Raw genomic sequence first — 274,955 nt, 5'->3', positions numbered from 1 at the left:
CCCCCTCGTCCTGTCACCAGGCACGTGGGAGAACAGGCCAACCCCCACCTCGCTACAGCCTCCCTTGAGGTACCCATAGAGAGCGATAAGGTCGCCCCTGAGCCTCCTCTTCTCCAGGCTGAACAAGCCCAGCTCCCTCAGCCGCTCCTCGTAGGACTTGTTCTCCAGGCCCTTCACCAGCTTCGTCGCCCTTCTCTGCACCCGCTCAAGCATCTCCATGTCCTTCTTGTAGCGAGGGGCCCAAAACTGAACACAGTACTCGAGGTGCGGCCTCACCAGAGCTGAGTACAGGGGGACGATCACCTCCCTAGCCCTGCTGGCCACACTGTTCCTGATACAAGCCAGGCTGCTGTTGGCCTTCTTGGCCACCTGAGCACACTGCTGGCTCATATTCAGCCGACTATCCACCATCACTCCCAGGTCCTTCTCTGCCTGGCAGCTCTCCAACCATTCCTCTCCCAGCCTGTAGCTCTGCTTGGGGTTATTGCGCCCCAGGTGCAGGACCCGGCACTTGGCCTTGTTGAACTTCATGCAGTTGACCTCAGCCCATCGGTGCAGCCTATCCAGATCCTCCTGCAGAGCTTTCCTACCCTCAAGCAGATCGACACACGCACCTAACTTGGTGTCATCTGCGAACTTACTGAGGGGGCACTCGATGCCCTCGTCCAGATCATCAATGAAGATATTAAAGAGGACCGGCCCCAGCACCGAGCCCTGGGGGACGCCACTAGTGACTGGCCTCCAACTGGACTTGGCTCCATTCACCACGACTCTTTGGGCCCGGCTATCCAGCCAGTTTCTAACCCAACGAAGCGTGCGCCAGTCCAAGCCAAGAGCAGCCAGTTTCTTGAGGAGAATGCTGTGGGAGACGGTGTCAAAAGCCTTGCTGAAGTCAAGGTAGACCACATCCACAGCCTTTCCCTTGTCCACCCAGCGCGTCACTTTGTCATAGAAGGAGATCAGGTTCACGTGCATATTTCGGTCAGGAAGGATGTGTAGTTTTGTGCAGTGAGGGTGGTCCCGGCCCAATATGACTCCCGTGTGCTGCTCCAGCACGGAGGATGTGGCCAGAAGGTAAAGGAGCCACGTGAAAGGGCCAGCCCCGCTGGCATCCTAAGTGTTGGGTGCTGAGGAGTTGGGTTCAGTGCTGAGGTGTTGGGTGCTGAGGAGTTGGGTACTGATAAGCTGGTTACTGAGGTGTTGGGAGCTAAGGAGTTGAGTGCTGAGGAATTGGGTGCCGAAGAGTAGGGTGCTGAGGTGCTGTGTGCGGAGGAGTTGGGTGCTGAGTAGTGGATTTATTTGTCAAGGTTTTGGTTGAGAACTTGGTTGCTGAGGTGTTGGGTGCTGAGAAGTTGGGTTTACGTGTCAAGGTTTTGGTAGCAGGGGACCATAGGGATGGCTTCTGTGAGAAGAATCTAGAACCTGTCCCATGTTAGGTAAGGGCCCTGCTGCTGACCAGAGCTGAGCCAGAAGCGATGTTGTTTGCACCTCTGTGAGAGCAGATGTAGGACAGGGAAAAAAAAAAAAAGAAAAAAAAAAAAAAAAGAAGCTGCACCTCAAAGCAGCTGGGACAGTGAGAGGAGTGAGGAACAGCCTTGCAGCCTCCAAGATCAGTGAAGAAGGAGAGGGAGAGGTGCTGCAGGTGCCGGAGCAGAAGTCCCTTGTGGCCTGTGGTGAGGCCCGTGGTGAAGCAGGATGTCCCTCTGCAGCCCATGGAGTACCACGGAGGAGCACGGCTCCACGCTCTATCTGTGGAGGAGACCATGATGGAGCAGGTGGACCTGCACTGATGGAGGCTGCGGCCTGTGGAGGACTCCCACTGGAGCAGGCCCTGGGCTGGACCAGAGCCCGTGGAGAGGAGCCCACGCAGGAGCAGGGGGACAGGGGGGAGCTCCTGGCAGCAGTGGGGCAGAGGCCGAGCAGGGCGGGCACCCGGTGGTGACGGGCCACTGCCTGTGGTGGCACATGGGACGCTGTGATGTGGGTGCCACTGCTGGTGCCACCACGCCACGGGGTGGGCGTCAGGGCCCAGGGATGGGTGATGGGAGAGGCAGTGGGATGCAATGGGGGGGACACGATGTGTGTATTTTGGTCAGGAAGGACACGTAGCTGTGTGCTGTGCGGGTAGCAACTACCTCGGCCAGCCTGTGGCCCCTTTTCCTAATTCTCGCCTTCCTTTGAAGCAGATTGGCCAGGGCCAGGCGTGCCCTGGGTGCTCGATAAACACCTCGATGGCCGTGTCACAGCCTCGTGTCCCTGTTAAGGGGACGGACCCCTGCCCACCTCCTCCACCCGTCTCGGCCGCAGGGAAGTAACAGAGAGACACAGGGCAAAGCTCTGCTGAGCACAGCAGGGTTTATTTGGCTCGTGGTGCAGGGTCACTGGGAGGCGCTGGGAAGCACTGGGAGGCACTGGGAGGGAGCCGGCAGGCAGCAGGACAGCGGAGAGCCCCAGGACCGTGGGGTGCAGGCGGCTGGGTCCCCATCACTTGACACGAGTGAAGACGGAGGTGCCAACCCTGCGGGGAAGGGGGGTCAGTGGGGTGGGAGCGGGTGCTGCCGGGTGGCAGCGAGGGCTGGGCTCACCTGGTGGCCTTCCAGACGTCCCTGCGGGAGGGGACCCCTTCCCGCAGGAGCCAGGCGGTCTCCAGCACCTCCTTCCCGCGGCGGTCCACGAAGCACTGGCCCACAAAGACCGTGGTGGAGTCTGTGTGGGGTGAAACGGGGGCTGAGGGGGGCTGAGTGCTGGTGGCTCCGAGCGGGGGAACCTGGGCCACCTCCCTCCAACAGACAGACGCCCCTGCCACGTGCTCTGGGCAGACAGACAGACCTCCCTGCCCCTTCCCATGGACAAACAGACAAACAACCCGGCTGCCTTCCCCAGGTGGGCAGAGACCCCTTCCCTATTGCCAGGGCAGGCAGACAGTCCTACCAAACCCCCCCCAACAGACAGACAGACAGACAACAGTGCTCGCTGGCTGCCCCATGGACATACCTGCAAACTGCCACTGCACGGTGAAGCCAAAGGTGGGCTGCTGCCCCTTGGTACCAGGGGGCTGCAGGACTCCTTGCAGAGGGGACACCAGGATCTGCTTGTCGGTGGCTGCCACCGCGGTGTGGTAGGAGCCGGAGAAGGTCCCGTCCATGTCCAGGGCCAAGAGGGTCATGTTGGAGCCCAGCTCGTTCCTCCAGAGGCCCTGCAGGTCACACTGGGGGCCGGGGGACAGCACAGGGCAGCGTGGCACAGCATGGCACGGCACAAGCACGCAACCCCAAAGGCATGCAACCCCATAACCAGACACCTGCACCTCTGTGACAGCACAGCTCAGCACAGGCCCCCAGCAGCCCTCACCTTCCCGGCGGCAGCGGGGTGGAGGCCGAGCAGGGCCAGGGCGAGCAGGAAGCAGCAGCGGAGGCTCCCCATGGCTGTGCCTGCCAGGGCCGGGCTCTGCCTGCACAGCTCCGGCCCCGCTCGGCCCCGTTTATAGCAGCGGGGGCTGCGCGGTGCCTCTGGGCCTCCTGCCAAGGGGCACCCGGTGGTGACGGGCCACCGCCTGTGGTGGCACAGGGGACGCCGTGACGTGGGTGCCGCTGCTGGTGCCGCCACGCCACGGGGCAGGGGTCATGGGAAGCAGCACGTCAGCACCAGCTGGGGACCCCGCGGGGTGACCCTCGCACCCAGGAGGGCAGGAGGTGAAGATTTAGTGCCAACCCTGCAGGGACAGAGGGGGAAAACATAATTGTGGCCCCGCAGGGGGGGCACACATGCCTCTGTGTCCTGCTCTGGTGCCAGGGGTGCAGAGCACCGTGCCCACTGGGTCGCTGCCCAGGCACTGTGCCTCTGCCCCAGCTCACCTGGTGGCTTTCCAGTTGTCACTGTGCCATCAGTGTGTGGCCGCAGGAGCCACGTGGACCTCAGATCCAGGAGCTGGTGGCACGCTGGTCCCACGGCCAGCCCCAGCAGCCTCCCACACAGCCTCGTGGCACGTTGGTACCTGTGCCAGTTTCGGCACATTCTTGTTCACTTCTAGCTCCCATCACCAACCTGCAGGCATGACGCCCCTCCACAAGGAAGCACAAAACACATACCTGGACAATAGTTTATTAAAAACTTGAAATAATCATCCTCTAAAATCTGCTCCCCTGCCCACGCCAGCTCACAGCATGGTGCCAGACCAGGCCAGGGGCTGTCGGGGCTGGGATTGTCACCGGCCCCCCAGGGATTGTTCCAGCGGGACCCCCCCCAGATGCGGGGGTCAGCCCAGGGGGCCACACACTACAGCATCCATGTCTACGTGTGGGTGGTGGGGGCGGCCGCATCCTGCACCCGGCCCCTACCCTACCAGCCACAGCCTGCAGGAGAGGTCACGCTTGCTCCTGGGCACAAGGGGTGCAGGGGGGGATCCTGCAGGCTGCCGGAGCCCTGAGGAGGGGACAACACAGGGCACAGCAGCACCCTCCCATCTGCGACAGGACCCAACCCATGCCTCCGGCCCCCTCGTGTGCAGCAGGAGCCCCCCCGAGGTGAGGTGTACATAGCTTAGGGGTTGAGGAGGTAGGGAAGGAAACAGCAAGTTGAGCATCCTTAAAGAGAGGAAGGCACGGGACAAGGTCCCTGACTTCCATCCGAGGCCACAGGGCCCAGGTTATCCCCATTGCTTTGCTCGCTGCCAGCAGGCACAGGGCTGGAGGGGGCCGGGGGGGCACGGGGTGCCCGGCCAGCTCGGCTCTCCAGGGCCAGCTGCATGCTCCAGATGCTGAGGGGCCGCATGTAAGCCAGCGAGCGGTAGACTTTCTTCTCACAGTAGGCTTCGGGGGTCTGGAAGGCCATGCCCAGCTGCTCCCACACGGTCCTGTAGCAGCCCTCAGCCGTGTGAAAGCCCTCCTGCACCATCCCCTGGGGGAAGAAGAGGAAACCATCAGCGAAAAAGAGGACACCAGCTCGAAGAGGACACCGGCCGCCTCCACCCGCGGCCCCTCCGCTCACCTCCTGGATCATGGTGGCAGCCAAGGCGTAGACCACGCCGATCCACACCTCGCTGGACTGCACGCTGGAGGTGTCGGGCACGCCGCTGGGCCGCATGCCGTTCACCGCCCCCATGGTGCCGCCGGCAAAGCCCATGACGTTCTTCTCAAAGATGGTCTGCAGGGCGCTGACAACGTGGCTCTTGGGGAAGACCTGCATGGAGAGAGAGGCTTGGTGAGCTGGGAGTAGTTTCTATAAGAAATGGGATGGAGAATACCAGCAAAATGCCTTTTTCTTCCCCAAAGAGAGAAAAGCAGCTGCTCGGGGGAGATGCAGAACTTGGTGCCCGCTTCCTGGTGGAGTCCACACTTGGACTGGCCACGTTTGAATTCCTGGTTATGGACAAGGAAATTTAGATTCAGCTCCGTGGAATAATTAAAATCAGGGCTGTTTTTACTGATTTCAGCAGGACTTCAATCCCTGCAGCTGCGCTGCCAGGCAGCGATGCAGGACCGCGGCCCCAGCCAAAGGTTGAAGCGAGCAGGGACAGCATGGCCCTGAGGCTGGACCGTGACACGTCCTGTGGCTCGCTGGATCTGGCACAAGAGGCTTGAAACTTTCACCCCTAGTAAAAGTTAAAAAGGTCTGTGAAAGGTCAGCCATGCTCACTACACAAACAGCCGCTTCGGGAGAAGAGGGGAGGAAGCACAGAGCCTGCCCCGTACCCCCACCTGACAGGGGAAAAAAACCAAGTTATTCAACAAACTGCAGCCAAAAGCTCAGGACACTTCGGAGAGCTGAGTAAGCTCTTGCAAAACCAAACCAAAACAGAACAACCTGAGCATGAAGAGGCCAACTGCCCCAAACAGCACAGACAGTTGCACGAGGACAAAGAGCCTCTGCACGCAGCTGAATGTAAATAATGCTTTTCCACGGCTTGCTGGGGATGAAAACCAAAAATGCATTGGCGGTCACTGCCTGGGAGCAGGCTAACCCAGTGGCTTCTGTGGGCTCATCAGGGAAAGGCAGCGGGTCCCTTTTATCTGTGCTGAAGCCAAGCATCTGATACAGTCATGTTTCTGGTGTGGCTGTGGATCTGGAGATAAGCACCAGCACTGCTTGGGAAGCCTCTTCTCCTGCAGGATGGTTTGGGGCAGAGTTTTTCTTCAGGGCTGAGGCCACTGATTTTTCTTACTTTGCGTTCCCTCACTGACCTGTACGCACAGCAGGAACGCGTTACAAGCAGGAGTGCTGCCAGCAGGGCAAGTGATCAAAACACATGCAAAAAAAACAAAAAAACAAAAACAAAAACAAACAAACAAACAAAAAAAAAGGATAACCGTAGTAACCAGAGAAGTTCATCAGTGCAGCCTCCAGCAAGCTCAAAGCTCACCGGGCAGCAGAGAACAACACCTCAAGCAGCAGAGTCCAACATCAACAGAAACAAGAGGCGAGATTTTGGACCATGCCACTTTTTCCGCATCCAAAAATGCTGCTGGAGCACCGCAGCTGTGAGAAACTAAGTTGTTTTTGCAGTGGGGAATTTTTTTTTCTGTATTCCAAGGTGGTTGTGTAGTCGTAACAAGGAGAAATGCTACGTAGGTAAGTGGACAGTAGGAGGCCTCGCTGTTCCAAAACAAGGTGGAAGCTTGAGAAAAACAGGGTGAGCGGTGTGGGAAACAGTAAAACAAAGATCACAGGTTCTCAAAACGTAAGAAAGGAGAAATTAAGCGGTTGAAAAAGAGAAAAATTGTTCATATATGGTATAGAGGAGCACTGAGTAGCTTGTGAACCTGTAGTACTCAGCCCTGAGGAAACAGGGGAGGTGATCAGGCATTGAGTAGTAGGAAATAAAAGGTTAGGATTTGTTTACTAAAATGCACTCCTGATTGACAGGACGCCTGCCATTGAAACTGCAAATAAAATAGCTTCACAGAAGATCCTGTCTGAAGAAAATTATTTGAGACGTTTCTCACACAGCACAGAGCTGGAGGGCAGCTCCCCAAATCCTGCAGGCTGCTCGCAGGGGAGGGCTCTTGGGGCAACCTCTCGGCACCAGCAGAAGCGACCCACGGCCCTCGGGCACCCGGCGGGCTGCTCCATGCTTCCACCAGCCCCGCAGAGCCCTGCTCTCCAGCAGCAGGGTCTGTCTCTTCCCTGCTGCTTAGAAATAACCCGTAGCAGGGCTCTCTGCCGCCCCGCTGCGTCCCAGGCGCTGCGTTACTGCTGCTGCTCTCGCTGCCCCCTTGTTGCATTTGAGCAGTCTCCAGCCCGTTCTCCTCTCGCAACCACACAGCTGCAGCTTTTCATGCCCCAAATCAACCACCATCTCCTCCAACACTCACTCAGGATTTCACACCAGGCAGTGCACAGCATGTGAAAACGTGTGTTTTCTCCCCCCCACTTTTTTTTTTTTTTTTTTTTTAAACAAATACCATTTTGCTGAGAACAGCGCCCAGCGGGACCTGGCTAGCAGTGTGCCAGGCTTGGGGGAGGCTGCAGGCTCCTGCCGCACAGCCTGTTCCTCAGCACTCATTTTTGCACCGTTTCGCCTCAAACAGCCTTCACCCCACTGCTGCCCCATGCACAGCAGGTGCTGGAGCCCCCCCAGCCCCACAGCAGGCGCTCGCCCTGCTGCAAGCAAAGCCTCCCCAGTCCCCCCCCCCCTCTTTTACCTCCAGCTCCCCCTGGTCCAGGCCACACGCCCCCAGGAACCACTGCCCCGCACACTGGTCCGACATGATGCTGCTGGAGGTGTCGCTCCCGCTGCTGTCGTAGTTGTAGTACTTTCCTGGAAAACGCAAAAAAAAAAAAAAAAATAAAATTAATAAAAATTAATAAATTAATTAATAAAAATTAATAAAATTAATAAAAAAAAAGCCAGCTGCGTGGCTTCCCACCGGCCAGCACCCACCGTTCCACAGCAACCTCTCGAAGGCCTCCTTGCCCTTCTGCAGGATGCCGCTGTACTTCTGCTGGGTCTCCTTGTCCCCCAGCACCTCTGCCATCTCGCACATCACCCGGACAGCCGCCAGCCACAGCCCCCCGCAGTAGGCACTGCCGGAGCAAAAAGAAGGACAGCAGGCGTTGGCAGCGTGGCACGGAGCCTCCAAGGAGGGATGGGGAGCGTGCCCCCCAGCTCCTGCGCTCCCCGGAGGCTGCTCTCCACCACCCGCCCCCCTGCTCACCTGGCTCCGTTCACCACCCACGCGTCGTACGTCTGGTCAGCGAAGCCCCCGTTCTCGATCAGCCCGTCGTTGTCCGTGTCAAACCGCAGCTCCGACTCCATCACGGCCTGCGGGAGGCAGGGGGAGGATGGCACAGCCCGTTTCGGGATGCCTCCCACCTCCCGTGTCACCCCCTGCCAGGGTGTCCCCCCGCCCCCTGGTACCTGGCAGACCGGCCACATGTCCCGCAGGTACGGCGCGTCGTGCGTCAGGTAGTAGTCGCGATACACCTGCAGCACGAACTTCAGGTTCAGGTCCTTCCAGTTGGCCGTGTCGTGGATCAGGTAGGCGTTGACGCGCTGCCAGGGCTCGTCGTCTGCGAGGGGATGGAGAGGATGCAGCAGGGCTCAGAGCACGCACTGCCACCCTCATCCTGCACCGCCAGGGCCACCCAAGCCTCTTATCACCAAGCCTCTTATCGTTTTTCTCTCTTACAGAGGAAGGGACGTGCTGCACCCCTCACCTGGGTCCCCGATGTCGTGGGGCACCACGTTTTTCAGCTTCACCTGGGCCGTCTGGCCGCTCATCAGGTACTGCCGGGGCTCCACGTCCTCGTTTATCACCGTGACGGCTGGAAGGGATGCAGGGGGTTAGCAGTGTAGGAGACACCACAGCGAGCCCCAAGGTCCCCATCCCATGCTATGAAGCCAAGTTTGAGGACCCCACGTGGCTGTAAGCAAGGCGGTGGCATCAGCCAGGGCACAGAGGGAGGCCCAGGGGGCTCAGCCCTCACACAGGGCTCAGCTCCCTGCTGGCAGAGCAGCCTCCAAGCACACCCAGAGCACCAGGGTCTGCAAACAGCCCCACACTTCTCCTGGAGGGGCACGAGGAGACCTGCTGGGATCAGGGACTGCCCCAGCACGGCAAGAGCACGTCCTAGTGCTAAACGGAGATGCCAAGGGGCGCCAGCAGGGCATGGCACAGGGGGGTTTGCAAATCCCAGGGCTTAGCAGAGGGGCTGGAGGGGGATGCTGGCTCCGCAGCACCAATCCCTACGGCAGAAGCCATCCCAAACCCTCCGCCTGCTCACCGATGTCGTACTGCAGGCTGATCTGCAGCTTGGGCCACAGCATGATGAGGGCGAAGGAGGCGTAGAAGTGGACGTCGTAGGTGTTGTACATGCGGTACTCCTGCCCTGCAAGCACCGGAGGGGTGGTGAGGGAGGGCAGACCTGCCGTGGGGACGTCAGGAAAGGCAGGTCCCCCCTCCCCGTGCCACGCGGGGCTTCACCCCATGGGGGCTGCTCAAACCACCCAGGGTCAGCGACGGGGAGGGTGCATTTGGGACCGTCCAACGTGTCCCTAGGAGTTACCTTCTAAATAAGCAAACCTTCCGTACTCCCGCAGGACAGGGAGGAGGTGGGACAGGCTGGCCACCCCCGGCGTCTGCAGCTCCTGGGGGAGGCAGTCGTGGGGCAGCTCCAGCCAGACGGTGCCCCCGTCCGTCATGAAGTACAGCTCGTTGAACAGCGCCGACTTGTACCAGGAGGGCAGCTGGCTGCGGGGGGGTAAAGACAGGGCAGATTCAGCCTCCTTGGCCCCTGCTGTCCCCTGCGGGGTCACCGTCCCCACCCGTGTCCCACCTGTTCTCCAGGACTGGCTTCTGCCACGCGTCGATCTTCCTCTCCCACTCCTCGTAGTGCGCCAGGGCGTAGCGCGCCAGGGCAGGAGCCGCGTCCCCGTTGCTGCCGAAGAAGCGCGTGTACCGCCTGCCGAGAGCATTTTGGGGTCAGGGCCCAGCCCAGGGGACACCCCAAGGGGACATGGGCACCCCAGCAGCTGTCCCCGAGCCACCCACCTGAGATGCAGCTTCTCCTTGGAGCCGAAGTGGACGCGGGGCATGTCCCACGCCAGGGCCAGCTCCAGCGTCTGGTGGCCCCGTGCGGGCACCGTGCAGGTGGCACACACGGCTGCTGCTGTCTCCTCGCCCTTTGCTGTCACACTGCTTCTACCTGCCAGGAAAATTAGGTTAAAAAAAAAAAAAAAAAAAAAAAAAAAAGTCCACGGATGTCTAGGGAAGCCTAGAGAGCCCCAGGGGAACAAGGCTTTTGGGGCACGCCCCAGCACCCTGCACGCCACAGGGTACATCCCGCTGCATTTCGGAGATGGCACTAGCGCACACGAGTAACTGCTTTTTGCCACCAGGACAAAAATACCTGCTGTGGGCGGAGGGGGTTAAAAAAAAAAAAAAAAAGTCATGGAAGCAGAGGAAAAAATGAGGCAGGAAAACCAGCAGGCATGTGTGGAATGGCTGGCACACCCCGTCACCGGGACCGCGTGGCTGCCAGCCCAGGCACCGGCACTTTGTGGTGACAGCCGTCGCCTCCAGGTCTCCGGAGGGTGCTTGAACTGTGTCCTTATTTAAGAAGCACCCTCAGGCGAGCAGGTAATTATATGCTGGTCCTGACATGTGTAGCAGGTAAACTCATTAAGGCAGCGATTTTCACAGCAGCACAGATCCTGCCGACGATAACAGCGAGCGTGCACGAAGGAAGGAGACCGCATCCCGGCGGCTCCGCGCGCCCTTTGCAGACAGCAGGTAGCAGACAGCTTTCCAGAAATGTTTATGCAAGCGATGACATAACCCGAGCTTCACGAAATCCTGCAGAGGCACGGTGCCAGCACTGCGGATCCGTCAGCGCTACCTCGTTTGCAGGCTGGCCTTGGTGGCGGCAGCAGGTTGCCAGCACGGGCGGCGAGGTGCTGCCCTGCTCCAAAGCAGCCGGCTGCGGGAGCGAGCAGGCAGCTGAGGATGACGCAGAAGCAACAAGGAAATACCAGAGACCTTCAGGAAACCCTCGCAGCAACAAGAGGGCAGCATGCTGCGCCGGCTCCAAGGCTCAGGAGCTGCTCAGTGCTCCCTAAACAAATGGGAACCGGCTCGGCTGGCGGCGTGAACTCGAGGAAGGCGGCCGGGCACACAAGCCTCGGGTGGATGGGACATTGGGACGTGCAATTAATGCAGCCTGAGAGCAGCCCTGAAATGGTGCAAGCAGCTCGTGGGGAGCCACAAGGTCAGCACGACAGGCAGCAGGGAATTTGGAGACAGACTGAACCCCACTTAAGTTCCTTAATTCAGGAGTCGGGAACAAGCCCCAGCATCACGGAGAGCAGGGCTGGAGCCACAGCTCAGTAGCCCCGTGGAGCAGCTGGCACCTCTGTGCTCTCCCTGCACCCTACAAGGGATGGGAAGCTCCTGGGGGAGCTTCCTGCAGACACCACACATCCCATGGCCACGAGAGGGCCCCAGGAGAAGGGAAACCCACCCTTGGTGAGCGCAGCACGGCTGGCACCCTGTAGCCCCCCCGGGTACTCACCGGAGGGGGACTCCAGCTTGCCGTCCTGCAGGAGGTCTTGCCACACGTCCCTGCCCGACCCCGCGGGATCAAACGCGGTGAGGTGGGTGACAACCGTGCCAGCCTGGGGATGAGCAGAGCATCAGGAAATGCGATTAAAATCCCACCCCCCCGAGCTGTACTTTTGGCAACAACAACCCACCAGCAATCCTACACTTGCTCCCCATCGATGCCACCCCCTGGTGACCTGAGAGCTTCACCCACAGCTTCTCTTCCTGCAGACCCCACTCAGCACCCAGCTCCGGGGCTGTCCCCAGCCCAGGGCCACCACCAGGAGCAGCCCTCCCCGTGGCACAGCCCCATCCCTGCTGCCAGCCCTCACCTTCTCCCGGGCAGCCACAGCAAACGTGAAGGGGTTGGTGGGGGTGCAGTGGTGCAGCAGGACGCCGGCCACCCGCTCGCCGCCCTCCTGCAGGGCGAAGGGCTCGTTCCAGTGCCCCCCGCTCTTGTCCGCCTTCGTGCCCGTGCCGTTCTGCATGCTGAACATGATGGACACCTCCACGGGCTCCTCGTTGCCGTTCTCCACCTCCCAGATGAACACTGCCACCGGCAGGCTGGAGTCCTGGGGGGACACAACGTCACATGCAGGGCTCACAGCGCTCGGGACTGCTGAGCCAGGGGTATTTGGGGAGCATTTGGTGCCCAAATCCAGATGCTGGGCAGCACGCAGAGCAGTGCTGCAGGCTCAGGAGGGTGTCTCAGCACGTGCTGGTGCCTGCTGCCAGCTTCCTCCCGTGCCTCACCGGGGTAAGAGCAAGGTCAGGGCTGTTGGCAGCTTCCCACCCTCGCCTGGGGCTGGGGATGAGCAGTGGAGAGGGGAAAAACATTGGGAAAGCCCAGCTGGGAAACCCCAGCTAATGAGCAGCCCTTCCCATGGGGACGTCAGGCAGAAGGCAGCTGTGGTGCTCAGGAGCAGCTGAGCAAGCACCCGCACGTGAGGGCTGCAGGTGTCCTAAAGCCTTGTGGGCCCAGGGCCTGCCTCTCGGGGTGGGCAGGAGCTGGGACGGACACCCAGCAAAAGCCAGGGCAGGGAATAAGCAGGACACGGTGTCAAAGCACAGAGAAGGGAAAGGAGCAGCTGCCGGAGCTGGAAGGGACAACCCCTGGCAGCACCGGTCTGGATTTAACAAATCTTGCCAGCAGCTGGCACCAGAGATGGGATATGAGGACCAACAAGCCCAGGTTGGGAAAGAGAATTAACACGGAGGAAAGCCTGGCTGGCTTCAGACAGTGCCTCGGCAGCATCTCCAGGAGCACGGGGACCACGAAAACACCACCTCGTCCCCCTGCTCCTCCCAGGGCAAGGGCAAAACCACAGCAGCATGCCAGGGCACGGAGCAGTGCTCGGGGCTTGCCTCACCTTGTAGTCATGGGGGATGACCGGGGAGACCTGCCGGCACGTGAGCACCACGTTTTGCCCCGGCAGCTCGTAGACCATCCAGGCGCGAGGGTACAGCGCGTGGTAGAAGGCGTAGTGCCCGCAGTACCCCCAGTTCCAGCCCTGCAGCTTGCTGGGTTTCTCCACGGACAGGACCTGCTGGTAAACCGTCTGCCCCTTGCGACGCAGGCACACCGTGAACTGGGGAGGAAAGGAGCACGAGAGGGGCGAGATGAGCCCCGCCGCGGGGGGGTCTCGGTGGCACAAGCAGGGCGCAGCGCCCAGCCCCGTGCTGGCCCCGCTCCCCGAGCTCAGCATTTTGGGGAGCCAGGGAGCCCTACCTGGTCGGCGATGACCGTCCCGTAGTGGTATTTCCCGGGGTTCAGCTGCCAGCGGCAGAACTCGCCCCGCCAGCCGCGCGTGATGGTGCCACCACCGATCCCGCCCAGCGGGCAGCCTGGGGGACACAGGGGTCAGCTCCCCAGTTCCCAGACACCTCACCACCCTCCTTGTGCCTTGGCTGCCCCACGCAGCCCCCACCTCGCCTCCCTGTGCTCCCCAAATTCACCCAGGGTGCCCACTGCCACCACCTCCCACAGCGCCCCGTGCCCAAACCCGAGCTCACCGTAGATCTGCTGGAGAGGGACGGCACACAGGAGGTCAATGAAGGCGGATTTCTTCTCGATGCAGGTTTTCTTGTACCACCACCTGAAATACCTGCAAGGAAACCAGGAGGAAGGGTGATGCACTTCCATGAAGAGGACCATCAGAGATCTCCTTGCTGTGAGGATCCAGCCCTGGATGACCAGGCTGGTGCTTGGTGCTGAACCATCTGCGTGCCTGTGCAACCAGACAGGGCACACACACAGCCACGCAGCACGACGCTGAGCAGGGACAGCAACGGGGAAAGGCTTTTCCAGCAAATCTGGGGGGCGACGACAGCCTGCTCCCTGGTTTGGGAGTCCACGGCCAGGCACCAGGAGAACCGGCCCGTCCCGCTGCTGCTATCTGCGGCTGCATCTGCTGCATCTGCTCCTTTCTCAGCAGCCCCGGTTTGGCAGCGCTCTCCCCCGAGGGGACGTGCCTTCACTCAGCGCCCGCCCAGCAGCTCCCCAGAGGGTTTCTGGCTCGGGGAGGGAAGGAGCCCCCCTAGAGCTGGGGCTGCTGCCGCCCAGGGGCACCCAGACCCTTAGGAGGGGGGTGGCAGGGGAACCCGGGTTCTCTCCCCACAGCACGTAGCGGAGAGGACTGGGATTTTACAAGCAGGAGAAATCCATCCTGCTCTGCAGCACGAGGAGCCACGCCGGGTCCACAGGGCATTGCTTTCCATGCAGGCAGGCTGTGGAATTAAAACCCGTCCAGGCAGCGCCCAGCCCGCCCCGGCGCCCTGTGCCGCCAGCACATCCTGGTGCACGCGGGGGCACCGAGCCCTGCGGGGCTGCACAGGGGCACCAGGGGGGTCTGCACCCCACTTTGCATCCTCTGAAGGTCTGGGGTGTCCCCTTATGGGACCCCACAGCCACCTCGGGATGATGCAGGAGCTTTCCAGGTGCCACAGCAGCCTCTGAGGGCACCCTGCTGTGCGCCCCCTTTGCGCAGGGGGCAGGGGTCTCCGTTTATTTGACACCCACACCAGGTGAGGCCGCACCACAAGCAGGGTTTCAGCAGCTCGAACCCACAGCCCGAACCCTCGGCTGGTGCAGCAGCACCCAGGATCTAATCAACCCCATGGCCAAACACGCCCCGAGCCCGCAGCACGGCCCCATCCTTCGTGCTGGTGGCATGCAGGGCCCGGTGGAGGCAGCCTTGGCCACGTCCTTGGTGCCAGCAGCTGGCACGGGGCTGCGTGCTGCCGGCAGAGCCCTTTGCACCCCAATCCCTTCTCCTCCAGGATCTACCCAGGGAGCCACCACCGGCACATCCCCAGCGAGCTGGGCAGGGGGACGGGCGAGCCGAGCGGTGGCCTCCACCTGCAGCCTCCGGGGGAGGCCGGGAGCAAGGCCGAGGGTGGAAAAACGAGCGGAAAAACGGTGACGAGGGCAGAAAACACCGAGCGGGGCTGGGGGGCGAGCGGGGGGGGCACGGCACTTGGGGACAGCAGGGTGAGGGGTGGCAGATGGGTGGCAGACCAGTGCCTCCCAGTGCTCCCAGTGCTCCCAGCACTCAGCATCACCCCCTTCCCCACCCCCCCGACCCCCACGCCGTGCCACCCCCCGTTAATCCCCAATCCCCCCCCCCAATCCCCCCAATCCCCCCCGCTTACCGCAGCGCCAAGCCGACGTGCCTCAGGACATCCCGCAGCGGCACGTCCCCGGCTCCGTAGGGCCGGCGGGGCTGCGGGAAGCGGTGTGCGAGGCAGAGCCGCCAGCCGGCCGCCGCCACGCCGCGGCCCCGCGCCGCCCCCTGGTAGCCCCCCATCAGCGGACCCGGACCCGGACCCGGCCCCGCGCCCGCCATGGCCCCGCCGCGCTCCCGGGCGCGCCCTTTCCTTTGGCGCGCCACGCCCCCTCTTTTATCGGCCACGCCCACCGCGCTCCGGCCACGCCCCCTCCTCCTCCTCCTCCCGCCCTCCTCCCCCGGGGCCGTGACGGAAATTGCCGAAGGTGCCCGAGCGCCCGGCGCCCGCCCGCCCGAGGGGGTGCCGGAGGTTGCCGAGCGCCGCCGGAAGTTGCCGAGCGGGGGGGGGGGGTGGCCTGAGGTGGTGGTGGGGGGGGGGGGGGAGGGCGGAAGTGGAGGTGAGTGAGAGGCTGGAGGAGGAGGAGGAGAGGGGGGTGTGGGGGGGGTGAGAGCCCTCCCCAAATTTTTTGGGGGGTGTTTTTGTGAGTGGGGGGGCGCCGAGGGGGTGGGGGAGGGGAAGGGGAGCGGCTGCGCGCGGGCTGTGTGGGGGCGCTGGGGCTGGAGCGTGGAGTGGGGCCTGCGCCTGGGCCTAGGCCCGAGCCTGGGCCTAAGGGGGGGGGGGGGCTGGGGCCGTCCCTGTGCCCCCCCCCGCGGGTGTTTGGCTGCTGTGGGCATGGCTCTGGCCACCCCTATCCCCCCCCATGGGTGTTTAGCTGCTGTGGGCACAGCCAGAGCCATCCCTGTCCCCACTCCCGGGGGTGTCTGCCTGCTATAGGCACAGCTCGGGCCATCCCTGTCCCTCCCCATGGGTGTGTGTCTGCTCTGGATGTGGCCAGGCTCGCTGCTGTCCCCCCCCGCGGGTGTTTGCCTGCTGTGGGTATGGCTCTGGCCACCCCTGTCCCCCCTACAGGTGGCTGCCTGCTGTGGGTATGGCCAGGGACATCCCTGCATCCCCCCCAGGGCTGTCTGTGCACTATGGGCACAGCTGAGGCCTTCCTGTACCCCCACACAGGTTTCTGCCTGCTGTGGGTATGGCTAGGGCCACCTCTGTCACCCCTCCCGGGGATGTCTACCCCATGTGGGTTGGGCTAGGCCTACCCCTGTCCCCCCACCATGGGTGCTTGCCCCCTGTGGGTATGGTCATGGCCATCCCTCTGCCCCCCCCAGTGTCCCCGCTCAGCCCTTCTGCTCCATGGCACCACCCCAACCATTTTTCTCTTTCTTTCCCTCTCCCCATGCCCCCAGTTCCCTGTGGCAGGTTCGCAGCGGGGCCGTCCCAGCCATGATCGAGGTGGTGGCCAAGCTGGGCCGCGGGCCCGTGTTCCTGGCCGGGGAGATGCTGGAGTGCGTGATCACCTTCACCAACCCTCTGTCAGCAGCCTCCACCTCTGCCAGCAGGTACGGACGGCGGCACCGGGCCCTACTCCATGCTCACCCCTACAGAGGCAGCACCAGCACAGAGCTGACAGGGGTACCCGGTGTGGCTGTGGGGCTGCGGTGCCAGCTCAGCCACCGGTCACTTCCCCACCCAAGGTGCTCCCTAATGGTGCTTCGTGCCATCTCCATTTCAGGGCGGAAACTGAGGTAATAGTTCTGGTTTTCTGCCCCCAAGGGAGACACTGGAAAAAAAAAAAAAAAAAAAGTATGCAGGCAGAGGCACTGGGAGAGGTGCGTTTAAGTGCCCCTCAAGTGGCAGCAGAATTGCTGGCAGAAAATGAAGCCGAACTGGCTATCGAGGTGGGATATCTAGTTACACCGGAGTGAGTCTCTCGGGGCAACAGGCAGCAGCGTCATCATTTCCTACGTCTGTGGAGGGAGCCGTGTGTGGCAGCGAGCTGATGGGGCAGCGTCATCCCCGCTTCCAGAGCTGGCAGTAGCCAAAGGGGCGAGCAGTGCCCGGAGGGAGGAAGAGGCTGACTTCTGTGGTAGCCTTTTCTGTGGCCCAGCCTTCGGGCACTCCCCTCTCCTTGACTCAGCTGTGCCCAGAGCAGGCGCTGAGCAAAGGTGACAAGATAAGGAGCTTCCTACCTTGGCTCACGGGCGTGACTCACCCGCAGCCTCCGTGTCAGCAGTGTGTGGCCTTGTCTGATGTTCCAGGGGTGGAGGTGGTTTTCCTGCCCTGTGTCCTTCCTTCCCGGGAAGTGTTGATGTCCTGCCCGGTCAGGTTCAGCACCTTTGCATCACCACTATGACTGTCCGAGGTGGCTGCTTTGATGGAACCGCTTCCCGGGCTCGCAGTCTCAGCAAAGCAGCCTGCTGCATTGCCACCAGAGGACTCTTTTAAATTATCTTCCTTAACTTTCCGTCGCTTTTTCCTTGTTTCTCTTGCCTGCTGAGCTACACATTCAAATTCAGCCACGCCACAAAGCATCTAGCTTTCCAGAGCTTTGCCTGGTGGGGAGGTGGTGTTATTCTCCCCACTTCTGGGAGCATGGCACGTCAGGGAGTTGCTGGCTGTGCTCAGAGGGGAGTTGTCCCTGTTCTTCTGAAACACGTGGCACCGCACAGGTAGACAGTGGGGCAGTTTTGGAGGTTCACAGCACAGTTTTGGAAGGTTTATTTGGGAACCTCAGGTCTGTCGTGGTGCCTAGAAAACCGCCTCTTGAAAAAAAAAGAAAGTTTTCAAACTAAAAAAAAGCGAGCTACTGACAGTTGGCTAGGTCACAGGAACAGCTAATGGGCTGGTGGTTAAAAGCTGAAGCTGCAGGTCGCGTAAGGGCAGCGGCCAGCGCAGCGCAGCGTGGCTGTGACACAGCGAGACCTGTCAGGGAAGAGAAGCTTCCAGCGCCGGCACGTGGGGCTGTGCAGATGCAAGAACTGCAGCGTGTGTTTCAAGCACGGGAGCGGGAGTCAAGGGCAGTAAGCACTGGCAGAGAGTGAGCTGGGTTTTGGTGTATGAGGCGCTCAAGAAGCGAAGCTGCCCTGCCCCAAACCGTGCAGTGTGGCTGGCGTGGGCTTCAGGAGGAGCTGCAGGGAGAAGGGAGAGGTGGGCTTGGCCCCAGAGCAGGATCCCTGTGTGTCCTGGCAGCTGGACGAGGTCTGCTGGTAGGAAGGCACATGCAAATTGTGTTTGTCCGTCTGGGTAAAGAATTAAAACAATTCAGCAGTATTTCATCAGGCAATACTGAGAATAAATGGAAAATATGCAAAGTGCCGCGTTTGAAGGTGCTGTAATTGTGGTACGCTGACATAAAATTGTTAAACATTGTCAGGGCACTCCCTGCTTCCATGCAGCAGACACCTTGTGGAAGAAAACCTTAGGAAAAGGTTAGGAAAAGGAAGAAAACCTTATGAAAGCTGTGCTGGTGCTTTTGGAGGCACAGAGTTGCAACTTTTAGGGCCGGAGGTGTCTGGGCAGAGGATCCAGCGTGTGTTCAGAGGGCAGCCAGGGCACACATGAGATCAAGTGGTGCATAATTAGCCGCAGTGAGTGCAGCAAGGTCTTTCCCTGGTTGGTCTGCACGTTCAACTGGTCTGATTAGTCACACCGAGGGATTCCCGTGTGCCACAAAAGATCCCCGTAGCGCCTGAAGTTCTGGTGTCAGTGCTTGCTAATGGGATTGTGATGTTGGACAACACCAGGGTTGCCAGACACCGGCTGCATTCACAAGTCTGCCATTGTTCCTACAAGTCTGAAGGAACAGATACGGGGTTGGGAGCCTGGAAGATTTGTGCAGAGCTGTGGGAGGTGCCTGTGGGGTGACCCGCAGAGGGGTCCTGAGGGGGTTGGAGGGATCCTGGAGGGATTTTGGGTCAGTGGCGAGCTCAGGATTGCCCTGAAGGTGTGTTTGGAGGGGGGGCTGTGGGGATGGCTTCAGCAGCAGTAAAGCAGGGCCCGCTTCGTTCCCAAAAAGCAGTCACGCATGGAGAGGGGCAGGAAAAGCTGCTGTCCTCCAGCCCGTGCTCGCTGCCACCCATGTGGAAGCACAGAGTGAGTTTTGCTCTCCTTTGCCCTCAGCGAGATGCTGGCGTGGGCCAGCGCCCAGATCCACTGCCAGTTTCATGCCAGCGAGAACCGGGTGGCGCTTCCCCCCTCCGACGGCAGCAAGCACGACGTGCAGGCCGAGAACGAGACGGTCTTCGTCCCCAACAGAGGTGAGCGCTCCCCGTTTTTCGGGCAGGGAGGCCGAGCAGGGGTCGAGCAGGCCGCAAGGTGTGTGCCCGAGCCCCTGCTGGCTTCCTGCTGCAACTCCCTGCTGCGTGGCCACCGCAGGACCTCATTAATGCTGAGATCACAGCGGCGCTAGCTTGGAGCAAAACGGGAGGGTTGTCGGTCCAGCTGTTCTGGGAATGTCTCATGGCCTGAGCAGGACGTGAGATATTTCCTCCTCGGCCCCTTCTCTTCCCCATTCCTCCCCGTGAGGGTGAGGCACGGCTGGCCCCGGGCACAGCGAGTGCCCCCCTCAGCCCGCGCCCCCCCAGGGGCTGGCCAGGGGCAGCGCTCACGTGAGGTTTTGTCTCTTCCAGGAGAGCGGGGCCAGTGCATCCTGTCCACTCCACCCAAGATCCTGTTCTGTGACCTGCGGCTGGATCCTGGGGAGTCCAAGTCCTGTGAGTCCTGTCTGCTGCTCCCCCTCCCGCAGGGTTCACATCTGGGGGGGCCCTGCGCTCAGAGTGCTGCCAGCAGCCGGCCCTGCTGCTCGCAGGAGGCGAGGGGTGTGAAGTGAGTGCTGAGGAACACAGCCAGAATCTGTTCTCCACGCACTGCAAGGTGTCCCTCAGCTCTGCCCCTGGCCCGTGTCCTTTGGCACAGCTCCATGGTGTGGCTGCAAGGCATGAAGTGTTCCGAAATACCTGGCTGCAGCTGCACGCGCCTGCCTTCCCCTGCCTTTATTTCTTTGGAGGCACTGGAGCATGCTTGGAGTTGAGGCTGGCACCCTCTGCAGGCGTGTGCCTCCTCCTCAGGCCGGGGATGTCCTGGGGATTGCTGTCGTCAACCTGCTCTGGTTGCCCTGTCCTTTCTGCCAGGAAAATGAGCACTTCTCATCGTCCCTGGCTCGCAGCTCTCTGTGCCTCCCAGCCTCTCAGTGTTCTTCCAGTGGGCCCCCTTTAAGCTCTCCTTCATCGCTGCTTTCCCTTTTTCTCCTTGGAGAGCTTTTTACCCTTTTCAGAGGAGATCTGCAGCAGCTGATTTCCCTGGTTCCAGGGAATGTTTTTGCACCGGGGGCTTCTACCTGACCAGGCAGCTGTGACAACACAAGCATGCGCTGTCGCCCCTGGGCTGGTGGCTGCTGACCCAGCCTGTCACCTGGTGCCAGATCTCTGCATTGCAGCCTGGCGTCAGGCTCTGCAGGCTGCACGTGGGCTCATTCCTCGGGATGTCCCAGCAGGAATCCACCCGAAACGGGCGATGGACACCTCTCAGGTCAGAGAGTGAGGAAGCCTCAGGTGGAAGGGGCTCTGCTGGAGCATCCATCAGAGCTGTGAGTGAGAGCATGGAGCCGTGGGCTGTGTGACATGCTGGTTTTGACCAGCCCAGGTAGCTGGGACAGATTGAGGGGACTTCCTCACGTGGTGGCACGGCAGGAGGAAGGTTTGTCATGTGTGGTGCCGCAGTGGGTGACCCCAAAAGCCCTGCTGCATGGCCAGGCTGTGCCGAGCTGCTCGCAACAGTCCCACCGTGTGGTGCTGCTCCCCTCGCACGAGGCCGCAGCTGGCACGCTTGCGGGCCGCTGCTGGGGGCTGCTGCCAGCTCTGTGGAGGCAGAGTTAAGGCTGCGTGGGTGTGTGTCTTAATTCTTCATTTCCTGTTTTTCTGAAGTTTGGGGTTTTGCTGCACGGTTTGGAAAGGCAGAAAGAAGTCAAGAGATCTGAATTCTGCTTCGGCAAAGTACCGTGCTATTAAACCGTGGCAGGAGTTGGCACTTGGGGCTGAGGTTGTGTGAGGCTGTCGCTCGACAGAAGGCCTTGTTTTGGGTTGCTTATGAGCTCCTTCCCCACTACCCTCCCCGTGTTATGGTACCTGCAATGTTGAAGGTGACTCACCTCCCGTCCGCTTGACACACTGCCCGGACTGAGCTCTTTAAATTTGTCACCATAAAACATTTTTTTCAAGCCCTCAAGTCATTTCTGTGGCTGTTTCTGCCTCCCCTCTGGTGTTGCAATGCCTCCAAATACTTGGTGGGGAGGGGAGGAAATGGAGGCAGCCCCGACACAAGCCAGAGGGTACGCGGGAGGGTCGGGAAGCATCCAAAGTGCCAGGAATGTGCTTCCTCCCGGGGCCTGCAGGGAGGCTGGCCTTCCAGAGGCTTCCTGAGACTCTGCATTCCTGTGCCAGGCAGCAGGCACCACGTGTTGCCCGTCTTCCTCCCAAAATGCCCCAAAACGCAGTGATCTCAGCTTGGGTTGTCCTCGCTGGGCATGGAGACCCTCGTGGGCACTTCCGCTGAACATGCTGCAGGGATGGCAGCGGTCTGCAGCAGCACTCCTGGGCCCTCCTGGGAAATTCCTGATTTTCCTCTCTGTCGGGGCAGTTCTCAGCTTTATCAGCACCTCGTTCCAGCCTTTTGTTTGTAGGTGTGAGAGCCTGTGGGCTCTGGTCACCAGCGTGGGCTTTTTTGCCTTTCCAGTCCTCCTTTTTTTTTAAAAAAAAAAAAAAAAATCCAGAAGTTATATTTAAAACATAACCCTAGCGTTTGATCTGAGCCTCAGCGTTCAGGACGTGCCAGACTCGGGGAAGGATCTGTGGTTGAGCAGCAGGACGCTGCCCTTCCTCTGGCAGGGCGTATCTGCGTCACGGTGGGCAAGCCAGAGGTGGAGACTTTCCACGGGACGCTGCTTGCGTCTCTCCCCTTACACAGCCCGCAGCACGGGGGGGCTGCAGAGTGAATATCAGAGGAGGGATGAGGTATCGATCAGCATCCCTCTGCCTCGGGTGTTATTTGTGCACAAGTGAGGCAGGGCCCCGAGGAAACCGTGGCTCGTGACTGCTGCTTGAGAGCGTTGCGTTTATGTGGTGCACGAGGCACACTCAGGTCGAACTCGTGATGAGTAAGCCTCGTTTGTATTCCTGGATTTTACACTTTTCGCATTTTTTCGATGCATGACATGTGTATGCTGGAAGCAGTGGATGGTGATGCACGTGGGGTGAGGGGTGCCCTTGAGGGGAAGCTGGGGATGCGCTCGCACCACTCGGGAAAGGAAATTACCAGCACAGGGAGAGAGTGACCTGACAGGGAGCCTGCTTGCCTAGCAATCCTTCTCGTGCTCGTTGCAGACTCGTACTGTGAGACGCTGCCCATAGACGGCCCCCCCTCCTTCCGGGGGCAGTCGGTGAAGTACGTCTACAAGCTGACCATCGGCTGCCAGCGCGTCAACTCCCCGATCAAGCTCCTGCGCGTGCCCTTCCGCGTCCTCGTGCTGCACGGTAAGCCCACGCGCTGCCCTGCCCTCTCTCGGGCACGCTCTGCAGCCCGCCCTGCTGACTCTTCGCCTCCTCCCCAGGCCTCAAGGATTACCAGTGCCCGCAGGATGAGGCCGTCGCGCCCTCCAACCCCTTCCTGGAGGAGGAGGAGGGCCTGAAGAAGGACTCCCGCCTGGCAGACCTGGCGACGGACCTGCTCATGGCAGCCACCTCCCGACGCAGCCTGCGTAGGTCGCTTCCCCTGGGCGGACCTGCTGTCCCCGCTCAGTGCTTGCTGCAAAAACTCCCTTTTCTGGCAAAGCAAGGCTCTGCCTGCAGCTGTGGAGCAGCTCTGTCAGGACCCACTCGGAGCAGAGTTTGCCACAGGCTCCTCCATGCCAATGTGGTTTGCTGTTGCTCGCTGCTGACCTTTCCGAAGGAAATGCTGCTTCCAGGGCCTGTCCTTCCTTCCCAAGCAGCCAAGTTGTGTCTGTTGGGCTCTTCGGGTGACCCAGGCTGCTGTGTGGAGCACAGCCTGCTCCTCCTGCAGCTCTGCCCCCCTCTCTGCTTTCTCCATAGACCTGTACAATATCAGCAGCGGCCGTGGGAAGGTGGGGACCTTCTGCATCTTCAAGACCGTGTATAAGATCGGAGAGGATGTCATCGGGACCTTCAACTTCTCAGGAGACATCCCGTGTCTGCAGGTCAGTGCTGGCCTTGGGTTCACCGTGGGGGAGAAGCAGGGCTTTTGGGTGGGCAGGGGGAGAAGGGATTGGGGTGGCACTGAGCTGCTGTGGGGTTTCTGATGAGGTCTCAGCTGGGGAAGGGCTCTGGTTCTCAGCTCACTTAGACAACGGAGGCCCCAGGAGTGTGAGTGTGAGTGTGAGCTCCTGCCTGTTTGCCCCGCAGTTCTCGGTGAGCCTGCAGACAGAAGAGAGCATCCAGGAGGAGTTCCAGCGCCGGCGGGGGCAGCCCGTCTCCTTCAGCACCCACGCCCGGCATCAGGAGGCCTGCCTGCACACAGCCCAGAGCAGCTTCAGCCTGCCCATCCCACTGAGCTCGACCCCGGGGTTCACCACCAACATCGGTCAGTGCCCTGCTCCCGCTGCCAAACCCTCCGCGGGGCCGCGTGGTGTGGGAGGGAGCCGGCCCCGTGCGAGTGGGAGTTATCTGCTTGTCCCCGTGCCAGCGCCCAGGCAGCTGCTGGCCCCGTGGTGCTGGCTGCTGACCCGCCTCTCGCCCGCAGTGTCCCTGAAGTGGAGGCTGCACTTCGAGTTTGTGACCTCGGGGGAGTCAGCGGGGACCTGCCTCGTCCGTGGGAGCCAGCCAGAGGCCGTCACCTGGACCGGGGTGGAGCAGATCGAGGTGGACACTTTCAGCTGGGACCTGCCCATCAAAGTCCTCCCCACCAACCCCATCCTGGCCTCCTACGTCTCGCAGTTCTCCAGCACCAACTCCATCACCATCTGACGGGGGCAGAGCCGGTAGGACCCTGCCACGCCAGGGTGGGCAGCGGGGTGAATTTGGGCTGCGTTCGCTGCCGTGCCCTGCACCTTCAGCTGGAGAACAGACCCTGTGTGAGGGTGAGGGAGCAGCCCTGCCTGTGCCTTGCCCCCTGAGGGGCTCCCAGGAGAAAATGGCCCAGCCCAGGGAGCGAAACCTTGCAGGAAGGTCCCTGCGGGCCAGCCTGGTGCTGCTGGCTCCTGCTGGGCTCCTGGATGTGGCCGAGGGCTCCGCGTGGAGCCAGGAGGCGGCACTGCAACCGTGACCCAGGACTGCGAGGTGCTGAGCGCCCGGGCTGTCCTCTCCCTCTGCTCCGGAGCCCGAAGGCATCCTGCTGGTCTCGGGATCCTCGGGGGGCTGGAGTGAATGCATGCTGTGTGCTGAGGAGCTGGGACGGAGGTCTCCCTGCTCAACAGCCAGCCCCGCGTTTCTACCAAACCTTCCAAAGAGTTTTCCTCTTTGCATGGAAACCTAATAAACACCTGAAGGTGCAAAAGCAGCCTGGGACAGAACGTTTTCCTGCGCCCTTCCCGGTGGCAGAGGCAGCGCGAGGTTACCACAGTCACTGTCTGGAGACCTCTTTGTTTAATACTTTTATTGCAAGAACAGAAACATCTACACAAGGCTCTGCACAGCACAGGCATGGCACCAGCCGGGGTGGGCTGTGGGGCAGCCAGCTCCACGGGGGCACAGGCAGGTTGCTTCAGCTCCCTGAGCCCCACCAGGGCACCCAAAACCTGCAGCTGGGACAGGGCAGCAGGCACGGGGACGCCGGGCTCCTCCTGGGGACATCTTCCACCAGTTGTCCCCGCGTCCCCGCTGCCTGCCCAGGGCTGCTGGCTCTGCTGCAGGGCTGCCCGGGGCTGGCGCGTGGTGCTGGGGGTCCCTTCTTGTCCTGGGAGCTGCAGGAGCAGGGGCGTTAGTGGTTCCAGAGGTGGGTTTTGTGCCCCTCGTGCTCCGGGATGGAGAAGGGATGGGCCAGGGCACGTGGGTGCTGCTCGAAGGGCCACCCAGTGGGCTCCCAGGGGCTGCCCGGCGAGGGGACGGGGGCTGTGGTGGGTTGCGGGGTGATTTGGTCCTGTGGCTCTCTCTTTTTGGGGGCTGTGCCCCGGGAGGACATCCCCTGGGATCTGCTTTCCCACGGGCAGCCTGGCTCGGGGCCCGTCCTCGCCTTTTTTTTTTTTTTTTTTTCTTTTTTTTTCTTTTTTTGAAGGGGCCCCGGCTCGCTTCGGGGAGCTGAAGGCGGAAGCGAAGCCGTCCTGTGTCAGCGCTGGGGTGTAAATGTTAGCTCAGGACGATGGTGCACGGACAGTGGTTTCCCTGGAAGGTGGCTGCAGTGGTGTCTCTAGGGGACGGGGCAGGTCTGGAGCATGCAGGAGGTGCGCTCTGGAGGAGAAGGGGGGGGGGTGCTGGCGGCGGGGGTCTCTACCCGCTCAGCCCCGCGCCCAGCACCTTGTTGCTGAGCGGCTCGGGGGTGCCGGCCGAGCCCCACTCGTGCTCCACGCTCTTCACGCACGGCAGGCTGGGGTTGGCCTTCTGCACCACCGAGATCTGGCAGGTCTGCGTGTCGTAGTGCGCCTCGCACCAGTCGGGGAAGTCGATGGGGTGCTGGGTGCTGCGGGAGAGGGCACGGCAGCACCGTCAGCTCCCCCCTGACGCCTGCCAGGGGGCTGCCCACACCCTTCCCAGGCCCACTGCTGTGCATTTGTTGCCCACAGACCCCTCCGTGGCGCCCCTCACCCTGCCACCCCTCACCGGGCCGTGTCTCCCCGCAGCCCTTGGGGTCCCCACCGCGTGTGCCACCCCCGCAGCCCGTCCCCAGCGCCCCTCACTCACGTCTCGCAGCACCCCACGCCGATGGGGTGCAGGCAGGTGCACAGCAGGCAGTTGGTGCTCAGCCACGACTCCCCGAGGGAGAACTGCTTCCCCTCGTACTCGCAGGGAGCTGTAAAAAGGGAAAGGTGGCAACGAGCACCGGGGGGGGGGAGCGTGTGGGAGCCCCCTCTACCCCAAAAGGACACGGGGCAGCCCTCTTCCCTCTGCTGCTGGTCCTGCACGCTCGGCCCCAGCCGGGCCCCTGCCAGGAGCTCTCCGTGGCCCAGCGAGCTGTTTCTCAGCCAGAGCCCTGGGGAGCTGTTCTGTGGTTTATAGGCTGCTCCTTCCAGTCATCACCGGCCCGCGAGCGCGCTCCCCAGCTCGGCACAGCCTGGCAGGCAGGCAGGGCACGGCCCCGCCGCCCCCGGGGGAAGACGAGGCCTCATCCTAGCATCGAGCGTGCCCTCCCGGCTCACCTCCCCGCTTACCTTTAGCCTGGAAGTAGCATTTGGCCTGGGAGCCCGGCAGCTGGAGGAGGAGGGAGAGCAGCAGGCAGAGCCTGCCCCAGGCGCACGCCGGCTTCTGCGCTCTCATGGCCATGGCTGTCGTCGAGCTGGGCTTCCCCGCGGTCCTGCCGAGTTGCCTTTCTTCTCTTTCTCTCTCTCTCCTTTGCTCCTTTCCCTTTTCTCTCTCTCTCTCTCTCTCTCTCTCTCTCTGCCTTTTTAATGCTCTTCCCCTGATCCCAACAAGAGATATTTATAAAGTTCAGCTTTACGACCCTGGCCACCAGCTGTGCCCCACTGGAAAAGTTGTAAAACTCATTTCCTGATTTGAAAGGCATGAAAACAAGAGGTAGGATCAAGATTTTTAACAAGCTGTGAAAAGCTGATTCATGCCCTCCAGAAATGTCTCCAGTTGGAAGCCCCTGTGGGTGCAGGGCTCGGCAGCGAGGGGAGATCCGAGAGACCCCGGCGGGGTTGCCCCAGGCAGGGTGACAGAAATCTCCCGACCAGGAGGAGAGCTCTGGGCACCCCGTCACGCTGTCACTGCAAGGTCTCCGAGCATCCCATCGGGCAGGGACCGGGGTGGCACAAGCACCACGTTAAGCACCAGCAAAAGGGCGCAGAGGTGCCGCACGCAGCTCACGAGTGGCTCAAGGGGGAGATTTCCCCCTTCTCCAAGCCCCCAGTGCGGGTTTGTGGCCACGAATGGGCTGAGGGTAAGGGTTTATCCCCTAGGACCGGGACATGTGGTGATTCCCACCGACACGGGGCCCTGCATGAGTCCCCGGTGTCCCCAGGGCTCAGCTCGGTGGTTCTGGTGTGAGTGTGGAGCCCCCGGAGCCGAGCAGCCCCCTCCAGCAAAATCAGGGAGGCGACCAGAGGGATGAAACCCAGCGGCACAGGTGGATTTGGGCAACAAGTGGCCAAAGAGAGGATGGTGTGCCCGGGGCCATTCACAGCCCTTCTGACACGTCAGGAGAGCAGGGCTGTGGGCACGGGACAGCCCGCTGGTGGCTGCAGTAGCAGCGGCGCGCGTGGGTCATCCTCCCCGCCGTTAATCTGCCTGGTGCTGAGAGTTTGGGATAGGTTTACACCCTGACGCGTGAGGCTCAATATCCCTTCCAGAATTTGTGTTGGCACCCTCTGTTATAGCTGGATATTTTTGTTATCCGCGCGAGTGTCCAATCCCTCCCTGAATCCCGCTACATTTTGGCCTGAGCGCTTTCCTGTGGCAGCCTAATTAAGCAGAGAGTGACAAAAAAAAAATATAAATGATAATAATAATAAAAAATGCTTCCTTTTATCCGCTTTGGATTCGCCACTTTCGGATTTCCAGGCGCGTCCCATTGTGGCCGGAGACCCTTTGTCACCTGGTGTCCCTGTCCCCAGATGTCACCCAGAGCTGCCTCAGCGGACGCAGGGAGCTGGGACAGGGCTGCCTCCCTCAAAGCACTGCCCTGGCTGAACAAGAGGCAAAAAATCTTGCGTGTCTAAAGAGAATGGGGAAAAAAAACCACTGGGGAATAAAAAAAAACAAAACGGGGAGGCAGAGGGCAGCGCGTGTGGCCGGCTGGGAAAGGCTGGTGATAAATCGGAGCGGCTCGGGGTACCCGTGAGTAACCCAAGGGCCGTGGGCTGTGGGCTGGGAGGCTGAAGCGCATCAGAAACAAATGGAAATCGCCCTCTGGAGCAGAGTTGTTACTATATAAGGAGGATAAAAGTCCCCGTCGTCGGGGCGGAAAACGAATATTCCTATTGTGTGTTTGGAAGAAGGAGCCTGGCACGCTCGCAGCCACAATGAACTAATCCATCTTCGTTTCGTCGCTGAGCAGAGAAAACGTTAAACAAAAGCGGTGTTTTTAATTTGGAGGCCCCGGTGGCTCGCCTGGGCTTCCAGGGGGACGCCGAAAATCCGGGGAGAGGGCGGCTGGGGGCCGGCAGCTCGGAGAGCATCACCTGGAGAAGGACTCAGGGCGCGAGGGCTGCGGGGCTGGCACCAGGGATGCTGCGGCTGGAGCATCCCTGCAGCAGCAGTGTGCCAGCGGGCAGCCACCAGCCCCGAAAGCCCAGGACCCTTGGTGAGGAGCTGCATCCGTGTCTCAGCATCACCCGAGGGCAGCTGGCTGCGTCCCAGGAGGGCACGGTGCCGCCGGGCTCCCCGCAGAGCTGCTGCAGCTCCCGGGGCACACGGGCGGGCAGGGGGTGCCAGGATGGGGTGGCGATGCTGCCCCTTTCCCCCTGGCCCCGCAGGAGGTGCGTGGGTAATAAAAGCTGATGGACAAGTTGCCATCGGCAGGATCCAGGAGTGTTATAAAACCTGAATCTCCTGAGCCTTCAGCTCAGGCTGCAGCTGCAGAGCAGGAAGCAAACAGGATCCCGGCTGGCATTGTGAAAGCAAACACCATAAATCCAAGGAAGTGCTGCAATTGCTGTTTTAGGCACTGGGGAGCTTGGCTCCTGCTCCCCACAAGCACTTTATTTTCTCTCTAAACAGCAAAAATTAAAAAATGAGATAGAAACAACACGACTTATCGCTGGGCCGAGCTGGGTCAGTGTCAGCCCGTTCCCAGGGCGCGGGGCAGGGTTTCGAGGAGATGCCAGCTCTGAGCTGTGCCCGCTGACCCGTCCCCGTGCCCCCAGCACCTAAAGGGGACCCCAGGGCACCAGCAGAGCCCTCTCCTGTGCCACCGAGCTGCTGTCACACTGCTCGGAGCCACCCCACGGGGTGAAAGCAGCTGCGGCTGTGCTCCAGGAAGAGGACAACGCAGGGGGGACGTGATGGAAATCTGGATGTCCTGCTAGCTGTCGGGCTGGGCTCTGCTGCTCGGGACACCCCACACCATGCCCAGCCTCCTGGGGTGCAGAGTCCAGCCTCTGTACATTCCCTGGCACTGCCCCGTGCTCCCTTGGGCCCCACTCCTTGGGCCCCACGACCCTCTTGCACTTTCGTGGCTCACATTTCCTTGCTCGCCCTCGTGCTCCGTCTGTCTCCATCATACTCCAATGCTCTCCATCGTGCTCCATTCCCCCTCATCTTGCTCCATTCCTCTCCAACACGCTCCATCACTCTCCATCACGGTCTATCCCTCTCCATCCTGCTCCGTTCCTCATCCTGATCATCCACCCCTTTCCATCATGCTCCATCCTTCCCCATCACACTCCATCCTTTTCCAGCGTGCTCCATCTCTGACAATGCTCCATCCCTCTCCCTCTCCAGCCCCTAGGGTGCTGAGGGAACTGGTGGTTGTGATTGCTGGGCCACTCCCCATCATCTACCAGTGGTCTTGGGCCTGGAGATGTCCCAGATGATGGGAGATGTGCTAATGTGATGCCCACCTCTAAGAAGGGTCTTAAGGCTTTGGGCCCCTCACAACAGGAAAGGCCTCGAGGGCCTGGAGCGTGTCCAGAGAAGGGCTGTGAAGCCGGAGAAGGGCCTGGAGCACAAATCCTGTGAGGGGTGGCTGAGGGAGCTGGGGGTGTTCAGTCTGGAGAAGAGGAGGCTCGGGACAGAGCTTCTACAGCAACCTGAAAGGAAGGTGTGGGGAGCTGGGGGTCGGCCTCTTCTCACAGATAACCAGTGATAGGACACAAGGGAGTGGCCTCGAGTAGTGCCAGGGGAGGTTCAGGTTGAAATGAGGAGACATTTCTGCTCAGAAAGAGCAGTCAGGCACCGGGACGGGTTGCCCAGGGAGGTGGTGGCGTCACCGTCCCTGGGGGTGTTCAAGGAGAGGTTGGACGTGGTGCTTGGGGACAGGGTTTAGTGGGTGACAGTGGTGGCAGGGGGATGATCCTGGAGGTCTTTTCCAACCCTGATGACTCTGTGATCCTCTCCCATGCCCTCCCCAGAGGGGCCCAGCCCCACCGTGCCTCCTGCACCCCGGTGCCACCTCTCCCAGCAGGGCTCCAGCACCTCCAGCACCTCCTGGGGTGCTCCCAGTGGCACCCGCAGGCACCCTGCTCCCAGCCCTGCCTCAGGCCAGCCTTTGGCACTGGGGGTCACCCCATGTTTCCCCTCAGCCCTCGCCACTGGCACTGCTGCCCTCGGCCTCCTCTCACGGGAAACGTGACGGGAGGGCGCGGGGTGTTTAGGAAAACAGGCCTTGGCACCCGGCGGCCATCCCGGGAAAATAAAAACATCCGGGCGGGCAGCGGTGCCGCGAGCGCGAGAGACCGGCACTCCATAAATCCCCCGGAGCAGGTGCTTTGTAGTCGGCACAAGGAAATGAGCACATTATTCATCTCGGCTTAAACCCCTAAACGCTTCCTGTCCTGTGAGTCAGAAATAGCCCTGGGAGATCGGTCCCAGGCCCCGCAGGAGCTGCGCTGTCCAAGAAAGTGCCACGAGCCTGCCAGGCCTGGGGCCAAGGCGAGGGCGGGCGCACGTGGCAGGGAAAGTGGTGCTGGGACGGGGGCACCACAGCAGGACCTCTGGGGCTGGTGGCACCAATGGCACTGGTGTCACCAAGACTGGCAGCATCAATGGGTCTGGTGGCACCGATGATGCTGGAAGAACCACTGAGTGTGGTGACACCAACGAGGAGGGTGGCACCACCGAATCTGGTGACACCTCCAAGGCTGATGGCACCAATGAAGCTGGTGGCCCAATGAACCCTGGCTAGTGGCACCAGTGTGGCTGGTGGCTCCAGTGAGGATGGTGGCTTCACATTTAGTGGCACCCCTGCAGCACGTGGCGCCACTGGGACTGGTGGCTCTAATGAATCCGGTAGTGTCATTGAGAGAGGTGGCACTGCTGGGGCTGGTGGCACCAATGGAGATGGTAGTAATACTGAACCTGGTGACAGCAGTGAGGCTGGTGGCACCACCAGGGCTGGTGGCACCAATGAGGCTGACGGCACCAAGAATTTGGTGGCGCCACTGCAGCAGATGGCACCGCTGGTGCTGGTGGCACCACCAGTTCAGCAGGGTGCACGAAGAAGACACCCGCAGGGGACACTGGTGCTTTTCGTGTCCTGGGTGACTCCCGCAGATCTTTGATGGCCTTTCTCCGGCAGCAGAACCACAACCCTGCTGCTCCACGCATCTGTTCTCCAGCCACAACCCCCCACACAACCCCACACCCGTAGGGCCCCTCCTTGGCTCTGAGGCATGGTGGCCCTGAACCGGCCCTGAACCCGAGGAACAGCAGAGCTGCTGCATTACCCACGTTTTTCCCTTTAAAATATTCGCTTCTGCTCCATTTTTTCCGCTGTTGGCACGCCAAACCCAAACACAAACAAGGAGTCCTCCGGGTTACCCTGACAACTGCAGCGCACGAAGCCCATAAACGCAGAGGTCGCCCCGCGTGCCGGCGCCCGGCCCCGCTGACGCTGCGGCCCGTGACCTCCTGGCCAAAGCCACCACAACCTTCTGGAGATGTTCCTCACCCAGCAGGGACCGGGTGGCCTTTGGAGCTGACGGGGAGCAGATGGGGAACGCAGAGCCGCGTCCCCTCCACCCTCACCACTCTGCATCTCCAGAGGTCCCCGTGCCGCGGCACCGCGCGTCCCCGGCGTGGTGGCTCCCGCTGCAGCTCCTCCACCCAGCCCGGTGGAGCTGGAGGTCCTGGAGGCACCCACTGCCGGTGCCTGGCGTGCTCTTCACAGCCACCTCCCGGGGCTGACAGGTTTCTGGCCCCGCTCTCGGTGCAGAGGTGAAGGCGCTTGGCAGGGCTCTGCAGCCCGCCAGCTCCAGGAGGCGGAAAAAAACATTTATTTTATTTATTTATTTTTTTTATATATATATATTTTTTACACTCCAGGGGTGGTGGGGGAAGAGGGGTGACAAGGACAAGCCCTTCCCGTTGGGACACCCGGGGCACACTTTTGGCAGCGCGCGCCCCACGGGAACATTTTGGCACAAATTCTCCGGCTCTGGGATGCGAAGCTCGGAGGGGAAAGCGAGGCACAAACACCCCAAAATCCGCCAGGGCACCGTCCCCACGTGTCCGAGGGGCCTGGCGGGGCACGGAGCCCACGGGTGAGCGGCTCCACGCGGGGGCAGCCGTCCCCTGCTGCCCCTTCGCGCTGTCACCCGTGGGAGCTGCGTGCGCCCTGGGCGCAGGAGCCGGTCCCCGGGCCCCCTCTGGCGGCCCGCAGACGCCAGCACGGGGCGCTCCGGGAAGGTGCCGGGAGTGGGGGGGGTGGGGGCGGAATTTTTGGCCAGGTTTCGGATGCTCCCGCTCGGGTTTCGCCGCCCCGCGGCTATTTATACCCGGCAACCCAATCCCCCGGCTGGCCGAGGACGTGTCACTCATCGCGGGGACACCTGCGGGGTGGCACCGGCGGGGCGAGCGGGGGTGCCGCGCCCGCAGCTCCGCGCTCCGTTCTCCCCACTTTTTACCCCAAATCCTGGAGGGGACGGGTCCCACCTCCCTCCAGGTCCCCCCGCGTGGGGCAGACACGGGTGGGGGGCTGCGTGTGTGTGTGTTTAGGGGGGGACGGGGCTCCCGCTGCCCGCCCGCCCCACGGGACTGCGGCGAGCCGGGAATGCGAGGAATGCGGGGCGGGCACGCTGCCCCCTGCGGGGGCCCCGCCGCCCCCCCGGCCGCCCCCTGCCTCGCCTGTCCCTGCCCCACAGCCACCGCTCCCCCCCCCGAGAGCCCCGGTGGGATCCTGAACCCAAATCCACAGGGGGGATGTGTCCCCAGGGGGACACAGAGATCTGGGCACCCCCACGACCCCCCCTCACGCTGGGGACCCCATAACCGGGGTACCCACATAGTGGAGACCCCCAGAAGCTGGACACCCCTTCCTCAAAATCCCCTCGTGCTGAAGACCCCCGGAGCTGGGGCAGCTCTTCCCCCAACGCCCCCACTCTGGGGACCCCCAGAACTCGGGGCAATCCCCTCCCCAATCCCTTCATGCAGGGGACCCCCGGAGCCTGGATACTCCTTCCCCCAGCTCCCCAAATCCCCTCGTGCCAGGGACACCCAGAGCCTGGACACCCCTTCCCCAAAATCCCTTTGTGCCGGAGACCCCCAGAACTCAGGCACCCCACCCTCAATCCCCCCACACACTGGGGACCCCCAGAACTCGGGCATCCCCTCCCCACTCCTCTCATGCTGGGACACCCCCTCCCAATCCCTCCACGTGGGGACACCCCCTCCCCAATCCCCCCCAGAGCGTGGACACGCTCTCCCCCAAATCCCCTCTTGCTGGAGCCCCCCGGAGCCTGGACACCCCTTCGCCAACACCCCCGATCTGGAGACCCCTGCAACCGTGCGCATCCACGCTGGGGACCCCCAGAGCCTGGGCACTCCCTCCCCAATCCCACCATGCTGGAGACCCCCGGAGCCTGGACACCCCTTCCCCAAAATCCCCTCGTGCTGGAGACCCCCGGATCCCGTACACCCCTTCCCCCAAATCCCCTCACGCTGGAGAGGTCCGGAGCCGGGGCACCCCCCTCCCCAATCCCCCCCACCTTGGAGACCCCCGGATCCCGTACACCCTCTCCCCCAAACCCCCTCGTGCTGAAGCCCCCCAGAGCCGGTTCCCCCCCCTCCCCAACCCCCTCCCACTGGACACCCCCTCCCCCAACTCCCCTCTCTCTGGACCCCCCGGGAGCCACCACACCCCCTTCCCCACCCCCCCCACCCTGCAGCGCGCCCCAACCCCAGCCCCCCCCCCTGCTCCAACCCCACCTCCCCACAACCCCCGACGGCGGGGCCGCCCCCCCCCCTCTCCCCCCTCTCCCCCCTCTCCCCTCTCTCCCCTCTCCCCGTGGGGGCGGGCGGTGGCGGCGGCGGCTCCGGGGGCGGGACGGGGCGGTCCGGGGGGGCGCTGCCCGGTCCGGGGCGGCCCCGGCCCGGGGGAGGCGCAGGCGGCGGCGGCGGCGGCGGCGGGCGCAGGATCCGCGGGCGCAGGATCCGCCGGCGGGGCCCATGGCTCCGGGGCTGCCGCTGGTGCTGGCGGCGCTGCTGGCGGCGGCGGGGGGCGGCGGGCACCGGGGGACACCGGCGGCGGCGGCGGCCGCCGCGGTGGCTGCGCCCCCCGACGGGGCGGTCGCCAACCTGACGGTGGCCGTGGTGCTGCCGGAGCGCAACGTGAGCTACGCGTGGGCCTGGCCGCGCGTGGAACCGGCGCTGAGCCTGGCGCTGGAGGCGCTGCAGCGTGGGGAGCCGCCGCTGCTGCCGCGGCCCTTCTCGGTGCGCGTCGAGTTCATGAGCTCGGAGCTGGGGGGGCGCGTGCTCCGAGTACGTGGCGCCGCTGAAAGCCGTGGACCTGAAGCTCTACCACGACCCCGACGTGCTCTTCGGGCCGGGGTGCGTCTACCCCGCCGCCTCGGTGGGACGCTTCGCCTCGCACTGGCGGCTGCCCCTGATCACGGCCGGGGCGGTGGCGGTGGGCTTCAGCGAGAAGCGCGAGCACTACCGCACCACCGTGCGCACCGGGCCCTCGGCCCCCAAGCTGGGCGCCTTCGTCTCCCACCTGCACGCCCACTTCAACTGGAGCTCCCGCGCCGCCCTGCTCTAACGTGGACCGCAAGACGGACGACCGGCCCTACTACTTCACCATCGAGGGCGTCTTCCAGGAGCTGCAGGACGGCAGCAACCTCACCGTCCGGCACCACATCTACTCCCCCGACGAGGGCGGCGCCGACACCGCCATCCACTTCATCAAGGCCAGCGGGCGCGGTGCGTGGCGTGGCGTGGCGTGGCGTGGCGTGGGGGGGGGAGAAAAATGTCCCGTGGAGGGGAAAAATGTCCTGGAGAGGGGATGGAGATGCGGTGGGATCTGTGTGGGGCACGGTGGGACGCGTGTGGGGCGCTGCCGGGGCAGGGGGGCGCAGCGGGGAGCTCTGTGGGGCGCAGCGAGGGGGTGGGGGGGAGAGTGGGAGCTGTGTGGGGCACGGCAAGGGGTGGGTATGGTGGGATCTGTGTGGGGTGCAGCAAGGGGATGGGGACGCAGTGGGAGCTGTGTGGGGCGCAGCAAGGTGGCAGGGACAGAGTGTGACCTCTGTGGGGCACAGCGAGGGAGCAGCGGGACCCCTGTAGGGCACAACAAGGGGACAGGGACACTGGGACCTCTGTGGGGCAGAGCAAGGGGTCAGGGACACCGTGGGACCTCTGTGGGGCACAGCAAAGGGGCTGGGGTCACAGTGTGGCCCGTGTGAGGGGTGGGCACAGTGGGGCCGCTGTGGGGCACAGCAAGGAGCCAGGGGACCTGTGTGGGGCAAAATGAAGGGATGGGGACCCAGCGGGGACCCATGTGGGACCCAGCAAGGCGATGGGGGTGCAGTGGGACCGCTGTGGGGCACAGCGAGGGGACAGGGGACACAGTGGGATACATAAAGGGCACAGCAAAGGGATGGGGGCGCAGCGGGACCCATGTGGGGTGCAGCAAGGAGTGGGCACAGTGGAACCCATGTGGGGCATGGCATGGGGCTGGGGACGCAGTGGGAGCCGTGTGGGGTGCAGCAAGGGGACAGGGACGCAGTGGGGACCTGTGTGGGGCACGGCGAGGGGCAGGGGACGCAGTGGGACCCCTGTGGGGCACGCTGAGCTGTGAGCACACTGTGGGTACAGGGCACGGTGAGGGGCGAGCACACATGCTCACAGCAGGGCTGAGGGGGCAGCAGGACCCTGTGGGACCCCCCCCCCCGGTCCCAGGACCCCTGCTCCCAGGCCCCCCACCGCCCTCACCCCAAGCAGGACCCCCCACTCCCCGGTGGGATGTGTGGCACGGGAGTGAGCAGAGGGACTCGGGGGCACCCTGGTGGCACGCTGTGGCTCGGGCCACCCTGCCCTGTCTGTCCCAAGCCCGGGGGCCATCGGGGTCGGGGTGTCCCCGGGGGCAGGCTGGACCCGGGCACCGCGGGGAGGCGGAGGGTGACGGTGTGGACGTGGCCGGCTGTCGGGCGGCGCTGGCGGTGGCTGCGGTGCCGGCACGCCGAGGTGCTCGGGGGGGAGGTGGCAGCCTCCTGCCCCGTGCCGGTCCCGGACGGGGACAGGGATGGGGACGGGGATGGGGACGGGAATGGGGACGGGGATGGGGACGGCCCCACCCTGGTGCCAAGGGGGGGGTATAAATCAATTTGTCGCCTCGGGAGAGCGGCTATATCGGGCCGGGAGGAAATGGAGGGGCTCAGGGAGGCAGCTGGAGAGCAAGGGCAGCCTGACGCTCGCTCGTCCATTATTGATGAGCAGGGTGTATCGATCCTGGAGGCAGCCGCCCCGCGCGGCTCCTTAATGGATCCTGAGATGCTGTGTCATTAAGGAGGACATTGAGCCGGGGCCAGCGGAGCCAGATGGGGCAGCGGGGGAGCTCTGCGCCCTGGGCTGAGGACGGGGGGCTTTGGGTGGGATTGGGGCGAGGCACCACGCGGGGAGAGAGGCTGAATGTGGCCCTAAATCGCCCCGATGCGCATCGAGGCGGAGGACGCGAGGATGGGGGTCCCCTGGGGCTGCCTTGGCGAGGGGCCCCCACATCGCTAGGACCTCGGTGCCACCGCAGGGTGTCAGCTCCCATCTCCCAAGCGTGGCTTTGGCGAGATGGGGACAGCCCCAGGGGTCCCCTCGGAGCTGCTCACAGCCCCGAGGAGCGGGGTCTCCATCAGCGAGAGCGGGGCGGCCACGCACCTGCCCCGTGCCTGCGTGTGGCCACCCAGTGCTCGCCACCGTCCCTCTGGCAGGGGCCTGGGCGACGTGCAGGGGCCCACGTCCCTCCTGCTGCTCGTGAGAGCGCTGATATAATTAGAGCCACGGCGCAGGGAATTACCAGAGCATCTGCCTGCCGAGCGCAGGTCCTCCGCCTGGGGGAACGGGCGGGCAGGAGGAGGGGGCCCGGGCACCTTCCCCTGATGCTTCCAGCCCCACATTAGCCCCACATCCCACACCGGGAGCCACTCGGGTGCCGTGTGCCCCCCTCACCCCCCTGCCCTTTGACCGGGCGTGCGTCTGTCACCGCCGTGGGGCCGTGCCACCATCTGCCACCAGCTGTCACCACGGCCCCCCTGCCACCAGCACCGCTCCCGGCGCACTCATCACCTCCAATTTCCCCCCACCCCGCTGCATTCCCATTGTTGTTTTTTTTTTTTTTTTTTTTTTTTTTCCTGTGCGTGTTTTTACTTTATTTTTGTATCATTATTATTATTATTTTGCCCCCTGCTGCCCCCGAGCCCTCCCCTGGTGCCCGCGATGGGGCCGGGGCGGGAGGGCCGCGCGCCGGGGCCAGCGTCTGAGCGTGACATTCCTCCGGCGCCCGCCGCCTCCTCCCCCGTTGCTCAATCCCGGGTTCCCAGCCAGGCTGGCTGGAGCGGGGGCCCTGGTTTTCCGGGGGGAGGGAGGAGGCAGTGGCAGGAGCCTCCGCTCTGGCCCTCCACGAGGGTGAGGAGGGCCCCCGCTCGGGGGGGTTTCGGACACTCTCCGCCGCAGCCCATGGGGCGCACAGCCCCACGGACACGGTGCCCGCGGCCAGCCCCACGCGTCACCCGCTTGGACATCCCAACGGGGCTGGTGGAGCCCCCCGGCAGTGGGGTTGGGGTCTCTGGGGGGTGTGAGGACGGGGCCCGGGCACCCCCTTTGCCGCCCGGGTCGCGGCAGCAGATGCTCTGTTTCCAATTAATGCCGCGGCCCCGCCGAAGGTGCTGGAATCCGGGAACCTGCACATTCCTGCCGCACGACCGACCGCAAACCCAAACATGTTTTTGTCCTTCTCCTCGGCATGGATTCCCCAACGGCCTCCGGGCAGAGGCTGACGGCCTGCGGGGGCACGGCCTCGCCGCTCCTCCCGGACTCATTTTTCCCCTACCCGGAGCCGGTGCCGGGACGGTGGCGTCCCCCGGGGTGGGGTGCACGGGGGCGCCGGTGATTTTGGGAGCTCCCCTTTTTCTCCAGGGTGCCCGACGTGGCGTGGGCAGGTCGGGGCGGGCGAGGGACGTCCCAGGATGGGGTCCCACAGCGGTGCCCCCCTCCCTGACGCCCCGTGTCCCCGCAGTGGTGTACCTCTGCGGGCCGCCGGAGATGCTGCGCCGCATCATGCAGCTGGCGCAGCGCGAGAACCTGACCAACGGCGACTACGTCTTCTTCTACGTGGACGTTTTTGGGGAGAGCCTGCGGGGAGATTCTGCCCGTGATGCCTTCAAACCCTGGCAGCAGGGCCCGGGACAGGACTCGGGGCTGCGCGAGGCTTTCCAGGTGAGCTGCGCCTCCCTATGGGGATGGGGACGGGGACGGGGATGGGGACGTGCCCAGCGTGGCCCCGCTGCGTGACACGGGGCCGTGCCATCCTGCAGACCGTGCTGGTGATCACCTACTACGAGCCCCAGAACCCCGAGTACCAGCACTTCCAAACGCAGCTCATCCTGCGAGCCAAGCAGAAATTCGGGGTGCAGCTCAACTACTCCCTGGTGAGCGCCTCCCGCTGCGTGCCGGGGGCACCGTCCCCCGGGGGGGCTGTGGGGTGGCTGTGGTGCCGTCCCGGCAGGGTGTGTGCGTGGCCCTGCTGTGGGGTTGTGGATTTTCAGGGGTGTGCGTGGCCCTGGTGCACGGTTATAGGGTTGAAGGGGTGTGCATGGCGCTGGTTTGGGGTTATGGGGCTGTAGGGGTGTGCATGGCCCCGGTACGTGGTTATGGGTTTAAAGAGATTTGCGTGGCACTGGTGTGGGGTTATGGGGCTATGGAGATGTGTGTGGCCCCAGTGTGCAGTTATGGGGCTGTAGGCGTGTGTGTGGCCCTGCTGTTGGGTTATGGGGCTGTAGGAGTGTGCGTGGCCCCGGTTTGGGGTTATGGGGTTGCAGAGGTGTGCATTGCCCTGTGGTTTGGGGTTATGGGGCTATGGAGGTGTGCATGGCCTCGGTACATGGTTATGGGATTGCAGGGCTTTGTGTGGCCCCCGTGTGGGGTTTTTGGGGCTAGGGAGGTGTGCATGGCCCTGGCGCATGGTTATGGGATTGCGGTGGTTTCCATGTCCCCTATATGGGGTTATGGGGCTATGGAGGCGTGCAGGGCCCCGGTGCAGGGCTGTGGGGCCGCGGGGGGGGGGGTGCGTGCCATGCTGAGGTCCCTCCTGGCAGATGAACCTGGTGGCGGGGTGCTTCTACGACGGGGTGCTGCTGTACGCCATGGTGCTGAACGAGACCCTGCGGGAGGGCGGCTCCAAGAAGAACGCCACCCACCTCATCGAGAAGATGCGGGACCGCAAGTTCCAGGGTAGCTTTTTTTGGGTGAAGTTGGGGGGGGGGAGTTGGCAACGGGTCCTGGGGGCTCGGGTCCCGCCGTCCCCATCCCACCCACCCGGGTCCCCTCTTGTCCCCCCGCAGGGGTGACGGGGCTGGTGAGCATGGACGGCAACAACGACCGGGACACCGACTTCAACCTGTGGGCCATGGGCGACCCCGAGAGCGGGCAGTACGAGGTGGGGGGCGGCACAGGGGGGGGTCCTGGGGGGGGGTGGGGGGGTGGGGAGGGGCTGAGGGGGTGTTCCAGGCTCAGGTCTGTCTGCCCAGGTGGTGGGGCACTACTCGGGCGCGGAGAAGCAGATCCGCTGGCTGGGCCGTCCCATCCGCTGGGTGAAGGGGGCCCCCCCCTTGGACAACCCGCCCTGCGTCTTCGACGTGGATGACCCCTCCTGCGATAAAAGTGGGTGCATGCCCCCCCCCCGGTGCCCAGCGTCCTTCCCTGGGGGGGTTTTGGGCCCCCTCGAGTGGCGTGCTAACAGTGTGCCCCCCCCCCCCCCCTCCCCATTTCACTGCAGCCCCCCTCTCCACGCTGGCCATCGTGGCTTTGGGCACCGGCCTCACCTTCGTCATGTTCGGCATCTCCAGCTTCCTCATCTTCAGGTGGGTCGGGGCTGGGGGAGCCGTGCCTGGGTGCTGGGGGGCAGGAGCCTGACCCCCTGTGCGTGTTGTGTGTGTCCCCCCCCCCCAGGAAGCTGATGCTGGAGAAGGAGCTGGCCAGCATGCTGTGGAGGATCCGCTGGGACGAGCTGCACTTCGGGAGCGCCGAGCGCTACCACAAGGGCGCGGGCAGCCGGCTCACCCTGTCCCTGGTGAGAGCCACCAGCCCCCAGGACACTGCCCCTGTCCTCTCCCTGTCCTGCCTCTGCATGGCCCCCCCGTCCCCTACAAAACCGCAGCCACGTTGCACCCATCACCTGCACTCATCCGTCCCCTGCACATCCCCTATCTGTGCCCCGTACCTCATCCTATAGCCCCTGGTACGGGGCGTGCAGACCTGCTGCTGGCCCTACACACCACAGTTCATCCCCTGCCACCCCCCTGCACACCTCTGGCTGTCCCAGCCCGGCTCCCTGTGTGCCTGCCACCCCTCCTTGGGGTCCCCATCCCTAACCCTCCCTCCCCGCAGCGCGGCTCCAGCTACGGCTCCCTGATGACCACCCACGGCAAGTACCAGATCTTCGCCAACACCGGGCACTTCAAGGTCAGTCCGAGCACCGCCACCACCCGATCCCCCCTCGGTCACACCCCTGGTGTGACGCTGGCACCTCGCTCCCCTCCCCAAATCCTCCCGGCGGGCGCTGAGCCCTCTCTCACCTTGCCCCCAGGGCAACGTGGTGGCCATCAAGCACGTCAACAAGAAGCGCATCGAGCTGACGCGCCAGGTGCTCTTCGAGCTGAAACACGTAGGTTTTGGGTGGGCGCCCTGATGCGGGGGGCGTGGGGTCCCCTCCTGGGGGTGGTGGGGCTGTGGGACCACTGGGGGCACCCCCAGTGGGGGGATAGAGAGGGATCCCTGTGGCTTTGTGGCCACGGTGGGTGGCACAATGGGGAGCGGCACCGTGTCCGGGGGCACCCCGCATCCAGACGCTGCCTGTTCCTCTCCCCCAGATGAGGGACATCCAGTTCAACCACCTGACGCGCTTCATCGGGGCGTGCATCGACCCCCCCAACATCTGCATCGTCACCGAGTACTGCCCGCGGGGCAGCCTGCAGGTAGGGGGGCGGACACAGGGCGTTGGGGCGAGATGGGGGAAGGGGGGGGCTCCAATTTCGGGGACGGGGTGGCCATGGGGACCCTGTGAGGGTGGTGCCGGTGCCACCGTCCCGGCGCTCGGCGTGCTGCCTCCCCCAGGACATCCTGGAGAACGAGAGCATCAACCTGGACTGGATGTTTCGCTACTCGCTCATCAACGACATCGTCAAGGTACCCGAGCCGTGCGCACGGGGTGCAGGGTCAGTGGCTGGGGGGCGGGGGGGGATGGTGCCAACCTCACCGTGTCCGTCCGTCCGTCCGTCTGTCTGTCCGCCCCCAGGGAATGGCCTTCCTGCACAACAGCATCATCGGGCACCACGGCAGCCTCAAGTCCTCCAACTGCGTGGTGGACAGCCGCTTCGTGCTGAAGATCACCGACTACGGGCTGGCCAGCTTCCGCTCGCCCTGCGACGGCGAGGACACGCACGCCCTCTACGCCAGTGAGCGCCCACCGCGGGGGAGGGGGACACGGGTGGCAGTGGGGGGGCACGGGGTGGCCCTGCCTCACCATCCCGTGGCCGTGTCCCACCAGAGAAGCTGTGGACGGCCCCGGAGCTGCTGCAGAAGGGCCGGCTGCCCCCGCAGGGCATGCAGAAAGCTGACGTCTACAGCTTCGGCATCATCGTGCAGGAGATCGCCCTGCGCAACGGGCCCTTCTACATCGAGGGCATGGACCTGAGCCCCAAAGGTTCGAGGGGACGGGTTACGGGGTGGGGTGGGTTTTGGGGAAGGGATTCGTGCTCATCAGTCCCCTCTCCCCGGGGCAGAGATCGTGCAGAAGGTGCGCAACAGCCAGAAGCCGTTCTTCCGCCCCTCCATCGACATCGGGGTGCACAGCGAGGAGCTGGCGGTGCTGATGGAGCGCTGCTGGGCGCAGGAGCCGGCCGAGCGCCCCGATTTCGGGCAGATCAAGATCTTCATCCGCAGATTCAACAAGTGGGTGCTGGCAGAAGCCTGGGGCGGGCTGGGGAGGGGGGGGGGTCCCACGGTGTGCGTGTCCCCACCGCCTGTGTCCGTCCGTGTCCCTGCAGGGAGGGCAGCACCAGCATCCTGGACAACCTGCTGTCGCGCATGGAGCAGTACGCCAACAACCTGGAGAAGCTGGTGGAGGAGCGCACGCAAGCCTACCTGGAGGAGAAGCGCAAGGCGGAGAACCTGCTGTACCAGATCCTGCCCCAGTGAGCGGGGGCGAAACGGGGCCGGGGTGCCCGTTGTGGGGTCGTGGTGCCCGCCGGCTCCCCGTGCCGCTGTTGGCAAGGGGAGGACGGGCTGTGGGATTTTGGGGAGAGGGGCACCCGTCGTGGTGGTGGCCCCCCGGCACCCACCGCCCCCTTTTTCCCCCGGCAGCTCCGTGGCGGAGCAGCTGAAGCGCGGCGAGACGGTGCGAGCCGAGGCGTTCGACAGCGTCACCATCTACTTCAGCGACATCGTGGGCTTCACCGCGCTGTCGGCCGAGAGCACCCCCATGCAGGTGGGGAGCGGGGACGGGGGCGGGCAGGGGGCTTCGTGTGTGTGTGTGTGTGTGTGTGTCCCCCATCACCACCACCGCCAGCGCCAGCCCCTGCTCCTTGCAGGTTGTGACGCTGCTCAACGACCTCTACACGTGCTTCGATGCCATCATCGACAACTTCGACGTGTACAAGGTGAGGGGGACGGGGAAAGGTGGAGGGGGGGGGGGTCGAGGAGCCCACCCAACGTCCCCGGTGCCGTGTCAGGTGGAGACCATCGGGGACGCCTACATGGTGGTGTCGGGGCTGCCGGTGCGCAACGGCAAGCTGCACGCCCACGAGATCGTCCGCATGGCGCTGGCCCTGCTGGAGGCCGTCAAAACCTTCAAGATCCGGCACCGGCCCAACGACCAGCTGCGCCTGCGCATCGGCATCCACACCGGTGAGCCTGGGGGGTGCAGTCTGCGTGCCCTCCACCTCCTCCTGCGTCCCCCCCAGTCCCGGCCTGAGCGCGTCCCCTGTCCCCTGTCCCCCTCCTTCTCCAGGCCCCGTGTGTGCAGGAGTGGTGGGGCTGAAGATGCCGCGGTACTGCCTCTTCGGGGACACGGTGAACACGGCGTCCCGCATGGAGTCCAACGGGCAGGGTGAGCCACGGGGACGGGGATGGGCACCGCGGGTCCCGTCCTGCTCCCAGCCCCGGCCACGTCCTCATCGTGTGTCCCCCCCCCCACCTCTCCTTTGCGCCCCCAGCCCTGAAGATCCACGTCTCCTCCACCACCAAAGAGGTCCTGGATGAGTTCGGCTGCTTCGAGCTGGAGCTGCGCGGGGACGTGGAGATGAAGGTGAATCCCTTCCCCAAAACCCACCCCTACACCCCCCCCTCCCCTTCCACGGGCTGACCACCGCCCTCCACCCCCAGGGCAAGGGGAAGATGCGGACCTACTGGCTGCTGGGCGAGAGGAAAGACCCCAAAGTCGTCTGAGCCCGGCGCAGCCCCCAGCCCCCCTGTGCCCCCGGGGCGCACCGGAGCAGGTTTGGGGCGTGCGGGGCGCAGCGGCCGCGGCACCGCCTGTCCCCCCCCCATCAGCACCAGCAAAGCCTTCCCGAGCCTCCCGCTGCCCCACGGAGCGGGGGGACCGGCCTCGACCCCCAACACCCCCCTCCCCAAAGCCTCTCGGGGTCCCGATCCCCCTTCCCACCTCCCCGAAACCCCTCGGCTCGGCGGGCTCTGAGCCGCCCCCTGGGGCCTGGCTGCCCCGCAGGGCACTTTGCCTTCTCTTTTCAGTACTCAGCCCCTCCTTGCGCCCCTCTCACCCCCTCCCCAGGGGGGGCAAAGGGAGCGGGGCAGGCTCAGACCCTGCTGCTCCCACCCGCGCCCCCTCCTCTTCCCCTGTACATAGCCCTCCCCCCCCGGCTCCTGTAAATACCCCCTCCCCAGGTGTAAATATAGGCGTCCGCGCAGACTATTTTGTTGAAATACAAACTGCCCCCAGCGCCACTGTCTGCTTTTGGGGGCTCCGAGCTTGGGGGGCTGGATGGGGACGGGGACGGGGACGCGTGTCACCCACCGCGGGCACGGGGAGAGGGCGCATCCCCAGGGACGTGCCGCATGTGGGGGTGGCGCTGGCTGCCAGCAGGGGGTGGCTATCGGGGTCCCCTGCCCCACAGGGGACAGCCGAGGTGGACAGGGTCGCAGGGACACCCTTGGGTGCCAGGGCAGGGACACCGCCTGCTCTTTATTGCTTGCTCGGCCGCACCCCGTAGCTTTCGGCAACGTGGGGCAGGGGCTGCTCCAGGTACTCGGTGATGGGGGTGGAGAAGGCGGCGTTCCTCCGAAAGGGGCTGTCCCCGGTGCGGATGCAGGTGACGCCCTAAAGGAGAGGGACGCGGGGACCCCCGTGAGCAGGGGGTGCTGTCCCCACGGGCAGGGCGGGCTGGGGGTGCTCACGGGCACGCTGCGGGCTTGCTCCAGCCAGAAGCTGCAGGGCTGCTCCGTGCGGTAGTCGTGGGGCTGTGGTGGAAAAAGGGGAGCCCCTGTGTCAGCCGGGGCGGGGGGCGGCGTGCTCGGGGACCCCTGGTGGGGTGCGAGGTGTGGGGTGGGTACCTGGGTGGTGGGCAGCGGCGTGGGCTGGAAGCCCCCCGCCTGGAAATCCCGGTGCGTGGTGGAGAGGCTCTCCATGGGCGCACGGGGTGGGGACATCTCCTCCAGCAGCTCCTGCCTGTGGGACCACCCCCCCAGCTGCCCAATTTTGGGGTCCCCAAGCACGGGGACCACCCTTGGGGCCGGGGAGGGGCAGTCTCACCTGTACTTCTGGTAGAGCATCAGCTCCAGCGTGGCCTCCTGCTGCCCTGCGGGGAGCCGGCACCCTCAGCACCGGGCTGAGCCCCTCGGCACCTCGCTCCCCCCCGTTATTTTTTTTTTTTGGGGTGGGGACCCCCATGCCCCACCTCTCGCCAGCATCGGGACGCTGTGGGGCGGGCGGAAGGCGTGCTTGGTGGTGGTGCTGGGGGGCGGCTGGGCTGGTGGCTGGCGGGTCAGCAGCCCGCGGTGGCCGTGCCGGTGGACGAAGCCCTCGCTGCCCATCTCCGGCGCCGGCACCTGGTCCAGGTCGTTGGTGGCTCTCTGGGGACACGGCGTGGCTCCAGCACCCGCCCTGGATGGCACCGACCCCTCCCCGAGCCCCCCCAAGTGCATTGAACCCCCCCAAGGGGTCCCGAAGCACATGCTGTGCCCTGCACCAGTTTGAGGAGCGGGGGGGCTGTGGGGTTACCTCCTCCTGCCAGTTGTGGATCAAGCAGCTCCCGCGGGGCACGACCCGCATGGGCATCGGGGCCGGCACCTCGGGGGGCTCCGTGGCCACGGCCAGCACCTTTGGGACCTCCTCGGCCGCGGCCTCCTGCTCCTCCTGGTGCTCCTCGTCGGCGCCCGGCTCCTCGCCGCCGTCCACCACCACCACCCCGGGGGGCTCCCCATGGCACGAGCCCCCCACGGGCAGCAGCACGTCCCCCCGCATCCTCACCGTGCGCGGGGGGGGCTCATCCCGGGGGTCCCCCCCATGCTTTGGGGGCGCGCAGCCGGTCAGAGCCACCCTGCGCGCGGGGACAGACAGCGGGGTCACGACCCCCAGTGCCCCCCCGGTGACCCCTGCCCCTTGGGTGACCCCAGCACCAGGCGGGGTCACCAGCACCCCCCAAAACACCCCCCTGGTGCCTCCCCAGCACCCCCGGGCCCCCTCCCCGGTGCCCCCCCGGTGCCCCCCCGGTGCCCCCCGGTGCCCCCCGGTGCCCACCCCCTGGGGGTCTCCGTCCCCCGCCGCGCTCCGCGCTCCATGGCCGGGCCCGGGGGCTCCTCTCCCGCGCCGCCCCCTCCCATCTCCATGGGGACGGGGGACGCCGTCCTCGCCATCCGATTGGCGGAGCCGAGCGCGGGGGCGCCTCCCATTGGCGGAGAGCCTCGTGGGGGGCGGGGATAGAGTGGGGCGAGGTGGCGGGAGATGGGCGAGGGGGGCGCGGTTTCGGGGGGGCAGGGGGCGTGGCCAGCGGCGCGCGCGCGCGCGCTCCGTCCACGTGCGCGGCCGCAGCCCCGAGGGGGCGGCCGGGGCGCGCCGTGCGCCCTCTGCGCGCCTCGGGGCGGGGAGGGGGCGGCCCGGGAGGGGCAGGGCAGGGCCCGGCCGCCCCCCCCCCGAGCCTGCAGGACGCCAGCCCTGCTCTCCGCCCCCCCCCTTCCCTCTCCCAGCCCCTTCCAGCCTCGACGGGCGCCGTGCAGAAGAAGGGCCCTTTGACGGCGGCGGCCCCCGGGCTGTTATTGCAGCGCTCTGCGGTGTGCGCCGGCCGGGCCACCGCGCTGGCGGCGCTGGGGCCTCTTGTTTATCCTGGCCGGCCTCGCGTCTCACCCCCGCGGCCCAGCGGGGACGGCCCCCGCCCCGGGAGCTCGGCTCCGGGCCAAGCCGTCGGGGAGGGGGGGAGCTGGGGGCCGTCCGTGCCGGCAGCCCCGCCGCGAAGGGGCCCGGGGCTGCGGCTGCTGCGAGCCCATCTGCCGAGCAGCTGCGGGGAGAGAGAGGAGCGCCGGGGGGGCGCACACACGTGCCCGGGGTTGGGGGTGAGCGGGGAGGCCCCCCCCGCGCCGTGCCCTCGGTGTCCGCCCCCCCGGGGACGTGGCTCTGCTCCGGGGCACCCTGCGGGGAGCCCAGGGCTTGGGGCCCGGCAGCGGGAGCTGGAGCACATCTGGGCGCAGCGTGCCGCTGACACATCCACCCCCCCCCCTCCTCCTCCTTCTCCTCCTCCTCCCCCCCCTTTCCCCTCGATGTCTTTGGGGAACTTGCGTCATTTGCGATAGTCCTTGGCTGGGGAATGAAAACAACCCTGGGCCCCCCGCCCGCCCCGGCACAAAGTGTGTGTGTGGGGGGGCACAATGCCAATGTAGCCTGCGTGCATGTTTTAGGGACCCCCCCAGGACAATGCCAGTGCCCCCCTTATTCCACACCCCCCCATGTTCTCATGTGCACCTTCTGGGGAGCCCCCACTAACACGGTGCTCCAGAGCAGGGGTCTGCAACGGCTGCAAGGGGTCTGCAGAGCGCAGGGACCCCCCCCCAAACCTCCATGAGCCCCCCAGCCGGGCCCCAAGAGCCGCCGGCAGCGACACCCGGGCGAACAGACCCCACATTATCCCCGGCGGCTGCGGTCCCTGCGCGCCTGGCGGGGGCCCAGGCGGCCGCGCCGCGGTGCCAGGTGGGCTGCGCGCTGCGCCAGCGCCGGCCCCCTGCTAAATTTAGCGGCGGCCGGAGCAGGAGGCACGGGGCAGGGAGATGATAGACGCCGGGGCCGTGGCCCCGCTGCTGCCCTGCACGTGGCCGGGTGGCCCGGTGCCACCGTGTGGGTACGGGGCTGCGTGTGTCTTGCACGTGCAGGGGGCCCGGGGGGGGTGCAATATGACGTGTCCTGCACGGTGGTGCATGCACAGGGGGGTACAGGGTGTGCAACGTGGTGTTTTGCACAGTGGTGCGTTCACGGGGAGGGGGCTGGGGTGTGCAACGGGATGTGTTGTGCCTTGTGGCGCACGCACAGGGGGGGCTGAGGTGTGCAGGGCAATGTGTGCTGCACGGTGGTGCGTGCACAGTGGGGGACTGGGGTGTGCAATGCAAGGGTTTGCACACTTGTGCATGTACCGGGGGGGTCTGGGGTGTCCAATTCGTCATGCATTGTGTTTGCACAGGGGGCCTGGGGTGTGCAACACAACATTTTGCACAGTGGTGCTTGCGCAGGGGCTCTGGGGCGTGCAGTGCAACCCTTTGCACACCGGTGTGTGCACGGGGGGCTCTGGGGTGTGCACGGGGAGGATCTCACAGTGGAGGCCTGGTGTGGAGGCCGAGATAAGAGGCAGCACAGCCTTCACCACCCCCCCCCGAGAGCGCTGGGGTTGTCCCCCAAAAAAAACAGAGCCAAGCAAGCCACTGCGGGTGCCCCGAGCAGCTTTATTATGGGGGTGACCCGGGGGGCTCAGCCGGGGGGCCAGCCCATCTGCCGCCCCCCCAGCACGTGGAGGTGCAGGTGGTAGACGGACTGGGCGCCGTGCTTCCCGTCGTTGATCACTGCCGGGAGAGGGACAGGGGGTCAGCGTGGGGGTGGTGTCACCCGTGGGGGGGCACAGGGGAGGGGACCCCCCCCCACACACTCACCCAGCCGGTATCCGTCCTCCAGCCCCTCCGCCTTCGCCGTGCGCGCCGCCACCACCATCAGGTGCCCCAGGAGCTGCGGGGAGGGGGCAGGAGGCTCAGCCCTGCGTGTCCCCTGTCCCCACTCGCGTCCCCGAGCCCCCACTCACCTGGGCATCCTGCGGTTCCACGCAGCTCAGCCGCGGGATGGGGCGCTTGGGGATCACCAAGAAGTGCACGGGCGCCTGGGGGGCCACGTCGCGGAAGGCCAGGCACTGCGGGGAGGGGGTGCGGCGCCCTGAGACCCTCACTCACTCGGGTGGGGGGGGGTCCACGCGTGTCCCCGCTGCCCCCTTACCTCCTCGTCCTCGTAGAGGATGGTGGCCGGCACGGTGCGGGCGATGATCCTGCTGAAGATGGTGGGCTCCGTGCCCGCCCCGGCGGCCGCCCGCTGCGCCTTGCCCACCTCCCCGTCCTGCCCGCTGAGGGGGCGCTGGGGGCACACACGGTGGGGGGGGGGGGGGGCGTGACAACCAGGCACGCGTGGGGGGGGGTGACACGGGGACACCCGTGGGCTTGGAGACATGGAGAGGGGACACACACACACAAGGACGTGCAGGGAGCAACAGGGGACGGGCATAAGGGTGGTCGGGAGGGGGTTAAGCTGGCGAGGTGGGGGCCACGCGTGGGTCCCCACTCCGCAGGGGGGCTCTGTGCGTGTGTGTGCGTTTGCACGCCCACTCGTGGACTTTGCACGGGTGCGGAAGCGGGCGCAGGACCCACCCCCCATCCCCCTTCCCCTCCTCTTTCCCCCCCCCCCCCTCTTTACTCCTCCTTTATCCCACGCCCCCCCCTCCCCTCCCCGCGCACCCCACGCGTGCCCACCTGCCCCAGGCGCGCCCCCGCCACCCAGGCGCGCGCCCACCCACGCGCGAGCACCGCCGCCGCCATGGCGCGCGCCTCCGCCCCTCCCCCGGCTTCCGCCACGCCCCCCCCCCCGCGCCTTAAAGCGCCCGCGCCCCTTCCCCCCTGCGCCCACGCGTGACCGCGGAGAGGGGGGGGAGGCACCCACGCGTGGCGCGCTCCAGGCACCCAGCCCGATCCGTGCAGGGCGCATTGCTCCCCCCCCACTCATCCCCACACCCGATGGTGGGTGCTGGGGGTGGCCCCCCCCACGGTCACGCGTGGGTGCCCCCCCCCTTAAAAAAAAAATCCAGAGCCAGGGCTGTGCCGTCAGGGTTTATTTCTTGCCCCCTCAGAAGCCCATGCGCGGGCGCTTGCGGCGGAGGGGCTGCGAGGAGGAGGAGGAGGAGGAGAGCTGGCTCTGGGAGGAGGGGATGCAGAGCGGCGCCCCCGGCGTGCTGGGGGGCTCGGGGGGGTCCTGGGGCCCCTCTGCCCACACGGCCAGGTAGTCCCGCAGCGTGCGCCGCCGCTCCTTGGGGATCCCCCGCGAGCGCAGCTCCTGCGAGGACAGCATGGGCTCCACGGGGGGCGGCGGGGAGGGGGCGGCCGGCGGGGAGCCCCCCACCACCACCTCCAAGGGGGTGGCCGGGGGGGATGAGCGCGGGGGTCCGGCGTCGCTGAGCTCGGACAGCTCGGACTGGTAGGTGACGGAGGAGGTGAAGCTGGCCGAGAGGCTGCGGTGAGCCCGCGCCGCCTTCTGCCGCCGCCGCCGCTCCCGCAGCGCCTGCCGCCGCTGTGCCAAGCTGGCACCCGCGCCCCCAGACCCCCACTCGCCCCCCCAGGCTGCCGTCAGCCGGGCGCTCAGGGCGTCAGGCTCTTGGGGGGGTGGTGGCGGGGGTCCGGGGGGCTCGGGGGCCGTGTCCCAGCGCTGGATGCGCTCCCCGAGGCGCATGGCCTGGCGCAGCCGCTGCCGCAGCTGCTGGTGCAGGGCGCTGGGTGCCGCGGGGGCCGCCAGCTCCTTGCGGGTGAAGAGGCGCCGCTTGCTGATGGTGGGGGGTCCCGGGGGGCAGGCGTGCCGCGGGGAGCCCCCCCAGACCCGCAGCAGGGCCCGCAGCCAGCGGCGGTACCGCAGGGCAGCGGCCGGGCTGGGCACGGCTGGAGGGGGCTGGGGGCTGGCGCGGCGCTCCGCGGGGGGCTCGGCTTCCTCCGTGGCCCCCGGCGTGCCCACCACCTCCTCCTCCTCCTCGTCGTTGATGATCACCTCCAGGTTGGAGAGGTAGAAGGTCTGCTCTCCTTCATCCTCCTCCTCCTCCTCCTCCTCCTGCGCCTCCTCCTCGCTGCTGAACAGCGGGGAAGAGCCCGGGGCCTCCTGCGTCGCCTCCTCCTCTTCCTCCCGGCGGGGAGCGGGTGCTGGCGCCGCCTCGTGCCTCAGCGCCTGGTAGAAGACATCCCCGGCCTCGGAGAGCTGGAAGACCACCAGGGCCTCCTGCCGGCCCTGCTGGTGCTGCACGGCGGCCAGCCCTGCGGGGACAAACACAGCAGTTGCCACCTGCAGCGACCCGGTGGCCACGTCCCCTCTTTGCCCCCGGGACCCCCGCGTGCTCCCCAGCTTTGCTCACCGGCGGCGGGGGCACCGAGGCGCTGCTGGAGCCAGTGGTGGCGGTGTGGGAGCTGTGTGGGGAGGTGAGGCAGGCAGCTGGCGATGCTCTGCAGCCTCTGCGGCGGCCCCACCAGCTGGCAGGCCGACTTGCTGCCCCCTGCAAAACCGAGGTGCCCCCCAAAAAAATCACCCTGTGCCTCCGTGGCACCGCACGGCGAGGTGAGGGGACGCGGTGCCCGCGGTCAGCCCCGTGCCCCCCCGTGCTGCTCTCTCACCCGTGTACTGCAGCAGCAGCAGCTCCTGTGTGCGGGAGGCGCCCAGCACCACCTTATGGCTCCTGCCCGGCCCCCCCGGCGCCAGTTGGGCAAAAAGAGGGGGGGCCTTCATCATGTGCGCCCACTTCAGCACGGGCACCAGCGGCAGGCGCTCGTCCATCAGGTACACGGCAAACTGGGAAGAGGGGGGACAGCTCAGCGGGGCTCCCTCTCCTCCACGCCACTTATCAGCAGCGTTAAAAGGGTGTGGGGGGGTCCAGGGCTGTGCCCCCCAGCCGTGGGGGGTCTCACCTGGGTGGTGACGAGGTGCTGGCAGGGGTGAGCCCGGCCCAGGTACATGGGCAGCACCACGCGCTCGCCCTGCTGGCACCCGGCTTCCTCGCCCACCTTGAAGAAGTCGAAGTGGCAGCTGGAGGGAGCCTGTGGAGGCAGGGCAGGGTGCCATCAGCACCCCAGGGTGCCGGGCCCCCTCCCCACTGACCCCACGCCCCCCGTCCCAGGCTCACCCGGGTGTCCAGGCACTGGATGCCGGTGCGGTCGGCGCAGCTCAGCACCCGTGGGTGCGCGGTGAAGTCGCTCCAGCGCCAGGGCGAGTGGTCCCGGAAAAACAGGGTCTGGGGGTCGTGGCGGAGCCGCTGCAGCCTGCGAGGAGAAAGGGGCACCACCAGTGGGCAGGAGGGTTCCCCCGCCTCCCAGCACCCCAAAATCAGAGGGTCCAGCCCGCAGCGCCCCGTCTCACCCAGTCTCGACGCTCCAGAGGTAGACGGCTCCGCTCTGGGTGCAGACAGCCAGCTCCCCGGGGAGGTGTGGGCTGTGGGGCAGGGGGACGGCATCACCATGGGGACAGGGGGGTCTGTGGTGGCAGCACAGCCCCCCAGGAGCTGGTTTTCCCCGGCACCCACCTGACGGTGAGGCAGGAGGCCGGCACGTCGGTGCGGATGACCTGCAGCGGGCTGGGGGCAGCGCCCGCCCTGCCCGGCACCCTCCAAACTCCACAGTGGTAGTCGGAGCGGACACCCACAAAATCTGGGGATGGGACACACACAAGGTGGCTGGTTAGGAGGGCAGGGTCCCCAAGGTGTCACCCCAGGGTGCGGGTCCCGGGGCTCGCTCACCTTCTCCATCCACCCGTGCGGCACCCACTTGCCGGATGCGCCCATTGAGCTCAAACTGCGCCGGGGCCCCTCGGGCACGGGGCTGCTCCTCCAGCACCACGTCCTGAAAATCTGGGGGGGGGGCAGCTAAGGGCACTACCACAACCCCCTCTACCTTCCCCAGGGGATACCCCTCCCCGTTTTCCCCCAGGGGTAAGGATACAGAGGTAATTCATGACCTCCCCGCCGGGGTAGACCAGGCGTCCCACGCGCCCACTCGCCTCCTGGGGGGGCAGCCAGGCCAGAGCCCCCCCGGTGGGGCTGTCGTCGAAGAGCAGGCCGGCCCACTGCAGCAGCAGCTCCTCGTGCACGCAGTCGGCCAGCAGCCCCAGTGGCACCTCGAAGAGCCAGTCCCGGCACAGGTGGGAGAACCAGCGCAGGCGGGAGACGAAGTTACGCCGCGGGCAGCCGCTGCGGGGACAGCCGGTGTCACGGGGAGGGGGTCCTGCAGGAAACCCCCCCCCCCCCCCCCAAATTCCCTGTCCCCGGGGAGCACTCACCGCCTGGCCTCCAGCCGGTTGAGCTCCTCCACCAGGGCTGTCATGCGGATGGTGGTGTCCCGGGAGGGTTTCTGGGGGGGTGAAAAAGGGTCAGGGCTGCAGCCAGGGGGGCTGATGGAGCCCCCGTCCCCCCAAAAACAAACAAACAGGCACTGACCTTCAGCTTGGAGTCACCCAGGTGGAAGTTCTTGTGCAGCAGCTGCCCCAGGGACCCGAAGGCGTCCTCTGGGTGATCCACAAAGAAGTGTCCCAGCTGTGCGGGGAGGGAAAGGCAGTGTCAGGACGTGCGGGGACGCCGTGGTCCCCGCCAGGCTGTGCCCCAGCCCCTCGCTGGTACCTGCTTGGTGAAGTCCAGCGCGGCTCCCGACCTCCCTGCCCGCAGCTTCCTGCGCAGCACGCCGCGGTACAGGATGTCCTGGGGGACCAGAGGGGGCACCCAGCAGCCTGCGGGGACACAGCAGGGCACGGCTGGCACGGCGGGGACGGGACGGGTGCCAGCACGTGGCTCGGTGCCTGGGGGCACCCAAAACCTCCCCCCCCAGGTCCTCACTGTCGTTGGGTGGCAGCAGGGGCACGGCAGCAGCTTCGCAGGGCTCCCAGCTCTCGCCCTGCCGGCTGCGGCGGGGCACGAACGGCGGCTGCAGCTGCACGGGGACAGGATTGGGGAGGTGAGGGTGGCCCCGGCGCCCCCATCCCCAACCCCCTTCCCAACCCCGCTCCCCTCTCACCTGCCCGCTCCCGGCCTCCAGCACCTGCCCGTGCTCCCCCCAGCCGGCAGCCGGCGCGGGGCCGGCCTCATCCTTGGGGGGGCCGCAGCCGAAATAGGAAGGGAAGAGAGCGGCGGGGAACTCCATGGGGGCACCGGAGGAGCGGGGGGGGACCGGGTACCGGGGGGGTGCGCCGGGTACCGGAGGGGCCCGATCCCAGTCCCAGTCCCGGTCCTGGTCCCAGTCCCGGTCCTGGTCCCAGTCCCGGTCCCAGTCCCAGTGGTTCCCGGTCCCGATCCCGATCCCGGTCCCAAATCCCGGTCCCGGTCCCGCTCCCGGTTCCCGCCACCCCGCCCCGCCCCGCACGCGTCCCGAGCGCGCGCGCGCGCCGCCGCCGCCGCCGGTCCGGCCCCGCCCCTCCTCGCGGCCCCACCAATCAGCGCCCGAGGCGCGGAGGGCGGCGACGGGCGCGCGGCGCAGCCAATGGCCGCGCGGGGAGGGGGCGTGGCGCGCCGGGTGACGTCATTCTCGCGGGCGCGCGTCGGGCTCCGGCGGCGGCGGCGGGGCGGCATGGGGCGGCGGGGCGGCGCGGGGAGGGGGCGCCGGGACCCCCTCGTCCGCCCCCCGCTGCGGCCGCCGCCGCTGCTCCTCCTGCTGCTCTTCCTCCTCCTCCTCCTCCTCCTCCTCCTGCCGCCGCCCGCCGGTGAGCGCCCCGGGGGCCGGGGGTGGGGGGGTGGGGGGGTCACGGGTCCCCCCTATGGGGGGGGGCACGACCCTATAGTGGGGGGCGCGAGCCTGTAAAAGGGGGCACGGCCGCTGCAGGGGGGATGGTGGTGGTATAGGGGGGGACGGTGGTGGTGTAAGGGGGTATGGTGGGCCTGTGGGGGGTGCGGGGTGAGTGGGTAGGGGGCTGCGATGCGTGGGGAGAGTGGGGGGGGCTGTGGGGCACGGTGTCTGCCTGCTATGGGGCGCGGGGGGGGTCGCGGGGGCGCGCAGAGGGGTGTCCGCGCAATGGGGCGCGGTGGGGAATAGGGGGAGAAATCCCCCCCCCCAGCCCCGCACACAGACACCAGGGGGACGCGGGGGGGTGCCGTGGGGTGCGACACGCGAGGGGTGGTGTCGGGGGAGGGGGTCCCGAGGTGTCTGTGGGGCGGGGGGGGGGGGCGATTTGGGGCCGCGGGCGCTGTCCCCGGTGCTGAGCCCCGGCCGCGGGCGCTGTCCGCGGTGCTGAGCCCCGGGGCTGCGCGTCCAGCCCTGGGGGGCTCCGTCCCGGTTCCCGACCCCCCCCAACCTCATCTCGGGGGACTGAGCACCGGGGACCCCTCCTGGGGGTCTCCATCCCCCCGGGGACCCCCCCTGGCACGGAGCTCCGGTCCCCTGGGGGTGCCGTGGAGATGCCCCCCAGGGCGGGCTCGTGGTGGAGGATTTGGGGTCGGGCACCCTACACGCAGACGGGCATTTGGTGATAGGGGAGGGGGAGCTGCCTTTGTTCCAGGAGAGGGCTGCAGGAGCAGATGCGTGTCGGGGCTCAGCCTGCTGGGGCTGCACACACACACACGCACAGCACAAACACACACGTGCCCGCCGGCACACGCACGCACGCACACCCCCGGCCGGGCACAGGCTGTACAAAGCAGCCCCTTCCTCCCCGCTCCCCCCAATTCCCAGCTGGACGAGTCCCCCCAGGGCTGCTGGCATCCCGCAGCCACGAGCATCCCATCCTCAGAGCATCCCTGGGGAATGAGGCCTGGGATTCCCGGGCTGGCGCTGGGCAGGCGTGCCAGCGGCAGGGCGAAGTTGTTTCTGGAGCTCCAGGGACGTGCCTGCCTCCCCGCTGCTGCCCATGCTCCTGGAAATTCCCCGGGGGACGCCGGCCAGTTTGGGCAGCCCCGCAGGAAGCATCTTGCAGGCTGTGCGCAGCCACCCGTGGGTGTGCACGCCTCCGCCTCGCCGTGCGCGCAGGCGGCACCCCCGTGTGCATGTGCGCACCCCATATGTGCACCGCGCCTCCCCCGCGTGAGTGGGGCAGAGCCCGGGGAGGGGGTCCCAGCCCCACTGAGAGAGCCCCTTGGGTCTCCCCCCCCCGCAGACGGGCTCTTCGTGACCGACTACTTCACCCGCACGCCGCGCAAGCTCAGCCCCTTCCGCTCCTTTGCCAGCATCGAGCTCTTCCACTTCCACATCCCCGAGGACACGGTCATCGCCGTCTGGAACCTCATCACCTTCAAGGAGCAGGGCGGCACCTTCGGGGACCACTGCCCGGACCGCAGCATCACCGTGTGAGCGCCCGGCGTGTCCCTACTGGAGGGCACTGCCCCGCGGTGACCCCCCTCCTGTCCCCGTGCCACCACCCCAAAGCTGCGCCCCGGTAACCGCCGTGCTCCCTGCAGGTATTTCCGCGCGGGGGCTCCCTCCGTCATCAACCCGCTGCGCACGCACTTCCCCAGGGACACGGCCGTCCCTGGCTCCTTCGCCCTCACCCTCACCTGGACGCTGCCCAACCGCACCACGGGGGTGTTCAACGTCACCAGCCCCCTGCCCGGCGACTGGTTTTTGGCTGCCCACCTGCCCAAGGATGAGGGGAAGATCTCCGTCAAGGTGCAGGGCTTTGGGGTGGGGTGGGGATTGGGGAGGGCACGGTGCCAGGCTGGCATTTGGGGCTGGCGGTGCGTGGGGTAGGTGTGGGGCACTGGGTGGCTCTGGAGGGGGGGTACCGGGGTGGGCAGCACCCAAAATCCCTGCTGGGCACCCCCCAAACCCCCGTGCTGACTGCCCTGCTGGTGTAGGGTCTCTATGAGGAGTGCCAGTACCTCTTCCAGCCGCAGCTCATCGTGCAGCGCCTGGTCAACATCGCCGTGCTGTACCCCGGATACGCCTCCGAGCAGAGCATGGCCCCCCACAACCGCTCCTGCCTCTACAAGTGAGCACGATGATGGGGGGGTCTGCCAGCCTTTTCGGGGGGCGGTCGGCTTCCCGGGGGTCCCCCATCCCTCTGCCTGGCCTCCCCCAGCCCCTCTCCGTGTCCCCGCAGGGTGTTCGTGCCCAGCTACACGTCGCGCGTGCAGGTGGAGGTGCTGCGGTGCCGGGGGGCCGAGGGCTGCCCCCTGTGGCTGCGGGTACGGGCCAAGGCCCCCCCCCCTGCACAACTCCACGGCGCTGGACTGCCGGGAGCACGCGCCCTGCCAGCTGGCCCTGGACCTGCCCTTCTGGCAGCACTGGTACTACGTGCTGGTGGAGAGGCACCCCGGGGTGCCGGGCGCCGTCTCCTTCCAGGTCATCGTGCAGCTCACGGGTGAGGGGACGCGGCCCCGGTGTTGATTTGGGGTGCTTGTGGGGTCTGGGTGACAGGGGGGGCAGCCAGCTGTGCTGGCACGGGGGTGCTGGGAGGCTTTGGGGCACTGGGATGCACTGGGATCCGTGCTTTGGGGCACTGGGATGTGCTGGGACGCTGAAGTGCTGGGAGGTGCAGGGGTGCTTTGGGACACGGGGATGCTTTGGGATGCTGGGAGATGCTGGGACACAGATGCTGGGGTGCTCTGTGAGGACTGGGATGCTGGGAGGTGCTGGGATACTTTGGGACACTGGGGTGCTCTGGGAGGTGCTGGGATGCTCTGGGACGTTGTGAGGTGCAGGGATACACTGGGAGGCACTGGGATGCTGGGACGCTCTGGCACACTGGGAGATGCTGAGACAGATGCTGGGAGGTGCAGGAATGCTTGGATGCTCTGGGAGGTGCTGAGATGCTGGGACGCTGGGATGCACGGGGACATTCTGGGAGGTGCTGGGGTGCTCTGGGATGCGTGGTGACACCGGGATGCTTAGTGACACCGGGATGCGTGGTGACACTGGGATGCTTGGTGACACCGGGATGCATGGGGACACTGCCAGGTGCCAGGACGCACGCAGCGAGCTGTGTTGGGAGGCAGAGGGGATCAGTGCCGGGTCTGACATCTCTCCCCCTGCAGACTGCTCCCGCCCCAGCCTGTCCCGGCCGCCCTTCCTGCCCTCCAGCGCCTCCATGAACATGCCCCACTCCTTCGGCTCCGCGGGCGGGCTGGCGCTGGGTGCCGACAGCCCCCCTCCCGCCAGCCCCAACGGCACCAGGCACCCTCTGGCCGCCGTCCCCAGCGCGGCCGAGCGCTGCTGGCCCGTGCGCCCCACGCTGCGCAACGAGCTGGACACCTTCTCCGTCCACTTCTACATCTTCTTCGGGCCCAACGTCTCGGTGCCGCCCGACCGCCCCGCCGTCTTCGTCATCAACCTGCTGCCGGTGCTGGACAGCGGCGGGGTGCTCAACCTGGAGCTGCGGCTCAACGTGGTGAGGGTGGGGACACCAGGAGCGAGGTTTGGGGTGCTCCCGGGGGATGGATGTGGCTTGGGAGCGGTGGGTTGGGGTGCGTGGCGGTGGGCTGGGTGCTGCGGGTGGCAGGTTAGGGGGCTGTGGCAGCAGGGGGTGTCCCCAAATGGCTCGGGGCCGTGTCCCCTCTGCCGCCAGAGCTCCCTGCGTGGTGAGAACGCGACGGTGTTCGGCTGCCTGAACCACGAGGTGCCGCTGGCCTCCAGTGACAACGCCTCGCTCACCTGCGAGACGGGTAGGCTGGGCAGCCCCCCTCCTCCTGCTGCGTGCCGGGGGGTCCGCACCCCTCTGTACCCCACCGTGAGGGTCCCCTCACCGCTGCTCTCCCTGCCGGCAGAGTCCCTGGCAGGCTTCCTCCTCTCCGTCAACGCCACGGCCAGCCTCAGCCGCCTGCGCATCCCCTACCCACAGACGGGCAGCTGGTACCTCAGCCTGCGCTCCCTCTGCGCCACGGAGCACGGGTAGGAGCCCTCCGCGGGGGCGCGGGGTGGGCGCAGGGGGATGGAGCTGGGTGAGGGTCCCCACGGCTCGTGGTTGGGAAGGGCTCGTGCGCCCCTGGGGGTGCCCACACCGCACCCCGGCTCTGCTCGGTGTCCTGTGGGACCCCTCCAGGTTTATGGCTCTGCTCCCAGCCCTGCCACACCGGTGTCCCCGTGGGGATTTGGGGTGTGGGCACACCTGGGGGTTGTGTTGGTGCGAGCAAATGGCGCCGTGTACGCTCCTCGTGCACGGGGTGCACACCTGGCTGCGTGGGGACATGGACGTGGCAGAGATGGGAGCTGCCCTAGGGGCACGGTGTGTGCCTGCTGACCCCGTTCCCCCACCCTGGGGCAGGTTCGAGCCCTGCACCAACGTGACGGCCGAGGTCTACCTGCGCGCCTACCTCTCGCCCTGCATCAACGACTGCGGCATCTACGGGCAGTGCAAGCTGCTGCGCACCAACAACTACCTGTACGCCGCCTGCGAGTGCAAAGCCGGTGAGATAACCCCGCTGTCCCCCTGCCCAGCTCCCCCCGGGGTGCTGGGAGGGGGTTTCCCCGCTGCCCCCCGTGGGTGCTGCGGGGTGACGGCCGCTCTCCTGCCCGCAGGCTGGAACGGCTGGGGCTGCACGGACAACGCCGAGGCGTTCTCCTACGGCTTCCAGCTCCTCTCCACGCTGCTGCTCTGCCTCAGCAACGTCATGTTCGTGCCTCCCGTGGCCATCGCCGTGCGCAGCCACTACCTCCTGGAAGCCGCCGTCTACATCTTCACCATGTTCTTCTCCACCGTGAGTTTGGGCGGTGGGCGAGGGGCCGGGGGGGAGCCGTGCGGGGCAGCTCTCACCTCCTTTCGTCCCCCATTCCTGGCCCCAGTTTTACCACGCCTGCGACCAGCCGGGCATCGTGGTGTTCTGCATCATGGACTACGACGTGCTGCAGTTCTGCGATTTCCTGGGCTCCCTCATGTCCGTCTGGGTCACCGTCATCGCCATGGCCCGGCTGCAGCCCGTGGTCAAGCAGGCGAGTGCGGGGACGGGGAAGGGTCCCCCCGGGGTGGGCGAGGGACCGTCCTGACGCCTCCTCACCCACAGGTGCTGTACCTGCTGGGGGCCATGCTGCTCTCCATGGCCCTGCAGATGGACCGCCACGGGCTCTGGAACCTGCTGGGACCCAGCCTCTTCGCCTTGGGCATCATGGCCATCGCTTGGGTAAGGACCTTGGGGCGCATCCCCATCCCCAGCGAGGGTCCTTCAGGGGATGGAGGGGACACACGGCTTGCCCCCGCAGCCCCCCAACCCCTCAATTTTCTGCCGTCCCCCTCGCAGACAGCTCGCACCATCCGCCGGCGCCACTGCTACCCGCCCACCTGGAAGCGCTGGGCTTTCTACCTGTGCCCCGGGGCGCTGATCGCGGCGGCCGCCGTGCTGCTCTACGCCTTCGTGGAGACGGAGGAGAACTACTTCTACATCCACAGCATCTGGCACCTGCTGATCGCCGGCAGCGTCGGCTTCCTGCTGCCCCCCCGCGCCAAGCCCGCCGGGCGCCTGGGGCCGCTGCCCCGCCGCAAGGGCTGCGGGTACCAGCTCTGCGTCAACGAGCAGGAGGAGCTGGGGCTGGTCGACCCCGCCGTCGCCTCCATCAACAGCATCTGCACCGGGTGACGGCACCCCCCCCCCAGGAGAGCGGATTCGGGGCCCCGGGGTGGGGTGGTGGCAGCGCCGGGGCTGTCTGTCTGTCCGTCTGTCCGTCCGTCCGTCTGTGTGTCCCCGCAGCACCAGGCACCCCAGGCGTGGCTGGGGCGGTGACGTCCCTGCTGGTGCCACCAAGGCACGGGGAGGGGGCACTGCATGCATTGGGAACCCCCCCTACCCCCTCCAGCTGCCTTTTGGGGTGTCGGGGGGGGGGACAGGGACGCGGTGCCAGGCAGGTCCCCAAGCCCTGTGTGACAGCCACGGGGCAGCTCCTGGGGTGCTGCTCCAGCCCCCCCTCCACCCCCCCCTAGCCGTTCCCTGGGGATGCAGCCCAGCGTGCTGGGATTTAGGGGATGCCTAACGGGATTACCAGCTGCAGGCGGGCGGGCGGCTCCCTAATAGGATTGAGATCTAATTAAACCGGCTCCCCGGGAGCCAGGCCCCAGCTGGGGGCTGCGGGGGGGGGGCATCTGGAGGGGATGATGGGGATAGGATGGCGAGGCTGCAGCCCTGCTGGGGCCGGCGAGCCCCGTCGAGCCATGGGGGCTGCTCCAAGGGCCCCGGGGACTGGCGGCTGCCATCCAGGATATCATCCTCCAGCCCTTCCCGTGTCGGCCAGGCTGGTTAAGGATTAATTTTTAATTAAAGTCGTTGCTCACTTCACCACGTCCAGCCGCGTCTCCCTGGCAGTGTCAGCGGGCACCACAATGCCAAGGAAGGGGTCGGCGCATGGTGCTGCCCGGTGGGTTTGTGTAGGCCCTACAATAACAGAGGGCAGCTGCTCAGTGCTCCCTCGTTTAATTAATCCTGCGGCTGCGCTTTTTGGCTCAAGGACGGGCTGAGCAGGAGGACGCAGGGCCAAGCAGCAGCAGAGGGGATCCGAGCCAGCCCTGCGCACCCCATGGGCACCATCAGCTCCCATGGGGACCCCCCCTGCCTCCTTCCCAGCCCCATTCTCATGGGGATGCTTTTGGGGCCAGACTCTGCCTTCCCCCCCATCATGGACTTGGGGTCCCCATGACTTGGGCCCCCCCCCCCATAGGAGCGTCCTTCTGGTGCTCTCCATCCCTGCCTGTGCCGTGTCGCCATGGTAACGGTGTCCCCATGGCAGCCAGGTGCCTCCGGCATCCCCATGGCAACTGGTACCCGAAAAGGCTCGGGGTGGGAGGGGTGGGGGCTGCGAGACCCCCGGGATTGCGGATGGCTGGGAGGGGCATTGATGCTGTGCCTAGGGCAGCGTGAGCCCTCGTGTCCCCTGCCCCTGCTCCAGAAATAATAGTAATAATAATAATAATAACAACAACAACAATAACAATAATAATAATAATAATAATAATAATAATAATAATAACAACAACAACAACAATAACAATAATAATAATTTCCCTCCTCGGAAATTATCACCCCAAAATCTGGGGCTAGTTATGGCTAATTATTAGTTAATTATAACCAATGGAGGCGCCTCATTAATTAGGGGAAGGCAGCGAGGGGTGAGGACACCCCACTCCCTCCATCAGCCCCTGGACGGGGCCCCCCCCAGCCCCCTCCCGCAGTGCCGACAGCCCTGGCAGACCCAAATCCGGGCTTTTTGGCACCAAAACGTCCCCCCCCGCAGCCTCCCCTCCCCCACCCCGCCGCGCGGGGAATCCCCTCCGCTGACGTCACCGGGGACCCCCCCGCCGCCCTCGCCCCGCCCCTCCCCGCTGTCTGATTGGCTGCGCCTCCTTGGCCCCGCCCCTGGACGCGGGGCGGGCCTCGGAGTGACCACGCCCCCCGCTCCGTACTGATCTCCTATTGGCTGCCGAGCTGTCACTCCAGACCAGCACAGACACAGTTGCTCGGCTGGCTGCTGCCTGCCCCACTGCGGCCCCATTGCAACCCCATTGCAGCCCCATTGAAATCCTATTGTGTCCCCGTTGCAGCCCCATTGCAACCCCATTGCAAGCCCTACTGGCCTCACTGAAACCCCATTGCAGCCCCGTTGCAAGCCCATTGAAACCCCTTTGCAACCCAATTGTGTCCCCTTTGAAACCCCATTGCAGCCTAATTGCAACCCCACTGCAATCCCATTGCAGCCCCACTGCAACCCCTTTGCAACCCCATCGTGTTCCCATTGGAAACCCATTGCAACCCCAGTTCAGCCTCATTGCAATCCCATTGCAGCCCCATTGCAGCCCCATTGTGTCCCCTTTGAAACCCCACTGCAATCCCATTGTGTTCCCTTTGAAGCCCCATTGCAGCTCCATTGAAACCCCATTGCAGTCCCACTACAACCCCATTGCAACCCCACTGCAACCCCACTGAAATGCTATTGTGTCCCCTTTGAAATCCCATTGCAACCCCATTGCAGCCCCATTGCAACCCCATTGTGTTCCCTTTGAAACCCCATTGCAGCCCCATTGCAATCCCATTGTGTCCCCATTGCAACCCCATTGCAGCCCCATTGCAGCCCCCATTGCAAACCCTTTGAAACCCCATTGCAGCCCCATTGTGTCCCCTTTGCAACCCCACTGCAACCTCATTGCAGCCCCATTGCAAACCCTTTGAAACCCCATGTGTCCCCATTGCAGCCCCATTGTGTCCCCATTGCAACCCCATTGCAACCCTATTGTGTCCCCATTGCAACCCCACTGTGTCCCCATTGCAAACCCATTGCAACCCCACTGTGGCCCCATTGCAACCCCATTGCAGCCCCATTGAAACCCCACTGTGTCCCCTTTGAAATACCATTGCAACCCCATTGCAGCCCCTTTGCAACCCCATTGCAGCCCCTTTGCAACCCCACTGCAGGCCCATTGCAACCCAATTGCAGCCCCGTTGTAACCCCATTGCAACCCCACTGTGACCCCATTGCCCCCCTCTGCACCCCCCTGGCAGCCCCACCCTCCCCCCCCACATCCCCAGCCCACCCCCACCTCACCATACCCCACACCTCTGCCTCCCCCTGCCCCCAGCACCCCCCACAACCTCCATGGCACCGGGGGGGCACGGGGCAGGGTCTGTGCCCCCATGGGAGCCGTGCCCCCGCTGCGGGACGGGGCACGGTGCCGGTGCTTTCCCAGCCAGCGGCCGTGCCGGGAGCTGGGCCACCAGGTGCCGGGGAGGGGTGGCCCGGTGCCACCCACCCCACACGGCCCCACAGCTGCAGGGGGGCGGCCGGGGAGTTCCTGGGGGGCTGTAAATAGCCCAGTTCCCCCCAGTTCCCCCCAGTTCCCCTTCTGCTCGTCTCGAAAGCGAGAAAGGGAACGTGCGTGCGTGCGTGCGTGTGTGTGTGTGTGTGTGTGTGTGTGTCCCACCCCCCCAGGGATGCTCAGACAAAAGAACTGGTGGATGGGCGCTGCTGGTACAAAATCTATTTTTAATGTTATTAAAATCTGTAAATTTCTATAAACGTCTAAAATAACCAGAGGGGGTACGGGGGGCTCTGCTGCGGGGGTGCGCGCGCTCACGGCGGGGCGCAGCCGGCGTCGGGGGGCACCGGGGGCTCCTCCTTGCCGCACGGGGGGAGCCCGGGGAGCAGCGGGAGCTGGGGGTCGCCCTCGAAAAGGGGGGCGTGGGGGGCGTAGTGGGCGTGGGGGGCCGGCGGCCGGAGCAGGAGCTGGTGCAGGGTCTCGCCCACCTGCACCAGGCTGTGGGAGAGGAGGTGGAGGTGGGAGACGGTGTCGCTGGCCAGGCTCTCCAGCAGCGCCTGCTGCTGCCGCGACGTCTGCAGGATCTGCACCAGCAGCTGCTGCACGCTCTGCAGCAAGCCCGCCACGCCGCCGCCTGCAGCGAAGAGCGGGGTCAGGGGAAGCCCACCCCTCGCCCTGCGCCCCGGGGGGGGGGCGTTGGGGGGCACCCACCTTGCAGGCTCGTGTCCGCTGAGTCTTCGCCCACCGCGTGCTCGCTCGCTGCAGCCATCCCCGGGGAGCCTGGGTTTCCTCGTCCCGTCCCCGGGGACGTCTCACCGGGAAAACCTGCAGCCAGGGGTTGGCACGGAGGGCGCAGCGGGGTCCCGGGGATCCCCTGCTCAGCCCGTCCCCGCTGCCCTGTGCCGGGGAGAGGGCGCAGACTCACCTGCCTTCTGCTCGGCGCTCTCCTCTTTCAGGCAGCCTGCGGGAGAGCAGCGGTCACCGGGGGACGGCTCCGGCCCCGTGGGGACACGAGCTCGGTGGCTGGGGCACGGTACTCACCCGGGAGGGGTTGGGGAGGGATGCAGCAGCTGGTACCTGCAACGGGAACAGGCTCAGAGCCCGATTACAGGGCTGAGAGGGGGGAAATGAGGACGAAGAGAGCCTTACGTGGGGCGGCCGCGGGGTCGGGCGATGCTCCATCGACGTGGTCCCCGCGGGCTGCAGGGAGAGAGCAGAGAGGAGACGCGGGGTCTGGCGGCACCCGCCGGGGGACGGCATCAGCCCGGGGTCTGCCTCGCTGCCCCGGCCAGCCCGGCGTGCCCTAGCCACAGCTCCCCAGCGCCCTGCGGGGCCTCAAAGCGCCTCCCGAGCTAGGAACAAAAGCAGGAGTCACTCACCCACCACTGCAATGCAGCCACCTCCGGGCTGGAAGGCAGCAGCTGCGTAGCGGCGCGCGGCCAGGCTACGCAACAGATTAGGGCTGGAAGTGAAGGAGAATCCCACATCCACTTGAAACTGCAGGGGGAATTTAGGGAGACAACGTAATTACCCGGTGCGGACGCTGGCGGGGACGCCGGGGTTCGCTCCCCCAGCGCCAGCGGGGCCGGGGGGGGGACACGAAGCAGCAGCCGGGGCTTCCCCGGCACCGGGCCCTTCTCTGCTCCTGTTTTTGGGGAGGTGTTTCGCCTGGTCCGCCCCGCAGCCCCGATCCCTGCCGGCGAGGGGAACAGCACCCGCTCCCTTCACCTGCCCGCACAGACCGGGCCCGGGGACGTATCCTGCATCGCTCCGGCACCGTCCGGGTGCGCTGCAGGATGGGGATGCTCCCGGCTCCATCCCTCACACCCAGTCCCAAATCCTCCAGAGCTCTGCGGTGTGCCGTGCCCTGAGGCCAGCTCCGAGCCAGGGACCCCCATCCAGCCCCATCCCAGCCGGCCCCAAACCCTCACACTGTGGGGCTGGTTTGGAGCCAAACTGGGGGAGTGGGAAGTTCCCACACCCCATCTGCGAGCATCCCAAGGGGAACACACCACGGAGGGGCCCTCCAGGGACAAAAGGCCCCCTGACGACCCCCGTGCCCCCCCGTCCCTGCATGCTGGCACAGGCTTGAGCTGTAGCGGTGGCCGTGCAGCCCGGCGCGGCGGGGCAGCACGGTACTTACGGCTCTCCGGCTCGTCCTTTGGGCACTGCAGCAGCGGTGCCAGCAGCACGGCGGGGGTCTCTGCAGCAGCTGGGGTGCAGCACGCAGACAACGGCATCAGCAAGGGGGCCCTGAGGGGTGCCGGACACCCCCCGGCCACGACAAGCCCCCCTCCAGCTGCCCCATCCCACGGGTACCTGGCGGTGCCGGCGAGCGTGCGGCCAGCGACCTGCGCTTCCTGGGGGGCGGCTTGACCAGCTCTACAAGGGGAAGAAAAAAGCTCAGATCGGGGCATCACGGACCCCGTGCAACACCGGGGAGCCTGCACGTCCCCAGCACCCACCGGGCAGCCGCCTCTCCCCAAAAACGGGCCGCCCGGCCGCCTTCCAGATGCTCTTCATGGTGCGGTAGTGCGGGGGCAGGCGCGACGAGTGCCGCCCGGCACGGCGGCGCGTCTCCCGCTCCGAGTGGAAAGCCTGCTTCAGTGCCTTCCACTTGGAGCGGCACTGGGCCACGCTACGGCCGTAGCCGGCCGCCGCCAGCCCCCGGGAGATCTCCTGCCACAGCGCCTCGTTGGGCCACGACGTGGAGGCCATCAGCAGGGCGGCCTCCCCGGAGCCTTCCACCAGCGCCAGGAGGCTGCTGACCTCCGCTGGTGTCCAGGCTCGCCCGCGGGGCATGCTGCGGGGTGGCTGGGGTGGCTAGGGTGGGGGGCAGGAGGGTGGGTGCCAGGCAGGGCTCGCCCTCGGGGGTCGGATGCGCGCTCCCCAGGGAGCCCCGTGCGCCCGCGATGGGGCTGCACCGGGGGTGGCTGCGAGCTGCACCGGGAGCTGCACCGGGAGCTGCACCGGGAGCTGCACCGGGAGCTGCACCGGGAGCTGCACCGGGAGCTGCTGGGAGCAGCCGTGGGGCCGCAAGGAGCATGTGCAGCCCCTGGAAATTGCCGCTGGGAAACGTAGTCCTGGCCGTGCCCGCCCCTCCCGGCACATCGGGGGATGAGCATCCCCAGGGTGCTGCCCCCCAAGCCCTGAGGGCACGGCAGGGGTGCCCATCAGGGCGCAGGGAGGGGGCGCAGCGCCCCCAGCCTCCCCCCCTCCGGCTTTCCAGGGCTGCGATGGGGTGGTAATTCGTGTTGAGAAGATGGTTGAGATTAATAAAGAAGGGGGAGAGGTGGGAGTGTGGCCATGGGGGTCGGAAAGCCCCGTGGTTGAGGATAACATTAGGCTCTTAACGATGAGGCCATCAGGAATGTAAAAGGGCTTAGAGGGAACAAAGAAGGGTGATTCAGGAGACGCCACGCCGTCTCGGGTTGCTTGTTCGCCAGCCATTAAGGCATGGAAGTTGCTGGGGGTTTGCCGTTTGCTGTTTAATGCAAAGTTGTTTGGCCAAGGAAAAGTTGTTTTTGAAAAGGACTGCTGTGGGGAGAAGGGTATAAGAGGGGAGCCTGCCCTCAAGATAATAATAATAATAATAATAATAAAGCAACCCGATGAAGTTATGTCATCAGTAAAGAAGCAGAAAGAAGGGATGAACAGGAACAGGCTGGCAGAACGGAGACCAGGACGGGAACAGGCACATTGATCACCTCATGAAGATAAGATAGGTTTGGCCAGACTCAGCAAACTGCTCAGAGAAGCTCGTACAGAAAGTCGCTGGAAATGGGTGAACTGGAGCTGGAGAGAAGCTCGAGCTGAGAGAAGCGGAGCCGGCACACAACTGCCCCTCGCTGGTCAGCAGCTGCACATTATGGGGAATCATACGTCCTTAGGAACAGAGACTGTCCTGGGAACCTTACAGCTTATTCTCCTTATTAGCAATCAGACAGTTTATGAGCCTGAAGCATGGTTTGCCAGAGAGTGAGGGAGCTGCGGGCTCCTTTACTGATCCGACTGCTGCACCATCGGCCCCTCTGCTGCTACAGATGCCCCTTGGTGACCTGGACGTGCCTTTTGACCCAGGCCCTATTGGCCTTGAAGAGGAGATGGATATGCTTTTCTTCGATCCGGGAAGAACGGGATACATAAGGCCCAAAGACCGAGTTCCTTGACAACTTAAAGCGAGACGTATTGCTCAAGAGGAATGGAAAATGGAGACTGTTATGGAAGACATTGATAGTAATAGGCTTAAAGGATTGTTTGTTGCCTTTTCTGGTTGTACATGTGTATAGGATGTATAGGCATACTTGGGTTTAGCCTGTAAAAGCCATGTTCTGTATGTTTAGAAAGTCTGATGCTCATGTGTCCGTGTTGCTAGAGCACAGGCTCCCCACGCTCCCAGCGCTGTTTGCTTGCCTTTTTATAACTATTACTGAATTCACATTGAGTTGAGACTTCATTTAAACAGCCCCATGCAAAAGAGGTGGCGGGAACCACCTCTGCACCACAGCCCTGCTGCTCGACAGCAGGCCGAGGCTGGGGACGTGGAGGCAGCCCCGCACCCCGACGGTGCTGGGGGGCCCCTGGATTTGGGATCAGCCTCGATACGGCCCCGATACACGCCTGAGACAGCGCCGGGGGGCGCGGGGTGCCCCCATGCCAGGGGTCCCTCCTGCCTGGGGTTCCTCTTTTCCCCGTGTGACTCTGCTGCTGGGGCCCCCCAGGGCTGTGACCCAGCTGGTGTCCCTGGGGACCCCTCCGGGAAGTGACGCTTTCCATTTTGTGTCACACTCAGCTGCCAGAGGGGGGCCAGGAGGGGGCTGCTGCTCCCCCCTTACCTGAAGGGCGCACGGCCAGAGACCGAGGGGAGGATGGAAGAGGGGGTCACGTACGCAGATCTGCGCTTGCCCCCCGTACCAGGTAACGGCACGCTGCACCCCGCTGCCCCCCACCCTCCCCAAATCCCTCCCTGCCTCCCCAAAAGCCCCCAGCCCCGCTCCCTCCTCACCCATGCAGCTGCTCTCGGAGCAAGGGGGGGCACAAGCACTGCACCCCAGCTGCATGGCACCCCCCTGACACCCCCTGTGAGCTCCTGCTCACACCACTGCTCCGCTGTCCCCGGGGAGCCTGGGGACCCCCCCATGCACCCTGCTTGGGGCTCACCGATCTTTGCTGATTTGGGGGCTCTCCCCCCGACCCCGAGCCCCCAGGACACGAGGTAATTCCCTTTCTCAGCTCCTCCACAGCCCGTGAGGCTGCCCTGGCACTGGGCACCCCTCAGCCTGGGAGTCCTGTCCCTGCTGCTCCTGCTGGTGCAAGTCATCCTCGTCGCCTTGAGCTTCCACTGTGAGTACCCCCTGCACACCCTCACCCAGCAGCCCCCCGAGCTGGGGACCCTCCTGCTTGGGGCTGACGGTGCCGCAGGTTTCTGGGCTGCGGGGCGAGTGTGAAAAGTGGTGAGTTAAAATAAAACACCCCTCGTCTGGCCGGCTGGAGCGCCGAAGAGGAAGGAGAGGGGAAAGCGTGGGCTTGGGGACGGCGCCGGGGCACCCCGCTCCATCAGCTGGCCACGGCGCGCAGACAGGACGTGACGCTGGGGCCAAAAGGCAGAAACCTGCCATGTGCTGGGCTCCCAGCCACGGCACAGACCGCCAGGGCTTTGTCCAGCTGGGCTGGCACGGCACCATGAGGGGGGACAGCCCCTGGTGGGGACGCTCCTGTGCCTTTCTTTTGTAGATCTAGCCCATCAGGCGAGCTGTGCCCAGGGAGAGGAGAAGAGCCTCAGCTACGTGCAGCAGTCTTTGCGAGGTAGGAGGGCTTCCAGGCACCTTCCTGGGCTCCCTGCCCTGGTGGCACCCTGTCTGTCCCCTGTCACCGCACGGTGCTGGGGGCTGGGGACAGCCCCGTCCCGGCCAGCCCTGCAGGATTGTGCCTCTGGTGTGCAGAGAGCTGCCAGTTCTGCCCGGCTGGATGGATGGGGGATGCGGGGCGCTGCTACTACTTCTCCTCTGCCAAGAAGAGCTGGGAGCAAAGCAAAGACGACTGCTGCTCCAGGGGGGCACAACTGGCCACCGCCCGAGCCAACAGCACCCTGGTGAGTCCATCCGCCTGCCCCGGCCATCCTGACCCCGCCGTGGTCATCAATTCACACTGATCACCACCTCAGGGTCCCCCAGTGGCTCCCCAGCCACCACCAGCATCATTTCAGCTCCCCAGATCCAGCCCCTTTGCCCAAAACCCAGCAGGGAGCTGGCGATGCTGTGCCTGAACCACACAGCCCCCTGCGTGGCTGGGTGTCCCCGGGGAGCCCACACTTGTTCCCTCCTGCTCTAGGCTTTCCTGACACGCGTGGCCCACCTGGACACCTTCCACGTGGGGCTGAAGCGGGACAGCTCCAGGTTTGAGTGGAAGTGGCTGGATGGCACCCTGATGAGGGGGTGAGGCTCGCAGCTTGTCCCCTGCCAGCACTGATGAAAACCCCAAAACAGGGCTCCGGGAGGTGACAGGGGGATGGCCAGCCTGCAGGCAGGGACACGATCACCCTCTTGGCCATCCCTCTGCTTCCCAAAGCAGCATGGGGGCATTTTAGGGAAGGGAAGATAACAGGGACACGTCCCCAGTGCCTGCGCCCTGCTTGGGGACGAGCTTGGGGCTGGATGAGGGGTGGGGGGAGTCCCCCAAAACCAAATTCCCAGCATGGCGAAGCTGGTGCTGAGCCACCTCAGGACGTTCCTGGGATCCAAAAAAGAGGATTTCCAAGACAAGCAGGGGCTGGGTGTGCAGGGATCACAGCTCGCTTCCTCACCGAGGGGCTGCCAGGGGCACGGGGAGGGCGCGCTCTGCCCCCCGGCACCCCCACAGCCTCGGCTCCCTTGCAGGAGGAGCTGGGGGTGGGCCAGCCCCTCGCACCCCACTGAGTCCCCCCTCTCCCCGCTCCCCCCTGCAGGCGCCTCCCCCTCCAGCGTCCCAGCAGCTCCTTCGTGGCCTGTGGCAGGGTGTCCAGCTCGGGGCTGGCGGCTGGTTTGTGCGGGGAAGCCCTCGGCTGGGTCTGCGAGAAGAGCGCGGTCACCCTGCAGTGGCTGCCGTCCTCCATCCCCGCCTTCCTCTGGGGGAACACCACCTACACCTGCGTGGGGCCCTAGGGCCTCGGGGACAGCCTGGGTGCTCCTACAGCCCTGCCTGACCCAAGCACGGGCACCCCGGGGTGCCCCCTCTCCATCCCTCCCCCTGGCATGTTTGCGCATTGCCAATAAACTCTGGCACTCACACTGTGGCTGGCTTTTTTTTGGGGGGGACGAGGTTTGGGGGGCAGAGCCAGCATCCATCCGAGTGTCCCCATGGCCTGGTGGGCACGTGGAGCAGTTTCTGCGTGGGTGCAGTGGGTCTCCTGGGGCTTTGGGCTGCCTGGGGTTTGTCTCAGGTGGGAGGTGCCCCACGCTGACAGCTCCACATGGACGTCCCCGGGTGTCCCCCCAGCATGGGAGGCAGGTGCAGCCCCCTCCTCATTTCTGCCTGATCACTGAGCGGGTGCTGGGATGGGGAAGGGGACGTGGGGGGAGAATGGTCTGGCTGTGGCCAGGGTTCGAGGTGGCCCAGGGTGGCCAAAATGCGCCCAGAGCTGTGTGTAAGTGATGCTGCATGGGGCAGAGCGCGCTGCGTGGGATGGAGAGGAGCAGTTTCCCCTCCCGGAACAGTCCTGCCCATGAAAAAAAAAAAAAACCACATCTTGCAAATGAAGTGATTACTTCTGCTTTCCTACATATCAAGAAGTTCCTCCACCTGACGTGCCCCGGGGCCACACGGCAGCCGTAGGACGGAGCTGCCGCGGGTGCCGCATGGCGCACAGCGTGCTCTACGCCGACCTGCGCTTCGCCAAGGGGCCACGGGGACACGGCACGGCCAGCGGGGTGCTGGGGGCAGGTGGGAGCCATGGGACCCCCCCCCCCATTTCCCCATGCCGGACCCCTGCCCACTGCCCCCTGCCTTCCTCCCGCAGCCCCCGGCATGGATGATGCCGACAGCCCCTACGAGAACGTGGCACCGGGGCCGGCACCCGTGAGGCCGGCTGGGGAAGGGACCCGGCACAGCCCAGGTGAGCGCCCAGAGGGGGACGGGGACGGGGGTCTCGGGGGGTGCCGGGGTCCCCTCTGCTCCCCGGCAGCGTGGGTGACGCCGCGGCCGCTCGTGTCTTGCAGGGCGCTGCTCCCGGCGGCGCTGCGTCCCCGCGGGGCTGCTGGCAGCCAGCCTGCTGCTGCTGGTGGCCCTGGTGGCCCTGGGGACCTGCTGTGAGTGGGGACAGGCACGGCGGGGTGGGGGGCTCCGGGCAGGGGCTGGGGGACGGGGGAGCTTGGGGCTGGGAGCTGGGGGCTCCTTGCTGGGTGCCCTGCGCTGTGCCTGGCTGGGACGGCTTCCAGTGCCTCTGTCTGCTTCCCAGTGCCTTCCCAGTGCCTTCCCAGTGCCTTCCCAGTGCTCTCCCATCTCGATCCCATTACCTCCCACCCCTTCCCACTGATTCCCTTCCCTTCCACCACTTCCCATCACTTCCCAGTGCCTCCCATTTGCTCCCCGTTGCTTCCCATCTCTTCCCACTCTTCCTCGTTGCCTTCCCCCAGCCCCACACAGCCTCCCCATTGCCTCCCACCGATTCCCATCGCCTCCCAGTTGAAGTCCCACTCCCTCCCATTGCCTCCCTTTCATTCCCACCACCTCCCATTGACCCCCAGTTCTACTCCCACCACCTCCCAGTGCCTCCCATTGACTTCGAGTTGACTTCCCCACACCTCTCCCTGCCTTCCCAGTGCCTCCCATCACCTCCCAGTGCCTCCCATTGGCTCTCCATCACCCCCCACTGCCTTCCAAGAGATTTCCCACTTCCTCCCATCACCTTCCAGTGCCTCCCATCACCTCCCACTGCCTTCCAATTGATTTCCCATCACTTCCCATTGTCTCCCATCGTCTCCCATCACCTCCCACCACCTCCCCATCATCTCCCCACTGCCTCCCTTCCCCTCCACCGCCTCGCCGGTGCCCTCACACCCCACACCCGGCTGTGCCCCGCGTCCCATCTCACCCCAAACCCTCCCCAGACTGGCAGGCGACCCGCGAGCTGCGGGACACGGCCCTGGAGCAGGCGGCCGAGCGCGGCCGCTTCTCGCAGGAGGCGCGGGCGTGGGAGCAGAGCCTGGAGCAGGCGCGCCGGGAGCTGGCGCAGGCGCGCGCGGAGCTGCAGCGAGCGTGGCGAGAGGGCAACAGCAGCCTGCTGGAGCTGGGCAGGCAGGAGGCCGAGCTGGCACGCGTCTCCATAGCCCTGGCCGGCGCCCAGAGGGAGCTGCAGGACGTGCAGGGGCGCCTCGAGGCCGGCGAGCGTGCGGCCAGCAGCCTGCGCGCCTGCCTGGACGCAGGTAGGGCCGCGGGGCGGCGGGCACGGGGCGGCGCGGCCGCGGGCTGGCGAGCGCCTGAGCGCTGCCCCCGTCCCCAGACTGCTGCCCCCCGGGCTGGCTGCTCTACCACGGCAAGTGCCTCTTCGTGTCCTCGGAGAGGAAGAGCTGGTGGCAGAGCCAGGACGACTGCGAGGGGAGAGCCTCCCGGCTGCTGCTGCACGGCGAGCGGCAGGCGTGGGCGCTGCCGGTACGGGGGGGCTGCGCTGGGGAGGGGGCGTCCCCGCTGCTCACAGCCCCCAGCCCCGTGCCCGTCCTGCTGCAGCACGGCCCCGGCACTGCCCAGCGTGGGGCAGGCCCTGACGGCCTCTCTCCCGCAGCCTTTCCTGCTCGAGGGCAGCACCAAGTACTGGGTGAAGCCGTGGACCGAAAATCCTGCGTGGAAGGAGGATCGCGTTGGGACGTGAGTGGGGCAAGCTGCCCCTCTGCACCTCACCCTGCTGGGCCGACCTGGGGACTGATGCTCAGGCAGGGGCTGCTCTGGCCTGCCTGGGGCTGGCAGCGGGTTGGGGACACAGTGGCACACGCCACCCTGTCCCCTCTCACGTGCTCCTTTCCTTCTAGGTACAGGTGGCTTCGGGAATGCGCACTGATGGGCTCCGGGATCGTGGATCTCACATTCTGCTACGGGTCTTACCACTGGGTCTGCGAGCAGCCCCCCAAGCTCAGCAACCTGTCCGAGATGCTCTCGCCTCTCCTGGCTAGGGGCTGACCCCGGCACCCATTCTCTGGGGATGTAGTTTGGGAACGGAGGTGTTGGGCGTTTAAAGGATGACTTGTGGAGAAGAGCCTGGCTTTCTGAGTCTCACTGCTGCTCATGCCCACAGCCCCCTGCCCTCCTTTCCTGGCTCTCTGTGAGCACACAGCAAGCCCTGCTCCCACCTGCTGCACGGCAGGCACCTCTTGCACCTTCTGGACCTGGCTGCGATGGTGCCATCGTTGTCCCCAACCCATCCCCCTGCGGGAATCCCTTGGTTTTATTGGCTGCTCCATCGCCGGCTGTCGATGACTTGGGATTTGCCAAGGAGAGGTGGCACCCACCCAACCTGCCTGCCTGCCACCACGGGGAGCACTGGGCTGGGGACACGGGGACAGCAACGTGGCTCTTTCGCTGTGACCCTTTAGGGCTGGGGACACTGAGAAATTGGGTTGATGGGAACAGGAGAGCAGGCAGCTGTGTCGGATGGGCCCCGGGGACCCAGGAGCAGGAGGCTGTGCAGGACTCCCTGCGGTGGCAGTGCCCAAGGGCACGGTGGTGCTGCGGTGGCTGGAGCTCGGGGGAAGCCCCTGGGCTGCCCGGGACCATCCGGACAGGCACAGACACACCAAGTCCTCGTTTCCCACGGAGCTGAGCTCTTGGGGCACCTCCCAGCTCAGCTCTTCCAGCCTCACCACGCTGTGGCCCGGCTCCACCGGCGTCCTTCCGCGCCTCTCCTCTCTCAGGAGCTGCCTAAATCCAGGTCCAAAGTGGTCCTCGCCTCCACCACCTCTCTGGAGGTGCCATTTCCCAAAAGCCCTGAGCAAGCAGGGAGGGTCAGGGCTGTCCCCGGGCTCCCTCATTGTCCCCCCAGGCTGTCTGCCCTTGCTGGTCCCACCATGGTCTTGGAGATCTTCCCCCCGAAGTGTCAGAGCTCTCCCCTTTCCCCCATCTTCCCAATCCTTCCCCATCCCCCCCATGGCTTTCAGGATCCTCACTGTACCCCCGTTTCCTCCCATGGCCCCAGGGCTCCCCAATTTTCCCCCCATGGCCTCAGGCTCCCCCATTGCACCCCCATTTCCCCCGACATCTCGGGGCTTCCCTGCTGGCCCCGGGGAACGGGAGGCTGGCCGGGGCACACGGGGACACGAGCGTGGGTCTGAGGGGCAGGAGCAGGGTGGTACGAGTGCGTGCATGCGTGAGAGAGAGGGGAACAAGGTCTCTATTCCTTGCTTTACAACACAGACAGCGCTCAGCTCTCCCAGCCCGTCCTCCCAGCGCTTTGCCATGCGGTGCAGGCAATGTGTGCACGGTGGGGGGGGTGTTCCTGGGGGCACCCCTGGCTCCTGTCCTCGTGTCCTGTGACGGAGACGGGGGGGGGGGGGGGTGGCAGCACGGTCACTCCTCGTCCAGGAGCGAGGTGAGGGCCTTGGACATGCTGCTGAGCCTCGGGGGCTGCTCGCAGATCCACTGGTGGTACCTCCTGCACGACGACCGCTCGATGCCTTTGGCTGCTGACAGCGAGCACTTGGCAGGGTAAGTGTGCCTAGGGGGGAAGGCAGGGGTCAGCGGGGCAGGGACAGAGTCCCCATTGAAACCATCTCTTCCTGTGGGTGCTGGCATTGGTAAAACCCCTCCAGGAGCCAAGCAGAGCTGGTTTTGCAAGGCTCTGGGCATTTGGTGCTTTGCATGCCGCAGGGGTGCGCATCCCTGCTTGGGGAATAGGCACAGCACCCCAAAAACGTGCTGTGCCCAAGGTGTTTTGGGGCATCCCTCCGAGGAGGCTCCTCTGGGGGGGAGCAGCACCTCCTGGGCATGGGTAAAAGGGCAACCTGCAGGCGTGGTGCCCGTGCCAGGGGTGGTTGTATTTACATCTCATACAGCTCCTCGTCCTCCTGCACGACCATCCCGGCGGCGCTGGAAATCTGCTCCTCCACCCAGTACTTGGAGCCGCCGGCGTGCAGGAAAGGCTGCGGGAGAGAGGCCGTCAGGGCCTGCCCCACGCTGGGCAGTGCCGGGGCCGTGCTGCAGCAGGACGGGCACGGGGCTGGGGGCTGTGGGCAGCGGGGACGCCCCCTCCCCAGCGCAGCCCCCCCGTACCGGCAGCGCCCACGCCTGCCGCTCGCCGTGCAGCAGCAGCCGGGAGGCTCTCCCCTCGCAGTCGTCCTGGCTCTGCCGCCAGCTCTTCCTCTCCGAGGACACGAAGAGGCACTTGCCGTGGTAGAGCAGCCAGCCCGGGGGGCAGCAGTCTGGGGACGGGGGCAGCGCTCAGGCGCTTGCCAGCCCCCGGCCGCGCCGCCCCGTGCCCGCCGCCCCGCGGCCCTACCTGCGTCCAGGCAGGCGCTCAGGCTGCTGGCCGCACGCTCGCCGGCCTCGAGGCGCCCCTGCACGTCCTGCAGCTCCCTCTGGGCGCCGGCCAGGGCCCCCGAGACGCGTGCCAGCTCGGCCTCCTGCCTGTCCATCTCCAGCAGGCTGCTGTTGCCCTCTCGCCACGCTCGCTGCAGCTCCGCGCGCGCCTGCGCCAGCTCCCGGCGCGCCTGCTCCAGGCTCTGCTCCCACGCCCGCGCCTCCTGCGAGAAGCGGCCGCGCTCGGCCGCCTGCTCCAGGGCCGTGTCCCGCAGCTCGCGGGTCGCCTGCCAGTCTGGGGAGGGTTTGGGGTGAGATGGGACGCGGGGCACGGCTGGGTGTGGGGTGTGAGGGCACCGGCGAGGCGGCGGAGGGGAAGGGAGGCAGTGGGGAGACGATGGGGAGGTGGTGGGAGGTGATGGGGGGTGATGGGAGGTGATGGGAGACACTGGGAAATCAATTGGAAGGCAGTGGGAGGTGATGGGAGGAAGTGGGAAATCTCTTGGAAGGCAGTGGGGGGTGATGGAGAGCCAATGGGAGGCACTGGGAGGTGATGGGAGGCACTGGGAAGGCAGGGAGAGGTGTGGGGAAGTCAACTCAAAGTCAATGGGAGGCACTGGGAGGTGGTGGGAGTAGAACTGGGGGTCAATGGGAGGTGGTGGGAATGAAGGGGAGGCAATGGGAGGGAGTGGGACTTCAACTGGGAGGCGATGGGAATCGGTGGGAGGCAATGGGGAGGCAATGAGGAAGAGTGGGAAGAGATGGGAAGCAACGGGGAGCAAATGGGAGGCACTGGGAGGTGATGGGAAGTGGTGGAAGGGAAGGGAATCAGTGGGAAGGGGTGGGAGGTAATGGGATCGAGATGGGAGAGCACTGGGAAGGCACTGGGAAGGCACTGGGAAGGCACTGGGAAGCAGACAGAGGCACTGGAAGCCATCCCAGCCAGGCACAGCGCAGGGCACCCAGCGAGGAGCCCCCAGCCCTCATCCCCAAGCTCCCCCGTCCCCCAGCCCCTGCCCGGAGCCCCCCACCCCGCCGTGCCTGTCCCCACTCACAGCAGGTCCCCAGGGCCACCAGGGCCACCAGCAGCAGCAGGCTGGCTGCCAGCAGCCCCGCGGGGACGCAGCGCCGCCGGGAGCAGCGCCCTGCAAGACACGAGCGGCCGCGGCGTCACCCACGCTGCCGGGGAGCAGAGGGGACCCCGGCACCCCCCGAGACCCCCGTCCCTGTCCCCATCCCCCTCTGGGCGCTCACCTGGGCTGTGCCGGGTCCCTTCCCCAGCCGGCCTCACGGGTGCCGGCCCCGGTGCCACGTTCTCGTAGGGGCTGTCGGCATCATCCATGCCGGGGGCTGCGGGAGGAAGGCAGGGGGCAGTGGGCAGGGGTCCGGCACGGGGAATCTGGGGGGGGGGTCCCATGGCTCCCACCTGCCCCCAGCACCCCGCTGGCCGTGCCGTGTCCCCGTGGCCCCTTGGCGAAGCGCAGGTCGGCGTAGAGCACGCTGTGCGCCATGCGGCACCCGCGGCAGCTCAAAGGAGAAGTGAGGCCGGCGCTGGCAGAAGCAGAAGTTGGCTGCGAGCCGTGGCAGATGGGACCAGCGAGGCACAGCCATGGGGACCGGCCCCCTGCCGTGGCAGCAGCAGCCCCAGCACGTCCCCTCCCACGCCCCGAGAGCCAACAGCATCCCCTGGGTGCGCCGCAGCTCTCGGGCAGCGGTTTGTGGGGGCACGGGCAGGGCAAAATGTGAGCCCAGATTTCTGGGGTTTGGGGAAAGCCTCCTATTGCTCCTCCTCTGTGCTGACATCCATCTCTCCCCAGGGAATGAGGAGAGCCACAGCCAGCTTCGGAGGGGCCAAGGAGGAGTCTGCAGCAGCTTCCCCCAATTTTCAGCGAGGAGATGGAGCACGTCCTGCGGGGCACGTGGTGACCGGGGGGGACACAGTGCTGGCCGAGTGGGATTTGTCAAGGAGCACTGGGAACAAGTGTCCCCGTGGGCTGGGGACACGGGGACAGCAATGGGGGCCTTGCACTGTGACCCTTCAGGGCTGGGACACGGAAAAATGGGCTGGTGGGGACAGGAGAGCAAGGGGCCGTGCTGGATGAGCTGGGGGGACCTGGCACAAATATCCTGGCACAAATGCCCATCACAAATATCCATCTCCACCTGGGGGTGGCTGGAGGAATACCGGGGTCCCAGCTCTCCCCAGGAGCCCCTGGGATGCGAGGAGGTGCAGGAGCTCGAGGTGCCCCCCGCAGCCCCCTTTAGGGCGAACACTTCCACCCCCGCTGCCTGCCTGGGGGTGCGCTGCCTCACCCGGTCCTGCTCAGGAGATTTGGGTCCCCCCTCACCCCGCTGAGCCCCAGGGCTCAGCCCCACGCCGCCGTGCACCCAGGGGCCCGTGACGGCTCTCGGGGCGTGGGAGGGGACGTGCTGGTGGCGCTGGGGCCGCGGGGAGGGGGCCGGTCCCCGCGGCCGTGCCTCGCTGGTCCCATCTGCCACGGCTCGCAGCCAACTTCTGCTTCTGCGAGCGCCGGCATCACTTCTCCTTTGCACCCCGAGACGGGCAACCGCCAGGCAACGGGGCCACCCCACAGGCACCCCACAGAGCTGGGTGGCAGCCAGCAGGGATCGGGACTTGCCCGGCACCTTCCCACATGGCACAGAGCGTGCTCTACGCCGACCTGCGCTTCGCCAAGGGGCCGGGGGGCCGCGGCACGGCCAGCCAGGCGCTGGAGGCAGGTGAGAGCTGCAGGAACCCCACATTGCCCTGTGCTGTGCCCAGCTCCACCATCTCCATGCCCCCTGCCTTCCTCCCGCAGCCCTAGGCATGGACGAGGCCGAGAGCCCCTACGAGAACATGGCATCGGGGCCGGCACCCGCGGGGCCGGCTGGGGAAGGGACCTTGGAAAGCCCAGGTGAGCGCCCAGAGGGGGACAGGGCACCCGGGGATGCCCTGCTGTGGGCAGTGGGTGGTGCCTGAGGGTGCTCCCCATCTCCCCTTGGAGAGACGAGGCGCCCACGCCGTGCCACCTGTGCCACCCTGGGGTGGCCCGGGGCGGCGGGCGGTGGCGGTGGGTGATGCTCGGGGCTCCTCGTGTCTTGCAGGGCGCTGCTCCCGGCGGCTCTGCGTCTCTGCGGGGCTGCTGGTCACCTGCCTGCTGCTGATGGTGGCTGCCGTGGTGCTGGGGGCCTGCTGTGAGTGGGGACGGGGCGGTAACGAGGCACGGGGACAGGGGAGAGGGGACGGGGTGGGAGCCCCAGGCGGATATCAGGCTGTGTGTGCGTCTGTGGGTCCCCCTGCCCTGTCTGCCCCAGGCTGGCCAACGTCTCTCTCACATCCTGCACATCTCCCTCAACCATCTGCTTCTCCTTTCCTTCTCCTGCCCCTGCCCTGCCCTCCCCTGCCACCTCCATGCTTCCCTGCCTCCCCCATCCCTTCCCACACAGCGGGGACCCCTCCCTGCCCTCACACCCCATGCCCCGCGTCCCATCTCACCCCAAACCCTCCCCAGACTGGCAGGCGACCCGCGAGCTGCGGGACACGGGCCCTGGAGCAGGCGGCCGAGCGCGGCCGCTTCTCGCAGGAGGCGCGGGCGTGGGAGCAGAGCCTGGAGCAGGCGCGCCGGGAGCTGGCGCAGGCGCGCGCGGAGCTGCAGCGAGCGTGGCGAGAGGGCAACAGCAGCCTGCTGGAGCTGGACAGGCAGGAGGCCGAGCTGGCACGCATCTCCATAGCCCTGGCTGGTGCCGAGAGAGAGCTGCAGGACGTCCAAGGGAGGCTCAACACCAGCGAGAGCACCGTGAGCCTGCTGCGCTCCTGCACGGCTGTAGGTATGGTGACGGAGCGGCCCCAGCACCTCTGGGTGGCCGCAGCACCGAGGCACGGGTGCTGGGTTTTGGGGGATGTGGTGCGCCCCCCCCCCTCCCCTGGAATCTGTAGCCTGGTGGGTGGCTGAGCGGTGTCCCCCCGTCCCCAGACTGCTGCCCCTCGGGCTGGCTGCTGTACCGCGGCAAGTGCCTCTTTGTGTCCTCGGAGAAGAAGACGTGGGATGACAGCAGAGCGGAGTGCGAGAGCAAATACTCCCAGCTCCTGATCACCAAGTCCTGGAGTCGCTGGACCGTGCCGGTACGGAGCTGGGGCACCCCAGGGGCATCGGGTGGCACGGGGTCGGAGCGGGGCACCGGGGCTGCTCAGCTTCGGCGGGGAGATGAAGAACTCAAACAGCACGAAAACCAGCACGAAACAGCCCCAGAATGACCCTGTTGCTCCTTCCCCAGACCTTCCTGAAGAACGCGGACACCGTGTACTGGATCGGGCTGCAGAAGACCAGCTTCCCCTGGTACGACTACGGCTGGCTGGAGGAAGGGGAGCCAGACAGCGACGGCATCACGGACGCCTGGTTCTGGGTGGACGGCTCGCTCTACGACAGGTACCCACGGCACGGCCGGGCTGACACCCCCTGCCCGGACCCCTTTTCCTCAAACAAGGCCTTGGGAAAGAGGTTAATTCACACCGGTACCCAGAGATGCAGAGGGAGAGCAGAGCCCTGGGGGGGGTCTCATGCAAGCAGGAGGCAGCGAGGGGGCACAAAAGGAACCTCAGGGTTTATTTGGGATCGAGACAAAGCATTTGGGCACCACTCTTTTCTCCCACATGCCTCCCCGCTCATCCTCGAGGGGAAATCAGAGCTTCCCGCCCCGGGGGTCCGGGGCTCCTCCCCGCCACGTGCGTCTCAGCACCGCTTCCTCTTGCGGTGTCTGGAACCAGTGGGGAGGAACGGCCCCGTCTGGCCGGGTGCCCGGCCCCTGCCCCTCGCATCCTCGGGCTTTTCCCCAAAATGCTGCTGGTGCTGGCCATCGGCAGGCTCAGCGGGGCTTGGATGCAGCCCCGACGTTGGTGTTTGTCCGTCCAGGCCCTGGCAGTCGAAGCTGAACGGGTCCTGTGCCGTGATCAGCCGCGGGAACATCAAGCCGGCGCCGTGCAAGGCTGAGGACGACCTGCACCTCTGGATCTGCGAGAAGGCGGCGGGGCCGAGCTCCCCTTTCGGGTGATGGGTGGCAGCTGCTGGCCACGGTGAGCTCAGCCCCCGGGGGTGTGCAAGGAGGGGAGGCAAAGGGGGAAAAATGGGGAAAAAAAAACCATCCCTGGGTGCCAGCCGCTGAGCACACCCCCTCTGCCTTCCCTCACAGCGCCTGCACCCCTGCTTCAGCCCTGCTGCACCCTGCGACGGAGCCTGCCCCATGCACATCAGCCCCTTCCCATGCTGCAGAGCCCTGCCCGACCCCAAACGAGGTGCTACAGTGGGGCAGCACGGCCCCAAACGCCAGCCCCATGCCCCCAGCAGCGAGCCCCCATGGCCAGCACCGCCGCCGCCGTGCAGTAGCCCCAGCCCTGAGGCTGGAGCAGGGGATAGCACGGCGGCACCTGCCCCCACCCCACTTTTAGGCTTTTAGGATGGCCGCAGCTTTCAGGCAGCCTCAGAGCCCGAGGATGGAGCCATCACCAGCGCTGGCATTTAGGACTTCTGCTAATTAGGGAGTAGCGCGGTGACCTTTAGGATCGCAGCCTTCTGATAGCCCAAGCAGCGCCGGCACTCGCGGTGGATGGACACGAGATGAGCCACCGGGGATTTTAATAGCTGCCACACGTGCAGCGTGGCCCTGATTCACCTTCAGCCTGGCGAGAGCAGAGGAAGTCATGTTCAACCAGGCAAAGATGCTCTTGGGTTTATTATCGGGCCCTGCGTGCCATTTATAGCCGATTAATTGCTATGTAAATCACCCTGTTTGAAGAGCACAGGGCTGTTACAGGCGGGTTTTGGAGGCACACGTGTCACTCCTCTGTCTTGCCCACTGGCTGAACCCACTTTGTAGCAAATAAAGAGCTTGTCTGCCGATTGCCTCTGCCTTCACCACCCCGAAGCGGAACCCAATCATCCCCAGCCAGAAACGGGAATTTCACCAAAGCTGCCCCAATTGAGGCAGACACTTTGGGGGCACTGAGGCAGGGCTGACTCGTCCTGCCAGCCCCCAAGGGACACGGCCAGACCACGTCCCTGTCACCCCCAGGGTCTGGGCTCCCCACCCCGCTCAGCACACCCCCAGAGACACAAGCAGCAGCCCGGCTCGCTGGGACATTCAGTTTTTATTGAACACTTTAAATAAGCTGGGTATATATTACTAGCAATTATTATTATTAATATTAAAAAAACAGAAACAAAAAGAAAAAAAAGAAAAAAAAACAAAAAACACAAGAGTTCTGCATTCACCAGTGCACTGCGCGGGAGGGAGGAAAGCCGGCTCCCACCTGTGCTGGGTGTCCCCCCCCGTGTCCTCCCGGCCACTCGGGAGGTGCTGGGGGGCGCAGGCTGCCCTCCGCTGAGGGGAGGTGACACGGAGGTGTCCCCCCAACACCGCTGTGGTGGCGGGGCCAGAGGGGGCCCCGTGTGCCAGGGGGCTCAGTGCCAAGTGCTGGCACCCCCCACCCGCACACTGCGGCTCTCCGGCATCGCCCCTCTGCGCACCACAGTGCCTCTGGCGTGTGGGGGACCAGGAATGCTCTCCACCCTTGTGAGGAGGCAGCAAGGACACCCCAAAAAATCCCCATAGTCCCTCCAATACACACATACACACGTTGACTGCTCTGCCCCTTCCCACCCTCCCCCCCAAAAAATCTGCTTATCCCCCTTCTCTCCCCCTTCTCTGGGGGGCTGTGAGAGCCCGCTGAGGGGCGAGCCCTTGGGGGCAGGGGGGGGTCCCGCAGCCACGGCTTGAGCCCTGCGGGGAACCAGCCCTGCTGCCCGGGGCAGCGGTGTTATTGCACTTCAGCCCAGCCCCACCGGGACCCCCGCAAGGACCCAACCCACCTTGGGGCTCCCCACAGCCCCCCGAGGCCGATCCCAGTGGGACGGGCACCTCGGCAGCGCCATCGCGGCCACCAGGCACCGGGCGAGCGCGAGGACAGACTCGGGGAGGGGGACACAACACCCCAGGCTCCCAGAGCCACCCCACGTGCTGGGGGAGGGGTCCCGGGGACCCCCGGCCGCAGCCACGGTCCCCAGCACTAGGACTGTGCCTCCGGCAGCTTCAGGCTGGGCTCCGCCAGCATCGGCCCCGGGGCTTTCTGGAGGCGGCCGCGCTCGTGGCAGAGGAGGCTCTTGGCCTCGCAGTTGAGGTTCTGGTAGCGGGGAGGGCTGGGCGCGGGCCGGTGGCAAACGGAGGCGAAGCTGAAGCGGAAAGGCCCCAAGCAGCAGCCGGGGCAGGGCAGCACCTCGTCCTGCTCCAGCACGGTGCCGGGGCCGTGCCCGGGCAGCATGGCCGCGCGCTCCGTCCGCTCCAGCGCCGCGGCGGCGCAGGGGATGCTGAGCTCGGAGAAGCCTCGCTCCAGCCCGCTGCCCCAGGCGTGAGGCTTGCTGACCACCACGTGGTTGTTGTTGAAGAGCAGCCCGTTGGGCGCCCTCAGCTCCAGGTGCCAGGGCTGGGCCCCCGAGGCCGCCGTGCGGATGAAGTTGCTGGTGGCGGATGCCGGCGCGGGGACCCGCGGCGGCGGCTCGGGGCTCTCAGGGCTGCAGTCCATCTGCTCCTCCGCCGCGGGGTTGAGAGGGGAGGCACAGACCCCGTTCTCCAGCTCTCCAGCATCCTCCTGGCCCTGCTTCAGGCTGTGGGGCCGGGCTGGGGATCCCACACCCAGCTCCAGGCCCCCGCGGCGGGGCAGCTCGGGGGAGGCGGGCAGCGAGTGGCACTTGCGTGGGGCCGCGGCGGGCGCCGAGAAGTCACACTGCACCTCCACGGCCGGCTCGGGCGTCACGGGGGTGCCGAGCTGCATCGGGGCCGGAGGGGGCAGGTCGAAGGTGAGCGAGATGACCGACTTGCTGGGCGTGTCGAAGAGCTTGATCTTGCCCCCCTTCAGGTCCTCGCGCTGGGAGAAGGGGTTGACGCGCGCCAGCGTCTCCTTGGTCCTGGCCCAGACGCAGGGCTCGGGCGGCCACAGTGGAGTGGGAGATTTGGGGGGGAACACGTCGGACTGGCTGCGGGACAGGCGCTGGTCCGGCTGCAGGTGCTGCGTCCCCAGCTCGTGCAGGGGTGACTGCTCGGCACGGCTGGGTGCCCTCCCGGCCACCCCTGGGCAGGGGCGCAGGACAGGGGGGTCACCAGTGCCCTGGGTGCCCCCCAGCACCACGGGGCAAAACAGGGAGCAGCCCGGGCGGTGAGAAGCGGGGCTGCGTCCTGCAGACCTCCTCCCACCCCAGCCTGCTCCCCAGTAGCTGTTGGGGTGGGGAAGGGGCACCGCAAACCCCCTGGGACACCCACGTACCGTTGAGCACAGGCGTGGTGCCGGGTGCGGGCAGGCTGTCCCTGATGCTGAAGAGGGTGGCCCCAGCGCCCTCCACGCCCAGCTGGTGCTGCAGGATGCCCTCCAGGCACTGTGTGATTTCCAGGAACGAGGGGCGGGAGGTCGGCTGCATCTGTAGGCAGGACGGGTCCACGGTGAGGTTTGTGTCCCCTCCCCATACCCATGGGGGGCACCGCCTGGAAGCGGCTCCAACGGGCAGGGAAGGGGATCCCCGATGGGACGCCAGGAATTTGGGCATCCCCAGGGCTGGGACTCACACTGCAGCAGTGGAAAGCCAGCTGGAGGAAGGCGGCCGGGCAGTCGATTCCCACCATGGTGCGGAAAGCGGTGACGTCCAGGCCAAAATCCTGCACGGGGGAGATGGGGAGGAGTGAGGCCAGGTGTTATGGGGCTGCGTAAAGGAAGGGGGGACCCTGGGGTCACCCAGGCTGGGGGAAGGCTGCGGGGTGCTGGGCATAAATCCCTTCTGCTCCCTGTCTGATGACACCCACCCTCCTGCCTGGGCTGCCCCCGGGCCCCGAGGACAGGCTATGGGCAGAGAGCATCCCCCTTGCTGCCAGGAGATGTTGGGGATGTGGTACCCCCACCCCGAGATGTGGGGCAGCTCCCCAAAACCTCTACCACAGGCAGGAGGCTCTGCTCTGTGCACATCGGTCCCCGTGGTTCAGAGACGTGTCCCCAGCCCCAGCCCCACCAGGTGCCACCCTCGCTCCCCCCGTCCCAGGGTCACCTCGGTGCGGGGCAGGTAGTCGGGGTCCGCGGGGACGCGAGCGATGGTCTCGCACAGGATGATGCCGTAGGCAAACACATCAGCCTGCGGAGAGAGGAGTCACAGGGGGGTCCTGCGATGTGTCCCCGCTTCTGTCAGCCCTCCCTGCACGGCAGCACCAGGTCCCAGCCCCCTCGGCACCCCAGGGACGCCCGTCCCCATCCCTCCGTGCCCCTCCGTGTGCTCAGCTGACCCCAGGGCTGCAAACCCCGAAAACCCCAAACCCCACACGGCGTCACCTTCTCGTTGTAGATCTCCCCTCGCAGCACCTCGGGCGCCATCCAGTACGGGGAGCCCACCACGGCCAGCGGCTCCTTCTCGCTGCCCTCGCTGGGGGGGGGACACAGCAGGACGTCAGGGGCCCTGTCCCCCTGCCCGTCCCCCCCAAAACCTCCCTCTCCCTTCTTACACCAGCCCTTCTTGATGCACCCCGTGACTCTTCTCTCCACCAGGCCACCCACACTTCACCATCACACCCTTCTCCATCCCCAAATCCAGCCCCACGCCTCCCCACCACCCCCATCCCTGCCCTTCCAGCTGGACCCCAAAATCCCCCCCTCGCTCCGAAGACGGGGACGGACAGACGGACAGGCTCCACGCACCTGTAGGTGGGGATCTTCTCCGCCAGGCCGAAGTCTCCCACCACAGCCGTGTAGCCGCTGGCCTCGCAGCGCACCAGGCAGTTCTGGGGGGGGGGACAGAGGGGACCCCGTCACACCTCGGGCAGCGCCTCGCTGGGAACGGGGAGGCGAGGGCAGCGGGCCGGCCCCTACCTTGGAGGTGAGGTCGCGGTGGAAGATGCCCTTGGAGTGCAGGTAGCGCAGCCCCCGGGCGATGTCGAGGGCCAGCTGGATGCGCGTGGACCAGGAGAGGGGCACGGGGCTGTCCAGCAGCTGCTCCAGGTTGCCGCCGTTGATGTACTGGGGGGACAGACGCCGCCTCGCTGCACCCCCCCTCTCCGTCCCCTTGCGCCTGGGTCTCTTCCCACCCCACGGCACAGCCACCCCCAGAAGGCAAGGAAGTGTCCCCGTGGACATTTTCACCCCCTCCCCATGGATTCACCCCGGACTCGTGGCCACCATCCCGCTCTCACCTCCGTCAACGCGTGCAGCTGCCCCTGGTGCACGCACACCCCCATGAACCTGCGGGACAAAGAAGAGCTGAGGGTGGCACTGGGGGGGACCCAGGAGCTCGCCCAGCCACGGGGGCAGCCCCAAAACCCACCCCAGGAGGGAGCGGGCCCCACCTGAGGATGTTGGGGTGCGAGAGGCGGTTCATCAGCTGCACCTCCCGCAGCATGTTGCCCCGGTTGCTCGTCAGCTTGTTCATCTTCAGCACCATGATCTGCCCCGACTGGCGGTGCCGCACCTGCGGGGGGCACGAGAGGGGGCTCAGCACCCAAGGTTCAGCACCCCAGGGACCGATAGCATTACCGGGGTGCTCTCCCAACCCATGACACCCAACCCCGCTCTCCCCGGGACACCCCGCTTGTTGTGCTCCCCCCAGCACGTGCCCAGACCCCTGGAGATACCATGGCAGCTCCTGCAAGCCCCAGGGGTGCAGGATTTGGGGGGGGGCAGCACAAGCTGGCCTGTTTGTCTCAGCACCACAAGCCCAGCCAGACCCCAATCAGCTGGTGGGGGTGGTGGTGGGGGTGAGGGCAGAGAGGGGTCGCATCCTGCCCAAATCATCCCCGTGGGGCACGGCGCGTGGCCGAGGCCGTATATTTAGCCAGCCCCAGCCCGATGCTGTCACACGAGCCGGGGGGCTGGCCCCCTGCCAGGAACAGCAGCCGGGAAGGCGGCCAAGCACGGACACCCCCGGACCCCCCACCCTGCACTGAGCGGGGCGAGGAAACGGGCACGGGGCAGAGGATGGCACCGGGCGGGGGGGGGTCCCCTCCTCAGCAGACACAGGGGTCGGGACAGGACCCCGGGACAGGACCCCGTGGGAGGGGGGCACCCTGCTGGTCCCAGCTGCCCCCCCCGGCAGGCGGGGAGCCCAGGCATTCCTCGGCGCTGCCGTCAGCTCGCCGCTCTTCTCCTTTTTAGTCGATGCTGGTTGCAGCCGCTGCGCCGCTGCCAGCCCCTGGCCTTCCCCACGTGCCCCCTTCCACCCCCCCCTGCCACCAGCCTTGCCATGGCCAAACACAGACGGCGTCTGCACAAACACCGGGGGCTCCCCGAGCACGTGCTGCACGGACGGGAGCCCCACGAGATCCCCGAGCCCGGCGCATCCCGGCGGCAGCGCTGCCCTCACACAGGGCACGGGGCTGGGGGGGACCGGCTCGGCACCAGCACCCTGCTCGGCCCCACGGGGCTCCAAGGCACGGGGGTGCTGCATGGCTGCGATGGGGATGCCTGGTGGCACGCTCCGTGGTGCTCCTCGGTGGCTGTGTGCTGTGGGAAGCGATGGGTGCAGGGCAGCAGCAGCGGGGAGCATCCCCCGGGGGGTGCGGGCTCGCTCCACGTGGCAGGGTTGTGCCCACAGCCCCCAGTTCCTTGCTAATAAACTGGGATCCAGTAATGCTGGAGGATCCCGCGGGAGGGAAGCTCTGGGGACACCCCCCCTCTGCCATGGGGTCTCCCCAAAGGAGCCCACCGGGCCTGGTGCTCTGCGCCCAGGGGCAGGAGGGTCCTGGCACAGCCCCATCCACGAGCCCACGGGGCCACCCGGCACCCTGAGCACACTCACAAGCTGTCCTGATGTCTGTCCTGCCTGCTCCACGGCTGGAGGACACCCCTGGTCACACAGGGGAAAGGGTGACAGCCCCCTGGCCTGGCAGGTGGCTTCCCACAGGCACTGCCCCCATAGCCCACCCCTGGCACCATCCCAGCACCTCGGATGCCCTCCGGAAGCAGTGGCAGCCCCTAGACACAGCAAGCCACGACCCCAGGCGACACAGGCCCACACTGGGGGGTTTTCCACCCCCTTCCCGACCTTCCCAAATGCCAGTATCAAAGGCAGTGGGCAGCAGAGCCCCCCCCCGGGCAGCACGGGTCCCCCTCGCCTCTCCACGCCCTGGCCGTGTGCCCAGGAATCCCAGCACATTCCCCAGAGCTGAGCTCAGCCGGGCGCTGGGGGAGGCAGCAGCCCTCTGTCCCCCACCCGGGAGCCAACCCTCGCCCCCTGTTAAAGCCCCCCAGCACCTTGCAGAGCCCCCCACATCGTGCGCCTGGTGGTTGGGGGGGGGGAGGGGAGGCACCCCACCCATCCCACATCCCCATCCCCATCCCATCTGCTGCCCTGGCTGGGGGAAGGGACGGGGCTGGCTGCGGCCCCAGCCTGGGCACGAGGGATCCGGGCTCTTTTCACAGCGGAAATTAGAGTCTTATTTAAAGAGCATGCTAATCAGAGCGAGCAGACGGCCTGGGCCCTCCCCGCAGCCGCCGCTGCTGTCTAGACGCAGAGCGAAGCCCCCCGGGAGTGAGGGGGCCCAGCACCCAGCGCCCCCAGCCCAGCACAGTCCCACGGGGGCACCATCCTGCACCCCTGCTCCCCGGGGAGCCGTGTGGGAAGGCGCTGAGGGCAGAAGGAGCACACACACACCATGCTGCGGGCAACCCCGGGGCGGCTGTGCCTGAGTTTGCAGGGATCCCAGTAGCGCAACAGGTCTGTCACTGGGCGGGACTGGAAAAGCTGCTCATCACTCTGGAAAGGAGGATCGTGCAAGGAAAAAAAAAAAAAACAAAAACAACCAGGCTGCTCCTGGGCCGGCCTTTGTGAATTTGCTTCCTCCCCGCCTGCCCCGGTTTCCCCGCCGGTGCCGCCTGTGCCACGCCGCTCCACCCTGCTTTGTGAAACGAGGCAAGGTCCGCCGATGAAGGGCACCAGATAAGAGCCAGCGTGTCATGAGCTGCGCCGCTGGGTCGGGAGTAAACAGCAGGTCTCAAAGGTTGGCAGGGAACGCCGGCGGAGACGGGCAGGCGGGCGCCGTGCCGCAGCCCTAGTGCGAGGTCGAGGCACGGCACAGGGCTGCGCCCCGCGGCCGGTGCCTGTGTGAGGATGGCGATGTCCCAGCACAGCCCCTGCTGCGGGTGGCACTTGGAGAAGCAAGCACGGGACCCGGGGATGAGATGCAAACGTGGTGTAAGGGCTGGAGAAAACGCCTGGCACAAACGCGCCGGGCTCAGTCTGCTCCGACAGTCGGAGGGATGGAGGGGAGGCTCGCTGCAAGGTCTGTGCACCCGAGGGAACAGGGGGCCTGGTGCCTCCGAAATCACACGGGGAAGGCAAAGGGAGCTGGCACACGGGGAGAGAAACCAGGCCCAGCTTCGGCCTGTCAGGGAGCAGCCCCTGGGGACGAGGGCAGCTTTCCACCAGCAGTGCTCCGCCTGCTCTGTGCGGCCTCTCCGAGAGATGCGCTCGGGCCCTGGCTGCACCGGGGGTGATCCCGGGAATGCCATCAGACAGCCACTGGCACCATCAGCGTGCCAGGGCATGGGGACCGAGGCCCAGGTCCCCTCCTCGTCCCCTCTCACCCACCCACCACGGCTGGAATGAGGCAGGACCCAGTGACCGCTCGGAGGGGGGAGCCTCGAGCACCCACGGCCATGGAAAGCGCTGCGGGAACAAGGGAGGTGGGAGGAAAAGGGGCCCCGTGCTGCCCTGCCAAGCTGCATCCTCCTCGTGAGCCTCGCCAGCCCCAAACCCCAAGCTCGGAGGCCCACCATCCTGCTGGGATCTTGGCCCCAAACCCACCGCACGGCACAAAGCCCCATCTGGCCTCCTCCTGCCCCTGCCTGCTCCGTCCCCCAGCCCCACGGTGGGCACGGCACCACCAGGGCAAGCGGTGCTGGAGCACAAGGAGCACACCACAGCCCCCAGAAGGGACCAGGGGAGCAGAGACAGCGAGCAAGGAGACACCGTGGCCTGGCAGAGACGTGGCAGCATCCATTATTAACGAGCCGTATCCACGCCTGGCATTATTAAATGCCTCCCCCCCGCTCCCGGGTGCCGCCACGCGCTCCCTGCCAGGGATCGACAGCAGGAGCCCGGCCAGCGGGGAGGCCACGTCCTCGTGGAAAGAGAGGTCCCCTCTGTGCCCCCCCACCCTGCATCCCCTCTCCCTGGGGGCTGCTTCTCCCCCAGGCGGGATCCCAGCGAGGGCAGCGGGGTCCCAGCTGGGCAGCGCGGCTCTCGAAGCCGCTGGAAGCGTGAGGGCGGCTCTGGCCCCGCGTTCTGCAGCGACGCCGAGGACAAAAACAACACGTGCACGCACCGCCCCTCGGCAGGGTGCTGACAGCGGGCGGGTGGCACCGCCGGGACCCCAACCCGGGCACGGCCACAGGCTGAGCATCCCCGCGCCCACCGCCCTCGCCCACCCACCCCGAGCATCAGAGGGCAGGGAGGGAGCCGCGGGGTGGCACCGGGGGGGGCTCTGCGGCTCTCCCCACCCCGCTCACCCTCTGTGGGTTCCCCAAAAAACCCCACCAGGGTCACCCCGGAGTGGCTGCACCTCCTGCCACCGGCACGCCCGGACCCCACAGCGGGTTCCAGGGGCTGTCACCCCCCCGGGGGCTGTGTCCCCCCATGGTGGGGATCAGATCCGCCGCCCCCCTGCTCCCTCCGACGGAGCAACAACAGCACCGGCAGCCGGGTGAGGTCCCCGAGCATCCCCACGGACCCCCCCCAAAACCACACCGCGGCGGTACCGGGGACCCCCGGAGCCCTCCCCGCAGACCCCTGAGGGTTGTGGGGGGGGGGGTGGCGAATGCGCCCACCTTGAAGACCTCGGAGAAGAATCCGGCGCCGATCTTCTCGCAGTAGAAATCGTCGATGCGCGCCAGGGTGGAGACGGCGCTGCGCAGCGCCCGGTACGAGGAGGGCCGCAGCCTCCCGCAGCCCGGCCACGGCCCCGCCGCCTCCCCCTCGCCTTCCTCGGCTCGTTCCCCCCTCGGTGCCAGCCCGGGCCTCCGCGGCAGCTTCTCCCACTCCATTTCGGCCCCGCCGAGCACCCCCAGCGCCATTCACATCCCCCCGGGGCACGGCGCCGGGGGGGCTCCGCCGCCTCCTCCTCCACCGCCTCTTCCTCCTCCTCCTCCTCCTCCTCCTCCTCCTCCGCCGCCGCCCGGCCGGGCTCGGCCCGGCCCGTTTCGGCCCGGCACGGCTCTGCCTGGCTCTGCAAGCGGCGGGGACGAGGTGCCGGCGAGGTGCGCGGTGCTCATGGCCCGGCGGCGGAGCCCCGACCCCCGCCGCGGCCCGGCGCTGCGCCTCCGCCGCCCCGAGCGCAGGCACCGGCGGGGCGGAGACGGGGCGGGTTCAGCCCCTTAACTCCTTGCCGGCTGCCGACAGCGGTCCCGCTGCCTGCTGGCAGCCCGAGGGGCTCGGGGAGAGGCGCTGGGGGCCGGGGTCTCGGCTGTCCTTGCGCGCACAGCCCTGCCCGGCAGCGGGGAGCGCAGCCGAGACGCCCCGCGCCCCCCGCGCCCCTTTCCTGGGGTCCCCGCTGTGTCCCCGTTGTTCTCCTCCTCGCTGCTCTTTCTTCCCTGCTCCGTGGGTGATTTGCACGGTCCTTCGTGCAGCCGGGCTGCCCGTGCTCTGTTCCACCTGCCTGCCTGCCCCAGCCCCTCCTGTCCCTGCTGGGAGCGCAGCCCCACGGGGTGTCCCCCAGCATGGCATTTTTGGCCGGTGCTTGGCTCCAGGTACAACAAACACAGGGTTTTATTCCTTATCCCAGGAGGGGAGGGCAAACAAGGGCAGGGGAGCCGAGCTTCTGATTTCTTCGCAGTGGGAGCAGCTCCTCGGTGGAGGAGGGAGCTGCTCGGAGGAGCAAAACCAGCCAGGCCTCCCCATCCCTGCCCTTCCCTTCAGCACAGGCGAGCAGCTGCCCCAGCAGGGCCAAGGCAGAGATGGGGAGGCCCGGAGAGGCATCTCAGAGAGAGAAGCTCACAGGACCGCAGCCTGTTCCGGGCTCCTGCTGCTTACAAGTGGCTGAGTTCACATCCAATTAAGCTGTAACGAATAAATGAAAGCCCCGGAGACAGCCCTGGCTGTGGAAATTGTTGCTGCAGGATTTATGGTCCCTTCTCTCATCAGTGCTGGTAACTCTTCTGTGCCATTTCCACCCCGATCTGCTCCTGCCTGGCACAGCAGTGGTGAGCCCGGGTCCCCAGGGCCACCAGCCCTCCCGTGGTGCCATCAGGTGCCCTCCAGTGCAAAGCCTGGCTGGGCTGAGCCTGCTGCAAAGCCCGAATTAAGCCCCTCAAGCCCTGGCTAGAAGAGCAGGAGGGGCTCCCTGGCTGTGCTTAGCTCCCCTGTGGAGCCGCAGGGGAGAGGAGGGGGGCCGGGGGGCTGTGTCCTCTTTGCCCTTCTCAGGGAGAAGGCTGAGGGCTCAACAAATGCCTCCCCCTGCCCTGCCTGCTGGGGCTGCTGTGGGGAGAGGTCCTGGGAGGCTGCACAGGAGGGATTTCCAGCCTGGAGGTGCAGACCCAGGGTGCGCAGGACAGGGGAGCATCTCCTGATTGTCAGCCCCAGCGTCCTCTCCTCCCCCTGTCCCCTCTGCCCACACTCTGCAGCCCTCCCAACCTGCTGCTTCCCCTCCTATTCCCCAGCTCCCTGCTTTCGAGGGGGCCACCAGCACCCAGGGCAGGTGACGCAGCAGGACTACATTTCCCAGAGCTCTGCCTGTCCCCGTGCTCGGCGCCCAGCGCCGTGGCTGCGAGCTGCAGCATTCCGCCTCCGGCTGCGAGCAGGGGCTGCCGCGGTCCCCGCTGTGCAGGCGCAGTGCTGCCCTGCTCCCCGGCCCTCCAGCTGCAAGGATGAAGGCCAAATATTTGTTGTACCAGTAATTTTCTGCGAGCAGAGTCAGCACAGCAGCCAGCAGCGTTGGCTCACCCCCTCCTCTTGTTTCCTGCTGATGCTGCTCACACCTGGGTGCCGGCATCACGGCGTTTGTGGGTTTGTGGGGACAGCATCCGCATCCCAGCCCAAACCTTATTGCTGGGCAGTGATTCAAGGTTGCTCACATGAGCCCTGCCAAGATGTACGACGGGGTGCCAGAGGGCTGAGAAACTCTGAGTCTGGCTGGGTGGGTACCCAGTGGGAGCACTAAGGGCTGTGTGTTTGCAAACACGGGGAATGGTGGGGAAAAATAATAATATTATATATATATATGAGATATATATATGAAGAAATCCAGCCCAACCCTCTGAAAAGAAAGGACAAGCAGCTCTGTGACCTTGGCGAGGTGACACACAGCTCTGTAAGCACAACCACGTCCTTGCAGGGATCCAGCACTGCAGAGAAGCTTCACTGGTCACCGGGAGCTGGTCACCTTGTGCCGGGCACATAGGAGCACACGACCACCTCCAGCATCTCCCCCTCCTGAGAGGCTGATCTCCCAACGTGTGCCACGCTAATAACCACAGCGCAGCATCCCCAAAATGCTTGTGGTTCTCCGGACGTGTGTCAGGAGAAGAGATGCTGAGGAGCTGGAGCTGCTGGGCAGCGTGGGGACACATCAGAGCTGCCCAGCCCTGTGCTGGCTGACCTGCGCTGCCAGCTGCAGGGGAGCAGGGCTGGGAGGCTCCGTGGGGCTTGGCCCTTTGATCCTGCCGGGCTTGGCATCGCTGCAGGGAGCAGGGAAAGGCTGGGGAGAGCGTGCGTGGCTCAGCACAGAGCCTGCCCACAGCCCTGCAAGACAAACCCAGGCCAGCAGTGAGGAGCCGGGGCAGGTGGGGACGGTGCCACCTTGAACCGGTGGCCCCAGCAGGGCGCTGAGCTGCTCCCATGCCACCCCAAGCCATTAATCACCTTGATTACAGTGTCCTACTTTCTGCCCAGCCGTGTGAGGGTGGCCGGTCACCCCACCCTGCCTGGCTGTGCGGTGGCTGGTTGCGCCAGCGCTGGGTGAACTGGTCTCCTGGGGTGCTGGCAGCCAGGAGGGACCTGGAGCTGCGGGCTGTGGGTGAGCTGTGTGTCACCGACAGTCCTGACACGGGCTGTAAGTCACACCGTGATGCATGGCGAAGGCTTGTTGGTGGGGACATTCCCTGCGGGGGTGCCCTGGAGCCTGGGCTCTCACGGAGGACCATCACAGGCAACATCCTGCCAAAATCCCCAGGGGTGAGAGGCACCCTCCTCTTAACTCCTCCAGAGACTTGAGGCTTGAGCTCTGCTGTATCCAGCACCAGCCTTCCCTCCCCAGTGTCCCAGCAGGGATCCCGGCTGGATCCTGGGCTGGAAGCACACGTGGCTTTGTGCACGTATTTATACAACAAAGGGCAGCTGCTCCCTGGGCACCGTGCCATGCTCACCACTTGCACCGACCTACCAGAACACCGTGCCCTTCTCTCTCCTTCTCCTTTGTGGGGAACAAGCTCACACAACGTGGCCAGGCGTCCCGACCTGTCCTGAAGGCAAGGGGAAAAAACCAGCAGGCTCCCCGGCTGTTCAAATGGAAGAAAGTGGTGAAAGGAGGCGCGGACAACCCCGTGATGATGGCAACCCCACAGCCAGCACATGGCTGGCTCAGGCAGGGGCTCTTCCAGCTCGGATCCTGCTGGTGGCGAGGTGACCGCCACCTCCAAGGCTCCATCGGTGCAGGGCCAGGCAGGACGAAGCGTTGTGCACCCCGCAGAAGCCCAGTTTGCTCCAGTAGCTGTGCCACCTTCCCCCTCCGCCAGGCCACTGGCTCCAGTTCATGGGGAAACAGCTGCGTGGCTTTTTCGCCCCTATTCATCCGGCTCCTCCCGGGCTCGGGATATTTTGGGCACTTCTCTGTTCCTGGCTACCCTGGGTGGCACAGGATTGGCTTTCCTCTGGGAGCTGTGCAGGCTGAGAACCGAAAAGGGGAAATGCCAAGCCCTTTATTTAAGCCCCGTGTGTGGAAGGAGAGGCTCCGCCAAACACATGCAGTCCATCAGCTGCCGAGGAAGGCGAGCTGTGGTGTGTGGGGCGATGGGTGGAGCGTTTTGGGGGGAGCAGCACAGAGGCCTGAGGAATGCGAGAAGGGAGACCATCTCACATTTCCCCACCTCCAGGGTTTATCCGTGTTGCCTGTCCAAGAACCAGGGTGGGACGAGCCCCAGGGAGGGGAGCAGGAAGGGCTGGGACAGATGTGGAGCTGCTCGGAGCTGGAAACCCCATTTCTGAGCACATCTCCTTCAAACCCACGCCCCTCCAGCATCCCACGCCCCTCCTGCCTTACCTCACCCTGCTCCCGGCTGCAAACTGCTTACGTCCGATTTTGGGGCTAAAAATATCTTTCGGGGTGGTCAACAAGTGCACAGCCAGACGGGAGCGGGCTGCAGCGTGAAGGGAAAGGTGCTGAGACGGCAGAAGGTCCGGCTTCCACCCCCGGACTGAGGGTGCTGGAGGGATGTTCAGCCAACCCCCCAGGGGCACAGCTCTGCCTGGCGCCCTGCTGGGGCAACGCACCTCACACCACCCTCAGCTCACCCCTCGTGGACAAGGCCAGGCCACGGGCAGAGCTGGTGGCTCCAGAAGCCACTTTGGGAGTGGGGATGACAGCCCTGGGTAGCCAGTGCCACCAGAGGGAGTCCCTGCCCAGGCTGCTGCTGGGTGGGTGGCAGCAAGGATGCCCTCCTGCAGGCACACCGTGACCACGCTGTCACCCTGGAGGGATCCCTCTGCACCCCGGCACTTGTGGGGATCCCCCAACCCTCCTTCTGCCAAAGTCTGGAGGTGTGGAAAGGAAATGCACAGGCAGGGGAAGCAGGGACATGTGGCCTGGGAAGAGCACAGGGCTGCTGTCTGGATACGCAGGTAAAGGATATGTTTGGATATATCAGGAAAGCCATGGCAGGGGTGGAACTGAGCTTGGCAAGGGATGCAAAGAATAACAAGAAGGGATCTGTAGGTACACTGGCTAGAAAACGAGGGCCAAGGAGAGTGTGTGTGAGATGTACGAGAAGGGAGAACTGGTAACAACAGGCCTGGAGAAGGCTGAGGTGCTCAGCAGGTTCTTTGCCTCAGCCGTCACTGCCAGTCAGGCTTCCCACGTCCCTTCAGTTCCTGATCTGCAGGTGAGGGCTGGGGGAGCAAAGTTCCTCCCAGTGTAAGTGAAGAGCAGGCTGGAGACCACCTGGTGAAACTGAAGAGGTACAAGTCTGTGGGGCCTGTCTCTACATCCAGGTGGAGACCGGTGATGTATCCTAGACGTCTGTCTTGGGACTAATGCTGTTTATAATATCTTGAGCAACGATACAGACAATGGAATCGAGTGCACCCTCAGCAAGTTCGCAGATGACACCAAGCTGAGTGCTGCAGTTGACTCAACAGAAGGAAGGGAAGCCATCCAGAGGGACATGGACAAACCTGAGCTGTGGGCCCACGTGAACCAAATGAGGTTCAACAAGGCCAAGTGCAAGGTGCTGCACCTGGGCTGGGGCAATCCCAGACATGAGCACAGACTGGGAGAAGAACCCACTGAGAGCAGCCCTGCAGAGAAAGACCTGGGGGCTCTGGAGGACAAAAAGCTCGACAGGAGCCAGCAGTGTGTGCCTGCAGCCCAGGAGCCACAGGTGGAGGGAGGGGATTGTGCCCCTCTGCTCCCACCTGGAGTGCCATGTTCAGGTCTGGGTCCCCCAGCACAAGAAGGATGTGGGGCTGTTAGAGCGGGTCCAGAGGATGCCACGAGGATGAGCATGACATGGGAAATAGAGTTTACTGTAGGAGAATGTGGTGGATGTGTTAGCAGTGTTTTCCACAAAGCCGGATCTCCAAAAGCCACAGCTACTTCTCTTTTCTCTGTGGTTCTGTGGGTGGTTTTGGGCCCTAAATGCTCTTCCCCGTCAGAAGTAAAACTGGCTGTAAATTATAGGTGGTTTGGGTTTTTCCCCCTATCAATCCGATGGTTCGAGTGCTGTTAGTTCATTGACAACTGAACCAAACCTTTGGGAAACGGCCCATCAATCATGTTCATGATGGTCAAATCAAAACTCCCAAGGTCTCACCCCAATTGAAGGGAGGTTATGTGGCTGGGTAGCTCTAGTATTGGAAAAAAATAAAATAAAAAATACACATTCTCTGAATGCTACAGCAGGAAATCTGTAGTAGAAAGCGTCTGAGAGATATCGAGATGAGTCAGTGAGATTTACTCCCATGGCAAGGGCGAGGGCAGTGCATGAGGAGGACTAGCAGCCCAGACATCACAGGCCCAGAGGGTGGTCTCATGGATCTGGAGCTCATCAGCTGCCATAAATCACGCACTTGTGAACTGCTGTGTGACTCAGCAGTCCCTTGGAAACCATCTCCTGCTTGAACCCCGTAGGGATCCCGGCGAAATAAGGCATCATCAGTCGGTTTAGCAGCTCTAACGTTACACTGTGCAGGGGCCAGACATGCGGCTGCGTGCTGTGGCTTTCAGCAGGTCCTCAGCATTTTTCTACTGCCTGTTATACACTGAAAAAAAAATAAAAAAAATATAAATAACAATAACAAAAAAGGATGAATTTCTAAGGAGAAGGAGGACCAGTGCAGACTGCATCTCAGAGCAGGGAAAAGGAAAAGAAATACATCAGTGGGGTGGTGAAGAGCTCTGCAGGGCTGGGAAGGGGCTGCTCAGGAGAGCTGCAGCAGCAGGGGAAGCCTGGCAGCAGCGAGTGGCCTGGAAGGGGGCTCAGGGAAGAGCTTGGTGATGTCTGGGAGGAGGCCTGGGGAGTCTGGATTATCCAGCTTTGGGGTTATGGGCCAAGATGAGGGAGTTTCCTAACATACCCAAAAGCCTGAACTAGCCCAGGACAACCTTCTCCATCTGGCTCCAGGAAGACCCCCTTGCCCCCAGCAATGCACACCCTTCGTGTGCTTCCCTGGGGCAGCAGAGTGGCTCTGGGGAGGCTTTGGAGGTGCCATGGGAGCGGATGGACTGAGGTACCCCTGAGACACCAGTGCGTGTGAGCGAGGAGCGGATCTGTGGGTGCTGGCTGCCCAAAGGGGAAGCTCCTCATGCCAGGCATAATTTCCCTTGGTGTCTGTTTCATTTCTCCGTCTGCACCTCTCCCTCCGGTGCTCGGTCACGCAGACACCTTTCCCCATCAGTGGGGCTCTGGCTGTGGTCCTGCCCTGTGCTGGGCAGCACCATGGCCCTGCCAGGGCTGGCTCTGGGCTTTCTGCTGGTCCTCAGCCCTCTGCTGGGGACACAGGAACAGAGAGATCCTGCTGCCCGAGCCCGACGAGGAGCCAGGGACGCAGGTAAGGGCTGGCTGCTCCTCTCTTTTCAAGGGAAGCTTTTGCTGCTTGTCTCCCTGCAAGTCATCCTTGCGGCTTTCCCCTGCTTGGCCCATGGTGGCTGTGCTGGAGAGGACTAAACCCAGTATCCACACTGGTCCTGAGCCACTTGGGCATCAGTCAGGCTGTGATGGGGTGAAGCTGTATTTTGGGGATGTAGGGCAGAGAGCCTCAGTGTGCTGGGAATGCCTCCACACTACACCCCCCACATTTGTGCCTCCATGGGGTGGGCAGCACGTCTGGGAGCAGGAGGTGCCTAGTTCTCACTGTGTGTTGGGCAGGGGAAGCCTGAGCACATGGCCTTTCTGGGGTGATAATAGCAAAAAATCGCCCATTGCTGTAGACATGGGTGCTGGTGCCCAGCAAAGACCTGGGGAGCTGCGAGACCCAGCCCTGTGCTGGCTGGGACACTCATTCTCTCTCTAGTCCCCGTGGTTGTCCAGTCTGTATTTTGGTGAGATTGTCCTTCAAACATTTTTTTTTTCTATTTTTTTTGTTATTTTTCCACGGCAGGAGGGCTAGGGGCATCCCTTGGGGCTGTGCTGGGCTCTCACGTGCTGTACCCTGGGGCTGGGGGTACCTGCCGAGCTCCCCCCGTGGCACGGCAGGAATTGCTGCTCTTTGCTGCATTTGATGGGGAGCCCGGGGCGTGAGTCATTATCTCTGCAAGGAAATGCGAGCAGAAGTGGCCTGCCAAGCTGTCCTATGGGGCGTGAATCATGCTAACCATCTCTGGTGGCTGGAGCGATGCTGCTCTTGCAGCCATGGACAAGGTTTAGGCAGATGGATGAGTGAGAGGTGTAAGGTCTGTCAAGATTTTTGGCTGTCTGGTGTGAGGGCACTGGGATCCAGCTGAAGGGGATGAGGTTTCCCACCTGGATAACACATACACAGGAGCAGGGTGTGAGAATCCGCCACAAGGGAAGGGAAGCTGGGTGAGGTAGGGCAAGACGGGCTCATTTTGGGTGAAACATACGGAAAAGGGTGAGTGCACTGAGTGGGCTGTGAGGCCTGGGGATGCGAATGGGGCATAGGGGCCTCATCCTGGGAGGTGCTCAGCTCTGAATAAGGAGGACCAGCAGCCCTCTGGATGGGACCTGCTCACACCTGAGGACACTGCCATCGCCCTGTGATCCCCTGGGCTCTCCCTCCTTCAGGAGGATGCAAAGCTCCCTCCGACAGGGACCCCAGGCTGCAGTTTACCCCTGGCCAGACCAGCTAGGCCTTGAGCAAGCTGATCCAGCTGAGCTGTGCTGGGGACTACAGCCCACCGGTCCCCCAGATGCATTTCCAGGGGCACCCAGAGCTTGTGTAATGAGAAGGCCACCTGCACCTCTGTAAGCACAGTCCTGCAGCACCCTGATCCCACTGCCCTGGGCTGGTGGCTCTGTGACACAGCTGTCCAGGAGGACCTGGTTGCTTTTGTCCCCATGGACGGCATCAGCTGGGAGGCAGAGGAGCTGGATGGGTTCATCTTGAGGCTTTGTGGTCAGTTGTGCCTTGTCAGCAGAAGGCCGGGCTTCTGCCTTTTGTCCTGGCTGAGGTGTGACACCATGACAGCTGCAAGACCTTCCCCTCTCTGTTTGGGACCCAAAAGACATCTCTAGTGCTTCCTCAGCCACTGCTGCGCCTCAGCACCTCCCGCACCACCTAAACCCACTTTTCCCTCTGCCAGAAACGTGCCAAAGGCCCTTGTGGGACCCCAGACTCCGTCTGACACCAGACCAGGAGGAATACAGCCAGAACGAAGAAGTGACGCTGAGTTGCCCCAAGATTTTCCAGCCGCCCTTCACCCACGTCAGATGTGCAGGGGAAGTGCAGCCCAACATTCACGGCAAACCTACGTACATCGAGGGGTGGCTGGGAAAGAGCACGGGAGGTGCCTGGATCCGAATTCGCTCCAAGGTGGAGTGCATGGGTAAGGGAGGCGCCAGGAGCCATCCTGGGTGCCAGGAGAGTGGGGAAAAGGTGGGAGGGGAAGGGGGTATTTCTCTGCCACTCTACAGTCAGCCAGTAGGGGCAGCTCCATGCACGGCCCAAGCCTTCCAGGTGTCCTGATGCATGCTCCCTGAGTGCTTCACCTTGCTGCCTTTGTGGGGCAATTCCTAAGGCATGAAATAGCCTTGGCCTCTTAAAGGATTCCACAGGACCCTGGGATCAAATGCTGATCCATCTGTCCCCATGCTAGCTTTGTGCATCTTAAGAGCCCCTTGTGTGTGTCCAGACACACACACATGCACAAAAAAAGGAATATACAAAGAGGGTAGCAAGACACTGGAAACTGGCAAGACAGCTCAGAGAAGTTGTGGATGCCTCATCAATGGATGTGTTTGAAGGTGGGTTGGATGGGACTTTGCGCTAGTGAAGGATGTCCCTGCCAGTGGCAGTGGAGTGGACTAGAGGGTCTAAAAATGTCCCTTTCAACCCAAATCTTCTCCAGACACTGCAGCGCCTGTAGCGTGCTGAGGAGTGGTCCAGAGCCAGAGGAAACTGCAGGCAGTGCTCGAATGTTGTGTGGGAGAAGGCAGGATGGGCTCAGACACTAGGTGTGGGGGACATGGCAGTGAGAGAAGGGTGAGGGTGAGGGAGGTCTGCACAGGGCTGGGAAGGGAAGGCAAGGCAGTGACCCTCTTCAATGCTTCCTTCACAGAGGCCTTCCAGGTCGTGCCTGGGACCTTGGAGGTTTCCACCACCAGCATCAAACTGAACTGGACCTGCAGTCTGCCCGATGCCTGCCAGCGCATGCAGGCCACATGCAGGTTGGCAGGGCCTTCCTCCCCATCCTGTGAGGCTGAGGAGGTCACGGCAAAGGAAATACTACATGGCCAGAATGGAACATTTACCTGTGACCACCTGCAGCCCTTCACTTTCTACAGCATCACCATCTCAGTGCCCGCCAGCACAATCCTGTTCTCAAGACTCCTGCGGACAAAGGCAACAGGTAAGTGTCCCCTGCCTGTCAAGGTACCTTTGCTTTTCTCCCCAAAAACTCAGCCCCAGGTGGGTATCCCTATGTGTAACCCTGTCTTGCTGTGTTTCCAGTGCCTGAGAAGCCGGAGCGCCTGTGGCTGGATGCCAGCACGGGGACGCTGCGGTGGCAGGCGCTGCCCTCCTGCAAAGGGGAGATCCTCGGGTACCAGGTACCAGGGGAGGGGGGGCTGCCCATGGGCGCAGGCAGCATGGAGAGGGGTGTTTGTGGTGAGATCAGGACCCTGCTGTCCTCCTTGGGGCAGTGTGGGAGCCGGGTGCTGGTTCCCAGCAGCTCCTGTCCTTCCTGCAGCTGAACGTCACGGCCAGGAGCACACAGGACGGCAGCTTCCTGGAATTCCAGCAGGTGACAGTGAACAGCTCTGTCACCCAGTACACGCCACCTCGTCAGATGCCCGGGAGCAAGTACACGGTGACAGTCCAGGGCCTGACGGCTGCTGGTGCTGGGGATGCTTCCTACCTGGAATTTCAACCCAGTGTCTTGGGTAAAGGTTTCTGTGCTATAGGCCTGTTAGTCTGGTGTCTGTCTTTTCCACCCTGTGCCATACAAGATAGTGTCCTGGCCCCAGAGGATGCCTCTGTGGCATTGCTTCAGTCCCTGCTTGGGTTTGCAGTAGCAGAGCTGGCCCCTCTCTGACATCTAATTCAGGCAACAGCAGGGAGCATATGAGGAGTCTGCAGGAATCACAGGTTGTGCTAGGAAGACAGGTCAGAAAATGAATATCTGTTCTTTTTATCTGTGAGTTGTGGCATCAGAGGCAGCAAGGCATGCATGTAGGGCTTGGTTATCATGCAATTCTGTTGCTGCTCCAGGAGGTAGAGGGTTTTATTACTTTCCCTGAACAAAGAAATTGCAGTATAGTATCTATCCTTCTGCGAGTGCACACTTGGATCTTATGTCTGGGCAACAATAACAGTGCCCACCTTTTTGTTGTGCAGGGTGTGATTGCCTTGCACCTGGACAAGGAAAAACAGTTTAAGTACCTAAATTTGCAATTAAGGGCCCCACAAAGTGCATCAGTAAGTGGGGTGACAGGAGGTGCCTCGCCTGGAGCCCCGTGGCCCTGCGGCTCCTCTGGTGCCAGGGCACGGCGAGGTGAAGGGCAGCCTGAGCTGGGCTTGGGGTCAGCTCCAGAGAGCGGCTGCAGGGGGTCTCCTGCTGCAGGTGGGATTGTCCTGGGGAGCTGCCGGCCGTGGGATGTGGTGGGGGGCAAAGAGCGAGCATGGAAATGGGGTGGAGAAGGGATTTTGTGGGCAAGTGACAAGGGGAGCCCCCTCCCTCCCAGCAAGGCTTGCTGGGGGGCACGTTATGGCACATGGATGGCTCTCCTTCCATCTCCCGTTGGTGGCTGGAGGGACTGCTGGTGGTTGCTGATAGCTGGTTGCTGATACCCTTCCCCACCTCATCACCCACACCCCGACTAAACCCGCTTTTGCCTCACCCAGGAACATGCCAGAAGCCCTGGTGGGACACAAGGCTCCGTCTGGCACCAGACCAGGAGGAGTACCACAGGAATGAAGAAGTGATGCTGAGCTGCCCTGAGGGTTTCCAGCCGCCCTTCACCCATGTCAGATGTGCAGGGGAAGTGCAGCCCAACATTCACGGCAAACCTGTGTACATCGAGGAGTGGCTGGGAAAGGATCCGGGAGGTGCCTGGATCCACATTCGCTCCAAGGTGGAGTGCATGGGTAAGGGAGGCACCAGGAGCAATTCTGGGGCCCATGCTTGCCAGGGAAAGCAGGAGGAGCTGCCATAGGCAGTGGGAGGCAGCTCCTGTGCATGTCTGGGGCTCACCCATATCGTGTCCTGGAGCTCCATTCCTCACCAGAGTGGACCAGAGCCAGCATCCCCTTCCCCATGTCCTGCCCTGTCCCCTGTTATGCTCTGTGGGTCCAGCCTCTGTCCTGCTAATGCTTTCCCCTCTTGTCGGTGCAGTGAAATGCCAGAAGCCCCAGTGGGACACCAGGATTCTCTTTGCCCCAGACCGTGGTTCCTACGACCTCAATGAGACGCTGACACTGACGTGCCCTGTAGGGTACTGGTCATCCAGTCCTGAGGTTGCCTGCATGAAACTTAACCCAAGGCAACGCTTCCTGATTCCTCAGATCGGCTGGTTTGTGAAGGACAGCATGGGACAGTGGAAGCCTGTAGAGGGGAATATGACCTGTGTGGGTGAGTGAGTGAAGCAGCCACTCTGTTCTCCACAGGCAGGGAAAGTGGTGCCAGATACAGCCTACAGCCCTAAGGCACCAAGGCCCTGTGCTTGGGGTGGTGCGGGAATGGCGTGGGTGTTCGCTGTGGAGAAAAGAGCTGCGAGTGAAGCAGGGTTTGTGTTTGTCCCTGTCAGAGTGAAAGGGAGCAGTCACAGATCAGCTGCTAGGCCTGTGGTGGAGACTTAGAGGGACCACAAGCACCTGGCCTTGTCCTCTGCCAGCGTCTGGGAGCACCCCAGGCCCAGAGGAAAGTGCAGGCAGTGCCCAAATGTCGTGGGGGAGAAGGCAGAATGGGCTTGGACAAAAGGTGTGGGGGGACATGGCAGTGGGGGAGGTCTGCACAGGGCTGGGAAGGGAAGGCAAGGCAGTGACCCTCTTCAATGCTTCCTTCACAGAGGCCTTCCAGGTTGTGCCTGGGACCTTGGAGGTTTCCACCACCAGCATCAAACTGAACTGGACCTGCAGTCTGCCCGATGCCTGCCAGCGCATGCAGGCCACATGCAGGCTGGCAGGGCCTTCTGCCCCTCCCTGTGAGGCTGAGGAGGTCACGGCACAGGAGATGCTACACGGCCATAAAGGAACATTTACTTGTCCACCTCTGCAGCCCTTCACTGTCTACAGCGTCACCATCTCAGTGCCCCCCAGCACCATCCTGTTCACACGGCTCCTGAGGACAAAGGCAACAGGTAAATGTCCCTTGCCTGTAATGTCAAGGTACCTTTGCTTTTCTCCCCTAAAACTCAGCCCCAGGTGGGTGTCCCCATGTGTGACCCCCTCTCGCTGTGCTTCCAGTGCCCGAGAAGCCGGAGCGCCTGTGGCTGGATGCCAGCACGGGGATGCTGCAGTGGCAGGCGCTGCCCTCCTGCAAAGGGGAGATCCTCGGGTACCAGGTACCAGGGGAGTGGGATGCAGGCAGCAGGGAGAGGGGTGTTTGTGGTAAGATCAAGACCCTGCTGTCCCCCCTTGGGTCCGGGTGGGACCCGGGTGCTGGTCCCCAGCAGCTCCTGTCCTTCCTGCAGCTGAACGTCACGGCCAGGAGCGCGCAGGACGGCAGCTTCCTGGAATTCCAGCAGGTGACAGTGAACAGCTCTGTCACCCAGTACACGCCACCTCGTCAGATGCCTGGGAGCAAGTACACGGTGACAGTCCAGGGCCTGACGGCTGCTGGTGCCGGGGATGCTTCCTACCTGGAATTTCAAGCCTATGTCTCGGGTAAAGGTTTCTGTGCCTCGCGCCTGTTAGGTGCTGTCTGTCTGTGCACCCTGTGCCATATAAGATAGCAGCTTGGCCCCAGAATTGTGGGGACAGAGCACTACAGCCCTAGGACTGTGTGCCCTCAGTCTATCCAGACTGCATTGGACAGGTATCTGGTCCCTGTGGGTGTTTCCTGGAGATGGGACACTTCTTGTTGCTCCAGTTCCTCCCTGCCTGTCAGACCTGAAGGCAGGACACGACTGTGTCTCACTGCCTGTCCCTGCATGGAGCCAGGACTGCAGAGCCTGGACACACGCACGCACACATTCACACACCCCAAAGCAATGTTTGGGCACCCACCCCAGGCTGTGGCACCCACTGCTGGCTGTGTGCTTAGTTTCAGGGCAGCCTCCAGGCCCCTGGCCATGGACTGCAGTCACCGTGGTGGCTGTGCTGTCAGCGATGGTCATGCTGTCTGCTGGGATCCTGTGGTTTGCACTGTCTAGGTAAGTAGGCAGGGAACTTGGGAGTTGCTGCTCTGCCTCAGGCCATGCTGGGCTAACAGGGTGGCTGGTGACAGAGGGGGCTTTCTGCACTGCTCTCACCCTTTTCTGGGTGCCGTGTGTGAGAAACATCTCAAATAATTTTCTTCAGACAGGATCTTCTGTGAAGCTGTTTTATTCATGATTGCAATGGCGGGTGTCCTTTCAATCAGGAGCACATTTTAGTAAACAGATCATAACCTTTTATTCCCTTTTACCCAACGCCTGATCACCCCCCCCTTTCCTCACTGGCTGAGTATACAGATTCACAAGCTACTCAATGTTCCTCTGTGACATATATGAACGATTTTTCTTTTTTTTCAACTGCTTAATTTCTCCTTTCTTATGTTTTGAGAACCTGTGATCTTTGTTTTACTGTTCCCACACTGTTCTTCCTGTTTTTCTCAATTTTCCACCCTGTTTTGGAACAGCGAGGCCTTCTACTGTCCACTTACCTACGTAGCATTTCTCCTTGTTATGACCACACAACCACCTTGGAATACAGAAAATTGGTTCTCTGCTGCAAAAACACAACTTAGTTTCTCACACGAGAGGGCAGCAGCTGGTCCTACCGTGGCTTGGCTGGTGGGCTCCTGGCTGGGTCTCCAGGCCAGCAGGGCCCTGGGCCGCATCAGCCTCTCCCCAGCCTCAGGACACCCCTTTGCCTTCCCAGGAGGAGGAAAGCCTTGCCCAGGAAAGCCGAGGAGGACCATTACACAGGTAGGGCCACGGCAGCAGGGCCAGGCTGGGAGGAGAGCAGGTCATTGCCAGGAGAGCCCTGCAGCCCCCTGTGCCGCTGCCTGCCCGGGTCTGCGCTGCTCCTCCTCCTGCAGCCCTGGGTCCCTCAGGCTGTTTCTGTCCCCTGCAGAGCTCCAGCCCTATGAAAACTCGGACCACTACTGTGTGATCAAGGAGAGGTTTCTGGCCGAAGAAGACGCAGGTAGGAGATGGCCCCCACACACGTGTGGGGCAGAGGGTCGAGAGTGACCCGAGGAAAGGGCTGTGGCGGTGCCAGGCAGTGCCCAGTGCTCCGGCCTGTCTCAGACCCTCGTGGTTGTGGCAGCGTGAGCTCTGCCGAGGGCTGGCATCAGCCTCTGCCCTGGGTGCTGTTGGTGTCCGCAGGTAGAGGTGGCCGGGCTGGAGAGCGACCGTCCCTGTCCCTGCCCCTGCCCCTGCCCCTCCTGGAGTCCTCAGGAATCAGACAAAGCAGTGAGGGAGAGGAGAAGATGGGGTGAATGTCCCCGGATCCGTGCTGGTGGCACTTTCATTGCCTCTTGGTCCTCCACAGCTGGAAGCAGGGCCTCACAGCTCGTGCTGTGCTACTCTTCCCCCCCCCCCCAAATTTCCTCCCTCGTTAAGCTCCTGCACGCTTTGTAACACAGCAGGAGCAGCCCAAGGCACATGATGAAACGCTTGCACCCACAAAATTGTGTCCTCCAGTATTTTGGCTCAGCTATTCCATCCTGACCTGGTGTCTGCAAGTGTCATTTGAGACCAAAGCACCCCGCTGGGTTCCCAGCCCCTCTTTGCTTCGCAGCCCCATCCCCATCTAGCTCCAGGACTCTGCCTGAGCTTTGCCCAAGCTTGCTGCCCTCTCAACTGCTCTGTTGTATCCAAACAACCAATAAAGTGGTGTGGTGTGCAGGGGGCTGCCTGCCCCACTACGGCATCCACCTGGCCACGAGTCCTCCCTTTTGTGTGTGTGAAAGCTGTGTCTGTGTGATTCTTCACAGAGAAGACTGGCCCAGGCTTTTGCAGGGACGATCGCCGCCGTCTTCTCCAGCTCTGTGGGTAGGCTGAGATGTCTGTATGTCCTCCTCCTGTCCTTGGGGACACGGGCTGTCACGAATGGGCTGTGACAAAGTGTGGGATGTGCTTTTTGTACCCCAGAATGCAGCCACGGTGGGAGGGAGGGACGTGCGGGAGGAGCACCTCCTGCCCTCCTTCTGCACTGCCCCTTGGTCGGCAGCCTTGGTGGGATTGTTTCTCTCCCAAGTTCTCGCTCTTCTCTCCCAGCTGCTGTTGTGCAGCAGCTTTTCCCTTTGCTGTGAAGAATCCACTTGAGCCAGATGTCATCATTTCACCCCGATGCTTGCTTCTCCTTGCAGGCCGTTGCACAGGTGTGCGTGGTGAGTGGTGGTGAGTAGTGCTGAGACTCCAGTCCTGCCCTGGCAGTTAATGCAGTTGATGCCCTGTGATTGTAAGGCTGAGGCTGTCTCCCTGTCCTTGCACCTCTGCAAGGTCTGGGTTGTGATCTTTTCCCCTTGTGGGAACGCCACAAGTCTCCTGGGTTGATGTGGCACCTCCCAGTCCTGCAAGATGTGCCTGTCTGCATTTGCCGTCCCAGATGGTAGGAAGCATCTCTTGCATGTCTTCCAACTCATAGAGCACTTCCCTTCCTGACAGCCAAAATGAGCAGCCAAGTGCCAGGTTGCTGTGCTGCATTTTTATTGCAGTCATCCCCTGGGAAGTCCCTCACCTGGGGGGTTTCTCCTGTTAGCATGTACCACCATCTGCTGACTCAGATCTGCACAAGTAAGTGACTCTTGTGGTCTCTTGGTCTGACTTGTTCTCTGGTTGCAGAGGTGGGTCTGAGAATAAAGTGGCACAAGCTATGGTGGGAGGGTTCAGTATGTGTTGTGCCAGTCTTGGGGAATGCCAACATTTGAGAGAGACTTGGAGCAATAGGAAAATCCCGGCTTGGTGTGGGACTGACAGGCAACAGGGTGTCTCTAGGCACTGCAAGCAGGAAACCCTTCAGATATCAGCACATCATCCTTGCCTAACAATTTTGCACAAGAGCCTTGTGTACCTCTTGCAACATGCTGCAGGCTCTAGAAGCAACCTGACAGCCACGCAGCTCATCCCAAAAGTTAGCCAAGGACCCGAGGCATGGGGAGGCCGGTCATTCCCAGGGCATGTGGCTCTGGCACCTCTTCCAGAATGGACAGGTCATGGGAGCCAAGGGCTGAGTTTAAAAAAAAAAAAAAAAAAAAAAAAAAAAAAGAGGTCTCAGGGACATTTTTTCAGCTTCCAGCAATTTGCAGGTCAAGCACTCCCTGAGTCAGAGGGGCTATCTTTGCATGCAATGGCTCTTGATGGTCTTTTCTTCCATCAGCTTGTCTAATCTCTTTTGGAAAATACAACAGCCTTAGGATGCACTCTGTACACTGGCAGGGAGTTATCCAGTTTTACCTGACACTGCGTAAAGATCCCCTTTCCTTTCTTTGTTTCTAAACTGCCACCTTTTGAATGCTCCTCCCTCCCAGTATTATGGAGAAAATCGAATGGCAGCCATTCCCTTTCCCTCCTCTCTGAGTCCCTCATTTTATACAGCTGCCGTATCCTGCTTCCATTTTACTTTTTCCTGCAGGAAGAGCTGAGGCTTACTGATTGCTCCCCATCTGGAAGGCATCCCTGGTGTCTTTTCAGTCACCTTTCTCTGAACATCCCTATTTTCCCATAGCATTTTGGAAACGGGGGTGCAGGATTGCACATGGTGTTCAAGAAGCAGGTGAACTAAAAAGAGGTGAACCGTGGATTTACCTGGTATTGTATTCTCATTTGTCCTGGTATGCATACGTGTTGTAATAGGCAGTGGGCCCTGAGCTGCCTCTGACAGACTTTCTAGTACTTGAGATCTTGTGCTCTCATGGCTCTGAGGAGAACATCTTGCTGCGAAGGTACGATTGTTTCTTGTTTACCTAAGCTGCATTTTATCTGCAGTTCTGTTTGCCAGTCATTGGAGTCTGCTCTCATTCTGCAGCGTTCTGTCACAGCTGGCTTCTGTTTTTAACACCAGGCATCGTCAACAAGCGTGACTCCTTGCCCCCTCTGAGTCTGAGACTCTGCTCCCTGAGAAGAGCAGACCTGTTTCATTTTGGAACCAGTTGCTTCCTCAGGTGAGAGCTATCCTCTTGTCCCACCCCAGAGATGAGCTCAGTGACCAGAGGAAGGTAAGAGCTGTCATCCCTGTATGGGGGAGACTCTCCTGCGTCTGTTCTAGCAGGTTTGGGGGAACAGCGCTTCCACATCCATCTTTACCCTAGCCTTCAGGATATTGTAACCTCCCATCACAGACCCCCCTCCCAACTTGGAGACGAGTACCTGATTCTGAACAGTGAATCTGGAGGCCAGTTCCTTCCCTCTGTCATTGCCATGACTCTTGCCCTCTGTGCCTGCCCTCCTGGACCTGCGGGCCCTAGAACAGCACATGGCAATCATGGTGTAGTTGCATCCAGGCTTTATGGCTTTGGGATAATGATGTCTTTTTCTTTCTTTTTCTCAGTATGTCTCTCTGATGACACAAATGAGTTATTTGTGTTATCAGTTGTGGAACACTCTGGTTCTGCTCTCTCTTTTACACTCTGCAGGACTCCTTGCAGTTCCACTCTCCTTTGTACCCTTGACTCTCGCCAGCTCTCCTAATACCGTATTGGAAGACATCAAACAGCTGTGATTACTGAGGGGAAGTGCTGTGACCTGTGACATCTCCAGAAGCCACGTGTGCATGAAGAGGCTTTGGGAAGCGTGTGGCAGAAGCCTCAGGAACGTGAGTGGTGGTTGGTGAACACGCTCTGGTAGCAAGGAGCTCTTTGGGGTGAAGCTCTGGGATCCTGATGGCTGGGGCTCTGGGGAGTGCCAGTGCCAGGGTGTCCCTGGGGAAGGAAAGCAGCAAAAGGCAGCAGTGCTGACACCGATGGGAGGATCCCTCCTCAAAGAGGAAGGCTCCTGTGTTCAAAGTGATTTCCCGTCGAGATGTTTCCTTCTTCTTCTTGCTCCTCTTGCAACCATCAGATACAATTTCAGTGCCTGGAGGCAGCAAGTGGGGCTGAGGTCTGAGTTGTGCCCAGGCTCTGGATGCTAGCATGGCCCTGCAGTTGCTGGCTTTGACCTTCTTCCTGGTCCTCATCCTTCTGCTGGGAATACAGACACAGGAAGATACTGGTCCCGAGACCCAAGGATTATTCTGGAAAACAGGTAAGAAATGCCCGCTCCTCTCTCTGAAAGAGAAGAAATTTTTCCTCTTTCATTTGCCAGTCTGATGTGCCTTTTACCACCGGCAGCACACGGCAGCTGTACCGCAGGGGCTGGAGGTGCAGCGGGGTTTGGGGCTGGAGGGCAGCAAGGCTCAGTGTGCTGGGAAAGCCTCTGTGAGCTCTGGGCTGTCACGCTGCATGGAGGGGGCAGTGTCCCTTAGAGAAAGAGGTGTCTGGTTCTCACCGCATGGCATGTAGACAAAGCCTGAGCATGTGGCCTTCCTGGGACGATAAGAGCAATGTTCACTCTGCTGGGGAGCTGGTGTGGTGCTGGTGCTTATTGGATCTGTGGGCTGGAGTCTGGGGGGACACCTGAGGGGCTTTCCCAGCTGGGACACCTGCTGCCTCTTGGAGACCCTGAGGGCAGGATATGTGGTGCAGTGGGCCAACCCTTGCCTTCTCTAACTGAATATATACATATATATATTTATATCCGTTCCTGTCTGTTCAGAAGATGATGTGAAACTCATGAGATGCGATCATTCTCCAACGTCATGTTAGGGAAGTTCACTGCATAAATTGTATAGGATCTGAAGGAGCTGACATAGGCTTGAATGGGGAAGTGCTCCTTATCTACATGCCACAAGTGTAGGCTGGTGACTGCAGGAATCACAGGCATTTCCAAGTATGTTCCTCTTAGGAGGCTGTCCCCATTCAGCAGAACTCCCGTGTACCAAATCCTCCGGGCCAGCCTCACGCGTGCCCCAGCTCTGAGCACCGCTACCTGAAGAGCTGCAGGCAAGGCGATGCTGGGAGCGAAGGAGTGGGGGTGGCGGGCAGGGTTCTGGGGGCGCGCTGAGGAAGCCAGATGACAAATCTGCGTCCCAGCACTGGGGAGGAGGCAGCGCTGCGTGCGCGGTGCCAACGCTGCCGGCAGAGGATGTGGTCGGGGCGTGTGGCGCAGCGCTGCTCCCTGCGCTGAGCAGGCGGCATTGTCCCTTTGTCCTATTGTCCCCCGGCCGTCTTTCTGCACGGCTCTCTCAGAGCTTTCCGCAACGCCCCTACCAAAGCCTCGTGCCCTTACAGTCCTGTTTTGTCCAGCAGGGAGGCGGAGAAGCTTGCAGCGGATGCTTTCCTGCAGGGCTGGCTCTGTTTGGCCGTGATTCACTAGCAGACGGCCAGAAGCCATAGCAGCAATGCCCAGCGCTAGGTAAAACGAGGCTCTGTTCAAACAAACAGTTTGTGTTAGTTGTTGTCGACGGAAGGAAGACACAGACGCTCAATATGAGTGAACAATGAACTTCAACTTTAATGGATAGCTCAGTCGCCTTTTATCTAGTTTGAACATAATCAACTCATACATATTGCAAAAACTAAGCTCAGGATTGGCTAACATTTCCCGCTCTTTTCAGGTAGTTCCTCCTTCTTTTAGCCACCGTCCCGCCTTAGGGACTGTCCCCATCGCTCAAGGGCATCGTGTCCTTGAGCCTGATTGGCTCTCAGCCAGCTGTGTACGTGCCAGACTCATGTGAGTTGAGTACGGTACTTCACTAGCCCATTGCCTCTTAACTGCCCAACATCCACGTGTCCTATTTCACTTAACCATTCCTCCACAATTCCCCCGTTTTTATTTTGCGCTACAAATACCTTCTCTGTGAGTTGCTCTAGTTTCTTAGTTAGGCAGTTAAAGATTATACGTGCAGCAACTATAATCAATATAATTATAAGTAGAAAGCGAAGTCCCTCTTTAACTAACAAAACCCATCCACCCATGTTCCCAAAAACAGGTTTAAGCCAACCTTCAAACCAACTATCTTGTACTACAATTTTTTGCGTATGATCCCTTAACCATTTCAACTGGTCGTGAATTGACTAACCATGGTCGGAAAGATAAAAGCAACACATTCCTTCTACATCTTCACACCCATGTCCCCGAGCCAGCAGTAAGAAATCAATAGTGGCCCTATTTTGCAATACAGCATGTCTTAGACTCTCCATATATTGTGACATTTCAGAAAGAACTTGTGTTGTTACATTTGATTGTTTAACAGCCCAACAAGCAAGCTTATTAATGTTAGTCAAAGCGTGTGCAGTTCCCACACCAGGCACCAAAGAAGCAAAGAATCTTTCTGCTGGATCCCACAACTCTACATCATCATTACAGTCAGAACCCAAAGTTTTTAGTTCTCGTTTAATTCTTCTGCTCCTTGTCGAGTTCTGCCACGAGTGTAAATCTGGAGTGAAAAGTGTGAGTCGCCCTAGGTAACACGGTCCTCCAAAAGCATTGGCTGGTACTCCTTGCCATGCACGGTCTCCACAGATCAAAAACATGCCAGAGAGAAGCAGCACAGCCGCCGCTGCTTCCATGGTTACGTCAGACAGGCTGCAGGGTCCTGATGTCCGTCCCTCTGCTCTGTGCCGACTCGCCACACGGTGAACTCCAAGTGCAGCGCTGCTCGTGGCGGTGACTGAGGGGGGTGGGGAGGCTCCCATTGCCCCGTAGCCCCAAGGCAGCGTTATCATTCTCTCTGAAGGCGGCAGTGGGCAATGCCCAGCTCCAGCACTTCCCGGCAATCCCAGTCGCTCTGTAGCGGCAACAGCGACTCTCTGCTCAGCCTGATGTGTAGCTAAAGCGCTAGTGACTGTTCTCCAAGGCTTCAATAAATTTTTTAGCAGACTTAATATCATTAATAACATCACCAAACAATTTATCTCCAAATTTACGCCACTCTGTTTGTTCAAAAAACTGTATCAGGATTTGTAAAACAACCCTGCGCTACTGCATATGCTAATAACCCTGGAAAATCTTTTTCTACAATCTATATCTAAAATACTCCGCTTTTCTAAAAAGCATCTGAGCAAATTATACGCCGCTTGTTTTTCATACCTTTATATATACAGTTACAGCCTTTCCAAAGACCTCGGCGGCGCTTTTCCGGCGGGACCCTTTATAGGCTCATCCCGAGTGCGGGGACTCCCTTCCACCTTCTGAGCTGCGGGTGCGGGGACTCCTGTCCCTTTCACCTTTCAGACCTTGGCGACGCGTGACCGGCGGGATCCTCTACCGGGTGTGGGGACTCCACGTCCCTTTCACCTTCCCGACGCGGGTGCGGGGATTCTTGTCCCTTCCACCTCCTGGGCTGCGTTGCAGGACCAGTTCCTCCCTTATTCCGTCGAACACGTGGCCCAGGATCACTGCCAGCAGTGTCCAAATCCCGTTCAGACTGGTCCCTGTTCGGGCGCCAATTTGTTGTCGACGGAAGGAAGACACAGACGCTCAATATGAGTGAACAATGAACTTCAACTTTAATGGATAGCTCAGTCGCCTTTTATCTAGTTTGAACATAATCAACTCATACATATTGCAAAAACTAAGCTCAGGATTGGCTAACATTTCCCGCTCTTTTCAGGTAGTTCCTCCTTCTTTTAGCCACCGTCCCGCCTTAGGGACTGTCCCCATCGCTCAAGGGCATCGTGTCCTTGAGCCTGATTGGCTCTCAGCCAGCTGTGTACGTGCCAGACTCATGTGAGTTGAGTACGGTACTTCACTAGCCCATTGCCTCTTAACTGCCCAACATCCACGTGTCCTATTTCACTTAACCATTCCTCCACAGTTAGTGGAATTGAACTGCCAGAGGGGGCTCAGGGATAATCCTGGGGCAGCGAAAGCCCAAGGGAGGCCGTGGAGGAGCCCCGTGGGGCCGCACACCCCGGCTGTGAGCTGCATGCTGCCCCGTGCTGCCACTTCCCGCTCCACAGCACAGCTTCCCGAAACACGAACCTCACCTCCTGCTGCTCAAAGCCTGCCAGCTGCCCTCCTGCACCGTGTTGGCCTCGCTGAAGCTTCACCTGGACCCTTCATTGTGTCTGGGGCCTGTGGGCGGCCCTGCTGTGCTCTGAGTGCCTCCCTGCTCGGGCATGCTGTGAATCCCTACAGGGCTGGAAGCCCAGTGCTCCTTTCCCTGCTCTCTCGGAGCCCTCCCGGAGCTCCAGCCTGGAGGAAGGGGCCAGCCCCACGTGCTGTGCAGCGTTACCCCTGCCTCTGCCGGGATGTGCCCTGCAACGAGGCACAAACCCCTGGAGAGGTCCATCAGCGGCCGCAGCAGCAGAATGCGCTGCCCACCTTTGGCTCTTCCCATCCCACTGACACGCTCTCCTTCTTCTCTGTGCAGCATGCCCGAAGCCTGAGTGGGACTCAAGCCTCCGCTTTGTCCCAGAGAAGACATTTTACGATAATGGGGAGGAGCTGACACTGAGCTGCCTCACTGAGGATGATCCTCCTCTCGCTGTGATCAGATGTGTTGTATGGATCTTCTGGGGACATACCTGGGAGGTGAAGGACAAGCAGGGAAGGTGGCATCACACTGAGATGTACCAGGCCTGCACAGGTAACTCGGGGGCAGCAGCTCTCCCCTGCCGCGGGCTCCTCTCCATCAGCAGGGCCCCTGGCGTCTCACCGTGCCCGTGGGATGCCTCGGGCTCGGCTCTGGGATGGCCGCGGCCGGGAGCAGCCCCCGAGCTGGGCCGGGACAGGAGCCCCCAGCGGGGCCCGGCCTTGCCTCTGCCCTGCCTCTGCGGCCCGTCTGCCTGAGCTGTGGCCAGATCCTGCCCTCAGCCCTGCTGCTCTGAGCACCTCACAGCCCCGCGGGGCTCCTGTCCCACACCCAGGGGCTGTGCCGATGGCCGACCCCGCAGGCAGTCGTGTTCCAGTCTCGGCCCCCTCCTGCCCGAGCACCCCGTCCCCAAGGAGGACTGTCACGCTTTCTCCCCTGCAGGAAAGTGCCAGAAACCCCAATGGGACAGAAGGGTCGTGCTCGTCCCAAGGAAAGACAACTACACACCGAATGAGGAACTGAGGCTGTCTTGCCCTGGAGTTGTCAAGCCCTCCTTCATCAGCGCCAAATGTGTGAGGGAATTTCAAGGAGAGACTTCAGGAAAACCTGTCTATGGGGACAGCTGGTGGGGGAGGAGAGGCACAGGCGCCTGGACCCGCATTGAGGAGCCCGTAGCGTGCGTGGGTACGCGGGGCAGCTCTCCCCGTCCCCTCTCTGCCCTCACACTCCCGAGCCAGCCACGGCTCTGCCACCCCAGCCCCTGCTTGGCGCTGCGGTGCCCTACCGGCTGCTGAGGAGCTCCCCCCTCAGAGCACCCTCCTTCCCCACTGGTCCCTGTGACGCTGCTGTCCTGGGCTCAGCACCCCTCAGGTTTCCTTACGGCCTTGGTTCTGGCCTCCCCGAGCCTCCTGGCCCCGCTCTCACACAAATTTGCCTTTGACAGTAAAATGCTCGAGGCCCCAGTGGGACGCTGACATTCGTCTGGCACCAGAGCGGGACGTCTATGAGGAGGGCGAAGAAGTGAGGCTGAGCTGCCCGGAGGGTTCCCTGCTCCCCTTCCAGCAGGCTAAATGCGCATGGAGACCTCGGGCTGTGGCTACAGGGGAGCACAAGGGCACCTGGACACAGAAAAACAAGTCGGGGCAATGGGTCCCCATTCAGAGCCCCATAACGTGCATCAGTAAGTGGGGTGACAGGAGGTGCCTCGCCTGGAGCCCCATGGCCCTGCGGCTCCTCTGGTGCCAGGGTAGGCGAGGTGAAGGGCAGCCTGAGCTGGGCTTGGGGTCAGCTCCAGAGAGCGGCTGCAAGGGGTCTCCTGCTGCAGGTGGGATTGTCCTGGGGAGCTGCCGGCCGTGGGATGTGGTGGGGGGCAAAGAGCGAGCATGGAAATGGGGTGGAGAAGGGATTTTGTGGGCAAGTGACAAGGGGAGCCCCCTCCCTCCCAGCAAGGCTTGCTGGGGGGCACGTTATGGCACATGGACGGCTCTCCTTCCATCTCCCTTTGGTGGCTGGAGGGACTGCTGGTGGTTGCCGATAGCTGGCGGTATCCTGCCCCACCTCATCACCCACACCCCAACTAAACCTTCTTTTGCCTTGCCCAGGTACATGCCAGAAGCCCTTGTGGGACCCAAGGCTCCGTCTGGCACCAGAGCAGGAGGAATACAACAGGAACGAAGAAGTGATGCTGAGCTGTCCCAAGGGTTTTGAGCCATCTTTCACCCACATCAAATGTTTAAGAGAAGTGCAGTCCACCAGCGCTAGGAAACGTGTGTACAGAGAACTTTGGTTGGGAAAGGGCACAGGAGGTGCCTGGACCCGCATTCGCTCCGTGGTGCAGTGTGTGGGTAAGAGAGGTGCCAGGAGCTCTCCTGGGGCCCCTGAGTGCTGGGGAAAACAGGAGGAGATGCCAAAGGCAGTGGGAGGCAGCCCCTGCGCCTGCCCTGAATTCCCAGGGGTGCCTGGACAGGGAGGGGGTTGGTGGCAGCCTCTGTGCCCGAGGGTCCCGGCAGGAGGGGCTGCGGCAGCCGGCCGGGGGCAGCATCTGGAGCTGACCCTTCCTGCCCTCATCCCCTTCCTGGGGCTGTGCTGCAGAAGCTGCTCCACGTCATGTCCCGCAGCTCCATCCCTCACCGTAGCGTGCCAGGGCAGGGATCTCCTGCCACATCCCCTGCCTTGCCCTGAATGGCCAGCCCCTGCCCTGCTAGCACCTTCCCCTCTTTTTGTTGCAGGCAAATGCCAGAAGCCCCGCTGGGACCCCAGATTAATCTTTGTCCCAGACATGGCATCCTACGTCCTCAGTGAAGTGGTGGTGGTGAGCTGCCCTGAAGGGCACTGGCCTCCTCCCATGAAGATCGCCTGTGTAGATATCCCAGGCCAAAGCTCTCCAACTCCTCAGAGGTCCTGGGTTGTGAATAAAAGCACTGACTACTGGCAGCCTGTAGATCACTGGCTGTGCGTAGGTGAGTGAGGAGGTGCATTTAAGAGGGAAGGGTGGGCCCGATGGCAGAGTCCTGCTGGCCCTGTGTCAGAGGCACGCATGGAGGTTGCCAGCCGGCTGTGGGTGTGCTCTGTGGCGAGAGGGCCAGCGCCCGTGGGAGCATTTCCCTCCCAAGGAGCTGAGCCCGCTGCCAGGCAGCAAGGGGACGGAGCAAGGGGTTATAAATGGCTCAGTCTTCAAAATAGGATTATAATCAAAGTTCACAATTTATTAAAGGAATGGAGGCAAGCAAACAGCGCTGGGTGCCCCGGGAGTCTCCGCTCCACCAGGACGCACACCAGTTACATCAAGTAGCTGATTTTTATGCTCCTAGACTAATACATATTCATTACTACTTCTAAAAAAACCTGGCTTGTTATAATTAGCTTGCGGTATCCAGTCCTTCCTACTGGAGCATGCGCATCAGTCTCCGGTGGTCCCCCTGGGGGTCTCTGGGGGTCTTTCATGCTGAAGGCTCGTAGTCTTCCTCTCAGTTTTTTTCTTTCTTGTCCTTCCCCTTTGTACTCCTTAGCAGCATGTCAAAAGCTTACACAGCGTCCCCTGCAAGTTTTATCTCCTAGCCATCCTTCAGCTTCTTTTTTCTTCTCCTTAATCTCCTGGCCACCTGGCCAGATATCAGGGGCTTGCATAGTGTCCCATTCAGAAGCCATAACAGTCACTAGTTGTTAGCAGTGGTAAGTGGGCTCCTCTGCGGAGGGGCTGGCTCACCCCGCGCCCTGTGCCCGAGGCTCTCTGCCACGTCCTCCCTTTTCCCTGCCTGGCACCTTGCTGTGGTCAGGGGCTGACGAGTGCAGGAGCTCCTTGTGGGGCACAGGACACCTTTCTTTTCTCATAAGTGTGGGTGATCCTCCATTCCACACAGTACATGAGCCCACAGACACCTCTATACCCTTGCACAGATTCGTTGCCATTGCTGGGGCCATTGCAGATTCGTGGCCCAGGCTGTGGCACCCACTGCTGGCTGTGTGCTTCTTTTCAGGGCAGCCTCCAGGCCCCTGGCCATGGACTGTGGTCACTGTGGTGGCTGCGCTGTCAGCGATGGTCATGTTGTCTGCTGGGATCCTGGGGTTTGTGATGTGCAGGTGAGTAGGCAGGGAACTCAGAGTCGCTGCTCTGCCTCAGGCCATGTTAGGCTAGCGGGGTGGCTGGTGACAGAGGGGGCTTTCTGCACTGCTCTCACCCTTTTCTGGGTGCCATGGGGGCTGTAGCTGGTCCTACTGTGGCTTGGCTGGTGGGCTCCTGGCTGGGTCTGCAAGTCAGCAGCCGCATCAGCCTCTCCCCAGCCTCAGGACACCCCTTTGCCTTCCCAGGAGGAGGAAAGCCTTGCCCAGGAAAGCCGAGGAGGACCATTACACAGGTAGGGCCACGGCAGCAGGGCCAGGCTGGGAGGAGACCAGGTCATTGCCAGGAGAGCCCTGCAGCCCCCTGTGCTGCTGCCTGCCCGGGTCTGCGCTGCTCCTCCTCCTGCAGCCCTGGGTCCCTCAGGCTGTTTCTGTCCCCTGCAGAGCTCCAGCCCTATGAAAACTTGGACCACTACTGTGTGATCAAGGAGAGGTTTCTGGCCGAAGAAGACGCAGGTAGGAGGTGGTCCCAACACATGTGGGGCAGAGGGTCAAGAGCAACCCAAGGAAAGGGCTGTGGTGGTGCCAGGCAGTGCCCAGCGCTCCGGCCTGTCTCAGACCCTCGTGGTTGTGGCAGCGTGAGCTCTGCCGAGGGCTGGCATCAGCCTCTGCCCTGGGTGCTGTTGGTGTCCGCAGGTAGAGGTGGCCGGGCTGGAGAGCGACCGTCCCCGTCCCTGCGCAGGACGCTGGGAGACCACTGCGGGTGTCAGAGAGCAGAGACCGTGGGGAGGACGATCCCAGCTTAGTGCTGGTGGCTGCCAGGACCCCGTCTCTCGTGTGACCGTGACCAGCACTGGGGGTCTCGTCCGGGCAACCAAAGCAAGAGGACTGCAGCCGTTTCTTTCCAGGGCACGAAGACACTGCCCTCTCCAGCCCTCCTGGCCTTGCCTGGACAGGCAGCGGTGCGAGAGGCTTCCCAGTCTGACCGTGGGAAGAGGCACTGGGTGCTCCTGGGCCTTCTCCTACCCCATGGGGCCCGGCATTTTGGAGGCCTCCTCATGGCCCTTTCTCGACTTTTGGTGCTCCCCAGCTGTAAGCAGGACCTCTTACAGCCTGTGCTGGGTTATTGTTTCCCCTCCCGTTTCCTCTCTCGTCTGTCACCAGCACCCTCTGCTACAGGGCAGGAGCTGCCCGCGGCCTGTGCCAGCGAAGGCGTGTTTTGGGTGTCCTCCAGTGCTCTGGATGCATCTGCCCCTCATCCTAGGGAGTGTGTCCGGCCTCTGGGACCAAGCACATTGTTGGTGTGGCCTGCGTGCTCTGCTGGAGCTGCTCCCCGTGGATATCGGGCCGAGAGGGAAAGGGTGGGCTCAAGCCAGTGATGGCTGAGAACGGGGAGTGAGCGGGTTTGTGAGATGGGGAAACTGAGGGGCGGTTTGTGCTCCTTCCACCTCCTGGGTGCCCACATGCTTTACGCCACTCTGCCTGCTCTGTTGGGACAACCAATAAAGGCCTGTGGTTTGGAGAAGGCTGCCACTCTGTTACTGCTGCGACCTGGTCCCCTCCGTGCCCTTACGGGCTCACACACCCTGTGGGTGCTGAGCTACCTGGGCCAAGTGGAAGGCCAGGGATGTGCTGTGCTCCTCCACAGCCCCCGTGACTGATCACCCAGCCCTGTTGCTGCTCCCTGCACTCGTCCGCACCAGCCTGTGCTGCTGGCTCTGCACAGAGATGCCCTTCTGCATGGCTGTCCCCAGGCCTGGTCTGTCCGGGCTCCTTGCACCTCGCAGCCTTCCCGGTGTGTCGTGGTGCACGCAAGGAGCCTGGAGGGGTGGCAGTGAGATGGGTCATGCAGGTAGCAGCTGGAAGGGCCCAGCATCAGGTTGTGGCTGGGCTGCTGAGCTGGAGGGGAATAATAAGGCCCAGCTGGAGGGGCCCTGTGAGCGGGCTGTGTGCCTGCGTGGTGATGGAGGCCCAACTCATTTCCCCTTTGGCTCAAGTCATCTCCCGCAGGACGTGGGAAATGAGCCCAGAGCTGTCGTTTTCCAGCTCCTCTGAGACCCCTCAGCAGCACGCCTGAGGATCTTCAGAGCTCTGGCTGTGTGGTGAGGAGCTGCTTTCTGTCCTCCCTATTCCCCCCCGGACACCAGGGCCTGGAACATCCCAGACATCGAAGGTCAGCCCAGAGGCTCTCCTTGTTGAGCAGCACACTGCTGGAGGATGGGATGAGCACGTTCACACTGCACTGGGTGATGAACGGGCTGAAGAGCAGGGCTCAAAGCCTTGTGGTGATCGGGGCCGTTTGAAGAACCAGCAGAGCTGGCTGTCTTCCACAGACAACATCCCAGTGATCCCCAGGACATGACTGGGGGCCGCCGTCTGTTTCTGGAGGAAGAGAAAAGCAGTAGTGCTTAGGAGTGGGAGGGAAGATTCAGCAGCTCCGAGGGTTTCCTGAGGCATTCAGCTGGCACTGGAGGGCAGGGTGCTTGGTTCGATGGGGACAGACAATATTGCCTGCTGAGGGGGAGGAGGAGGAGGCAGCTGGGGACAGAGCTGAGGGGAAGGGCAACACGCAGTGTTTGTTGGCCGTGTCTTTCTGAAGGAGCTTTGTGTGAGGGTTTTGAGGGACTCCTTGCAGTTCCCCTCTCCTTCCTACCCCTGGCTCTCGCCAGCTCTTCTAACCGTGTCTTGGAAGACATCAAACAGCTGTGATTACTGAGGGGAAGTGCTGTGAGTGTGACATCTCCAGAAGCCACGTGTGCATGAAGAGGCTTTGGGAAGCGTGTGGCAGAAGCCTCAGGAAGGTGAGTGGCGTTTGGTGAACGCGCTCTGGTAGCAAGGAGCTCCGTGGGGTGAAGCCCTGTGATCCTGGTGGCTGGGGCTCTGGGGAGTGCCAGTGCCAGGGTGTCCCTGGGGAAGGAAAGCAGCAAAAGGCAGCAGTGCTGACACCGATGGGAGGATCCCTCCTCAAAGAGGAAGGCTCTTTCACCACATACGACTTGCTCATGCGGCTGCTTCCTTCCTCTGGTTGCAATTCTTGCAATCACAGCTGCCAGTGCCTGGAGGCAGCAAGTGGGGCTGAGGTCTGAGTTGTGCCCGGGCTCTGGATGCTAGCATGGCCCTGCAGTTGCTGGCTCTGACCTTCCTCCTGGTCCTCGTCCCGCTGCTGGGAACACAGGCACAGGAAGGTACTGGTCCCAAGACCCAAGGAGCACCCCGGGAAACAGGTAAGAAGTGTGCGCTCGTCTCTCTGCAGGAGAAGGTTTTTCTGCTCTTTCACCTGCAAGTCTGGTGTGCATCTTCACCACCGGCAGCACACGGCAGCTGTACCGCAGGGGCTGGAGGTGCAGCTGGGTTTGGGGCTGGAGGGCAGCAAGGCTCAGTGTGCTGGGAAAGCCTCTGTGAGCTCTGGGCTGTCACGCTGCATGGAGGGGGCAGTGTCCCTGGGAGCAGGAGGTGTCTCACCTGCTTTTGTCTCTGCCAGGAACGTGCCGAAAGCCCTCGTGGGACCCAAGGCTCCGTCTGGCACCAGAGCAGGAGGAGTACAAGGAGAATGAAGAAGTGATGCTGAGCTGTCCCGAGGGTTTGCATCCATCTTTCACCCACATCATATGTTCAAGTGAAGTGCAGTCCTTCAGCACTGGGAAGCCCGTGTACAGAGAAGTTTGGAAGGGAAAGGGCACAGGAGGTGCCTGGACCCGCATTCGCTCCATGGTGCAGTGTGTGGGTAAGAGAGGTGCCAGGAGCTCTCCTGGGGCCCCTGAGTGCTGGGGGACATAGGGGGAGATGCCAAAGTCAGTGGGAGGCAGCCCCTGCGCCTGCCCTGGATCCCCAAGGTCCCCAGGGGTGCCTGGGCGGGGAGGGGGCTGGTGGCAGCCTCTGTGCCCGAGGGTCCCGGCAGGAGAGGCTGCGGCAGCCGGCCGGGGGCAGCATCTGGAGCTGACCCTTCCTGCCCTCATCCCCTTCCTGGGGCTGTGCTGCAGAAGCTGCTCCACGTCGTGTCCCGCAGCTCCATCCCTCACCGTAGCGTGCCAGGGAACCTTTCTCCTGTGGCATGGGCACAGCCAGGAAGGGCTGGGTCTAGGAGCACAGTCTGTTTGAACACAGCGTTGCTGGGTGACACTGACACCACTGGGTTATGACTCAATGGTGAAGATTGCCTTGAGCAATGGTAGCCCACACACTCAACCGCATTTGTTCCTGTCTGAACTCCTCCAGCTCTGCAGCTGGAGACCTGCCGTGGGCAGTGTCACCTCCGGCTTCCTCTCCCTGCTGCTGGGTGGGAGCAGGGCTGTGACCGCAGCACCTTGCAAGGGTGCCAGGGGAAGGGAAGGCAAGGCAGTGACCCTCTTCAATGCTTCCTTCACAGAGGCCTTCCAGGTCGTGCCTGAGACCTTGGAGGCTTCCACCACCAGCATCAAACTGAACTGGACCTGCAGTCTGCCCGATGCCTGCCAGCGCATGCAGGCCACGTGCAGGCTGGCAGGGCCTTCCTCCCCTCCCTGCGAGGCTGAGGAGGTCACGGCACAGGAGATGCTGCATGGCCAGAATGGAACATTTACCTGTGACCACCTGCAGCCCTTCACTGACTACAGCGTCACCATCGCAGTGCCCCCCAGCACCATCATATTCACATGGGTGATCAGGACAAAAGAAACAGGTGGGTGTCCACAGGGGAGTACAAGAGAGGAGGGACATTCCTGGGCTGTTTCACATGTTGGGGAGGCAGATAAATGCCTTCTTCACCCAGCAGCTGATCATGAGCACCCTGTCCCCACTGGCACCAGGAGCTGCGGGCACCCAGTTGCAGGCTCATCCCCAGGTGGGTGTCCCCATGTGTGACCCCGTCTCGCTGTGCTTGCAGTGCCCGAGAAGCCGGAGAGGCTGTGGCTGGATGCCAGCATGGGGACGCTGCGGTGGCAGGCGCTGCCCTCCTGCAAAGGGGAGATCCTTGGGTACCAGGTACCAGGGGAGCAGGGGCTGCCTGTGGGCCCTGCGCCTCACCGGGTTCTTTGGGCTGGGTGCTTGGCACAGGCGGGCAGGCAGACCATGGGAAACCCTTGAGGACCTTGAGATCCACCCCCCTGGCTGATTTTCTAGCTGCTGTGATACGTTTGAGCATTTCTACCTCCATCTCATGTTTCTCCTGCTGCTGTGCTGCCTGCAGGGGCTGTGGGTGCCAGGGGGTTTCCTCCCCAGCTCTGCACAGCCTGTGGTTTGCAGACACCGGGGCTCTGTGTGCAGCACCTTGTGACGTGTTTTGTGGCGCAGTCTCATGGTCTTTCCTGTGCCTCAGGGGCCTTAGTTCTGGTTTGTGGCACAGGAAAGGCTGTGGTGTGCAGTGCTGGGTGCAGGAGTAAGGGGGCCAGTGCAGCACCCAACCTGTAGGAGTCTCCCCGTGGGGATTAGATATGATGCAGCCTCACTGAGGATGCCTTGGAAATCCAACCAGCCTGGAGAGCAGAAGAGTGCTCTGAGCAGCTCCATCTGCAGCTGCTGCTGCTGCAGGGGTGTCTGTGGTGCAGCAGATTGCTCTTGCTTCGAGTGCTGGCCCCAAATTCCCCCCTGTCCTCCTCCGCTCTGCGCTGAGGTCCACGCGTGGGGCCAAGGCTCCCGTGGCGTCTCTCCGGGAGCTTCCCAGCTGCAGGCGTGGGGAGCAGCGCAGCGCTGCTGGGCTGTGGCCGGCTGTGCGCTGGGCACGTTCCCCTGCAGCTCCGTGTCCTGTCCCCAGCTGAACGTCACCGCCTGGGGCCCGCAGGATGGCGGCTTCCTCCAGGTCGAGCGGCTGAGGCTGAGCAGCTCCGACACGGAGCACCCGCTGCCTGCGCACGGCCCTGGCACCAGATACACGGTGGCCGTGCGGGGCCTGACGGCTGCCGGGGCCGGGGCAGCGCTGCTGGGGGACTTTCAGAGCAACGGCTCGGGTAAGGGTGTGCGTGCGCTGCCCCCAGCCCTGCCCTGCCTCGCCGTGCCTCCTGCTGACGCTCGTCCCCGGGTCTTCCTGCACAGACACCGCAGCCCCTCCTGATGCCAGCTCCCGCCTCGTGCGCGACATCTCCCCCTCCCAGGGCACGGCCGTGCTTCGCCTCCGCCCCATCCCCTGGGTCCCCGGGGCGGCCAGGTGAGTGCAGCCCCTGCTGCTCTGCTCTGCACAGCCCCGAGCAGCGCTGACACCTGCAGCTGCCTCCTTCCAGCTCCTCGTCCCCGGCCCCGTCTCACAGCCCTGCCTTGCAGCGAGCACCAGCTCCTCGTGGCCATGACGCACAACAGCACGGTGCTGGAAGGCGCCTGCTCGGGGGAGCCGCAGCCCTTCAACGCCAGCCGCCCGCCCGACGCCTACGTGGCCGCCGTGCTCAACCTCAGCGCCCCCACGGACTTCGTGCTGGGCGACGGGACCCGCGGGCACGGCTTCCACAACGCTCCCCTGCGCCCGGGCTGGGACTACACCGCCCTGCTGCGCCTCGAGCGGTGCTCCCAGCAGGTACCCGTGGCGGGAGGCTGCAGCTCCCTGGGTGCCGCGGCTCCTGGGGACGTGGTGGCCCTGGGTGGCAGCCCTCTGCTCTGAACTCTGCCCCCGCTTCTCCCAACAGGAGGAGACGTTCGCCTGCGTGTGCTACAGCTTCTCTATGGGTAAGTGGGCTCCTCTGTGGAGGGGCTGGCTCGCCCCGCACCCTGTGTCCAAGGCTCTCTGCCACGTCCTCCCTTTTCCCAGCCTGGTGCCTTGCTGTGGTCAGGGGCTGGCGAGTGCAGGAGCTCCTTTTGGGGCACAGGACACCTCTCTTTTCCCATAAGTGGGGATGATTCTCCATCCCACACAGTACATGAGCCCACAGACACCTCTATATAATTGCACAGATTCATTGCCATGGCTGGGGCCATTTGAGATGCGTGGCACCCAGTGCTGGCTGTGTGTTAGTTGCAGGGCAGCCCCCTGGCTCATGGACCGGGATCGTCATTGGGGTGGTTGTGCTGATATTGCTGCTGCTCCTGTGTGCAGGCATCGTGTGGTTCGTGCTGTCCAGGTGAGTTTGGGGACTTTGGTTTGGTAGGATCCTGGGTGACACCAGCCTGTCACTCAGGACTGCCCTTTGTCCTTGCAGGAGAAGGAAGGATGTTCCCATCAAAGCTAAGGAGAACAATTAAAAAGGTAGAAAAGTGCCATTCCCTGGGCTGTCATCACATCGTCACAAAGCAGAGCTCTCCTGGGTGGGGCTGGCCCTCAGGAGGAACATCTGCTCACCCCGTTCTCTGACACCTACCCCCATTTTCCCCAGCCCCACGGTGGCCAGGCTGGAGAGCTGTCCTCACAGCCCCTGCCTGTCCCAGAGGACTGGGCAATGGTCACGGAGACGGGGTGGTCGTCCCTGGATCAGTGCTGTCAGCTGCTAGGCACTCGGCTCTCCTGTGACCATCACCAGCACCGGGGGTCCCACCCAGTTCAGCAGAGCAGGAGGAAAGCAGGAAGCCACAGAGGGTCACCAGCTTCTTTTTCTCTGACCCCCTCCACTCCCCAGCTTTTGCTTGCTGTTGAAAGGCCCGGCATTATTTCATGAGGCTTTCTGCAGTTCCCTTTTCTAGACTTTGATTTTGCTTTCCTGAAAGCAGGAACTGGACACATCCTTTGACTCAGAGTGAAGCTCGGGCTGAGGGACAGCCTGTGCTCCTGCCATGTCCTGGGCTCCCCACCCCTCTCCGCCTCCATGTGCTGAAATCCAGCCAAACCCAGGGCTCTGCTCGAGCGTGGTGTGACTGCACTGCCCTCACTGCTCTGCCTGCTCTGTCCAGACAACCAATAAATGCGGTTTGGAGGGGACTGCCTGCCCCACTACAGCTCCTGCCTTGTCATCTCCTTGCCCTTACAGAGTCATGCTCCCTGTAGGGTGCTGAATTAACTGCGCCTTGTTGAGAAGCCCTCTACCACACAGGCATGGTCCTGTGCCCATGCCTTGGCCAGAGCCGGGGGATCCATGTGCCCTTAGCTCCTTTGCAGCCCCCGTGTCAGATAAAACCTGGAAAAGAAGTGAAGATCAGAGCTCATCCCCACCACGGCCAGCACAGAGCCTTTATTGGTGAGACATGGAATAGAGTACAGAGTCAATCCTGGCTCTTGAGCCGCAAAGGGAAAGGCAGTCTCCATGGTGCTGCAGCCTCTCCTGGGCAGTAACCTGCAGGAACAAGGTCCGGGGATCTGGGTTGGTGCTGCAACCTGGCACTGCCATGGTGGAGCCAGACAGGCTGGGGAAGGAGCCCCTCTGGAGCTGGTAGGGCACCTGGATCAACATCGGGAAGATGGAGCTTCAGAAGGGGTCTGCGGGGTGTGGAAAGGACCAGGATAACCTTCTGAGGTGGTGGATTGTCCCTCCCATGGCTCTTCACAGCCTCGGGCTTCGTGCTTCTCTTGAAGCAGGACAGGTGGCCTGTGCTGCTCAGCCCTGTGGATCTCACAGGGGTTTGGGGCTGCCCTGACTGAACATGGGGTGTTGGTGGAGCTACCCTGAAGGGGTTGGGGAGCCTGGCTGGGGCAGCTGGCTCTCTTCATCCCTAGTGTGGATGTGTCAAGTACTGGTGCCTCTCCTCTGATCTGCATTATTGGGCTGTGGTGCTAGGTAAATTCCTGCCCAAACTCTGGTTCCTGCTTCAAAGTCTGACCACAGTTTGGAGACAGTCCAGGCTGCGCTATGCAGCTGCAGAGAATACTTGGGGTGGCTCATCGGAAGAGTAAAGCATCACGGGGCTGTGCACACCCTCCTCCTCTCCTCTGGTTTCCACCATTTCCTCAAGAAAGCTGAAGTCCTGTCCAGAGATGGGCTGTGACCATGCCTCTACTTGAAATTGCCGTAGGTTTCAAATGAGTTCAAGTAACTGAGGGCTAGTTCATAGCAGAGTCTGTACTGCTCCTGTGGATAAAAGGATGCAGGTGAGTATGTGGAGCCCAAGTGCCTGTCACAGAAGGCCAGCCTGGTTGCCAACAGCCCCCCGAACAAGCCAGGCAGAGGTACAGCCCCCTCTCCTCCACTCAGCCACAGCCCACCTGCCCCAAGTGAGGAATCACAAATGTAGGCTTGGTGAATGTAGGATGAAGGCTGGGCTGATCCTAGGGGAGCCAGCACCACCAGGTGGCTGCTGCTCACTCCCATCCAGGGTGTGTACACCGTGACAGCCTTGAGGACATCAATGGTCCACGTAGACCACGATGTTCCTGGAGCTGGTGGTGAGGTGGGTGCAGGACAGGCGCCCAGGCACAGACCAGTTCTTGCTCTGGTGTTGCCATCCCCATCCGAGTTTGGTCAGCACCTACCACGTCTTTAATCAGCTGCCTGCGTTGCCTCTTCAGCATCCTCACAGCCTGGGATACATCCACCAGCCCCTCGCTTTGGATCTGCTCGCACAGGAAACTGGCAGCACAGAAGATCCCGCTCCGGCTGGCACCGTCCCTGCAGGGAAGAGCAAGGGAAGGCACTTACCCTACATTTCCTGGTGTCCCACCAGCCAGATGAACTCATGCCCACCCTTCACCCGAGCTGAGACAGGAGTTGTGAGCTGTTTTGAAGGATACAGCCTGGACTCTGTGCCATGGGCTGCTCCTCCAAAAGACAGTGCTCACCAGCAAGTGACGAGGATGTGTCCGTCCTGGCTCTGCCGCTGGTGCGTCTCCACCTTCCCCAGCAGGCTGATGATGGTGGCAGGGTGCGGGGGAAGATGCTGCTTCATGGGCCAGTCCTCCAGTTGCCAGAACCGGACTTCCACCGCAGCCTTCTTGGGCTAGGAGGGAAGAAAGACAGTGGGTCGGGCAGAGAAGAAGCCCACTGGCTTCGTGGAGGAGAGGCAGGACAGCGTGGGCCTGGCTCAGCTTGCACAAAGAGTTTACCTGCTGCCTGTTGGTGAGGGCGAGTGTCCAGACTGTGAAACCAGCTCCAGGCTCCTCTGACAGCAGCTGGACGTGGAACCGGCCGTAGATGGCTTCGCCCTGGGTGGGCCAGACCTCCACGTACGTCTTGGGGGAGACAGATGCATGGTCACACAATGCCCCGACCCACACACGGAGTTCAGCAGCTCGTGTGGGCGCATTTGGGGCAGCCCCCTGCCTACACGTGGGTGCTCTGCCTGCTTTGTGCTTGGGACAAATCTGTGAGGCTGCAGCCAGAAAAATAACACCAAAAACCAAAGGGCTGTCCCTGTTACTCCTTTCTGTGCCTGTGGGGATGCCCCACCACTGTTGTACCAGTTATTCCACAGGGCTGGGGCCATTCTCAGGGCACAGCCACGTGGAGCCCAGAGGCTTGCAGCTCATCCCCATGGCAAGCAGGACCCCGGGAAGGAGACCCGCATGGGGGGGTGAAGGCAGAAAGCAGGCGGCAGGGAGAGGGGAGGGCAGCTGACCTTGTCCAGCTCCTGGAGCTGGTTCAGCACAACCACCGCCGTGCAGGTGTAATCCCAGACCAGAGCCCAGAAATCCACCAGCGTGCTGGAGAAGGGCAGCTGGGTGATGATCAGCCTGTCCTCCTTGGTGTACGTCTGCAAAACACACCATTTGGGGGGTGTGTGTGAATTTAGAGGTCACACAATCCGCAGATAGAGCAGTGCCTGCAATAACCACACTGGGCAGCCTCCACGATGCTGAAGGCTGGGCTGGGAGGCTCTGAAGACCCAGGGGCAGAGCCCGAGGAGATACAGAGCACCCAGCAGGCGAAAGGCAGTGGCTGAGCTGAGTGTGCTGGCAGGGCTTAGGCTGATCATGAGGGCCATCTCCTGGCAGCAGGGCTCCAGGCACTGCGAGACGGGGCTGTCTCACACCTCGAGGTGGGGTGGCATGGGCCAGCCCTGCCTCAGGCAGTGGTGCCCGTGGAGCCTCTGCTTGCTCCCAGCAGCTCCAAGCCTTGCTGAAGCTGGAGCCTTACGTTGGCAAACACCGCGTTGATGTAGCCCGGCGAGCCGTCAGCATTCAGCGAGGACATCAGGATGGGCCGGCAGGAATCCGCTGCGGAGGCAAGGGGCAGAGAGAGAAGGGGTGAGCCATCTGCCTGCACAGAGGGGGATCTGGGTGGGGAAAGTCCTGAAGCAGCAGTAAATCCACCCTCCCGACTTAGTAGGTCATGGTGATGGTTGGACTTGATGACTTGAAGGTCTTTTCCAGCCTAGAGGCTTCGATGGTATTAAGTATTGCCAACCAAAAACTGATGCTTGGTGCAGAACGCTCCATCCCCTGGTGGTAGCATGGTGCTGGGGAGGGAAGCAGCATCGCCCCCCTTGCTGCTCTCGGGAGCTGGGTTTTGGAGGAAGGGGCTGCCCAGCCCTGCAGTACCTGGCAGGATCCCTGGTTTGCGGTTCTTGGGCTGGTTGCTGGGTTTCTCTGCTTCTCTGCACGGCAGGAGCTGGAACAACTCGGAGAAGTTCTGCACTGCCTGTAAGGGATGGTTCAGCTTAGTGAGTCCTGCCTCTCAGCTCCCTTTCCATCTCCAGCCTCCCCAGAGATGTGCTACCAACATCTCCAGCCCACAGCTGGGTGAGGGCTGTGGCAGGAGGCCCCAGACCCAGCGCACCAGGCCCTGGTGGTACCTTGAACTCCTTCTCAAGGACGTTGCTCTGGCTCTGGGTCTCAGCCCCTTGGAGGCAGCGGATGTGGCTGGCGACGCTCTCCACCGGGACCCCAGTGCTGCCGCAGAGCAGGCCTTCGAGCAGCACCTCGTACAGGAAGGCATACTGCTCCTGCGTGGGGACACGGGTCAGTGCACTGTCCGGAGCAGCTCCATGGACAGCCCAGGGATCCCAGACCACCAGCACTCAGACTGCTCTGCACTGACATCGACCTGCATCTGGAATGTGCCAGCTCCAGCCTTCACCTCCCTGCTGGACACCTCTCAGTGTAGGCAGCCCTGCTCTAAGGAGCAGCCAGAAAATGCAAAAATCCAGTCAGGAGCATCTTCCTCTGGTTTAATGCTCTCTCAGATCAGACTTCAGCTCAAAGGAAGCCCAGAAAACCAATGGACTTGTCCTCCTGATGTAGGAAGACTGCTGTGTAGCTGGATTTAAGTAGCTGGATGGTCCTGCCCGACCTACAGTTTCATCCACAGGGTCACAGCACTGAACAGATCGTGAGGACATAGTCCCTTTCCCAGGACACTGCAGCCCAGAAGATGCCAGGCCAACATCCCGAAAGCCTGAAGGACACATCCTAAAAGCCACACACGCATGCTTGTTGCCTATAAGACTGCCCTTCCATGCCAGACTACTGGTGCATGTGGATGCTGCTGCTGCTGCCACTTCAGAGGGTCTCAGAGGAATGTGGCTCCTGCCTAGGTTTGGACACCGTGTTGAATACAAGAACCCACAGCGTCCATCACCTGGCAGCTCCAGTGCCTGTGGCTGAACCACACAGAGTGTGTCCACTGTGGCTCGGTTTACCACATCCCTGGGAAGGGTGTGAAGCAGATCTGCAGCCTGGCAGCGTGCAGGAAGCAGGTGACTCTCCTCACCTTGGTCTGCACCATGCTGACCCGCTGCTCCCGCAGCTTCTGCACGCAGTGAAACACATCCACCTTCCCCTCGGCCTTTGCCATCTTCAGGAGGAAATCCATGGCGATGAAGGTACCCGTCCGCCCGATCCCGGCACTGAGGACACAGAAAAAGAGAGGTTGGTACTGCCCTGGCCAGCTTTGCTGCAGCACCCGAGCATTCCCATCCTGGTACCTGCAGTGCACCAGCACAGGGCCAGCAGGGGCTTGTGACTCCCTGTTGTTCACTCTCTCCACCAGGTACAGGAGCTGGGCAGGGTTTCTGGGCACCCCGTGGTCTGGCCACTGCTGGTAGTGAAGTTGTTCCACTGCTCGTGGGAGAGGACAGCCTGCCTGAAGAGAGGGAGACACGGCTGGGAGCAGGAATCAGGCTGGTGTGAGATATGTTCATCTGATTCATGTCAGTATGGAACAGTGCTAGGGCCGTGTGGTACGATGAATGTGACCTTCTGTCTTACATACCCTTGTATAACCACAAGTCTAAGAAAAACAGAGTGGTTAATGTATATAATTCTTGTATCTTGCAAAGGAATGTTTTAGCAATTCGTGTCAATCAAGAGCTTGAAGGGAAATGTATTTGTAGGCTTTTCCTTGAAGTCTCTGATATCTGGGGGGTTTCAGAATAACTGCTAACTATTATGACTATTGCATGGGACACTATGCAAGTCTCTGCTATCTGGCCAGGAGATTAAGGAGACGGGGAGAGCTGAAGAACAACTAAAAGACAAAGCTTGCAGGGGACGCTGCACAAGTCTCTGACATACAGCCAAGTAGGACAAAGGAGAAGGACAAGAGGGAGGAAGACGATGAGCCTTCAGCACGAGAGACCCCCAGAGGGACCACCAGAGACTGATACGCATGCTCCAGTAGGAGGGTTTGGATTCTGGAAACTAATTATAATAATCCTGGTTTTTTTTAGAAGTAGCAATGAATATGTATCAGCCTAGGAGCATAAAAATCAGCTGCTTGATGTAACTGGTGTGTGTCTTGGTGGAGCAGCCAGCGCTGTTTGCTTACCTCTATTCCTTTAATAAATTGTAAACTTTGATTATAGTCCTATTTTGAAGACTGAGCCATTTATTACACTGGGAAGTTGTGTGAAGCAATGGCATGACAACAAACAGAGACAAAGCATGGCAGGAATGCACCAGCACCCAGCCTCCCCCCTGCACCCCACCGCAGTGACTGCTTCACCAGAGCTCATCAGGCAGCAAAGGGCATGATGAGGACTTTGAGCAAATTCACCAAGCCACAAGATTTGCTTTATTCTCTGCTTCCCCCTGCTGAGAGCAGTGAACTCAGAGGAGTAAATGCAGTGTGTGTCCCAGAGAGAAAAAAAATTTACAATGTGGAGTCTTTCCATAGTCATTGAAAAGCCCCTGCTTCCCCAGATCAGACGCTTCCTAAGGCTGATACTGCATGATATGAATATAGTCACGTTTATACCAGCCCATCCTCATTTTTTTTTTTTCCTGAGCATCACATTCACTTGGCCAGAGCTAATAGACCCCCAATGGGTGCTCCTGGAGTTTTAGCTTTCAGCTGGACTTTGTTCTAGGCAAGACAAGAACATGCCCAGCTGCAACGCCTCCATTTTGTGTCTGTTTTCCCCTCCTTGCACCTTCTTTTGTTCCTGTTTATTATCTGAGGTACAACTTCAGCAGAAATACCCGTCTTGAGAAGTGCTCTCATGTAAGCTATCTTAAACCATAATCTCTCTGTTCAGGTTTAGGAGCTGCAAGGCACCATGGTGCTTCTATGAGGACTGTCTGCAGACTGCTCCGGATGAGAGGTACCTGTCTCATCATCCCAAAAAGCCTGGGGCTGGTGCCCTGGGACAGAGTCCAGTGATAGCAAAGCTGACCAGCTACTGCTGGAGACCAGGCAGGGCTGACCAGCAGCAGCACCCTGCATCTCCATCACAGCCACATGTCAGTCTTACCTTTTGCAGGCAGAAGATGCGTGTGATAAGGCCCGTGGTGGTCCTAGTGTTGTTGAGTGTCACGGTGAAGTCCCCGTAGACTTGCTCCTGCTCTGGCCAGTACTGCTCACACTTGGTCTGCCAACAGCAGCGAGACTGCTGAGCACCTGGAAGCTCACTTGGGGAGCGTTACAAGCCAGCTCTTGGTGTGGAGCTGCTCCCTGCCCTCATCAAGGGCTGCACTGAGAGCAAAGCAAAGCAGGCAAGGAAACCTGGGCACTGGGGAGACCTGAGCTGAGCAGAGTGGGAGATGGTTCCTGTACCTTGTTCTGCTCCACTAAGCCTGTCAGCATCACAATGACCGAGACCTTCTCCTGCCAGACCATCTGCCAGAAATCCACCACCGTTCCAGGCAAGGGGCCTAGAGGAGGAAGAGGAGAGCCTGGTGTCAGAGCCCAGGCCGTGGAGATGCTCCCAGGCTCCTGGGCTAGGAGTAGCCTCATGTTTCCCTCTGCCCAGGAGTTACACTGCACAGCCTGGAGGGCATTTCAGCAGCTTTGCGAGGAGCCTGAGATGCCCTCACTGCATGGAGCAGACCGACCCACTGCAGCTCTGTTCCGTTGGAAGGAGCCTGATGCTGAGCACAGCACTGTCAGGCATTTGCAGGGCTGTCCCTGCTCACCAGCCTCCAAAGGAGAACGAACCAGGGGACCTCATCCTTAGCTTGGTGTGGTGGTTTTACTCAGGTGGGCAGCCGAGCTCCACCACAACCGCTCTCTCACTCCCCCTCTCCTCAAAGAGAGGGGGAGTGAGAGGGTTGCCCACTCGAGCGGAACCACGACACTTGGGCAGTGCAGGAGCTGGCTCACAGCCTCCTCCTGTGGCCAGACTAAGACCACCTATGCCCTGCAAAAGCTGTGACCACCATGGACAACAGAAGCACAGGAGATACAGGGCCCTGGATGGAGCTTTTAGCAGCTCCTGGGCTGCTGTCCCAGCTCCCCACACACCAAGGGGCTCAGAGCAGAGACTGGAATCTCCTGGGCAGTTCATCCCTGTGCCAGCTCTGGGCAGTTTCCAGGGCTGGAAGCACTCACCTTGAGCTGCAATGAAGAAGCGCGGACTCCGGTAGCTCTGTGAGAGAGAGTTTCAAGCAGCTCCAATCACCCAGGTTAAACATTTAACAAGAAATACAAGAAACACAAGGCCCATCCCCACAGGTACCAGAGCACCCAGCACAATATGTCCCACAGCACCAATCCTGGACAGCACGGAGAGGCAGGGGCTGCCTCTGCATCCCTATGCCCTTCCTACTGTGAGCAGGTCCCTCTTTATTAGGGATGAGGATGGTGCACAAACCCACCAGAGTGCTGCAGGCAGCTCAGAGGGGGCCAGGGAGAGCAACATCCCAAGATCTGCCAGCATGTGAGGACAGCTAGTGCCAGTCCCTGGGGCCACCCATGTATGCATATCTCCTACCCTGCCCAGGGCAGCGATTCCTTGCTACCTACATCCATGTAGCTGGCGTTGATGTAGTCGCTCCCCGCGTCTGCAGAGGGCTGCAGCACCACACGGCAGTGGTCATCTGGAAGAGAAGGGAGGTGGGAGTCAGTGGGCTGTCGCTCTGGGGCAGCAGTGAAATGACTGTGTCAGGAAGGAGGTATAATTCAGGAAAACCCAGGGCTGCCCGCTCCCTTCTCAGCAGCCTTCCAGGCCTCAGGACATGTTCAGAAGGAAAGAACAAATAATGAAACAAAAGGTGATGTGGCACAGGCAACATGCTTTTGGAGGGGCACCTATACCTGCCCAGCACCCAGCCACCTCCAAATGCCCGTGCCAGCCCCCAGAGAGCCCTGCTTACAGGGAATGATGAACTTGTAGCGGTTCTTGCCCTGGTTACACGGCTCCTTCCCAGCATCGCAGGGATGCAGCAACGTCGAGGTCAGTTGCTGCAGAGGAGGAAGATGAGCTCTGGATTAGCCTAAATTCTGGGGCTGGCTGAGGCTGCCTGCATCGCATGCCCCACAGGGGGCTGGGACTGCATGGGCAGTGCATCTGGACAGGAAAGCAAAGCTAAACCAGACCTGGTACTCTGCCATCCGCCCGGCACCGTGACTGCTGGCTGATTCATCCTCTGTCTGCTCGGCCTCTAATTCTGCCCTCTTAAGCCTCTTCAGAGCCTCCAGCAGTTCCTCCACTGGGATCTGTGTGTTCAGCTTGTTCACACCTACGGGGACCACCAGGGGAGGAGGTGACCTGACAGCAGGGAGCGGGACCCCACCAAAGCCCAGATTGCCCCTCCCCATCCCGCTCCCCCTCTTTGGGGATGTGTTCCTTTCCCCATACCACCCAATTCTGACCTCCCTTGGTCCCATAAGGACCTTACAGTGCCTGGAAGCACCCAGCCTGCACTTTTAACAGGCAGTCTGTGCAGACAGTGCCTCTGCTCATACTGCACCTCCTCGACATTTTCTCAGGGGGATAGTGCTGTTGCTTTCAGACGCTTTGGAACCGTTGTGCTTTCGCCTGTAAAACAGCAAGAGAGGCCCTTGGGCACTCAGGAGATGGAGAGAAGATTTATATCAGGGTCCACCCTGGGTAGCCCAAGGACCTTGGTATCCCATGGCAGCACAGAGAGCAGAAGAGCAGCACATACTAACCTGAAGAGCAGGAAGAGCAGCAGAATCCCCAGTGCCAGAATTACCATTGTCACCATGAGTGCCATCAGCACAGGCTTCCTCTTCAGCAGAGGTGCCAGCTCCTGTCCTGCAAACAACACAGTTCAGGATCAGGCTCCTGCAGAGCCCGAATCCATCAACGGGAGACTCCACAGGGGGGTGGGGAGAAAAGTAGCTTCCATCATTATCCACCACAGGGTCTGTGCTGGAGCGAAGTTAGGCTTGTGCAGGAATGGGTGCTTGCGTGGTGTGAAGCCCTTCAGCATGGGCTGTGTCTCTATGACTGTCCCCAGGCGTGGCCAGAGCCAGGTGAGTAGTTTGAGTTTTGGGGGTCACACTTGTACTAGGGCAGCATGAGGACTAAGATGCAAAGCGAGATGATGGCATGGAAGCTGTGCAGGGTCCAACTGTACCGCAAGTGCCCAAGTGGCATCAAGATCCAGGGAACATCCAAGAGGATGAGGGTAGCATCTGGCTATAGCATCACCCCAGAGTAAGGGAAAAGAGAGGTGTCCTGTGCCCCCACAAGGAGCTCCTGCACTCGCCAGCCCCTGACCACAGCAAGGCACCAGGCTGGGAAAAGGGAGGACGTGGCAGAGAGCCTCGGGCACAGGGTGCGGGGCGAGCCAGCCCCTCCGCAGAGGAGCCCACTTACCCATAGAGAAGCTGTAGCACACGCAGGCGAACGTCTCCTCCTGTTGGGAGAAGCGGGGGCAGAGTTCAGAGCAGAGGGCTGCCACCCAGGGCCACCACGTCCCCAGGAGCCGCGGCACCCAGGGAGCTGCAGCCTCCCGCCACGGGTACCTGCTGGGAGCGCCGCTCGAGGCGCAGCAGGGCGGTGTAGTCCCAGCCCGGGCGCAGGGGAGCGTTGTGGAAGCCGTGCCCGCGGGTCCCGTCGCCCAGCACGAAGTCCGTGGGGGCGCTGAGGTTGAGCACGGCGGCCACGTAGGCGTCGGGCGGGCGGCTGGCGTTGAAGGGCTGCGGCTCCCCCGAGCAGGCGCCTTCCAGCACCGTGCTGTTGTGCGTCATGGCCACGAGGAGCTGGTGCTCGCTGCAAGGCAGGGCTGTGAGACGGGGCCGGGGACGAGGAGCTGGAAGGAGGCAGCTGCAGGTGTCAGCGCTGCTCGGGGCTGTGCAGAGCAGAGCAGCAGGGGCTGCACTCACCTGGCCGTCCCGGGGACCCAGGGGATGGGGCGGAGGCGAAGCACGGCCGTGCCCTGGGAGGGGGAGATGTCGCGCACGAGGCGGGAGCTGGCATCAGGAGGGGCTGCGGTGTCTGTGCAGGAAGACCCGGGGACGAGCGTCAGCAGGAGGCACGGCGAGGCAGGGCAGGGCTGGGGGCAGCGCACGCACACCCTTACCCGAGCCGTTGCTCTGAAAGTCCCCCAGCAGCGCTGCCCCGGCCCCGGCAGCCGTCAGGCCCCGCACGGCCACCGTGTATCTGGTGCCAGGGCCGTGCGCAGGCAGCGGGTGCTCCGTGTCGGAGCTGCTCAGCCTCAGCCGCTCGACCTGGAGGAAGCCGCCGTCCTGCGGGCCCCAGGCGGTGACGTTCAGCTGGGGACAGGACACGGAGCTGGAGGGGAACGTGCCCAGCGCACAGCCGGCCACAGCCCAGCAGCGCTGCGCTGCTCCCCACGCCTGCAGCTGGGAAGCTCCCGGAGAGACGCCACGGGAGCCTTGGCCCCACGCGTGGACCTCAGCGCAGACCGGAGGAGGACAGGGGGGAATTTGGGGCCAGCACTCGAAGCAAGAGCAATCTGCTGCACCACAGACACCCCTGCAGCAGCAGCAGCTGCAGATGGAGCTGCTCAGAGCACTCTTCTGCTCTCCAGGCTGGTTGGATTTCCAAGGCATCCTCAGTGAGGCTGCATCACATCTAATCCCCACGGGGAGACTCCTACAGGTTGGGTGCTGCACTGGCTCCCTTACTCCTGCACCCAGCACTGCACACCACAGCCTTTCCTGTGCCACAAACCAGAACTAAGGCCCCTGAGACACAGGAAAGACCGTGAGGCTGCGCCACAAAACACGTCACAAGGTGCTGCACACAGAGCCCCAGCATCTGCCAAACCACAGGCTGTGCAGAGCTGGGGAGGAAACCCCCTGGCACCCACAGCCCCTGCAGGCAGCAGGAGCGTATTGGGTTTATGTGGAAAGGTTTGGTTGTGGCGGGCTGCAGGGGTGGCCTCTGTGAGAAGAATGCAGAAGCTGCCGCATGTCAGATAAGAGCCAGTTTCAGCTGGCTCCACAAGGACCCGCTGCTGCCCAGAGCTGAGCAGGAGTGATGTTGTTTGTGCCCCTATGAGAGCAGAGAAAGGGAAAAACAAGCTGCACCTCACAGCAGCTGGGAGAGAGGAGTGAGAAGCAGCCCTGCAGCCCCCAGGTGAGTGCAGCAGGAGGGCAGGAGGTGCTCCGGACATGCAGCAGCAGTTCCCCTGCAGCCTGTGGAGAGGCCCCTGATGGAGCAGGCTGTCCCCCTGCAGCCCATGGGTCCCACATGGAGCAGATCTCCACGCTGCAGCCCCCCCATGGGTGGAGGAGCCCCCGGTGGAGCAGGTGGATGTGGCCTGGAGGAGGCTGCGGCCCATGGAGAGCCCCCGCAGGAGCAGGCCCCGGGCCGGAGCTGCAGCCCGTGGAGAGGAGCCCACGCAGGAGCAGGGGGGCTGGGGGGAGCTGCCACCCACCCGTGGGGGACCTGTGCTGGAGCAGTTTGCTCCTGGGGGATGGACCCCGTGGGAGCAGTTCTTGTAGAGCTGCTGCCTGTGGGCAGCCCCCGTGGGCTCATTTTGGGAAGGACGGCATCCCATGGAAAGGACCCCGCATGGAGCAGGGGCAGAGAGGGACCATGAGGGAGCAGTGGAGACAAAGCGTCAGGGACTGAACACAGCCCCCATTGCCCGTTCCCTTGTGTTGCTCAGGGAGGGGACACAGAAGAGGGTGAAAATGGGGGTGAGGTGTTTTTAGTTTGTTTTTAGATTCTCACTGCTCTAGCATATTAGTAATAGGTAATAAATTATATTAATCTCCCTATGCTGAATCTCTTTGCCCCTGACAATAACTGATGGGTGATCTCCCTGTTCTTATCTCGACCCTTGAGCCCCTTTCCCTGTGAGGAGGGGGAGTGAGTGATCACTTGTGGTGCAGCTCAGCTGTAAAGCTTGGTAAAGCCAGCACGGGGAGGAACATTGAGAGGGAGGTAGAAATGTTCAAACGTATCACAGCAGCTAGAAAATCAGCCAGGGGGGTGGACTTCAAGGTCCTCAAGGATTTCCCATGGTCTGCCCGCCCACCTGTGCCCAGCACCCAGCCCAAAGAACCCGGTGAGGCGCAGGGCCCACAGGCAGCCCCTGCTCCCCTGGTACCTGGTACCCGAGGATCTCCCCTTTGCAGGAGGGCAGCGCCTGCCACCGCAGCGTCCCCGTGCTGGCATCCAGCCACAGGCGCTCCGGCTTCTTGGGTACTGGAAGCACAGCGAGAGGGGGTCATGCACGGCGACGCCCACCTGGAGCTGAGTTTTTGGGGAGAAAAGCAAAAGTACCTTGACAGGCAGGGGACACTTACCTGTTGCCTTTGTCCGCAGGAACCGTGTGAACAGGATGGTGCTGGGGGGCACTGAGATGGTGACGTTGTACAAAGTGAAGGGCTGCAGGTGGTCACAGGTAAATGTTCCATTCTGGCCATGCAGCATCTCCTGTGCCGTGACCTCCTCAGCCTCGCAGGGAGGGGAGGAAGGCCCTGCCAGCCTGCACGTGGCCTGCATGCGCTGGCAGGCATCGGGCAGACTGCAGGTCCAGTTCAGTTTGATGCTGGTGGTGGAAGCCTCCAAGGTCCCAGGCACAACCTGGAAGGCCTCTGTGAAGGAAGCATTGAAGAGGGTCACTGCCTTGTCTTCGCTTCCCCTGGCACCCTTGCAAGGTGCTGTGGTCACAGCCCTGCTCCCACCCAGCAGCAGGGAGAGGAAGCCGGAGGTGACACTGCCCATGGCAGGTCTCCAACTCTGCAGCCACCAGCCCCCTCCCCACCCAGGCACCCCTGGGGACACAGGGCAGGCACAGGGGCTGCCTCCCACTGACTTTGGCATCTCCCCCTATGTCCCCCAGCACTCAGGGGCCCCAGGAGAGCTCCTGGCACCTCTCTTACCCACGCACTGCACCATGGAGCGAATGCGGGTCCAGGCACCTCCCGTGCCCTTTCCCTTCCAAAGTTCTCTGTACACAGGCTTCCCATCGCTGATCCACTGGACTTCTCTTGAACATTTGATGTGGGTGAAAGATGACTCGAAACCCTCGGGGCAGCTCAGCATCACTTCTTCGTTCCTGTTGTACTCCACCTGGTCTGGTGCCAGACGGAGCCTTGGGTCCCACGAGGGCTTTTGGCACGTTTCTGGCAGAGACAAAAGCAGAGACAAAAGCACTCCTCAAAAAAGGAGTGGCAGTGGGGCTGGGGCTGCCCAGGGGTGGGTGAGGCTGGGCCACCATTTGCTTGGGCTCTGGTCGCAGGCATCAAACCCAGGGAGACCGAGGGATGCGCTCAGGCATGGGGAGCATGGCCCAGAACATGGTGGGGATGTGGGAAACGCAGAGAGGCATGAAAGGTAGGACTGGATGACAGGGCTGCAGAGAAGGTAATTCCTGCCACCCCACGTACCAAGGCACACTACAGGTTCCTCAATGTGAATCCAGACACCTGTGCTCTTCCTCCCCATCCAGGTAGTTCTGTCTGCAAATCCCGAATGTTCTGCTGTCTGCATTTCCCCTGCACATTTGATGTGGGTAAAGGACAGCTTGGAACTCTCAGGGCAGCTCAGCGCCACTTCTTCGTTCTCCTTGTACTCCTCCTGGTCTGGTGCCAGACGGAGTGCTAAGTCCCACAAGGGCCTTTGGCACGTTTCTGTCCGAGGCAAAAGCAGGTTTAGTTGGGGTGTGGGTGATGAGGTGGGGCAGGATACCGCCAGCTATCAGCAACCACCAGCAGTCCATCCAGCTACCAAAGGGAGATGGAAGGAGAGCTGTCCATTTGCCATGACGTGCCCCCCAGCACGCCTTGCTGGAAGGGAGGGGGCTCCCCTTGTCACTTGCCCACAAAATCCCTTCTCCACCCCATTTCCATGCTCGCTCTTTGCCCCCCACCACATCCCACGGCCGGCAGCTCCCCAGGACAATCCCACCTGCAGCAGGAGACCCCCTGCAGCCGCTCTCTGGAGCTGACCCCAAGCCCAGCTCAGGCTGCCCTTCACCTCGCCCTGCCCTGGCACCAGAGGAGCCGCAGGGCCACGGGGCTCCAGGCGAGGCACCTCCTGTCACCCCACTTACTGATGCACGTTGTGGGGCTCTGAATGGGGACCCATTGCCCCGACTCATTTTTCTGTGTCCAGGTGCCCTTGTGCTCCCCTGTAGCCACAGCCTGAGGTATCCATGTGCATTTAGCCTGCTGGAAGGGGGGCTGGAAACCCTCCGGGCAGCTCAGCCTCACTTCTTTGCCCTCCTTATAGACGTCCCGCTCTGGTGCCAGACGAATGTCAGCGTCCCACTGGGGCCTCGAGCATTTTACTGTCAAAGGCAAATTTGTGTGAGAGCGGGGCCAGGAGGCTCGGGGAGGCCACAACCAAGGCCGTGAGGAAACCTGAGGGGTGCTGAGCCCAGGACAGCAGCGTCACAGGGACCAGTGGGGAAGGAGGGTGCTCTGAGGGGGGAGCTCCTCAGCAGCCGGCAGGGCACCGCAGCGCCAAGCAGGGGCTGGGGTGGCAGAGCCTTGGCTGGCTCGGGAGTGTGAGGGCAGAGAGGGGACGGGGAGAGCTGCCCCGCGTACCCACGCACGCTACGGGCTCCTCAATGCGGGTCCAGGCACCTCTGCCTCTCCTCCCCCACCAGCTGTCCCCATAGACAGGTTTTCCTGAAGTCTCTCCTTGAAATTCCCTCACACATTTGGCGTGGGTGAAGGAGGGCTTGACACCTTCAAGGCAAGACAGCCTCAGTTCCTCATTCGGTGTGTAGTTCGGTGTGTAGTTGCCTTTCATTGGGACGAGCATGACCCTTTTGTCCCACTGGGGTTTCTGGCACTTTCCTGCAGGGGAGAAAGCGTGACAGTCCTCCTTGGGGACGGGGTGCTCGGGCAGGAGGGGGCCGAGACTGGAACACGACTGCCTGCGGGGTCGGCCATCGGCACAGCCCCTGGGTGTGGGACAGGAGCCCCGCGGGGCTGTGAGGTGCTCAGAGCAGCAGGGCTGAGGGCAGGATCTGGCCACAGCTCAGGCAGACGGGCCGCAGAGGCAGGGCAGAGGCAAGGCCGGGCCCCGCTGGGGGCTCCTGTCCCGGCCCAGCTCGGGGGCTGCTCCCGGCCGCGGCCATCCCAGAGCCGAGCCCGAGGCATCCCACGGGCACGGTGAGACGCCAGGGGCCCTGCTGATGGAGAGGAGCCCGCGGCAGGGGAGAGCTGCTGCCCCCGAGTTACCTGTGCAGGCCTGGTACATCTCAGTGTGATGCCACCTTCCCTGCTTGTCCTTCACTTTCCAGGCATGTCCCCAGCCGATCCATACAACACATCTGATCACAGCGAGAGGAGGATCATCCTCAGTGAAGCAGCTCAGTGTCAGCTCCTCCCCGTTATCGTAAAATGTCTTCTCTGGGACAAAGCGGAGGCTTGAGTCCCACTCAGGCTTCGGGCATGCTGCACAGAGAAGAAGGAGAGCGTGTCAGTGGGATGGGAAGAGCCAAAGGTGGGCAGCGCATTCTGCTGCTGCGGCCGCTGATGGACCTCTCCAGGGGTTTGTGCCTCGTTGCAGGGCACATCCCGGCAGAGGCAGGGGTAACGCTGCACAGCACGTGGGGCTGGCCCCTTCCTCCAGGCTGGAGCTCCGGGAGGGCTCCGAGAGAGCAGGGAAAGGAGCACTGGGCTTCCAGCCCTGTAGGGATTCACAGCATGCCCGAGCAGGGAGGCACTCAGAGCACAGCAGGGCCGCCCACAGACACAATGAAGGGTCCAGGTGAAGCTTCAGCGAGGCCAACACGGTGCAGGAGGGCAGCTGGCAGGCTTTGAGCAGCAGGAGGTGAGGTTCGTGTTTCGGGAAGCTGTGCTGTGGAGCGGGAAGTGGCAGCACGGGGCAGCATGCAGCTCACAGCCGGGGTGTGCGGCCCCACGGGGCTCCTCCACGGCCTCCCTTGGGCTTTTGCTGCCCCAGGATTATCCCTGAGCCCCCTCTGGCAGTTCAATTCCACTAACACAAACTGTTTGTTTGAACAGAGCCTCGTTTTACCTAGCGCTGGGCATTGCTGCTATGTCCCCTGGGCGTCTGCATGGTGCAGTGGCAGGCTAGGCTAACGGCAAGGGGCCAGGGCCAGCCGGACAAACAGAGCCAGCCCTTCAGGAAAACATCCCCTGGAAGCTTCTCCGCCTCCCTGCTGGACGCAATGGGATTGTAGGGGAACGAGGCTTTGGTAGGGGCGTTGAGGAAAGCTCTGAGAGCCATGCAGAAAGACGGCCGGGGGACAATAGGACAAAGGGACAATGCCGCCTGCTCAGCGCAGGGAGCAGCGCTGCGCCACACGCCCCGACCACATCCTCTGCCGGCAGCGTTGGCACCGCGCACGCAGCGCTGCCTCCTCCCCAGTGCTGGGACGCAGATTTGTCATCTGGCTTCCTCAGCGCGCCCCCAGAACCCTGCCCGCCACCCCCACTCCTTCGCTCCCAGCCGCATCGCCTTGCCTGCAGCTCTTCAGGTAGCGGTGCTCAGAGCTGGGGCACGCGCGAGGCTGGCCTGGAGGATTTAGCATGCTGAACTTGGACAGCCCCATGCTGCCCGTGCCACGGTCCCCGCGGCTTGAGGGGACTTTTAAGCATTCAAACAGGCACACCAGTGTGCCGCAGCTCATCCACTGTCCCCTGGCCTGTGTCCCTCTCCCTGATTGTACCCCGCATGTGCCTGCAGGGCTGCCCATGCCTCTGGGAGTGGCCAAGAAGCATTCGTGTTTCGATTCCTCTTTTTCACAAACACCAAGTGCAAATTCAGCAATACCGTCTCCGCTGCATGCAACCCCGGATTTCTCCTAGGACGGTCGGGTGACCGAGACGTGCAGAGCACACACAGGGCTTGCCAGCCACCGTGTGCCTGCTGCATCCCACAGCTGGGTCCTGGCCTTCGTCTGCCCTTGTGCACCGTGCAAACAAGCTGGAGAGCCACAGCTGCATGCACCGGCCCTGCAGGACAGCTTGGGTGGAGGATTTGGGAAAGGGGCAGGGGGATGTCTTCTGCTGCGGGCTTTGCCCTTGGTTTTCCAGTGATGGCGTGCTGTGCTCACACTCCCTGTCCCTCCAGGGGCACAGCTCCCCTGGCCTATGCCATGCAGCGCAGACCCTGCTGTCCCCCACCTGGCCTGAGCTCAAATCAGCACCTGAAAAAAAAACAGTCCCATTTTGGGGCCCTGGTGACAGCCAGGATCCTCGACTTGCGGGCTCCTCCAGCCTGTGCCAGCCCAGGGACATACATGTACATACAGCAGGTCCCTACAACGTGAGCACGTGCAAACTGAACATTTGTTGCCACCCAGCTGCAGCAAGGTGAGTTTAGAGACAGCCTCCAGGTCAGATGGACGCAGAACAAGGCAGGGCGATGGTCCCCAGAGCTGGGCTCAGGCCCCGGGCCGTGCTGCCCTGGATGGGTTCACCATCTCCTGGAAGCTCAGTTAGCAGCTGGCCCTCCAGGCACGCAATTAACCGGCTCTGCTGCTATTAAAATGTCAGTCCCACTTCCCAGTTCTGCTGACAGATGCTGAAAATAACAAAACAACCTCGACCTGCTCTTAGAAAGCAAGCCTTGCTGCGAGGTACCCCTGTGGGCTTTGCTCTCCACCCTCTCACCCCGTCCTGGGCTGCAGCCCCTGCTGCTGTACAGGGGGAGCTGGGGGCTGCCTGGTGCTGGGGGGCTCACCCTACTACACCCCGACCGATGCCCTCATGTCCCTGGCACGGACATCGCCTCCAGCCTCTGACAGAGCTGCTGCGTGCTGCCGGCGGCGAAGGGACACGGCAGGCACGCAGCAAGGGAGCAGCAACACTTTCCTCTTGCAGGGAGAAGAGCGCCCACCTCTTACCCGTCTGTCGGTGATTTTCTTTGTTACTGGTCTCATCCTTTTCCATCTTTTCTGCTGCCAGCAGAGGCGTGAGGGCCAGGAGAAGGCTCCAGCGCAGGGCCATGCTGCCTTCTCCCCCCTGGCAGGACCGAGGGCTCGTCCCGCCGGCTGCTGCTCAGCGCGCCCGCCCGACTGCGAGATGTGCAAGCAGCGAAAGGAAGCAGGCAGGCAGAGCGGCTGCATGCGGTGCGAGAGGCTTCCTCATTGGAGAGGGAACCTCTGCCGCTGTCAGCACTGCTTTCGTTCCTCGGAGCACCGGGGCAGCTTCACACCCCTTTCACAGCCCCGCAGCTCTCTGAGTGCTGGCCGGAGAGGCCGTTTTGGGGGCTCTTTGGTGGGAGCAGCCACGCGACACGACGCTTGAGCTGCCCCCTCGGGATGGGCAGCAGCGGTCCCAGAAGGACGTGTGAGCAGCCTGGCTCTCCAGGACTTCTGCGGGAAGATGGAGCTTCCACGCTCAGTAGAGTCATGCAGAGACTACGTCAGCACAACTCTCCCTTGATTAATATCTGAAAACTTAGAAAGAATTGTGGAAAAAGGCCGCCAAAAGGGCATTGACGGTCTTTGTGAGCTGGTGGCGCACGCTTGGGCAGGAAAGCCGAGGTGCTGAATGGGTGCTGGAGCACAGGCTGAGCACAGATGCTGGGTGACATGCTGGTGACAGCCACGGAGACCCACAGTGTGGGTGCCATGGCAGTGATCCCAGGCCTGAGAGCCTGTCTGGTGGCAGGAGCCTTGAGGTGTTTTGTTTTCTCTAATGGAGTCTTCGGAGTCTTTCAGTGTAGAGGCTCAAAAAACATTTATAGAGCTGCAGAAGCAAAAAGCAAACCACATCAGTAGGAATGAAGTTCCCCTTTTGGGGGAATCTTTGGAAAATAACTAGGAAAATTCCATATGTCAGAAAAAATCCCCTAAAAAAAAAAAAAAACAAAACCACATCCCCGGGGCCTCCCTTGTGCTGCTCCCAGTGCTAACAGCCTGGCCTCTCCAAGAGCCCTGCATTACCCCATCTAAAACCTCAATTGCCCGTAGAGGAAGGGTGGCCCCCATGTTGCCAGGAAGCCCTGTGTACTTGCTCATTCTCTCTCTCTTCACACTTCCCCTTGCTCCGCGTCGGAAAAATCCAGACTTGAGCATACCCGTGCTCCGTGCAGAGGGCTGGGGGTGTCGCAAGCCGCCGCTGCCTCGCGGCACACCAGGCGCGCTCCGGTTACGCAAGGCCAAGCCAAAAGTGCAGAGGCAGCATCTGGCCTGGCTTCAGCACCTGGGACACCACAGGTGACCCTGGGATTTTGTGGGGCTGGCAAGTGTCACGGCCACCCCGTGGCACCCGTGGCACAGCTGGGAGGGCGAGCAGCGTGTCTCATCACTACCCCCATCCCGCGGTGAGGACCGCATCCTGCCGCGGTGCCGCCCTCAGAGGTGACAGTAAAGAGCTCAGCACTCGCAGCCCGGCGCCAGAGCTCTCCTAGGTGATGTGAACCCAAAGACCCTCCCCAAGGATCCGTAAGGATCTGTCTCCTCTCAGTTCTTCATGCTCTGAGCTACCAGCACCACAGATTTTCGGGAGCAGATGTGCAGTTCACAAGGTGTTTTTGCAAAAAAAAAAGGGCTGATGTCTGCTTCTACAGGCTCCTTGCTCTTTATTTTTATCTTACTGATAAAATCTTTACTTCTCACCTGCCTGGTGCTATTTTGCGTCATCTCACCATGACTTCAGCTCTTTGAAGAGCACCTCTCTGTTCCACATAACCTCTGGCCCTAGCATTCAGGCCTGCTGATTCCCTGCTGCCTTTTGATGCCAGGAGCCCTGACAGGCTGCCTTAAATCCTGGCACAGGCTGCTGGACGGTGCTGCTTCCTTTGGGTACATCTTACCCAAGTTTCCGCTTCTCATGCATTTCCCCTTTCTGAAGCTAAGCAAGATGCCCCTGGACTTTCCAAGCTTTGTTGGTTAGTAAGGGTGATGGAAAGAAATCCCATGGTGACTGTCACTGGCAGGCAGCTCTTGGCTGACACCAGGCTCAGCCCACCTCTGCACAGAGCTCAGTTCCCCAATTTCCTCCCTGGATCCTGTGTCCGGCTGCAGGCTCCTGACTCAACACCTCAGGGTGCTGCCACCAGTGGGGTCACGCCAACAGGGACCCAGGAACTGGATCCTGTGAGCCTGGACTGGCCACTGTGTGGGTCTCAGCATGTCCCCAGGCTTTGTGCTCAACCCTGGGGCTGCCTGTGCTGCCCTGTGAGCATCCCATCCCATCCCATCCCATCCCATCCCATCCCATCCCATCCCATCCCATCCCATCCCATCCCATCCCATCCCATCCCATCCCATCCCATCCCATCCCGCTGTGCCTGACACCAGGGCAGGTTCCTGGTGCTCCCTGTGCAGGCTGTGCCCCTTTTCTCCCCCCCTCCAGGCTCCCCCAGCCCCACAGGGCACTGCTGCTCCTCCCCAGCTCCCTGGGCACTGCCAGCCCCTGCCCCACCACCCAGGGTGTTTTTCTCTCTCTGTTTTGGGAAGGAAGGGAGACAACAGCTCTCAGGACACTGTGTAAAAGCAACCTTTTACAGCCACAGCTGTGCCAGGGAGGCAGCAGCAGCCCGGAGCAAGGTGGCACAGCCACGGGACCCCCCAGTCCCCAGCACTGAGGGACCCCAAACACCTTGAGGGAGGCAGGCGCTGCCGCTCCCTCCCTGCTCTTAGCCCTTAAAGCATCTCTGCTCCCTCTGCACCTCCCATTCCCCTCCCTCGTGCTTTTACCTCTCCTAATGCTGGGCCCCAGACCCCTGTGCCCCGAACCCAGGCTCCCCCTTGCTTCCCACCTGATGGACGCTCTGCTCCCAGCGTTCATCTCCCGAGCCCAGCATTTCTTCGCCAAGACTTACTCCGAGATCTGCAAGGATGCCAGGAGCAGCTTCGCCCAGCAGTGGCTGGGGTCTGCCCACGAGGAACAGGAGCAGAGGACACGGCTGCTGTGCCAGGACCGTGACATGAGATGGGCAGGACCCCGTGTGCATCACGTTGTGGGTCCAGGGCTGTCCCCAGTGGGCAGGGGGACGTGGGGCTGGCTGTTATGGGGAGCCTGTCAGCAGGAGGTTGAGAACAACTTCAGCTGGTGGCAAGGGTCCTGCACTGCTTGCTGCAGTGGAGGTTTACTGGGTTTGGGTTCAGGGCAGTACTGCCCCCGGCAGCACTCACACCCCCAAATATCCCCACCAGGACCCTCCTGAGCCAGGTAACCACCAGGGCCACCCAGGCACAGGAGCAGCAGCAGCCACTGCCCCGTGCACGTTGCCCCCTGCTCCATGGAGGATGATGATCCCCAAAAATATTTCATCTCAGGTGAGGCTGCAAGGAAGGGGATAGAGCTGGGATGAGAGGGGACAAGCAGGCTCCATTAATAGCCACAACTTGCTGGGGTCTGCCTCTAACCCCAAACAAGGATCTTCCTGGCAGCTTCAGCATTATTTAGGGTCATCCTTCAAGGGTGAGGATAGACCCGCATATGCACACATTTGTCCCTTGCCCTGTTTGGGGACACTGTCCTGATGGCATCTCCGCATCCCCTTTGAGGCAGGAGGTTTGGAGGAGGTGGGTGGGCACGGGGTGTCCCCTGGGTGGGTTGGGGGCTTGCAGCCCCTGTTACAGACAGCTCTGACCCACACAGGCTTCACAGGTTTGTGCCCCATGCCCAGTTCCTGATGGGGACAGGCTACCTCATCACCACCAGCCGGGCCCTGCTCGAGTTCAGCCAAATGACCCTGAGGAAAGGTGGCAGGAGCAGGACTGAGAAGGGTGGTGGGGTTCTCTCACCCCTGGGAAAGACCTGACCCATGGACAGGGGTCTGCTGCCTCGTTACACAGGCTAGATCCCAGGTGAGCACCCAGACACACACCTCCCTCGTGCAAAACATAACACTTTTGGGGTGAAAAAGGTGCCGCAAAGGTGCTCCAGGCATAGCTTTTCCCTTCTCCTGGGAGCTACCGAGGTGTAAGGGGAAGGGACAGGCTGCTGGGGCTTGCTCCCACAGGGCTGGGATCCAATGCTCTTGCCAGCCTAAGTGTAAATGCCCCAGAGCCGTTCCCTGTGAGGTGACCCACAGCCACTGAGCCTCGCAGAGAGGTTGTGCCAGGCCCTGGGTCCCCAGCCCCACAACCCATCCCTCGCCACCTCCATCCTGCACTGCTCAGGACCTGCTCCTGCTGCCCGCAGGTTACAATCCCCTGGGGTTGGGGATTCTCTGGAGGGGTGAAGAAAGGACCTCTGGATGACACAGGGATTGGATCTACCCCTCTTGGCCAGGTGGAGACCATCTCCTCCCTCTCCCATGGTCTGCCATGAGCCAAGGATAGCAGGGGACAACCCATCTCGCACTGAAGGTCTGCTGCTGGAGGCAGCAAAAACCACAGGTATCCCCCCAGCCCTTCTCAGGGACAGGCTGAAATCAAAAGGCTGGAGAGCAAGGGACCTCAATCAGCACCTTTTTTATTAATATGCATCATAAATAAAGAAATAAATAAAGGCGAGACACCTCGTTCTAATGGGGAGATACAAATTAAATATGGTGCGACGTCCGCTAAGCGATGTACAAGCAGGAGGTAACCTTGCAAGACCAGGGCCCCTCGCCACGGGGAAGCCAGCCCAGGCACAACGCCGTGGGCAGCACCCACCCGGCCAAGGCACCAAATACTGGCACGGCCTTTCATTAACACTGACCCCCACCCGCTGGGCTGGCAAGGACCCCCACCCCACCCCAAGAACATGGCAAGGCGCAGGGGTGGGCTGGCACTGCCTCTGTCGGGGAGCCCAGGACCCCCCCCAGCAGCCCCTTGTGCATGACACTTGCCCCCGACCCCACGCCATGGGGAGCATCCCCCCCGCCCCCAACCCCTATCCCCATCTCCCTGCTCCCTCTGGGAGCATGCCCTGCTCTCCCTGCCGGGAGCACGGCCCCCGTCTCCAAACAGCATCCCACCCCTAGCCCTGTCAGGGACCCTGCCCTCACCCCTTCCCCTCCCACCCACCTCCATCGAGCGCCCCAGGGCATCCGAGGCACTGCTCAGCGTGGGGGGCACCCCGCAGCCCCCAGCTCCGCACAGGGTGGCGCTACCCAACCCGGACCTACATCCACGCGCCTTCCTCACGACCCAAACACCCTCTCTCTGCACACACACGCGCCCCATTTCCCCTCCCGTGGCCGTGGCCGGGCAGCCTGGCAGTGCACGGTGCTCCCACCCCATGGCGATGACACCGGGGGGTGCTGGAGGCCGCGCTGCCACCCCCGGCAGGGGACAGCCAGCATCCTGCACCCTTCCAGAGAGAAAAAAACTGAGCCAGCGCCTGCTGGGATCCCCGCTACGTACAAGCCCACCACCTGCAGGTGCTGGAGGTTGGCGTGGGGTGGAGGGGGCTCAGGCGGTGCCCGGTGTGGCTGCATGCACGGCGACGCCTGGCAAGACGAGGTGCAGCTCGCGGAAGGCCCCGTGGCCGGTTTGGCCTTTGGCAGCTGCACGAGGAGGAGCAAGAAGGAACCACCTACGGTTACTGTATTCTGTAATGGCAAGAAAGGTAAGAAACTAGCAAGAAGCTGTGTCTGTTTTTCTGGCAGAGCAGAATATCCCCAGTGGAGCCTCAGCAGCCCACGGTACTGTGCTTGGCCTCCCGGCCAGGTCAGTAGTCCTCATCCTCCGGGTGGGTGACGTACATGATGGGCACCAGCCCCTTCTCGGGGCCGAGGCTGCACTGCAGCCAGTCACCATCCACCTTGGAGATGACCTGCAGAATATCCCCTTTATTGAAGCTCAGCTGTCCTGCCTCGGTGGCAATGTGATGGCAAAGAGCTTTCACCTCGCTGCAGGCAGAGGGAGGGGAGAAAGGGTCAGATCACCAAACGATGCTCACACCGCAGAAAAACCTCCTGCTGCTACACCCAGACCCATGTGAACCCCATCCCACCGTGCCCCCAGCCCCTGTGGGACAGCCACCTGCCACTGCTCACCAGGGAGGGTTGGGACACAGCCCCCGGGCTGGCCGTGGCAGCGGTGACACTTCAGGTGGCTCTGCCCGGGGGGCCTCTGGCTCAGGGGCTGCTTCTCGCCACATGCTAGCCCCAACCGTCTGGGCCACCAGCTGGAACACGGACTTGTCCAGGCTCAGCCAGCCAGAGGGCAACCTGCAAGAAGGAGAGAGAAGCAGGTTGTGGTGGGGAAGGCAACCTCTCATGGCCTTCGGGGTCTGGATCACGTGCAGCATGCACTGCAGCCCCCAAACTGTTTCCTTCCCAAGGGACCCAGCATCCTGCAGACACACCAGGTGTGGCAGACCTCCCTGCTCACCTCTGATGGACCACCACAGTGTAGCCCAGAGCCCAGCTTAACCAGCCCCGCCAGCCCTAAGCCACCCACATCCCTACCTGTTAGGTTGCCTGGCCTCCTTTTGCACCTTCCTGGACCCAAACAAGTGTCCCCACTTGATGGGCTGGCTGCTCTCTGACGCACTGCTGCTGCTTTCCTCTTGGGGGGCTGCTGCTGCTGCTCCCAAACTTTGCGGAGTCCCAGTCTCCTTCTCCTTGCTGTGCTTCAGCTCTGTGACCACCGAGTCTGGGGGGCTGCCCATCCAGAAGGGCCAGCTCCGCTCCTTGACCTCTTCACCGGCTGGTACCTGCTGGGGCTTTTCCAGGGGCTCTTCCACTGCTCCAGGACTTGGCCTGCTGGCAACCTTGGGCTTCTCCTCCAAGATGCCTTCAGCGATGGGACAGGCTTCTGCACCCTCCACCACGCCTTCACGTGGAGGTGGTGCCCTGTGGGTCTCAGCTGGCCTGGGGACACCACTCGAGGCCTTCTTCTTCTTTTCATAATGGATGAGCTTCGAGCCTTCAGTCGAGCCTTCAATGTAAATCTGAGAGCTCTGCATGAGCTGGTACCACCAGCCTGCCTGCTTGTCCTTCTTCCCCTCCCACGTGCTCTCTCGCACCTTCCTCCGCTCTTCCTCCCTGTCCCCATCTCCGGAGGAGGCCCCCACTCCCTTCACCCTCTCACTTTCAGCTCGTTCAGGGCTGTGGCCGGGCGACACGCCACCATCTCTGCCACCCACTTTGCATGCTTCAGGGGCAGTGCTGCAGCCATCGGGATCCTCGCTGCTGCCCCGCGTCCGCATCAGCTGCAGGGTGGAGTGCGCAGAAAGCAGCAGGTCCTGCTTCACACGCAGCAGCTCCTTCTGCTGCTGCTGCTCTTTGCCCATCTGCATCAGGTGGTGCTCAAACAGGAGGTCTAGGTTGAAGGGCAGCAGGGAGAGAGGCTGGAGAAGGAGCAGGAGCTCCTCGAACAGAGGCTGGCACACGCTGTGGGACAGGCACAAGAAGCCCACCGGCTGGTAGTGTGCCAGGATGATATCTGTAGGGCAAGAGGCAGTGGTCAGATGAGAGGCCCCTGCCACCTTTGCCAAGCCAACAAGAAGCTACTGGGGAAAGGAACTGAGCACTGGTTTCTGGCCACAGCTGTGGCTGCAGTGTGAGGCTCAACACTGGGGCAGGGAGCACTGGGCAAACTGGCCCAGATCCTGCTTCCTGCAGCCACCACCTGCCTGTCAGATTACCCACTGGAACGACCTCTGTCACAAATGCCAGGGGAGCAGGGTGAAAACAAAAAGCATCAGAGATGGTTGGCACACATTAAGATTCTCTTTTCCATCCCCCTGGATATGGGCAAGGAGCTGCAGATCTGGGCCAGGACCAGTGCCCTGCGGGGAGAGGTGTCAGGGACAGCTGAACGCAGCCTTCCAGGGATAACAGAACAGTATTTCTACCTGCAACTTTCATCCTCACTTCATTTGGACACTTGTGCCCTGCCCCACCACTAGCTTTGCTGTCAGGTGTCACTCATGTCACTCACAGCACAGAGTTTGGCATAGGCTTTGTGCCTGTTTGTCTGCAGTGAGTTAAATTTACGCCGCAGAGAGGATTTGCACTTTATCTGCAAACCCTGTGCCTAGCCTTCAGCCACCTGGCAGCCCCACCTCACACTTTCAGTTCTTAATGATGGCTTGAAACAGAAGACTCGCAACGGTTGTCTTCTGCTCCAGAAAAGCAGGGTGCTTCCTCTCGTTACACCACTCACTACAAAGGCAATCTGCTCCAAAGTGCTGACAGCACACACAGACCCAAGCAATGTCTGCTGTCAGCCCCCAAACCTGCCAGAAGATACTGGGCTGGACTTTGTGCAGTGCACGGGGCCCTGGGCTGACACACACACTGAGCCAGCAGCACTCTCAGGGAACCCAGCAGGTCAAGGTGTCTGCCTCACTGTGCACTTAGCACTTAGTCATGCTGCTTGCAGGCATCAGGCAGCTTGGTTGTTGCTGCTAGGTTATCTACACACTCCAGAAACACTTCTGGTTGAAAAGAAAAACAACTGATACTTCCAGGAAAATCTGCTGTTTGTTTGCCTCAAGGCTTTCCTTTCTAATTCACATGCCTCAAGGGTTTCAGATAAGCGTTCACACTTCCAGTTCTACAAAGCTCTCAGGCTCTGAACAGGGGATGCAGACATTTGGGGAGGGTTAGATCTGGTCTCCTGACTGAGGGATTTGTACTGTAGGATTTAGCCTTGGCTACTAGCTGTAGCTGGGAAGGACAAAGGTGGGCAGCCTCTCCACAGCTCAGGTGGAGGGAGCTGCATGGAGCTTTGATTTCCACCTCCCTTCCTTTAGCTGAGCAACCATCCAACAACATTTACAGCAGGAATGCAATAAAGTCTAGCAGAGGGAAGCAGCACAGGCTGAGAGACCACCAAGAGACAAATAGGGCCCAGAGCTTAGATCTGTACTGCACAATGTGCAGAATTTGGTCCTCTCTGCAGCCCACAGCCTCTTACCTTCATGGTTGTAGAGGTGGTTGAACCAGAACTCCAAGGACCGGATACTGTAGGAAGGGAACACAGGCAGGGAAGAAGAGAAAAAGCAAAAATCAATTTGTGCCCTTCTTCACTCCCATCAGCACGCACTGAGCACAGCCACCCAGCCTGTGAAGGAGCAAACCTGTTTGCTTTGCAATGTGGCATTGTGCAACTGTAATCCCTTAACAGCCAGGCTCCCAGCAAGTTTCCACACCGCTTAGCTCCTATATAAACAGCTTAGCTCTGCTGAGAAGTGTTTACATGGAAGCGGAAGATCAACTACAAACATGAAATCAGTGCATCAAACTTGGCCCAAAATACGCTGGCATCCTGTGCCAGCAGAAGAGAGCTGTCGGGAGAGCAGGGCATAGCTTGCTCCTAGGGGTCCCACAGCATTTGGAGACCTTGGGGTCTCCATTGCCAGTGTCAATGGTCTTGCTCACATCTGCAGAGGAACGGGGAAGTACCATCCTAACAGCACTCATCCTGTCACAGGCAAAGACAGAACACCACTGACTTTTTCTGTCTAACACAGTGTAGTATTTACACTCCTTATCCAAACTAGAAAGGTCAGCCTTGAGTCCTGGACCAGGGCAGGGCAATTTCCCTTTCAGAGACTCATGTGCTGGGATTCACTGCAGCTCTAGGAAGCAGCGTCACAGGGATTTTCAGGAGTAATATATGCATATGTTATGTCAATCCGTATATGAATCCTGACAGACAGACTCTCCCCACCTAGCATTTTGGGACCAGAATAAGCTGACAAAGTTCTTCAGTGGGCCAGCCCTTCTCAGTCCTGGCCTAGTAGGGGCAGGTTTTGATCCCTCTGGTGTTCCCTGAGGCTCTCAGCTTCTTCCTTCCCTCACCTACAGCTGAGAAGCTGCTTCCCAGGTTTCTTAAATCTTTTCATTGGCAACAGTGCCTGCTTGCAGTCAAGGAGCAGCACCTTCTGCCAGCCCTGGACAATGGCATGCAGTCAGCCCAAGGAGCCTGCTTACTTGAGGAGGCCGAAGATGAACGCGTTGAACCTCATGTTGTGGTTGGTGAGCTCCGTGTACTGGCTGATCTTGCTATAGAGGCTGTGCAGCAGCTTGGTAGAGGGGCCTGTCGAGAGAAGTGAAATGCTGGGGTTAGTTGTGGTCAGAAAAGCCAAAACAGCCTTTAGGCATAGCCAGAAGGTGTCTGAGCTCCCACGCCTACAGTGTGCCCAGCTACCATGCCTACAAGACCCTCCACCAGTCACCAAGATGAGTTCACTCCACTCCAACAGTGAGACTCCACAGAGGAGATGGGTTGCAGTCCTTCTCAGGCTGTCACTCCAAAATTTTGGGTGAGTTTCAATGCATGAAGGTGCCCCAGGGACCTGCTTCCCACAGTCCAGAGACAATCATGGCCCTTGTCTCAGAATCACCAGTCAAAAATAACATTGCATTTGTTGGTTATAATTTGAGGAGTTTGTAATCACAGAGACAACTCCAGAGCTGGAAATGTGCCACAAACAGGCTAGAAGGCTTCCCAGCCCTGGCTGTAAGCTCTCTGTGATGCAGAAATCAGTGTGAGCCTGCCATCTGTAACCTCAGAAAGGAGTTCTGCCAGATGGTAGCCACTGCCACAACCTGGGGTGCAGACTGGTACTAGCAGAGGGTGCAGGTGATAAGGCTGAAGATGAAGGTTTAGAAACAACCCAGAAACTCAGGGTGGCAGGAGAAGAGTTTTTTTTGTTTGTTTGTTTTTGTCTGGGCTTTTTTTCATTGCTAGGGCCTGTTATAAGAAAATTTGGACCTTCCCCAGCACCTCCCAGCCACAGCACAGCAGTACCACAGAGCACATCCTCCGTACCTAGTTGGGTGGATGCCTCCACCACGCTCCAGGGGATGTTTCTCCTCTGGCCAATGATCATGTCTAGGACGTAGGCCTTGAGCCCATCACTCAGGATGTCCCGGACAGCTGGGCACAGGTATTTCAGGATGAGATGTCCCACGTTGGGGCTCACAGAGCTGTTCCCAAGTTTGGCCTAAGGGAGAAGAGGCAACAAGGAGAGGGTTGGTAATTGCTCTATATGGTACAAACACATGCAAACATCTCCAGCCAACTTGCCTACTACAGTCACGTAGCTGGCAATACCCAGGCTATGATGAAGCTCAGCAGTTCCTGGAATAGGCAGGCTCTTCCTCTTCACCCCTGCAGCTTCATAAAACAATTCTGGGTTGCTCCCTGAAAGGTCTGACCCAGGCTGAGATAAGGCAACAGCATGTGAAGAGAATGTCCCAGTTTGGGAAGAGGATATTCCAGTTAGGAGGGATACCCAGTTCTCTTCACAGGTATACCAAGACTGTCTTGCTGGAGGAAGAAAAGAGATGGGACTTTTTCTGCTTCTATTTGCAAGCAGGAAGCAGAAAGTGACCTAGGAACTTCCAGCACAGAGAGGTTAAGGAGCACTTAACTCAGTGATGAGCTGAGCTATAATTCCTAGGGATTACTATAAATAAACAGGATGAGGGGAAAATGGCTGGGCAGAGCCCAGGCTGAAGTGAGGAGGCATGTAAGAGCCCAGCATCAGCAGGGAGGGACACATCCTGCTGCATGCAATCCTTGAGATGCCAAGGGTCAATCCAAAGGGGTCAGCCCCGGGCCGTACACATCATATTGGTGGTCCAAGGCAGCTGTATTCGGGCACAGATTTTACCAGCTGAGCTGGAATTACACTGGCCAGTTGGCATGGGTCCACAAAGTCCTGAACTCAGACTGAACTTCTGGGTCAGGAATAATCCTGCCAGATCCATCATGCGTGGGAGCATCATGCACGGGTGCTGCCTTTTGACAGGTGAATGCTCAGCCGTTGGCACTCTGACACAAAGAAATCCCAGATCAAAACCATAGCACTGTCTGGCAAGTAAAGTAATGGGTGAATGTTGCAATTATTCCCCAAACCAAGACAGCAGACATAGGAAATTCACAGTGAAGTTTTCAAAAAGCTGTGGAAATCCAAACAGCTCACGTTACGCTGCACAACAATCTCTGCCTCAGCAACAATTGTAATTAGGGGCAAATTACCCTGGGCTGTGAGATAAGACTGAATTGACTTGGAATCTGTCCTAGTCAAGTTTCTCCTTGGGGATGGCACTCCAGGGGAAGTTGTCATCTTCAAACAGTGTTACATTGCTGCCACAGAGTCCCTGCAGCTGAAGGATACTGTTCTGGTTTGAGAGGAGGCACCACAAACATGCTGAGCATCACAGGACTGACAACACCATCTTGGTCAAACAAGCAAGATTGATCTGCTTGTGTTGGTCCAGAAATGAGCAACGAGGGGAGCACAAGCCAAAGACAGCCATGGGCCATCAAGATGAACTCTGAAACCAGTGGGTATGTGGTATGGGCCATAGGGAGAGACCACCTGCCCCAGATGAACAATGATTAACCTTTTTTTTTTTTTTTTATCATTATGGAGTCCTGTCATACATCAAAGCACTGCACTGTGCCCTGCCACCAGTGCCAGAACACAATCTGGAGACAGATGGAGAAAGGAGACATAACTCCCCACTGTATGAGAAAAAAGAGCCATTGTACCACATCAGACCAGAGGTCCACCTGGCCTGATATTCTCTACTAGGCAGAGTATATCATGCAAGTACATAAGAAACAGTCAAACGGGAGCAAAAATATATAATACTTCCATTTAATAACGCTGTTCCAGCCTACAGCTAGGACTACCTAAGGTGGACATGATTCCCTTGTGTGTAGTAGACATCAATGAATTTCTTTCCCCAGATTTTTCCAATTAAACCCACGTAATCTTTTGGCATCCCCAATATCATGCAGCAAGAACACATTTACTGTCTGCTGCACGAGATAACATCAGGTTTCTTTGTTTTGTTCTTGGTACTACTAGCTTCACTTGATGCCTCTTAGTTTTTGAAGGGGAAAATAATGGAGAGGCAATATTTCTCCATCCTCTCTACATCACTGATGATGTGGAGCAGACATACTGAAAGCAGGACTTACCTTCACCCCTGGATCCCTGCTGGTTCCAAAGTGAGCCACAATCAGGTCGACAGCAGTGTTGATTGCCTTCACCAGACCTAGAGGGAAAGAGAATCAGAGGTGCCCGAGGGTCTTCTAGGACAAACCCAGACCAAATGCTTCACGAAGAAATCAGGCAGGGGTATTTACAGGCTGTGCCAGCACATGTAGTCTTTCTGAGGACATGATCAGCTCACGTAGTCTCTCTGAGGACATGATCATCTCTGCATATAAAGTCTGTCCTAACTCCTCAGCAAATCTATCCCTGCTGGTTGCAACACTCACGCATCAGCCTGGCAGTAAGACAAGCTCTAGAAGTGGCTGAAAACATAAGTGGCTGATAAGACATCTTGTCAAATATTCCTAAGGGACATGGAACATCACCTCCACTGCACCATCCCCTGTGGGAGCAGAAATGGGGTCTGAGGCAATGACAGGGCAGAAACCATGCATTTGGCAGGGGCTAACAATGCAGTGGTGGGTAATCTGACATCTGCTCCAGCACAATGCAAGAACACAAGTGGAACAGGGGGGAAGGCCCTCTAGGAATCACCATCACATAACTGGTAAGGGCATGGGGACCTTTCTGCACATCACTTGCCTCTGACATGACACAGAGGCAGCTGCCACAATCCCATCCCCAAGTCTGCATCTAGTATGGGTCCTATCACTTTCTCTTATCCTTTGATATAAAGATTTCAGTATAAAGACCCAACTGACCTTTTAACTAAATCACACACTCAGGCCAACACCTGCAGCTCCACACAGATTCAGAGGTCTACCCTTTATACTGAGTCGGGGTGGCTGCATGCTCTGCCTTAGGGCCATGCTCCCCTGCCTGCCTGCTCTCTCCACACATTCTTGTGGACTTAAGGCCCTTTCTCATTGTTAATTCCTGGGACAAACAGCTTATATATACTTTGTAGTATGTGGCGAGGTGCAGAGAACACACGAACATGTCATGGAAACAGCTGGCAGTCCGGGAGGGGCATCTAATTATGATGCTACAGCAGAGAAGAGCAGGCAAGGAAACCATTATCTCTACAGAGATGAGGTGAGAGAGAGAAGCACCGTTTGCCTTATGCTGTGCTATGCCACATTCTCCCCCACTGCCACAAGGGACACACGGACTCACCCTTCTTCTGCAGTAAGTCGATAGAGATGGACTCCGTGTTGCCATCCGGGGAGAGGCAGAATTCAGCTGGGGGCTTCTCAGCTAGTGAGAAGTAGTCAGGGAAGAAGTCAGTGTAGGTAAGCTGGAGCTGCCGCATGGACTGTCCTGCAGGGCCAAGACAGGAGAGAGAAGGGTCAGCCCCAAAGCCTCTCCCACATCATTTTTCCCAAAAGCAGGCTGCACCAGCAGGAGTCTTCCTGCCTCCCCGTCCAAGACTGGGAAAGCAAGGCTATAGGCTTCCTACTCTCCCAGTCATGTTTTGCAACATGTTCAACCCTGCAGCTCACCCAACATCCAGCTCCAGCTCAGCTGAGGACCCAGGGGCACAGGAAGGTGCTGTGGGAGGTACACCTGCATGGGCTGGTGCTAAAGAAAAACTCACTGTGGGTCAGAAGAAGAGCAGACTGAGAATCCCTACTTGTCTCTTACAGGCATCGACAGGCAACAAGCAACATGCCTTCTGCCTGGCCCCTGGGACGAGCTCTATTTCCATGGGGAGACTCCTGCAGGAGTCCTGAGCTACAGCCCAACAAATAGCATGTGAGAGATGCTGGGGCAGATGGGCAGCCACTGGGACACAGAGATCTCCAAGGGGCACAACCCCTGTGTAAGATGTGAACTACAGGCTGGACACAGGCCTGGAGCACTTGCTGAGGTTTCAGCTGGGCTTTCAACCCAGCCCAGAGCCAGACCTGACAGTTCTCAGCTCACGGGGAAGAAGGGAGGCTCCACACCTTGTACCAGCCAGTAAGGCAATTTTCACCTTCCTCTTGCACCCCTCAGCCCCACTGTGAGCAGATGCCTTGATATTCCTGCTCAGAGCTGGCAGAGCAGTGACGAGGCCTGGAAAAGCTGGGACATTGTACCTGAGCCCCAAGGCCACCCCCAGACCCCGCTGCAGAAGGGCGGTGCGCACCGTTCAGCTTGCAGTGGAAATTGTTGGCGTTGAGGGCGCTGGGGAACTCAAAGATGGGGTTCCCCCGGTTCAGCCGGGGCTCCTGCTGCCTCCTGTCTAGGCTGCTGGCTAAGCCGGGCAGCCCCGAAACGCGGTCCAGGCCCAGGGGGTTCCTCCGCCTGTACTCTCGCCACTTCAGCGCTTGAGGGGAGAGGTGGTTTGCTGCAACGCCACAGGCAGCGTGCACCCGATGAGAGGACGCGAGAGGACAGGAGGACAAATGAGGAGAGAAGGAGAAAGAACAGAGAGAGACAAAGCAAGTTAGTTGCAGTCCAGCAGCATTTCAGGACGTTAGCACATATACACAGGGGGAGGTGGAGGCCACAGCCTGGCATGGCAGGGCAGAAGCCCAGTGGCCTGGTGGCTGCAGGCACAGAGGGAGTGGGTTCAGGGTGCCAGCACCCAGCATGGGGAGCTGTAGGATCAGCATCCCTCTCACAGGAGGCACTCAGGACTGGAGGGACATGCTCTTAGTGCACAGCTTTGCAGGCAGCGATCACAAGGGGCTGCTGGACGCTGCAGCACCCAGATGCAGTTTTGGCTCAGGTTGTTGCTGTGGGAAGGGAGGTGCTACAGAGGGCAGCCACAGCCAAGGAGCTGGAGATATTCCCCCACCAGCACGTCCTGGTGGATGGGTACTTACCATTGAGGGGCCGCATTCCCATGCTGCTCAGGGGACCAGAGCTGCTGGTCTCGCTGCCACTCCTCCAGTGGGGATCTGCATGGGCTCCAGCTCGGCTCAGGGGCACACCGCCCAGGGAAAGGGGCAGGAGGGACCCACTGTGCAGTCGGTACTCGGAGAGATGTGGGCTTGGCTCCAGCGGTGCCTCCTTCTTGGGAACCAGCCTGGGGTTCTCCTTTTGCCTCAGGGCATCGGCTTTGGTGGCTTGGGAGAGTTGCGTGGCACTGACAGCAGGGGAAGACCTGGTAGGGAGCAGGTTGGCAGAGATGGGGCAGGACCTGCTCCTGGGCGGCTGGCTCTCTCCAGCTCTCTCCGCGGTGGGTGAGGAAGAGGAGTCCACACTCTGAAAGAAAGGCACGTTGCATCGCACGGGGGAGTAACTGCCCAGGGGGGACGGCCGGGTTGTCTCTGGGGCTGGCTTCTTCATGCAGCCATCGTTGAGGGAGGCAGCTCCATCCGCTGAGCGCTGGGTCAGCAGCGTGCTGTGGGCTTGGCTCCCCACTGCCTGCTCCGCCAAGGCCTGGGAGCTGGAGGAGATCTGCTGGCTGGCAGCCCGGTTGCTGGACAAGCTGTAGAGTTGAGAGAGGCTGGAGGCAAAGTGGCTGTGCAGAGCACGGGCCTTGGGCGGCTTGCTGAAGTGGTGCTGGAAAACGAAGGGCTGGATGGGCAGAGTCGTGGGGCGCTGGTCCTTGCTGTAGCGCACCACGTGCTTGCTGTCTGCGCCGCCACCTTCGGGGAGAGAAAGGGGGACAGCACGTGAAGGTGGGCAAAGGGACAATCATCATGAGCTCGGTGGGTCACGGGCAAAAGGGAACATGCTCTCAGCTGCGGGAGGAGGAGAATGAGCTAGATACCAGTGACAAAAGCAGAGTGGTTCAAGTCCAAACCAGTTACGTGAGCTGGCAGGGTAAGGACATGTAACTGCTGTACCTGTTCCCCCCTAAGCACACAGCTCCCTTCCTCCCTCTCCCTGTACCAGCCCCAAGTGTTCTCAGTGAAATCAGGCCCACAGCAGAGTTAGAAGCTTCCAGCCCTGGAAAAATGTTACTCTGCCCCAGCAAGTGATGGACAAGGATTTCCTAAGGGTGTGTACCAGGCTGATCTCCTATGCATGCATGCCTGCTGCTCCTGATGGGGCCACGTCCCAAGGACACAGCTAAAAGGTGACCCACTGTGTGCACAGTGCACAACACGCCTGACCAGGTTCCTTGATCACCACCCACACTGCACGGGCGGGCAGGTCCTGGCTTACATCCCTGCCACTCCTCCAGCCCACAGCAAATCCTGGGGCAAAGATGCTGAGGGCCTGTAGGACCTCTCACAAGCAGACCACCAATGTTACCTACTCCCCATGGGGTATGCCAGCCTTCTTTCCCTTTAGCTTGCCTTTAGAAGAGGTTGCTTTCCCTCTGGTCCTTTATGAGACCCTTTAGGCTTGCATGTTACCCTCGGTTGGAGACATGTAATACCAATGTCAGTGTGGAAAGCATTTCAGGTTCTACAGGCTTTCTCACAGAGGCAGCTGGGGCAATTACCCTGGTAATGGCCATGTGCTCCTCCAGAGGAACCTCTGCTGCAGGCCTATGCGCTGTGGAAGAAATGGCCAGGACACTACAGCAAACACACAGAGCTCCTCTGATCTCCGTAGGGCTCATACTGTAAGTGCTGGCAGAGACAAACCTCCATGAGCCCTGCATCAAGCCGGGACTGTTGGCTATGCCACTTGCCTCCTTGCCTCTGCTCCATATGGATCCAAAACAGAAAGTCTAAAAACCAACCCATGGTTCCCTTCCCTTTGTCTGCTGGGAACATGGCTCTATGGAGCATCTGTAAATCTGTCTTGGGAGCTAAGGGCGGGTCATGGGCTGGAGGACTACTGTGCCCTGAAAGGGAGTCAGAATGAGACAATCCTCCAGGCTGCGCAGACCCTGAGTGCTTATCCTCCCTTACATGATACAGGAGGTTTGCACAAATCCTCAGTTTTCTAAAGAAATAGGAGGACAAGACACTTGCACTGATCTGGGTCTGCAATAAGCACAGCAGGGCTTTGTCCCAGAGACCAGCAGACCAGGAAACTGTGCAGGCTCTGGTCTCTCATTGCCATGCACGTTCCTCTGCTGCTCCCCTCTAGTCCCCAGAAAGCTTTTCTGGTTACTTCTCCACTCTGCCTAGTTTGGCTCCTTACCGTCTGCTCGGGCTCTAACATCTCTTTGTCCGTGGCCACTGGCAGAGCTACCTGAGAAGCTGGCATCTGCCTCCGTCAGCAGGGAGAGAGAGGCTTGCTCACCTGCCCCGTGCCCACTGGGGACGGTCTCAGTGGAGCCGGAGTCTTTGGTGGAGCACAAAGCCTGTCTGTCCCCAAAAGGGTGATTCAAACAGAAGCCCTCGCAGCTCCGGTTCAGGCCGTGGACGAAGGGCATGGGTGGAAGACTCTGGCTGCGGCGAGCTCTCTCTTCAAGGAAGGTCGGGCAATCCCGCTGCGTCTCGGGGATCGGGGAGAACTCCAAGGAGGAATCACCACTGGACCGGAGCGGCGGGGAGGTGCCATTCTTTTTCCTGCCCTTAGCAAGCTCGGCGAAAGATGTCACTCGCTTCGGGGGGGAGCTCTGGATGGGTATCGCTGGGCTTTCACTCAGCTTGACCGGGCAGCTCACCATGCGCTCCAGAGAGCCCAGCCTGCTGCTAGGACTCCTGTCCAGGTTCTGATCATAGCTCCGGGAGCGCTGCCGGCTCGTGTTGAGGTTAGGTGGCGACACGTTCACATAGACCTGGCCCTCAATCATATTCTGTGTGGCTTCTCCCTTTGTCTCCTCTTCACTGCACTCCACGTTGCTTTCTTCTTGCCTCAGGTCAGGCCTTCTAAAAAGATAGTATTCAGTGGGCTGGGCTGGGCTGCCTTTGGTGTGGTCTTCTGAGCAGCTAGTTATGGAAGATCCTGCCGGGCTGGGGGATGACTGGGAAGACAAGTCACATGTGACTAGCTTATAATAATTCTGAGTAGCAACAACAAGCCGCGCTTGGCTCTGGAAGCAGGCAGTGAGGTCTGAGCTCTCTGAAGTGCAAGGCTCACAGTGGAGGTGGTAGGAGTTGCAGTTAGCATCCAGGACAGGTGAGGAGGAGTGGTGACACTCACACGCCTTCCCTGAACTCTCCGGGTGATGCGACTCGCATGACATCTTGGATTCTGTGGGCGATGAATGCAAATCCAGGTAGAAAGCTCCCGTGTCTGAGTGGCTGCAGAAGGAAGAGTCGCAGGACAGGTTGGCTGAATTCAGGTTAGATCGAGAATGGCCGTTCATTTTGTTGTAGAGAGCGCTGAAGTTCACCAGCACCCCATCGGAGCTGTTGCAGGAAGAGTCGCTGATGTAGCCCATCTGCTGGTCAATCACTTCAGACTGACTTGACGAGCTGTAGCAGCGACAGCGGTGGAGCTCGGAGCTGGAGCAGCTGCACGTCCGGCTGTGCAGGGCATCCTGATTCCTCAGTGGTTCACCCGTGTTTTGGTTCCACTCCTGGTCGCCACCATCAAAGGAGAAGTTGGAGGAGCTGCCGCGATGGCAGCTGCATTCATCCAGCTCCATGCGCTCCGTGGCCTGGTGGCACCGGTTGGCGTTGTTCCTCTTCTGGATGTCGTCGCTGCTGATTTTGTCCTCCTGCCCATCTACCACACCGGACCGGCTGGCCATGTTCCAGGATTTCACAATTTGGTTGGAGTCGTGGAGGTGGAAAGGAGGCAAGGCTAGCTCGTGCAGGTGAAAGGGAGGTTTGCCAGCCGCAAGGGAGTTGTGAAGGTGGAAAGATTTCTGACCCAAGTCATCCCCAAAGATGCTGAGGTCTTCTCCCTCGTTCAGTAGGAAAGGGTTGTGTCGCTTGCTGGCACTAGCGACAATCAAGTCCCTCGCTTTGCCTTCTTTGTTGTCTGAGGCCTCTGCTGAGCTCTCGGAGGTCTGGAGAAAGCTGCTGTACACCAAGGAGTCGGTCTGTGAGAGGTCTCTCTCTGGAAGGGCAGAGGTCCGTGTAACGTTGAGATCTGGCTGACAGAAGGGGTTGGTCCTTTTGTTCACGGAGCAGCACTGTCTGTCTGGGACCTGGCAATGCACCAGGGGAATGTGATGGACAATCAGCGTCTCGCCAGTCAGCTTTGGTGGACTATCCATGGTGAGGAATGCTCTTCAGGACATCAGTTAAGTTGGTGCTACCCATGGGCAGGTAGGGCTGCGCATGAGAGGCTGGTAGGACACTTCTCATGGGGGAATTCAGATACCTAGAGAGAGACAAAAACACAAAGAAAGTCACTTCTTAGGAAAGGCAGTGAATATTTAAAGCATCCTTGGTTTGACTGAAGACTTCATGACCTAAACAGAGCAGTCCTTGTCAGCACAACTACCTGAGCAATCTTTCTTCAGGGAAAGCATTACAGTGAAAGACAAACATGTTGCTCTCTCTCTGGACTCCAGGAACAATGCTTGTGCTTCCAGATGACCTCTTTCAGACTTACCTGGGGTAACTGATCTCACTCGAGTGGTCAAAGGACACCACAGGCTTTGTGTCAAATGAAAACCTCACTGCTGATGGCATTGCAGACTCACAGGAAAGCAGGCAGAGCACAGGGTCTGAAATGAGGAGCTGTGCTCTGATGAGGGCAACCCATCTTCTCACATTGGATTCAATATCTTTACCTGCTTTTAGGTATCCTCAACTTTCCCTTACAAACAAGACCCTTCACTGCACTGCAGCACTACAGAGACAGAGGTCCAGGCACAAACTGGAAAGCAGGAACAGACTAGAACAGAAAAGAAGCAACAACCATCCTTCTCCAAAATCCAGGAGGCCCCATGAGCTCCTGAACTCCTTTAATGGTGCCCAGGGAAGGAGCCAAACTATTCAACTACTTAAATACACGAGGGCCTCTCATGTGAAAAGGAGTAGATGGAATCATTGCCATCAGAGAGGCAATGGGGAGCAGCTGCTGGTGGTTAAATAGGTGCCATGCAGCACGCTGCCTTCTGCAAACCTTTTGCTGGTGGCTAAGCCTCACCTCAGGATGGTTCCTCTTATGGTCCTGGGTGCTTAGTTTGCAGTCCCCTACTGCTCTGTCACTCTGTGTGTGACACTTACCTGCTTATCTGATTATTTACTGCATTTCACTGCACTGTGTTTACTGTACTGCTGTAACAGCCCTTTTGCATTCCCTCCTGCATTTCAGAGGAACCAATGCAGAGAAGTTGGGGGAGCAGCTAGGGCACCAAGGAGGTGGAGAAACCAGAAAAAAAGACAAAAACACGTTGACCCAGGGTGACGCTGAGGGGAATTAGGGCTCTCATATAGCAGTCCCTAGCTCTGAAATCCCCAGCCCAAACACCGTTGGTCAGCAATCCACATCCCATCCAGGCATCCCCAGTGCTCACAGCACCTTGTCACCACATACTGTGATCTCTGGACACCAGGACCCTGGGTCTGTTGCCACCAGGGACCTTCAGACTCTAAAAAAGTGACTTTTATGGTTTCTAAATCTTTATCTACATCAACCCAGTGTCTGTGACTATGGGCTGATAATGGATTTGGACCAGAGCCTCAAAGGCACATGGGAGCGCAGAAAAGAAATTGAGAAATGTAGGATAAGTGAAGTCAGAGCAACAGTGTAAGCAATGAGACAGCTTTACAGGAAGAAGATCAGCAGCCTCAGTTCTTCCAGCTTCACGGCATAAGAATAGCAATTAAAAAATGCTAAAATAAAGCTGATCAAAAGAAGTACTTTCCTCCCACGCACAGTACAGATTCTTACTGAGACAGGAAGTGTTGGCAGAAAAAAAAAAAAGAAAGATGGAAACAGACCTGGTGTTTACAGTAAAAACCCAATGATGTAAAAGCTAATGCTAACGCTAGTGTTAGTGAGCTGACAAGCCTTGTGGATCAGGCTAGACTCTACCAGAGACCCATGTGAGGGGCACACACCCCCTCATACCTGCTTCGGCTGTGGTGTTTCAGCCAGGATTAGGTTCTGAAGTAGAGAGGTCACCTGGACCACATGCAGTGGGTTGTCATAAGGCCCTAAATTCCCCCCACCTATAGTCTCTTCATGCTTATAACACCCTTTGCTGCCCTTTCAGCCACTCCTCTGTCTCCTTTCCCACAGCCCTGCAGTGGCTGAAAGGCATGAGTCCCTTCTCAGTCATGTTCCTGGGAGGAGATCTCGCACCTCACGGCTTCCCACGACCACATTGTTCAAGAACCACCATCAGCCACAGCAGCTCCTGGCTCTGTGCCTGGCACACACACACTGAAAGTGGTGTCCAACAGCTTGGGCAGTGTTCGTGTCCCATTTTGATCCTTGTGCACTGTTGATGGTACTTGCAGCACCCCTATTTATCCTGTGCCTCCCCCAGCACTGTGGGAAAAAGCCAGCCCTGGTCTCCCGGTGCCTTCTTGCTCATTCAGACCTCCCCTTTCCTCACTACGACCCTGTAGCTGGGTTTAACACTTAGATGACATCTCTCCATAAGGCTTTGCTGTATTTTGAGTATTGCCGGAATGCAACAGCGTGAAAAGCATCATTTTGAGGCTCCAGACCGTGACAACTAAACACCTCACTGCTGAAGCACGGGGCCTCTGCTGCTTCTCACCCTCACCCATCTGCTGACCAGCCCTGCCAGCAGCACGCGCTTCACCTCGGTGCAGATGCTGCTGTGGGAGGACAGGGATTGCAGAGGCACACTTTGACATTTCACAGCGAAATGTCAAGGGAGCTTGCGTGCTCCCAGCTGTCCCTCTGCAGCCCTGGCTGCAACACGCAGCGCTGCCCGGCTGCTTGGTGTCGGTGGCAGCTGTGATTCATGGTCACAGATGCTGCAGCATCTCTGCCTGCACCTACACCCTGCTCCCAGCACCAGGCTCTGAGGTCCAATATCAAAGGGGGCATGCTGCCAGCTCCTGCTGGGAGCCATTCTTCTGACAGCTGCCCTAGGGATACGCATGGGTTTTGTTTGCGCGTCCTCCTGTCCTGGGGATGCAGGGAGGTTAGGCAGTGGCACTGCCAGCTCAGGGACTGCTCATTTCCCAATCCATTCTCCCTGGCCGTACCATCTCTTGGCTCTTCCTCCCTCGTTCTGGAAGACTGCAGAAGGATCCTCCCTCTTCTGTTTAGGGTATGGTAAGTTGAGATCTACACTAGGGTGTAAAATCCAGCAAGAAGAGTAATTTCAGATTCTGCTGGCTTTGATCAGCTCTCTGTAAAGCCATCACACCCCTTTGCAAGGAGAGATTTCCAGAAGTAGGGATAGGTAGCCTGTATCCAGACACTTTAGCCAAATAGGTTAATTCTTCTTATTTATCACTCGCAATAGCACAAACCCACAGAGTGCTGGAGTTTTCTCAGTCCTAAACACACAACAGCAAACACAGCATCACCCAGCAATGGAAAATGGAAAAGTGTGTCACAGCAGCACAAGGCTGGGATGCAAGCAAGGAGCACCGTGACTCTAGATGCATCAGCACAACACCCATTTTGATCGCAAATGTCAAAATTCTTCACCTGCTCCCTACTGACACCATCTGCTGCTAAAGGGGGGAAGGTGGGTTGTTTATTCAGTCAGCTCTTTCTTGAGGTGCTTACTGGTTATCTGGGGAAGGCACCTCATTACCCGGGGATTCCTCAGGCCAGACCAGGTCTGAGCACTACACAGAGGCCTCCACCTCTCTCCTCTCCTCCACCCTCAAAGGCTGAGGATGCTGCGCTGATTTGAGGGTTGTCAGTGCAGCTCCTTGGCCTCCGCAGCACAGCTTCACTGTAACACTGCTGGGAAGGTGCAGAAGCCATCTGGGCCTTTCCTCCACATGCTGATGGTGAGGTGTGGTGGTCACAGACCCCCCAGGCTTATCCTGTTATCTGTTAGCACTCTGGGCACACTTTCAGAGTTCCGTCACTGATTGCTTGAGAGCCTGCTCTGCTCGATGCTGGCCACTGCATGCAGAGCGTGGCTGGGTCCAGAAGACAGTGACCCAGCTTTTCTCACAAGATATAAGGCAATAGCAAGGGAGGCATGCAGAGATTTAAGAAATAAATGTGATTTAAATGCAAAAAGACTGTGCCTAGAGAATGGAGGAAGAAGAAGCAGGAGCAAGATGATCAGGTCTGTCAGTTGGAGGAGCTGCTGGAGTTTTTGGAGGCTGGCTTTTCTGAACAGATTACTGTTTTTACAAATCTCAGCCCCTTCATCTGTGAAATCAAATGCCCAGTATAAACATTTTTACCTGTGATGGTTCTTGCTGCCTTTTTCTGAATGGCTATGGTTTCAGTCATCGTCATCTTCCTCACATGAACCAAGATCGAGCAAGTGACTCAAGGGTGAAAGATGGAAAAACGGGGTTAAAAGCTGGGCATTTAGTTCCATAGATGAGCAGGCAAAAATCCTTTTGTATTGGAGCTGCTTGTTATTTCGGCATCGTTCCACGTGAATCCCTGACTCCTGCAGAACATTTGCACTGACACAGCTGAAGAAGCCATACAGCTCTACAAAACAAGCATGAGTAGAAATGCTGCAAAGAGCAGCACCTCGTGTGAGCTTGCAGCCACGGGCACAATACAGAGATCTTCTCATTGCTCCATGAGGAAAGAGGGCTCCAGTTCACTGCCTGTAGGTTTACCTCCTGGCAAAAAGGCTGTGAGAAGAGTTGAAACCAAAAGTCACCCTCCAGCCACCCCACAGGACAGGCAGTGTGGGGGTTCTCAGGGCTTGGGGCAGCTGCTCACTGGTTCTGCCACCAGTTTCCAAGATCCCAGTAACGCAGCTCATCCCTGCCCCAGCTTTGTCAACCCAGAAGCTGCCAGAAAGTACTGGTTGAAAGCACTGAATGGTTAAAACAAAACAAAACAAAACAACTCAATAGGAAAATTCCAGCGAGCTGGAGAGCATTCAGGGAACAGCGTGATGAAGACGGAGCGAGGGGCACAGGGTGAATGGCCTGGGGACAGAACTGAGCTATCCAAGTGAGTAAAAAGAGAATGGATTTGAGGACTTGGGAAGCCCGTAAGCTGTAGTAGGGTGGGACTAGCTAGTGGTATTTGTTTGGACATCTGCTCATTTATTGCCACTTAATACTATTCTGCCAAGTTCACGCCTTCATTAAATGATTTAATAAATTATCCAGCATGTTTAATGAAAGAAAAGGTGCAAGAGGAAATAGCAGTTGTTCGAGTCACCCTAAGCCTCCTGCTGCCCTTCCCTCCCTCAGGGAACAGGGAGCAGAGTGAAGGTGGTCTGCTTGGTTCCAGGGTGAATATTCCAGCACCCAGTGTTTCCAGGGCACTGCCACAAGATTGAAGGACTAGATACTTATTAAATTTCTGCCTCAAGTCAGGCTGGTTCCTCTTGTGGTCTTGAGCAAGTTCCTGAAAAGACCACTTTCTTTTCCACAGCAAGGTGCTGCCTGGGTCAGAGATTTTTTGCAGAGGTTTCCAGGACAGCCTGACTAAGTCCATTATTAACGTATCACTACATCCCAGATCTATATAGGATTATGATGCGTTCAAAATGGAAATGGCAGCATGTGATGGTCAATCACAGCCTTGTGCACGTGACAGCAAGGAGCTGCTCGGGTCAGGGAAGAGAAGCTTGCCAGCAGAGATGACAGGGCGAGCAAGATGAAAGTAATAATAGGTAGTGCGTGCGTGCCTAACGATGACACAACTAGGATGAGCAGGTACTGCCTCCTAGTCAGAGGAAAAGAAGTCCCAGCTGTTTGGGGCACTTTGAGTTACAGAAGGCGTTAACAGTAGCTCAGGGAGCAGCTCCATGCCAGCCACCACTGGACAGTGACTGAACCAGTTTCTCCCGTGTCTGTGCTCCTTTGCTCCGTGACTCACCAGCTGGCATGTGGCACTCAGCAGGAGCCACTTGCAGGCCGTGACTCAGGGACATGGCCCCGGTGATCTGGGTTGGAATCTGCTCCTCCTCCTCCTTCGGCCATCCTCTGCCCCAGCCCCCACCACATATGCTCCTAATTACCATATGCAAATCTGCAGAGGAGAAAGAGACTCTGATGTTAATATCTCACTGAAATTGCTGCTGAATTAAACTCCAAGCACAGTAAATCCTTTCTTATCGCAGACGCTGTAGTGGCAGCAGCAGGAGGAGGGGCTGCATTTCCATAGCATCTTTCAGCCTGAGCACTCTGAAAGCATATCTAAGATTTTGTAAGAACAGAAATTACACAATTCCTTCCTGAACCATGGATCCAGCTGGGTTCTGGCGCCTGGCAGCTACATGATTCCCAAAGCCCTCGAGAACCCTTGCTGAAAATAAAAAAATATCCAATAAGCAAATTAAATTACCGGGCAGACTCAGTAGCTCCGATGTCAGGCTGAACCCCTCCGTGGCTGCAGTTTCTCCAGGGCTTAGCCACGAAGCAGGGCTGTGACTATCAGCTGGCTACTTCATGAATATGCTCTTTGTACAGACATGATCAACTGAGGACCACGTCTGTGGCTTCATGGATCAAAGCTGATTCCCTGACTTGTGCCTGGAGGCACACAGGATGGCAAGGCTGTTCCCAACACCTCTGTGATATGGCCACATGCAACTGTGAGCAAGCAGCCATCCTCGCTCAGGTGTGTGCTGCAGGGGTGAAGGCTCCTGAGGTCACAGCAAGAGGCACAGAGGGCAGAAATGCTTCATATGGGTGGGAACATTGCCAGCACTGGAGATTTCAGAGGTTGCTGGGGATGTGAAGCATCCCTAGAATTAATAGGTCACAAAACTCTCCCACTGGGCCCTCAGGACTTTCCTAACATTTCCTGGAAGATGGCTTCAGACAGCTCGGCTTTGCTCAGACTGTGACAAAGGAGCTGTCCTGCTTACCCAAGGGTTATGGGAGGATAATTTCAGAAGTTTTGTCTGCACAAAGAAAGCAAATGAGGACAGCTCCATCTCAAGATGGATCTCTAGACGCCCTATCACCTTCGTGACTTGGGGAGAAGAGATGAGCTAAGCCCTAGAAGTGACAAAGAAGGCCTGTCTTCACAGGGAATAAGATCTTACCGCAGCACAGGTCAGCACAAACATACTCACAAGCCACTCCATGGCTGCATGACTTCATTATTACTTGCTGTCTATCCAGGCTGAGACAGCACTGCTTTTCTGTCAAGACCATGCCTGGCAGGAATCACAGCTGCAAAGCAAGCCTGAACCCTTACTGCAAAGCAAAAATATCAGCAACCAAGGATGAAAATGCAAGAAATAAGGTGCTCAGTCGTAAGACAGCTCAGTTAGAGAGGCTGTGAAATTATGCTTACTGTTTAACCCAGAGCTCCACGTATATACAGATCACTCAGTGTCAAGTGAAAAACAACCATTTCTGGGACAGCAGATTTTAGGTGTACAACCTAGATATATGACATTACGTTACAGATGTTGCAACACAGCAAAAGCAGAATGGGCAGCAAACGTGGATAGGATATTCAGTGGAAATTGAAGAAAAAAAACATGGGGAACAAGTTCTTGAAACAACTAAAATATTACTCCCACAACCCACCAAAAAAAAACAGCTAGAGATGTCAAAAAGCCCTTACAGAATAATTTTCACGCTTGAACACAGTGGTGGTATGATGGTTTGTTACAGCAGCCATGTGAATAGAAGCAATGCAGGTATGGCGTTACCGCACAGTGATGGGCATCAGTTCTGCCAGCTATCCAGAATACCTGCGTTTGCAGAGCTTTATTATTTTCAAATTATGCAATTGTACAACAAATTTAGTACATACTGTGTGCAACCAGATCAGAAGCTCCAAAAGCAAACACAAACAGAAAAACATCCCAGCAGCAGGCTGGTTTTATTAGATGTTCCTCCACACACTGCAAATCTAAATGGTTTTTCAAACAGCAGCTATGTCCAACAGCTGAGTCCTGCCCAGACTGCAGAAAACCTTAACCCTTCCCAGCTCCCAGCACATATTGAGACCGTGCAAGATTAGAAACTGCTCTTTGCCCTACACAGCAGGTCTTGATGTGACCTCCCTGCCCAAAACAAGTCTACCAAGAATGCTGTTTTTTTCCAAGAACTAAAAAATCTAGGGCAACTGTTGCCACTAGCTCAGAAACAGAGGGAGGAAAAAGAAGCATCGGACAGATGAACATATTTAGCCTTCATGGATCAACAGCCTCGGGGAATTTTTAATTTCAGCATGGGAGCACAGAAGACTGTGGACTGAATCAGATGGCCAGTACTGCCTGGTCCCTCGCCTTTGGCAGCGGAGTTCAGAGGCTCAGCATGAGGTGTTATAACCCCAAAGTGGGCAAACGAGCAACTGGCTGTTCCATTTTCCCCCTTCAGACATGGGCAGCCTCCACTTGAGAATACTTTATGTCTAGAAGCAGGTTTCATAATCCTTCCATAAACAGCTAGGTGCCCTTACAATCATAATGCTACATATTCTTGATATCCCTGATAGTGTTCAGATTTTTTTTTCTTTTTTTTTTTTTTCTGAACCTTTGGACCCTGCAACATCCTGAATCACTGAGCTCTATAGGTAATTACATGCCACAGTGGTAGCTGTCAGTCAGTCCTTTTGAATTTACCAATATTTACCTTCATTACTTGTCCTTGTGTTAGGAGAAGGAGAGCATTATATTTCCTGCTGCGTTTGCCACCCCTCTGAGCAGCCCCAAGCTTTTCATCCTGCTCACATACAAGAGCTGTCCCCATCCCAACACCCGTCTCTCTCCACTTGTGTATGTGTTTGCACGGCAGCGAGGCAGAGCTCAGAGGATCTGGATGAAACTGCAGCATTAATTTACATAACAGAATATTTTCCATGCAACAGAGCTAACAAAAGGCAAGCCAGAACCTTAATAAAATACTTATGAAGCAGACCAGGCTCTACTAATGATTACAAATACTTTTCTTCTGAGAGGAGAAACTTATCCCTCAGCAGGGGCTGGCACCTCAAACCAAACTCGGCTTGTAAAGCTCCGGCTGGGACAGTGATCAGCTGCCCTGAGTGAGACATTTATTTTAGGATAATGCTCCAGAAGACAGCTCATGTGCTAATTAGGCTTGGAATGACTGGGCTCAACAGAGCATTAAGGGTCTAACTAACTAAATCTGATAACCCTGGATTAACCAAGGTCTTCTGCTAAGGAAAGTCTTGCCGGGCGGCGGAGGACGCACAGACCTATAGTAGTGGAGAAAAAGGGAGAGCAAACCGAGATGATCCTTGGCTCTGTACTGGATGAGCAGGTCAGCGTTCCTGGGGATGCACCAGAGGGAAGATCACTCTGCTTTAAATCACTTCAAGCATGTTCAAGAGGGTAGAGGAGACCCCTCAAGACAGTAGGCTTCCAGACCTTTCATTATAGGGCGTGCTCACGTTTGGAAATCTTCTTTCCTGAAGCTGTTGTGTCTTCTCTGTACCAGAAGTCTCAAAGAAGACCACATCTCATATCTACATCATATGGTGAAGAAGAATTTGTCCCTCCTAAGCCCTTACACTGAGATAGGGCTCAGCTCAACCAGGAGGTTTCAAAACTCTGCAACTTCTGTTCTGAACATGTGCTATAAATACGCTGGGTAGTCTTTGTTATTCACACAAATGCCAAGCCGTTTGGGAATATTGCTGGGCTTTAAGTTCAACAGCAAGATTCATGGACTAGTTAATCACAGTATGTGAAAATTATTCCTATTATTAGTTTCAAATAATCCTCCTTAATTCTCTGGAATACTTTGACGTTACAAGCTGGGCAGCACATCAATCACTATCTTCTTTCTCTAGACCATTCATTATTTCATATTATGAATCCTACAGTTTTCCATTTCACACAAATAATTCCAGTTTCTTCAGTCTCTCCAGTTATGAAAGTTTTCCAGGTCTTTGTTCAGGTTCCTGGGCAGTTTCTCAGTTCCCACCAAGTCTGTGGTCATCCTTCTGAGCTGGGGTGACTAATTAATTGCACACACTTTCCCAATCGGTGGTGGGATGCCCTCTGCTTTATGTATCAACATTAAAGGACTCTGTATGATCATTTTCCATTCCTTTTCTTATGTACCTTAACATTTAAATATAGATGTTCATTAGTAAAGTTCCTTATGGCCAGCATGACATCAAAACCATGGCATTTGGTAGTTCAAAGCCAGATAATTTGGAATCTGGCAAAGTACACTGTTGTGGCTATCCTTGTTAAACTCTTCTACCATTTACTGAAGTCAGCATCAAGCTCAAAAACTCCAGGCTTACAAAAAGACTAGCATAGAAGAAACCAAGGGTTTTTTTCACAAATATACATTCTCTGAGGAAAGGAGTTTGTTTTCACTGCCTCTGGAGCTTGTTTTTTGGGGGTTTTGCACCCTCAACTTCCACAAATACTTGGGGTACGTGTGTGGGGAGTTTTACCTGTCTTCATGCAGATTCTCTTTGTGGGCCCTCAAGAGATAACAGCGTCCTCAACATCTGATTAAGGTCTGGACTGAAAGAAATTTTGTCTGGTGAAATTTGCTTATTTAATCAGCGAGGTCTGGTGGCCTGCCTCCATCAAAGAAGATTCTCCTTTTGCTTTTATCAGCAGGCCAAGAGGTTTTTGTGGTTTTTCTTTTTTAACCTCAATTTGTGCCAAGGGGAAAGCAGGCAACAAGATAGGAGACCAAAATACTGCCTGTGGAACATCCTCTGGTAAAGAGAGGAATCACCCCTCTGCACCTCCCGGACAAACACAAACAAGTTGCTTCAGTTAGAAGTATTTCTACACCCTGCAAAACCAAACCATGTCAGCAGCACAAAGCCTGAGAGGGGTCAGTTACAGAGATGGAGGCTTTTTTCTGGGATCTTTAAAGCTTGTGCAGTCACCAGCAGAAGCACAGAGAATAGATACCCCAAGGGATCAATGACTGCTAGTGGTGTCTCAGCAAGCTATGGTCGAAAGTATGCTGAATGACCTGAGATGAGAGTGTTACACCTTTGTGTGATAACCACCTTCATGCCCACTGTTTGTCAGTGCTGGGACATACCTGTTTCTGACAGTTCCTCCTCTCCTCCCCTGTTATCGTGCCATGAACTGGCTAGTCCTACTGTCCTCGGGGATAGAGACCTCTAGGAATGTCTGAGGTCTCTCTGCGCTCACTGCAGCCTCACTTTTCCTCTCCCAAGTCCCCCCTGAAAGGCATGGAAAAGAGGAAACAGAATGAAAGCAAGTGGGAACAAGAAGGCTGTCAGGCTTACAGACACGAGGAGTAGTCACCACCTTCAGAGTGCTTTATACATCCAATAATTATAAATAGCAAGTGTCTGCAGAAATGAAAATGAGGCATATGACATGGAGCTGAGGCAAGACATCTGAGTAAGGAAGATGCTCCCCTCCATGGCCATCACAAGGACTATGACCTGCAGCTGGAGGATAACTCTTAGCAGTAGATTAAGTAAGATGCCACTGAATGTGGGCTAGGGAGAACATTTTGTTGGCGATAGAAAATGACTCAGTGCAGATGCCTGCTGAAGCCCACTTGCTGTTCTTCTGAAGGGTCAAGCTACAATCACTGCTCATGATAAGCCATATTCAGGCAAGAAATCCCTGAAAAGTGGCTGCAACTGTTCATGTGCTAACAAGCAGTGATGGAGAGGGCAGCCACAGCAAGCCAGACCTCAGGGCAGATGTGTCGCTCCTGCCGTGGATCATAAGGAATGAGGCAAAGCCAGGGAAGATACTCAGGGTGGGCCAGAAATATCTTGGGACCAGAGATACGGATTATTTACACCTCCACTGGGTCTTCCTATACGTGGGTTTATGACTTTATCAGCTGAGTTACCGGGAAAGGTCTGAAGGTTGGTCTTCCAGGGGAAAAAATGCAGTGCAAGCAGGCACTGGAAATAGCCTCACTACAAAGAATAACAAATTTTCCTAGCACAATGGTCCAGATGGGTCATTTTCCCTGCTGAGAAGGACATCTGTGAGGACTGCTATGCTATCTGAGGTACAGAGAACACACGTGGCAAGAAGCACAATGCTTGTGTCCTGCTCTTTGCCATGGGAGCCCCAGAGGGGGACCAAAAGAAGGTGCCTTAATAAACAATTTAAGTGAATCAGAAGTACCAGGTAAAAGGAGGCTAAGCAGGCATGTGGTTGCTCCTGTACCAATGTGTGCAGGGCAGAGTGGAGAAAAACCTGCCCACTGCAAGCATTTAGGTCACACTTCTCCAGAAGTAATTGCAGTTGGTGCCAGTTCACCCATCATCAGGCGTGGCTCTGGAATTAAAACAAACCAGTGAGATTAGCCTAACGATGTAGAGAGGACGGACTCCTTGTTCCCTTCAAGAGCAGCACCTGAAGAGCCCATTCCCTGGGGGCCAGAAGGAGCTGAGTGAAGATCAAATCAAGTCTGTGTTAGCCAACACTCAGGAGCACAAGATTTTCCCAGAGTTGACTGTATCACGGTTAACACATCAGCTCAAACACCACATAGATAATTTGAGTTCTCACCCCCCACAAAATACAAATCTTGAAACAACATGCTTTTTTCTTTCCTTGCACAGTTATGCAGGAATGTTCCTGAGCAAAGAGAGCCACAGATGCACAGGTGAGTCTCTTGCAAATCTGGGAACCAGCATGAAGGCAGACTTTCCCAGTCCTGTACCCATCCCTTGTCCATGTGTCCGACCCCTTCCCAAGTACACAGCACACTAGTCTTGGTCTCCTATCCACATTGCAGCTCAGGGCAGCTCATTTGCAAGAGTTAACAACTGCAATCCTTTTTTTTTTTTTTTTTTTTTTTTTTTCCCTATCTAGATGATCGCCTGAACTCATAATCTTCATCTCTGTGTTTCTTCAAGCTCCCCCCACCTGGCAGCTCTACCTATTGGCCTGTTTTTCAATTTCAAGAGCTTTTGGGAACAAAGGCTCTTTCTTACACCGCTCTGCGTGGCACCCGGAGCACTAAGCCCTGACCTCTACACTGCAGTTTCTTGATGTGAATGCATTGCGAACAAAACTGCCCACAGCACGAGTGCCACTGCCACCAAACCACCAGCAGCCTTGCCCAGTGAGAAATATTTGCATGTGTCTGATGGATGGAGAAAAAAACATTATCTGCATATTCCTGAGGTTACAACACAACTGTGGTGGGGAGAGGAAGAGTTCGTGGACAAGCCTGCTCTTGCTGTCATCTTAACAGGTGTGTCCCTGCTTTGACCCACTTATTTCAGAAAATGAATGCTAAAATAATTTTTGTCAAGAGAGAAAACTGGAGCAGAATCAGGGACTAGAGCCATTTTGACAGCCCATTACTTTCTCTTTGGAGACTAACCAACTTCCAGATGAATGCTGCGGCACGCAGGGAGCCTGCTCAGCAGATAACACAACAAATCCCTGCTAAGGCTGGTTACCAACACAGCTGTCATTGATCATTGCTATGGATTTCACCCCCTGCCAGCCAAGCTCCCTCAGCTCCTCCAAGCCTTATCCTGCAGCCTTTTGCATAGCTCTAGGACCGGGTAGCCTTCTGGCTCTTTTGGACCTACAGACCAGGCCACCAGAAGCACTTTATCCACATCAGGATTCATTGCGCAAAGCAGCAAAGGTAGCAGATAAATGAATTTTCCCACCTCCAATGGGATTTTAATAACTACCACAAATACGGGGACATTTTTTTCTCATTTAAATGTGATTCCACAGCTGACAGGGAGGCATCTCCATCTCATATCATCAGTGTCTTACCCACACACAGAGATCTCCGCCTCTCTCACTTTTTCTTTGTGTTTCTTGTGTTTAATCAGTACTCAGGTGCATCAGGACCTTGCCTATTGAGATGAGTTATTGCCCAGAGTCTATGATATAGAAATGACTTTGGACTGAGTATCTCAAGCTGATCCAGTTTACATGAAACAGAAGAGTAAAAAGCAAGCAGCTCTGTGATGAAACCTTTTTGGTTTTCAAAGAGCAGATCTTTGGAATACCAGGCAAAACAGTTACAAAGCCAACAAGAACAAAGAGCTTAGGTAATGACTGCAGAAAAGACTTCGAATATACATAGTAAGTAAAAAAACCATCTGGAATCACCAAGCAAGGTGAGGAAATTAGAATAACAGGGCTCCTGACCAAACTGAATGAATAACCACACCGAGAAGGCTATTACAGTCAAGCAGAGACTTCATCTTTGATACGGTTTTGGCATGAAGAAGAACATGGAAGCTGCGTCAATGACAGGTTAGACAATACAGGGAAAAGAGGGCGCAGAGAAGGAAATGAGCATTTGAAGTGGAAACAAATCCAATGAGATTAATACGCTCCAATCAGAAAGGACGAGATATTTTTGATCCCAGAACAATGAAAAAATCATTGCACGATCACAGCTAACAACAGAGCTTTCGATAAAAACACCCATGAGGAAGAAGAAAGAGAGAAAGGAGCTGAAGCCAGGTGGCTGGCAAATAACAAAGGTAAAGCATGTATCTATTCTGAAAGAGAAAGGGAAGTGACCCATGTTAGATCTATCAGCCTGCCCTTAATACTACATAAGGCTTTCAGAAAACATTGGCAAAGAATAATGAGACTGGAAAATAAACAAAAAATGGGGCAAAACACAACATGGGGCTGCTAAAGGCAGGTTACTGTCCGGCTATCAGGAATAACACCAGAGTGAGACCTTGTCTCACCAGGAGCATCAGACTGCAAGAAAATTAATATCTCTGGGACAGAGAAATTGTTCCTTGCTTGCTACCAGAGCCTCAGGCACCCTGACAGGCAGCAGTGGAGCCATGGGCAGCTGCTTCTGAGTCCACTGCATACTCTCCTAGGCACCTGCATTTTGTGCAATGCAGGTCCAGGCCCTTGGACCCCGGGAACCAGCTGCACTTCATCCCTCCATTTTGCATCAAGGCAGTGAAGAAGATACACAGCAGCGATCTTATCTCCCTGCTGCGAATCATTTCAGCCAGCTCCAGTCACCAGAAGCTCTTGTCCATCTTTTAGGCTCAAGCATCTCAGGGCAGAGATTATCTGTGCACTCTCACGGCTTAACAGATGTTCCTGTAAGAGTGGCACCTACCAGCGAGGCACAGCCTGCACGTCCTGAGGAGTGTTCCCTCCCATGCAGCAAAGCAGGCTGCACCACCTTCTTTTCATTCTGTTACGCAAATGTGGTAAACAGACTGTACACAGATTTTCTTCCAGAGCACGACACAAGTATGTGCATCTGCAGTGATCTACCTCGCTGCATGACCTATCCTCTGATGCACCTATGGATGCACACGTGCTGCTCTTGCCCCCAGCACCTAAGAGGCTGCTCTGCAGAACCACCTCTCCATAGCACAAACACGGTCCAGGAGCTCGTCTCCCTCTTCCCACAACACCAGGAGCACTTCCCAGTACCCACTTCCATCAGGCTGAATGGGACAGAGGCCTGGGGACACAGAGAGGGGGATGGAGGGGAATGGAGAGGGATGGAGAGGGAACAACTGAGAATCTGCAGCAGTGAAATGGTTTCTTCAGACAACTGCTGCAGAAAAGGCTGTGCTGAGGATCGCGCCTGTCTCAACAAACCAGGTGGGGATGCACGCAGGGAACAGAGTGAGAGAGGCTGGAGAATGATACCACAAACAACATATTTACATTCCCTGACCACGAAGCCAGATTTCCTCCCCTGTGCCCTGTGTGTCTCTGACCCACAGCTTTCTGTTCCTCTAGCTCTGCAATGCTCCTCGCACCTGTCTTTTCCGCTCCAAGGTTCCTCTATAGCTCTGCCAAACACTCACCACTTTATCTATATGATCCCTACCATCCTGTGGCACTTGACAGGCCTAAAGATGCTTTATCTGAACTACTCTTGGGTCATTTCAATGCTAAGCTGCCCCAAGCACTCTGCCAAGCTGGCACACTGCAGAAGGGTTTTGTGAAGAGGTTAAATGTGCCAAGCTCACTTATTAGCAGCACTGCTAGGCAAGGCTCTAGGTGTTTGGAGGTTAAAAAAAAAAAATAAATGCAGAAGATCTCTATACTCCCCCATACTCCACACACCCTTACAACACCCATCAATCCAGTCCCTGTATGATCTGTTTCTCAATAGCCAATGTTAATGTCACTTCCATTAACACCACGTTCCTCCCAAACACCTACAATTGCAACCCCACATGCTCAGCATTTTCCATAAGCCCAAAAGATTGCATCTTCTGTTTGCTTATTTACTTACATTACTACATGCCCATGTATACGTTCCCCTACAGCCACGTCACTGCATCGCAGATACCCAAATCATTCCTCCGTACCTTTGCCTTATTGTTCTCACTAACTGTCATCCTGATCAATCCATATCCCTTTCCCATATAGATCCTTCTCTTTGTTCAAGCTCTTCTCCTTTTGCATGTGCAGCAGCAATTTGATGGAAGGATTTGTGCAGGGGGTGGGGGAGGGAAAAGAAGGAGGAAGGCAGGGAGGAGGGAAAAGATGGATTTGGTTATAACAGAACCATGTAATTAAGCTCTAGTAACTGGTACCCAGCCCAGACCACTCATCTCAGTAATTAAAAATAGCAGTTCCTTCATTCTGAGATAACTTTTCTCATCTGATCGGCAAAAAGAGGCAGGGAGAAAGCATTCATTTACACAGCCAGCACAGACACACCCTGGGCAACACAAAGGATTCCAGTCTGCACAGATCCCAGTGTATCATTTTTTAGATGAGCAAAGTTTTACCTGCCACACTATTTTATCCTAATGCCTTCTGAGCAATTGATTTACTCGTGTTAAAAAAGAAGAAAGAACGAATTTGTTTTAAAAAGCCAAAAGCCATAATGACAGCAGCCCTTCCTGCGCTCGCGTCCTTTGTTTCTGCCTTTTCATGGAAATGCTGTCTGTCAAAACAGCTTTTGAGCTGCACAGCAGCATCACCGCCGGGGATGCACAGAGAGTGTGACAGCTCGTGGGACCACAACAATCCGTGTGGGCTCGGCTGTCATGGCAGACACAATGGAGAGCTGTGCGACTGCACCAAGAGAGCACTGTTGGGGAGAAATGCGGATCGCCCCTGCACAACCAGCCCCGGACGTGACAACCGCTATTTCAGAGCCACAATGGACAAACACGCATTCTGCACAGCAATACCAGCCTCTTCACTCCCTTGCATAATTATAATCACGACAGCTCCAAAGCAACGCAGCCTCTGAACAGACAAAGCGATCCTAAAATCTTTAAGCTTCATTGGGTAGCTGGCAATCTCTGCAGAAACAAGCAAGCCAGCCGCTTCACAGGACAATGGACGGTCTGAAAACCATCAGTAAGGCAAACGCCCACCCCGCTCATTTCTCCATCTCACCTTTCCACAGATCCTCTGCTCCCCGTCTCCTCTCCCTGCACACGCTCCGCTCCGGCAGCGCTGAGCACTCTGATTCCAGTGGGCTCCGTGCTCTCTCACCAGGATGCTGTGGGAAACACAGAGTCAATTATTTTTTTTTTGTTACAGCTGCATCCCTGGCAATGCAGAGGGTCTGCGCAATCACATCTCCAATGCTCCTGCTGCTGCTGCTGTGACGTTGCTGCGTGTGAAGGAGCAAGCATGCCCACAGCACAGCCACTCCGGCTTGCAATCAGTCCCTGTGGGACCTCAGACAAGGGAGGGCATAGGAGGGAGCAGAGAAGGAGAGGAAGGGAGAGAACAAATCAGGCTGGAAGATGGAGGATTGATTCTTACAGGAACAGGGAAATCAGGAAGGTAGCAGGAGGAGAAGCATAAAATCAAAGCCTATGCCATAGGACAGAGCTGAAGCATCTTATTAGGTGATGAGCTTGGGTTTCTGATGCTGCATGACTGCAAGCTGTCTGATCTCTTATGGCTTTGTAAATGAAAGCAAAAGGAACCAGACTGCTGTGTTTCTACAATTGATAATGGCAGCCAGAGCCCTTGGCGATAAAACTGCAAAGTAACGCACAGGAGGAGGAGGAGGATGGGAGGACTTAACACTGAAAGATCAGGAAAACTACAAGAAGCTTCTTGAAGCTTCTTTTACATTTCTGTAGTGCATTGTCTTAGAGAGCTTCATCAACAGCACCTACACAGTGTCCCTGAAACACAGTCATCCTCAGAGTGAGAGGCAGCCACAAGCACCTTGACAAGTGTCAAATACCTCACAGTGACAAGATGTCTGAAGTCCAGGCTGTCACAAGGAATCTCAAGCCAAAATCCCAGCAACTCTTAAGCAGAGCCTGTGATTATCATGCTACCCATAACCTGGACTAAATCCTGGCATGCCCACAAAGCAATCCACAGCAGACCCTCCTTCCTGAAACAAAGCATTGCCACCTGCAAAAGGCCAGGCTTTCCTGTTTTCCAAGGCTACATTAAAGGATTTTTTCACCCCCTTCCTTTCACCAAAGGAACACCCTTTCACCAAAGCCACAACCTGTTCCATATGCAAGTCAGTGCAGCTCCTTATGAGGCACAGCAGGGACACGTGTGGCTCCTTTAGGGTTTCTCTTCTGGATAGAAGCTGAAGCCCTCTCCTTCCTCCCCAGTGCAGTAATTTATCTACCTATCTATCTATCTATCTATCTATCTATCTATCTATTTATTTATTCATTTATTTATTTTTGTCACATCTGGGCATAACCACACATCCCACAAACCCAGATGTGTTCTAGGCTGTTTCAGGGGAGATAATCCCAGCACTGGAGCAGCTCCTCTGAGGGAGCCATCCTGGAGGGACATCACTGCCACCATCACTGCTCCCAGTGCCACTGCCCTGTGCTTGGCAAAACAAAAAGCCAAGCATCTGTGGAGGAAGAAGCTCTATGTCCACAAGCCAAAACCCACCTCCAAAACAGAGGGGACAGGCAAGTCAGAGAACAGCTGAAAATGTGACACAGATGCACAGGGCAAAGAAAGGAAGAACCATCAAGGGCCCGATGCACTCAGAATGACAACCAAATAAAACAAATAAAACAAGGCCACACAGTACTTTGAAGAAGCTTCTGCCCCTGGAGAGGTGGATGTAAAAAGCCATGCCAGAAAGACCCACTGAGACCCGTCCTGCTGTGCTGTCAGCGCCAACCAAGGCTGGCTCCAGCAGGCGCCGCCGGCCCGCTCAACCAGAACAGGGAGGAAGGAGGTGGCCAGGCCCAGCCGCGGGCTCGGAGCAAAACAAGGGACGCTTGTTACCCAGGAGACTCGTTCCCACAGCAGAGAGGAGAATGGAAACTATGTCGGTGCCCTCCCCAGTCCTCCGCGGGCCTTGCCAGCGCTGAGGGAGGCGGCAGAAATGCTGGCAGGCTGAGCGCTTGCTCGCCTCCCTGTCCCCACCACGGGACGCTGGCATTGACCGACTGACCAAGGCGAATGCCTCCCTCGAGGGGCAGATCTGCACGCCAAGGCTGATGGAGTCTGGGGCTGTTTTGTTAAAAAAAATAGAGGCAGTAATGCAGCAGGCAAGGGACTCCCTTGGAAACATGACTTTTCAACTGTTTCCCTACATAAACATCTGTGCTCTCCTCCCCATCATGTTTATTCAGTTCAGCACTTTCCCCGTGCTCGTGTGGCCTCAGATATGCCTCTCGCTTATCAAGAAACATTAATCTTATTACCTATATGCATCCCAGTAGGGGGGCAGGGGTTTTGCCATCTCACCTCATTCCCCCTTGCTCCAAAGGGATGAGAAGTGAATGCATGATGCCTTCTCCCACCCATGAACTTCACATGAGGAGACACATCCCCTTCCCAGTGCTGTGCTGCAGCAGAGCTCCCTTCATAGGGAGCCCTGTGTGCTGCACTCATGCTGGGTATGACCCACACGTACCTGCAGCACATTGTTCTCCTGACAGCAACAAGGACATGAACAGAGTGCCACAGGAAAAGAAAAAAAAAAAAAAAAACAAAAAACAAAGCCCAGCTCAATTCTGCCTTGGCAGGAGTATCTTTATCTGCCTTCAAGTACCATGCAGGAATCAGTCACTAAGGTCAGTACTAACCTCATGTACTAACAGGAAGAAACCTTCCCACCTTCACTGCAGTTTCATAGCAAAAGCTGCAAGGACATGCCCAGGCCACAGTGACCTCATTTGTAGAACAGTCACAGGAAGGAAAGACATTACTGCTCTTTCCCATGAGCATCCATGAGCAGCTCACTGCCTTTCCACCTTGCTAACTGTTTGTGGCAGAAATTTGGATCTCTGAGACAAGGCAACCCCATCCACCACCATCCCAGCTGTTTCAGGAATGCCAGACAGAGGGATGTTGGTTGCAGCTGAACCAACAGTATGGTCCTTCTCACCTGGAGCAAGGAGCAACAGAACACACAGGCCATCAGGAAAGCAGGGAGTGCTGTAAACTTTATAAAAAGTCCTCAAAAAGGAAAAAAAAAAAAAATCATTCCTCATTCTTGCAAGCCCTGCTCTTTGAGGTCAAAGAACATTTCTCTCTCAAACACAGAGATCAATACAGGCTAATCGTTACCAATGTGCACTTTACAATTTTTCTATTCGCTGTGAAGTGGGAACAAATATGGGAGTTCTTGAACGACAGGTCAAAAATCCAACCAGACAGAGGAAAGCACACGGTGGTGTCATGCTAGTGCCTGACCTCTCAGTTCCCACATTCTCCCCAGAGGATCACCTATCGATCCCTGCTGAGCCTGCCTTCATAGAATCACAGAATCATAGAGTCATTAACGTTGGAAAAGACCTCCAAGACATCTGGTCCAACCATCCCCTACCACCAACGTCACCCACTAAATCCTGCCCCTAAGCACCACGTCCAACCTTTCCTTGAACATCCCCAGGGATGGTGATGCCACCACCTCCCTGGGCAACCCGTCCCCGTGCCTGACTGCTCTTTCTGAGAAGAAATGTCTCCTCATTTCCAACCTGAACCTCCTCTGGTGCAACTGGAGGCTGTTCCCTCTAGTCCTGTCACTGGTTATCTGAGAGAAGAGGCTAACCCCCAGCTCCCCATAACCTCCTTTCAGGTCGCTGTAGAGAGCAATGGGGTCTCCCTTCCAGAGCAGGTCTCAGGACAGAGGCACAGGAGCCTGTGTGGCTGTGCAAATCACAGACACAATTGTAACAGCAGGATTCACCAGGCACCCACCCCATAGTGGTCTTGCCCCAGCAGGACCTGCATATGGCCCAGAACAGCAGTAGTGATTTATTCAGGGCTAGCAACCCCAGGCAGAGTCACAACTCCAAATCAGAATTTGGCTTGAAATGAGAAAGTTTTGCTGCTTTTTACCACACCCCCCCCCAAAAAAAAAAAGAAAAAAGAATATTTCTTGTTTGCTAACCATTGTCTAACAGAATTAATTCCCAAATTCACTTCTCTGATGTTTAAGAACCTTCTCTAAATTTCTGGCTTATCTTTATGCATGTGTTGCTCACCCCTATTCACTCCTGTTCCAAAAATGATCTTTAACGTCAGCATTCATCCAGACTGTGTTTAAAGTTATATCATCCCATTTCTTTAATCACTTTGCATTAGATAGGCTTTCCATGCTTTGATCATAAGTAACCCTTCTCTGGACATGACCCAGTTTAAATACAGTCTTCAGAGTGTGATGGGAAATGTTGACAATCTTCCAAGCCAGATCTCACCATGCCTTAAAACACAAAAATGTCCCTATTCTCTGGAACAAATAATTTTCTAATATGTCGCAGTGGATGACATTTATCTTTTCATGGCTGCTTACAGTTATCCTGAAGGTCACTGATAGACCCTGGGTTTTTCTCCATCTCTCTCACTTTCCCCAGTGAGCTCCTAGCTGGAGCTGAACTTTTTGTTCATTTCTCATGCACACAACCATGCAAGTTTGAACTACCCAGTTCCTGTTTGTATTATTCCTTAAGGTCATCCCAGCTCTTCCTGCTGAATAACCATAAACTGCTTCTGAATTGATGAGGCTTTTTGACTCTGTGTTTAGGAAACATCATTAGCAATATTATTTTTTAGTGCTCAGAGCGTTAAATAGCTTTTATTTCAGGGCTATTCTGTATCAACAACTTCCCTTCAGACCAGTAGTTCCTCTTTCAACGTTCTGGTTACTCTTCCTTTAGCCTGTTTGCTGCTCATTACCTCTCAGCAAAGGGCATTATTGACTGAAGAAGTCAGAAGTCCACATGCATTCAAGGTGAATCAGGACAAGCACTTGAGAGATCCATTTCAGGTTACTAAACAGATAAAATACAACAGACTTAGCAAATTCCTTAAAAAAAAATGATTATTGAGATATCGTATCTGCTTGTCTTGCTCTCACTCATCACTAGCTGACCACCTGCAACCTCTTGAGAAATAAATACTGGGCTAGGTGGATTCTTCATCCAAATCACTATAGTGATTTTCTTCTTCTGTATACTGAGGTTGAATCCTTCCTAATGTTAGCGGCTGCTGCCTTACTGCCCAGGAATGGAGATGGTTACAAGCTCCATAAAAAGTCACAACTAACAGATAGGGCTAGCTCTGGCATGGCTCCCACTGGGCTGGGCTGAGTTCCACATACCTCAACAATACTGAGATGGCTACGGGAAATCCAAATCCAGCCCACAACCAGCTTGTCTGTCTCCAGTCCCCTGCAGCCCAGGATTCCAGTATGCTCATACTGTTCCTCCAGGAGAGAGCTACTATCAGCATTTTACATGTGGGAGACCAGGGCAAGAAGGAGATTTGAATCCTTGGAAAGCTGTGGGGAAGGAAGAATTGATCCAAGAATGCCAGTGCCCATCTTTCAGCCCTAATGCTCAGCTCTCCCCATGCAGGAGAGCATGAAATAGGCAAAGAAATAGGCAAACATTTTTAGACAGAGGGAAATCAGGACAGAAACAGTGGAACAGTTCCTGAATTTCTGTCTGTAGTCTCAGCTTCATTCTGATAAACAAAGCTCAAAAAGCTGTACAGCATACTTTAAATTAAAGCAAAACCTGGATGTAACTAATGCACCCTGAGATTGCAAAGTGCCTGAAGGAGGAGCTGAGCTGGAACAGCAATGCTGTTTCTTCAAGCATGTACTCAAATATTGATGATACACTGACTGGGAATAAAAACTCTTTCACCAATCAAAACATTGGCAAAGAAATAGAAGGGGTATTGTTACCAAAAAAAGATACACCTTTTAATCTGACAATCAACCACCTCATCTGAGCAGCCCATGTTAACAACGGATATGAAGGTGTTACTGGTTTCACTTCTGTTAAAATCAATTTTCAAAAATGGGAACAATCCTGTCTCTACAGCACAATTCACCTAAAGCACTTTAATACATTTTCACCATAAACTATGAGTTCCCCAATGCCATGAAGAAAGTCCTAATTTCCTACATTATATGTCGAAGCTGGTTGGCAGCCACAGTTCTGCTGTACTCATTGCTTCATATTCTGACCGCAAATAAAAATTGTGTACTTCCAGCTCAGCAGCTGAGAAACTGCAGGGCTGAGCTGAATCTGTGGAGCCCTGAGACGGTTTGCTGTCTGCACACTAAGCACAACCAGAGACTGCTGCGTACACAGCAAGCATTGCTCAAGAAAGGTGGCTGCTTCTGGTTCCCATGATGTACACCGAAGTGACATTTCCTTCCCTCTGCAGGGGAATCGCCTGGCTGGCTCCAAGTGAGGGTGGCTGCACTGCAAACAAGCCTCTGCTCAGAGGCAGTAAATGGGTGGGATGTAGCACAGCAAACAGGAAAGGGTCAAGCAGGAAAGGAGAAAAACGTCACTCTTGGACACAAGAGAGGCCACATCCAAGAATGGAAAAAGCCTCCTGTTTTAGTACTGAGTCATAAATATTCCAGTTTTCCAAGGCAACAGCAAGTATGAAGATTGCTCTGGATTTCACGCAGAAAACCCACACTCGCCTCCCTCTGCGCATGCCTGTGCACTTCTCTGCCATCGCTGCTCAGAGCAACAACAAAAGCCAAGCACGGAGAGCTGTCAGCTCACCACAAAGTGTTCCAGCAGATCTCCCCACTCTCAAACACTCCCACCTTTACCATGAAACCCAGGGATCACACAGCTACCAGCTGATTTATTAGATGCGTGATATTAATTTTGTTTATACTGCTTTTTTTCCTAAGGTTGTACATTTATCACCCAAACCTGACATGCTCTGAAGTGATACCTGCCCCAGCTTGCTATGTTTTAATGCTAAATAAAGCAACCCTTAGTACTTCTGCAAGTGCTCTGATTAGAAGAGACCATTGAAGGTACACCCAAAACCCGTCCCTCAGCAGCAACACAGAAGCACATGAGTGGCAGATTATAAGACGCCAGTGCCACACAGAAGACTGCATGTGTTCATGGACACCCACATCCCAGTAGGTTCTTAGAAAAGCTGCAAAGAGGAGACAAAACACTTAAGGGGGAGCTGTTGAAAACGTCTGCTAAAAAGCCCGTGTATCGCAGGCTTGTAACTAAATCCTGGAGACTCAGTCCACCTCTCGGGCATTTAACCAGCTGACTGAAATGGAGTGGTCGTCTCTTAATCTTTGTCTGTACCATCTGTTTGCTGAAGGGAAAAGGTCTGTACATAAACAGCAAATGGACATAAATTATAATCATTACCATGACACCTCACCCAGCACAGACTGCACATCCTCACCCATAATCATCATGCATGACCTGCTCATTCAGAAGGGATTTGTGGTTACCATAGATCACAGGCTGAACTTGAGTAATAGTGGCATTTTGCTTTGAAGCAGACAAACAATAAGTCCGGCTGTGTGGACAGGCATGCCATACGCAAGACATGGAGTAATCTTCCTTCTCTACCCAACATTGGTACGTGTCCCAGCTTTCCAACAGCCTGGCAAAAATATAGACAAACTGGTGACAGTTTAAAGACAGCAACAAAAAACAGAAAGGAGTAAAATGCAAAGCAAGTGGGTTAGCTGTCTGTAGAAAACTAGGGGGTACATTAAAGCAGTTCTGAAATGCATAAAAGGCTGCTGCCAAAAACAAGTTAATAAGCCATTCTCCACATCCCAGGGCAACAGGAATAGGCTGCCTGACAGGCAGTGAGGGAAGTTTAGGTTAAACACCAGTAATGACAGATAAAACATTCATTATTCCACCAAAAAAAGACAGCAGTCAGGAGATAAGACTGGTTTTCTTCATACTATGCATGGTTCTGTGTGTCTCAGAAGCTCTTTGCTTTACTTATTTAGAGGTAGGCATTCCTGCTGGTTTTCATAAGCCCTTAGTGTGAGAAATTGGAAAGGTGTTTTTTTTTTTTTTTTTTTGTCTGGGTTTGCTGACAAAGAAATGCCCAACTCAGGATCCTGGTCAACTCTGTGTGCCACAGCAGTAGGGGAAACTGAAGAAGGGAAGGTGCAGGACTGTAAAGACATGGGATGCAGCAGTGATGTCTCAGTCCCTGGGAGCTTCTCAAGAGAGGTGAGATGAAGAAACATGAGGAATGGCATTGTCTGAGTAACCTATGCCTGGGTTAGGAAGATGTAATTGCATGACTTCTGGAGGTCTTATTCTCATATGATTTCTGTTTGACTCAGAGGACCAGGAAGCCTCTAATGCAGGATTAAAAGCATAGAGCAGTTTATTCAGGTAGAATACCTGGCAAAAGAGAAGTATGCTTCTGGAAAGACACAGCAAACCTACAGGTGAAGACTGAGAGTGTAAAAGCATCCCATGCCAGCTGATCCAGTAGCTATTAAAAACATGCTCGAGTTTGTTTTTTCTAAACGGAGTAAGTTCAATAACAGCTTTCAGCCAGTGGATTCATCCTCGTTTCATCCACCACAGTGAAGAGACATTGCTCATAAATTTGGTCTTGTTGAAGGTGACCCTTGACCACAGCTGATAACCCTCCTAACTTTCTCTTTGGTGATTATGACTTCTTCCCATCTATAGGGCAGGCTGTACTGGACTGCCAATCAGCTGCACTGTAGGTCCCCGTGTCAGGTCAGCCCGTGATTAAACAACCCTTTGGCTTTATGTGCTTACAGGTGTATGCTTAATCAGGACAAAGTCTAATCTGCAGCATCTAGCTGCAGTGTGGCCAGTTGTGCAAGGCCTGCGTCCTCTGCACACACGTTCCACCCAGCAGGCAGCCGTCCTTGTGCAGACAGGCACACGAGCACACAGAGCCAGACCTGGGAGGTATGTGTCCATGCACTGTGTGCAGCAATTTTGGTCAGGATGGAAAAAGACCCACGGCGAAGGAAATGCTATAAAGGGGATTCAGGTGTGGGAGGAAATCCTGATGTGCTCTTTAAAATAGAAAGGAAAAGCTGGTAGAGGCAAAGCCTGGGCTCACACAGTGCCCGTGACCTGGTGTTGGTGGCAAAGCAGGTCACAGGAGACTCCTGACAATCTCATTGAGTTTCAACTGCAGTAGACAGACTGAAATAGGGCTCTACCCTCAGGTGAGGTAGCCTAAAGAGACGGTGCATGATGCTCTGTGATGCTCACCAGGGAGATATCTTAGCACTTCAGGAATTGCTGGAAACTGTGGTGTGGTGCTCTAGCACCTCACAGAAACACATCAGCAAACAGCCAGCAAAGAGGTGCTTCAAGATGGCAAACAAGGTCTTGTGTCCCCATGCATCCCAGACACATTCCAGCCATGGGAACAAGAGCATACCAGGGTGGAAAGAGCGCTGAAAGTGCCCTCAGGAGCTCCGTAATGATAATACACGGTGCCTTGGCTCAGACCTAATAATAAACAGCAATGATGATGACTCAGAGACCTCATATGTTGGCTGGACATGGGAGAGGAGCAGGAAGGAGCAGAGGAATAGAAGAGAAGGATGCCCCTGATTGAAGGTTAGCCCAGAGCAGGTTATTCTGCCTCACAATATCTGGAAAAAAAAAAAAAAAAAAAAAAAGGAAAAAAAAAAAAAAAAAAGAGGAAGACGCTTTTCATCTCTGTCATCTCTGTAATATTTTTCCACCTCTGGACAGTTCTGAAGTCTGTACTTTCAGTGCACTCCATTGAATGCAACCCTTAAGAAAGCATTCCAACCAGTGCACAACCTCATCAAGAGCCTTAGCAAGGAAAAGAGAAGGAAAAGAGAAGCCCAGCTAAATGGCCAGAAGGGGAGGAGAGCAAGTGAGAGCTGGGCACAGTAGATAAGACAGCCAGAGCCAAACCACAAGCAGCTGCTGTGCTCTCACCAATTCTCAGTGCAACGGCTGGAGAAAACTCCTGGCCACCATGTTCTAGCAGGACCCTTCCTCCATCCCAGGGAACACCGCCAGGATTAGTATCCCCACATCAGAAGAGGTGAAGCATGGAGTGACAAGCAGCAGTTGTGACCTTTTCAGCAGTTTTTGCATGCCCGCTGCTTTCACAGCAATTTTCTGTATCAGCTTAAAATAAACCCAGTCCTTCAGAAAGTAATGTATTTAGAGATTGCAGAAGTATCTGGCCCTTCCTCTTCAAAGCCAAAACGAGCACAGATGTATCTGGAGATACAAATACGGAGGTCTAGGAGCTATAAGGAGGGATTAATGTTATAGTTCTGTTTCAGACACTGAAACAGAAGTGTGGTCTCCTTGCCCACGACACATCTGCCTTCAAATCAGAGCAGATAGGTTAGCCCAAGCACTGCCCCATGACTGCAGCATGTCTCCGCTCTTTTCCTCTTCTTCCATGCAGAAGGCTCCACATATTAAGCCACATCACAGCGTTATTATTAGACCAGCAGAGCTACAACACCTGTCTACAAGACTGAGCGTCTTCTGATGGGGCTCCTCTGAGCACGAGCCCTCCAAGATGCATTTCTATGAGCTCTGGGCTCCATACACAAAAATGCAGGGGGGTCTGCTGCTCTGGCCCACATGTCCTGAAAACAGGAGAGAGGCTGATGCTCCAGCAGCCTGAGAGCAGGAGAATTACATACCTAGCACAGGATTTGAGCATCAACAGGCAAAACCCAGCCTGAGGGTAACAAACTGCAGCTCTCAGCTCCCCAGTGGGATGGGGAGCTCTTACATAGCCCCAGGAGCACAGCTCCCCAGAATCTCTGCAGTCTCTGCAGACGGGTCTGGTTTCCAGTTAGAGGCACCAACCAGCCCATTAAAAGGGCAGAATTTTGCAATTATTTTTCGTGGTTATATGGATAGCAAGGATGTCCGAGCTATAGATGTTAATTCTACATATAGACATAATTCGACATAATTTAATATGCCTTCTACAACTAAACCAATCTCCAGCTCAGCATAAGCCTAATATAGGGCCAGAATGCCTACATATGCCACTGCTATGGCACAAGACATTGGAGGAGCAGCTAGATCTGGACAGTGGCAGGCAGCTGGCAGCAGGTTAACCCCTCCTGGCATCTCCTCCTGATATTGTGCCTGCCATTAGACCCAGAGATAATGCACAGGACATGCAGGGAAAGCTCTGTAGCAAATAGCCTAATTAGAAGTGCAAGTCTCACATCCTCTTGGGGAACAGCAGATCTGCTGAAGGTCAGCATCCCCTGTGGTCAGCACGGCAGCAAGGACAGGGAAGCAGCAGGAGCCCTGCTGGCCCCCCTCTGCTGCACCCACCCAGGAGCCAGGGCTCTCTATGAAGAGCCCCAAAACACCATCCCCGAACCGACGCCAGCATTTGGGCAGGGCTTAGCGTTATTTTTAACACTTGTGCACATACCTCTTTGGATGAATCCTGCGAGAAGCTTGTCACCAAAATAGTATGCTGTGGGCACTATTTATACACCCACTGGCAGCAGAGCAGGGTGCGCAAAGGAGGGAAGGTTGGAAGCCCCCCCCCCTCCCCTCCTCAACTGTTAGGAACTGGGGGTGCAGGGGGCCCTAAAACAGGTTTTGTTACTCGGGTCAGTCCTCAGAAGGAAAGCATCACCTGCAGAAGGCCCCCAGGGACAACAGCAGCCTCAGGCCTTTCCATAGCAAAGCACACCACCTTCAGTGACTAAAGGAAAAAGAAGATACCCTTTTGAGACTATTCAGGGAAAGGAGGCTCTTCCCTTGTCTAATTTTATATGGTTATTCTAGAAGATTTGCTTCTCTCTTGCCATTTCCATGCCTACTGAAATTCCTTGGTTTGTGTCTTCTGTGAGTCTCTTCTCCCTCTGCCCTTCTCCCAGGACACATCCAGACTGCTCCCTACTTCCAAAGTGACCCTACTGTCACCTGGAGAAGCAGGTGACACGACTTGTAGAAAATGCACAGGGTGCAGCACAGGAAGAGAGAAGAGAGACAGGCTCTGGGGTATCAGAACACCATGCTGGAGCAAAAAGGGAGACAGGGTTTGATTTTCCAGTGTATAGGTAAAAACAAGGTGGATGTATGCGTTTTGTTCCCGTGTAGCAGCATACCGCCTGGTCATCAGAGCCACAGCAGAATACAGAATCAAACCAGATATGCACTGCTCCTTGGAGCACTCTCTCCAGGTGGGACAGGACAGATCACACCCCTTTTAGCAGAGCAGCTGGAAGGGATCAGCTCCTACCTTGCCAGACACAATCTCCCCAGATGTCAGGCTCAGCTCGCTGTGGCCGGGAGTCGGGCACGGCAGCAACTGCATGAGAGCAGCAGGAGGAACACAGCACACCGAGCCAGCGATCATCCAAAGCAAACACAGCTTGTCCCCACGCTGTCCTGGGGATCAGTGAGCCTGGCTGGGGGGAAACTCCGCAGGCAGCCCCCCCTGTTGCTGCAGGATGGTGGGGCGCACTGACAACATGCTTCTTCCAGGCAGGAGCTGGCTCAGGGACTCCTCCAGCCACCAGTCACCTGCCTCTCCTCGGGGACAGAGGTGCCAGGGTGCTCGTCTTGCTCCCTGAGCAACTGGGCAGGAGAGACGAGTGAGGGCTGCGGGCTGCCGGCCATGCAAGAGCCGGATTGCTAATGAAAGCCCCAGTGTAAATACAGATGCCCTCTGGAGAGGACTACGGCAGCAATGCGGCTCGTGTTACAGAGAGCCATTTACAGCGAGCTCAGAAAGAAGGCAGTGTGATGGGGCTGTGCCGCTGACCCCACTGCCGGCCTGCTCCCGCAGCGGGATGGGAGGGCAGCTGCTGGACATGGGGACGCCCAGCTCCATGATCCTACAACTCCAGGCACAGCAACTGCTAGCAGGAACACAGTTTTCCACCCTACACCCAACACGAGATACTCCAGCCCCACACCTCCTTGGCACATGCTGCTCCAGTGGCACATCATGGCTGGGAAGAAAAGCATTGCTCCATCTGTGTGTGTGTGTGAGGCCAGCTTGTGGGGCAGCAGTCCACCCTCACTGTCCATCTCCCCATGCATAGGGGCTCCCCAGTCACTGGGATTTACCCAGTTCACTGCCTCTGGCACCTCCTGCTAGGATTCTTCTTTTCCCTCCCATTTCAGGGTAATTTATCAACCGGATTGCAGCTTGGACCAGATAAGGAAGATGGGGAGGATAGGGACCAGCTCAGCAAAGCAGCAATGTGTCACGGGGTTTGGGGGCTTTGCTTTTTGTCCCCACAGCTGGAAACTGCAGTAGAGGGGTTTAGCAGGTTTCAGCTACCACCCACTAAAAGACCTCAGCAAGAGGCTGAGCAGGAACTGTTTCAGGGTGCATACCACAGCGGGCACAGCCTATTTTCAGTACGCCTGATGCCAGACAGGCACACAGCTCACATCAGGGACCTCTGGGAGTCACCAGTGACAAAGAACAGGGAGCCCACAGAGTTCGGTAGCAACTGATGGGTATGCTGTAAAGGCTGGGGAGATCTCCTCTGAAAAAAATACCATCTAGCCTCAAAAGAAGAAGGTTGAAAACAGCTGACTTAGGTCAATCACATCGGTGAATACTGTTAACCTAGCTGTAAGGAGGGCACAGGGACCCCAGTGTAACAGGTCTATGTGCTGGTGATGCCTACAAGCATGGCCCAGCTAGCCAGGCATTAAGTCAGCCCAAAATATTCCCTATTGACGAGAGCAGCCTGGCTGCATCACCTGCTGTCTCCTGTCCCCAGTAAACAGGGGAAGGACAGTTGTTGAGGTTAAAACTCCTTGCTCTGCACCTGCTGATATCTCTTCCCCAGGCTACAGTGAGCAAGGTGCTTTGTGCTTTTCCCCTCCACCACGGCACAGCCCAGCTGTGTTTGGGATGGGATGCTCTCCCAGCTCTGGCATGCTCTTGCACAAAAATAAAGGGAAAACTTCATGACGTAACAACAGTAGATCTGGTGCCAGGTGCCAATCCCCAAGTCTGTCAGAAACAAACTGAAGACAGGACTGGGTCTTCAAGGACCTGTTCATCAATAGGGGCTCCCCAAAGATGCTGCCTCTCCAAACATGATGAGCCTTCATGATTTATTCCTGCACAGTGACAGACTGGCTCACTGCTAAGCAAGACAACACCGAAGCCATGTCTTCAACCAAGTGGCTTATGCAGCTGAAGTGGTCTCAGCCAGTGAATGGCTAACCTCTGGATAGTCCCAAACAGTTTTAAAACCATTCACAACAACCCAGGCTCAAATAAAGCAGCTGAGAGTGTTTAGATCAAAGCTGCAGTACGGCTTACAGCATCGGCAGCAACTGCAGTCCTGCCGAGGCACAAGTGATAGCCCCGCAGCACCCACAGCCTGCCACGACCACTGACCTCGGCTGGGGAATACTGGCTGCAAGCTCTCCCCTTTGCCTTCAGGAAGGTGATACCCACAGAAGATGGGGTTTAGGCATCTGCACAGCCTGGCCTCGTTTTGCCTTGGAAGCTGCTCCTCCCTACAAGCACTGCTCCACCTTGGTCTGACCTGCTGCCCACGGTCGCTGGAGGAATCCAGGCAGTACCAGAGAGGACAGGCACGGTCAGCATCGCTTCGTGGGAGTTTACTTTCCCAGCTCTAGTTGTGTAAGATCTCAAGCAGACCACCACCCCGTCCCGTGCCTCAGTTTCCCCGCCTGTGAAAGAAGCACCATAACACTTACCAAGCTCCTGCAGCCGTTGTGAAGTTAAGTTCATCACGGGACGCTTGCAGCCTGGAAATAGTTACAAGCATTCTGCAAAGCTCATTTTCCACCCCTAAAGCAGGCTCCTTGTGGCTTTCCCAGGCGCACACACCACTGCTCTCAGCTTCCTTCGCCCTCACCAAGACATGTAGGCAGCAAAGATCCCCATCGGCCCCGAAAGCAGGAGCTGGGGTGCCTCTCCCAGCTGTGCCCAGGCCATCTGCCAGGCAGGAATGCAGAGTATCAGCTGAGGGCTGGAGAAGAGCTGTCAAGGCAGCGGAAGGGCTGGGGCTGCACCATGCTGGAATTCCAGCAACGTGCAAGCACCCGCCCGCCCGCCCCAGGATCGACTCCTCCCTGCCCCAGACCGGGCTGAATCACTGGAAATACCAAAACAATGATGAGGTCACGTTCCCCAAGCAAGGAACCAGAGCCAGATATAGAGGCAGGGAGAAGCATGCTAAAAAGGGACTCGATGTACAGGCTGGAGGCTCTGGCAGACAGGCACCCCAGGCATTTGTCTCGTTTAAAAACAGCTTGAGGCTGCCAAGAGGCTTTTTTTTTTCTTTTTTCTTTTTTTTTTTTTTTTTTTTTTCTCTCTCTCTCTGCGGGGAGCAGGGAGCTGGGCAACGCTACAGGGGCTTTAAACTCTTTATGTGGCCCACTGAAAGAGGCACAAACGTTGGAGTGCATAGATTTGCATTCAGCTCTTTACAAGAATTAGGCAGAAGTAAAATTGTGACTCAGTTCCACGTCCAGCTTCCCCCAAATCTCCATCTTGCTGTGATGCCAGACTCAGGCTTTGGCAGCTAAGAATCCACCTGCAACAAGCTGAACAACAGACAAAAATTGCATGACCATTGCTGTCTGGTTGCTTTTTCTACAGCCTCAGCCAGCTTCCACAGAAACAAAACATTGGTTTGGTAAGTTTTCAGTGGGGTGAGCAGCAAAATAACAGCAGCTCCTGCTAGTGCTCCTAAAAGGAGCATCTCAGGCATTCTGCCATTAGCAAGGCAGTGCATTTCCAGCCCTTCCCAGTTCTCAGTGGAGGGAGGCTGGAGATATTTACTACTGAGATGGTGGAGGAAATTACAACACAACTTGGAAAAGATGGAGGAGTTCACAAGCCTGCTCTTTGCCCTTTCTGTAGGGCTGGATATTTAGATGGATAACACAAACACCCAGCACTATATGAAGACGAGGCTGGAAGAATCCAGACTTTGTTCCATCAGGACATAAATCAGATCCTAACCAGAAGCCCATGGGAACAGAGATAGGAGCCATCACCTCGCTCCTCTCCTGGTTGGGCAGCAGTGGCTGGCTAAGCTGGTGTGCTCTCTGTAACAGCCACAGCCCTGCCTGGCACACTGCTGTGCCTGCACCAGTCTCTTCCATCTGCAAGTGCTTTCAGATTTGCTAAAAAAAAAAAAAAAAAAAAAAAAAAGAAAGATATTAGAAAATTTGCAGTGTGAGGTCCCTCCCCTAGGAGGAGGAAGGGAGGGAAGGAACCAAGGCTGGGACTCAGCAGTCACTGTGCAATGATGCAGTATCATACCCCCTGCTTTGACATAAATCATTGTGGCATCCTCTGGGAGAAGCATTGCTCCAGGGACATCAGCTCGGCTTGGCTGAGACACGAGCATTACCAAATCCATCCCAGCTTCTTCCAGGGCAAAAGCACTGCTGTGCTGCAGGGCAAACTGAGACCTATGTGGCTCCCCAAGGCAAAGGCTGCGGGTGTTGCTGCCACCAGCTCCTCCAGCCAAAGGCACCACCAGGACTCCCACCACCCCAGCCAGAAATCGCTCCTCCGCCTCTGCCTTCCCTGCAGAGCAGTGACAGAGGAAAGGAGTGACAGGAAAAGGCACAGACAGGCGTTGCCCTTCCTCTGATAGACTGGAGACCACGGTGGAGCGGGGCAGACTGGCTCCCAGCCTGACAGAGGGAGCCAGCAGAGGACTGCAGCAGGTAGCACGTCACCAGGAAGGTATTTCTAGCAGCCTGTGCTGCCCCATCTCACTGGGATCCCCCACTGTGGCCTGGTGCAGGGAACTGTGGAGCTTTGCATGGTACTGCTCTGATGCTAACTGCTGGTTCATGCTCTGCTCTGACCCTCCCAGCCCCTCACCCCATTGCAGACACCTGACGGACACACCACAGGCTTTACCAGGCAGAAACTCAAAGCCATGTGTGTGGCAGCACAACCGTGGCAGCAGTAGGATGGCCACGCTCCTCATCCCAGCACACCAAATCCGTGCTCACACGCTGCCATCTGAACCTTTTTTTTTTTTTTGCCCTGGCACTTGTGGGGGACCCAGGTGTGGTTTGAACCAGCCACCGTGACACCAGCCAACACGAAGTTCTGCTTGCAAAGGACACCAGTGAGTCACCCATGAGATAAACTACCATGGTGCTTGTGCAGTTTTTTAAGCAGAAAATTCTGAAATCTCAAAGTAGTTGTTTTAGCAGACAGGCTGATGGCATCCTAAGGCAGTGTCCTTCAAAAACAGCCTTTACAGCCTGGCCCAGGCAGAGATAGTGGTGTCAGCAGAGCATTTGTGAATGGGTGCAGAGAAGGGCGATGAAGCTGGTGAGGGGCCTGGAGAACAAGTCCTACGAGGAGCGGCTGAGGGAGCTGGGCTTGTTCAGCCTGGAGAAGAGGAGGCTCAGGGGCGACCTTATCACTCTCTACAGATACCTTAAAGGAGGCTGCAGCGAGGTGGGGGTTGGTCTGTTCTCCCACGTGCCTGGTGACAGGAAGAGGGGGAATGGGCTTAAGTTGAGCCAGGGGAGTTTTAGGTTAGATGTTAGGAAGAACTTCTTTACTGAAAGGGTCGTGAGGCATTGGAACAGGCTGCCCAGGGAAGTGGTGGAGTCACCATCCCTGGAAGTCTTCAAAAGATGTTTAGATGTAGAGCTTAGGGATATGGTTTAGTGGGGACTGTTAGCGTTAGGTCAGAGGTTGGACTCGATGATCTTGAGGTCTCTTCCAACCTAGAAATTCTGTGATTCTGTGATTATCCATGGCACGAGATGGTTCAGACAGGTCTTGAGGAGGACACACGCTGCCCTCCCTGGCTCCACTGAGTGTTCAGTAGAAGAGCAGAGCCCAGCACAAGGTGTAAGGACTGTGAAGATGCTCAATACATACCAACCCCGGACACAAGATATGGAAACCAATATTCCCAGTCCAGGCAAGCACACAGAAGAATAGGAAGATAGGGAGAAACTGTGGGCTTTGGATGAGCAGCAGCTATCACAAGCAAAACCCCAACTAGGCTTCTTGCTCCAAAATCAGAGGAACAGAGACCTATACTCAGGAAACACCTTTGCAAGTATCCTTTGGTGAAGAACTGGGAATTATGCGTTCAGCAGAAGGCAGGTTGCGTGAGGCCAAGCAGAGGTGGAGGAAGCAGCCTCGCTGAACATCTGGGAGGGACAGAGCAAGCAGAAAAAACTCCTCCCAGCCAAGCTTCCCCTGAAGTGCTCCAAGTCGAGCTGGCAAACCCACAGGATCTGCTGCCTGGCCCAGCTTCAGCAGAGCTAACCACAGGAAACAACATCAGGCAGCTCCATCTACACGCAATAACTTAATTTCATTGATTCCGCAGAGATATCCTTGCCACAGCAGCTTGCTGGAGTGGGGAAAGGCTGGAGGAAGCACCCCCTCTACGCCCCAGCCCTGCAAAATTTTGTCTGCCATCCCAGCAGAGAGACAGAAAGGAGGTTTTAGCAAACCATAAGCCCTGTGAGAGGGCTGGGTTATGACATCGTGCAGCTCACTTGAAAAGAGAGCAGACGTACTGCTCCCTGCACACCTGCTCTGCCAGCCCACTCAATCTGCAGCACAACCCAGCCACTGCAGAGCAAGAAACACACGGAGCCAGGCACCCTGCGCAGTCAAAGGTGTCAGACAGCATCTGCTGCCCCAGCAGAAACTGAACCAGAAGCAGAACTGCAGGCGCTGGCAGCCACAAACCAGGCTCACACCTTTTGAATATTAAATGTTCCCTTAACCACAGCCTGCAGGTTGCTGAGGACTCAATAGCCAGCAGGTAAGGCAGCCTCTAGGTGTTGCCAAGCCCAAAGGATGCAAAACCACCGCTCAGTGAAAGGCCAGCAGGCAGGGACCTGGCCCAGCAGCCTCTCTGAAGCACATCAGCTGGGAGACTGTCAGACTCCGCTTCTTAAACATGAGGCTACAAATTAGTTTTCTAAATACAGACCTGCACTCTGCATGGAATGAACGGCCTGGCGGGGGGTAGCACTCTGCTCAAGCTGACACAAAGACTTCTGTTTAAGATTCAGGGCAGCTACTGTCTTCCCGAGTCACCTTGCTCTGCGCGCTCCTGGGCCTTGCGCCTGTGGAACAAGGCGGCGCTGATCCTCCCCGCCTCGCAGGAGAGACACAAGGCTCAAAGATCCCAGGACCTGTGTTGTAAATCCCAAAGCTAAGGGAGACAAACAGGGGTTTATGAAAGAAGCCAGGCTTCTTTTATTAAGTGCCTAATACAATGTGGAAGCAGGATGCAGGCAGCAGCAGTACCACTGGCCTTCCCTTGGGACACAGCACTGGGATCAGACAGACATCTGCAGTGCTCTGCACGGGGTGGCCGGGGGTGACAGCGCGTCCAGGTCTGCCCCAGCGTGGCATGTAGGTCGGGGACCACCTGCCCTCGCAGTGCAGACCTCCAGCTCGGCAGCACTGCCCTCCTGGAGGCACAGACAGCTGCCCCCGAAGCCCAAACCGACAGAGGTCTTGCCACGAGGCAGCAGTAGGAAGGTTTGTTTTCCTAATTCAGAGGAAGCCTGGCCCCGCTCCGATTTCCCGCAGCATCTCGTGGTGCTGGGAGGGCGTGGAAGAGGCCGGGTCCATTTATAGCCCCGGGGTCTGGCAGAGGGCTCGGCCCTGCACAGAAAGGCTCGGTGCAGCAGCTCCATCCAGCATGAGCAAGGAGACGGGGGGATGAGAACCACTTCCCTTCACACTGGGAGCCACAGGAGAGGATGCTCCTTCACAGCACCAGCCAGAGAGAAAAAAACATCCTCTGCTTCTGGGCGAATTATAAAAAGTAGGACAGCAGCAGGAGAGCTCTGGGAAAAATGAACGGCAGCTGAGCTGCAGCTATGGCCAGCGGTGTTCTTGCATCAAGCCTGGTCAGAACAGCTCTGTGCCCTTCTTCTGAGCCCTATACCACAGCCACTTCAGGAACCCAGTCCAGAGCACCGAAACCTGCTCCTGGGCAGGGGTCTGAGGCCAGGAACTTGCCTTTATTAGGAGGAATGACAGATCCCTCACCCCAGCATGTTCACAGTGGCCGAAACATCAGCAGGTGCAGATAAAGCCCTTACCAGGCTCGCAGAGAAACCCCTGAGGACATCAGTTTAAAGCATGCACAGACTTACACTGTGATGACTGCAGCTCCTGCCCACATTATCAGACGTGAGGCAGCAAGAGACAAGAAGTGTTTATTTACCTAATACCTTGACTTCATCCAAACTCTGGGTGCTGGGTACCCGAGATGGATGGATGCACAGGAACGTGGCCTTACCAGGGGCCTCTGTCCAAAGCACCCAGTCCTGAGCACCATGAGGCTGTCCCAAATGGGCATCCCTCTGCCACTGCATCCCAGGTTAAATCTCCCCACAGAGGCACCGACATGGACTGGAGCCAGTGTTCTTCCCTTTGCAATAAACAACATGCTTACAAAGTCAGAACACGAAGATTTATATCTGTTCAAAAAGTACGTGTTGAAGGAAAGGTGCATTTTCAAGCTTCATTCTCCCCATGTCGTGTGGTATTAGTTTGCCTGAGCAAGAGCTTCGCTGCAAGGACAGAGCTGGATAACTGTGCATATCGACAGCAAAGCTCAGAATAATAACCACTAACTGCCCGGGGGATTGCGGAGATGATGTGGACATAAGAAAAGCAAATGCAGGCTAGACAAGGCAGTGAGCCATCAGCACAATTGTACAGGCACTGGTGACAGGAGCATCATACAAAACAAATCTGGTCATCCACATTTAAAAATGATAAACTCAAATGAACAGGTGCATAAAGGGCCTGGGGGAAAGAGAAAACCTATCAAACAAGAAGAAACTTAAGAGCCTGGCTTGTTTAGCCTAGCCAAATGTAGGCAGAGAGCGTATAGGATTGCTCTCTAAATATATCACGGGAGACAAACAAAACTGCTGAAGCAAAAGGATAATGCTGGCACAACAACAAGAGAATAAATGTGCTGTGAACACATTTAGGCTGAAAATGAGAAGGGGAAAAAATCAAGCATCTGAAGAGGAAGCCTTCCTGCTTACATCTGGCACAGCTGGTTTTTTAGGATGAGTTTTATCAGTGCTCTGAAGGGGTTACAGGACACAGCACCTCCGCCCAAAGGTACCCACAAGGTCCCTTATGTGCCCTGCTTTGTTCCCAGCTGGGAATTAGCAGGGGTCACTATTCAGAGGGCTCCCTTCTTGTAACACTCCTTGCTGAGGATCACACCCACTAGAGATCTTGGTACCAGCACATGGCGCTCCCTCGCCCTCCCGTGCCACAGGAGCTGCTTATTATTAATGACTTCCAGGCTACAGCTCAGTGCAAGAGCCTTGTGTGGATGCAGATGGACGAGGTGAGAGCTGCCAGGAGCCCAGCAGGAGATACCTAAAGCCTCCTCCAGGTATTTCACCGATATTTCACTGTGATATTTCATCTCATATTCTGGGGGGGTGGAGGGGGAGAGGAGATGCTGTTCTGTGCCCCCCTTCCACCTCTGCTGCTGTATACAAGCAGTAACCGTATCGCTCACTGGTTGGCATCAAAGCATTGTCTTTCCTGACCCCAAAACCGTGGGGGCAGTGAGAATGCAGGTGCTACAGCAGAAGCCGTGCACAAACCTCTGTATTACAGAATAACACAAAGAAAAAAAAAATAAAAAAAAAAAAATAAATAGAACAGGGATTTTTTTTTTTTTTCGGGGGGGGGGGGGGAGGAGGGATCTATATCTCAAATAGAAGACGTCCAAAAAAAAATAAAAATAATTAAAAAAAAGACCAAACGGCCTTCCTCAAGCTCTCTTTTAACCATTACACAACATCTCGCATCCCCAGCCCCCCGGGACCCCCCACGTCCCCCCCAGGACCCCCCCGGACCCCAGCCCCGCTCACCCAGCCGGTGCCGCTCCGCTGTTTGCAGCCGGGCGCCGAGGCGGGGCCTCGCTGCTGTCCGCCCCCCCCCCGGCCCCCCCAGCCGTGACCGCCCCCGGGGCAGCTCCGGGGGGAGGCTCTAGTCCCGGAGATCCTTGCCCGAAAGGTTGGGGCTGCCGCGGGGTGAAGCAAGCAGCAGAAAGAGGCCCCCTCTCTTCCCCCCCCCCCCGCCCCTGCGAGCGCTTTTAGCTGCTTTGGTTATTTGCAAGAGTGTAAAATTGCCAGAGCGTCCTGCTCGGAGAAAATCCGGCTGCAGAAGGCGATCAAATCTGGCCTGTGCGGCTGCACTGGCAGCATAAGATCAGAAAAACGTCCACGATGAGACCTCTGGTAACAGCAGCCTTGCAGGATAGCAGAGAAGTGCAGCTCCAGCACGACCACCGCCCACAGGGCTTTTCCTAGGGTCTTGCTGCTCTGAGTTGTCCCCTGCAACTTCCTTGCTTTCCCGATCGTTCCCCGAGCCAGGACACCACATTAAAAGCACTGTTACCTCAGATCCATCCTCCCACAGCCCACCCCGCCACCTTAGGACACCCAGGAACAACCTACGTGTATGGTTATAAACACCTCTGATCAATTAGCAGGTTGGCAACAAATCAATCATCCCAATATTCTCTTTTTATTAACAAAAAAATAGTTTATAAAATCAGGAGTGATGTAGGACAAACATCACTGCCGGCTGATATGTCTCAAATGTCGATCTGGTCAAAACCACTGAAATAGTTGTAGCTGGAGCAAGTTCCCCAACAGACCCATCAGCCCCTGCATGTCCTCTGCAGCCTTTGCAAATCCCCTTTAGCCAGAAGGTGCTTTGTATGTAAACCTTGTGACAGGAGTGACACAGTCTCAGAGTTTCCTTGCCCTCAACAAAAGCTCTGCCTCTGCTGCTCAGCATTAAAAGCTGCTGCATGACGTGCTGGGAACAGCTTTGACAGGGCCCTCAGTCCACACGCCAGGCTGGGTGTTGCAGGGTTGTCTGCTTACCTGCACACACTGTCCTCGCTCTCCTTTTTCCTCTAGCACTGGAGATGCTGACTGTGAAAGACATCATCCTAACCAGAAAGCCATGGTTGCCTCTGCAAAGGGAAAGGTGAAGCACCAACTATCACAGCAGTTTCCTCAGGCTCTCACTTTATTTAGGTATCCCCTTGCAGGGAAGGTAACTGGATTAGAATTTGTTCCTTCCCTAGTCAAGCAGCTCCTGCCTGATGAAGTCTGGATCCAGTCCCAGCTCTAGTTTGCACTGCCTATGCTGAAATTTAATACTGCAGTTTGCAAGGAGCCTCCCAGAGCAGCAGGTGCAACAGACTGCTTTTTTTTTTTTTTTTCTTTTTTTTTTTTTTACAGAGTTAAACACAGGGAGATGAAACCTTCTATTAGGGCTTAAACAATTTCATACTGTATCTGCCGAAACTGGGACCACAGGCAGCAAGGTGTTGTATGCAGACCTGATGAAGTGGGGACGTTGCTGGCCTCTTGCCATTATAGACTGCCTCCACTGATAGCTCAGAGACTCAAGGCAGAGAGCTCCCACTAAATACCAGATGGTTAGTGTGCAAAAATTCTAATTCCATACTAGGGAAGAGTCTAAATTTGTATAAAGGAGATGAGAAAATATAACAGCCAAACCTGCTTAGTCCTCTGCACAAAAAAAAATATAATAAATATATCCCCATTTAGACAGCTCAGCAGTGCTGAGGGACGGATCCCCATGCTTCCACACTGGCCTTCCACCCAGTAACCCTGCTGGTTATGGTACTGGTGTTACAAACCCGTGAGCAAATCCCAGCATCTAGAGATCACCACCAATTCACCAGGTCCGTCTGCTGGCAGTCAGATTGATAGGATTTGGTGGAGCCTTCTGCTCTCTGCAACTTGTGATTGATGAATGAACCTTTCCTGAACAAAATACCAGCCAGCACAGAGAAACTCAGCAGAGGCCCCTGAGCCCTCACTAATATCCTCTGAAACTTGACCACAGCAGGCAGCAGGGTGGGTGAGAGGACAACCAGGTCACGCTTCATCCGTTACTCACGGCAGCAGCGGAGTAAAGGGCAGGACAACCCATGCCAGCGGTGAAATAGCATCTTAGCCTCTGATATTTCTTGCATGATTTCCATCCAGTCACATACTGCATGTGCCTCAGTCTGTTATGGTGGGAAGTTCACCTGGTGCTGGAGGCTCACATGAGCCCTAGCCATGATACGGGCTTCTCCGCGCTGGATTTTAAGGCTTGATCTATATGGGTGCCTGAACTTCTTTTGCCCTTCTATTTTAAGTCTGAATGAAATGGCTAGTGCCCAGATACAAAACCTGAGATGGCTGTGAGGACAAAGGTCTTTTACAACAAGAGCAGATTTGCATTGCAGACAAGACGAGGCAAACTGATGAATGCTGAGTCCTTGTCCCTTGACCAGCTAGGAATGTCTCTGAGCTTGCACTCCTGGCTGCAGATGCAGGAAGAGGGTGGTTTGGGGGCACTGGCCTCCTTTTGAGAAACAGAATTAACCGTTGAATTGGAAGGAGGTTACTTCAAACTCATCCCTTCCATAGTGCTTCCATACAAAATAGTTAAAAGGCTACAGAATTACATGTATTACAGAGACTGTTGATTTGGGGGTTGTGTGGCTGGACCTAAGGCACACCTGGGGTCAATACCGTTACCCCAGTAATAAGGCCCAGAGTGGATTCATGACAGACCCAAAGGCACATGAATGAGAAGGACATTGCCAATTCAGCCTCTTCCTCAGCCTGGACGTCACTTTGCTCTGAGGTATGTAAGGGGAGAAAAAAGTAGCGTTACAAACAAACTCAGGGAGCCTCCCACAGCATAACCAGGGAGGCCCTCTGAGATACCACATGGTGTCTTTGCTTCCCCCTGCCCCTCCTTCCCCAGGAGCAGGACATGTCTTTGGAAGAGGAGCTGAATCCAGAGAGTGCATGTGGGAGAAAGGAAAGGCCCAAGCTCTTGCTTTGGTAGCCCAGAGGGCAGAGCTCTGGGCAGCCATGGGCTCGGTGCTTTGCGGGGAGCACAGCCTCCTCCCCCAACAGCCCTTTTTGGTTCGGTTTGTTTGGTTTGGGTTCTTACAGTCCCTTGTGTTTATGCTTGTCACTATTGGGTGAAAATGTTCCCGTTGTGGCAAAAGGTGATTTTGGCCGCATGTTTCTCCCAGACATGATGAGCGCCCCGAAACCATGCTGGTGGGAGAAGGCATAGCCGGAGCGGCGTGTGCTGGTCCGACGCAGGCGTCTCTTGGGTGAGGGTGGAGGCGGCCTCTTTTTGGCTTCTTTGATCTTGAGTAGGACCTGACATCAGAAAATAAGATGGAACAAATGCATCATCATTCAGAAGCACAGCAAAAGAGGAGCGAAGAAAGGGGGAAAAACACAGGGGTTCAACGCCAAAAAATGATTCACAAAGCAGGAGGATGGCAGGATGGGTTGCAGAGCAGAAACTGAACATGCAGCACAGGGTGGCAGCCTGGTAAAAGGAAAAACAAATCTCATTCTGAAAGGCGTTGCTGGGAGTGTCGTCTGTAAGACATGGGTGGGGATGATTTCAGCATATTGTTCCTTACAGCCCTGTGAGGCCTCGGTTGGGGTATTGCTGCAGCTTTTTTAAACGCTTCAGTCAAGTAATCCAAAATGTGAAAGTCATCACAACAATAGCCAAAAGTCCAGAAAACAAGATTTATAAGGAAATGTCAAAGCATTGGCTTACTTAATCCAGAAAACAGACTACTACAGGGGATCTCTAATATATAAAATCTTTTTTATGATGAGAATGATGATCAATAGACACTCATATCTCTTGGCAGAAGGGAGAAATATGATGCAATTTATTTGCAGGTAGGAGGCTCTCTGTTCCCACATGGCCACCAAGATCTTCTGCTGACAGGCATCTATTCAGAAATGGGCTATCAGAGGCAGGAGGACAACGCTGAGTGCCAGTGGCTCAGGATAATCCCGTCTCTGTCCATTGTGCCTGGGACAATGCTGTAGGTACTTGGCTGTCTGTGTCAAGCCTGTATTTAAGTTCCTCTTATACTGCCACCAGGGGATCTCTATACAGTAGGAAACCCAAACAACCTTCTCCTGTGACAGTTCATTTCCCAGAGGAAGGAAAAAATATAATTGATTTTGCACTAGAGGTGCTCACCCAATGCATAAAAGATGGCAATCTGGGCCATAGCTACGTCAAGCTTCTACTCAGCTGAAGAGTAAATTCAGCCCATTTTTGCACATCTGAATTTCCTCTGTGTCCTGAGGACTTTCCTACCTAGTGATCTTCTCTAGCACCCACCTACCTCTCTGCAAGGGCCAAGCATTGCCCTTCACTCCTTCTCCAACAGCCCTGGAGCACCTGGGGAGCTCTGCAGACATCCAAAGGATGACCAAGGCGACCTCTGAGGAGCACGCCCTTGAGGCTCTGCTCAGAGACACTCATGCCTTGCAGCTAAGTGCAGGAAGAGGAAGGAAGCACGAGGTGGCAGCAGCATTTAGGAGATGCTCGTGTTTGAGGGGAAGCCTGGGGAGCTGTGGCGATGCTGATCTTGTGCAGGGGGTCATTCGCTGTAGTGAGTGGCGCTCTCTGCCCAGTCCATCGCTTCCAGCCTCTCCTTGCCCTGTTGGCCTCACCCTTAAATTCTGGGGCATGGGAGGGCAGCTGGCTTCAGAAGGGGCAAATAACTACTGGCTACAAATGAAGTGAATTCTGAAGTCAAAAAAAGATTAAAATAAACAGCAAACATGACTGCCTGGGTGGAGGGCAAAGGGCTGCTTTCTGCCAGGCTAAAAATTGTGCGGCAGGACTGAAATATACTGCTCCTTTGCCACCAAGCCTCACCACTTAAACCCCGCACCTAAAAATAGTGCTGCTTCCTTGCTCCAGTGCAACCCAATCCACATCTAAATAATCTCTGCCTTGCTCCCGGCTGCAGATGGTTTGAGCTGTGCCAAAACCCAAATTCAGTCCTCCTTCTCAAGGGACTAGAAGCTAGACGGATGGCAGCACTTGCACCTGCAGGAACATGCACTCTGAGCAATGCCAGTCCCCTTCTGTATGGCTCCACAGTAAGCCTAGCTGGTAGTAACAGGGCTTCTGGTTTACTGGAATATTTCCTTACTTTGTCACTGGCAGTTGGCCTTAGCTGAGCTTTCAGGAATCGAAAGCCGACCACAGGCAGCACACAGAGGGCGATGCTGAGGAAGATTGCTAGCCACACGTTGGGTTGGCTGAGGGTGTTTCGAGCTGTACCTGAAAAACAAACACACAATTAAAAACGTAGGAGTAGTGCCTCTCACCATCATCCTTTTTAACATCATAAGTCAATCACTGTGACTCCAAAGTACTTGGCAAATGGACCGAAATATAAAGTAGACACCTTCTCCAACAGTGACATCAACATGCTGCAGAGAGGACAGCAATATCATTACCACTGTCTGAGACAGGAATGCAATGTTCAGACTCAACTGCAGCCACTCAGAGAGATAAGATGTCAGAATGTGTGCTTTATCTCTTTACAAAGAGTCAAATCATTCCAAAAGACTGATGTAAACATCCAAGAGACCTTCTGCAGCAGTCCAGCCCTCTCACCTTCTGCCAGGATGTCACTGCCCAAGGAAGAATACTTTTTTCTTACTCTCCTGCAGCATTTCCTAAAGCCCATGAAGTCTGCCCAGTAGCTGATGGGATCACAGCCCTTTATGAGAGCAGTGTGCATTGCTCTGCACATGCACAGGCAGTGTGGCCTAAAGGGTGTGTGCAGAGCATCTGCCATGTGGTGGCGTGATACTGCCATGTTCTTTGAAACCAAAGTGCTGGCTTCTGGCTCCTCCAAAAACTGAAGGAATGTCGGATAGAGCAAACAGTCTGCAAAACCCTCATTATGGGGTTTAATGATGCTGTTGGCAGTAAAGTTGCTGAGTGTTTTCTTTTCACTTGGCCAAATTCTGCTGTATTACAACTCCACTGAAATTAAAGTAAACAAGTTGACTGAGTCTAGACTAGAAACAGTTCCCTTACACATGGCTTCAGACTGAGATCTTATTAAATAGTACTCAGCATTATGGCTAATTTGACCTCGGTAGTGCCAACAGAGCAGCAGATAGAGATATCCCTAGCAAGTGTCTCTAACCAGCTGTCTTTGGAAATGGAGCAGCCACTCTGCCTTCTCTCACTCGGCACTTTTAATACTAAAAGCCATCTTACAGTGGATATGACCATCTGCTTGGAAAATACATTGCAACAACTGATGGCAACATTGCAACCTCAGGTATTTCTAAAATGGCCAAGCACCTTGATATTGCAGTAAAAATGGGCAGAGCAAGTCTTGGCTTACAATTCATCCAGAAATAAAAGTATTGATTAATACACCAATCCAAGACTTGAAACAAAAAGCTTCAGGATTTCATGAGTAGAGTCTCATAACAATGCTACATCAATATTGGCTATGGATGCACAGAGCTATTAAAAACATTTGAATTACTTTGCTAAGCTTGCATCTACCTCCTGGTCAAAGTCTCAAGACAGTCTGCACAGGTGTAGAAACCTCATATGCAGTACTCCAAAGAGCTGGTCATCCCTCTTATTTCCTTTTTCTTGGACATTTGTCATTTAACTTGGACAAAGGCTCACCATAGCCACATGTAATTTTCTCATGTTTAAATGGATGTTGTATTTCTGTGCCCTCCTATACTATACCAACATGTCAACTTATTTACAGAAGAACACACATCCTTCTGCAAATTAAATGCTTCCAGATATCTGTAAGAAGTGGACATCTGGAAACACTGTAAAAGTGTAGCAGAAAAAGTTCCAGCCAGCTCAGCAAATTTATTTAAAGCATCAGTCCTCTGGCTGTGTATGAGTGCATTCTTATGCGAGGAAGCGAACATGGCACATGTTAACATGGATGGATAGGATTCAAAATAAGCATTCCCATCAGCCTTCAGAAATACCCTGGCATATCTTGTAGAAAAGGTAATCGATATATTCTGTAGCATGTTATTGCCTTCAGAGAAGCAGTAACACATACTAGAAATACTTGACAGAGTTAAGCCAAGTGCAATCCAGTTTTGCCCAAGAGCTTACCAACAAAAGGAAACGAGGCTGTGAAGATCAGGTACATGCCGTCACTGTACATAGTGAAGGTGATAGCAAAGTAAACAGAGAGGCTGCCCCAGATGAAGAACTGGTTCACAACTGTCCAGTACGAGGTATCCAAGCCAATCTGAAAAAGAGAGCAATACAGAAGTTGTCAGTGCCTTAAATATTTAGCAGATTTATTTTGAACACCACCAGAGATCTTGTCCTTCACTTTGTACCACTGCCACCAAGAGTGTTATTCATTCAAGACTCAAGAAATACCAACCCACAGATCATAGGATGCTGGAAGAGCATTTCAGGAAAGAATTACTATACTTGCCCTGTTCTTGCCCTCTTCTCAAGGATTCACTCGTGGCCAGTACTGGAGACAGGATACTCATCAATGGAGCCACACTTGTGTTCCCACCCCAGGCTGTGATCTTGCATTGGAAGTTAGGAGAAATAGTATACAAGACCTCATAGACCAGAAACTGTTAGCTAGGGAAGTGTAATCAATTTACTTTTCTTTTGAGAAATTTCACCCATCCTGTCAGTATCATCTGAAATTTGTAGCTCTCTCCAAGTCTTAGCTATTTCTTCCAGCAAGTGTAATTCTAGCATCTGCACCATGCATGGGGTCTCACCATGATGAAGGCCCTATAAGTAACTGCCTGATAGCAGACAGACACTCCTATACTTCAAACCGATCCCATAAAACTGGAATGAGTCCTTTTCTACTCCTAGCCTACTCCTAGCCTTAACTATTTTGTCTGCTGTGACATGAAGCTTCCCAAGGCAAGGACTGTCTTCCTGTGACCATGATCTTTCAGAACAGACAAATCTGCTGTTCTGTTGAACCAAGGAGAATAATCTGATGTCAAGACTTATTTTTACAGAAATTCAAGAGGCAGCAGTAAACACGATGCTATCAGAATCAGTGTCTCTCCAGATGCTGCCTTCATAAAACAGTAACTGATTCCTAAAAACTTTACCAAGGATGCCTTACCTGTACAGACACCACGATCAGTAAGCAGGTCTGGGCCATCAGAGCAAAGGACTGGTAGTCAGCAATGGCTTTCCCATCACTTCTCATTGTATTGTACATGGCCCCATAGGGGATAAAGAACAGAATGAGGGAACTGTAGATCCCTTGCAACATGCACTTGACAAACACTATTTTGTTAAAATAGAGGTTTTGCTGGCCAGGTACATATAGCTGAGGAAACAGCAAGCTCCAGCGATCATCCACATCCTGAAAGCAGAGAAGAGATAATCAGATTTGCTGGCACCCACCCAACAGAGCACACAAGACCACTTAAGGCTGTCATGTCCTTGTGATGTGCATTTCCATGAGACAAGGCCTTGCACACAATTCATTCAGTTGTGCTGACTAGCATGCTGCATCCCAAGGTCACCTGGACACATTTTCCATACTGAATTTCACCTTCCTTGTACTGAGAAATTTGATTAATGTAAGTGTTGCAAAAAAATGAAGGTATGTTTCACCTTAATCAGACTGCACGACCTATTCTCCTAAGAGTTTCCAGAAAGCTAAGGGATAGAAAATTCCTTTATTACTGTATTTCTACTAAGGTTAAAATATGTACATGAAATTACTGCAGGAAGACCTCCACTAGAAAAGCAGAACCTGGAACACCTGGCTGAGGAGATCTACAGAGTTCTGCATCATTTTCTATTCTGTGTGGTGATAAAAAAGCCACTTGTCTAGCTTCAGGAAAAGACCTGGTAAGACGTGACTACCTCATGCGAGTATTGCAATGCCAGCTTTTATTGTAGTCAACAGCCTAACCCAAAAACATCACTATGCACTGGAACCCTCAGGCCAGATCAGGGTAATATACAATCTCCTCCCTTATGTGTCCTTTTTTTTTTTTTTCTTTTTTTTTTTTTTTCTTTTTTTGTGCTCTCAGGTCTCACTGGCAAGAAACTATGTGAGGGGCTATCACAGTAACTAGCCAAAAAGTCATCTGCTTTTGCGTCATGGAACCAGCTCAAAGAACCCAGAGACAAGCAGTGATTGAAACAGTACCTGATCAAAGAGGCTCATTCCTAGCACCGGGAGGGAGGTGTAAACCAAATTGTAAAGCGTAATGAACCACTCATCATAGACAGTCTAAAGAGAAAATACAGAGCATGGAGTTAGCAGAAGGCTTCTTTTTCCTTCTCTTCGAAAGAATACACAAATATAAAAGGAATATTTCTACTTTGAGATCTTCAAAAGCTGCCTGGACATGGTCCTGGGCAACCTGCTGTTGATCATCCTTCTTGACCGAGGGATTGGACCAAATGCTTTGCTTTTCTTACAAGCCACTGAAGCATGCAGGTGCTCTGGGGTTAAACTGATTACTTTAAATGTAATAATAAGGCAGACATGGGTCTTACACAGATCTGCACCAAACTGGTCAGGTTCTGAGTAATTTGCATCATTGTTTGATGTCTGTGGTCAGTTTGTACACATCCAAAAGTCCCAGGAGACACCTATGCTTTTTATAAGGCACCTAAACATCTTCAGGCATCTGTCCTTTACCAGCAGTACAATGTCTGCTTTATACTCTTACAATCTGAAGACAGATCCGTGTGCCTTACAGTGACATGGGGGGAAACGGCTTGGTTTATTTCCATTTAAAATATTATCAGATATTTTGCTTGAAAATGTTAGACATAACCATAAGAAAACAGAAGATGACCTACCTGTGCAGAGAAGCCAGAGAAGAATCCATACCAGAAATGCACTAACGTGAAAGCAAAATTCTTATAGAAGAAGTATTTGAGGAACTTGCACATGCGGATGTAGGACCAGCGGCCGTGGACTAAGAGCAGGCGCTGCAGGTAGCGGAACTGTGCGAACGAGAAGTCACTGGACAAGACTGCCTGCATCCCCTCCTGGCCACTGATACCAACCCCGATGTGGGCAGCTGCAACAAGAAGGTTATTGGCCATGTCAGTACAGTGTGGGTTTGGGTAATCCCACTACTTAAAAGAATTCCTGTCATTGAGCCACTGTGTTAATTCCTTCCCAGCCTGCATTAAAAAAATAATAATCATATATAAAGATATTCAGAAAAAAAAAATATTTGGCGGGGTACTAATTCTTTCAGCAGCATTATGATTTTAGCTGTGTTGATACATTTTCAATAAGTGGCTTGTATTATCTGAATGGAATGACACCACCCTCAGTGGCAATTCATATTTTCTTTCTTAATGTTTTCCAACAACACGAATCATTGCTGCTGTTAGAAATTAAAAGTATTTTTTCATATTGTTGTATGAACTGTATTCACATGCAAGCATATCCTTCCAACAACCTTAAAGCATCACTCCAGACAAGCAAAACCTTTAAGTTGTCAAACCCGTTACAGATTTCTCAGACACAGTGGAACAAGGCAGACTGCAGCCTTTTTACATTTCTTGGGCTTTATTAATTCAATCAAATAATTAGATAGAAGAGTCATGTCTCTTTTAGTAGCAACTTGGGTTTATTAAACATGGACATAAGTTTAATGTGACAGCTAATTATACAGCTTTAACTAATGAGGACAATCTTGATGGCTGAAGGTTGGTGAGATTCAGAGGTTTCCATGGAACAGTGAGTTGATAAAATCCCAAAGTCCCAACCCTCTTGTAGTGGTAGGGTTAGTTTCTAATTATCCTGTACATTTTAACTTGCTTTTCTTATCCTTTCTTCACTGTCTGCCTGACTTATCTCCCTTGAAGCTCCCTACTTAGCCTTTTCTTTCTTAATTAAATGGCTCCAGTTAATCAATTCTTGCAAATTAACACAAGGAAGATTAGCAATAGGCCCTTCTGAATAATCTTAATTTAATTATACATAGTTAGGGGATCTCTTTCATAAAATCAGTGAAGTAATGCAGCATCAAATGATGCTCAGACATGAAGGGGCCTAGGGGCCTGTGTTTTACAGCACAAGGGAGATAACTGACAAAGGGCCTCGCCACATGGAAACATTAAAAAAAATCCTGGATCATTATACAGGCTATTTACAAGTATGATGATTTCCTTTCTGCCTGGCAGTTAGGTCCCATCTAAAACAAGCTTTTCTGTTTTTTGTATTACCATTGTGATGATGGCCATGTAGACATACGGGGAAGACTTGTTGTCCCACAGTGGGCTTTTGTTTATTCTGAATGTAAAAACCAAGAAACCTGGGACATGACCACTTGATGCCATGACAAGATCATACAGAGGCCCCTCAGAGATGCACTGCTGATGCCAAGCCAGTTAGCAAACACGACATCAAGTCAGTTTGCTGGGGCATGCCGTCTGCCAGACATTACTCACTTTTGATCATGCTAACGTCGTTGGCACCATCTCCGATGGCCAGGGTCACCGCTTTCTTGTACTTCTTCACCAGCTCCACCACCTGGGCCTTCTGTAGCGGAGTGACCCGGCAGCAGATCACCACTTTGCACATGCAGGCAGTTCGCACCAGTTCCAGCTCCAGGTTCTCTTCCAGCGCGTAGGCCTGGGAAGAAAGGACAAGGACAGTGCCTAGCAGTTTGTCACACACTGGCAGCAGCCTGTGGCCACCCGAAGAGGATGCAGTGGGAGGAAAATGAGAGCTGAGCTTGGTTTTGCCTTCAGCACAAGGAAGGTACGAGATGCCTGAAAGTTCTTCCAGGCCAGGCTGATGCAATATGTATTTTTCTCACCAAAATGCCCATTGCACTTCACCACTGTAAGTAATACACCTACGAGTGGCTGATACACCTACGAGTTTGGGCCTTTGAACCATCACACAGGAGCACAACAGCCATTCTGGCTGAAGCATCCTGACAGTGCAGCAGAAGAGGGGGCACTGCATTCATGCAGCTGCTACTGGGCCTGAGATAGCCCTGCCCATCTCCATGCCTTTGTTCATCCTTCTTGGTTTATTTTTTAAGCACTGCCTCCCAAATCTGTGGTATAAATAGAACAGATTTCAATTTGGGACTACTTAAAGGAAATAAAAATGCAAATAGAACAGCTTTAACTCAGGTAAGCATAAGAAAGCAAAACACAAAACCAGAGCAAATGCAACTTTGCTCTGAGTGCTGACCTTTAAATCAGTCAGCCACGTTATTTGTATTCAGGAAACACACAGCTAATTGGATGTCTGGTCACCTCTCCAGCTCTGCGTGAGAAGGAGCAGTCTTATTTTTTTGTAGTTCTTTCAAATTTTGTGTTTTGGCTCCATTCTTTGTTTATGTCTCTTCTCAGTAGACATTCATGGAAGGAATCTACACAACTTTCTCTTCCTCAGAGCCACCACAGCAGGCCCACTGCCCTTTCAGTGTAAGGCGGACCATCCTTTAGCCTGATGTCTTTTTTTCTTAAAGCCAAAAGCTGTGAGTCACCAGTGCCTCTGCTTCCCCCCCATTAGTAGTGGGCAGGGAACAAGAGACCTTTCTTAGCTTGGTTTTAGGGCACATACCAGTCACTGCAGCTAGGGACACAGCATCCTGACTGCACGGCACTAGCAAAATATCACCACATAGAAACTATATTAATCACCATATAGAAACTATATCACCATGTAGAAACTATATTAATGGTATAGCACGCAGATCAACTAGCTGTATGAAGATGCCATTGCAGATGCTGCTGTGCTCTGCTCTTTCCCTCTGTTTCAGCAAGACCACGTGTACACAGTTCCAGTATTCTCTAGCTCAGAATAATAATGCTCTCAGTTTTCCCCCATGTTTTCCAGATCATACATGATCTTAGTTTTCTTTGTACTCTCTCTAGTTGGCCTATATTTTCCTCAAAATAAAGGGCCTGAGTAACTTGAATTATTTCAGCTAAGATTTTACTGATGCCAAATGGAGCAGGAGGATTTCTTCACATGTTTTACAAGTCTTAGGATCATACATACATACATTTCTATGTGTTCAGTTGGTTATGTGAAAGTGGAGGATGATGCATTTGTTCTCTCTGGAACTACATTTTCCATTTTTTCAAAGTATTTCTCCAATATTTCATAATTGTTTTCAAATCTAATTTTGAACTCTTTCTCTACCCTGCAGTTCCTCCCAGCCTGGTATTATCTGCAGATTTAAGAAGCTTGCTCTCTTTGTAGGCAGTTAATTAAAACACTAAATATTGAATAGATGTGAGATTGCCCCCTGAAGACACCACTTAGCTGTTGTTTCTTCTACAGTAGACCCTTATGAGCCATACTGCCAAACAGTATTGCATTTGTCACATAAAAATTTCATCTAGGCCACATTACTTCAGTTTGCTTGGAACAACATCATGGGAGAGAGCATCAAACAACTTATTAGTCAAGTTATATGATATACGCTCTATCTGTTATCAGATATATTTAATAGAATACTTTCTTGGCATACTCAAAATCCATGTTTGATGTTATCTTCTCGGGGCATTCACAGAGTATCTGATTATTCTTCCAGTATATTTCTGTAAAGGATAATCTTTATTGCTTCTGTTCACTGAACATCAGGACCAGCTTTTCCCTTTTCCAGTCTTCTGAAACCTTGCCCATCATCTTTGATGTCTTAGATAACAACTAGAGCTAATCTTCAGTTGGAGTGGGGGTAGGAGGGAGGGGGGAGTAGCCCTCTGTGGCTAAATTTTTAAAGCATTTTCAGACTTCCAACATATTCTAACCTATTAAGTTCCTAAGAAAATTGAGTCCCATCATGACTCTGAACATTCCTTACCAGGCTGTGACCGTTGATGACCAGACCATACACCCCATTTGCTTGCTCATCAGGTAGGAGCTTTGTTTTTTTGGAAGATTTTTCAAATTGAATGTTGATTTCATCACTGTCCAGAAAGGACTCTGGCTTCATCTTTTTCCTTGCATTCCTAAAAAAATAAAAATAAAAATGTCCAGATAATAATTAAATTCTTGCAAAGATGTATGCTTTACTAATCAACTTTATGAAAATAGAAATTTTATGCTTCCCTTTGTTAACTTAGTTCAATTTTCCCTGTATCCCTACCACAACATGAATGGTTTAGCTGCAGCTGTTTGTGCATATCAGCCACATGCTTCTGAAACTCTAACAAGTGTTTGCTAAACTTGTGCTGCTACAGGTCAAAAAACTCATCAGAATGTCACAAAGGACAGTATCCCAAAGGGATCCCAATTTTCCATGTATGTTGTCTGACAACCACCTACTTCAACTGAAAATGATGGAAAAACTTCCCAATTTTCCACCTATATCTAAGAACTTGTGTTTTCTGAGGACGCTGTGGAGGAAATTAGGTTTCCAGATAATGCTAGAAAAGGAACATATCCAAGCAAAAAATTGTAATGTGGATGAACAGTAGAGAAACACAATAGATCAAGTCTGGCGTTGTGGCTCCAGATCATTTGTCCAGTGCCAATTGATGTTGCTTGCACTGAGACTGCTGTCTTATTCGTTTATATAGATTTGGCCTCTTAGTGCAAGAAGTTTCAGAGTTAATCCACACAGGAGATTTCTACACTATGTCTAGCTGCTAGGTCTTCCAAGAAGTCTGTTAGCCCTTATCTAGAGTCCCTGAAATGAGATACATCAGGTAAACATACAGAAAAAAATAAAAATAAAAAAATAAAATAAAAAAGAAGAATAACAACATACTGCCCCATTCCACTGTAAGTGCAGAGTAATGAAGCTGTATATTTCAACCATTTACCTGAGTTCACTAAGTACATCATCAGACGTGCTGCCTTCAATAACGAAAACATCTGCCATGTCATCATTCAGCAAGTTGCAGGAGTAACCAATATTCATTGCCGTCTCTGAGAAAGATAAACCAAGAAGATGACACATCTTAGTACCCCAAACCCATCAACAGTCTCTTCGGACTTTTTACACCCGTGACAAAAGCTCATATTCTCACTCAAAATGCCTTGCAGCCTTTCAGAGCCAGCAGTTTAATACAGCTAGATGAGTCACTCTGATGGATGCAGCAGCAAATCTCCCCTAATCAGGCTTCATAAGGCAATGGAAAAAAATAATTCTACTAAAATAAAAAAGTTCAAAAGACCCTTCATTCTGCATACTTAGAGTTACCAAGATGTTTCATGTAGATTCAAAAAAAAAATAAAAATTCAGGATACTTAGCTTTCCTTCCTGTTCCCCCTCCAAAAAATAATAGAGACACTTCATTTTTTTTCAAAAGTTCTGCTTGTTTTTTGTGTGAAATAATTTACAATTACTTTTGGTCCCCTGGAAACACCATTGTTCCAGGAAGCTTGCTATTTCTGAGAGAAAAAAAAAAAATCACTGGATTCTATTCACAGTTCTTTCCAACTTAATGCCTTTTCCAGAAGCTCCATTTCCATTCCAGGACCACATTGAAACAGAACTAAGATCAACATTAGCATCAAAGTTCCTTGAAACTGGGACCAAATTTTTTCAAGACTTCTTCACCAGGACAATCAACTGTACTAAAGTGACATCTTTTCACAGCATAAGACAGAGGCTACAGGATCCTCATTGTCACCTCTCCAATGGCAAAGGATGCTATTGTTATACTGTTTCCAGCCTCAGGGCAGGAATTAGGAACAGGCACCAGCTACAGTTACCTGGTCTAATTCCAGTTAACTGGAGCTTGTCTAGCTGGCAATGAAGCAAAGCCCTGTAAATTTATCATCTGTGCAGTTTTTCAAAGGAGAGACAATGACAACACAGGTCCTAGCAGAATCATCCCACCAGTGAAAGAGAAGGGAAACACACAGAGCTGTAGCCCCTTTACCTTGCTTGTCTCCAGTGAGAACCCATATCTTAATGTGGGCTTTGGCAAGAGTCTCGATTGTCTGCGGGACCCCATCTTGTAATTTGTCCTCAATCGCTGTGGCACCTAGCAGCTTAACAGAAGAAAAACAGGGAGCAGGTAAGTATTCCCATTGTGAGTAAGGGAGAAAGCATTAGACCTCCATGTGGTTACTCAAGCAAGTACAAATGAAATCCAGGAATAAAGTTGCATTGACTTTCATTATTCCTCAGGAAATCTACTGGATGGAGTAGAGCACTGATCCTACAAATGTTTTATTTTGTAATCCTGCAGACTCAGCTGGATCATGAACACGCCTGAAATTAATTGCCACATGTTTGCACCCCTACAGATCCATGTTCTTCCACATGTTGCCTTCACAGCAGATAGAGATTTAACACAGGAATGAAGACATATGGGGATTCCTGTCTCCAAACCTCCATATATATCCTCTAACGTGGAGCTTGCTCCCAGCCATACACTGCAACTGGCTGCATTTGCTCCAGCCCACAATACACCCATGCCCACCACCTTCTTCACACCATTACACAACACTAAGCCACTGTCTGCTCAGGACACAAACCTTTGTAATTTCAAAGTTACTGCTTTCTCTGTGTTTTGGAGATACTTGGTGGCTTTATCCTGTTGTCAAAGAAACCTGAAGATTTCACTGCTAGGTCAGGTTTAGGCAGCGTCTGCTACTACATAACTCCTGCTGTTGGTAGACTAAATTCAAGGGCTGGCTTTAAGAACAAGATCTATTTTGGTTTCCTGGAATATTTATCATCCTCAGCTACGAGTGTTATTAATACATACAACAACACTACGTAAACTTTCCATAGGCTTTTGAAAACTATACAATCCATGTTTTGCAGCAGTAGTCCCTTGTCCAGCTAGTGAGAGCTTAAATGTTTGTAAGCATACTAGGCCACCTCCCGGAGGACCTGCCCATTCCTGGCAGCCTGATTCTGACTTGGAAGCCCAGAGATGAACACTGATGTCAAATGCACCCAGGAACACAGACTAAGAGCGTGCATTCCCACATCCATTTTCCTTAATTTTTAAGTTGATCAATGATAGATAGTATGTTTACTACTATTCCCTGAATATAACCATGATCTGCCTCTATTCCTCCTTGCTGTCCTTATATCCTTACTCACTCTAAGGACCCCAGAAGGGGTCTGCTATGCACAGGGACTTCTGTTCTTGACATCAACCAGAGTGTGATACCTGGCAGCTTTCCATGCCTACACAAGACTCCTGTGCTGACTCTGGCCCTTGTATCCATTCACTGCCACAAGCCAGGGACTCCTACACCCACTCCCTGTCCTTCCCTGCAGCACCTTCTGGAAGTAAAATAATTTCCACACAGGGTGAAGAGAAGGGTCTCATGTAAACTGTTTCCTTCTTAACCATGTTTCTTCCTCCTGTGAGCCAGTGACCTCGTCTCTACTCAGGCCATGAGCTTCATAACCCTTACATGCAAAACAGCTGTCTCCTTGACCTCTTGAACCTTCATGTCATTCCTGCTTTGGACATGACCCACACAGCGTTTGCACGATGTAATCTGCAGAGTTGCAGGATTAGCATTTCCCACTGTTGAGACTGGGAGAGCAGCAGGCTCTGCCCCATGGACTATGCAACTTCCAAAGGTCAGTTGCTTCTAGGCTCACATGTGTTTCTTCCCAGGCCCTGCTGGCATCCTGAACACACAGCTAATGGAAGGAGCAACAGTGCAGCTCCCCAGCTTTCCAAGATCTCAGGAAAGAGTTGCTGTGAGTGCAAAAGCTGAATTGCTTCCTCTCAGATCCCACACATCCTTTTCATTCATTATTCATGGCTGTAAAGCACAGGCAAACCGCAGGGCTGTAACAACACTCAAGGAGAAAAGAATGACTTGCAGATCACAAGTTTAGTCCTATTTCAGAGTGACACAAACATCTTCGTGGACATCATGCCCCCGTTCTGCCCAGGGCTGCAAGAACAAAGGCAACACCCTCTGAAATGAAGGGGGACCTGGGGATTATTCACTGCCTGCCATTTCAAAGAGAGGAAAATAAATAGATCAGCCACTTGCACATACAAAGGATGGCTATGAAATATTTGTGTCCCTGTCATCTCCTTTAAGCTCTGCTATGTCACTTCATCATGAAAAAGCTACTCTGACACCCACGTGAGTTAAAATAACACCATTCCCAGGCACTGGTGGCTGACACCGCAGTGGCTCCTCACGGGGGTGCCAGCAAAAGCCCAGCATCGCCATATTTCAAACCACTCCCGTCACACAACCCACCGAGCTGTTTGCAGCACAGTGTTTACTGAAGTCACACTGAGCTGTTTGTTCACAAACCACTATCTCGGCTGCCTCCCTCAGAGCTTGGCCCAGATTCTGTGAAATACCAACCATTAGATCTTTTTCGATCTCTTCATATATCTCAGACAATTTATCTTCCCGTCCTTCCAAGGCAGTGCTTGCTTCGTGGTGACGCTTGATCCAGTCCTGAAAGTATTCTTCATCCAAGTTTTTATAGGCCACGACGAGTGTCCTCAAACCTTCCCCAGCAAACTCCTGCGAGACGGTGGTGAGGCAGAATAAGTCAAAGGAGAACAGACTCCTTGCTCTGGTTTACAAAAGACTCTCTGAAAGCAAACATCTATTTGTGAAAACTTGTTACCTAATGTCTGCAGAGGAAAGGTGAAGAAAAACACACCTTAGACCACAAACCTCAGGGCGCTTTTTAAAAACTAGTTCCAGGTCACTTTTACATCCTTACAAAGAACAAATTTAAAAGGCCTCTCTTATATTCTTGGTCTAAAACTTTACATCAATCAGGCAGTTGTTTGCCAGGTTCACATTTCTCAACATGAGGTTCAGAATAGTAAGACCTAAATAAAACACGCCGAACTCTGCTTTGAGTTTCAGAGCTGCACTCAGCTTGCTGAGGGGCTGACCTAAATACTCAGGATGAGCACAATCACTCATTACATCTCTCCAAGTCCTTGTAAGTGTGCTTTCTGTAGATGTACAACTGACAGTACATTTCTCAGTGTTTGACAGTACAGGTCTGTGTCTGGTGGAATAACTGAGGTCTCTCTCTGCAAACTGAGGCTTCCGCCCATAACAGGACATCCACTTTCTTTCTCTTTTGGGATTCCAAAAGAGCAGATCTGAAGTAAAGGTGCATTAAGGACAGGCCACATCCGCAGCTCATCTCCCTATGCTCTGACCTCTCCTTCACACACAATGTTTTCTGGCTCCCCCAGGCAGTGAGCAGGGATGTTTGTGCTATTGCTCAACCTCCCTGGCAAATCTTTCTGTTATCTTGTGCTCTGCTCCGTACCAGCAGGAGCTGGCATCAACAGAGGGAGTAGATGTTGGCCAGGACATCCACCTCTCACTGCATTTTACTCTACACCACCAATATAAAAAGCCACGAGGTTTGACTGCTGCATTTTGCATGCTGCCCAGGCAACAAGCCCATATATGATCTGGAGGAAGGGAAGGGAACTGAGACTCTCATAGAATCACAGATTGGTTTGGGTTGGAAAGGGTCTTAAAGACCATCCAGTTCCAGCCCTCTGCCATGGGCAGGGACACCTTCTACCAGGTCAGGTTGTTCAAAGTGCTATCCAACCTGGCCTTGAACACTTCTAAGGATGGGAGATCCCAACTATGCCAGCCCTGCTCAGCCCATTCTGTCTGAGGCCTCTCAGACCATAGTCACTGCAGATTTGGATTGTATCAAGAAGGTAAAAGGCTCTGGGACCCTTTTACTGATAACCTGAATTATTCCAATCAAGGCATGCCTGAATATGCTGGGCACCTGCTTTGTACAATAACAGCAGAATTGGATGGAATATAACTGCCAAACACAGATATATAGTGCTATTTCAGGTGTTTCCCCTGTCCTGCCCGGCTTCCACTTCCTAATCCGTACTAATGCAGCTCTTCTGAAATGTCCTGCATTGTATTTGACATACAGATGTTCTAGGTAACCTAGAGCAGTTCAAGTGGTACTGGTGATAGCTGATTTGATACCTAAAGCTTTAGAAATTGATTTCCCTCTTAATCCCCCATGAAATATACATACATATATATATATTTGGTATTTGGGTGCTGCTACTAAAATCTGTATTCTGTCTCAATAGAAATTACATTTCCATACCTGGAGAAAAGGCAACCATCAAATGCAGATTTGCAGTGCAGAAGAAAACACTTACATTCAGATGTTCAGTGGTCTCCTCCTTGAGAGAATCACAGGATGGATGAAGCAGTTCATAAAGAATGGTGTCAGCCCCCTTGCAGTATAAAGTCAAGTCCCCTTCTGGACTCCGCACTATAAGGAAGAAGAGAGAAATTCTACAGATACCAGACTGAAGCACTCAAGATTCATAGCACTTGCATCTAAACAAAGGTTTTCAGACATATCCAAACTCTACCAAGTGATGGCAAACTCCCAGGAATCAAGACGAGATTTGCTTAGAACAGTAGATAATGCAACTACCATCAGCCTTAGTGGTAGCAGCACAGGCAACTACACCCTGATTGCACTGGTCTGAGTAGATGCTCTGTTGGACTCTGTAGTTCCTACAAGCAGATCTTCAGGCAGGACATCTGCACTCAAAATTCAAGAAGATATTGGGGTACTGGTCCTGCTGCCAGTAAAGGCGCTTAAAAGCCTGAAAAGCCATGAAGAAGGGAGTAAAAGGAACATACCGATAACTGACATTCTCTTGCGGACATTGTTGAAGTCGAGAATAGCCAGCAGTTTGTAGATTTTCGTTTCTCCCATTTCCACAACAGTGATGGTCTCTGGTGTGCGAGCCCGGAACACAAATCCAAAGTTTCTGGCAGCAGTGACAAGGGCTCCCTCATCAGGAGACTGGGCCTGATACACCAAGTTACCTGACACGCAAGAAAAAAAAAAAGGCTTCTACTTTGTTTCTGATATTTACAAATATAAATTCAAAGATATTTTTTTTTTGTAGCAGTTATCTATGTATGGAATAGAAAAGGAGCTGGGCAAGCTGTCTGCCACCGCAGGAAAGCTGTGGCACCTGCAGTTTCTGCACGTGAGGTGTGGTGGTGGCAGTAATGACATCTCCACCACAGAAACACATGGGGATTAGAGGCTCTGGTCCTTTCTGCTCCCATGTGGCAACTCCAAAAACACTAATTTATGTGTTGCCATGCAACAGAAAATCACCAGGGATCCAAAAGGACCAGTAACAGCTTCTGTGAAGAGCAGACACGCCGTGGTGGTGCAAGGTGAACAGAACCACTCAGTCTGGTACCTTTAACAGTCCTCACCTTCTTTCTTCTCTTCTGGCATCACTGTGTGACAAAGTGAGAGCAGGCGGAAGAACCTGTGGGTTGGGACATCACTCAGCTTCACAGCTTCGACCAGGCTGTGGTCATAGAAGGCAAACTTTGGGTCAGCTAACGGGTTGTAGGAGAAATCAACCTTCTCTGTGTTCTGCAAAAACATGGCTTTGTGTTATTTGTAGAGCTCTCTGATGGCTGCCCACTGATGCATGCCCATGACAGCGCCCCTCTCTTCCTTTCATTTACGGAGGTCCCTCTCCTGCAGGGCTGTTCATGACAGAGACTGATCAATCTGAGTGAGTGGGAAGCCTCAAAAGCTACTGAGTCGAAGCAAAGGGCAGGCACCTGAGGTGCCTTTCAGAGCAGCACTCAGGCTGATAGTCTGATTATCCAAAAAGATGCCTCGCTCTACCAAAGCATATTTTCCTACAGGATTCCTGCTAAAGAAATGCCTGCCTTCAAAACACGGCTGCTTTGAGACATCATCCTCCTGTGTTCCCCACCCTATTCTCCCAAAGCAAGAAAAAGCCCTGATATGGAAAAAGATGACAGACAAGTGATGTAAAGGTTCAGCTCCACAGGCACTGCCCTTATTGTCCAAAAACAGGGAGTCCCAAGCAGAGGGGAACAGTGGAGAAACAGCCAGAAGCTCAAAGCATGAAGTGTCACGGAGGAATGCACTGCAGAGCCTGCCCGGGATGATCCCAACTCCCGCCCCATCCCAGTGAGCTCAGAGTTTCCAGGATGGGAGTCATGCATCCTTCTGACCTGCTCCAGCTGACAGTCAGCACTTGCCACAAGAGCACAGCCCCCCCACCTACACTGATTTGCGCAAGAAGGCCTGGACACTCCAACTCCATGAATATGTGGGCAGCGTCCTTTTAACCTGCAAGACTCTGTTCTATCTTGTATCAGGGGCAGGAGGAGCTGCCTGGTGGTGAATTGGCAGGAGACCAGCGTCTCTCCCCCAGCAAGCTAGCCCTTTGAAATTTTGCTGCTGGAGTGAGGGCAGCCTGGTGGGACAGCGCTTAGTACAAGCAGCCAATTTCAGTGCGTAGTTTTAAAGTGCCTGGAAATGAATCACTGGAATGAGGAGTGGGATTTTCGTCATCATTTTGCCATTTGTTACTTGGATCACTGCTTGCAGTTTTCAGACATTTTAAGCAATGAAATCCAAGATGTGGGTTTGTGCCAACAAACAGAGGCTGGATAGAAATGGAGAAGCCACTCATTTTCACACTTTCCAGTGTCCAGACATAGGGGAATTTGACGGTGACCTTGTTATGCATATGAACTGAACTCACTGATTCCCAGCCAGAACTTTAATTCACTGCCAAGGATAATAAGATTCATCAGTGTCCAAGTTTCCAACCAATATCAACGGCCAAGTGTTCAGAGGAACTGTGCATGCAGTAGGATGTCATGTGAAGCTGAAGGAACAGTGGATACTCAGGCTGCCCACCCTGCAAATTCAAAGCAGCCCTACTGGAAGGGAATGCAACTCTGACAAGCCTCTGATGTCCACAAGAACACGATTTCATGCTGTCAGGATCAAGAGGAGCAGCATGAATGTGAGCTATGCCTGGGTGGGATTTGTCTACTGGCACCTATGGAGGCAGGATCATAGAAAGCAGAGATTCTGCTACCACTTGAGCACTTACCTCAGTTATTTCTATCCTTTGTCCAGACATGTCATACACATCACCTGCAACCAAGAAAGACTGAGGTTATAGCCATAAGCCTCAGATAAGAGCTGTCTCCTAGCTTTTCTACCAAAAATAAACAAATAGATAGATTAAATAAATAAAATAAATAAAGTGTTTTGAAGCTAGTATCAAATTAAAAAGTTTCAGTAGCACAAATATCTTGAAATGGGGACTGGTGACTGATGATTCATATAAATCAGATCCTACGTCAATCCATGATAAAATCCAAAGACTGACAGATGCTGAAAACAAAAAGCAGTTGCCGTAAAGATGACTGGCATTTGAGTAAAGAATTGGCTTCTGCCCAGAAGGAACATAGTGCTAGGAGAGTGTTTTCAGGGTATGACTTCTCTTGTGCCTTTCTTTCAGAATGGGAGACAAAATCCGCCTCCAGGATTATATTGGGGTTGTAGCAGTTCCTGGACAACCAAAGAGAAGTTGTCAAAGCCCCTTCTTCCCATGCTTAGGTAGCAAGGCTGCTTGATAATCCCTGATATCCCTGAATTGATAGTCTAGTCAGAGAAATGAATGACGTCTCAACCCCAGTGAGTGGAGTTTCACTACTGAAGCCTGAACAAAAATTTCACTAGGAAGCTCTGGACTGTGTCCAGGCTGGCCAGATTCAATAGTTCATTGAAATAAGATTGAAATACAGCAAATTACATGAATGACCAATCCATACCTGTATCAGCAACCTCAACTGTGATGATTACAGTCAATTCTAATTACTAGTACTCCCTCATAAAAGCCCCGAAGTTGTAGAAAGAAACTCAGAAGCAATCTTTCCTGAGAACTGTACATCGGTTGATCCCGCTGGGAACTGTAACCAAAAGGCTATTCGACACCTTCTCCTCAATACGGAGCCTAAGCCTCTACAGCCTCCTTCCTGGCAGCAGAACCAATTCATTCTTTCTTTTGGCATGGCTTTCAAAAATGCCACGAGTGTAAAACCCAAAGTATTCTGGAGAATTAGCTAAGCATTTAGAAAAAAATAGGCAGTACACTGTCTGCATTCTTTCCACTTATTTCCCGTTCATTTCTTGAACACACATACTATGTCTATGTTAACACTGGTGACATCCACTTCAGAAAAATAAACTACAGGATATATGAATAAACAGACTGAAATTTTAAAAACTGTTTAGCAGCACCAGCACTGGTCAGCATAACAGTACTTTTACAGATGTTGTGTTGCCCAAATACAGACAAAGTAAGATTTATAGGAAGAAGTAACTCCTTTAATTAGACCAAAAGGCTCCACTGGGGAAAAAAAAAAAAAAAAAAAAAAAAAGACAAGCTTTCTGGCACATCAGTCCATCAGCAGGTCTGATACAGGCAAAACAACATCCATCTCCAAATAGGATGTGACTAATTTCTCTGGGGGAATGTAATGATGTTAATCAATTAGTCAGTTTGTGAATGGTTAGCACCTCCTGAGGAGGGTGAAGAAAATTGCCTGGGGCTGTACAATGAAGGAGCCTGTTATATCAATGATTATTAGGATCTAACAATGCTACCAACTTTTCCAACTCACTACAAACTTTTCTTCTGATATGTCAAGTAAGCTAGAGCTGCAGATGAATGACCACGCCATTGACTAGGCACTGACTGAAGGTTAAGCAACCTGAAAAGGATTTGGAAAACCACTGCTCTTGATGGGAGAAATTACTGAATGGGAGAGGTAGCAGTATAAGTAGCTGACAAAAGGTACAGACAGCACTGTGAGGATTGGCTGATTTCACAAGCAGATAAAAGGGAATCATGAGAAACACCTGCACCCCACATATAGCTGGAAGGGAGGACTGGGGTGTTTGGGGGAGTAGAGTTTTGCAGGGTTAGTAATGGCTGGGTAACCATATCAGTAATACCACGAAAGGCTGAGATCACCTAGGTAGTGATATCAGAAAAAAGAACATATTTGGGTACAGATGTAGTAAAACTACAATGCGGGAAAAAGTAATAAGGTGCAGATTCTTTAGTTCAGTGTATACTGGTGCAGGAAAAGGGAGGTAAAGGGGTAGCAAAAAGGGGAAGCAAAGGACAGGAAAATGATATTAATCTATTTAAATAATGTAATATCTGAGCTGCCCAGGTATATCTGACAGATAGCCCTGTACTTGATACTGCAGCTTCTTATAAAACAGTCTCTTCTGGATATCATATTTAGTTTCTCTCTACCGAGAGGTGTAAAACCCAGAGAATATGACGAATGGATAATATACCGTATGATTTGCCGTTGATGGAGCACTTGTTGAAACACATGATGTTCTGAGTGAGGGTCCCTGTTTTGTCCGAGAAGATGTACTTGATCTGCCCCAGCTCTTCATTGAGTGTAGTGGTACGGGCCTGGGCTGGTGTGTCGTTCAGTGGGTAATACATCTTGCGGTCCCAGTCAATGTAGAAACTGTTACCCAAGCGTATAATCTCTACACTGGTAAACCCAAAAGAGAAGGAGATGGAATATTTATTAGCTTAAAGGACAAGATCTTTATCTTCAGCTACCATCAGCAACTGCAGCTAGAAGACAACTTTGAAGGCAATGACAGGGCGTACTCATCAGGTTGTCCTTAAGTGGCCTGTTGTAAGCAAAGCTGAAGCAAGCCTCACTGAAATGATCTGATAGGCTTATAGTAAATTCATTTCCTTTGTTTATAGAACAACTTCTCATAAATACATTTGAGAAGTTTCAGCAGTACACAGGAAATTTTGAAAATCTTATGCTTTCTTTCAGCCTGCACTTGCTTCAGTTGAGGCTACTTTTTTGTGACAGAAGTCCGTAGGCTGGGCAATGAGTTAAGAAAACCACCAATACATCATTTTCACCCAGACTACCCCAATGCTACATTAACCCTGCTGTGAACAAGTGGCAGTCTTTCATGCGTGGCAGGCAAGCAGACTGAAAAGCGAAGCAGCAGCAGCAGGGTGTTTCATTTTGTGCAGTTTAAGGAATGTTTTCAGTGAAATTCAGGGCTGATCTGCTCTGTGGTGCCCGGGGATGAGTGCAAGCAACCCCGACCATGAGAACAAGTGAGTCACTGTGTAACTCAATACAATCATCAAGCAGTATCAGCTCACAGACAGCATGAATTTCCACTTTGCTGCTGGTTTGACACACTGGGGAGGAACAGGGTGAATTCCTCGTATTTACCAACACAAAAGAGTCTTAGAATACAACTTCCGACCCTGCAGCTCTGCGTGTAACTCCTCATCCTCCCAGCAGCTGCAGGGAAAGGGCAGCACCAGTAGCTAAGATCTGTCTTTTGCAGTTTGACATCACAAACTTTCCACAAACGTTCTCTGTGAATCTCATAGCAAGGGTTTGCTCTGCAGTCAGTACCAATTCTCCCTGAAGAGTTGGGTTCAGTGATAAACTATACCAACCTAGTCAGTCTACACTGCAGCCTCAAGGTTTTGGAGGCAACTTCTTCACAATTCCTACCCTTTAACCCTGCTTGCCTATCTGCAACAACCAATGCAGCACTGTGTTCTCTGGGAAGTGATGGAGCTGACTGTGTCCATGCAGCACCAAGCACTAGAGATCCTCAGCCTGATTACACCTACTTACCTGGCAATCCACCCCTCACCTGAGCCTTGAAGCCACCTCGAAGAATGTGCTTTTCACTTTGGTTGGCAATGCAAATGGGAGAGAGCAAGAAGCTACTAGTAGCAGGTTTCCAGTCTCACTCCCATAGCATCCTACCCTTACACCTCTCGCCCAAATGCAGTCATCCTCTCCTGCTCCAGGGCTCACTGCTGTCTCAGCTCCAGCCCTGACAAAGACCACTGAAGCCAGCAGAAAGCAGAGAAGCAAAGCACCACTGGGTTGTGGAGTTACCCACCAAAATGTTTTTAGGCCCTGTCAAATAATGTTTGGACATAGGGGAAAGAAGATAGGGTCTCACTGAAACAGACAACATGTTTTTACCCCCCTGTCCTTTTAAAATGATACAGGGCTTGTCAAGACCCACAAAAAAACAGTGCCTATGAGATTTCTTCACTAGATGTCAGCAGCGTAGAGAGCTGGCCTTGGCTGTGTGGGATCACCCGAAATGGGGTTGCATTTATGTCCAGGAAAAATGCTGCTCCCGGATAAGACAAAAGCTAAAACTCTCCTAGGTGAAACATGAAAGGAGGTTCTGGCACGTACCTGACGTAGAGTGAAATCGGCACCACTGTGTTTAGAATGATCACGTATGACCAGAACATGAGGAAGCCGGAGTAGGAGGCAGAGTTGACACCCTCTGCCCAGGGCAGATAGACTTGGAAGTTGTAGCCCTTATCAGACTCCCAGATGCCATTGCCAATGGCTAGGATAAGACACATCAGTGCTAAAAATCCAAAGATCTGGAGAAAAAAAAAAAAAAGAAAAAAAAGAAAAGAAACTGCGTATTAGAAACAGAATTTGTTATATACAGGTTAATTGGATGACCCTAATCAAAAGGGATTGAACAGCTTGAATCACTGAGGAAGGCTCCTGGGAGTGCAGGAGGAAAACAGGCAAAAATACGATGCTTTGTCTCAAAGATGCCACTACACTATGCAGTCTTTAGTGATTTGGGGCTTTAAGTAGAAAGTAGAGTAATTTTAAGTAGAGTTCTAAAACAGGGTGTTCGTGGGCAGCTGGCTGCAGAACATCAGATTTCATTAGAGGTGAGTTGAGCTGCTGCTCTTCAAATATCTGGCTGCGTGTTTGGGAATAGAAACTCCCTGGAGGACTTCTGACTGTTAGCCAGATGTGCCATAGTTTCCTCACCATTTCTGAAAAATTTGTAAAGATAATTTGTAATTCAGGAAATCCAGCACTGTGCAGGTTGGAATTCAGCACTGGATACCCTTCTGATGGTTAAAGGAGAGTTAATCACTGACTTAGAACTAATGGTTGCCTTGGTACCTGCCATCACGATCTGATTACATTTCATTTGAGCAAACAGAAAGCAACAGAAACCAGTGAGGTGTATCCTTGGACTTTAGGGAGGCCTGTTTTGTGAAGCCTAAAGCAATCAGGGAAACAGCAACTGGGAAGAAAATTCCAAAGTGGGACACCGTAATGAAAACAGGGACTTGCTCAGGAACACAATTTCATACACACAAAAGCATTACATAGGTCATAAAAGTTGTTTCTTTGTTTGTATTTTGGTTGTTGTTAAAAGAAGATAAGAATATAGCAATACAATTAGTTGGAAAAGGAAACAAAGAGAAGGGGGAGAAGGAAAGCTAATAGAAATGAATATGAACTGCAATGAATTACAGAACTGTGACTAGCTAATAGTGATGCAAATACCAAGAAAACAGTGAACTCAGTAACAGAGTTGTGGAAAAGGCAGACATTCGACAGATGTTCCTCCATGAATGATGGAGGAATGAAGCAGAAGGATGTATCTATCCCATATGATGTAGCAGATGGAAAAGACAGTGTACCTACTGTGACAAGGAACAATATGTGTCTCTACCTGCTAATAATAACCATTTTCAAACCAGTGGGTCCAGGTAATTTAAAGCTGAAAGCCTGAAGGGACTGAGAAATTTTCTTAACAAATTAAGTTAATTTTTAACAATGCTTTAAAACTGTGAAGTTCCACCATACTGAAAATCTGTTAACATAATTACAATATTTCAAAGGTTGAAATGGTGACTGTGGGAAAGATAAACAGAAGCTAGCATGACATCATTCCTGGACAAATGATAATAAAAAGAATTCTGTTGATATCAACTTCTCCAAATATTTGCCTTAAAAATCTACCATCCTAATAAAAATGTGAAGACATGGAATCAGCAGGCTGATTAAAATCTCTTGCAACTATGGTCATTAGTTCATTATTAGTAATTATAATAATTAGTCATTAGAGGAAATATCAGTTCACTGGACCATTATGTATAAGGCCACTCAGCAATAACCACATTACAACAGTAACCAACTATTTTTGAAACAACAATTGTGGTACAAATGTAAAAACATTGCTGGTATAGCAGATGTTTGCATTGCTGAGGTAACCTGTGAAGGGGAGAGTGATACTTCATGGTGTGACTTGAATCACTTGGTTAAAAGTCCAACCAACTTGAGTTTTAATACCTAGAAGATGGTAAATGGAGACTTCCGCAAATAGAGGAATTGGGCTGAATTTCAGGAGGCACGTTTATTTCCCACAACAGTAGTAGTTTTTCTGAGTAATTGTGGGAAGCCCAATAAATTACCCCACTGGTGAAATGCAGACAATATTGCTTGCTAGTAAGGAATGTGGTGTGGTGTTTATAAACCTCTGTGGCCAGCACTAAAAACAGACTTCATTTTGAGCTGTTATAATCAGGATGATCTAAGGATATGTGAGAGGCATGACCCAGGAACAGGTTATGTCCTTTATTAAACCAATAGATGGAGAAAAGAGATGAGCCCATCCATTTTTAGAGGTATTTCAGTTGGTCAAGAAAAAGATATGACTTCTCTCTGCAGACCTTGTCTGTTATAAAGGAAATGAATTAAAAAAGGCACTTGTCTCTTTTATCCTATCGCTGTACCCTGAATGATTCCTCATTGCCCCACAGGTTAAAATTTGTCAGTTTGTCATCATGAATCTATATAGGAAATTCAGTGTATGATTTAGCAACAGACAAACATGTGGGGCAAGACAACTGAACTCTCCTGTAATACTGCAGCTCGTGTCTACTACTGCATTTGCTTTATGACTTTATTTTGCTTTATGTCCACTTTCCATGATAATGCTCTTGTCCCTAACAGCTCAATTTGCATGCAGTCCTCATGCTTGCACAAAGACTACTAACATGCTGTTTGCTTTCAGAAAAATGTGAAAGACCGAGCCGTTAACAGTGGCCCCAGAGATTAATTTCTCTACAGAGAAACAACTGCGTGTAGGGTGTTGCAATCATTGCCACAGCTCTGCAAGAGAAGGATGTGAATAAACCTGATCACAGATGGAGGACACTTCCCACCATCAGCAGCCTCCCTCTCAGGGACCTGCCTGTGCAGAGATGGATCCTCTGCAGGACTCAGTCAGATTTCTGGAAGGAGGAGCTGACTTCGGATAGACATTTCTTTTCAGACAAAGAATTAAAACAGTCTCAGATTCTTTGCTGGCACTTTGAGTTCTGCTCTGGGATTTTATGCAATAAGGCATTTAGTGATGAAGCTGACAGCTATATTTCTCTGAAAATGTGCCTCCCCAAACCTGCAAAAAAAAAAAAAAAAAAAAAAAAAAAAAAAAAGAAGGAAAGTTTTGGAGGAAAAACCATTCCTGGCTTTGGCAGTAGTGGCCCTGGCCGAAGAATATTCACGTCTTTCCCCAAGAAATGCTGTGTTCCTCTCCTGCTGTTTTCTGCCCTGTGCTGCCAAAGAGCCTTACAGACAGAAATGCTCCCAAACATGAACAAACAGTGATGGTTTCCATCTGGAAAGGTTTATTCCCAATTAACCCCTGTAGGGACAGACCAGGATCAATGCTGAAACAGGTCTCCGTTGGCATGCCCTGCCAAAAAAACTGATTTGTCCCTGAAGTTTTATGGACAATTAAACACAAAATAGCATTGCCAGTGTTAACGTGGAACAAGTTTCATTAAGCTAAAATAAGCTATTTATAGCAAGCTGTAACTGGTTGTATTTCCAAACTCAAGAGAGCAATATAGTGCCTCTTTTTATGACTGTGCTTCGCAACCTTTGACCACCCAAACTGTTGGAAAGACCTGGTGCCACATCCCCTTTGGTGTGCCAGGAGCCTGTTTCTTGAGTTAGGGCAGAGCTGTACTTAGACACCAAAATGTTAGGTGCCTTAAAAATGCATAAAGTAGAAAAACTCATGCTTAGCTCCAATAGAGCCGCAGAACCCAGGCAGAGGCTGATGCAATCCACTGCAACTTGCTCTCTTTTTTAATTCTTTTTTTTTTTTTTTTTTTTTTAATGGATCCAAGAAGTAAATCCATCTTGCTCGCATTGATGAAGAGGGCCAAACAGACTGAAAGCTCTGGGCGGGACCCTTGACTTGTGAAAGAACTTTTGGCAAACCTTCACTGAGTGCTAAATTCTGATTTTGCTGCACAGTTTTTCTCTGTTCCATTTCTTTGCTCTTTGGATCCTTGACATCTCTGTTCCAGATGTAGCGGAGCATGTTTAAAAACATGAAGTTTTTCAGAAACCTGCAAAATTCTGAATGTTAGATGTCCAAACCTTACGTGTTTTTGCTGTCCCTTTAAGTTCAAGGGAAGAAAACAAGCTGATGAGGATAGGCAAGAATTTCACTTGGCAGAGACTGGTGTTACTAAAGTCAAGGGAGTGTCCTCACTGCACACTGAGCAAGGACTCCAGAGGGCCTGAAGACGACCCTGGAGCGGCTCTCTGTGCTGTGGCATTGCTTTACAGCAAATATGTACATGCAGATGTGCAGGACGCTGCTTCACAGCACTGACAGTCAGTCTAATCACTGTTCCTCTCGTGCAATTTCAGTCTCCTAGGCACAACCTGCTCTACCCAACCATGTCTCCCACCCTGGGACCCAGCTAAAGAGCTTTTGGGAGTCTGAGAGAGAAACAAGAGGACAAGGTCTGGGATGAATTGTCCAGGATGGGCCTGGAGATACTTGTGCTGTGAGGCATACACTCACAGAGGGCAGAGAGAGCTCAGAACAGCCCTGCACAGGCTTTGCCCTGGGCTGTGGTAGGCAGGATGCTGTTGGACACCTTGAGCTCTGTCTTCCCCACAGCTTGCTCTAGTACCATGGGATGGATCCGGCCCCCAGCCTGGCTGCCAGGGTGGGATGGAGAGCAAGGGCAGGAGGGAAGAAAGGGAAACAGATGGCACTGATGTGTGACCACAGGAGCAGCCAGACCTTCTCAATGTCACAAACTGAAGGCAGTGCAGCATGCATGAAATAGCACAACATGATTGCCTCTGAAGTAAAATAAATCCTTGAAAATAAATAGCTTTTCTTCAAACAGCATTGAGTAAAACATCATCAGAATGCATGTCTCTGAAGAACAGCAGTAACAACCAGAACAGTCCCTTCCCTGAGCAGCTTTGAACTCGAGAGGTAAAATCGGAGGGAGTCTGCAAAAGAATCGCTACCTCTGCCTGGAAGCGTTTGCCATTTGTTACAACCACTGGCTAGCATAAACCTCAGCTTAGATCTGTTTTATCATCTGTGGAGAGTGCCTGCGATGTAAGATTAGTGTTCCCAAATTTGCCAGCTGCTAAAAACACCAGTTTCTGGGTATTAGCAGGACCATGTCTAACTTTTTTACCCTAATGTGATAAGACAAAAGCTGGTATAATGTAAATTAACAAGCTCAATTACCAAGTCCTATACAGATATCAAAGATGCCAAGAAACCAGGAAGAAGAGAGAGAACTGCTAATGTTTACATAAATATAAAATGACAAAATTACTAGGGAAAAAGGCATTTGTGGGCTTCAAAGTGATTCTCACAAAAAAAAAAAAAAAAAAAAAGTAAAGCAAGCGAGAGCACAGCAAATGAAAAGCTCATAAGAAAGGTTCTTAACATTGTCAATATAATGGCCTTGCTTTGCAAGATGGGTTCGCAGAGGCACTGCAGGACTCAGTCTGCTAATACATTTCTACAGAATTTTTCTTTTTATCACGAGTCACTTCTGATACTCCCTCATTTGTGTGGACAAAGAGGTGGAGCATCTGGAAATGATGAACACATCTGAAGAAACTAAGCTAAACTAATCGGACTTACCATCAACACAAGGACGTTCATGAGCCGATCAATGCTTGTCCTCTTAAAAGTTGTTTTTCCACTGTTCTGCATTAGTTTAGTGTCTGGCCCTGGAGATGAAACAAGTTCATTAATTTTAGAAATAAAGCTTAGCAGTTCTAAAGTCTTTTCCCTCTGAGGCCTCACTGTGCTCTACAGCATAGATACCCATCAGAACCCATACAGTTTACAGAGCTAGTGGGAAATTGAGGCAGAAAAAGGTTAAGTCTCTTCCCTTAGATTATATGGAGAGAGTCACATAAAGCCATTAATTCTGGATTTTGATCCATTCTCTTCTTTCAGCAGTCAATCCTCCCTTTCAGGTTGAATTACTTTTCACAGAATACCTGATACTGCTCTGTTATTAGTGACATATTATACATTGTCTCATATGTCTACAGCACTATAGAAACAATAGAAGGTCTATGCTTGTAAAAAGCAATATAGTAATAGTCTACAACAATATCGTTGATGACTGTGATATTCCAATATGGATTGAAGTCATGTAGAAATGCTGTGGAATTTTTAATTGGATATACTTAAGAGTAGGAAATTTTGAACAAGTCTGGGGAGAGAGACTCGTATTGACCCAACATGGGTCACTAATGGCAGATTTAATTTAGATTTAATTCTTAAGTGCTTTCATATTGAGTGACCAAGACTTTTCTCATATACTTTGCTGCATGTTTTTCTGAAATAAGAGCCTACCTCTGCTAACAAAAACATTTAAGTAAGATTTAATGGGACGTTATATCATTTGCAACTGAGTTTTCTCTTATAGACCAATGTTAAAAATTTCAGGTTAAAATAAAATCCCCTATGGTATGCAAAATTCCTAGCCTAGATTTAAACTAAGGGATTGCATGTATTGTTTTGAATTATTATTATTATTATTATTTTGGTTTTAGCAGTTAGAAACATATTTTCCAAAGAGGAAAATATTTGATTCATTTGTCCTTACTAGTGTGATGTGCTCCTGTGCTAAAGCTTTTGTGCTTTGCAATTCACATGTCAGTTTTTCTACCCACCAGCATAAATAACGAGACCAAAGCACCACTCTGTGTTCCTAATAGTACAGCCCCTCAGCAACATCTTCTCATTGTCCAGGGCATACTTCTCTCCTCGAAGAGTAAGTGTTCCTGTGAACTTATCCAGCTTGTTATTTGGTGCCTCGCATTTAACTTCACCTGTTTAAGGAAAAAAAAAAAAAAAAAAAAAGCTGGTAAAAATCCTTGTAACCTAGAAATATGCTGATCAATACTGCATTCTCATGGGATCCCCACACAGGGAATATTAGACATTAACAGTAGATTGTAGCTGCAGTTCCCAGCTGACCCTGCCATGTCCATCCTTTATCCTACATTTACTGATGTTTTGAGATATTGCTCCTACCCCATATCTTTTCATAATCCAATGGGCCACAACAAATTTGGATTTATCTTAGATTTTTGAAAATGGCCATTTTTTACTGGTAGAGTCCAAAACAAAGTTTCCACTCCTTTTATGTGCATAAGAAGAAATACTGAACAAGCAACATACTTTTAATCCTTTTACAGCAAGTTCATCATGGTAGGATGTCACTGGATAATTTTAGGTAGCAGTGCTGACCTCATATAATTCCTATTCCATTTTCTTTAAAACTGCAGGAACCCAAGTGAGAAAATCATTGCCTGAAGGCTGCAAGAGAGTAATTAATTGAAGTGTCTTTGTTCACTGTTTTTAACTTCATCTATTTTATACCTTAAAGTCCCACTGGCACTTGCAAAAAGATGCTACTGTCTTTGTCCATGTAGCTGGCACTATAAGTGATTGGAGAACCAGTTTCCATTTTTCACACTTATTTATTTCTTATAACAAAACACGTTCACATAAAACTGTAAATAAAGATACGTCAGTATAAAAATTATTCCAGTCAACATTTGCACCCAACTTCTGAAGATTCAAAGCAGAGTCCTGTGGATGTATTGGAAAGAACTGGAAAATACAAATACACCTTACAGAGATTCCAAGATTTCAGTCTGTTCAGTTAATCAGTAGGAACGTTGACGTTATTTTGATCACAGGCTGCAAATATCTACATAAGGACCAACATTTGCAGAGAATACAGCTCTCCCAGCTGTTCTCAGATGCAAACACACAGCTCAAGAGGTTGGAAGCAAAATCCAGGGAAGTGTAGAAAAAAAGTACAGCTTTAAGTATTGTGGTAATCTCCACCACTGAAAAATTTAAATTCAGGAATGAATATTCTTTTCATAGAAAAGAAGCTCTACTGTAGTGCAGATAAATCATCAAATTTGAAAGATTAAGCAATTAAGAAATTCAATCATACATGTGACGTCAGAGCTGATGATGCTGATCTGTTTTATCATCTAGTTGATCCAAGAACAATCAGACCTGTCCTCCTTAATTTGTAAAAGTCTACAGTAACCACACCTATCTCATGACAGCCCTCGCAACACTCAAAAAGCATAACGAAAAGAGAGGCTTTGCAGTGTAAGCTGAAACACAGCACAATGAGACTGGTGAACCAAAACCAGGGCATGACCTGTCACTAGGAAGACTGTGCCTCTCACGCTACCATTGAGATCGAGTACCTCATGTGTACCTGATGTGTACCTCATCCGAATCTGTTTTCCAGTAAGTGGATGGGTCTAAGATTTTGACATCAAAATGTATCCACTCAAATTAGTCTGACCACAAAAAAGTGAGAAGCTTGAGAGATTCACCCAGTGCACCTGCCCCAATGACTCTGAAAGAAGCTGTGCCTCCTGGTTCCTTCTTCCATTAAGTTAAACTGAATTGAATGAGTTTCACCTGAAAGAGTTAAATACTGCGAAGTCTACATGTGATAAGTAGTAGGTAAGAGAAAAATATTGTTTCCTTTCTTGTCTCCCAGTTCCTCATATCAAATCAAGTTCATCATTTTGCAAGCATCTTCCTTATCTGAACTATCGCAACATCAACAAACATCGTAACTCACTGTAAGCATTCCACTGAGTGCCTCTATTAGCTGCTCAACCCTTCCATCGCTTCCTCTCTTAAGAAATAATTAGATAAAGAATTACATAAATATTTAAATACTTTCACAGAGATAAGCTAGGGAAATGCAAGGTTAGGTCTGATTCCAGGCACTCTTCCCAGTGTTCTTCCAAATATAAATCATCCTGGGAAACATTTTATTCATTTTAGCATTGCAAAGAGGCCACTTTTATTTGCAGTATAACCAAAATAGAGATATAAAGGACAAATAAATATTTGATAGAGGAAATTTAATTTCCAAATGATTTTGAAACATTGTTTTTTAATTATGCAGTATCAAGAATGCAGTATCTTTAGATAAGCATTATACAGAAAATGCTTGAAAAATGTTTTAAGATTAGGATTTTGCTTACAAACTGATACGCACTGCAGCCTCCTCAGGAAGACAGTTAAGACATGCAACCTTGACTATTAACTTAGAACATCCAGCTGCACCCGCAAAAGCATATTTCTCAAGACCTAAAGCACTCAGAACCACAGCCTTCACTTTGGAGAAGTCCCAATGTACCGAGCCATCGCTGAGCTGAGACCACACACGTTATTTCATAAAACCTCAACACAGAAAGTGAAAGAAAAGCCTATGGCTTTGGGTGGCACTACCAGAGACTGCATAAGCTACACCAACTCTCTGCCACATCACCACCATTTTTCCCAGAATCACTATTTCAAAGACTGTTTTTTTTTAATTATTATTATTATCATTTTCCTCTTTACTTAAAAGTACTTCCTGAGACCCTGCAGTCCTTGAGAAATTCCAAGGACAGCAGTGCTCACTCCACCCCTTTCCATACTGACTCTTCCCACAATCCTGCCCTCCTATCAAAGCCAACAGGGCTCTGTGAAGCTTGACAGACACCCCTCGGTCTGTTTCCCCATCCTCTCTCTGCAAAGGGATGATGTGTGAGCATGGGGTATTCTGTTTGCAGCAGGTCTGGCTCCTTTTTCCTATATATGTGCTGCTACATATTTGAGATACAAGACAGTGTGAAGAAAGGACGCCTTGACTGTTAACCACATCTGCACTGCTGATAAATATCCATAAATATCTTAAAATGCCGTCTTTTGGGGGCACTAATAGGGGGGAGAAATTGATATAAGTGAATTTTCTGTGTAGACTCACCATTGAACTCTGTCAGTTTCTGAAGGTCTTCTCCAAGCTCAGCAGTGACTGTCAGTGCCTGCTTCACCTTGAGGTTTGTTTCACTGTAATAAATTACATAAGGCATAAAGGACTGAGTCCAGCACTCCATGAAAGTCTTCCTTCTGTTCTTGAGGACTATATTCTTCCCTAGACATCTGACGGACCATGCCGTTATCGGGCTTTTTTACCTGGCCAAAGGGATGTAGTTGTCTTTTTCAGCTGCAAAGACATGCAGTCCAGAGGAATTCTGGACATGGGACCAAAGAGGGCAAGGTCACTCTGCCACTGTCACCACAAAGTGTAGGACCAAGCATCCCATCTCCCTGAGCAGCTTGCTGTCTATCCTGCCACTCATACCACAGAATCCCCAGGTACTTGAGCATGTAGAAAAGCTTTGGATCTTCTCCCATACTATTCCAGTCCTGAAGTGCACTGAAGTCCCGGGACTTGCTAGCTGGGGCGGTGAGTTGAAATGCAATATCAAAGAAGCATTTCATTTGTCCTTGCATGTACCAGAACTATGGGCTCATTTTCAGGAGGAAGCAGAAGGAGAAAATCCAGAGGACTGCATGTAGGGTCCAAGGAGACCAGGTCACCTCAATCTCTCTGGTCTTGGTCACCAAAGCAACACTAAAGTCCACAGCTGACGCTAACTCTGGGCAACGTAGTAATGCAAATTGGGTCATAACAATGAGGCCAGCTCCAGTTTATGCTAACTAATACAAATAAGCTGTAACCCTCTCACTTTTGTGGCCAGTTGTGCCTTGGAGTGAGCAATGTTTGGACCGACTAGGCCCTTGCAGCATCCAGGGCCACCCCACAAGATTTTGGCCTTGTTCTAGCAGCAGTGACTGACCCCCAGGAGCAGAAAGGCTTGCTTACCCGTCCAGTTCGGCTGTCTCGATGTAGGTCAGGCTGTGCGGCTCGCTGCTCGACAGTAACAGCAGATCGGCCTGAACACAAGCAAACAGACTGGGCATGAGTTATGGGCAGTGGCACTGCTATGCTGCCTGTGGTTTCTGAGCGCTGCAGCTCTCTGGGCAGTTGTCATCCCTGCTGACTAGTCTGCTTGTGAGTGATAGGCAATAAGAGCAATTGTGGAGACTAACTGGGAACAGGACGGAGAGAAACTGTACTTACTGTCACAAAGTTGTTGTTTTCTAGTTTTATTATATCCCCAACTTGGACATTCATCCATTTTTCATCCTTCAACCTGCAAGAGAACTCCCAGTGAGTAGGCACATAGAGCAAACACCACTTATGATTGTAGCCCTCTCAGCTCCAGGCTGTACGTCTCTTCAAGCCTTGGCTGACAGTAAAAAAGAGCAGGGTCTGCCACTGCATGGCCTGGTCTCTGCTAGGCTAAGGGACAACACAAAAAGCACTGTCCTGTCCAGGTTCTTCCTTCCTTCTCCTAAAAAGCCACAGTGTCTCAGAAAGAAACTCTCCCCATCTGCAATGGCCTTCACAGCATGAAGATGTACAGGCACCCAGCTAAACTGCAAGTACCAGCATAAGTCTTGATAGCTGTGCATGAAAATCCTAGAGGGTAAAACTGTCATGACATATCAAAACAGGACTGGGTATTCAAGCTGGAATTCACCTAAGCCCTCAATATCAGTCCGAGCTGGGGAAGGACCTGTGTTTTCCTTTTTTTTCTTTAATTAGCATGTTTCTATTTTAATTCGTTTACTAGACACAGTAACTAATAGACAGTAAACTAAGAAACTGGTTTACTTAGCAGAAAGCACAAAAACTATGTTCCTATTCTTCAGTTTCCAGTTATATTTTTAACTGTTCAATCATCTGTTGGAGTTTACACAATATACTACTATCTATAGTACAGAAACAAAAAAAAGTCACCAGAAACTTCACAGCTGTCTACAGCTGTGTCCTAAGGCTGCTGGACTCCATGGAGCTGCAAGCAAACAGCACATCTGCCTGCTACAACAGCCAAAGCCCCTGCTATCACTTCTGAAGAAAAAGAACAGTGCTAAGCAGTACAATATCCAAAATACATTTGAAATGTTTTGAGTACTTTTAAGTCTGAGGCATTATGCACATAAGTAAACACACTCAAAGTATTACAACACGAATGAGGAAGCTAGCTGTACTTCTTGATTTAAAATCACTTGTTGCTAATGTCTAGTGTTGCTTAACGCTGAAATAAAGGCTATGAACACAGACAGGAAGATAGCCTTGATGGTCATTTGCAGGGTAAGGAGTAAAATAATATAATACTCCCAAGGTAGCACTTATTTAAACATACATGTATATACATCCAGGAAAAGGAATAGATTACTTTTTGTCTGTGCAGGATCACAGCCATAATGTCTACACTGATCGTGTTACCATGTATTGGGTTATTTAAGCAGCCACATAATGCAGAACCGCACTGTGACTTAACAGGTGGAAAGACAATTCCATTTTAAATTGTTTAGTGATCTTTGGGAATCACGAAGGGGAAAAAACTAAATGCTCTTCCCAGTGGTACATGTTCAGCCAAAATTACAGCAAAAGAAAAAGGACTTACATGCCATTGATTAGGACCTGGACTGGGCGGTTGTTGACGTGTTTGTCGCTTTTGTGTCGATTCTGAAAATTTGATCATCACGTTAAATGGCATTTCCAGGAAACCAAGCATACAATAGCTGTAGGCAGTTCATTAACATTTTAGGTTTTCACCCAGCTGGCTGAATGGGTATGGCAGATTAGACTCACAACTGAGTCATAGCTGAGCTCATGTTCAGCTAGTAAGACAGGACTGCAGAGAGCAGCAGGCAACACAGGGCTTGCTCTCTGAGGGAAAAGGGAGGGCAGGGCTTTATGTGCCTCTCAGCACAGTCCTGATTCAAGTGCCATTGGTCCTGCCCATCACAGTTCCATAAACTAGGCACCCAGAGAAATCTACCCCTCTGCTCTGCTGTGGGAAGTGACCAGAGGTGTTCCAGATGAACAGAGATGCTCCCCGGGGAAGCACCTCTCTGTCTCTGACCTGTCCACATGCAAAGCTGCACTGAGTCTTCATTGAGGACCAAACTTATTTTACTGAAGGAAGAAAATCAGATGTTGAACTCAGCTCTGGCCTAGTCTCACTCCATGAAGTTGATGGAGCTTTGTCTATTAGCTCTGAAGGGAGCAGATTTGGGGCAAAGTTGGGCAAGAATGTAAAATTACACACAGGTTGTATGCTTACTTTCCTAAGAGACCCTCCTACACTGTGGCTGTATGTCAGAGAATGAGTTGTCTGAAGTGGAAGCCTAAAATCAGACCTCTGTGTATGTGTCCAGGCATACCCATTGGTTATCACATTTTCCAACATGCTGAGCAGTTCCAGATAAAGTTGATGGAGCTGCTGAGCTGCTCAGCAATTAGGAAATCCTATCTCCCTTTCAGATAATGAGATATAAATTTGGGGATCTAATCTCAGACCTCATCTTGGCCAGAGATCGGTTCTCCAACTGCCCACTGCTGGCTATATTTATTTTAAATGGTTTGCTTCAGTCATTGTGCTGGAGAATGATGAGCAAACTCCAAAGTACACAACAGCAAAATGGATCTTACAAAATCATCGATGGCATCCTTGACTCCTGATACGGCCAGCACCAGCACGAGGGGCACCACTGTTGTAAACCAGGCCAGCGATGAAATTTGAGGAATCAGCTGTAGGAAGAAGAGATCTCAGATTAATTTTATTTTTTTTTTTTTGCCTTTTCAGCAGCTGGAAATAAAACACTGTTTTCTGTAGAAGCTGCAGACAACATTTTTCTACAATATCTGAATATAGAATAAAGACAGAAGTACATCTCTGTCACTTACATGTGACCACACAAATATGGGAGAGCTAGGGAACCCATGCTTTGCTCACAAACCAAGCTGTAATTTAGGATGTAAACAGGTGCTATCAAGAAATGCAATGGGTTGCTCTTTATTTGTAACTTTGGGATCACAAAGTCCCCAGTGGATTTTTCTGGAGGCACTGACATGGGCAAGCCTGGTGTGTGGGACCTAGAGTTATCCGATCAAGGCCTGCTGTGCAGAGCTTTCAGTGCTTCAAATGCTTCAAAAGAATCATAGGATCATTTAGGTTGGAAAAGACCTCTAAGATCATCGAGTCCAACCATTAACCTAGCACTGCCAAGTCTACCACTGAACGACATCCCTCTCACTGCATCCATCAGAGTGGATTTGGGCAGTGTTAACTCCGTGGGCATGGTTAAACTAACATTTATGCCACCAAAGCAGTTGCTTATGGAGAGGCACTCTTTGGGATTGCTCCTTCCACTGCATTGTCACTACCCAGATCCTACATGCATCACCAAATCCAGCCAGAAGGAATGATATTTAGGGACCAGCAGAGCCCCACACAGCTGTGGAGGCTGCAGAGCCACATAACTATTTCCTTCTCACCTAACTGGGACGATGCATGTTCTTTGGGGCTGTGCCCATGGCACAGGGAGGCAGAATCCCCACAGCCTACCAGTCACAGCCTCTCCTTTCAGTGCTACAGGGATGGAGTGAGCCAGCAGAAGAGGCAAAAAAAATTAAACAGGGGCATGGGGAGAGGTAAAAGACTAATTGTTGCCCTCTTTAGCATAATCGGATGAAGGCAGCAGAAAAAGCACTATGCTTTTATAAACAGTCACTCCTAGGTGGCTCAGCAAAAAAACACAGCTGAATAATTTAAGGCAAATAGCTTGAAATACTGTAAATTTGATAGACAAACAGCTAGAGTGCAGTGCAACAACACAGGAACAGTGCTGTTAGCTTAGCTGAAAAGGCACTTCTACTATAAGCTGGTTTCTTGGAAAATATATGTGGGCTGAAATTTCCCAAATTCACTCCCTGTAAATAAGCACAGAAGATTATATATAATTTGGTACAGGCTGAGTGAAATTATGCCTAGGTTGTCTTGAGTTGAGAGACTGTAAAAGATCATTTGAAAAAGGCAATTTTGAATAATCCTGTGCATTGAAATGATCAGATTTGAAATACAATTACTGACACAATCAAAATTGTACCAGTTGTTTGTGTATTTATTAATTTATTTATTTTGGATAATGTGTATTCCAGTATGACTCAGCAATGACAGACCACACAGCATTTTTCCATATTCTAGCAAAGGGCAAAGGGGCAGAACTCCTGATACCAATTTCTCTGGTGTGTCCAGCTTTCAGATACGGTAACAGCATCATCATCAGCTATGAGCAAAGTGCAGATTGATGCCACTAGGAGCCACAGGGTTCGGTGGTGCTGCCACTGTCTGGTATGATCCATGTTAGGCTCCCTCCTCACTCTGCTGGGCAGGGAGCAGCAATATTCAGCTTTATGCAAACGAGCTACAACCCTCAGCCTTCCTGATGTTAACTCCTTCCTTCCCAGGGAAACTGTACAGGTTACAAACTTGTTCTTCTTCATGCTGTTTCCTTTGAGGCAGCCAATGCAGTATAAAACTTTGCCTTTAAACCTTTTATAATAACAAAGGAATAAGCAATGTAAATCCAAGGACTGGCAGGAGCACTCAGGTTTAGACACAAAGGAGTAAGAGGGTAGGGCATGAAAAATTTATACTATTTGCTGAAAAGTGCAATTAATATTTTTCTTCATTTATTTCAAACCCTCATCCAAAAGTTAGAAAGGAAATTGCTTTTTTTCTCCTCTACTTTCTATCTATTTTAAGGTTTTGCTAAGATGATAATTCATAACAGGGAAATAGCTTGCACTTTATAACAACTATCAACACATAGCCAGGCTTTGATAACAGACAACGCAATCTGTTAGAAAGAGCACAGTACAGTGAGTCCATACCTGCAGAATCAGCAAGAAAAGAAAGTAAGCGTTGGCTATTCGCTGGAACTGTTCAAACAGGTTGAGAGGCAGGAAAGTGAAGAAGTTGTATTTCGATGTTTTAATTGAATTGTTCTGTAGGGGAAAAAAAAAAAAAAAAAAAAAGGCAAATAAATAGGATTGGTAAAACAGGAAACGAAATTACAGCACAACCCATTTCAACTGTGTTTTTACTTGCTTATATTTAGCAATAGCATTGTTTTCAGCAGCAGCTCAAAAATCATTTCCTTTTCCCCATACAGTCATGCCGAGTCTGGGTAAACAGAGAATTCCTCACGGAATTGATGAAAACATGATGCTCAGCTTATGCCAGTGCAGTCGCAGGTGGATGCAGGTAGGTGTAGTCACTCAGAGACATGTTGTCCTTTTATTATTCTTTCCACTTGCAAGATGCACAAACAGAATTGAAAAAAAAAAAAAAAAAAAAAAAAAACACATAACTGGAGCACAAGCCAGACATTTTGTTGGTAGAATCTACAAAACAGAGTTAGAAAACACATGCAAGGCCACTTATATATAACTTGTCCTGAGACTTCACAGCAGCAGTTTCTGGAGCTATAGGTCTGTCAGGGGGAGAGCCTGGCATTATGGCCTGTAGCTGATTCAGCAGCCTGGCGAGGTCACTGGTTTCTATTCCATAGGGATCACTTGAACGTGGTGTTGTGCAAACAGCCACTAATGCAGGAAATCACCATTTCACTAAGCAAGCTGCAGCTTTGTTCCCTATTTCCAGTTTCTTTTTCTAATTACAGACAGCCCCTCCAGCCACAAGCAATGGCTGGTCCCCCATCTGTCTGCTTCAAAACAGAGAAAGATATGAGCTCAGTATTACAGCATGGGGTATTTTCTTCCCTAAGATCAGAGCTCTCTGGTCTCTTTCTTGCCACCATGGCTCAATCCATTGTACTAAGCTCACCAGCTAGGGCTGTCCCAAATTCCTAGAGGTTTTAGCACAGGTCTGCCCGTGCTTTGTAGTGCTCTTTGGAGCTGCCCAACACACCAGCTGCCAGAGCAACACCTCTTCACGCCTCTCAGCAGCATGGTAGCAGCAAGTGCTATTTCCACAGTCCTGCACAGTAGCTGTGCTCAGGGCTGTGGTAGCAATGTGAGATCCTGGGCTGTGTGCCCAGCATCAATCCAGAGGTTTACTCTTTTCAAGCCTAACACTCTGTTGGAGTATCAAATACAAGCTCCCGAGGGCACAACAAAGTATGAAGGGACACACTGAGCATAGAAAGAGGCACGGCATGAGCCCACGGTCTCAACACCAAGGGCAGAAAGAACTACACACATCTGGGCAAGCAGATGTGACCCACAGGTTTGTTCCTCAGCTTGACAGGAATTTTGACAACTATTTTTCCCAGCACTGTAGGGAAATGACAGGCACTTTCCTCCCCTTGGTATTGAGGTGTGCTGTGTTTTCCTTTTATATGTTTATTACTCACTCATCCAGGGTTAGTCCTGGAAGCATGTATGCCATCTGTTGCTAGCATATCTAAAATTTATCTTAGAAAAGCTCTCTAGAAAAAAGCCTATTAACCCCCTCCAAGAAAACCTAGCATGACAGCACCCAAGGAGGCTTATATAGTACAGTGCATGTTCATCCAGGAGTAGATTTGCTGGTTCCATTGAAGAGCAAACGGCAACCATACTGGCAGCTATAATGGTGACATTAATACATACATTAATCTAGGACCTCTACTTCTAAACTGACTCATATCAGCATGTTTCCACTGTTAAACCAGTTATTTATCATCATCACCATCAAGTGTGTAAGGGGGAAGCAATTCAATTCTACGCAGTTATTAGATTTCTGGCTACATCCAGACACAAAGTACAGCAACACTCTTTGGCACCAACTTCATGTTTTATCCTTTAATACAAGCCAATGAATAATCCTCTAAAAGAGCAGAGGTGGAAACGCCCTTCATGGAAGAGCTAGCCAAATCCTCCAGTCGGAGGCAAGAAGAGATGATTATCAGTGATCATCATATGAAAAAATATTGCCTGTCTCCTGGCACCATGTAGCCATTGCTGGGTGTGGCTAACTCCACCTGTGATCTAAATACCATGACACCTTATTAAATTTGGTTAATTTCAGAATTCCTCAGCACGGGATATGTACTGCATGCAGGCTCTATGGACACTGCTAAAACAGAAGCAGCAGAATAGCAGCATCCCCTGCAAACACAAAATTCAGAAAATTAAATGCCTCTGTTGACAAGTCTGTGCCCAACAGAGTCTGGCATATTATATTTAACAAAATCTGGATCTAAAGATGTTCAACAACCCTACCAAAAAAATAATAATAATAACAATAATCACTGCCACTTACTTAAAAAAAGAGAAGACAGTCGCTACAGGAAAAAGTGCGGACAGGGAACTTGACCTTCATGCGTCACCAGATTTCAGAGGGTCATATACATGGGAAAAACTAATCTGTAAACACAAAGTTTAAAGGACTTTGCCTGCAAAAATCACAGAGGTGGGTAGGAAAAGAACAGGAGTGGTTTATTTCAATTCCTGCCTTCTATTTCTGTCCATTAATTACGTCAAGAAAACCACCGAGTGAACCAGAGACATTCAGTTTGTTTCCTATTGCCATTAGGCATGTTAAAATCCCCAAACATAACAGCTTCCACATGCTTAACTACACAGATCTGAACATCCAGTGTTTTCTCCACATCAGTTGAAGATAGTGATAATGTTTGTCATGTGCAGTTTTGGGGACTTTGGGACACTGTGAACCTCAGGATGAGGACAGGTAATATCACAGTGGAGCTGCTCACTATTCCAAAATCTATAAATAAAACCCAACACTAGAAGAATTCCCCATAATCATTATAAAGATTTCTAGTTCAACAACTAATTTGTTCATGGCCTTCAGGGGCTAAGGGGATTTAAGTATGAGATGGTAGAAACAAACTAGGAGAAGCATCAGCCTTTCCAGCTGAAAGCTCTGCATTCCCATCCAAGGATAGAGCTGAAGCTCCGTGTGAGAGGTCGTTCACGTTTTCATGCAGAACTCCAGGGCTGTGTGCTTTGACATCTTGGGGTCTCTGTTATAGGGAAACCTCATCTGGGCTCTGCTCCACATCCTACCCTGTTCCATAATGCCTAATGCCACTCACTCACAGCTGTTCCTGACTCTGGGATGGGAGCTACATGTACCAGGGGCACCACACTGTGTTAAACAGTCCATCCACAGCCATCATTTTAAGAGAAATGCCTCTAGCACATCATCCTCCTTACCTCTCAGTGAGGGAGACTCCTATGTGGAACAAGCGATGAAGAGGAAAAACCTTTGAAGCGACATTTAAGTATGAAGAGGCCTTTCAGGAACTCCTCATTCCCCGGCAGAATCACAAAAATCAAACATCCAGAACAAGCAGCTCCATGGGCCCAGCACAAAGTCCCTCGTTCTGCTCTAGACTTTGTGGTTTACCTCCGACAGCCATGGACCTGTGTCCCCAAGGACCAGCATGACCCTGGTTACCCAGCCCCGGGCTCTCAGGACGTGAAGAGCAGCACTGACCTGTGGGCGAGGGATTAATCTCATCTGCTCTTTTCAGGGGCTACGTTCGCACCTCCTGGAGGTACAACTCCACCGCAATGCTGTCCCTAAGAATAGTGCTCATAGCACCACGGTTACACGAGTCCAGATCTGGCGGATGAGCTGTTACTTCGGGGGTGTTTTCAGATGCCTGCCTCTGACGTCAGGCTGCGGGCAAGCGCTTGGCAGATGGCTCCTACCTGTGTTCGCAGAGCAAACAGAAAGTCATCTCCTTGAAATAAGAGACACTGCGGATTTGTGGTCGTATTGCAGCGGCTAAAGGGGGATGCCCAGAAAAAGCAGGGTATGGCAAGGCATTATCCATCTGAGTTTGTCCCCCTAACTCAGTCCTATATGAGTTTCTAGCAGCTGGACAACATGGCCCAAAGCAAATCTTAGAGAAAACTTGGCTGTTCATCAGGAAGGTGTGCCACAACACCTGGTAATTCACTGGCACCCGTGTAGCACGGGGTATACAGACCGACAAAGCAGCTGAGAAACACAAACGGCCTTCCCAGGTGCTCAGATAAAGCCTTGCAAGGAGATGGCAGGAGGGCGATTCAGCGGCATGCTGTCCACCTGCAGTAGGGCAGTTTGGAAGCACACAGCTGTGTGAGGAATGTTTTAACAATTCGTGTCCATAAAGAACAATTCTGTTTGAAATGTTTGAATCCTGTCTGCCTCTGGGCCCTGCACTGGCAATTCAATGCTTGAACCACAGCTGCAGTGTGTCCCAGTCTCCCCCTCATTCCTCATTCTAGCCAATTTATCACTTCTTAAATTTATGAACCTGTTTGCTTTTGTTATTCCGGACTTCTATTTCTAACACTGCTATAGATGTGTCTGTGAATGGCTGGGGAAGAATGTTTTAATTACCCGTGTGTCTGGGAGTTTCAGAACAACTGATAACAACTAGTGACTGTTATGGGATACTATGTGGATCTTTGGTATCTGGTTAGGGGGGGGCCGAGAAAGAAGCTGAAAAGCGGCTGGGAGACAAGATTTGAAGAAGGTGTTTTGAAGAAGGTGTTCTGTAAACTTGGGATGGTGCCCAGTAAGTACAAAGGGGAAGAGGAAGACTGCGAGCCTTCAGCATGAAAGACCCCCAGAGACCCCCAGAAGAGACCCCAGAGGAGACTGCACATGCTCCAGTAGGAGGGACTGCACCCCGGAAGCTAATTTTAATAATCTATTTTTTTTAGAAGTAGTAATGAATATGTATTAGTCTAGGAGCATAAAAATCAGCTGCTTGATGTAACTGGTGTGCGTCCTGGTGGAGCACAGACTCCCAGTGCACCCAGCGCTGTTTGCTTACCTCTATTCCTTTATATTCTTTCAATAAATCCTATTTTTTTATTTAATCCTAATTTGAATCCTGAGCCATTTATAACAGCTGCCATATGCAGAAACATGACATAGTACTGTGAATGTGCTCAAGGACTTGTTTAATAAACCCGTGGAACAGGGCACGTGGTGATACTGAGGCTTTGTTTTCATAGGCAGTACGGGATAGCCATATGAGACCTGTTTTAAGCCTAGGAAGCTCACTGCCTCATCCCCCAAAGTGGGCTGCAGCCCCAGCTCAACATGACTGAGAAAGGCCCACTGGAAGGCAATGAGGTTACCTGGTGCCTGAAAAGATCTCATCCTGACTCTTGGAAGAAAAGGATTGGCCTAACACCAGAAATTGAAAGATTCATATCCAACCCACACCGCTTCTACTCTCTTTTTTTTTTTTTTTTTTTAATTATTCTTTTTTAACAGCTTTGGAAATTTCTTATATGTGCAAACCCTTGACCCGCCTTTGCCTCTTGCAACTAATAATAGAGTTCCAGTATCCAATCACACATTCAGTATTCCAGGAAGATCTCTAGGAAAATGCACTCACTGGGCTGAGTTTTCCTTCCTTCTGCCTGCAGCCACCCTGATACAGAGCTGTTAGTCAGTCGCACTGTGGTGAGTATGCATGGGGGCAGAAAGAGGTGGCGTGGCTTGCCAAACCTATTGAGCCCTGCCTCCCAAATGAACCTTGGACTTATGGTGTGGTCTTGTTGTCAGCCCTGTCTCTGGATCGTCTCCTACTACTCCCGACTGGGCTTCCTAAAATGGACCTAAAATGGATCATTACTTAACCCTGACTGGGACTGCAGTACGGACCCTGCAACCAGCCTGCCCCATCCCCTGACCAGGCACTGCAGGTCTGTGCCCCAGTCAGGGAGGACACTGAATGCACTGGGGTCACTCCAGCTCCCAGCTCATCCCCTCTCGTGGGGCTGCTCTGGGACAGTGATTCAGAGGTTGTTTGGATGGATCCAGCCAATGCTTTCCTAAATGCAGAAAGAGCAGGTCACTGCTGCAGGCACTCCTTCAGGAGCTGCTGAGACCACTTTGCACATTATCAGAACACACTCCCTTCAACCTCAGGCATGACAAAGGTGGGAAACATTTGCAGGTTCAAGATGGGATCAGAAGCAGACATTGCTGCCTTCCTGACCACATACCAGCAAGGTCCCTGCAGATAACCCTCTGGGCATCCTTCTCAGACTGAAGCATGCAAGCACAGAGGGTGGAGCAGTCTGAGCCCACTGCCCCAGCTCCTTCCTCTCCCATGAAATTTCAAAGAAATAACCCAGCTGCCCCTCCAGCCCAGGGTAATGTGTATTGGCCATAGGAAGTTATATACATCCCCCCTCTATTTCACTGGAGAATTCATTAGGTGACCAGGGGAAACAAAAAGAGCGCAAGCAGCCCCCTCGCTGCTGGCCCTGCAGAAAGGATGCTGGTTTGACCCTAGATCCTGAACCAAGATGAAACTTGTCATTGACTCATGGGCCCTGCATTTCCTCTCCTATTGTCTGCAATCCAATTTCAAAGTTGTTTTCGCAGCCCTTCATGACGTCCCAGTGCAGCTGTGCTGAATTCCAATGTGAAAGCGAAGAAATAAAAGGGAGTTGGAATCAAAGCAAATATTAAAACCCTTCAGAAGAGATTTTTCTCTCCAGAATTTCCATGGACAGAGAGGTGCAGGGCTGGCCCACTGCGGTGGGTCTGTGCTGATGCGTTCCCCACGGTGGTAGTGCTGGGGACAGTGCAGCCAGGCTGAATCACCTCAGACAGGAATCGTGATAAATCCATTTAAATCTCACTGGAACACACCTGGCACCCTGCTTTTCACTTCATTTTGGTCATTATGCAGGCAAATCTCCTACAGAAGCCCGGAAGGATCTGTCTGCCTGAGGTGTGAATAAATACAGGATTAAGACTTGACTTTTCAATTTTGCAGACCCATATTGAGTCCATTTCTGTGCCGCACTAAGTGCCTTTCCATGTCACTTGTTCACGCTTCGATTCTGACTCATTCCAAACTAATTTTGTGAACTGGTGGGCAGTTCGTACCTTCACACTCAGCCCTTCCAGTTAACTGCACAGCACTTTGTTCTAAAGTTTGGTTTATTTTTTTAAGCTACTGTGTTCTTGCTGTGCAGGATAAAGCCAAGAATGGGGCTGCATCAGTCTGAGAGCTCAAGTTTCAGCTTCAGTCTTCACACCAAGTGCAAATAAATCCTGACCTACCCAAGTACTACCAGAGCCACTGCTAGAAGCTGCTGCCCTTAACCACAGCAAAACTCATCAGAAGGCACGTAAGGGGCATCACCAGGTAAGAAACACTTCCCTCGCCCCTCTCTCAGCCATCACTGCCTCCATTCACACAGATCAATGAGACCACACCAGTCTTCCATCCCACAGTAGAAAACACTTCACAGCACTCTGCATGGACAGGCCTTCATGTCCTCCTCTGAAACTGTCTCTCTGCCTCTGTGTTAATGGGATCTCTGCCATGTGTAGCTCCTATCCTCTTCTTTAACCATCAGCTTCCTGCACCATCCAACCCCTCGCGTTGTTTTTTGATGAACTGAGGGAGCAAAGCTGCCCTCTGGACCCTCCTGCAGGTCCATGTGTGATCTGGACGTGCCCTTGCATGAATTGGCAAGTGCTGCTTTCCGCAGTGCATCGCATTCCTGCAGAGCTGGTTTGAGAGTATTCAGGAGTCTTGCTTCACATCAGGAGACCCAGCCTCCAGAGCTGATGTCACCCTCCATACACGGTAGATTTTTTTTTCCTATTTTTTTTTTTCTCCCCATTTCTTCCTTCACAGATAACCCATAGACTTTGCACCGTGCAGGGAAGATAACAACAACCGACTCGGGGCCAGCACACCACCTCCAGCTGCACATGCCCACTTCCCTGTTCTCACCGAGGAGACAAAGCAGCTCTGTACCTTTGATCCATGCCTACACAAAAGAAACTGTCTTTTTATTGAAAGGCCCAAACCTGTGTGCCAGCTGTGACATACAGCCTGGCACAGCAATACACTACACCTCTGTTTGCATTTCCCTTTCTTCTCCGCACTGACCTTTCTCAGCAGCTGCCTCACCCTGAAGAAACATTTACTGCCTCACCTAGCTTTGTTACAAGAACCTGTTCTATAGGTTTTATGGCTTACATGGCTTTAAGTTACCAAGTAAAATAAACCCCATCCCTGTGGCTTTCACTGTATAAAACACTTTCTAAGGTTTGTTGTATTTCTGTTTCCTTCTAGTTTCTGCCCAATATCCGTTATATTCAAGTGCAATAACTCAGCACATCCTCCCTTCTGTCTTGAGAGAAGACAAGGCTCCTGGGCACAAGGACAAGGGCTAACTGTCCTCACTGTTGGACTGAGAGCTGGAGGACTGCTCTTCTCCTCCTGGCCCCTCTGATCATCCTGCCCACTTGTGCAGATTCTCCTGGCCCGAAAAGCTGAGCACCACCACGAAACAAGGAAAGCACAAACACTTCTGTGGTTTGTATATTTCAGATTAAACATATACAAGTGCGAACACATCTTGAAGAGGGAGGACCTCAGCTGCAGGAGACGGAAATTGCTCCATCCACGAAATGCCAGCATGCTGAGAGCCAATTGAACCTAACATCTGCTGGACCTGAGCACCCCAGGGCAGGGTCTGGAGTCCGAATGGTCTTGGTCCTTCCTGCTGAACCAGAACCTAGTGCTCAGCAGTGTGACCCCACAGCAATCACAGAAATCTGAATCTGGAAGGGGCCCGGATTTGACCCTTCTGATGGACTACAGCACTGCTAGAGTACAATGCATATGCCAAAGCAATGGGAGCTTCTCTCTTTTGGGCATTTCCAGATGTAACCACAGGACCTAAATGAATTTATGAGCATGGTTAGTAACTGTCATGCACCATGGCAATGTGATTTTAGTAAGTGGAGCTTTTGTCAAGACTTATTGGAAATAAGCAGCCCAGGACATGATGTTCAGCCCTGTACAGTATTGGCAGTGCTTGCATCATCATAAAGCATTTTTGTACTTCATGACCCACCCACCTACCTACTCAGGATTTGGCTCTTTCTGGAAAGTTTTCTAAATTTTTTAAGCCTCATTCTACGCCAGACTCAAGAAATCATGAGCCATAGCTGACTAAAATGAGGGGTATGATTACTGAAACTCGCAGCCAAGGTTTAACAGATTATATTGAGCTGGCTTTTTGGCTGCCTGTGCTTTCACACCTAATTAATAGACTCTTATGGAAACTATCCAGAGCTCTCACAGTCCTCACCTTGATTTTGGTTATTTGCAAACCCTTGGGCATGTAAGCAATCAGCTGGGAAGCAGTGGCATGCAGTTAGCTTTATGAATGGCTTTTCACAAAAATTGACTCAGCACCAGAAGAGTTGCTTGCTCTCTCTGCCCTGACCTCATTGTACATCTCCCTCTTGCTTCCCTGCCCCACTGCTGCCCATAGTCCACATTCCAATCATCCCATGAAAGATCCAAAATCCACACATAGAGGCAATGCCCACCCCAGCACTGGAACAGCAGGTTCTATGCAAATCAAATGCACTTTCCCAGTCCTAAATCACCAGGGTTGATAAAGCATTTGTGCTGCATAGTCCTTTATATATAATAAGCACAACATATTTCATATTCGGGATACATGCAGCAGCTCTGTGCCTAGGAACTCTCTAACCTGCGTAGTTCATGGATGAGAGGTGATTACTGAAGAGCATCCAGTTCATGTTGCAACAGATCAGCTACATTAGAGATTTTAAGTCAAACCTGTGGCAAGTCAATATTTCTATCTCACAAGAAATCACACTATTCTGAAATGTCGAGTGTTTCCAGTTACGAAATTACCAAGCAAACATCCGCAATGTTCCTAAAACAAAACACGATTCAAAGGAGCTCCTGAGTAAAGCTGAAGGATGAATTTCACCTCTGGGATTCAGATATGCAGAGGATAAAAATTCACAAAATTCATTTCAGTATCAGTTGGCAGCTGCAAATGTGTTGATTGCCCAACCAAGGAGGTGACCCTGCAGCCAGGCAGTACAGGTCTACCGGCTGGGCCAGCCCTCCTCTGCACAAAGGGACAGCAAATGGCCCCCTCTGGAAATCCAGCTCAGTAAACCAGAGCCTGGCAGACCTGGGTGACCGCCAGCCCATGCCATGGTACGTCTTGGAGGCACAGATTTCGTGGCACAACGGTAACCCAACAAGGCTGCTAAGGAGCTGGAAATAAAAGCTGGCAGGAAGCCACGAAGGCCAGACTCAAAACCTTCCTGACAGAGAGGATTTTGCTGTGAGAGCTGAGGAACTGACACATTTCCTTTCATGTTTTACTTTAAATGAAGCCACATTTCCAACAGAAATCTCCCCCCAGGTTCCGTTATTGAAAGACCTTGGAGCCTGATCCTGCAAACACTTGGCTCACAAACAATTTTCTGGAAGTGTAGAAAGCCACTGCATTGTGCTCCTCCAGCATTAGGCCTCCTTTGACTGCCCATTCTCAGGGCTGACTCCAAAGACAAAGCTGCCTGTGGGTGACTCAGCAATGAACCATCTTTCTGACGTGCTCCCTGGCACATCTACCCCCCCATCTCACCACAGGGCACAGCAAAAATCTTTGCCCAAGTCTTTCTGGTAAGCCCAGGGAATTAATCCTCTTCCCTAAGTGTAGGCTTAAACCCATTGCTTGTGGAGTCACAGCCAGAACTCACTCATGTCGTGTCCTTGAAACATCGAAATGAACACGAAGGGAGAGCGCCTTGTAGTGAGAAGACACGAAACAGATGCAGCAGCATCTGTCACTGCATCTGCACAGAGCAACATATGCTGGTTACTTACAGCATATTCAAACTGCAGGTTAAAATCCCGTTTGTTTGCTTGAAGGTGTCTCTCTTCCTCTGCAAAGAAGAAGAAACAAATCAGATGTGTTTGAAGGTAGGCAGAATCAATATCAACACGAATGAATCATCAGAAAAATCAAGCAGAGCTGCTGAAAGGTAATGTCAATGGGAATTGGTACTCTGTGCTGAATATCCCATATCAGGGAATTGAAGATGCTGGTGGCACTGATAAAGCAGTGGTTTAACAAGTTGTTCACCTTCTCTTGGGCAGGAATCACCATTCAACTAGTGCTGATCAATATGAATGACATGAGATGAAGCCCTGCTTCATCTCCTCCCCTTGAAGCCTCTAGAGCTGTTGCCATGAGCCTACTGTTGGCGCCCTTCCCCCAGTACATCCTTGCATCATCCCACCACAGCTATCCTGAAATAAAAAAATACTGGAAGGGGTTTCAAGGGGTCACCAAATCTACCCTCTACCTCAAGGGATAGTCGTGGCTGTCACTCTCAGTAAAAGCCCTAAAACACTGCAGTGATGGCTATTGTTTTGACTGCCTCTTCCAGGACTGCATTGTCCTTCCCAGGGGGAAAGTTTTTTTCTCACTAACGTAAAACTCATTATTTCAATTTAAACAAATTGTATCTTGTCCTGTGATGATCAAAGGTGCTCTTTCTGCTTCCCGTCATTTCCTTGTACTACTTGCCAAGGACACAGAGCCCAGATGACTTCGTTATGTAGTGAAGGCTGCTAAGCCTTGCTGTAGTTTACTCTTTGGAAGAAAAGGCAATTCATTTCTTTAGTCACTTCTTAACATGTTGATCTCTCAGAAGTGGCATCATTCTTGATGCTCCCCAGTGGGCTTCCCAGCTTGTTCACCTCATTCTGGAAGCACAGCACCCAAAAAGAGCCTTAGTTTGCAGCTGGGGCTTACCAAAGCTGACAGGAGTACAAGGAACACTCCAACTATCTTAGTGACAACAAATATTTAAATGGAAAATCTCCTAGAAGTAATTTAAAATAATATCCTTTTGCACCACCAGCACTTGGATGACAGTGTGCCAGAATAAAATCCATTTTGGCAGATCCTTTCTGGCAGAGCTGAGGCCTCATCAGGCAATACAAAACTTTCATTTGTCCTTATTGAACTGCATCCAATTTTTTTCAGACTATGTCTTCAGTTAGTCAATTCTAATCCTATCTTTTGGTGTGCTTGTAGTTCCTGCCAGGGTGGTACCATATGCAGATTTACTAAGTGTGTGCTTTATTCTGCCAGACAAGACGGAAAATATAATACTGAATACCAGATCCGGGATACATCTATGATGACACTCTTGAGTTTGATTACCAGTCATTGATAACTACTCTCAGCGTCTGAAAATAATAATAATAATAATAATAAGGTTTGGCACTCACTCCACAGTGATTTTATCTTGAGCATCTCTCTCCAGTTTACTTGTAAAAGTGCTAAAGTGACAGCCAGGACACATAACAGCTATCTAAGGCTTTTTCACTAGCCCTCGGGCTACCGCTAACACAGAATTAATTTGGGTTTGATGTAGTTTTTCTGGACTGCTGGCTGTTAATTATCTCTTCCCCCACACACTTCTAGTTACTTTGAAGTGGTTTGTTTGACTCTTTCAACCTTTACCCAAGAAGTGAGGCCTATATATCTGTAATCACTCAGCTTTTCTTTTTCCTTTGTTTCAAGGTAGGTGCTATGCTTGCTCTTTTCCCAGTCTTAGGAACCTTTCCTGTCTGTGCTCCACAAACTCCCTAAGGCAGCAGTGCTCCAGGCCAGTTTCTACCTTACTCAGCTGACCCATTCTTTCTATGTTCCAGCCCCAAAGCTCTCCCATTCTCCTCTGTTGATGGCAACTAATGTGTGAGATGCCTGATAAAAGAAAAAATATATGTATCAGATTTCTTAGCGTGATTTGCTGATTTTTTTTTTCACTGTATAGCAGACATAAATCTTCTTTGATCTTCCACCTACTAGAAGGGTTACTGAAACCCAGAGAAACCAATCTTTACAGAACAAATTGTATTGTCCTTTACATCCTCGCTAACTCTTTCTCACTTTGGGCCTTTGCCACAAGAGTTTGTGCTGGATAAAACAACCTGCTGTGCTCCTTCTAGAGGCATCCTGCTTCTGTTTGAGGTGACTGAACAGCTTGTGATTCCACCACTTCATTCACCCTCCTGAGCCTCTCTGAAACATGATAGCTTACACTTCTGACCTTAATACCAAATATCCAAGGAAATGACTTTAATTCTCCCCCATCCCAGATTTCCTTCCCATGAGATATGAGTGACTAGTTCTTCATATTTACCAATACCTCCATTCCTGAAGACTGCTTTGCTCTTGTCACTTTTGCCCAAGCATCATGCTATCATTTTAGCATCATTCCCATTCACACTGCCTTCTGCTCTCACATGCCCAGTCAGCTCCTCCCTGTTGACGGGAATCAGTTCTGGAACAACTTCCTCCCTACCTGCAAAAAATTTTCCACCTCTGCACCAAAAGGTCGGGCCAGTTCACCCCCTGAGCAAGCCAAACATGTTGTATTCCCCTCTGCTCCTTCCCAGCTCTGAGTCTGCATAATTGTAATTCATTGTTTACCACCATGCCCTATCTTTCAGAAAATTAGATTAACTTCTCACAAGGACTGCCCTTCTTGGTGTGCTATGCCTGTGTTCCTTACCCGTGCATATCATTACTCAGAGATCTGTGATTTGCTCATCTCTTTCTCCACACTGGATCTCAGAGCACATGAACATAGATGGAAAACATCTCTTCCCCTGCCACCTCTGTTACCCTTCCAGAATAAGCTTTATTCTTTTCTATTAATATTCTAGCCTCATGAGTTCCAGCACGTGTCTATTATACCTATTAAATGATGTATTAAGACATCTAGTTCTTCCTGTTTATTCAGTCCTGCATTAGCAAGTGCCTAAGCTATTCAGGGCATTGAACTGCTGCTATCCTTCCTCCTTTCCCTCCAGTAACCCTATAAATAACACCGTTTCCCTAATTTTTAAGCCCTTTTACAGATCACCAGCATTTGTCTCTGCCTATGGGCTGTTTTCATCAAGCCCTCTAATTACTAATTTAAGGCCTCTTTACTAGGTTAGCAGGTAAATGTGCTTTTCCTTTTCTTCAGGAGCATCTAGCTGTGTCAAGCATTTTTGAAACATCTCCCATATGTCCTGACTGGGTGATTCAGATCAACACAGAGGCTTCATTTGAGATCCTGAAAATGCTTAATCTTGAACTGCTTTCCTCGGACACATTTCTCTGCTTCTACAACAGGAAAAACAAGATGCAGGGAGATCAGAGTAACCTGTCCAGAGTTCCAGAGGAAAGCAAAACTCCAGTGGTCCATGCTGGCATGGCTTCGCTTATTATATTATGCCCCCTTTCAGGAATTTACTTGAGAGTAACTGCTGTTATCAACCTAGATGACAAATAAAGGTACTTGTTAAAACCAGGTCTGCCCAGGTGTTGCCCCAGACAGATCTACAGAAACCCATGATGGACAGAGGCACAAAGACAGCCAGAACTGCTCTTCTATGTTGGAGCCCTGTGGGTATTTACTCCCATCCTAGGACACAAGCAATGGCACGTGGCGGAGCCTCAGGGTACCCGAGAAACTTCTGAGAGGCTCTTCTGTTCCCGATGACCACATCTTCTTTGTAGGCAGGGCAGTCCTCTCCATACAGCCAGGGGAGAGACTGGGAAGATGGATTTTGGGCACTTCCAGAAAGTAGCCTGGCTTCTCACCAAGGTGATTGATGCCCTCCCCAAGAGGAATGGATTGTATGCCAGACAAACAGCTGCCAGCAGCTTAGGGATGGCACAGAAATACCAAGCAGTGGGACTGGGAAACACAACAGCACATGAAACTTTCTCAGGGCACTGCTCTCCTGGTAGGACAGTGCCTCAGGGCAGGTTTTCAGAGACTAACCCACTTCTGAAGGCCTCAGATAGCCATAAGCCTACTTCAAATGACTGGAAATCCTCTGGCTGGTGATAGCACATCTACCTTGAGTACCAGGACCCCTCACTTTCTGGAGACCATAGCTCTGAGAGGCAGTGTCTCTAAAGGCTAAGATAGAAGGCCAGCTGCTATCAGCAAGATTTTTATCTTCCTTTCTGGATAACAGCCAACACCTTTGCTAAAGCAAGAACAAATTGCAAAGGGTGCCTTGTCTGACAACACCAGCAAGCAGAAATTGCTCCCCTGTATCTGCCCTGAAGGAGAACCACCACTGACCACAGGCACAGGACAACACTGCCTCAGTGGTTTTATTTTGTGCCAACAGAGAGGCCCTGCTGCTATCTCCTAAACCACCAGTTTCTCTTATTCTTCTGAAACTGTCCGGGCAGAAATGAAGTCTCTTGCGTGATCATTGGAAATAAAAAGGTAGAGAAACTCTATAATTGCCCCAGCTATTCCTGGAAACTGCAGCTCAGGGTATTTTGGCTGTAGGTGCAAGCACACATGTCTTATCATGTGCTGTTAATTCTAGAAGCATTGAGGAAAAAGGGAGGGGAAAACTGAAAAGCTATCAGAATAGAAGTTTTTCATTTCTTGAAACTTTTTTTTTTAATCTTATCTCTGAGCAACTTGTATTAAACTTTCTGCTTCTGCAAAATGCAGTCACAAATCACTGGAAAGAAGGAATGGGATTTGTGCTCCAAGTTATCATTTCACTGCCACTGAAAACTATTTTAAATTATTCATCAGTGGAAACTCAGTATACATAAGTATGGCTTCGTGCCCAGTTCTTGGTCTAACCACTGAGACCAAGTCACTGGGAAAGTGGCTGTTTTCTCAGGCAGACAGATTTAGGATCTAAACCACAGAATAACATCTGGATTTAATAACATTAAACCCGTGCCAAAAATCATCTATAAATGTAACTGGCCAGCCCACCAGCCTCCTCCGTTTCAGCCTGTTGCACGGAAAAGTCCTGCAAAAGGTTAGATTCAAGATCTGGTCAGAGAGTCTGGAAATTTTCTGCTGGTTTATGTTAAGGAGCATGTGCCAAGAGCAATGCTTTAAACAGGCCATTGGAAAGGGTTTGTAGAGATCAGGTCTCGTGGCTCCGAGGAGCAGGAGGTTAAGATCTGCCTGGTTTTGCCAAGTCATATACAAACTAGGGCCTGATATCTCATGCATGAAACAAACACAGCCCAGCTAGGGGAGTGCCGGGGTAACCGAGCTTGACAACAGAGCTGAAACAACATAAACTCTGTAAAAAATAAATAAATAAAAAATCTCTGCTCCACCCTTTAAACAAGTGGCTTCAAAAGCAAGAACACCGTGCTGGATCAGCTGCAGAGACTGGCATCCTGGAGCTGGGCTCTTGCCCTCGGCTTGCCTTGCAGAGGGGCTTTTAACAAAGCTGTTAACCTTACCAGTGCCAAGCTGTAGAAGCAGCAGTACTGTTAAGCTGTTATGCTTCCACCATATCTCCTCTCTCCTATACTGTTGTGGCCTCTACTGTGGGGCACCTCATTTTTCCCTGTGTGATCCAGCTTTCAGTGTCACCTCTCAGCGATGGCACAAGTGCCACCTGGCATGCAGCACCCGGGAGATGACCTGTCTCTTAAAGGCAGAGCATCCCTAGCCCTTATTTCTGGTCTTTGCTGGACTGTTACTCCACATGCACAATTAACTAAGACCTGCCATGGTTCCTTGACACCTCTGTCCTCCCCCTCAAAAAAAAAAAAAAAAGAAAAGAACAGCGGCCATTAAAAAACAACTCCACGGGAGAGGGCAAATCATTACATTAGTACTAGGTAAATAAAATTGCTGCTCCTGGAGAGGTTACTAGGCAAGCTATTAGCCAAATTCTCCTTTCACCTTGAAGCAATAATTGCTCCTTTTTGAGAAAGGACGCACGCAGCAAAGTTCCAAATTTGCAGGCGCTGTACCAGGGCAGAGTCCCCACAGCTAGGTTAAAGACAGCAGGCTTATTTTGTACAGTATATATAATAAAATCTCAAATTCAGAACACAGCTGTGCCTCGCTGAGATCAGAGCTGCACTGAGTGAGCTCTACACAAAAACAAAACCAGCAATCTTTACTCATCCAGCCCAGTGTTTTAATAGTGATCAGGGAGGACATGGGTGAAAGAAAGAGTGAGGTGAGGGGTCTGAGCCTCACAGCCTGCAATATCTAACTCATTCAGCTGGCCTGGGACACAGGGAAAAACTGAACCCTCATCACCTGAAAGTCAACCTGATGCTCTGAGCTACCTGGTGGCACAAAACCAAAGCCCATCCCTGGCTGGAAATGCAGCCAGAGTCAGCCACGGTGCAGCCAGTGTGTGTGTGGCTGGAGGAGAGTGAGACCAGGTGGGACGGAAATGGGAAAGGTGAGGATTACAGCCCAGCCCTGCCCAGAGCAGGCACAAGCCCAGCTGCACGGCAAACAAAGGTATTTTTTATTATCGACTCAAAGGAGGGGTTCTCTGGGACTCGGTTTTGTAAAAACGTGTGTTTTTGAAGTGCAGATGTCCCTTCCTCTGCAGAGCCCCTCTGGCTGGAGATGATATATGCTGGCAATCCCATGCATTTTCATCTCTGAAATGGACTAGCTTGTACTGAGTGTGAGGGATTTAATTTAAAAATCCTGAGGCAACACCATTCAGATACACCACCATAAACGGATTTAGCCTATTCCCTCCTGCCTTCTCCTCCATTATTAAATGAAGATCTTCTTTATCGTATCTTTTTGACTCAGAAGAACTAGAATCCTCCTTCCTCCCGAGGAAATTAAATGCAAGAAACATGCTTTTGTGTTCATGGACTGTGTTTCTGTGCCTGGTACAGAGTTCAGCCTGCTGCTAGCACCAAGGGAATGCCATACAGTTTTGCCAGTATAGGTAAAATATTTCATATGATCCTGGACCAGGTATTAATGCAAGATGAATTTTTTACTGGCATTGCTAACATAGGGCTCTCTTAAGAGATGTGCTGAGATGTCTCTATTTTCATATGGCAGATGCAAGGTCTGAAAGTAAAAATTTTTGAGGGTGAACAGGAATTATTTCTGTTTCAAGTCCAGTAAATGTTTAATGTGATGCTAAAGTTCAAGATTAGATCCTGGCCTTTTGTAGAAACAGTATTTGATATTATCACCATAAGGAGAGAGAAAACAAGAAGAAAGGGCTCCAAAAAGATGCCTTGGTTTGCCCAGAATGTACCACACTTGTGGCCAAACAGGACTTCTGGGACACAGGCCTGGAAGAGGTGCTGGATAACCTTACACCAGAAAGTTCTCCCTCTTTTTTTTTTTTTTTTTTTTTTTCTGGGATGGGACAGCAGCTGCCTTGCCTCTCCCTTCCTCCTTCTCCTGTGATAATACCAGCTCTGGTTCGTCCTTCCCTTCCTCCTCCCTGCAATGTCTCACCCACCTGCCTTGGCTCTGGGCAAGGGCTGGGGCTCACCAGCTCTCAGGAATGCCTTGCAACAGATTATTTCTCAAGAAGCATCTGCATCATTTCACATTTGTTTTCAGCCTACTTCAGAAGGATAAATAACCACTTTAAAATATTTCTGCAGTGGGAATTCTGTCTTCTTCATTTTGAAAAGCTTTAATTTTGGATATATATATATCTCAATTTGATTTAGATTTTTTTTTTTTTGTAATACTAGTTCAAAATAATTTGACCAATATCATCGTGCCAAATAAAGCAGATGAATTAGTCATTTATTTTTATTTTGAAAAAGTAGTCTACCAGTGACTGGCTGGCACATATTATATCCTTTACTAGAAAATAGTATCTCCTAGACATGCTGGTAACACCACAGCTTGACACAATTGCACATGCTGTTAATAACAGCGACGCACAGTTGATAGGAAGTGATGTAAATTCATAAAAATAAATACAGCTCTGAAACAAACTTTGGGAAGTTTTACAATTCACAGTTATTTTCCTAATGGGAAATTAAGTCAAAATAAATATATTTTTCATACTCAGCGCCTGCTGTGGGGAGGTGTTTCCTATTGGAGCTGAATGGGAGTCCCAAAGGCCAGCCAAGCTTCAGGTCCATGGAGCCAGTCTTGGGCTTCCTTCTCCATAGGGAGCTGCTCACCCCTGCTGAGCTCTGCCCAGAGCCTGGTGCACAGATCCTGGTGAACCTGTGCTGAAGAACAGGCTGTCCCCAGCAGCAAGAAGGAAAGCCCAGTGCAGCTTTACAAAAGCCCTGTCTCAATTTATGCCCTTCCTCTCCCTCTCACTGTGCCCCTAGGCTGGGCTTATGGAGGCAAAGCTGCAGAAATGACTGCTCTTGCCTTCAAATTGAGAAGCACTGCTTGGTGTGCACCAGGAAAGGAATTTACACCATGTAACTTGCCTAGTTAAACTGGACTTCTCCTGAAAACGCTCTCCTAATTTTGTTTGTACACGGAAACAGCCACGTCTTGCCGAGGAGAAGCAGCAGATTATCAGTGCTCCTCATGGGAGGAACCCTGAATTTCAGCTGGTGAAGCCTGAGGTAATCCATTCCGTCCTGCAAAAGTCACCGGAGACCTGCGCTAGGGGTATGAGGTTGGTTGCCACCTGGCTTTGGTTTGGGGATGGAAAATAAGCCTTTCATTGGGCAGTTCTGTACTGAGATTCCTCCAGAGGAGGACTAAGGACTCCTCCAAAGACAAAGGTTCCATATACATGTACTACACAGTTGCATTAAAATAGTAGTTCAACCCTGGCATTAACTACAATGAAACATTCTCAAAGAGCAATCACAGCCCCTTGATTTTTTGAGGCTGCAAGGCAAAAGAATTAAAAAATAAAAGGGAGGAAAGAACTCTTTCTGTTCCCTGTTATGGAAGCTCCTCATTCCCTGATCACCTCAGTCTCCCTTATCCTCCTCTGAACTTCTTCCAGTCTGAATTCATTGGTTTTGAACTGGTGATCTAAAGCAGGTAAAATGTGAATACAAATGATCTTTCTCTATAAAACATGTTATTTTATATCTAGGAAGAAATAAGTCTCTTAGACACTTGGTTGAAGATGGGCTGAACACTGCTGTACTAAAACCCAAACACAAGGCCAAGAAAATAATAGATTTTTCCTGATATAGCAACATAATCTTTTTGATAATCAGAACTACCCCCCTGCAAGTGCAGATGCCCTGGGTGGACAGAGGCTCACAGACAAGCCTGTGTTACCTCACCTCCAAAGCCGATAAGGAGAAAGACCTCAAGTCTGGCAGAGATCCCTCCCTTGGGGGCAGTCACCACCTCCTCTTATAAGACTATCAGAGCAGCAAATGGTTGGCCCCGTCCTAACCCCAGGGCTCACAGACTGCCCTGTGCCAGGGAAGGGGAACAGCAGCACTGCTGCAAAAATAAACCTTTGGGAAAATGTTATTGAGTCGTCTGAGCTCAGAGAGGCTGGAAAAAAAAATCTTTTTCATGTCAAAATATGAGTATGGCACTAATCTCTGCATTCATCTGATAGAAGGAGGAATGCCCTGGAAAGGCAAGGTAAAAAGTTTCCCTCTTCACAGCATCTACTGACATGGGTCCCTGGCCAGAGATCACACCCTCATCCCAGGGATGGAGTGATAGATCACAAGGTTTGATTCAGTTACCCCTGCTGCAAAGCCCTGGTGCTGATGGAGATGCACGCTTAGGGACTGCAGGGACCTGGCCCTCTGCAAGGACACATGAGTAGCCCTTCTCTTGGGCTTCTTCCTAGCACACATCTCTAGACAGTTTTTTGCTGGAAACCTTGGTGGGGACTGTGCTGTGCAAGGCATCTGCTCCCAGTCTCCACACCCCTTTGGTTCAGGGTCTGTTTTGGGATGCCAAGTGGAGCTCACAGGGAGGGAGTTGCACGGGGTCTGGCTTCTGTCCCAGGGTTGGTGTTCCCCCTGTGGTCCTGGGCTGCTCTCAGCCTGCACCTCTGTGCTTTGCCCTTCTTCCCACCCCTCATTAAAATGAATACCTGGGCCATTGCAATTAACACATTTCATCATCAAAAGACTGCATCAGACCACCACATAACTTTCTTCTAGCTTATTTTATAAACTACTTGGGAGAGCATTATGCATCACTCCTCCACACCCCCTGCAGGAGATCTACCTAGAAAGGACACCAAAAGCCAGACCATCAGAGCATACAAACTTTGCAGCTTGTTCTGTTTCAGCTGTCCTCCTGTTCACTGGCACAAGGTCTGCAGCACTTCCCCAAGGCAGTATGAAATGCAGGAAAAGCAAACAAAGTGTGTCTTCCTCTGCCTGCTCCGTAGGTGTAGGGCATGCTCCCAAACATGCTCACTAGAGCTTGCACTTGTTTTGAATTTACATTCCTTATGTTTCCACCAGTGGCAATGGTATTACCAGACTTCACTCACCTTTCAATTTCTTCTTTCCAAATTTTAATCCAAATAGAGACATCCCCAAGATTTATTTTAGTCCAACTCCATGGAATTTCTGCAACACAAAAGAGAAGGCTGTTCAATGTGGGTTTCTATCTCCGCAGCACAACACGATGCCACTTATACACATAATTATGGTGTGTTTTAAATGATAAACCTTCTCAGGTCTGCAGGTTGCACTGCATCAATGTGCTACTTTACCTTGGGCATTTTGATCTGTTCATCTCCTGACATGGCACAGAGAAAGGGCCAGGGATGGAGAGTCTAAAAGGAACATTCCTGCTCCTTTGGCCCTATATGAAAAGGAGAAATACCCCCACTGGGCTTGCACCTTCAGTGCAGAGGAACTGGGTGCCTACCCAGCAAGACCAGCCTCCCTGAGGAGGAGGAAGCAGTGGGAAGCACTGGTTTCCTGTACATCTGCTGGTGCTCAAAGTGTGCTGGCTCACACTGCTGTCTGTGGCTGGTCACTCTCATTCATGTTTGGGGAGGACTGGTTTGTATGGCTCTGAACAAAACTTCTCCCCTGCTCACTGCAAGCCTCCTGGCCCCCAAAATAGGCACCAGGAATGCTTTAAGGAACAGGCAGAGGAATTGAGCCTTCAAAAAGTTACATCAAAGTCTGTTGGTAGTGAAACTGTTGGTGTTCCAGGTATCGGACTGTTTGGAGGAGTTTAGTGGTTATGCTGGTGATAACAACATGAAAGACCCCTGAGCATGGGAAAAACCAGCACTGCTTAGCATGCCTGAATCAACATGAATGCTGTATCATTGCTTAACAGGACAGTGGAGCCATGGTGAGATACTTGAGGGAATTGTGATTTATAAGGAGCAAGTTTTCTAGGTGACACAATGAAGAAAAACTTTGATACTGCTCATGTTTCATGGAAAAAAAAATAAAAAAATAAAAAATCTGGATAAAGAACACTGAAAAGAGAGTTCCCAATGACTTGCAGATATGTCACACCATCACAGACAAAACACACCACCTGATTCTGTCTAATTTCAAAGCAGCACTTATTTAAAATCCTATCCTATCTGTGCTAGAGCAAGGCTGTCTAAGGAGAAAAACATAGCAGATAATGGCCATATTTTGGAAACACACAGTTGTGAACGCAGCCCATGCCACTGCCTAAATGCATTCCTGATATATCACTGTTCTGTGACGGAAAGGATGTTAAGGAAAACCCTGCAGCCATTGCACCTGGTGCTCTGAGCAGACATTCCAGCTTGTGATTTCTGTGCAGATAAAACCAGTCTGTGATTCTATGGAGGGGGCTTTGGGCAACCTGATCTAGTGGGAGGTGTCTGTGCCCTCGTCAGGGAGGGGTGCAACTGGGTGATCTTGAAGGCCCCTTCCTACCCCACAAACTGGGGCTTCCTAGAGCACCGTGAGCTGCAGAGCTGATGGTTGATGGCCCTCCCATGAGGCTGCAAAAGGTTGTCTGGCTGTGAGTATTTGATACAGGTACACTGCTGAACTCTGACTTTGCTGTATTTGCCAAGCATTACAGAAAGACTATCCGCAAGTACCAAACCCCCCCCACCTGCGTGCTCAATTGACAAGGGATATAATTTCAGCAGAGGAAAAAAAAAAAAAAGGATGTTTATATACATGGGGGAGCAGAGAAGAGAAAGAGGCTATCAGACTTCTTGCAGCAGAAATAGCATGAAACAGCCAATGGAGTTCAGATCAGGTCTGCATCTCATAAACCAACACCTGAAGCTTCCTTCAGCTCTGACACATGTGTTTTGTTAATTACTGTGATTTTTAAGTCACCAGTTTCAGGCATGACCTCAGTGTGACAACAAGACTGCAACAATACACTAATTTGTCACAAAGGGCATCTTTAATTCCTTCAGTTTCTCGGTGCATTTGATCAGGATTGCATTCATTGAACATCTTTGCTCAGCAGGAAATTTAAGTTATCATCGTGGACAGATTGATACAGCACAAATATCCCTACAGGCTCACCATCCCCATGAAACTTTATCTTTTAGGGCCAACACAGTGGTAATTTTGCTCTATCCATCTGTACCAATTACACTTCCCTTGTGTTGTTTCCATCACACAGATTTATTACAGCTGCTTGTTTAGCTAAAGCCCAGGAGTTATGAACCCAAGCTGACCTGATCCTCTGTGCAAAACTCAGTTCCTGGCTTGCCCTAACCACAATGCCACTTGAGAATGTGTCAGTACACAATGGGCACACACGCAATGCCACTGAGGGCACGACACACCCCTATTGTGTGAAGGTGCACCCTTTATTTTCATTCTATTACAAATAATCTTACTTTGCTTCTTTGTTACTGACTCACACATCTAATCCACATGCTCCTTCAGGTAGCAAACCACACACGGGCTGTAGTGTGCCTGTCTGCAAACAGCCTGCTTTGTGCCAGCACTCCTCAACACTTGCAGGTGCCTGTTGGCAGTCCCAGAGGTCACTGGCCTTCTGCTGCAAGCGTGAAAGCAAACCTAAGCAAAAACCCGTGGTGTTATCCCTTGTGATGGTGCTCCAGGTCCTGCTCCCGGTGGTGTTAGCTGTCACTAGTCGTGCAGCAAGATGAATTATCTCACCTGACCCTAGCTCTGCCTATCTTTTAGTCCCAGGTCTTTGTATTGGGGTTCCCAACCAAAACTGCAGGCTCCAAGAACTTCCCACCTGTATCTATCAACAATCTCCCCAAGGCTATATATATATATATATATATGTATATATATATAATTCTTTTCTGCCAGGTTCTAATTGTAATCATAATTCACATCCCTGTTCACTTTTCTTTATGTCTCCCTCTATTTTTTCAAATTTGACATTCAGTTTCCCTTTCAAAACTGTAACAATGGCTCTTCAGACTCTTACTGCTGATGTGCATTGCTTTGGTTTAATTTTCCTTCTTGCTTTCTGGAAAAATGACGTCTCTCTTATGTTTCATTTTTATGCGGCGCAAAGTACTTCTCAAATTTTGGTGGGGCACTTTCGCAGCCTCCTATTCCTGAGTTAACCAAAAACCCATAAAGTATATGAAAACCTTCCTTACTCAGAAGAAAGACAATTTTCTGCTCGCCTTCATTTTGCCTGGCACCAGCTGTTTTCAGATGCAAACTCCTCAAATCTCCTGAAGTTGTCTTCCACTGGCTGGGTCAGACCTGGGTCAGCCCTGACTGGCTTTTTTGCTGCTCCATTTTCTATTTGATTATTTTCTTTCACTTCTGTTTACTACAGGTACCCCATGCTCAGTGATGAACCGGGGCCCACATTATTTGAGAGAGGTCTTTATTAAGCACGCAGGTCCAGCTCCTCTGCTTAGCAGGACACATATTACTTCCCTGGGTTTCTATAGCAAACTATAGAAAGCCTAGGACTTCTAATGTAAATAGCAGTCCTTTTCTAGGCTTTTCTCATGGAAAGCCTAGAACTTCTAAGCCTATAGCAAAAAAAAAAAAAAAAAAAAAAAAAAAAAGGACATTTAAAACTCTGAATCCCACTTCCTGATTTGTAGACATTCATAAGCTACAAGTAAATTATCCCTTCTCACTACAGAAGGCTTTTGTACCTGCAGTGCTCTGCAAACCAACTAGCTATGGCTTACACTTCTGCAAAGACAATCCACCTGCTTTATGGCTGCTGACAGCTCAGCTGTGGGGCTCTGAACACTTTAACATCCATGGTGAGAGAAGCTACTTGTATGGGGCTTGAGCAGGGAGGGGATGCTTTCTTGCAAATCAGGCTCAGCCTATTTAATGCCTGGGAGACAAGAGCCAGAATCCAGACCTGGCTCACAAATGCAGCTGCAGCACTCCTCCTGCACAAGAGGCAGGTGGACATGTGGGATTTGCAGGGACCACAGTCTTATCCAAAACCATGGATCTCTGAAGGGGATTTACCAACTGAACAAAGGCTGGAGCATGCAGCCTGGGGGTGGACGGAGGCACCTCCTGCATCCACGGCAAGGAGTGGAAAAATAAGGAAAGACATGGCACAGCTGTGATGAATGGAGCACAGATGTTGCAGATGGAAAATATGGCTGGTTTCTTGGCCCCATTTCTCTGGGTGTGGCTACACAATACATCAGATTCAATGATAAATATGAACTATGAAATACATGGTGCTTCTGTTCCCATCACCTTGCTCCCAGACTCTGTGAAATGATCCATGGTAAATACAGTCATTTTGGGAAAGGTTATTTTAATCCAGATCAATGGGTGTGGTTGAGTACAGGCTGAAATTCCTGCCCAAACAGTGGCTTTAGCAGATCTGAGGGGCAGCAAATTGCACACTAATACTAGAATGTACCCAGAGTCCAGGGAAAGTAGGCAGGAGAACAAGATTTTTCTAGTCAGTTTTGCCACCATGCACAGTGTGGTATGTATACATTCTAAATAACTGAAATAGCCCCATCCAGGTAAAAATTTAGAATGCATGTCATACCTTCACTCACCAATTTTCCACAGCAGGTCAGGTTTTGCACTTGAGCATGGTTTGTAATTTTTTTGTTATTGTTTGCTTTTATCTGTATTTAGCTGATCTAACAATCACAGATATCCACAGGGCTTAGAATTATCTTTTTTTTCTTACGCAAAAGTACTGAATATCACACAAAAAATCCAACAGTTCAGTATATGAGAAGGTACATCCCAAGCACAGGGCTTGGTGACAGGCAGTGTTCAAGACTGCCCATGCTGCCAAGTGGTCTTGGTGGAGCAGTGCTCTTAAACACCATGAGATGAACCAAATCCAAGTCCCCAGGTTTTGAATGCACATCACTGTAAACTGGACTTGGAGGTACAACTGGGAAAATACAAAAGGTTTAAAATGCATTAGGTCCCCGAACTCCCTGTTGTTGTTGTTTTTTGTTTTTTTTTTTTTCCATGCCCGGGTTGTGCACCTGCTAAGGGGGTGCACAGCATCAGGCAGTAAACCAAGAGGTCACCTTCACTGCTGGGTATCAGAGAGGGACACAAGGTTGGTGCAACGCTTGCTAATGCTCTGGCAACAGCAACGCAGAGGCCTGGCACGCTTGGCATGGCCTGGCCTCGTAATGTGCCACATAAAGCCATGTTTGTAAAGGGCCTCCTTTAAAGGCTTGCTGTGTTAACCCTTTCAGCCAAATTGCTCAAATTTTGGTTCCAAAGAGTATGATGCATTTGCTTTCCCCTTTCTAAAGGGAACACTAAAATTTCATCTTTTAGAAATAATCAGCACTAATCATCTTTAACATCAATGCACACTAGCATTTGTATTTCTACACTTCGCCTTACATCCCCTCGTGTTAGAACTCCACAAAAACAAAACAGGGAGCACCACGTCTCACACTGCTGCCTGCTCTGCCGGTGGGAAATGCCAAGGGCGACTTGCAGAGCAGGCAACTTGCAGAGCAGGCAACTGAGATGTTTGTTTTTAATCCCAGAATAGCACTCTTTTAGAACTGAAATGGGACTGGCCTGCATTCAACCACGAATAAGTTTAAGAAACTAAAAATGATCACTCTTGCCCTCAGGGTTCACAACAAAAACAGTGGCTTGGGTTTAAATCTAGTCACTTACTGCACAGGCTTTGAAAGTATCCCTGAAAACTCCCCAGCTCATTAAATACCTGAAGGGGTGTCTGGGATGAGGTGAGCTAGCTATACTTGGGTTCTGTTTGCAGCTGTATGTACAGAAACCCACAAAACGGTGTGCACACCAGAGTGCTGCTACCCCCTCCGCTCAAACGCGCCAACGCAATTAGCTGTAATTGCCGGGAAGCAGCCTCGGTCTGTTATCTGCCACGTTTTAAAGCGACGATCCAATATCCTCCATCTGTCTTCATTAAAGCACTCCTCACACTGACACCCGAGCAGCCAAAACCTGCTTTCTGGCCCGCTGGGCGCAGCGCTCGGGTTACGGTGGGAGCCGAGCGGAGGGCTGGGGACAGCGGCAGCCCCTCTCCCCCCGCAGCCTCCCGAACAAAGCAGCTTCCCCGCACGGCTCCGCTCGCTCCACCCCGATGTCGGTCGCCTGGGTGAAAAACCTCAGCCCAAAGCGCTCCGACTCAGCTTTGCGAAGCTCCGCGGGTGGCAAAAGCGCAAGTTTTCTGCCCCGAAAGCTGGCAGAGGGAAGGGGCGAGTCGAAGGGAAGCGCTCGACCTTACCCTTGAAGGCTTGCAAAAGTCACACCAACAAAGTTGCTGCCCTCCATAGCACTCGCACACGCTCCTCTGGTCTCATTCACACGCAGCTCTGTCCCCTCCCGGGACCAGCAGCTCGGCTCATAGTCGCGGCGAGGACGTTCATCTAAGCAAGAAAAAGCTTCCAGACGCTGCCGGGCATCGTGGGCTCACCTCCCACCCCGCAGGACGTGGAGCAGACCCACTCTGCCATGCAAAGTCCCGGTAACTAAAACTTACTCTAAGTTCCCTACTTCTTACTTCAGTCACTGGGCTTGGCGCCTTGCCAAATCCTTCCTTTTTTTTTTTTTTTTTTTTTTTTTTTTTTTTTTTTTTAATTCTGTTTCCTGTAGATAGGGAGAGTGTAGCGGCTCCCTTAAAAATAAAATGCCCAGCACAACGTGCTGTGAAAGACCACAGCAGCAGGAGCACAGAGGGATGGGGCACCCTGCGTGAGTCTGGAGATGACCACTGGTCTCCTCACCTACCTCCTGTCGGCGCAGAAACCTTCAAACCACGAGGGTAAAAGAGTCCAGCATATCAAATTGCCTTAAAAAAGGATGAGCTTGGTAAGGGATCCATCTCCCAGCAGCAGCCCCTCTCCGTAACGCCAAAGCCTGTCAGGGTTCCTTACACCCAGAGAAACTGCCCTACAAGCCGATCCCAAGGCTCCACCTCGTCCACTTTCCAACAGTTGTGAGCAGCAAAAACTCTGCAGGGAGAAAGCCTCATAAAGCACGATTGCATAACTCAACCACAGGGCTTCCTCCAGCCCGTCGGAGGATCGCCTTGGCGCCGAAACATCAGGGTTTGCTCATCCCTGGCAGTGTGACCTCCCCGTGGCCACTGGGACATGCGCATGGCCTCATCACTGTCTGAGGACCCTCCTCACCCTCAGCAGCCTCCCAATATTCCCGCTTGTTCCCCTCCCACCATGAAAAACATCAATGTTTTTCCCCCAGTTATAGGGCCGCTCACAAGAGAGTGTCCCCCTAGATGTCAGAACCAACCAGGTTTACTGTAAAGACCCAAACCAGGCCAACGGCGACGTTAATCCGTCTTCCTGCTTCCCTACACCCGTGGACTGTAATTATTCTGCGATCACCCTAAGATGTGTCAACAGTAGCGTCTGCCAGAAACATGCCAGTTCACTGCAGACAGCAAGAGAAAGTTTAACTTGGAAGATTTCTATTTGTATTTCTCTCTCCATTTTTTTTCCTTCATCTACTGTGTTTTCCCACTGGATTGATGTTAGATGGATTGATGCTAGAATTAATTTCAAGCCTACCTGCAGATACTTGAATGCATCAATCAGCCAATTAATTATAGTAACTTGAGAGGCAAAGGTTGACAAAAAGTATTTTCTGGAAGGTGAAATTTTCTGAAGTCCTGCCATGACAAAAAGCTTTGGAAGACCCAGGATGCTGTACCAGCAGTGCTCCAGTGGTCACAGAAGGATGAGTGCAAAGGGGCAATGAGCAGAATTAGCAATTTCTGAAGGAAAAGCAAGAGCATGTACCCGTCTGCACTGGGGGTTATGCCAGATACTCTGGCATTGACTCCAATGTTATTCTTCCAAGTTACAACTATTTTAGACAATATTAATTTATTCAAATTCCTAATAAATAAATAAATAAATAAATGGATCTACATAAACAGCCAATGTGGGACACAGTGTACAGGACTGATCTCCTCCAGACTCAGGACAGATGATTTTGAATTGAAAATCATCTAACTCAAAAAGGAATTTCCTCTGCACTAGCCATTTCTCATGTTCTCACCACCCACAACCCATTTCAACAGCAACAACCACAAGTATCTTTTTTTTTTTTTTTTCCCTGCAGTCAAAAGAACAAGGATTTGGATTAATTTGGCTCTCCTATATATTTGGAGAACCCCTTGTTCTTGCTTCATTCTGCAGTTTTATTCCTTCTTAAGTTCAGAACTTAACTTGTGTTTTTTTGTTTGTTTGTTTGTTTGTTTGTTTGTTTTTTGTTTTCTTTCTTCATTTTAAGACGTTAGCTAAGTTTGCCACTTTCTTTGCTGCTCTCTTTATATGAGCTTGTTACCACATTGACCTTGGCCACAGTCATTGCTTCCTTACTAGAGATAAGTTCATCTCCTTCCTTTAACATGAGGGTAGACTCAACCATAAAACCAGCTCGCCTTGAGGCTTGTTGTTTAGACTTC

At 55.5% G+C, this 274,955-nt stretch overlaps 18 protein-coding genes and 1 pseudogene across 26 annotated transcripts; 8 read left to right on the top strand and 11 right to left on the bottom strand.

Moving 5' to 3' along the window:
- Positions 1–2,418: 2,418 nt before the first annotated feature.
- LOC311221378 (avidin-like) lies at positions 2,419–3,423 on the bottom strand (the record flags this gene model as incomplete). The annotated part of the gene is made up of 4 exons (XM_084305324.1): positions 2,419–2,518; positions 2,586–2,706; positions 2,995–3,208; positions 3,352–3,423. 4 exons carry the CDS (start codon positions 3,421–3,423, stop codon positions 2,485–2,487), a joined length of 441 nt encoding a protein of 146 aa, XP_084161450.1. The 3' UTR covers positions 2,419–2,484.
- Positions 3,424–4,085: 662 nt separating this feature from the next.
- GBA2 (glucosylceramidase beta 2) lies at positions 4,086–15,388 on the bottom strand. The gene is made up of 17 exons (XM_084305307.1): positions 15,189–15,388; positions 13,551–13,642; positions 13,267–13,382; positions 12,908–13,126; positions 11,870–12,109; positions 11,509–11,611; positions 9,990–10,143; positions 9,775–9,900; positions 9,505–9,689; positions 9,223–9,327; positions 8,656–8,763; positions 8,357–8,508; positions 8,154–8,260; positions 7,880–8,022; positions 7,641–7,756; positions 4,987–5,178; positions 4,086–4,896 (listed from the first exon to the last, which is right to left on the bottom strand). Exons 1-17 carry the CDS (start codon positions 15,380–15,382, stop codon positions 4,585–4,587), a joined length of 2,664 nt encoding a protein of 887 aa, XP_084161433.1. The 5' UTR covers positions 15,383–15,388; the 3' UTR covers positions 4,086–4,584.
- Positions 15,389–16,221: 833 nt separating this feature from the next.
- Positions 16,222–24,607, top strand: RGP1 (RGP1 homolog, RAB6A GEF complex partner 1). Its single transcript, XM_084305311.1, has 8 exons — positions 16,222–16,660; positions 19,221–19,357; positions 19,730–19,813; positions 22,478–22,627; positions 22,705–22,851; positions 23,183–23,307; positions 23,513–23,690; positions 23,850–24,607. Exons 1-8 carry the CDS (start codon positions 16,455–16,457, stop codon positions 24,071–24,073), a joined length of 1,251 nt encoding a protein of 416 aa, XP_084161437.1. The 5' UTR covers positions 16,222–16,454; the 3' UTR covers positions 24,074–24,607.
- Positions 24,608–25,531: 924 nt separating this feature from the next.
- On the bottom strand, positions 25,532–26,521 carry MSMP (microseminoprotein, prostate associated; the record flags this gene model as incomplete). Its single annotated transcript, XM_084305123.1, has 3 exons — positions 25,532–25,721; positions 25,943–26,051; positions 26,410–26,521. 3 exons carry the CDS (start codon positions 26,519–26,521, stop codon positions 25,532–25,534), a joined length of 411 nt encoding a protein of 136 aa, XP_084161249.1.
- A 7,727-nt stretch (positions 26,522–34,248) lies between these two features.
- NPR2 (natriuretic peptide receptor 2) lies at positions 34,249–44,288 on the top strand. The gene is given in 24 exon segments (XM_084305303.1): positions 34,249–34,597; positions 34,599–34,892; positions 34,894–35,056; positions 38,358–38,557; positions 38,656–38,769; positions 39,436–39,571; positions 39,682–39,776; positions 39,868–40,000; positions 40,116–40,200; positions 40,289–40,409; positions 40,727–40,801; positions 40,926–41,003; positions 41,209–41,313; positions 41,453–41,524; positions 41,634–41,793; positions 41,886–42,041; positions 42,121–42,289; positions 42,385–42,531; positions 42,701–42,824; positions 42,928–42,996; positions 43,069–43,243; positions 43,347–43,445; positions 43,552–43,643; positions 43,721–44,288. Coding segments are annotated over 24 exon segments (3,219 nt in total). The 5' UTR covers positions 34,249–34,303; the 3' UTR covers positions 43,784–44,288.
- Positions 44,289–48,254: 3,966 nt separating this feature from the next.
- On the bottom strand, positions 48,255–49,423 carry HINT2 (histidine triad nucleotide binding protein 2). Its single transcript, XM_084305322.1, has 5 exons — positions 49,340–49,423; positions 48,813–48,947; positions 48,625–48,729; positions 48,479–48,551; positions 48,255–48,391 (listed from the first exon to the last, which is right to left on the bottom strand). Exons 1-5 carry the CDS (start codon positions 49,403–49,405, stop codon positions 48,300–48,302), a joined length of 471 nt encoding a protein of 156 aa, XP_084161448.1. The 5' UTR covers positions 49,406–49,423; the 3' UTR covers positions 48,255–48,299.
- Positions 49,424–49,709: 286 nt separating this feature from the next.
- Positions 49,710–53,906, bottom strand: TAF1C (TATA-box binding protein associated factor, RNA polymerase I subunit C; the record flags this gene model as incomplete). 2 transcript variants are annotated; one of them, XM_084305305.1, is made up of 14 exons in its annotated part: positions 53,615–53,906; positions 53,437–53,530; positions 53,224–53,330; positions 53,044–53,139; positions 52,887–52,957; positions 52,550–52,797; positions 52,348–52,458; positions 52,135–52,258; positions 51,972–52,043; positions 51,739–51,874; positions 51,524–51,652; positions 51,233–51,407; positions 50,977–51,114; positions 49,710–50,878 (listed from the first exon to the last, which is right to left on the bottom strand). In XM_084305305.1, the coding sequence occupies exons 1-14, from the start codon at positions 53,738–53,740 to the stop codon at positions 49,710–49,712; spliced, it is 2,796 nt and encodes a 931-aa protein (XP_084161431.1). In that variant the 5' UTR covers positions 53,741–53,906. The 2 variants fall into 2 exon arrangements, with proteins under 2 accessions (XP_084161431.1, XP_084161430.1); XM_084305304.1 differs by having other exon boundaries at positions 53,224–53,530.
- A 2,135-nt stretch (positions 53,907–56,041) lies between these two features.
- TMEM8B (transmembrane protein 8B) lies at positions 56,042–60,219 on the top strand. The gene is made up of 11 exons (XM_084305309.1): positions 56,042–56,191; positions 56,380–56,513; positions 56,625–56,885; positions 57,559–57,911; positions 58,089–58,185; positions 58,288–58,411; positions 58,785–58,927; positions 59,039–59,217; positions 59,303–59,449; positions 59,521–59,637; positions 59,755–60,219. The coding sequence occupies exons 1-11, from the start codon at positions 56,169–56,171 to the stop codon at positions 60,088–60,090; spliced, it is 1,914 nt and encodes a 637-aa protein (XP_084161435.1). The 5' UTR covers positions 56,042–56,168; the 3' UTR covers positions 60,091–60,219.
- Positions 60,220–63,565: 3,346 nt separating this feature from the next.
- Positions 63,566–67,532, bottom strand: LOC311221256 (annotated as a pseudogene). The gene is made up of 11 exons: positions 67,516–67,532; positions 65,717–66,400; positions 65,571–65,633; positions 65,395–65,463; positions 64,783–64,944; positions 64,631–64,695; positions 64,401–64,530; positions 64,293–64,328; positions 64,177–64,212; positions 63,963–64,076; positions 63,566–63,885 (listed from the first exon to the last, which is right to left on the bottom strand). The product of its transcript is annotated as an uncharacterized misc_RNA (transcript).
- Positions 67,533–68,119: 587 nt separating this feature from the next.
- Positions 68,120–70,390, top strand: LOC311221255 (C-type lectin domain family 2 member B-like; the record flags this gene model as incomplete). The annotated part of the gene is made up of 6 exons (XM_084305122.1): positions 68,120–68,168; positions 68,484–68,663; positions 68,985–69,056; positions 69,194–69,342; positions 69,582–69,685; positions 70,195–70,390. 6 exons carry the CDS (start codon positions 68,120–68,122, stop codon positions 70,388–70,390), a joined length of 750 nt encoding a protein of 249 aa, XP_084161248.1.
- A 693-nt stretch (positions 70,391–71,083) lies between these two features.
- Positions 71,084–73,397, top strand: LOC311221254 (B-cell differentiation antigen CD72-like; the record flags this gene model as incomplete). The annotated part of the gene is made up of 7 exons (XM_084305121.1): positions 71,084–71,168; positions 71,245–71,340; positions 71,444–71,533; positions 72,335–72,649; positions 72,727–72,875; positions 73,006–73,088; positions 73,250–73,397. The coding sequence occupies 7 exons, from the start codon at positions 71,084–71,086 to the stop codon at positions 73,395–73,397; spliced, it is 966 nt and encodes a 321-aa protein (XP_084161247.1).
- A 1,383-nt stretch (positions 73,398–74,780) lies between these two features.
- Positions 74,781–77,239, bottom strand: LOC311221253 (B-cell differentiation antigen CD72-like; the record flags this gene model as incomplete). Its single annotated transcript, XM_084305120.1, has 7 exons — positions 74,781–74,928; positions 75,255–75,352; positions 75,483–75,631; positions 75,709–76,023; positions 76,784–76,873; positions 76,983–77,078; positions 77,155–77,239. The coding sequence occupies 7 exons, from the start codon at positions 77,237–77,239 to the stop codon at positions 74,781–74,783; spliced, it is 981 nt and encodes a 326-aa protein (XP_084161246.1).
- Positions 77,240–78,382: 1,143 nt separating this feature from the next.
- On the top strand, positions 78,383–80,777 carry CD72 (CD72 molecule; the record flags this gene model as incomplete). Its single annotated transcript, XM_084305119.1, is given in 8 exon segments — positions 78,383–78,467; positions 78,548–78,643; positions 78,834–78,923; positions 79,241–79,272; positions 79,274–79,556; positions 79,703–79,851; positions 80,004–80,155; positions 80,639–80,777. Coding segments are annotated over 8 exon segments (1,026 nt in total).
- Positions 80,778–81,851: 1,074 nt separating this feature from the next.
- TESK1 (testis associated actin remodelling kinase 1) lies at positions 81,852–91,038 on the bottom strand. Its single transcript, XM_084305308.1, has 10 exons — positions 90,571–91,038; positions 86,094–86,215; positions 85,941–85,989; positions 85,621–85,767; positions 85,450–85,532; positions 85,087–85,177; positions 84,809–84,892; positions 84,336–84,425; positions 84,040–84,190; positions 81,852–83,846 (listed from the first exon to the last, which is right to left on the bottom strand). The coding sequence occupies exons 1-10, from the start codon at positions 90,814–90,816 to the stop codon at positions 82,789–82,791; spliced, it is 2,121 nt and encodes a 706-aa protein (XP_084161434.1). The 5' UTR covers positions 90,817–91,038; the 3' UTR covers positions 81,852–82,788.
- An 18,783-nt stretch (positions 91,039–109,821) lies between these two features.
- On the top strand, positions 109,822–119,070 carry LOC311221250 (uncharacterized protein). The gene is made up of 10 exons (XM_084305115.1): positions 109,822–109,953; positions 114,125–114,340; positions 114,728–114,970; positions 115,230–115,466; positions 115,888–116,130; positions 116,515–116,745; positions 117,763–117,865; positions 118,094–118,140; positions 118,289–118,360; positions 118,541–119,070. The coding sequence occupies exons 1-10, from the start codon at positions 109,842–109,844 to the stop codon at positions 118,648–118,650; spliced, it is 1,614 nt and encodes a 537-aa protein (XP_084161241.1). The 5' UTR covers positions 109,822–109,841; the 3' UTR covers positions 118,651–119,070.
- Positions 119,071–120,919: 1,849 nt separating this feature from the next.
- Positions 120,920–125,658, top strand: LOC311220917 (uncharacterized protein). 2 transcript variants are annotated; one of them, XM_084304568.1, is made up of 11 exons: positions 120,920–121,068; positions 121,326–121,568; positions 122,211–122,501; positions 122,706–122,803; positions 123,573–123,765; positions 123,851–123,962; positions 124,076–124,322; positions 124,432–124,471; positions 124,758–124,863; positions 124,942–124,988; positions 125,447–125,658. In XM_084304568.1, the coding sequence occupies exons 1-10, from the start codon at positions 120,957–120,959 to the stop codon at positions 124,982–124,984; spliced, it is 1,485 nt and encodes a 494-aa protein (XP_084160694.1). In that variant the 5' UTR covers positions 120,920–120,956; the 3' UTR covers positions 124,985–124,988; positions 125,447–125,658. The 2 variants fall into 2 exon arrangements, with proteins under 2 accessions (XP_084160694.1, XP_084160693.1); XM_084304567.1 differs by having other exon boundaries at positions 125,116–125,658.
- Positions 125,659–125,920: 262 nt separating this feature from the next.
- On the bottom strand, positions 125,921–144,141 carry LOC311221089 (receptor-type tyrosine-protein phosphatase kappa-like; the record flags this gene model as incomplete). The annotated part of the gene is made up of 30 exons (XM_084304848.1): positions 125,921–126,738; positions 127,140–127,275; positions 127,446–127,603; positions 127,710–127,835; positions 128,222–128,356; positions 128,740–128,819; positions 129,144–129,243; positions 129,398–129,547; positions 130,315–130,450; positions 130,529–130,686; positions 132,296–132,412; positions 132,598–132,695; positions 133,372–133,408; positions 133,786–133,859; positions 134,136–134,223; positions 134,359–134,501; positions 134,733–134,800; positions 134,935–135,040; positions 135,608–135,647; positions 135,757–136,003; positions 136,117–136,228; positions 136,314–136,506; positions 138,315–138,412; positions 138,514–138,804; positions 139,093–139,335; positions 139,600–139,842; positions 140,265–140,501; positions 140,761–141,015; positions 141,403–141,618; positions 144,039–144,141. The coding sequence occupies 30 exons, from the start codon at positions 144,139–144,141 to the stop codon at positions 126,664–126,666; spliced, it is 4,263 nt and encodes a 1,420-aa protein (XP_084160974.1). The 3' UTR covers positions 125,921–126,663.
- Positions 144,142–149,121: 4,980 nt separating this feature from the next.
- Positions 149,122–202,843, bottom strand: RUSC2 (RUN and SH3 domain containing 2). Of its 5 annotated transcripts, none has more exons than XM_084304911.1 (13): positions 202,819–202,843; positions 181,091–181,196; positions 161,992–164,070; positions 159,768–160,535; positions 159,086–159,286; positions 158,131–158,274; positions 156,978–157,054; positions 154,812–154,986; positions 153,971–154,076; positions 152,952–152,998; positions 150,494–151,472; positions 150,080–150,253; positions 149,122–149,932 (listed from the first exon to the last, which is right to left on the bottom strand). In XM_084304911.1, exons 3-13 carry the CDS (start codon positions 163,961–163,963, stop codon positions 149,752–149,754), a joined length of 4,824 nt encoding a protein of 1,607 aa, XP_084161037.1. In that variant the 5' UTR covers positions 163,964–164,070; positions 181,091–181,196; positions 202,819–202,843; the 3' UTR covers positions 149,122–149,751. The 5 variants fall into 5 exon arrangements, with proteins under 5 accessions (XP_084161037.1, XP_084161036.1, XP_084161039.1 ...); XM_084304910.1 differs by lacking the exon at positions 202,819–202,843 and adding an exon at positions 195,637–195,819; XM_084304913.1 differs by lacking the exon at positions 202,819–202,843 and adding an exon at positions 195,637–195,819 and having other exon boundaries at positions 162,094–164,070.
- Positions 202,844–203,533: 690 nt separating this feature from the next.
- Positions 203,534–273,389, bottom strand: LOC311221037 (phospholipid-transporting ATPase ID-like). Of its 2 annotated transcripts, none has more exons than XM_084304764.1 (28): positions 273,254–273,389; positions 266,593–266,671; positions 256,216–256,274; positions 245,432–245,545; positions 243,188–243,286; positions 242,157–242,218; positions 240,764–240,836; positions 240,506–240,576; positions 239,603–239,685; positions 236,472–236,630; positions 235,426–235,514; positions 229,872–230,068; positions 227,947–228,155; positions 225,680–225,723; positions 224,004–224,169; positions 223,410–223,598; positions 222,914–223,029; positions 221,097–221,261; positions 218,675–218,786; positions 217,610–217,715; positions 216,646–216,793; positions 214,265–214,448; positions 212,657–212,880; positions 211,995–212,078; positions 210,951–211,196; positions 209,951–210,089; positions 207,984–208,114; positions 203,534–206,163 (listed from the first exon to the last, which is right to left on the bottom strand). In XM_084304764.1, the coding sequence occupies exons 2-28, from the start codon at positions 266,633–266,635 to the stop codon at positions 205,942–205,944; spliced, it is 3,534 nt and encodes a 1,177-aa protein (XP_084160890.1). In that variant the 5' UTR covers positions 266,636–266,671; positions 273,254–273,389; the 3' UTR covers positions 203,534–205,941. The 2 variants fall into 2 exon arrangements, with proteins under 2 accessions (XP_084160890.1, XP_084160889.1); XM_084304763.1 differs by lacking the exon at positions 273,254–273,389 and adding an exon at positions 272,751–272,906.
- Between the last annotated feature and the right edge of the window lie 1,566 nt (positions 273,390–274,955).

Source organism: Netta rufina (genome assembly GCF_964035555.1).
Source record: "Netta rufina genome assembly, chromosome: Z".
NCBI lineage: Eukaryota > Metazoa > Chordata > Aves > Anseriformes > Anatidae > Netta > Netta rufina.
The sequence above is the reverse complement of the archived record's forward strand: the minus strand, read 5'-3'. Positions and strand labels throughout refer to the sequence as shown.

Bases quoted from the DNA above. Each gene is read 5' to 3' on its own strand.
- GBA2 (XM_084305307.1), bottom strand. From the start codon at position 15,382: ATGGCGGGCGCGGGGCCGGGTCCGGGTCCGGGTCCGCTGATGGGGGGC. The intron at 10,144-11,508 runs GTGAGTACCCGG...TTTTCCTGGCAG, and splicing joins CAAGCTGGAGTCCCCCTCCG to GTAGAAGCAGTGTGACAGCA. The intron at 9,328-9,504 runs GTAACTCCTAGG...CGGTGCTTGCAG, and splicing joins AAGGTTTGCTTATTTAGAAG to GGCAGGAGTACCGCATGTAC.
- HINT2 (XM_084305322.1), bottom strand. From the start codon at position 49,405: ATGGCGGCGGCGGTGCTCGCGCGTGGGTGGGCGCGCGCCTGGGTGGCG. The intron at 48,948-49,339 runs GTGGGCACGCGT...GTGTGCCCCCAG, and splicing joins CGGGGGCGCGCCTGGGGCAG to CGCCCCCTCAGCGGGCAGGA. The intron at 48,552-48,624 runs GTGAGTGGGGGC...CCCTCCCCGCAG, and splicing joins TGGAACCGCAGGATGCCCAG to CTCCTGGGGCACCTGATGGT.
- RGP1 (XM_084305311.1), top strand. From the start codon at position 16,455: ATGGCACCACCCCAACCATTTTTCTCTTTCTTTCCCTCTCCCCATGCC. The intron at 16,661-19,220 runs GTACGGACGGCG...CTTTGCCCTCAG, and splicing joins GCCTCCACCTCTGCCAGCAG to CGAGATGCTGGCGTGGGCCA. The intron at 19,358-19,729 runs GTGAGCGCTCCC...TGTCTCTTCCAG, and splicing joins GGTCTTCGTCCCCAACAGAG to GAGAGCGGGGCCAGTGCATC.
- LOC311220917 (XM_084304568.1), top strand. From the start codon at position 120,957: ATGGCCCTGCAGTTGCTGGCTCTGACCTTCCTCCTGGTCCTCGTCCCG. The intron at 121,569-122,210 runs GTAAGAGAGGTG...CTTCCTTCACAG, and splicing joins CTCCATGGTGCAGTGTGTGG to AGGCCTTCCAGGTCGTGCCT. The intron at 124,472-124,757 runs GTAAGTGGGCTC...GCTGTGTGTTAG, and splicing joins GTGCTACAGCTTCTCTATGG to TTGCAGGGCAGCCCCCTGGC.
- RUSC2 (XM_084304911.1), bottom strand. From the start codon at position 163,963: ATGGATAGTCCACCAAAGCTGACTGGCGAGACGCTGATTGTCCATCAC. The intron at 158,275-159,085 runs GTGCGCACCGCC...TTGGCCCTGCAG, and splicing joins TTTCCACTGCAAGCTGAACG to GACAGTCCATGCGGCAGCTC. The intron at 154,077-154,811 runs GTACGGAGGATG...TTCTCTCGACAG, and splicing joins GGAGGCATCCACCCAACTAG to GCCCCTCTACCAAGCTGCTG.
- LOC311221250 (XM_084305115.1), top strand. From the start codon at position 109,842: ATGGCCCTGCAGTTGCTGGCTTTGACCTTCTTCCTGGTCCTCATCCTT. The intron at 116,746-117,762 runs GTGAGTGAGGAG...GCTTCTTTTCAG, and splicing joins AGATCACTGGCTGTGCGTAG to GGCAGCCTCCAGGCCCCTGG. The intron at 118,141-118,288 runs GTAGGGCCACGG...TGTCCCCTGCAG, and splicing joins CGAGGAGGACCATTACACAG to AGCTCCAGCCCTATGAAAAC.
- TMEM8B (XM_084305309.1), top strand. From the start codon at position 56,169: ATGAGGGGAAGATCTCCGTCAAG. The intron at 56,192-56,379 runs GTGCAGGGCTTT...CTGCTGGTGTAG, and splicing joins AGGGGAAGATCTCCGTCAAG to GGTCTCTATGAGGAGTGCCA. The intron at 59,450-59,520 runs GCGAGTGCGGGG...CCTCACCCACAG, and splicing joins TGCAGCCCGTGGTCAAGCAG to GTGCTGTACCTGCTGGGGGC.
- TESK1 (XM_084305308.1), bottom strand. From the start codon at position 90,816: ATGGCGCTGGGGGTGCTCGGCGGGGCCGAAATGGAGTGGGAGAAGCTG. The intron at 86,216-90,570 runs GTGGGCGCATTC...TGCCCCCCGCAG, and splicing joins TCTTCTCCGAGGTCTTCAAG to GTGCGGCACCGCCAGTCGGG. The intron at 83,847-84,039 runs GTACGTGGGTGT...GCCCCTGCCCAG, and splicing joins CACCACGCCTGTGCTCAACG to GGGTGGCCGGGAGGGCACCC.
- LOC311221037 (XM_084304764.1), bottom strand. From the start codon at position 266,635: ATGTCTCTATTTGGATTAAAATTTGGAAAGAAGAAATTGAAAG. The intron at 243,287-245,431 runs GTATGGACTCAC...TTCTTCCTACAG, and splicing joins TTTTCTTGCTGATTCTGCAG to CTGATTCCTCAAATTTCATC. The intron at 221,262-222,913 runs GTAAGTGTTTTC...ACCGTCTCGCAG, and splicing joins AGACCACTGAACATCTGAAT to GAGTTTGCTGGGGAAGGTTT.